The sequence below is a fragment of the Aulonocara sp. 'chitande type north' Nkhata Bay genome, linkage group LG15 (assembly GCF_057382095.1).
Source record: "Aulonocara sp. 'chitande type north' Nkhata Bay isolate Kocher_YH1m ecotype deep benthic linkage group LG15, A_spYH_male_GT1.1, whole genome shotgun sequence".
Classification (NCBI taxonomy): domain Eukaryota; kingdom Metazoa; phylum Chordata; class Actinopteri; order Cichliformes; family Cichlidae; genus Aulonocara; species Aulonocara sp. 'chitande type north' Nkhata Bay.
In genome coordinates, this window is record NC_141358.1 from 33,856,461 (window position 1) to 34,100,552 (window position 244,092).

General features: G+C 41.6%; 13 protein-coding genes and 2 long non-coding RNA genes across 23 annotated transcripts; 10 read left to right on the forward strand and 5 right to left on the reverse strand.

The window, feature by feature from the left end:
* Positions 1-13,814: 13,814 nt before the first annotated feature.
* Positions 13,815-15,728, forward strand: LOC147313451 (ankyrin repeat domain-containing protein 9). Its single transcript, XM_086263006.1, has one exon. It carries the CDS (start codon positions 13,951-13,953, stop codon positions 14,878-14,880), a length of 930 nt encoding a protein of 309 aa, XP_086119132.1. The 5' UTR covers positions 13,815-13,950; the 3' UTR covers positions 14,881-15,728.
* An 896-nt stretch (positions 15,729-16,624) lies between these two features.
* On the forward strand, positions 16,625-19,398 carry LOC147313452 (uncharacterized). Its single transcript, XR_015124935.1, has 3 exons — positions 16,625-17,227; positions 17,400-17,492; positions 17,978-19,398. It is a non-coding gene; the product is annotated as an uncharacterized LOC147313452 (long non-coding RNA).
* Positions 19,399-28,372: 8,974 nt separating this feature from the next.
* Positions 28,373-29,436, reverse strand: LOC147313453 (uncharacterized). The gene is made up of 2 exons (XR_015125108.1): positions 29,144-29,436; positions 28,373-29,062 (listed from the first exon to the last, which is right to left on the reverse strand). It is a non-coding gene; the product is annotated as an uncharacterized LOC147313453 (long non-coding RNA).
* A 4,008-nt stretch (positions 29,437-33,444) lies between these two features.
* pcare2 (photoreceptor cilium actin regulator 2) lies at positions 33,445-46,102 on the forward strand. Its single transcript, XM_086263007.1, is given in 3 exon segments — positions 33,445-36,444; positions 36,447-36,468; positions 45,681-46,102. Coding segments are annotated over 3 exon segments (2,769 nt in total). The 5' UTR covers positions 33,445-33,773; the 3' UTR covers positions 45,757-46,102.
* Positions 46,103-47,863: 1,761 nt separating this feature from the next.
* znf292b (zinc finger protein 292b) lies at positions 47,864-68,431 on the forward strand. The gene is made up of 8 exons (XM_086263008.1): positions 47,864-48,042; positions 55,859-56,013; positions 56,154-56,229; positions 56,349-56,484; positions 57,490-57,692; positions 58,726-58,862; positions 59,349-59,490; positions 61,266-68,431. The coding sequence occupies exons 1-8, from the start codon at positions 47,878-47,880 to the stop codon at positions 67,896-67,898; spliced, it is 7,647 nt and encodes a 2,548-aa protein (XP_086119134.1). The 5' UTR covers positions 47,864-47,877; the 3' UTR covers positions 67,899-68,431.
* A 2,572-nt stretch (positions 68,432-71,003) lies between these two features.
* On the reverse strand, positions 71,004-74,269 carry gjb7 (gap junction protein beta 7). The gene is made up of 2 exons (XM_086263009.1): positions 74,232-74,269; positions 71,004-73,070 (listed from the first exon to the last, which is right to left on the reverse strand). Exon 2 carries the CDS (start codon positions 73,058-73,060, stop codon positions 72,272-72,274), a length of 789 nt encoding a protein of 262 aa, XP_086119135.1. The 5' UTR covers positions 73,061-73,070; positions 74,232-74,269; the 3' UTR covers positions 71,004-72,271.
* A 2,872-nt stretch (positions 74,270-77,141) lies between these two features.
* smim8 (small integral membrane protein 8) lies at positions 77,142-78,443 on the forward strand. The gene is made up of 2 exons (XM_086263010.1): positions 77,142-77,392; positions 78,172-78,443. The coding sequence occupies exons 1-2, from the start codon at positions 77,264-77,266 to the stop codon at positions 78,328-78,330; spliced, it is 288 nt and encodes a 95-aa protein (XP_086119136.1). The 5' UTR covers positions 77,142-77,263; the 3' UTR covers positions 78,331-78,443.
* A 168-nt stretch (positions 78,444-78,611) lies between these two features.
* On the reverse strand, positions 78,612-85,440 carry ddx51 (DEAD (Asp-Glu-Ala-Asp) box polypeptide 51). The gene is made up of 16 exons (XM_086263017.1): positions 84,875-85,440; positions 83,385-83,680; positions 83,019-83,098; positions 82,796-82,946; positions 82,451-82,596; positions 82,081-82,152; positions 81,894-82,000; positions 81,658-81,766; positions 81,432-81,571; positions 80,717-80,906; positions 80,515-80,630; positions 80,331-80,447; positions 79,861-79,962; positions 79,721-79,784; positions 79,507-79,641; positions 78,612-79,428 (listed from the first exon to the last, which is right to left on the reverse strand). The coding sequence occupies exons 1-16, from the start codon at positions 84,895-84,897 to the stop codon at positions 79,411-79,413; spliced, it is 1,866 nt and encodes a 621-aa protein (XP_086119143.1). The 5' UTR covers positions 84,898-85,440; the 3' UTR covers positions 78,612-79,410.
* cenpe (centromere protein E) lies at positions 85,188-112,880 on the forward strand. 5 transcript variants are annotated; one of them, XM_086263011.1, is made up of 56 exons: positions 85,194-85,428; positions 86,722-86,831; positions 86,926-87,015; positions 87,093-87,211; positions 87,299-87,418; positions 87,601-87,682; positions 87,777-87,844; positions 87,916-87,990; positions 88,073-88,124; positions 88,262-88,349; positions 89,163-89,292; positions 89,495-89,614; positions 89,692-89,844; positions 89,917-90,070; positions 90,167-90,266; positions 91,741-92,104; positions 92,181-92,237; positions 92,445-92,612; positions 92,720-92,794; positions 92,880-92,951; positions 93,327-93,458; positions 93,603-93,780; positions 93,860-94,014; positions 94,449-94,595; positions 94,791-94,970; positions 95,538-95,654; positions 95,746-95,916; positions 96,007-96,153; positions 96,411-96,632; positions 96,835-96,909; positions 97,002-97,115; positions 97,197-97,313; positions 97,410-97,550; positions 97,701-97,922; positions 100,400-100,561; positions 100,712-100,945; positions 101,552-101,785; positions 102,923-103,039; positions 103,131-103,301; positions 103,392-103,538; positions 103,796-104,029; positions 104,881-105,102; positions 105,184-105,270; positions 105,634-105,714; positions 106,295-106,414; positions 106,508-106,690; positions 106,777-106,986; positions 107,262-107,474; positions 107,663-107,866; positions 108,142-108,318; positions 108,414-108,514; positions 108,651-108,748; positions 108,874-109,009; positions 111,317-111,684; positions 111,768-111,806; positions 112,683-112,880. In XM_086263011.1, the coding sequence occupies exons 1-56, from the start codon at positions 85,373-85,375 to the stop codon at positions 112,757-112,759; spliced, it is 7,986 nt and encodes a 2,661-aa protein (XP_086119137.1). In that variant the 5' UTR covers positions 85,194-85,372; the 3' UTR covers positions 112,760-112,880. The 5 variants fall into 5 exon arrangements, with proteins under 5 accessions (XP_086119141.1, XP_086119139.1, XP_086119137.1 ...); XM_086263013.1 differs by lacking the exon at positions 101,552-101,785 and having other exon boundaries at positions 85,193-85,428; XM_086263012.1 differs by lacking the exon at positions 111,768-111,806 and having other exon boundaries at positions 85,196-85,428.
* A 1,198-nt stretch (positions 112,881-114,078) lies between these two features.
* rad51 (RAD51 recombinase) lies at positions 114,079-139,793 on the forward strand. Its single transcript, XM_086263021.1, has 10 exons — positions 114,079-114,256; positions 114,650-114,791; positions 116,461-116,598; positions 117,721-117,838; positions 118,110-118,201; positions 118,372-118,466; positions 118,623-118,736; positions 120,129-120,258; positions 139,128-139,249; positions 139,324-139,793. The coding sequence occupies exons 2-10, from the start codon at positions 114,714-114,716 to the stop codon at positions 139,445-139,447; spliced, it is 1,011 nt and encodes a 336-aa protein (XP_086119147.1). The 5' UTR covers positions 114,079-114,256; positions 114,650-114,713; the 3' UTR covers positions 139,448-139,793.
* On the forward strand, positions 129,534-139,030 carry LOC147313461 (uncharacterized). The gene is made up of 11 exons (XM_086263022.1): positions 129,534-130,860; positions 131,506-131,584; positions 131,890-131,934; positions 132,635-132,679; positions 133,888-133,932; positions 134,823-134,867; positions 135,570-135,614; positions 136,410-136,454; positions 137,390-137,519; positions 137,719-137,813; positions 138,016-139,030. Exons 1-11 carry the CDS (start codon positions 130,736-130,738, stop codon positions 138,025-138,027), a joined length of 711 nt encoding a protein of 236 aa, XP_086119148.1. The 5' UTR covers positions 129,534-130,735; the 3' UTR covers positions 138,028-139,030.
* rmdn3 (regulator of microtubule dynamics 3) lies at positions 138,365-148,519 on the reverse strand. Of its 3 annotated transcripts, none has more exons than XM_086263018.1 (12): positions 148,049-148,515; positions 147,125-147,314; positions 145,909-146,046; positions 143,493-143,805; positions 142,726-142,828; positions 141,994-142,054; positions 141,830-141,905; positions 141,670-141,747; positions 141,484-141,582; positions 140,979-141,032; positions 140,462-140,542; positions 138,365-140,386 (listed from the first exon to the last, which is right to left on the reverse strand). In XM_086263018.1, the coding sequence occupies exons 1-12, from the start codon at positions 148,248-148,250 to the stop codon at positions 140,327-140,329; spliced, it is 1,455 nt and encodes a 484-aa protein (XP_086119144.1). In that variant the 5' UTR covers positions 148,251-148,515; the 3' UTR covers positions 138,365-140,326. The 3 variants fall into 3 exon arrangements, with proteins under 3 accessions (XP_086119144.1, XP_086119145.1, XP_086119146.1); XM_086263019.1 differs by lacking the exon at positions 148,049-148,515 and adding an exon at positions 147,840-147,990; XM_086263020.1 differs by lacking the exon at positions 145,909-146,046 and having other exon boundaries at positions 148,049-148,519.
* A 5,082-nt stretch (positions 148,520-153,601) lies between these two features.
* Positions 153,602-170,748, forward strand: LOC147313463 (uncharacterized). Of its 3 annotated transcripts, none has more exons than XM_086263035.1 (24): positions 153,602-154,287; positions 154,514-154,600; positions 154,869-154,992; positions 155,072-155,174; positions 155,753-155,866; positions 155,954-156,070; positions 157,640-157,800; positions 158,284-158,430; positions 158,648-158,750; positions 159,210-159,338; positions 159,510-159,692; positions 160,180-160,433; positions 161,516-162,364; positions 162,828-162,918; positions 163,117-163,204; positions 163,296-163,327; positions 165,152-166,552; positions 166,900-167,022; positions 167,326-167,454; positions 168,518-168,710; positions 168,845-168,969; positions 169,102-169,292; positions 169,415-169,548; positions 169,645-170,748. In XM_086263035.1, exons 1-24 carry the CDS (start codon positions 154,233-154,235, stop codon positions 169,875-169,877), a joined length of 5,166 nt encoding a protein of 1,721 aa, XP_086119161.1. In that variant the 5' UTR covers positions 153,602-154,232; the 3' UTR covers positions 169,878-170,748. The 3 variants fall into 3 exon arrangements, with proteins under 3 accessions (XP_086119161.1, XP_086119160.1, XP_086119159.1); XM_086263034.1 differs by lacking the exon at positions 163,296-163,327 and having other exon boundaries at positions 153,640-154,287; positions 163,117-163,224; positions 165,152-165,733; positions 165,863-166,552; XM_086263033.1 differs by lacking the exon at positions 163,296-163,327 and having other exon boundaries at positions 153,640-154,287; positions 163,117-163,224.
* Positions 170,749-173,286: 2,538 nt separating this feature from the next.
* On the forward strand, positions 173,287-191,616 carry cfap206 (cilia and flagella associated protein 206). The gene is made up of 12 exons (XM_086263036.1): positions 173,287-173,449; positions 173,531-173,614; positions 175,419-175,509; positions 176,720-176,908; positions 181,857-182,024; positions 184,543-184,757; positions 185,797-185,916; positions 186,080-186,266; positions 186,388-186,528; positions 188,226-188,437; positions 188,563-188,706; positions 191,354-191,616. The coding sequence occupies exons 1-12, from the start codon at positions 173,297-173,299 to the stop codon at positions 191,573-191,575; spliced, it is 1,926 nt and encodes a 641-aa protein (XP_086119162.1). The 5' UTR covers positions 173,287-173,296; the 3' UTR covers positions 191,576-191,616.
* Positions 191,617-192,312: 696 nt separating this feature from the next.
* kcnk10a (potassium channel, subfamily K, member 10a) lies at positions 192,313-228,602 on the reverse strand. The gene is made up of 7 exons (XM_086263037.1): positions 228,078-228,602; positions 225,769-226,154; positions 203,170-203,287; positions 199,795-199,955; positions 197,823-198,015; positions 196,171-196,313; positions 192,313-195,164 (listed from the first exon to the last, which is right to left on the reverse strand). Exons 1-7 carry the CDS (start codon positions 228,130-228,132, stop codon positions 194,487-194,489), a joined length of 1,734 nt encoding a protein of 577 aa, XP_086119163.1. The 5' UTR covers positions 228,133-228,602; the 3' UTR covers positions 192,313-194,486.
* Between the last annotated feature and the right edge of the window lie 15,490 nt (positions 228,603-244,092).

Sequence of the window (244,092 nt, forward strand, 5' to 3'; positions counted from 1 at the left end):
AAAGATCAAACGTCCCACAACTTAAAGTCCACAAGCCACTGCTGCATTGAGGTAATATTTCGTACGCAGGCAAAAGAAGTCCATTGTCCAAACGTTTTAGTTGAAAGTTTTGGTTTTGGTTTATTTATCCATCTTGGCAAGCAATAACAAGATCCTTCCTGCTGCTTCTCCTGCTCTGGTAAAAAAACCATAGGCCCACCCCAATGCATGCTGGTCCTATACCAGTCTCTTTATTTATAGAAACAAAATGGCCCTACAGCTCTTACTAACTAATTTAACAAAATAACAACAAACAAACAAATCATTTAAAACAAAATATTAACCGACAAATAAACCCCAAAATATAAGTAAACTAACAACAAACATTAACTAATTTCACAAAAAATAAATAAATAAATAAATAAATAAATAAAGAACAAATAGCTCCAACACTCCGGCCCCTAATTGTGCATACAATCACAATTACTTTAAAGTCCCAAAAGGAGGAGCTATTCCCTTAAACAAATCCTTAATTTTCATTGAGGATTTTCTTCACGATGAGGCTTCCAGTAGCAAAATAAGTTTTGTCACTGGCCTTTCCAAAACACTGGTCCTTGTTTGTAGTCTCACAGAACGCACCAAGCCTTTTGCATCCTGGTTTACATTTAAGACTTTCGCCATCATCCATGATCCTCTTGGAGCTGTAGCGTCTGCAATTAAAACAACATCTCCAGGTATAAGACATCTTTTAGTCCTCATCCATTTTTGTCTTTCTTGCATCAAAGGTAGGTACTCAGAAAGCCATCTCTTCCAACTCTGCCATGTACTGTACCTGTTTCCACCTTTTCCTGACATGCAAATCACTTGGATGAAACAGTCCTGGTGGAAAAACTGGTTTATTTTTCAGCAACAACAAGTGATTGGGTGTCAGTGCTTCAAGATCATTTGAGTCATCTGAAACTTTAGTAATGGGTCTGTCGTTCATTATAGCTTCAACCTCACATAAAACTGTTTGGAGTCCTTCATCATCCATTTCTTTCTGACCTTCCGGATCATTCTTATTCAAACCTGCAGTAAGCAACTCTTTCCTCTTCTGTGCCAACAACACCAAGACCTCTTTCATCTTTAAAAGCCAGGCTACAGAGATTTTAAGTTTTGCCCAAGATGAGAAGTAGAGGATAAAATAGCTGGTAGGATTTTGTAATTCCCTCACAATGGCATTCATTGTCAGGTCCCTTTTGACCTCTGGGTCATCTGCAGAAATTACACTGTACTCCACATCCAGTTTAGGCCATTCCTTTTCTGACTTATAGAGAAATTCTGGCCCTTTTATCCATCTCCTACATTTGAGGAAATCCCCAGCTCTCATGCCTCTGGATGCGTCATCTGCAGGATTCTCCTTAGAAGAAACGTATCTCCACTGCTTCACATCTGTTGCTTCTCGAATGACAGCAATTCTGTTTGCAACAAAAGTATTGAATCTTCTGGTTTCATTGGAGATGTATTTCAGTACTGTTGTACTATCAGTCCAAAAAACTGATTTTTCCAACCTGACCTGCAGCTCCTTTTGCAGAAGCCTGTCCATCCGAACTGCAAGAACTGCAGCCGTCAATTCCAACCTGGGAATTGTAGTTTGCTTGAGAGGAGCAACTCTAGCCTTTCCCAGGATAAAAGCAACATGTGTGACGTTATTCTTTTCCAACTTTAAATATGACACCGTTCCATACCCATCTTGACTTGCATCAGAAAAATGATGAAGTTGTGCCCTATCTGGTCTTCCAAAGCAATTTGGTTTAATGCAACGTTCCACTTCGAACTTTGAAATCAGCTGGAGATCCTCCAGCCAATCACGCCACCGCTGGGAAAGAGAGTGGGGAATAACTTCATCCCACTTCAAATTTTGTCGGCAAAGCTCTTGTAGCAACAGTTTAGCTGGCATACTGAAGGGAGACAAGATTCCCAAAGGATCATACAGTGAGCTGACCACAGACAAAATTCCCCTTCTGGTTGTTGGACGGTCCTGCAGGGAGGTTCTGAACTGGAACTTGTCTGTTGCTATGCACCACTGTAAACCCAGTGCTCTCTCAACTGGAAGTTGATCTGTGTCCAAATCCAGATCCTTAATTTCCTTTGCTCTTCTTTCCTCTGGGATTGACATGAGCACTGTGCGACTGTTGCTGATCCATTTTGAAAGCTTAAATCCTCCTTTAGCGCAGATATCTGTCAGTCTATTCACCATGTGCTCTGCCTCCTCTTCTGAAGCAACAGATTTCAAACAATCATCCACATAAAAGTTTCTTTTGACTGTATCAACCACTTCAGCTGGAAACTGTTGTGCCTTATCATCTGCAGTTCTCTGTAGAGCATAATTTGCACAGCTTGGCGAAGATACAGCTCCAAACAAATGCACTCTCATCCTGCATTCTTGTGCAGACCTTGAAGTGTCACCATGTTGCCACCACAGGAAACGGAGAAAGTTGACATGTTTTTCTGAGACGTGCACTTGGTGAAACATGGAATCAATGTCTGCCATTAGTGCAACAGGCTCTTGTCTAAATCTGATCAGAACCCCAACCAGCGAGTTTGTGAGATCAGGTCCCCGTAGAAGCTGACTGTTCAATGATGCTCCTTTATAAGTTGTTCCACAGTCAAATACAACTCTTAATTTGCCCTTTGTGGGATGATACACTCCATGATGAGGGATGTACCACACCTTTCCATCATCTTTGTGCAACTCATCTACAGGCACAAACTCGGCATATCCTTGTTCAAGCATGTTGTTTACACATTCAGTGTATTCATCCTTATAATGAGTATCCCTTTCGAATCTCCGTCTGAGACTCTGGAGACGCTGCTCTGCGACACAGAGGTTATTTGGCAAACTGGAACCTTCTCTCCTGAAAGGCAAATCAATGTGATAATGATTTCCAATAAGCTTTATTGAACTACTAACAATATCCATGAAACACAGATCCTCCACAGATTATTTCAGTCTGCTCCTCTGATGATCTTTCATTAAAATCATGATTGTACTGTTTAATCAACATTTCTTCAAGACGCTCAACAGAAATCCTATTGGCTGTTACAGCAGTGCAGTTGGTTTTATTTCCACTGTTACTTCCAGTGCGCAGGGGACCATTTATGACCCAGCCAACTTTTGTTTTTACAGCATAAGGTCCACCTCCCACACTGTTTATCACCTTCCATGGCTCCAAAACATTGGAAGCATCAGTGCCTATCAGTAGCTCCACATCTGCATTAACGTTGTAAAGTTTAACAGGTTTTAGATGAGGCCACTGATCGATGTCGCCTTGCTGGGGAATATTAACTGTAGAAACTGGCATAGTCTTTTGAGTCAAAACATCTGGCAATGGCATGAAATCATTTCCTTCCAAACCAGACACTTCCAAACCAGACAGAACTTGTGTACTAACAATCCTATCTTGACTCATTGTTCTCAAAAAGATATTGGTCTTTTTACCTTTTACATTCAGCCTTTTTGCCAAAGTTTCTGTACAGAATGTACCTGAACTTCCAGGATCCAAAAACGCATAGGTTTGCACAATTTTATTGCTCTTTTGGCTCTTAACTTGAACTGGAACTATAGAAAAAATTGCATCAACTTCATGACCAGCCCCAATATACCCACATGTCTGAGTGGTTGCAGTTGAAAAGTTGACATTAGAGTTTGTCCTCTGTTGAGTTTGTTCCGAAGACGCACCTGGATCCTTTCGCTCTATGTGAAGAACCCCTGGGTGTCTTTGGTGACACACGTCGCAATCCAAACGACTCCTACAGTCTTTGCTTGTGTGACCAACTTTTAAACAACCAAAACAAATTCCCCTTCCCTTGATAAAAGTCAACTTATCCTGATGCGTTTTAGCTTTAAACTGCTTACAATTCTCTAGTAAATGATTGCTATGTGAACAAAACAAACAACTATGCAGAACGGCGGAAGTTGTTCTGCTTCCAGTTGATTGAGCTTTGATTCCTGGCACTGTACTGACATTAGTGGCAAAACTACTTCCTTTTCTCCTTTGCTTGGTAGAACTTGAAGCTTTAAAGCTGCTTCCAGATTGTGAGTCTTGGATGTTGCCAAACACTGGATCTGATGCTACTTTTACCTGTTTTATTATAAAGGCAACCAGATCAGTGAACACTGCTCTGTAACCATTTTGTTCCTGCAGTTCATAGGCAACAACTCTCCATTTTTCCCTCAATTTGTATGGAAGCTTCATAACAACCAGTCTCATATTTGAGGGCAAATCCAACTCCTTCATATAAACAACTTGCTGTGTTAGATTCGAACATCCTTGAAGAAAAAGAGAGAATGACTGTAGACCTTTCACATCCTCACTTTTAATAGGTACCCAACTCACAATCCTCTCCATATATGCAGAGGCAATTTTATTTTCGTTCCCAAAATGTTCTTCAAGAAGATCTTTGGCTGTGGAATAGCCCTGCTCAGGAGGTAAGTGCTGACAACTATGCACCAAATCCCTAGGCTGCCCCCTAGTGAACTGCTCTAAAAAATGCAAACAGTCGCTCCAGTTATCAGTTTTATCTTCCACTCCATTTTCAAAGGCATTCATAAATGATCTGTACTGTAAAGGGTCTCCATCAAACACAGGGATGTTTCTGGCGGGGAGGACAGAAGATAAGTTTTGTTTTACAAGCAAAGTAGTGATGTCATTTTGTTTTTGCATAATATTTACAATCTCCTTCGTGCAATTCCCAGTCAAAGTATGAGACTGAGGCTGTGTTTGCTACGTCACTTGCGCTGAATCATCAACCTGATGTTGGGTTTGACTTTGTCTAGGTACGATTACTTGTGATTCAGATGCAGAATTTATACCAGAGTAATCTCTTGATGTTGGAACAAATGTATCGGCACAAGGATTTAAACTAGGCGCTTCTTGTACGTGCCCTCTTTCAAAATAAGAGTTCATTCCATCAGAATGCTCAGAGCTACAAAATGAATTTATTTTTAAGACACGAAGCTTTGCATTAGTGGCTGCCAGCTCTGTTTCCAAGGATAATGTCTCCTTTTCTTTTCTCAGTTTTTCCTCTTGCGCTTCGATAGAATGTTTTTTCTTTAATGCAGCGAGTCGCTCCATGAGCGCTGCCTTGTCAGCCGCAGCTTTAATGCATGCGGAAGATGTTGATGAAATTCGACTTTGCTGTGACAAGGTTTTTGAAGGTGGTTTTACACTTGAGATATTAGAGACACTGTCTTCAGGTTTTATTTCATCCAAACTTTCAACAGCTTTATCATTACGAACAGTATTGCTTTGTTCAGTATACGGCTCGCCCGCCTCCTGCAACCAAACCTTTACTTTGTCCATAAAAACAGAGAAGGCTGTCACCTTCGACTGAAAATGTGCATTTTGCCTTTTCACTTCATCTTCTGGCAGTGGCAAACTTAAAAAGGATTCTTGCAAAGCGTTTGCATCTTGATAGCATTTAATAAACTTCCCAAATTCAGAAGACACTTCCTTAACGTTCTCATATGAGGTCATTAAAGCGGAAATTTTCCCCATGTACTTAGATGCTTGCTTACACATTGAACTGCGCTTTTCTTGGCATGTCTTTATATACAAATCCAAACCTTTTGGCGTAAATTTAATGCTTCTTTTCTCTGCTTGCATCTCAGTGTCATCCTCTCGTTTACTCTTAATATCCGACATTTTTATTGTCCTCTTGGATTATTTCAAACTTCATAAAGATGTACAGCACACTGAGAGTCCATAGCCTGAAGTACAAACATGACATCCATTTACCTGCCTTTTGCAGCGGACAAACATTTCCACAGAGGGCGTTGGCATGTTTCAATTAGCGATCCAATTTTGCACCACTTTAGTACGTCAAAACTCAGTTCATCAGTCTTTGTAGTGAAATTATGTCTTTAAACTCCAATAGCTTCACCGTTTTCCTTTACGGCTTAAACAATATTATCACTCACCAGCTTTGACGAACGAGTGACATGTTGATCCAGGCCTCAACATCAATCTGTCTGGATTACTCACCAGACGATCCAATAACTTTTATTCGAGTTCGACGGTGATCCTTGAAATCCTTATATCCATTGATGAAGGATTATTCCTTTGTCCACGGGAAGGTTTTTTACTTTATGTAGTGGCAATTCCTTTACTTTTGAAAGATCAAACGTCCCACAACTTAAAGTCCACAAGCCACTGCTGCATTGAGGTAATATTTCGTACGCAGGCAAAAGAAGTCCATTGTCCAAACGTTTTAGTTGAAAGTTTTGGTTTTGGTTTATTTATCCATCTTGGCAAGCAATAACAAGATCCTTCCTGCTGCTTCTCCTGCTCTGGTAAAAAACCATAGGCCCACCCCAATGCATGCTGGTCCTATACCAGTCTCTTTATTTATAGAAACAAAATGGCCCTACAGCTCTTACTAACTAATTTAACAAAATAACAACAAACAAACAAATCATTTAAAACAAAATATTAACCAACAAATAAACCCCAAAATATAAGTAAACTAACAACAAACATTAACTAATTTCACAAAAAATAAATAACTAAATAAATAAATAAATAAATAAATAAATAAATAAATAAAGAACAAATAGCTCCAACAGGAGTTCTTTGGGTTTCAATAAACTCACTGTGTTTAAAGAGTAATGTAAAGACTTACAACTGATTTTGCCTGCAGGCACCCCTAGATCCTGCATGTTTGTCACATAGCTAACTGCTAGAGTCCACATAGTGGTGAATATTAAAATTTGCCACCCACACACCACAGCCACAGTCTGGGTGTGACAAATTGTATAGGATAAAGGTCTAGTCATCTCTTAGTTTACTCAGATTGCACAGAGTGTATATTTGTTAATAATTTTAATCATTTTGGATAAGGATAAGTATAAGATAATGGGGAATTTCAGTTTTTACTTTATAATTTGTTTAGCGTAAGATTTACAGTTAAATTGTATTTTTTCTTGCCTTATTTAATTTTTACGTACTGTTCCTTTAACACACGGTAACTGTGCACGGGGGGAGGGTTCGCGACAGGCAGTGTGGAGCTACGGGGGCTTTAACTAGCTGTGGAGAAAAACAGTTTCTTACCGTGTTTGCAGTGTACTGGAACATTCAAATGGATCACTGTATTTCAAAACTGTGGAAATAAATGTTTGCCTGTTTGTTTTTCGACTACAAGCGGACTTTGTGGATTATGTTCAACTGCACTAAGACACGCGTACGGTCCGACTACCAGCTAGTGCTTCCGCGGTGATACAAATAATGCCAAAACAACAATAACTCACAATCAATAACTTTTAACATTTCTCTTTTTATTTGATTTTATTCTTTTCTCCTTATTTTTTTTTGTCATCAAATTGATTGAAAACAATTGTAACTGAAAACAACTTATGAAGTACTGAGAAACATATGTCTCTCTGCTCCTCATCATCTGTGCAGGCTGAGAATATGACAAGAAAGTGTCAAAGGTCAAAAGGTATTCTCCTTCAACAGTGAAAGCTCAGAAATGGATAAATTATTAGCCACAATTTTGGCCTCTTCTGTTTGTGTGACTGAGGATGTAATTCAGAAATTTCACCAGTAGATGAAAGCATCGTTAAAGGCATGTCAAATTGGAACTTGAGCTGGTCTGTGCTTCACATTACAGAGGAAGAACACAGGCAGACAAACACACACACACACACACACACACACACAAACCCCAGCATATGCTATATTGCCCCAAAGGTTTCTTCCAGATCTATGCCATGGTACGCATATCTCAATTTCCAACTCGCAACTGTGATTCATTAAGTGTGGTGATGGTTACAAATGTGTAAGAATTGCACCAAACTGATTGAGAAAAAAATTTACCTGAAAATAATTTGAGCTATTGACAAACATATTTCCTGTCCCTCATCATCTGTCCAGGCTGAGAATATTCAATTCAATTTTATTTATATAGCGCCAAATCACAACAACAGTCACCTCAAGGTGCTTTATATTGTAAGTTAGATAATGCATACAGAGAGAAACCCAACAATCATATGACCCCCTATGAGCAAGCACTTTGCCAACAGTGGGAAGCAAAAATTCCCTTTAACAGGAAGAAACCTCCGGCAGAACCAGGCTCAGGGAGGAGTGGCCATCTGCTGCGACCGGTTGGGGTGAGAGATGGAAGACAGGATAAAAGACATGCTGTGGAAGAGAGCCAGAGATTAATAACAAGTATGATTCAGTGCAGAGAGGTCTATTAACACATAGTGTGTGAGAAAAGTGACTGAAGACGAAGCACTCAATGCATCATGGGAATCCCCCAGCAGCCTACACTTATTGCAGCATAACTAAGGGAGGACTCAGGGTCACCTGGTCCAGCCCTAACTATATGCTTTAGCGAAAAGGAAAGTTTGAAGCCTAATCTTAAAAGTAGAGATAGTGGCTGTCTCCTGAATCCAAACTGGATTCAGTTTGGTGCTATAGAAGAGGGGCCTGAAAACTGAAGGCTCTCCCTCCCATTCTACTTTTAAATACTCCAGGAACAACAAGTAGGCCTGCAGTGCGAGAGCGAAGTGCTCTAATGGGGTGATATGGTACTACAAGGTCATTAAGATAAGATGGGGCCTGATTATTTATGACCTTGTATGTGAGGAGCAGGATTTTGAATTCAATTCTGGATTTAACAAGACGCCAATGAAGGGAAGCCGATATAGGAGAAATATGCTCTCTCTTTCTAGTCCCTGTCAGTACTCTTGCTGCAGCATTTTGGATAAACTTAAGGCTTTTCATGGAGTTTTTAGGACATCCTGATAATAATAAATTACAGTAGTCAAGGCTAGGAGTAATAAATGCATGAACTAGTTTTTAAGCGTTACTCTGAGACAGGATATTTCTAATTTTAGAGATGTTGCGCAAATGGAAGAAAAAGCAGTCCTACATATTTGTTTAATATGTGCATTGAAGGACATATCCTGGTCAAAAATGACTCCAAGGTGCCTCACAGTGTTATTGGAGGCCTAGGTAATGCCATCCAGAGTAAGAATCTGGTTAGATACCATATTTCTAAGATTTTCAGGGCCGAGTACAATAACCTCAGTTTTATCTGAATTTAGAAGCAGTATAGAGGTCATCTAGGTCTTTATGTCTTTAAGACATTCCTGCAGTTTAACTAATTGGTGTGTGTTATCTGGCTTCAAAATGATTAACAAGATAATCGACCTCTGTTGGAGTAGCATTCAGGTAGCTGCTCTGCTCTGTGTTGGTACAGGGCATTGAAGATGATAACAGTGGGTAGATTACATTCTTAAACTCAGTTACAGCACTGTCAGACAGACATCTACTGTGATGAAATCTACTCCCCACTGCTGTGTAATCAATTATTGTACATTAATCAGGAAATGATCAGACAGGAGAGGGTTTTCAGGAAACACTGTTAAATGTTCAGTTTCTATGCCATATGTTCAAACAAGATCTAGAGTGTGATTAAAGTGGTGGGTGGGTTCTTTTACATTTTGAGAGAAACCAATTGAGTCTAATAACAGATCAAATGCTGTGTTGAGGCTGTCATTTTTAGCATCTACATGGATGTTAAAATCACCCACAGCAGGAAATCAGACAGACCGGCCTGTGCTTCAAGGTTTCTGATAATTAGAATGACTCGGGGGTGTTGATTCATTTAAACTAACATAATCATCCTGCTCTAACCAGGTTTCTGTAAGGCAGAGTAAATTGATTTGTGGATCAATTGTTAAGTCATGTACTAACAGAGACTTGGAAGAGAGACACCTAATGTTTAATAAGCAACATTTCACTGTTTTACTCTTTGGTGCAGATGTGGATACTGTATTGTTCTTTTTTGTGTGTTTTTTTAATGTTTAAGTCGTTTTTTGCTGGTTTTTAGTTTGTTTTTTGAGCTGACACAGTCTCTAAGGGGAGTTTGGGGAGATAACAGGAGGAGAGAAGCTGCAGAGAGGCAGGTTTCCTCCAGAAAGTTTCCCAATTATCTATAAAGCCCACATTGTTTTTTGGACACCACTCAGACAGCCAATAATTTAAGGAGAACATGCGGCTAAACATGTCACTCCTGGTCAGATTGGGGAGGGGACCAGAGAAAACTACAGAGTCCGACACTGTTTTGGCAAAGTTAATAAAAGGATTGTGTGAAACTTGTAAACATCTCTGCGTGATGTCTACCAAGACAAAAGGATCGGAGAGACTGGCGTTGTCTTGACAATTTGGTGCCGTGACCCGGATCTTGGTTGCTGATCTCGATTTGGACCTTGGCTGAGCGGAAGGGACACGGAGGGTATCGCTGGCAGAAAACAAGGTATGCAGAGCCTGTTTTACCGAATCTGCACATTGGCAAATCCGCTAAATTTCACCCAAAAGTGTCCTGAATGCAGAAGTCCGCAAATTTAAATATGAGATGTGTGTGGAAGAGAGCTGGTTTCTCTAAAAGTGACGGTTGGTGTCTCAGAAAGCAGGACTTTCTAAAATCCACTGTCCTTGGTTTGGCAACCCTCCTACATAAATGATGTTTCACGTACTTTTTTTATTCAAAAGGTATAAATAATAATAAACGCTGTATTTTTGTAATTTTGTTAACAGGGCAGAAAATGAAAGTCAAGGATGTAGAGCAGGCCGAGTAATAAGTAGACAGGACCGGCTATCTATAACTGTGGGTTCAGAGGTGACGTGCTCTCAACCATCAAGCACTACACCACAACTTCTAGTGGCCCTGTCCCAAATATAATGGCAAGCACCTTTGCATCATTCACAAAACTAACTCTAACCAGGGAAAAGCCTTTTCTTACCTCACCTGACATCATCTTAATTCTTTCTTACCACTAGTTGCAGTTCCAAAGACTTCTGGAGAGGAATTAAAAGAGCTCTTGAGCTACAAAGACAAAGAGCTTGAGACCTATGCCAATCCTTAATAATTAAGGACTGGCATATTTTATATATAGTTGTGGCAACTGTTGTGATTTAGTGCTAAACGAGAAATTTGAAATGTACAATAACTGTGGAGTGTGTGGATGCGGGGGCGTTTCTATGCACCTCTGCCATTTCTTTCTGTCTCTCTCCACTTTTCTTTCTCTCGCTTGCTCTGTCTCAGCGTAGTGTATTTGTGTGCATATCTGTTAACTACACCTTACGCCTGCAGGGACGGGAAACTTCTGGGATTTCTGCCCTCCTCCTGGGCACACCTAAAGTAATCAAGCTCACCCATTTGTCAATTGATGATCAGCTGGCTCCTACTTAAGCTGGGAACAAAGCTTCATTCTTTGCCTGAGCACTGTACGAACTACTATTAGTGAAACCATCTTCAATCTTTAAGTCTGTGTCTCTGTTACCTTGAAGATTACGAACTTGTCATCTCATCTGTGCAAAAGCCCTGGCGTTTTCCCTGTGAGAGTGATTGGTTATAGAGAGCCTGATGAGATTCTATTCCTGTGTCAAATGTTTTCTGGACTCTGGATACTGTAGCTCATCTGAAAAACTGAGCCTCAAATCAAAAATACTTGACTACCTGCTTTAACTCTCTAACATCCAGATTAAAGCAGATAACTCTTAAGCTGGAAAGAAAATGGTAACATCATCATCATCATTTAGCCTGGAAAAATAGTTTGCTGCTTTATAAAAAAAGCTCTCAATAAAGCTAGAACATCTTATTATTCAGCACTGATTAAAGAAAATAAGAACAACCCTAGGTTAACAAAAAGTCAGAGCTCTGTTGAGCCAACCATTCCTTTAATGTTAATTAGTAATGCCTTCATAATTTAGCTAACCATTAGAGGAAAAAGTTACAACCATCTCATAGATGTGGCATTATATACAGCTACTTTCAGTACCATTGATATCTATTTGGAGTCTTTTTCTCCAATTGATCTTTCTGAGTTAACTTCAATAATTACTTCCTCCAAACCAACAACGTGTCTTTTAGACCCTATTCCTAAGACTCCTCAAAGAGGCCCTTCCATTAATTAATGTTTCAATCTCTATTAACCAGCTATGAACCACAGGCCTTCAAGCTGGCAGTATTTAAACTGTTACTAGACCGAGCGGTCTTAGCTAATAATAGGCAAATCTCTAACCTTCCTTTTATCTCCAAAATTCTTGAAAGACTGAGTAGTTGTCAAACAGCTAACTGATCATCTCCAGAGAAATGATCAAAAATGAGAATAAGACAGTAAATGGAGAAATCCTTCTCATGCTTCTGTGTTGATTTTTTTTCAATTACTATTACACCTTGAGCCTGTCACCTTTGTCACAAAGCCCAACATTTCTGCATTTCTGGATTTCTTAATAATGTATGTAGTTGAGTGGCATTGTGCTGAATTCAGTATAAATTATGTTGACACACCAAAAGCAAGAGTCCTGGACCCGACAACATCTGTGGACAGATACTGAGAACTTGTGCTGATCAGCTGAGTGGGATTTTTCACTATATCTTCTCACTTTCTTTAGAGCTACAGACAGTACCTAAGATTTGGAAACATGCTATTATTGTTCCTGTTGCTAAGGGCAGTTCTCCTAAGGCACTGGATGATTTTAGGCCTGTGGCTCTGACTTCTTTAGTGATGAAGACATTTGAGAAGATAATTAAGAAGAAGATTTTAATGAATTTAATTTATTAAAATTATAGTATTTATCAGCAACATAAAGTAGTCATAAGAAAATGATCAGGTGACTTGAAAACATTTTGGATCTCTGTCTTTGAATAAATAAAAATTTAAGTGACTGTCTTCCTCACCCCCCCCCCCAACCCCGTTTTAAATCAATAAAATGTTGATCACAAAAAAAAAAAAAAAAAACTGCTAGCAAAATTCCAGGGAGCTGGCAAGATGGACTTTTGGCCATTTACAATAGAAATGTGCTTAGAAAGGCTCATTCTATTATTAATTGTGTGAACCATTCACTTCACAGTGAGTTTGAGTTGTTGCCTTCCGGCCGCCGTTTTAGAGTACCTCCAAGGAGGACTAAAAGACTCCAGGTCTCTTTTATCCCTACTGGGTCTTGTCTCCTTAATGGTAAGGGAGCGACCGTGGCTCAGGGGGTTGGGAATCGCAGCTGTAACCGGAAGGTTACAGATGCGATCCCTGGGCTCTCTGTCCTGGTCGTTGTGTCCTTGGGCAAGACACTTTACCCTACTTGCCTACTGGTGTTGGCCAGAGGGGCCGATGGCGCGATATGGCAGCCTCGCTTCTGTCAGTCTGCCACAGGGCAGCTGTGGCTACAACCGTAGCTGCCTCCACCAGTGTGTGAATGTGAGAGTGAATGAATAGTGGTATTGTAAAGCGCTTTGGGTGCCTTGAAAAGCGCTATATAAATCCAATCCATTATTATTATTATTATTATTATTATTATTATTATTATTATTATTATTATTATTATTATTAAATAATTGTCCTTGAACTTTCTATCATTATTATTGTTGTTATTATTTTATAGTATTGTTCTGTTTATTTTTATCCTGCTGCTAAACTAATTTCCCCTTGTGGGACAATAAAGAAATTGAATTGAATTGAATAAGCTAATATCCATCATGAACAACACCTCCCACCCCCTGCATGAGACTGTACGAGCACTGAGCAGCTCGTTCAGCAGGAGACTTTTTCACCCACAATGCAGGAAGGAGCGCTACCGCAGCTCATTCTTAATTGCGATAGCAGTAGTTGTAGATTAGTAAACGTAGCATCAGCACCAAAATGCACTTGAACATAGATGTCAAAGTAACTTGTCTATCCTTTATCCTTCCAAGGATGCAGCCCAGCCCCCGAGTTTGGACACAGCCCTTATAATCAGCTCACAGCTCAACTGTCAATAAAGTTTGTAAAACCTTTTGACGTTTGTACGTTGTGCGCATGCGCCCTCGCACAGTACTGCAGAGGGCTCGAGCAGCTACAGGAATGTCGGTTATTTCAAACACTGACTCAGTAGGTCCCTGGACTCGAGCTTCTGTTGGGGAAATGGTAGTTTTTGCGCTCTGTGAATGAAACCGTGTAAGGTTCTGGGAATTTATATCACTCGGGTTGCCATGGCCTCTTTAACCGTCACTTCGGAGGCTCGGAGCGTCGAGAAGCATCGAAAGTCCTTCTCGCTGCTCTTCTACCGGGCCGTGCGGGACCTAAAGCCGGTCTGGATGTTGGAGGACATGCGGACGATGGAAACTTTTTACTTGGACGAGGACTCTGGCCAGAGGATTTACAGCCCGTCGGAGGCGTTGCTGTACGCTATAGTTCATGACCACCAGGCGTACGCTCAGTACCTCCTCAGCCGATACACGGATGAAGCGCTAGCAAAACCCGGGGAGCGCTTCTGCCCCTGCCCGTCCTCCGCGCCTCACCTCGCTATGGCTGTTCGCTACGACAGACGCTACATTCTCTGCCTCATCTTACAAGAAACCCACCGTATAGCCATTACCCCGTCCTACACGGACCGAGCCGGGTGTTTTCACATCGAGGACGGAAGAACCCCGCTACATCTGGCTTGCGAGCTTCTGCGTCCCGAGGCGGTCATCTTGCTCCTGGGGAGCGGGGCGTCCCCGTACGCCCAAGACCACAACGGCCTGACCCCGCTGGACATTACTTTGGAAAAGCTCAGAGACTCCACGGTGGTCAGAAGTGGGGAGAAAAGGCGGTGTCTGGACAACCTGCTCCTGTTTATGCCAAAAGTTCGCTTCAAAATGAAGGAAGCTCTGGTTGGAGAATCGGAGCGCTGGAGCAAGATGCTAGGCGAGGAGACCTACCTTTACCTGTCGGGAAGGAGCCCGGCGCCGTTGGTTCTCAGCGCCATGCAGACTGTTCTGCAGCAGCTGAGCCCTGCCAGCTTTCCCGACAGCCTACTCGAGCTGCCCATTCCCTCCTCCCTCAAACCACCGGGACTGCCTGTGAGCCAGCGGGACAGGCAGAGGGTGGTGTAGCATCAGTGACACATGCATGCCCTGTTTGGATACTGCTGTTTTAGCATGCTGTGTGTGAGCATTTGAAGATCCTGTATGGCTATTATAGGCCTGAACAGATAAAACACTAACAGTCAGGGAACAAATAGACTAAATTAATGTGATCTAATGATGCAACATAAGCCACGCTGATTCCACCGGAAGGAATAAAAAAGCCATACTGTAGCGTTTCACATTGATTCAGGTGCCATGAATCATTTATGTGTCTATGAAATGTTGTATCTAGTAATGATACAAGTGTATTGTATCAAAAGGACGGACAGACACTAATACTGACCTGTGTTACTGATGAATTTAATTTATTAAAATTATAGTATTTATCAGCAACATAAAGTAGTCATAAGAAAATGATCAGGTGACTTGAAAACATTTTGGATCTCTGTCTTTGAATAAATAAAAATTTAAGTGACTGTCTTCCTGGGCCTTCATTGACAGAACATGTTTGTTGCTAATGGAAATGAAGAAGGGGGTGCATACTGTAAGGAATCTAAGGAGCTTGGAAAGGAAGAAGCTTCTCCAGTTCTGAAGAAACTGAACTGGAGAAGCTTCAAGAGGTGAAACATCGTCAAGAAACTTAAAGAAGTCCAGTTGCTTTTCTTTCCAAGCTCCTTGTTTTACTATAGCCTGGGTGATTGAGAACCTACACAGACAGTAAGTTAAATATAATTATTAGTATAACAATGATTATTAAAATTAAAGATTTTAATATTTAGTAGTATTCGGTTTGAAAAGGTTTTCTGAAACTTCACTTGTTGGTACACAGAAGGTCTGATGCAGTTTGTAGATAAGGAACAAATTCAGCCTACACTCTAACAAATGAAACATGGGGTTTTTAAAAATTAATTCTTAGTTTTATGTTCAATATACTTAAAATTGTTAATCTTATGGGTGTAATTAATATTTTTAAATTTGATTTAATTAATTCTATACCGTTTTAATGTTAAATAATATTGATATTTCCAATTTATTGAACACATTTAATTAAATCCAAAGAGCCCTTTCCACATCCTTTCTGAGCATGCGCAGAGAATGAAAAAACTGAATGAAAGAACTCTGAATGACCTATTAAATAAAAGTGTAATATCTTTGACACCTAGCGATACAAACGATGATTTTACCAGCACAAACCGACAAACGGAGCACTAACCACCCAGTATACTTGATTTTATTTTTGGGGGCAAGTGGGTCACGTTCACAGAGTGGGCTGTTCCGGTATATAATGGTAAACGTGCTCACAGGAACAGATTTATGAAATGAGTAATAGAAATTTTGGAGCATTTGAAATTTAACTTGTATTATTAATACATTTTAAAAGAAATAGGAGTGTTCTTAAGTTTAGACCATTTCTGTGCTACCCCTTTGCATGTGTCTCACTGTAAACGATTAATTTTTTCTGTTTTTCTTTTTCTCTCAGGTTGCTGGTTGTGGAATTTGGAGCTGCGGAGATTTGAGCTGTGCTCCAAAAGTTCATGTTGAAGGTACCTAATGCTTGCATATTATTTACTTTTTCCTTAATACGCAATTTTACATTTTGAATTCTCTTATTTGGTCTTTTAGGTTATCACCACAGTTCCACTGCTGTCCACATTCATGAGCAGTCTTGACCAGTACTCTGACCAGTTGATGAAGATTCTACGAAAAAAAGGAGGGGAAACAGCGCGGCGGATCACAGCAGCATTGTCTACAATTCACAGGTATTCTGTCTTGTTATAATGTTCTGTAACTAATAGATTAGTTGCAGGTTGATCTCAGGTCTGGTTATTAACCTGTATTTTTAACTTTCTTGGGTCATTTTATGCTTGTTCTCTCCTGCGTTATACTTCTCATCTCGCTTTTGGCTTATATTCTGGACTTGGTCCTGACACAAAGCAGAACTAAGTAACTCATGCCCCTAGAGGCCATAAGTGCCGCTGCTGGCATTGTAGCTTTTTTCTTTTCTTTTTTTTTGTTACTCATTAATTGTCCAAAGGAATAATTAGCTACACTGAGAAAAGACAAAGGCAGACAACATTTCACATTTCGCCACAACTCAGTGACACAATAGATTATTTTTTTTCACTCAAACTTGGTATAAATACTGCAAATGTGGTGGTAGCCCGCATACCTCATATTAACGTGACAGTGTGTAGTTTTTGTCATTAATTTTTGGAAATCTCTATCAAAATGTTTTTGATTCCTTTGAACAGCACTCCTATGCAACAACACTTTTCGGGTGGTACACCACGCTAAAGCTGCATTTTCCGCGACCCAATGTATCGCAATCAGTGTAATTGGACTCATAACTTATAATCTTTATGGGAATGAATTGGTAAGCTTCTCATTCTCTAACACAAAATACTACTTGCTTGCAAAAAGCATGTTTAAAATTACTTAGAAACAATTATGAATTGGTTAAACAACAATAAAAATTGACTTAAGTTTTGTGGGGGTCTCTAAAAACTTCAAAAAAGTAATTGCGCTGCATGTGTTGTTTTGTTTAGAGTTCCCGAATCGAAGTGAAGCGTGAATGCATCCTTAAAGCTGTGATTATATACCTGAATGAGAACCCTGAAAATCTCATCAAAGAGTACATGGTAAGTTTATTTTTAAAGGGATATTCCACCCCTCAGTAAAATTTTGACTGTCATAATTCCCAGAGTTTTGTAAGTTGAAAAATGTATTTTCTAAACAAGCCCAGGCATTCTCCTGTTCTGGCAGCAATCAGTTTTCTTTAAATTAGCTTACAACAATAAAGTGCATGGGAAATACTAGGATTTTGTTTCCATTCACTTACATTGTTTTATGCAAAACTAAAGAAAATGACCCTGGTCAGCAGAATATTGATAATATTATTAATGTATACTCCTTCTGCCCTCTGTCCATGTTTCATGTATCTTCTTCTTGGTCTTTATTGGTGATTGTCTTAAATCCACATTTTTCTTTGGTCTGTTCTCCTCAGTCTCATTCAGGGATATGTGTAATTAGGATAGTGTGGACCATTTGAACTAAAATGCAGTGAATAGATAGATGATGCAATGACCAAAATACAACAGATTTAAAATATTTCTGTCCTTTTCAGGATTTCAACGTGATGGAAGCTGAAGAGCTTGAGAGGATGGATTTGGCGTGTTTATAAAATAATCCATGAAGGAGCACAGCCTGATGACTCCCTTGAAGATGTTGGCATCATTATCGAGAGATGCACCGTCTTGCAGGATCTTCACGATGTGGCGAGCGGGTGTGCACTTTTGTTTGGGCTAATTTACTGCCTCAATCTGAGTTACCCAAAGCCACTTCGCATTTGAGTTCTTCCAGAAGGTGCTCATGGGACTGGAAGACAAAAAACTGTCTAACAAAATACAAGTGCTGAAGAACAAACTCTCCCAAAAGGAGACGCAATGACTCTTCTAGATCGAAATGTCTCCCAAAATAAGTGCTCTGTTTCACTGTTTAAAAGTTCATAAATATATATATGTTGATCTTTGTTTGTAAATATTTTGTCATAGCTTTAATATTTAAGAGATTTACTGAATGCCATTTTTCTTTTGATTGTGGAAAAGAAAACATAATTCAGAAACTTGAGTTTTTGGAACTGGGGACAAAATTACGCAGATGGATATATTTCCTTGTTTCACAACATTTTCTTCAGTTTGAGTTGCTGTGGTAATTCTGCAGACTGTAGCCATTGCAGACCTACAACTGTAGATCCTGAAATCATTCTGTCAGGTTTGACATCCTACTCCTCACTACACTGTCACTTAGTTGAAACTGGAAAGTTGTTTCAGATGTTTACATTTTATTTTACACACTTCATTTAATGTTGCATTATGCAGTGTTGTTTCCCTGTTTAAGCTTTGCCTCGTTGAAGGCTTTTGTTCAAGTTGTTAAAGCAACACAATTTTTTTTTTTTGTATTTACACTTCATATTAGTTCTCGTGTACCAGGTTTCCATTGTAGGTCAAGGATCTTGAGTGTTATAAATGTTAAAGTGTATGTGCAAACAAATGTGAAAAGGTTCTAAGGTTGTCACCTGTACTCAAGTTAAGTACTGGATTTTTGGTCTTAGCATTTAATTAAGAATATTTTGAGATTTGCTATATGCATTTTTTTATTGTAAAATTTATTATATAATAGAAAACTTATAATTCTGAATCAGATTTTTGTAACTGGGGACTAAATCGTTTTTACCTTTGTGTCACTTAAGTATTTTCTGTAATTGCATTATACAGTGATTTTTAAGTTGCTGTGGTAAATCTGCAGATCTGACTATAATCACAAGTTGTATTGAATTTGACATCTTACGGCACACTACAATGTCACTTTGTTGAAACTCGAAAGTTGTTTCCAATGTTTAAATTTTGGTCATGTAAGCATTTAATATTGCCTTATGCAGTGTTGTTCCCTGTCGAAGCTTTGCCTTGTTAAGGCTCACCGTAAATAAAGTTGTTGATGCAGCACCCTTTTTTTGCATTTACACTTTATGTAAGCTTTGGTGTAAGAGTTTTCTATTGAAGTGCAAGGATCTTGAATGTTATAAATGGTAACGTGTGAGCAAGTGTAAAAAGGTTTTTGAGTTGTCACCTGTACTCTGTAGTTAAGTGTTAGACCTTTGCTGAAGACCTCTGAAAGGTCCAAACACCTAATTACAATGTATAGATGACAACTCAGGAACCTTTCTAGACTTGTTTTGTTGATACCTAAACATTTACCATATAGATGAAACTATTAATTAAATCATAATTAAGCAAATTAATTAGGTCCAAAACTCAATCTAAATGGTGCCATTAAATTCAAATTAATATTGTCAATTGAACCTAAAGCAATACAGTTAATAAAATGAACAAAGTATTTAAATTCTATTTAATGGTGTTAAATAGTAACAATGAAAGGAAAGCTGTTGTTTTTATAGAACAATTTCACTTCTGATATACATCACCATTGAAATTGCAGATAATAACCATATTGATTTATGTTTAATTGACCAGGTTTTGTGGAAAAGATTGCCTTAACTTTGTCAATTAAATCCAACGTTTTATTTCTTAGAGTGTAGAAAACATTTGTATATACAGTGTACACAAGAGTTTGTGTGTATAGACTAACCAATACTAAAACTGAAGATATTTCCTCTATTTGTATTGTATTTTAGCTTAGTGATCCAAGCTCACAAAATTGTTTCCAATTAAGTTTGTTTTGTTTTGGGTTTTTCTTGGTCTGGTTTTCATTTAATATTTCTATTTCATATTTATGATAACCTTGGTTTTGAACCTGCTGAAGGGTTTTCAGGAGGTTTTACCTGCAGGTGGTGGGAAGCAACAAAGTAGAAATACTTTGTTAGCTTTTGAATAACTTTTGATTTTTGCCCCAACAGCTGAATATAAACACCTCCTTTCTGGTCATTACATTTTCAGAATAGGCTTGTTCGTTGGGTTTAACACATTTGAGGGTTTTGCTTTTGTTTTGTTTTTTTCCATCTCTGCATGCCTTCAAACATCAGACTTATTTGAGCCAAAATGGAAAAGCACCCTTCAATTATTATCACGGGAAACACAAGGTCCTTGGGCAGTGAGATACAGTGGCTTGCAAAAGGATTCTGCCCCCTTGAACCTTTCCACATTTTGTCTGACTGAGCTGGAGTTGTTTTGCAAAGAAGAATGGGAAAGGATTTCAGTCTCTAGATGTGCAAAGCTGGTAGAAACATACCCTAAAACACTGGCAGCTGTAATTGCAGCAAAAGGTGGTTCTACAAAGTATTGACTCTTAATAATTATGCACACCCCACTTTTCAGTTATTTTTTGTAAAAAAATGTTTGGAATCGTATGATTTTCGTTCCACTTCTCACGTGTACACCACTTTGTATTGGTTTATCACGTGGAATTCCAATAAAATTGATTCATGTTTGTGGCTGTAATGTGACAAAATGTGGAAAAGTTCAAGACGGCCGAAAACTTTTGCAAGCCACTGTACATAAGCTTGTTGCTGCAAGTCTACTGCAGAGCATGAACAGGTAGAAACAAAGGCTGCTACTTTTTGCAGCTCTGTTTGCTGTAATCAGGTTGTACAGTTGTTTTCATAATCTTGTTTAAAGCCTCAGAAAATCTGAAGATGACCATATAATGCAAAAAAAGCAATTTGCATAATGCATCATTTCCAGCTTTAACTTTGGATCTATCCATTATAAATAAGATTAATGCTTATCCAATTCAAAGCAAACTAGAAAAATTTGCATTTCCTGCAAAAATGCAGTGTGGATGCTTTAAAGCTGAAGCTGTATGCAAAAACTAGCTGAAAAAGCTGAAAAGTTGCAGAAATTGTAAAAACTTTGCAGAAGCAAAGGAACTTTGCTAAAATGGAATAACTTAGCAGAACTGCAATATCTTAGAGGAAACATAATACTTGGCAGAAATACAATAGCATAGCAGAACTTAACAGAAATATTGTAACTTACCAGAAACATGATAACTTCTCAAAAATACAAGAATTTAGGAGAAATAGTATAAGATAACAGAAAGAATATATTTAGCCAAAAACACTTAAGCATTACAGAAACACTATGATTTAGAAAAATAGTACAACAGAGCAGAAATACTGTGATTTACCAGAGACACTGTGATGGACTATGAATATTGTAATTTTAAATCAATACTATGTTTTAGCACAAATACTATAATTCGACAGAAATACTATCATTTGGCAGAAATACTATGTTTCAGCACAAATACTCTGGTTTAGCACAAATAGTATAACATAGCAGAAATACAATTATATAGCAGAAATGCTATATTTAGAAAGAAAAATATAATATAGTAGAAATAGTATGATTTAACAGAAATACTACAATATAGCATAATAACAATGATTTAGAACAAATACTATGATTGAGCAGAATAGTAATAACTTAAGTGAAAATACTGGAAAAGTAAGATGACAAGCTGAAAAAAAAAAACGGAACATGGTTAAGTTCCCTCAAAACTAATTGTTGTTCACCTGTGAAAAAAAATTAAAGAAATAAAAATAAATTTAAAAAACAAGAAGGACCAGCCAACAGATACACACGAAATCAAGTATGTATACACAAATGCACAGAGAGAGAGACACACGGAGGGTCTATGCCAGTCAACCAGTCTGAATATATTTTATTTTTTTCCAACAATGAGATGCTGCCCTAAAGAGGGTCTCTCTCTCTCTCTCTCTCTCTCTCTCTCTCTCTCTCTCTCTCTCTCTCTCTCTCTCTCTCATGCACACACACACACAGGGAGAGAGAAGCATGTTTTCAGTCAAGCAGCCTGGGAGCTGCTGAATTTGAATCCACAGAGGCTGTGTACTTTTTCCCGCCAAAACAGGTGCACATACGCAGCACAGAGACAGGATTTTTGTAGTCTATTTCTCGTAGTGAGGATTCCCCTCAAACAAATGACCATAATTTCCTAACTGTATTGGCCAGAACGGTCATTCTTACACCATTTTGTTCAGAAGAGATGGGGGAATCTTAAAGTGTTGACAATTTATCATTAAAATATTAATTATTAAAGATATTTGACTTCTAATGCACCATAACTGAGTAGAGCAAAGCAAAAACTGCCTTGACTTGCCCTCAAACAACGCTTTCTAACTCTAAATCTACTTGGAGTATCAGTATCATTCTTTCACCGTAAGAGACAGCAGGCTTTGGTGAACAATCATGGAAATTTCCAGGTCTCTGTGGAAATCCAACAAAAAGTTATGACGAGAGAAAAAAGTGGTTCATTTCCAGAGTTTGAAATCTGAAGAAATCTGAGCGAAGGACAAATTTCCTACCCTCAAACAAGTCCAACTCATTTCAGAACGGTAATAGGTGAGTAAATAATTCTTGAATTGTGAGCGTCAGGAGTGTCTGAAGATATACTGGGACAAGCCTTATGTCTTAACTTTGCTTCGTTAAGGAGATATGACGATTCGAATATGCCTCTTATTACAGAAATCAAGCGGTGATTTTGAACAAACTCTCCATTGACTTTCTATGGAGAGTTTTGCGACTTTGTGTTGGTCTGAGGAGATTTGCCAGAATTCTATAAATCCCACAACAATGATAGTGACATTTTCAGAAAGCCAGCAAAAATACCTACGTTTTGATGTATAATTTATGGAAGTTGAGTGAAAATTGAGCAAGTAGCAAGAAGTTGTTCGGACATGAAGAGAAGACTGCAAAACCTTCAGTGGCACACTGGAAGCCAAGTGCAAAGCAACCATAACAACACATGTATTTTGTGAAAAATCACAATTTTGCAACTGAAAACTTTAAGAGGCATAAAAGTAAAACGGTAAAAGATTTGAAAAAGCTGATTTATACCTGAATAGCCCAATAATTTGAGAACATTTTAAAGTTTGAATGGTTGTTCTAGGTGAAAATATGAGGAAGTAGTTAAGTTTCAAAAACAAGCAAATTTTAGCAGAATTGCAGAAGTTTCCCATTCATTTCAATGGGACAAATTAAGCTTAATATTTTAAAAAGTATAATAGTGAAAAATACCAAAAGACTAGAGATGGCACGATACCACTTTTTTATGTCCGATACCGATACCGATATCATAAATTTGGATATCTGCCGATACCGATATGAATCCGATATAGTGTTTTTTAATCAACAAAACTGTTTTTTAAATATCTTGCTGCATTTTGTATAAGTTCATACTCAAGTTTAAAACAACAACTACACTAAAGCTATTCTGTTATACCTGTATGCAAAAAAAAATATTTCATAGTTCAGCAATACTGATCAATCTAATAAACTTAAACCTACACCATCCTCCCTATTCTGGTATTTTAAAGAGTACTTAGCATAAATATTAAGCAACCTAACTAATAGGGTTCCAACTCCCAGCAACAACAAAAATAAATAAATAAAAAATAGGGAACCACCCCTCACGCTCCACCTCATGATGCTTAATCAACGTAATCAACCTTAATTTGATGCAGTGTGAAAAAAAATGCACAGAAATCAATTATTTTTCAAGAAATATTAAATAGATTCAACATCTTTCTTCAACAAAATTGCAGACTGCACAGATGGTACCTTCCCAAAGGAAAAAGTACTATAGCTTACTAGGGTATATATATTAGACTTAATAGTTACTATATACAGTAATTGACTTCTATTCATTTTACATCAAATTGAAACTTTGGGTGTCAGATAATTATTTATTAAAAGCTAGACATTTTAAATGAGAATAAGAAAGAAAAGTATGTCTTTGTGCCCCCTTTTCCCTGTTAATGCCCTATCGGCCCCCCTGGCTAAACTTTGCTAGATCCGCCCCTGCACAGTTACCAGCGTCAGCTACGTAGAAAAAGATCCTGGTGTAGAAAGTAATATTAAATACATTCTAACAACAGCTGATCAAGCTTAAACGTGCTGCTGTTGTTCAGCCCCTGGTTTCCTCTTTCTGGTGCAAAGTGGGCCAAAAGCAAACAAGAGACACGGACTCGCGACAGAAAAGCCGATCAGCTGATCGTTAAGCAGTTTCATGATTGAAGTAGCAGCAGGAGAGGCAGTCGCTTGTTAAGCTTAACGCAGGAATGCTTTACAAACATTCAGAGATGGACTTACACACTTGCTGTACTTCTCTCGGGATAACTTTGTCGGAGATGAAATGCCGGGTTGCTAGCGAAGCTCCAAATGCTATCCAGACCACCGACAGGTCCCGCATGCCACAGCCTCTCTATCACGTGATGCATACTGCTTCGACGTGCTAACGTTCTGAGGTGAGTTACGGCGTGTTGCAAGTTTTGTGAGGTGCTTTCGTGATATTTAATGGATCGGATTACATTTTTTATTTTTCTCCGATATCCGATCCAGTAATTTAGGTCAGTATCGGACCGATACCGATACGTAATATCGGATCGGTCCATCTCTACAAAAGACATAGCACACATTAGCAGAATTAACAGAATAGTTTAAAATTTGAACGGTGAAAATCGGCTGAAAATTGTGGAAGTAGTTAAGTGCCAAAAAGTGTACGGAAGTCCCAAGAGGAACTCAATAGTGTGGATGCTTAAAGCATCCACACAATGATAGAAACCAAAGGAGTGCAGGCATAGTGATCAGATTGATAGCAGCAGCAAAGTGAAAGGTGTATTTTACTATAACTGCTGCCAAAAACAGCCAGGGGGTCGAGAGGTGATGGTTATTCTTTTTAATTGATTATTGCCATTTTAGTCACTACTCAACTGCAGCGCTCGCCTGCCGTCTGCTGGCCAAGGAGCAGTCACAGCAAGCTGGAAATTAGCACTCCCAGCAATATATTACACCCTCCCTTCTTCAAAAGAAACACAGACCAGAGCCCTGATATCCACAAGCAACACAGCAAGTCTTTCAGGTGGCTTCAACGTTCTGCCTTACTTGGTGGTGTATGGCACTGAAACTTGAACATTTTCGAAACAGACCTGTTACTTTAGGTTTAATAACTCAGTAAATATCAGGGAACATACAAACTGTTTGTGTACAGTCTGTTGCACTGTGTGTTGCTAGCTAAAGATTCACCTGCTGTATTTCCCAGGGAGATCCACAAAGACGTAAGCGAGACAGGAGAGGAAAAAGAGATATATTTAAAAGATATATTTAATAGTAAGGACTGCTCAGTGACACTTGATAAACTGTAGATTTAAAGATTACATGTAAAGTCATTATTAAGGGGTGGCTGTAACTCAGGAGGTAGAGCAGGTCATCTGGTTATCTACTCATGTGCATGCCAAATATCCTTGGGCAAGATACTACTCAAGATAGAAAGCTTAGAAAAAGTGCTTGCATCAATGGGTGAACAAGGTAATTTGTATCAAGCACTCTGAGTGCTCAGGTGATGAAGAAGTCTATTTACCATTTTGAATTACATCTGTAAACAGTCTTTAAATGAATTATATATTTTCATATTGTGGCGTTTCCTGCAAAACAAAGTATACTAATTTTGTGTTATTGAAATGTTGCATGAAAATGCTCTGTAGTTTTGTACAGGATAAACGGGTTAGCTGGCAGTACTGTGGTGAAATCACAGTAAGACACTGTGTGGGTGGGACTGGTGCTAATTGGCTGCGGAGAAAGAAGACCCAATTTGAGGTCTAATTGATCTGTGACAAGTAGCAGGGCAGACCTGCAACAGGTCACTAGTCTGTCACTTTAACTCATAAACATCAATAATTAATTACTTAAACTCAAATTGCTATTTTTTCATGAATTTGTTTAAATATTATGTGTGAAACCAGATAAATAGTAAGGTTCATGGACACCACATGCAGTCAGACGAAGAAGTCTATTCTAGTCAAGCAACTTTGACTACAAGCCTCATGCAGCCTTTCACACAGCACTCTTACTCTATGCTTTTAAGCACTTCATTTTACATTAATGCACACGCACTCGCTCTGATGGATGAGTCACGGGCACCTAGGGGTTCAGTGTCTTGCCAAGGATATTTCAACATGCAGACTGGAGGATCCAGGGATCCAACCACCAATTTTGTCATTAGTAGACAACGCGGTCTATCTCCTTAGCTGCTTAGTCTGGCACCCCCTACCTTACAGACCCAATACATGTCCTCAGTCATGATACATTTAGGTCTGAGAATATGTTAAATGATAATGTAGTAAAATATTTTTATTGACCTTATCCAGCCAACTTACACATACAGTATGTGTTGCCAACTTGTTACATGGTTGGTCTATGAAATTACAGTTGCCAATTCTCATTTTTTGTCACACATCTGTGAGGGTGGATCCTCAACAGGTGACACAATAGTGGTTGCTGTTTAATTTACTGAGCTAACTAATGACATCTGATTTTATTTGAGTGTATTAGGATGGAGTGAAGGTGAAATTTCAGAAAATGTAATGCAACTTTACATAGAAAAAGAAAACAGAGCTATTTTATTCTTGTGAAAAACAAAGAGGAAGTATTGATTTGCTACCTTTTGAATACATATGCACACTTTCTTACATGTACAAGTGTTATTTCATCTTGTTATTCTGATGCTTTCTTTACTGCCGTCCTGAGCATCCTTTATTAAAACAACAACAAAAACTCTTTCTTCTTTGTTTGCCTCAGTTATGCAGCACACAGATCATTGCTGTCATCCATGAAATTAAGCAGGTAAATACAACTGGCTTACTACCTGGAGTGCACCTACATACATGATGTGTAACACAAGCTCACATGCAGGCAAAGCATTGCAGAAGTAGGGCACATGCTTCTTGTGCACTAATAGAATTGTATTACATGAATATAGCTCAAGGTTAAGTTAGCATTACACAAAAACACCTTATAGAAACATTGCCAGGAGTTACTTTTTTACTGTTTTTGAGTGGCTAGACTGATGAATGCGTACAGAGTTCCCCTGTAAGCCAAATACTTACTTAATGGCAAATACATTTTACGATGATGGCAATTTAGGGTTGTTCTTATTTTAAACCAGTGGAGGTGGTGCAATCCTAATTTATCTTATTTTATCCATCCATCTTCTTCCATTTATCCGGGGCCAGGTCACGAGCCAGCCAGGCACTTAACTTATTTTAACAAAAATAAATACATTTATTGTAAGCTTAGTCTTTTTATCCTTCCAGGGAAATAAAACCCCTAATACAATGCTCTAAAGGTAAAATCAGATTTACAACACTAAAACATTTTTTGACAAGAAACCACATTATTTCGTTTATGTACACATTTCTAAAATAACTGGTCATATTTTATGTATTGTCACTTAGTGTGGTAGCTAGAACATATAAATAAGATGGTTTTGCAACATTTGGAAGGCATAGCCTTCTAGTTCAACTCTTTGAACCTGTTTTTCAGTGAAGTGGTAAGAAATCAAACAAGTCCCAAAACGTTGATTCTGCTCGTCGCTCATCCAAGTGATGAGTGACTGCAGGTTTCCCCAACCACTTAAAGAGTACATTTGCACAATGACTAAAACTAGCACCACTGGCGAACAATAGGAGGTTGGTTTCTTGCATATTGTCGTGACCATTGATCAACAACCACTAATCAAAGACCACTGATCAATGGCCATGAGTACCATGAGTTGAGGAATGGCTGCAATCACAGCATTGTAAGATGGTGAAAGATGTACCCTTAGCCCCCCTCCTCGATTCAGAGAAAGTTTTTCCCTTTTCATGTAAATAGCCTCCTTCACTCCCCGCTCAAACCAGTGTTCCTCCCTGTCCAGGATGTGTACATCCTTATCACTGAAAGAATGTCCACTGGCCTGTAGGTGTAAATAGACTGCAGAGTACAGAAAATTATCGTTCTGATCTGATATCTTATCAGAGGCAGCAGATGAACCATCCAAGCTAAAGAAGAAACAGTAACGGATGGTTTAAAATTCAATGTTCTTTATACAGGCACATGTTGTACATAGTATGTGCTTTATATTTTACTGTGATTTACTGTGATATTTGTTACCTGATGTTCTGAGCAGGAATGGAGAAACGGAATAAAGGGAGATGTGTTCACTGTCGTCTCATGAAGTGTGTAAGTCTTTATTAATATTTACTTGCTTGGTTATTTTAGGAGTATTTTTTTCTAAACATGGAAAAAAAAAGGGAAGAAACTGATTTAAATTTCACATTTCCTGCTACAGATGATCACTGTGACCTCAGAGGCCAACTGGTCTGCAAAGCTGGAACTGGAGTCAGGGAGAGAGGAGTCATCATCCAGCTGCAAAGAAAACATCCAGGTAAAGTGATTTGGATCAGTGGATGAACCCGTCTCCACTTTCAGAGGAGATACTCTAAGAATGAGACTGTCTGAGCCATTTTAGCCTTAAATTATAGTACAGGAACATTTTTAAAGGACAAAATTAACATCCAACTTTGACAATAATAATAATAATAATAATAATTAAGCCCTGAAGACTGTTGATGGGCTGCTTCTGTTCGTAACCACTGCCTGTTTTTGACTAAAGGTTTGGATTTTTGACTTTGAATCTGTCGGGGCGTGTGGGAGAAAAGGGCCCAGGCGCAGAATGCAGACAGTGCGGTTTATTTACATTGCTCACAAATGACAGTTCCAATATGAAAAAACAGTAGTGCACAAAGTCCCCGTTAGCGTTCTCCTCCTTACTCCCGGTGACCGTGCAGTTCGGTTTCCAAAGTGATTATCCAAACTGAGCTTCTCTTCTCCCGACCATCCACTCCGTCCTCCAGCTCCTAGGAAAAGCGAGCGACAAACACAGGTGAGAAAGCTCCCTAGTCAGCTAACTGCCCTTAACACAGAGCATCCAGTACTACCAGGCTTAGAGTACAATCCAGCGTCGACTGCCGTCTGGACACACCCTTAAATACCTCAGCTTCAACTGTAGGATAATTAGCGTCAACTGGACGGACGATTAGGCACAGGTGTGTCGGCTGCCGAGCGGAGGTGCTTCCGGGTCAGAGGCCATTACGCGCTCAGTCTCCCGGAAGTGTGGACTTTCAAAATATAGCCGCCAGCGGAGGACGAAGAGAAAGCGGAGAGAAAAAAAAACCACACAAACCACACAAAAAGCAGGTCGTCCAGGGAGGACCGTCCGACCGTGACAGCATCTGCGTGTCCTCCGTTTGTGTCCTCGTCCTCACATGTGACAGATTCATTTTAATAACACAGCTTTCCCACAGTGAGTTGCAACAGTATTTATTCACAGCATATTTGAGAAAGATTCAGATTAAAACAGTGATATTAAAGTCAGAATTATACTGAAAGTGTGCCACTGTGAATGATTATCTTTCATGAGGTAAATTTTAAAGTTCAATGTTTCAAAGCAGGAGCTATTAGGACTGCAACAATATGAAATTTTCACTTATTTACAAAGTCTAATTTTTCAAATTATGTGAGAAAATTGGAGGAAAAACATGCAGTTAATAATTCTGTTAGTCAAATTCTGGTATAACTTTTAGTGCTTTTTGGATATTAATTATACCCAAATAGACATGGTGACCTTAGCATACTGAGCAACTGACAATCTTCTCAATCACGATGTCATAAGTCACTGGACACTGTGAACATCCACGGTCACCACTTCATGCATAATAGACCTTCCATGTGTATGGACATGTACAGGTATATATGTATGTATATGTATACATATGTATATTTAGTGTGTACGTGTGTGTGTACATGTCTATAAATAGGAATAGTAGTGGTACAATAGCTATATCAAGCTATATAGTTTATGTCTTCCATATTTCCAACCATATCCATAATCACATACTGTGTATGCTACAACTGTATATAGTGTATTATCTTACCTTTTTTCATTGATTGTACTTTATTTGTATTTTTGTATTTCCTTCTGATATCTGTGAGCTGAGGTGACACAAAAATTTCCCCATTTTGGGATCAATAAAGTCTTATCTCATCTCATCTCACCTTATCTAACATACATTATTGGCCCAAGCTGTGAGCCTGATCCTTTGCTGTGAGAGAACGACAAGTTGTTTCTTTGTTTTTCTTTTGGAATGGGGGGGGGGGTTGTCAGTTTATAAGAAATGACCTCACAATGTTATTTTTTTCTATTTTGCTTTTTGCCTGTTTCCTTTTCTTTTATAATTGAAACTGTGATCCGAGCTACAGGGCTCTGTCCTGGGATCCTTGAATAAAAGGTAGTGTACACTGTGGGCAGGTATCCAGTCTGTCAGAGTCGTATTCAATATTTGGTTCAGAAATATGAATGAAAACAAAAATCCAACTAGGATTCTAGCAAATTGAAACTCTGTCTTTGACTGTATTGTCCAACTGATCAATCAAACCTTCAGCAGGTAAACCTTATTCATGACATAACAAGGTAAAAAAAAATTAAACAGTAACAGTCTACCGGTAAATGAATTATATGAATGTGCAAAGAGTCATTCAGGATTGTAAAACGTAAACTACAGACCCCCAGAGTCTTCATCATTAAACCTCTGGTTGCTTCATTTTTCTATTTTATATCAGACACTTCAAAGGTAAAGTTGCATCCTGTCATGGTTAGGCAAAGTGCTTTGTGTGTGTGTGTGTGTCATAAACAGCTATGAAAGGCCTTTTCTTAAAGACCAAAGTGGAGTTTGAATTCGAGTTACAGCAGACTGTCGCCACTTTGAAACAGGAATCGAACGCACCGTCCACCCTAGTCCACAGCAACCACCAAAGCAACCACCTGGCATGACCTATAAACATATGCTTTTTTCATAACTATCAAAATATGAAATGATTTGCAAACAGTGAAAGTGTTACAGCTGCAGAGAGCTATGGCAGTATCTTCAATCATGTTATGTAGCGGTGCATGTTTACTACAGTGAATGAGGTGATTGCGTGCACAGCGTCCACACACTGCACAGGGTAAAGACATTGCTTGAATATTGTACATACATACATACATACATAGCTAGTGGATCTAAGGGCTAGTGGATCTGAGGCATATATATACATACATACGTATACGTACGTACGTATACATACATACGTACGTACTGTACGTATATATACGTACTGTACGTATGTATACATACATACATACGTACATATGTATGTACGTATGTATATATACATACATATATATGTATGTATATATATATTGCTAAGGATTGTCTTATTGCATTGGAGTCACACTGGGTTAAATATGTACACTTGGGTTTTAAGGGGTATTTATTATTTTCTTCTTTTTTTTGGGTTGTATGGAAGCCCCAAACGCAATTTCATTGTTCTTGACAATGACAATAAATAAATAAATACTAAATACTAAATACTAATGTGTCATGCAGAGTGTGAGAGGGATTCCCTAAGACGTATGTGTATTTGGCCAACATCCTCCGAGAAAAAACCCACCACAGAGCGAGCACTCCTGACAAGCTGGTTCGGTGTTTTGCTGTCCGTGGTAGAGGACCTGAGCTTAAATGGAGGGAATTGAGATGGAGTTTTATGTACTGGCTCTGACGTCTTTAATAAACCAAAGAAAGAGATGGCAAACAACTTACCTCCAACAGCTTAAGCTCCATCTGCTCTAATGACCAGCAGCTTGCCTGGTTCGTGTTAGTGTGGTACACCTGGATGTGAGTCAGGGATTAGAGCTGGGCTCAGGTTTTATGATATTCTGTGCTTCTGGTCTTACCCCTGTCTGGGAATCCAGTTCTTAATGAACTATATATTTAAAAAGTATGCATGAGAGATTAGAGAGGAATAATAATCACAATAATAATGATCCTTGATGCTTGATCAAGAGGCAACTATTGTCTGCTCTCACTACTGTAATGGTTTTGCTTTAGTTATAAAGTTTACATACAATATACAGTGGGAGAAATAATTCTTTGGTCCCCTGATGAATTTATAAATTTGCTCACATACAAAAAAATGAACAATTTCTTAATATTTATCATAATTTAATAGAGAAAGAATATCAACCAACTATGCAAAAAAGGCCCGCACATTACATAAAAGTCATAAATGGATTGATTGTAAACCCCCAAAAAGATTCAAACTAATTCAATCAGATCTAGTGAAATCTTTGCTTTGTTAACTTGGTTTTCATTTGTGATTTGAAGCTACATGAATAGCCCCCTTCCCCTTTTATATTTTTAATTATTTTCTATGCAGCATTACTCAGAGACTGAAAACCTTTTAAAAGAAAACACAAAGATTTTGAAAGACGGTTGTTTAAACATCCAGTCAAAATCTCCTGTTAAAAAATTGTTCCAAACTGAAAGTACAGGTGATGTTCAAGATGGGACTAGTGACCTCCTGAAGCTTCTAGATGGAGGGAGCAAGAAGATTACACTTGCAATCCAACTCTTACAAATAGCCTAGTCTACTTAGCTAGCACAACACACACCTTATGCTTATAATAGAAGGGAAGATGGGTGATTGTAATGTACTATAACGGTCCTGAGCCTCACACAAAAAAGCTTGCCATCCAACTCAAGATGGGACAAGGATCTAGTTTACATGGAGATATACATAATGCCACTCCTCACTCTTCTAAATATGCTTTCCAAAACCTAGTCTTTTAATGTCGTAGTCCCACAGAGTTGTTTCACAAAGGGATTGACATGTTCTTTATGTCCTAAATGTATTTACACTTGGCACATGTGTTGCCAGCTTGGAATAATTAAAAAAAGATGAACAGTTTGACTGTTACTTTATATTCATTGTGATTGCTTTAGAAGGGTAAAGCTAAACTTTTTTGTGTACCAAACATTTGAGTATTAAGTGAACTTACACTGCAAAATATCAGTAAACAACCTAAAAACCTATACAAGGATACTTGAAGATACATAAATATAACCTTTTCAAGATACGATGAACTCGGAGAATGTGGTTTCATAGATTTTTGTAAGTCATTGTATTGCAAACCATTTAAATCTAATTTTTTTCCTACAACTATTGCTAAAATGTCCTGTGGCCTGACATTGAAGGTCTCAGGTAAACAGAGCTTTTGCATGCAAACCTTGCCAGTGGGTGCGGCTAAAAACACCACCTGACAAGTTTGTCTCTGGTTAATCTGATGAGCTTAAAGTCTTAAATGGAAATGCCCGAGTGTGTACGTGTGAACAGGCCTGTGTGTTTTTATTGATGCACTTAACACAGCCATCTGTGCAAGCTGGCTAAGGGAGAGAGAGGGCAGAACCAATCCGTATTCCCAAACGGTCTTATGCATACCACGTTAGTAGCCACCTCATCAACAGGTTATAGGTATCTTTGCTGCACTGTTTGAGCATAAATTTGGAGAGAATGCCTGAAATGACTGAGGAACTAGAAGTTATCTAGCACATACTGGACAGACAACAAAAGTCGAAGCTGAAGGACTCCAGATAACTTTGCCTTCAAGACCGCCAGACTCCTGGATTTACAATTTTATTTCCTGGCCTGACTTGTTTTTCCTTGAATCCTTAAATCACTTTGAATGCAACAATGGGCTGTTCTCCATCTAAAGGAAAGTTATTTTCAAAGCCAGAAGGATCTCCAAAAGCTTCTCTGGGTGAAGTACCACAGGATGTTAATAATTGTAGACCTGTAGAAGTTGAGAATACATGTTTGAAAACCGAAGTGACCGAAAATGAACTTCCACTTCCGAATGAAGGATTTCATAGCGAAGAGACTGAATTATTTCCATTGGTCGCTGATGCAAAGACTGTACCAAATCTGCAGGACACTGATGAAACAGAAGTAAACAAGATGCCCCAAGAAATAATCACCGATGTGGAACAAACCAAAGGAATTAAAAAGACAGCAAAGCAAAAAAGAAGTAAAGGCAAGAAAAGGTCTTTTGAGAATCACAGGAAGTTCTGTCATGTACAGACAAAGGTGGACTTCCCACCTCACATGCTGAGAGCTCACCAGGCAGCCTATAACTTTCTGAACCCAAACATTTCCAAATATGAAACTCTTTTGGGTCTACTAGATCAGGCTGCCCAGACACAGCTGTCCCTCCAGCCCATGATGTCTGCTTTAGTATTGCGCTTTGAGGAGATCAACCAAGCACTAGAGGATATGGCTGATGAGGGGGAGCTGATGTTGAAGGAGCATGGTGAATACATGACCTTACCTTCTGGGATGATTTGCTCAGCTAACCCTAGAATGAATACAACATGTCAAACCGATCCACCTCCAGATCTTTTACAGCAACTACTCCAACAGTCAACTGAAAAGATGAAGTTAGTGGGAGGATCAGTCCAGGCACTAGGTGACACTACACTTGAGGAGGCAGTGGAATATTTTTCTTCTGTCTATAAACTGCTAAATAAGAAGCTGCAGACGAAGCAGACGGCAGAGAAGAGGCTTTTTCAAGTGATCGCACAAGTAGAAAGGGCAGCCATGAGGAAGTTCAACTCAGAAGATTCAACACTGCATAGTGAGGATAGTGGTATCGGAGGAGAAAATGAGAGTCTGACGGGTTCTGAAAGGCATCGCCGGCATCGTGGAAGTGCTGGATCTGAAAGTTGGGGGTCTGGAGTCAACATTCGGAGTACATTTGATAGTCTCCCCAGTAATTCGACCAACCTTGGAGACCATAATGAAGATGAGGATGAGGATGAGGATGATTATGATGACGATGATAAAGAGAATGAAGAGGAGGAAAGTGATACACGAGGAAGGAAGAGGTCAAACTCTTCCCCACCTGATCCCAGTCAGGCCATTCATTATATGTTCACAAATTACAATCGAGATCAGCAGGCAACAGTCAAACAACCGCTGATTGATCCTGTTATTGCAAAGCCTGAACACCTTTCATTAACTACGTGTGGAATGACAGAATTACAAAACAGCCAGTGGGTCTTGGATGATAGAATAAAAATGATGGCTGAAATACAAGGAAACAAGGAATTACCAAGACCTCATTGCAAGCTGGATAGAGCTGAAGTAAGACGGCATTCATTAAATGGATTGTCAGGTTCACACAAAGGCGTTGTGAGACCAAATAAGACAAATTGTTCTGTAACAATCTTAGCAAACCAACCACCAAAACGCCACTCTGTCAGAAGGTTAATTCATACCTTTAGCAAAGTAGCTGATGGGAGACCTGAGCAGAGTCTCACTAATATTCCACCTCATAACAGGATGCCCAGGAAAAGTGGCTTACTTCAGTTATCTGACGCAGTAAATGACAAGGAAAGTTCAGTCAACAGTGGCAACAACAACAACAGCTGGCCTGATAGCAAGGACGAGCTGGATATGGACAACCTACCACCGCCCCCCCCAGAAGTTCTGATGGACAATTCCTTTCAGAGTACTCAGGTCCTAGCAGGAACTGAAGTGGGTTTGCAGAAACCTTTTAGTTCTCAAGTGATAAACCCCAAGATTGGAATCTTCCATCGCCTGAAGGCATCTATCCACAATGTAGAAGTGTTACCAAACCGAGCATGTATGAGGCCAAGGTCGATTGCTATCTCTCCTGCCCATCCTGTTACACAGGATGGTGTTACGGGCACTCAGGATGCAGATCAGCTGCAATCAGAAACAGATCTGAACCTGGAAATTAAGAATAATCTCTACCAAAAGGCATGTAAGATTATTCACCTGCGTGATGCAGCAGAATCTTCTGATAAGAGAAATCTTGTTGAACCAGGCATCAGGGCAACTTCTCCTCTTCAACTCACAATAGATCGGAAATATAACAGCAATGAATTTTATGAGGGTGAATTATCCTCTTGCAGTCTGACTGTGATAGCACCACCTGTATCTAGAGTCCGCCTTCCACCATCTTGTCCTAGTACATGCAAAAGATTTCCAAGTCCCCCTGTAATTAGACCTCAGTCTACATCTAGGCACTCATCTCGTCCTAGTTCTCCCAGAACAGTGACACGCTGTATAGATAACAAGACAGAAGAAATCATTCCATCTGTATCCTTTCGCGACGCACGCTCTGTTTTCTGTCAAAATGAGTTTCAAAACTTGAAGACCTGTTTGCCCCCTGAAAGGTCTGCGCTTCCCAGACAAGGGGGAGAGGTCTCCCGAGGAAGACTACTGACCAGAGCAACAGACACCTCTACTCGTCGCACCCAATCAGACCATAGGCCTAGTGGGACTCTTCATTCAGAGTTTCTAAAGGATGCCAGTTTGGCCTCTATGCAGGAGAAAAGGAGTAACCTATTGCCACAAAATACAGGTAAATATTACAAAAGATTGTTACGAGTTCAAAATTGGGGATGGTCCGGTCACAACACTGGTCCGGTCGGGTTGAGTCAAACGATGATTTTAATGAACACACGCGTGGGAGATGGACACTGTATGCAGACAGCCTCAGATCTCAAAATGGTGGAGCATTGCTCAAACTCTTATAGCCTCTGGTGCCTTCACCTTATCATAAAAAGCCTAAACATTTACATGCTTTCTCTCACACAGCGCCTAAGCTACGACCTTGGCTCCCTGCTTATCTGCTCTTGCTGCGATGGGGCAGAAAACTCCAGCATATTCTGTTCTCTTCTAATCAGACAAATAAGACAATAACTCTCTGTGAACAGTATTTCTTATAACTCAGCAGTATAATGCATCATAAAGCAATATCCTTCATTCACAACAAGCCAGCAGTTTAATGTAATGCAAATCAGTTTAACTAATGCAATAGTTATCAGCTTCTTCTAATTCAGGAGAATAATGCAAACTAAACTACATAATAATTCACAATCTTCAATTCGGGGTATAACATGGCATAAAATAACACTACAATCCAACAAGATGAAATATGTGATTACATATTTTTAAAAATGTGCATTTCAAATTGTTTAAAAGTAGCTCACCAAATCTTTATGTCACTTCTGAGTCAATTTTGTGATCATATTAAAAAATGTAAACTACTCAACACTTAAATTACACATCATAGCCTAATGGATGAAACATTCAAACTGAAAATTTTGACTGACATACACTGTAATTTGCTGAGAACAAAATAATGTTACAGCGGTTAATTGAAACCAAAATCATCACCCCTTTGAGACCTGGGTTCAAAATCAAATCAAAAATAAAGTTAACATTTGTTGTTAAAAGTCTTCCCTTGACTTTTTTAATAGCATATATTGAAAACAAACAGATTAGTTTGACATTTGGTGACTGTTTGCTTTGAATCTACCCAGATGGTTTTTGACTCAAACAGCTGTCTTACTTTTCTCTGAATGATATCAGCATATCTGGCAATCTGAATTTCCAGATCTGATATGCAACTGATTTTTCTGTCTTTGTGTCATACTCTTGAGTCTTGATGTCTCACAATTTCTGGAAACCAGCATACTCCAGCAGTACCATACTCGGTTGCCATGAAAGGTGAACTGCAAAGCTACTGCATGTTGAAAGAGAAGCAATAGTGAAAGCAGGCAAATTCCCCACATTCTTAGCAATTATGCACCAATTGTCTACACAGTTGGTGGTGCAACTGGTTACTCTATGAGTTTCTTAGTTGAAAATAATACTGCTATGAACACTTTGCTATGCACTCTTATTTAGGCACCAGTCACACATTTGCCTAGAGAACAGTGAGCAACCATGTGGCCACTAAGGAAAAGTGTATATTCCACAGCTGGTTGGTGAATGGTTGCTGCCAGGTTACTGGCAGTCACTGGCGATTAAAACTGGTTGCAAAGAGGTATGCAGTACTGCACTGAAAACCTACATGCGAGTGTTTTGATTTCTAGCAGGTTGCTGGGGTTACCTATAGCTTGCATAGAAGACATAAACTTGTCTGCAAACACACAAACTGTCACGATCTGGTACAGGGATTCAAACGCAGAGCGGTAAGGTATCTCCAAGGTGTAGTTTATTTACAGTGCCAGTGCAATATATGTACAGTGAAGGGATCCAAAACTCCGGGGGAATCACAGGGTAACTCGCTCACGTCTTCTTCGCTCACACTCACACACGTTCCCGCAGCAGGGAGGTCGCAGGTCCCGGGGGGGGGGGAGATCTGAGGCAGACGAGAAGGCAGGTCACCAACTAATCACAAATCACGAATATGAAGCACAAGAGCTGTGAGAACACTAACGTTAGGGGTACAATCATCCAGCGATGAGAGGATCTGTGTTCCAGCCTCAAATAGTGCTCCCGGTGATGATGGGTGAGTGTTGTCAGGTGTGTGTGTGGGCCAAGGGCAGGAGCCCACAGTGAGCTCCGCCCAGGCAGAGAGGGAGAGAACAGAAACAGCAATTGTAGCCTTGTGGGGCCGACCGGGCAGGCACGGAGACCATGACAGTACCCCCCCCTCAACGGGAGCCTCCCGGTGACCCACCAGGCTTACCTGGATGCCTGCGGTGGAAGTCCCGGAGCATGGCCCCATCCAGGACAGCAGCTCGAGGCACCCAGGAGCGTTCCTCTATCCCGTAGCCCTCCCAGTCAACCAGGTACTGAAAACCCCGACCCCGGCGCCGGGAGTCCATGATGCGGGTGATATTGTAGACCAGCTGACCATCCACGAGCCGGGGGGGCGGCGGGGCCCTGGAGGGAGGGCACAACGGGCTGGAGAGCACCGGCTTGACCTGAGACACATGGAAGACATTGTGAATGCGCATGTTGCGCGGCAGCTTGAGGCGGACAGACAGGGTTCACAACGGCTTCCACGGGAAAAGGGCCAATAAACTGAGGAGACAGCTTCTTTGACTCAGTCCGTAGCGGCACAAAACGGGTAGCCAGCCATACCTGTTGACCGATGGTGTACACGGGGGCCGGTGTCCGGCGACGGTCAGCGAGGGTCTTGTTCCGCTCCTTAGTACGGAGTAGGGCAGCCCGAGTCGCCCGCCAGGCACGACGGCACCCGCGGAGGTGAGCCTGTACAGAAGGAACGGAGTGCTCACCTTCGATGGCCGGGAGCAAAGGCGGTTGATAGCCCAGGGACGCTTCGAAGGGAGACTTGCCCGTGGCGGAGGACGTGTGGCTGTTGTGGGCGTATTCAATCCATGGAAGCTGTTCACTCCAGGTCGATTGGTTGTGCGAAGCGACACAGCGGAGGGCAGCTTCCAGCTCCTGGTTGGCCCGCTCCGATTGCCCGTTACTCTGTGGATGGAAACCGGAAGACATACTGACCTTGGCCCCCAGTGCGGAGCAGAACTCCCTCCAAACACGGGACGTGAATTGCGGCCCTCTATCCGAGACGATGTCCTCGGGGATCCCGTGAAGACGGAACACATGGGAGGTGAGGAGCCGGGCCGTCTCCAAGGCAGAGGGGAGCTTCGGGAGGGCGACGAAGTGTGCAGCTTTGGAGAAACGATCGATAATGGTAAGTATGGCGGTGTTACCAGCGGAGGGCGGCAGCCCCGTGACAAAGTCCAAAGAAACATGGGACCACGGTCGGGCTGGTGTAGGGAGAGGCTGCAGAAGACCCGGTGGAGGGCGGTTCGAAAGCTTATTTCGGGCGCAGGTCGAACAGGCCGCTACGTACTCCTTGGCATCCCTAGCCATAGCAGGCCACCAGAAGTAACGTCGGAGGAACGAGCAGGTGCGGAGGACCCCAGGATGGCATGAAAAGCGGGCGGTGTGAGCCCACTGGAGAACCTGAGAGCGGACGGCTGAAGGAACGAAGAGGCGACCAGGTGGACCAGTGCCAGGATCCGGTTCGGTCTCCTGCGCCTCTTGGATGAGCCCCTCGATCTCCCAGGAGATTGCTCCAATTACGCAGGCGGCCGGGAGGACAGGCTCAGGGTCCGAGTCCTCCCCAGTGATGGAGAATTGCCTGGACAGGGCGTCTGGCTTTACGTTCTGTGTTCCTGGCCTGTAGGTGATAGTGAAGTCAAAACGAGCAAAAAACAGCGCCCACCTGGCTTGCCGGGAATTGAGACATCTAGCCGAGCGCAGGTACTCCAGATTCTTGTGATCCGTCCAGACGATGAATGGTTGTGCCGCTCCCTCCAACCAATGTCTCCACTCCTCCAGGGCCAGCTTGACGGCCAGAAGCTCCCGGTCCCCGATGTCATAGTTACACTCTGCTGGGGAGAGACGGCGAGAATAAAAGGCACACGGGTGCAGCTTACCGTCCAGCTGTTGAGACAGAACTGCCCCAACCCCGGAGTCCGACGCGTCCACCTCCACAACGAACTGCCGTGTAAGGTCCGGTTGCCGGAGTATGGGAGCAGTGGTGAACCTGTCCTTGAGCAGGGCGAAGGCTCGCTGAGCGGCAGAATCCCACTGGAAGGGAACTTTGGGAGAGGTGAGTTTAGTGAGAGGGAGAGCGATTCTGCTGAAATCGCGAATGAACCGTCTGTAAAAGTTGGCGAATCCCAAAAAACGTTGCACTTGGCGGCGATCAGGAGGAGTAGGCCATTCCACCACAGCCCGCACTTTCTCCGGATCAGTCCGCAAGTCCCCCTTCTCGATAATGTGGCCCAGAAAACTCACTGACGCCACGTGGAAATCGCACTTCTCCCCCTTCACAAAGAGCCGGTTCTCCAGAAGGCGTAGCAGGACCTGCCGGACATGGACCTTGTGCTCCTCGAGTGTCTTAGAAAAGATCAAGATGTCATCCAAGTACACAAATACACAACGGTTAACAAAATCACGAAGGACATCATTAACCATCGCCTGAAACACTGCGGGGGCGTTAGTCAGCCCAAACGGCATCACGAGATACTCAAAGTGGCCCCGATGCGTATTGAACGCGGTCTTCCACTCATCCCCCTCCCTGATGCGCACCAGGTGGTAAGCGTTGCGCAGATCCAGCTTGGTAAAGACGGTCATGCCTTGAAGCAGTTCAAAGGCGGAGGAAAGCAACGGCAAAGGGTATTTGTTCTTAACAGTGATCTGATTAAGGCCCCGAAAGTCAATACACGGCCGCAGCGAACCATCCTTCTTATCCACGAAAAAAACCCCAGCCGCGACAGGGGAAGAGGAGGGGCGAATCAACCCTGCCGCCAGCGACTCCGAGATGTAACGCTCCATAGCATCCCTCTCAGGCCGGGAGAGGCTGTACAGGCGGCTAGACGGCAGCGGAGCTCCAGGAAGAAGATCGACGGCACAATCGTACGGGCGGTGCGGGGGAAGGGACCGCGCCCGATCCTTACAAAAAACATCCCGCAGATCATGATAAACCCGCGGAACCATCGAGAGGTCCGGGGCGTCCGACGGCGAGGCCGTGGGTGGGAGCGAAACGGGGGAAGCCGCAGCCCGGAGGCAGTTCATATGGCAGGCCACACTCCAACCTAGTACGGCACCCTTCTCCCAGTCGATATGCGGGTTGTGGAGGACAAGCCAGGGGTGACCCAGAACCAGCGGAGGGAGAGGAGCCTTAAACGAAAAAAAACAAATCCTTTCTGCGTGATTGCCAGAGAGAGATAATGAAAGGAATTCAGAAACATGAGTGATGTCAGGCAGGCGCTGGCCCGACAGTGCGTGAACGCGGAGGGGGCGTGACAGAGGCTCCAAGGCGATGTTCAGTTTGGCGGCGAGTGAGGTGTCAATAAAGTTCTGCTCAGCCCCAGAGTCAATGAGAACGGAGAGAGAATGAGAAACAGTCCGAACACGCAGAGTAGCCGGCAAAAGAAGCCTGGGGAGAGGGCTTTCACTCGACAGATCGCCCACCAGCACCCTCACGATCACTGGTGAGCGCGCCCTTTTGCCAGCGTTGGGCAGGAGGAGACAGAGTGGCCTTTACGGCTGCAATAAACGCACTCACCGGAGGCAAGACGGCGCTGGCGCTCCGCGGGCGACAGCCGTGAGCGCCCAAGCTGCATGGGCTCTTCCCCATCCCCGGTGTCGGCGTCACACGACCCATGGGCTGCAGTAGGGGTCCCACAAAAGTCCAGCAGGGCATGCCCCGAACGCGCGCGTGCGCTCCGATGTGCGCGCACCTGATCGTCCACCCGCATACACAAAACCAGAAGCGCATCCAGGGAGGAAGGCAGTTCACGGAGCATTAGTTCATTCTTTATTTCCTCATTAATATTAGTGAGCAATGCACTTTTAAGGGCCTCTTCCCCCCATTTCGCCTGTTCAGCCAAGGTAGAAAAGTCAATAGAAAAATCAGCCATGCTGGGTTTACCTTGTTTAAGCGCAAGCAAGCGCTGGCCGGCGGTGGCAGTTGTGGCTTTCCTGTCAAACACACCTTTAAACTTAGTAAGAAAGTCAGAAAAGGTGATGTCCGGCTCCGCCTGAAGCGCAGCTTGAGCCCAGGTTAGAGCACGGTCCTGGAGTAACTGGACGATATAAGCGATTTTCGCACCATCAGTAGAAAAGGCTTGCGGTTGCTGGCGAAACTGAAGGGCACACTGAGTGAGGAAACCAGCACATTTATCAATCTCTCCCGTGAAAGCCCTGGGAGTGGGGAGGAATCTGTCAACGTGAACAGGTGAGGGAGCAGGTGGCGCGACACTTACTGCTGGAGCTGGCGCCTCCGACGGAGGAGCGGCGACCAGTGGAGCGGCCGGTAGCGGTGTTAGCCGGGCCACGGCCTGTGTGAGGTTCGCGAGCTCTGCTCGAAGGTGAATGAACATCTGCTCGTGGCGTGCCAGCATCGCGGCCAAAGTGGCGAGGGTGGGAGTCGAGACCGCTGGATCTGCTGAATCCATTTCCGTGGCTGGATGATTCTGTCACGATCTGGTACAGGGATTCAAACGCAGAGCGGTAAGGTATCGCCAAGGTGTAGTTTATTTACAGTGCCAGTGCAATATATGTACAGTGAAGGGATCCAAAACTCCGGGGGAATCACAGGGTAACTCGCTCACGTCTTCTTCGCTCACACTCACACACGTTCCCGCAGCAGGGAGGTCGCAGGTCCCGGGGGGGGGGGGGGGGAGATCTGAGGCAGACGAGAAGGCAGGTCACCAACTAATCACAAATCACGAATATGAAGCACAAGAGCTGTGAGAACACTAACGTTAGGGGTACAATCATCCAGCGACGAGAGGATCTGTGTTCCAGCCTCAAATAGTGCTCCCGGTGATGATGGGTGAGTGTTGTCAGGTGTGTGTGTGGGCCAAGGGCAGGAGCCCACAGTGAGCTCCGCCCAGGCAGAGAGGGAGAGAACAGAAACAGCAATTGTAGCCTTGTGGGGCCGACCGGCCAGGCACGGAGACCATGACACAAACTACTTGCAAAGACCTAATAAAACTTTGAAAAGTGCTACACAAAGCAGAAGTAGAGAACCTTCAAAGTAAAAATTACGCCTTTTCAATCAATCAATCAATCAATCAATCAAGGCTTTATTCGCCACGTGCAGGTTTCCCTGCAGTGAATTCCCAGAAGGGAACAAGCATCGAAGGCGTTTGGAAAGGGAGGGGGGATGAGTGTGTGCATGTGTATATGTATGTGTGTGCGTGCGTGCGTGTCCAGAGTTCAGCTGAGACATTGGAACAGACTAAACACAGTCGTTATCAGGGTGTTTTTGTTCGGCTCCAGCCTTGCGACCGCAGCTGGCGCTGAAAAGGTATCCGCATGAAGTGATGGTGCTTTTAACTTTTAACTTTAGTGCTAACAGCTCAGATGAATTTCAAAGCTGTTCTAACAGTCCAACACTGGTCTCTCAATCTCCCGTTGGAGAGCCGTGAGCTTCTCCATGATGTTATCAAACTTGCGCTCTGTGATGTTGTCATTCTTGTGCTCAAAGAGCCGATTCTGAGAACTCACGACCACAGTGAGCTTCCCCAAGATGTAATCCAATTTGCGCTCAGAGATGTTATTCCGAGCGAGCCCTTCCAAGATGTAATCCAGTTTGCACTCAGAGATCTTATTCTGAGTATTCACGGCAGCCGTAAGCCTTTCCAAGATCTTGTCCGTGCTGCGCTCAATGAGCCCATTTTGAGAAACTCACGCCTCTTCCCATCGTTTCAATCCCAGCGGGCAGCCTTGTGGGGGTTTGAACAGCCGGTTCTGCTTCCTTAATTCTTCGATAAGTCAGGGTCAAGCCAGCTCCGATCAGCAAGAACCCTGTTACCATGGTTCCAAATAGGTAGATATCTTCAGCACTCAGGCTCACCCAAGCCCAAACTTCTCATTGAGAAAGGGGTGTCAATTGCATTTAGGGACCAGTTGATCCAATCCATAATTCCTCTTTTAGGTTTTAGAGAACAGACTGTGAGAGAATGTTCCAGGGAAAAGTAATACAAAAAACACGAGACTAGACAAGGACACAAGAGGCTAAGCAGGGAAGCTAAGGGAGAGGATGAGAGGAGAAAAATGCAACCGCCTTCGTCAAAAGCAAGAGCAGAGAGGTGTTGGTTGCAGTCGTAAAGAAACAAAGTCCTTCATTTCAAGAGTAAACGGTGAGTGTTTGCAGACAAATTTTATCTTCAATATAAACAGTGGGGAATTGCCCAAATCTGCTAGCAATTTTGTAAGCTATCTCAACAGCAACAGCCAGCAACCACTTGCCAACCAGTAGGGGAAGAAACATTTTCGCCCTCACAACCAGTGGATGCTAGGGCATCTCCATCCAGTATAGGCCCATGTGACTGAGGCCTTAACAAATTTTTTATTGTTTATGAGAGATGTGGAGTGTATTATCACTTAAAAGCTGGAACAATAGTTTTAGTCCCCATCTTGTAGTCCCCCTCGCATGACAAATTAACTGCAGGATATATCAAAAAGAATCAAGTCTTCTAAGTCTATGAACCCCCCCCCCCTAAATTAATACAACTTCAAGGAACTGAAAAGTTACATTTTTATCCTGATACAGTCTAATTAATGCCCCACTAGTCTAATTAATTTCAGGGAAAATGACTGATTCATCTTTGAAAAATCATCAGAATTTGATATCTGACAAGATAGTAGTTTTGTTAAGGAGCACCAGCCAAATGATATTTAAAATATTGTCATCGTGCACATAATCTAACTTTTAGCATTCCTGTAGTGCTCATTAAGCATTTTTATATAGATATATATATCTATAAGAATATAACAGAATATATCAAGAATATATCATTTATTGGTTAACAAGTGATTTCCATAGTAATAATTCACACATGCAACTAACTAGGAGTACTACCCCAAGATGTAGTTGAGAACTAGAAAAAGGGATTACATCAAACAACTTCATTTAAATTGTAATTTTTGATAACGTAAACTGAGTAAATGTACTTAAATACATTACAGCATTTGCTTTGTCTTAGCCTTCTTTATCCAGAACTGTGCTTGTAGAGTTTTACTTCTGAATAGATTAACATGGAGGATTTAGTCACTCTGGACACATGCAGTATAATCTTTTTCAAACAGTTTAAGTCTAATTCATACCTACAGCTCCTGTGCTCAGATATATGGTACCAACCTGCCTCTAGGAAAGACACCTAGCTTAATCCACATTGGATTAACCCTCCTGCCCTACTCCAGTTATGTAAACTCCCCAGCAAGCAAACCCAACATGATCTACTCATGCACTAAATTTACCCCCCATTATTTCTTGTTCTCTTGCAGGCTAGGAAGCCTTCCGATGACAGGAGATGATGACACCCTAAAGTCCAGCTGTGAATGGCCAGGGTTTCTAAAGTAAAATATGAGTCGGGAAGAGAATAATGAAAGAAGTTGTATATTAGCAAGGACTGGGGTTTTTTTTTTTTTCTCTTTTCCAGTTAGACTTTTTTTTTTTTTAAAGACTGCAGTAATACATGTAATTAAGGATTAAAGCATTTTTCTACTTTATACTGAACCCTGAGTGATAAACCTCAAATAGTTTTAAAGATACATGTATTATATGTGTTTTGTTAAAACAACTATACTTTTAAATCCCTCACAATCAGGGAGTTGTTTTGGGGTTCAATATCAAAATAATGTAATTTACATGATCATTAAATGTACTCATTTGTTGTTGTTTTTTTAAATAAATGGATTCAATGTTGTGTTTGGGTGATTTAATGATGTTTTCTATATCTAAATAAAATAGGAGAATCAAAACCAAATTCATCTTTCAAAAAGAAATCTTAAGGGAAAGTCGAAAAGGACTGATATCCTGTTTTGCAAATAAAGAGCAATATGTCAAGATGACTTGCCTGTGTACACCAAGCTACACATACAGTTGTGGGCAGATGTTTACATTCACCCATGACGGGCATAAATGTCATGGAAATTTGGGGCTTTAAATTATATCTTTAAACTGTTCTTTTTTCAGGTTGGAATGAATGGAATTATTTTGGATCTTCTGTAATCCACACAGGGTCGAAATCATACATATAGCATGGATACATACATAAATATATGTATGCATACATGACAAGCTCAACGCCTAATAACTTCTAGTTAGTGATCATGATTGTCTAAAATTAGCTGATGCTCTTGTTAGCATTAAAAGGATTTAACTGACCACATTAGTTGGACTAACCAATACTCAGATTAACAGCAAAGTCCAAGGAACTCAACGAAGATCTAGGAATTTGATTTGTCAGTTGCTAATTTGGCTCATGGGCTGACCAAGTGACCCAGCAGCCTGGGTTTGGGTCTGACCTGAGGCCCTTGCTATGTGTATTACATTACTCTTTGCCCCTGCTTTATTGTCCACTCTACTGCAAAAATCCCTCTCAACAATGTGAAGAGTAGATTGGCACAAGTTCGGAAGCTTGGTTGCTGGAGCCATTCCGAAACAACTGAAGATTCCAAGATCTTCTGTTCAAACAACTGCACATAAGTACAAGTTATTCTGATGTGTTACCGTGTTGCCAAGGTATGGAAGAATACCCCAACTGTTAGATGAGAGGAAATTAGTTAGGATGTTCAGGAATAAGGCAGAAACCTCCAAGGCTCAAGTCTGCTATGAACTAAAAACTGCAGGAACAGGTGGGGCACTGATCAGTGAGACACCGCTAGTAAACCTTTTGCATGTATGGGGGTTCTCAGCCAGAGCTGCATGGACTCCACACTGGGATGAGGAGAGGCCTGTTGTTGCTGTGTGTCACTGATTTTTCTGCTGCATTCTGTCTTTTAGAAAATAAATCCAGTTTTCCAACCAGTCTCTGTCTGTCATCACAATGCAGTCTTCCATCTGAAATCTTCTACACAGAGGAGGGATATGGTAAATGAACTGGTTCATCTACTCTACCTAAGCACGTTTTTAATGCTTTTTCTACACAAGTGTTTGGAGAGCAACCTGTGGTTAGGTATCATGCCCAAGGATATGCAGACTGGAGCAGCCAGGAATTGAACCACTGACCATTTGATTAGTAGCTGACCTGCTCTACTTCCTGAACTGCAGCCAACTCATGTATAAGTATTGGACAAAGGATGTTGAAGATGGAAGGAAGAAACGAGGAACTTCCGAGAAGATTCATGGATTTAATGCAGGAGGATCAGAGCGACAGAAGATGATATTAGGGATAGGATGAGATGGAGGCATATGATGTACTGGTTTAACCTCTTAATGAAGCAGCCAAAAGAAAAAGAAGAAACGAAATCCACAGTGAGTCTGGCTTGACAAAATCAGAGATTTTGAGGGTGTTTTATTTGAACCTACTCTCGCAAACTAATTTTCGCTAAGTAGCAGGAACTCACATGACAAGCTGCCATCACAACAACAAAGCTGAAATTTTCTGTACGTGCTGACGGGGGGAGATGACGTGAACTCGTAAAATGTGTACTTACGTGATTACGTAGCAGTGGTTACGCGCAGAAGCTGGGTGTGAAGATGGCGGACGAGGAGGCCGAACAGGATCGTAGTCCTGCCATTGGTATCAGTGAAACGACCGAGGAACTTAAAAAACGTTTGCAAGAATTGCAAGAAATCTTGAGTAGAGAAAGCATCGACTCTCCAGAAGAATCATCTTCGAAGTATTGTCAAGAGTTTTGTGGGGTGAGCTGCTTTTCTTTACGCTTAAGCAAACAAGCTAATCAGCTAGCATTGATAACAACGCTACACACATACTGATATTCCAGAGAAAGCCCTGCTTTCAAAACTGAGTAGTTCTTGGAAGCACTCGCTAGTTGTTGTTGTTTTATCTATGTCCAGAATAGAAGCGTGTCTAGTAGTCACAAGTTGGTGAATACACACAGGCTCGTAAACTTCAGCTTAAATGTTGAGCATCTGAAGCAAACGTTAGCTTAAAGCTGTGTCTGCATGAGGTAATTACCTTTGGCAATGTTGGTGTTAAGAGTCGTTCAGGTAAAATGACCTATACCAGCAATAATAAAATGACTTGTTTTATTTACGGTGGCTTCCATTGCATTGATACACTTAGCGCGTCTGGCGGATATGGGTGCCTAGCATCAGTTCTTTACCCTTGTATGTTTGGCTACATGCTCGTGCACGTGAGCGTAATTTGGTCGCCTGTCTCTCGGTAACAGCCCTAAGGCCAGCAAATTTCCGTTCGGCTGGATTTTAGGAGCAGCTGCAGCACATTTGGTACGATTGCACCTGGTAAAAGAAAGGAGTTGTCAGTTAATCCCGCGATGGATTTCTCCTGTGTACGTGCAGAACGGAACGCCCGCCTGCAGAAGGGCGCACGTCGTTTTCTGTCTCAGTTGCACGCTGAAGACAATGCAGCATAAATTACCAGCAGTCTCCCTTGGAGCCTGACCAGTGGCCGTTTGTGAGCTTGTGCACCGGGTGGAGTCTACAGAGGTGTGCTTGTCGTTTTGAGAGCGTGAGAGAGCGGGGATGGGGACTCTACGCGGAGTATCCTCGGGCTCATTGTGGTGGTGGTCTTCAGTGTGTTCGCCTTGTCCTGAGTACAGTGGTTACGTCAGGAAGTGCCTGTGAAGTCAGGCTGCTGATGGTGATGAATAGAAATGCTTTTGCAGATATTTGATGAACCTAATCAGTTTTATCACGTGTCAGCTAACCAGTGACAGAATCAAAAACTGAGAGAAAAGTAAGGACACTAAAATTCAGTTGGTCAAGGGGTTCACTCTAGTGCTGCCCCTGGCTGGAACAATGAGTTTTATGTTCAAACTAAGTGAAAGTGGAAAATATATCCTATCTGTGACTTTAGCAGTAAGCGGCACTACTTTGTTTGGGTAGCTGCTTTTAAAAGTCCCTCCCCGAGCCTTTCCCCCACTGTCACCAGAGTTCATAGGTCATATGATTGCTGGGGTTTTTGCTGTTGTACTATTGTAGGGTCTGCCTTACAATATATAGCTCAATGGGGCAACTGTTGTTGTGATTTGGCGATGTATAAATACAATTTAATTAACATAAAACTCATTGTGGGTAGTAGAAAAGTGGTCCCCTAAACTTTTTAGTGTTAGTAAGTCTATTAGCTACAACCAACTACATGATGTCATGTGGACTTTAGGCACATAAACTTGTGTCATAACGCGACCTCGGGAGGGAAACAGTGTTGTAGAAAGAACACTCTTCACTAATGGGAATAGTTCCAAAGCTTTCTTTTTTATGTATGAGAGTAGGGCTGCCACAAACGATTATTTTGATAGTCGACTAGTCACCGATTATTTTTGTGATTAGTCGACTAATCAGATCATCATCCATTGGACGTAAAACGTACAGCATATTGCACCAGCAGCATCTGCTCATATATAACTATCATTAGCTTACAGCTTTAAGTGTTTAAGGTATGTGCTAACTAAAAATAAAGACAAGATGATAGTTTATTAAATTTTAATGAATTTTACAGATTGTTTCGGTGAGGTTTAATAAACTCCTTGCTATCTAAAATATAACAGGACACCGGAGTAAATTCTCGAGCATCTCACACTTCTGATAATCAGCTGTCTGCTTGACGTTTATTCAGCTGTGTAAAAACTAACTTTAATCTCAGCCAAACCGATTTACTCAGGAACAAATAAAATACAAAAAAAGCCAAACAATAACATGTTTAAGTTATCTAAGTGACTTATGTATGTTTAACCTGAGTAGCGAAAGACAGCGGTGGGTTTGAAAACGATTTGCCGGGAGTCCGGTGTTCTCACGGGCTCTAGTGAGCCTAGCTAGCTATCGAGCTAGTGGGTAACAGACGTCTCCGAAAACGTCAGCGCGCTTTTGAAAATATGTGGCGTCTTGATAAACTGAGCAAATATTTGAGGTTTACACAGCTACGTTTATTTTGTGACCCAGAAAAGAATAATAAGAGTAATTTTAAAACTAACTAGCTGCTGCCGTTGTTGGAAATTGAGCTGGGCTGCGCTATGAATTCTGGGACACAGCTTCTTCTTCTTCTTCTTCTTCAGGGTTTAACGGCAGCTGGCATCCATGCAGTGCTGCCCTCTTCTGTTTCAGTCCGTTATTACACTCTTAAATCCTACTACTCATTCCTGCGTCTTTTGTGATCTTACAAAGCTTCAAACGACGCGTCGACTATTAAATCAGTCGTCGACGATTTTGATAGTCGACGTAATCGTGACTAGTCGACTAATCGTGGCAGCCCTATATGAGAGATACATACTTCTGAATGACATGGAGCAGGTGCATCTAGTACGCGTGGAGTGGGCACAAAACTGTGACATACAGACATGTAAAAGGTCCTTAACAGGAATGACTCAGGCCAAACTTATGGTCCCACATATGTCTGCAGACGGAGAGCAGTGTGCTCGTCTGCAGTGCCTCAGTGTCTCTGTGCCACCTCTGTATGTGACACAAACAAAACAAGAATGTACGACATCGAGCCGATTGTGTACCAACTGCTATACCTATCTTAAAAAAAACAGCCTTAGCATCCACTAACCACATCAGGTTAGGAAAATCCCAAGTGATAGTTAATTGTGCTGCTTTTCGTTTGAGGCTAAAACAAAGAGATTGAGGTTTCTATAAGCAGTATATTGTGTAGGATATATGGCTGCAGCAGTTCATTGAGTAATTGGATTATAAAAAAGTTCTCAATACAATTTTTTTGCTTTGCTTTGATGCTTTGTTTAAAGCACAGCTCTGCAGCGTGCCATTGTCACCATGGAAACCCACATTTACAACTAAAAACATACCTGCAGTATAAACTGGGAAAAAAAACTAGAGGGAATCCCAGAGCAAAGTCTGACGTGAAGAAAAGCAATCTTTGTAGCTGCTCCATCCACTGCCAATTGTTTTATACTGAAAAAAATCTGCTGTAAGACTCCAGAAGTTGATAAATACAACAAAATAAAACCGGTACCGGTACCCAAAAAAATATGATTTATTCATAACACATAGGAAAAGACCCAGGGAAACAGAGTTAACGATAAAAACAAATAAAAAAAATGTATATTAAAAACCCAGAAAGCCATAAATTTCACACCCAAGCCTGAACTCTCGCGGCACGGTACTAAACGACTCACGGACCGGTACCGGGGTTGGGGACCGCTGTACTAGATCATATTATTTGAAAGTTCTGTTAAATATTTCAGATTAAAACTGAAATAATGCATTTTGTTAATTAGATTGCATTCATATTTAAAATATGACAAACATCTTTTTCATAAGCCACTTGTAAATGAATTATTATTGACATCTACACCATCATAATGCCTGTTTTCAGCAGCACAAAATGTTGATCAGAGAAAAGGGTAAATTACCTCCAAAAACTGTTATTTTCAACCAGATCGTGCTTAAAATTGCACTGGTGTACTAACTCAAATCAACTTCTACATTTTTTTTTTTCTACTGTGAATACAAAAAAATCTGAATGAATTGAACCCATTTTTTAACCTTCAGTTGCAAGCAGAGGTTTTTCACAAATGATGATACTGTCACAGTATGTCTCTTTCTGTGGTCAACACTAGACCTTTAATAGACCTAAATAGTGTCTATAAAAACTACTGGTCAAGAACAACCACAGCTTGTTTATTTAACAAAGCTTTGTCAGCTAGTCAGTAATGAGTTGTTGCTGCTGTGAAGGTCCCTACAGCAAAGATACCCCCTTTGAACACAAGGCAGACCAAGTTTTTCTCGGTAGCTATCTGTGAATCACCTTGTTGGTGCTGTCAAACTTTGCTATATAAAATTCAGACGCTTTCTGGCCTGAAAGCAGAGCTGCACAGGGAAAGCGCTGCAGACTGAGGTGACAGAAAGGCTGTAGGCCGATGTGGATGAGATGAAAAGTTTGAACTTTTCTACTTTTACATTCATTTAATAAAATGTTTTTCTTATTTTATTGTAGCTAGCTGTGAGATCATGATCTAAATCATTTGTAAAACTAGTAAAACCTCTAAATGTGTATTCTAGGGCTGTTCGATATAACAATATATATTGGATGACGATATAAAAACGTCTATCGTTTCATTTTACGCTATCGTTTGTTTCGTGGTGTTGCAAAATAAACTGTTTACGGCAATATTTTTTCATTATTTTGATGGTCACTGTAGTGGTTATATTAATTTCTTCTTTCTCTCTTTCTCTTATATTTAATATAACCAAACTACAGACAGACAAGCGCCTGTTTTTATGTGTTGTCATCAGCAACAACGACGGTGAAAGCGTGTCCGCTTGTTTATGTTCCAGATAAACCTTTCACAATAAAGCTCAAGATCCTGTTGAGACTTTTCAAAATAAACTGAATCACGTGAAAGAGCAGATTATTTACGGATGAGAAGTAAAAAAGAGCCGCCAGGTGCTAAAAAATAAACCTTAGACTCAAACGTTAGAACAGGCTTTTCCCCGCAGCACGCCGTGTAATAAATACTCACAAAGAAAACAGCGGCCGTTACAACTTATGTCTAAAAATGTATCGTTTTATGCATCGGTTAAAAGACTCGACTCCAGGTACATGACGCCCAGCTGCAAACACTTCACGCAAGTCGAGCTGCCCAAGATTCACAGAATTTACAGAAAATGTTACATTTTTGTGATTTATATCGTTATCGGACGATAAATGTCTCATATCGGGATATGAGATTTTGGTCATATCGCACAGCCCTAGTGTATTCTGTTAAATGAGTACACTAAAATTGGATTTCGCGGAAGCAGTTGATTACAATAACAAGTGCTGCTGGTCGCTCAGTGGTTTGCACTGTTGCCTGCTGGTATCAGGTGTTGTACATGAGGATGGAAGCCTGTCATCATGTCAGAAATCTTTTTGTTTTGTTTAACTCTCGTTTCAAGGTTCCTCTATCACATTGTCTGTGACAGGCAGGCTTTTGGGCCATTATCCTGAAGCCTGCCTGTCTTCCCTGCAGGAAAATGAGACGGGAAGATGAGGAATACTTTATTTAAACACCTGTTGTAATATTATTGTCTCTAGAAAAAGCTGCATTTCCTGCGAAAATGCAGTGTGAATGCAGTGTAGTGGAATCTGCTGAAAACAGCTGAAAAGAGGTGTAGAAGCAGAAGTGCTTGCTGAAGATGGCTGTATGTGAAAGGGTACACTGAAGAGCGTCAAGAAAGCAGAGTGCATGCAAGCGGGAAAGATGTGTGGCAACTATCACAGGTAGGGTTCGAACCTTTACCGCCGCGTCTCATGGCAGCTGCTCAACCCACTGAGCCAAACCAGTTCTGGTCCTATGATGAGAGAAAAAATGTGCACTGTGGAGCAGAAGCTGAAATTTGCTGAAAGGAGGTGAAGAAACTGAAATTTGTGCAGAATAGAGTTAAAGAGGCTGAGATTTGTGCTGAAAAGAGGTTAAGAAGCAGAACTTTGCGCTGAAAACAGGTGAATCAGCAGAATTTGTGCTGAAAAGTAGTGGAAAAACTTAAAATTCTACTGGAAATAGGGCTGAACGATATATCGCATTTGCGATAATATCGCGACATGATCAAGTGCAATTTTCTAACCGCAAAGGCTGCGATTATACTCTGGACATGTCCAAATTCATGGGCTGCATCCTCCTGAGGCCGCATTTGTAGACCGATTACGTCACAGCGACGCGCCGAAGGCTGTCCAAATTACTACCATATCCCAGAATTCATAGCGCGGCCCAGCCAAACTCCAGTTTCCAACAATGGCGGCCGCTACTAAGTTTTAAAATTACTCATACTAATCTTTCTGGGTCACAAAATAAACTTTTAAAATATTTTCAGGCGAGAAAGTAGTTGTGTAAACATCAAATATCTGCTCGGTTTATCAAGATATCCCATATTTGCAAAAGTGCTTCGACGTTTTCAGAGGCGTCTGCTACCCACCAGCTCGACAGCTAGCCGGGAGCTCGAGGGTTACTGATGCGGCCGAGAACGGCACAACTCCCGGCACATCATTTTCAGATCACCGCGGAGTTTCGCTGCTCGGGTTAAACGTAATATATAAGTCACTTAGACAACCTAAAAATGTTATTGTTGGGCTTTTTTCAGTGTTTTGTTTGTTCGTGAGTAAATCGGTTTGGCTGAGATTAAAGTTATTAGATTAGATAAAATAAAACTTTATTAATCCCCCGGGTGGGTTCCTCCTTGGTTTTCACACAGCTGACTAAACGTCAAACAGAAAACTTATTAAACAGAAGTATGAGACAGTCGAGAATTTACGCCAGTGTCTGGTTATATTTTAGATAGCAAGAAGCAGACGGCCGAGTTTATTAAACTCTAATCAGAACTAGCCTTCTGATTCAGAAGGCTAGACCGTCCAATTTCACGCCTTTAAATTTTAAAGGCGTGTGTGTGTGTGTGTGTTTATACAATTGCTATTATGTTTGCACTTTATGTGTAATGTTACTGACTGCAGAGATCAGTAAGATGTGTGTATTTTTTATTTATTAGTTTTATTTATTTAATATTATTTTTTAATTGAATGACTGTCTAGTAGTTCACAGATGTCGAAAAACTGAGTGTGGTAAAGCCACTGATTTTGTTTATGTATATTTCTGCAATCTGCACATTGTACTGACTTTCATTTTAATGTTTACACCAGGGTTCCTTGTCAGCACTTTATGCTCAGATGTTTGTAAGCTAAAAATAAACTATTGTGTATGTTCAAATATACTGTTGTGATTGAAGAAGTTAAATAAAAATGTCAGTCATCAATTCATGCATCACCTCATGTTATCATAACAGAGGTCTGTCTTCCAGGAAAGAACAGTTTAAAATTAATGTAATATAGTATTGGCCATACTATATGATGTATTGCTTGTCTTTGTTTAATAATACAGAAGACAAAGACCTTAAAAAATAATCGCATATCGCATCGCAATCGCAATATTGGGGCAAAAAATCGCAATTAGATTATTTTCCATAATCGTTCAGCCCTAACTGGAAATAGGTGAAAAAGCTGAAATTTGTGTTGAAAAGAGTTAAAACAGTTGAACTGTTAACTGAAAAAATTTTTTTGTCATAAGCGGGATTCGAACCCGGGCCTCCTGCTCTGAGAACGGCTGCTCATCTCACTGAGCTAAAACATGGCTCAGCCTGGCAAGCAAAGCTGGTGATCACACTGATAATGTGGTCCCATTCAGCAAAATGGGCCAAAAAATGGCATAAAAAGCTTAATAGCTCAAAAAGTATAAAAGTTATGAGCACCAAAAGATATAGCAGGCATTAGCAGAAGGAGCAGAACGGTTTAAAGTTTGAATGGTGAAAATCGGATGAAAACTGAGGGAGTAGTTAACCAACCAAGGTCTGAGCAACTAGAATAAGGTGGAAGAATAAAGAGAAACAGGATCACTATAGTGTGAATGCCTCACACAATTAGAATTAAACTGTAGTGAATGGACTGCCTGTTTTCAAACTGCTGGTAGGTTTTGTTTTTTTTGGTTGTTGTTGTTGTTGTTTTTTTTGTTTTTTTCCATTGTTGCTAAGTGAGTGACTTTGGTTCCCCTTGCAGACATTGTTGGAGTACGCAGGTCGGTGGAGGGTGGAGGAGGAGCCTTTGCCTCTGGTGAAAGTGTACACGGAGGCCCTGGTGAATTATGCCCGTGCCTCTCCATACCTCTCTCTGCAGTGTGAAAATGTTTCTCTTGTAGTTGAGAGACTCTCACTGTAAGTATAACTGCACATACACACTTTACATTCATGGAACGTTTGTTGGATACTGTCCTGTAACAACGTTGAGTTACACATTTTCCTGTAAAATCAGTCCATCAGAGGTCAGTTTGCTGTTTCTATGGTTCGGTCTACAGGAGTTTCCTCGAGCTTTTACTCTCACTGAAGGATATTCCACATGCCGCATGGAACGAGTTGAAGTCATGTGTTCAGGTAAAGAAGATTTCAGCTTTCCAAATAAAGTATTCAAAATGTCGGCTCTAAGCTGGACTTCATAAGCATGCTTTTGCTACTCACATTCAGACCTCATGGAGTTTTCCTGTTGTGTACAGTTTGCTCACAGCAATCTTAAACAGAATGGAATCACTCAGCTGTCCCCGTTGTCTGCTTTGGGCAAGTATGACGGTGTTTGGTCCAACAGGACGCTGCAAGGCCTTCTGTCCAATGAAAACCTTCCCACAGAACAAGGTGAGTGCAGGCCTCTTTTTCACATTGTGTTATTTGGAAAGATCCTGTGCTTTTAATTAAATACTAGTAAAAATAACAATAATGTGCTTTGTGCAGCACCTTTGAAAACATAGTGTGCTTTATAGAACTGAAATAATGGTCAGAGTGATTAACAGGTTAAATTAAAAAAGTAACAAAATGTCAGAAGGAATAACAAAATATTTCCTGTTAAATATGTTTGGAGCAGTGATTGAACAGTAAAAATTGAAGTTCACAACCTCAGTTCTTATTTTTCAATTCAAATTAGAGAGTAGATAAAACTTTATTAATCCCTCAGGTGGGTTCCTCTGGAGAATTCAGTAATTTGAGTAACTTCAAATCATCAGATCCAAGCCCAGCGAGGGGCAGCCATTTATTGCAACAACTTAAGCACAGCAGAGATCAGACTTAAGTTAGTGACTGGTGCTTCACCAACTCCAAACAATAAGCTTCACCAAAAAGAAAATTGAAGTAGGATCTTAAAAGAACAGGTGAATACTCTACCTCCCGTCCTGTGCTCTAAATCTCTCCATACATAAGGTGCATGCTGACGGAAGTGCTGTTTGGAATTTGTTGTCAACTTCTTGTGCATTAGTCGAGCCTGGAAGTAAGACTACTTCTTCTGCGTCATTGCGACAGGAAGCTCCAAATTTTGACAGTATTGCTCAGATGAAAGTGTGTAGTCTGTTTTGTTTAATATGAGAGGTAAAGGACATTTCCTGGTTACAAATGACTTTAAGATTCCTCACTGTCGCTGGAGGCCCAATTAATCACAATAAGGGATCTGGTTGGTCCCTATGTTGCACGTCTTCAAGTACAATAAGTGAAAAGGGTTTAAAGTAGATTTTATGCAGCCTCGGCATTAGCAATACTGTGTTTAAGATTTTACTGGAAAGAAAATTGTTGAGCACTTCCATTTAAAAAAAATAAAAATAAAATTTAGATACTTAACATGAATTTTAAAAAAATGCATATTGAATGTTTCAGTTGAGGAATTCCTAGCACAGGAGGGAATCGTACTGTTGGGGATGAGGGTGAAGCAGCTGATGAAGGAGAAGAAGCTAGAGAAGGCTGCACTGCTGGCAAAGACCTGCTGCCAGTCCTCAGCCTTCCAAGTGAACGGATCCTTCAAGCAGCTGTATCTTGTGTGCCTCTGTGGTACTGCAGAGCAGAATCAGCTTATGGAGGAGGTGAGTTTCATTGGGTTATTTAATTATGCATAAAGTGCTGTGGTCACACTTAGTAGCGGGTTAAGTTTTATATGTTTTCATAGACTTTCAACCTGAGGGTTTCATCTGTCATCTGCTGTTTATCCTACACAGGCCAGCAGTTGTGTTGTTGGACTTCGTGTTTGTGTGTTAGGAATCGGGGGTTTGTTTGAAAAAGCAGGTTTAGTGGGAAAACTGAGATTTTATGTGTAAGGTAAGGGGAAAGTTGTACAGAGAGCACTAACTTAAGCTGGTTGGTTCCCTGCAGCTCAAGCACACTTGGGTTATGCATCAGAACATCTATAACACATCAAGTCAGAAAAATAAAGTGCAGGTTTTGGAGTAATCTAGTCACAGTAAGCCCAGTTGAGATGATTTGGCATGGCCTTAAACAGACAGTTCATGCTCAAAACCCCTTCAGTGACTGAAAATGAAAGCAATTCTGCAAAGAACAGTGGAACAAAATTCCTCAACAATGATTTGAAAGAGTAATTGGCAGTTCCTGCAAATGCTGGAGGTTTATTAGGTTTATGGGGCATAAATAAAAGTGCATTATGTATTTAGGCAGGTTATCTTTGTCTGATAAAGTGTAACAAATATGCCAAAAAAAGGGCAAATAATGTTTTTACAACATTGTATTAAAATTGTGATAATGTGAAAGGTTTCCTGTGTGTGACTATCTAGTATGAGCCTTTCAAGTTTGAGTATTTTCAAACACATTTTCAAGCTACAGTCACTGAATGCTGTCGAGCAACATTTTGAAATGTCTCTAGTTTAGCTCTTAGCTCCCTTGGTATTAAAAAGGTAACTTAGCACATCATGATGTCACTTTGCTGCTAGCCTTATTTGTGCCCTTAATCTATTGGTGCTGTTGTCTTCTTATGTTTTCTTGTAATAGGTAGGCAACATTTAAGTTTCTGAGACCTTTGATATTGGAGGGTTGCAAAATTACTGAACGATTGGTTTAATCACTTGGGTGATTCAATATGTGGTTATGTTGTTTCTATCTGTAAAGCTTTCAAAGGAGGACTGCCGTGATGCATTAGAGATGATTTGCAACCTAGAGTCTGAGGGAGACGATAATGCAGCTTTCAGTTTATGCTCGGCCTTCCTGACCCGGCAGCTTCTCCAAGGAGACACATACTGTGCTTGGTAAGAAGAAAAGTTCTCTGATTTGATGCTGACCACTATTTTATTTAATTTTTTAGAAAAATAAGTAAAGTTATAGAATCAGCATACTTTTTTTCCTTCTCTTTTCCTCCATATTGTTGGGTACTATTAAGACAGCGGTCCCCAACCCCCGGGCCTCGGACCGGTACCAAGCCGCGAGAGTTGACGCTCAGGTGTGAAATGTATGGTTTTCAGGGTTTTTATCGGTTTTCAGCGTTATTTTGTTATCGTTTTTATCGTTAACTCACTTTTCCTGGGTCTTTTCACGTGTGTTATGAATAAGTCTTCTTTTTTCGGTACCGGTACTAGTTTTATTTTGTTGTATTTATCCGCGACACGCGACAAGGCCGGTCCGTGAAAATATTGTCGAGCATAAACCGGTCCGTGGCGCAAAAAAGGTTGGAGACCGCTGTATTAGGAGGTTGGTGATGTAATCAGTATTGAGCAAGTTGTCTGTCTTCTAACCAGGGAACTCACACTGTTTTGGAGCAAGCTGCTGAAGCGATTGGAACCATCAGAGCAGGCCTTTCTTGACAGATGTCGCCAGATGTCTTTATTGTCAATTACTGTGTACCACATCCTGTTCCTCATCAAGGTCATTCAGTCAGAGGTTAGTGGAAAGTCATCTGCTTCAGTATATTCAAACATTTGGACCCAAATGATTGACTGCAACTGTTATCTTTTGCCTTTGAGCTATCCACACCATATTGCCAAAAGTGTTCACTCACCCATTTAAATTGAGTTCAGGTGTTCAGATCATGTTTGTAGAATGAAGCACTTAGGCATGCAGACTGCATCTACAAACATTTGTGAAAGAACGGGTGGTTCTCACAAGCTCAGTGAATTCCAGCTTGGTATCGTGATAGGATGTCTCATATGCAATCCAATGTAAGGCCAGTCGTGAAATGTCATTGCTACTAAATATTCCACTGTCAGCTGTTACTGTAACAAAGTAGAAGTGATTGGAAACAACAGCAACTCTGCCATGAAGCGGTAGGCCACATAAAATCACAGTCAGCATATAGGTTGCCAACTTTCTGCAGAGTCAGTCAGAACAGAACTCCAAACTTAATGTGACCTTCAGATCAGTTTGAAAGAACAGTATGTAGAGAGCTTCATTGAATGGGTTTCCACGGCTGAGCAGCTGCATCTAAGCTTTACATCAAGAAGCGCAATGTAAATGGACTCTACAACAGTGGAGACATGTTCTCTTTTTGCTAAAGCATATAGTTAGTGCTGGATCAGGTGACCCTGAATCCTCCCTTAATTATGCTGCAATAAGCGTAGGCTGCTGGGGGATTCCCATTGAGTATTTCTTATTATTATTGTAGGGTCTACCTTAGAATATAAAGCACCTTGAGGTTACTGCTGTTGTGATTTGGCGCTTTATAAATAAAATTGAATTGATTGATGAATTCACGCTTCTTTTCTGGAAATCCAACAGACAAGTCTGGGTTTGGCAGTCGCCAGGAGAACGGTACTTGTCTGATTGTGTTGTGCCCAGTGTAAAGGTCTGTGGAATGGGGATTATGGTGTGTCGTAGTTTTTGGGCACAAAATACTACCCCGACAGCATGTGGCAGGACAAATGACCAAACATCTTCCAGCTTCTGTCTCCTGGCAGAAGCTGGAAGATGTCACCTGGCAGAGATGCCCACTCTCCCCTGCACTGTTTGCAATTTTTATCGAACCACTAGCAGCAGCAGCAATTAGACAGGCTAAAGTGATTACGGGCATAAGATGGAAGAATGTTGAACATAAAATCTGTCTTTATGCGGATGTGTTGCTTTTTTTCCCAACACTCACAAACAGCTCTCCCTGAGATACTGCATTTAACTCTTTTTCAAAAGTTTCAGATTATTCGATAAACTGGTTCAAATCTACAGTTCTTCTGATTAATTGCTCCTTCCATAATTCCTCTTCTAGCCCACTGCTATCTGGAAATATTGAATATTTAGGTATTAATGTCTCTCCTAAGCTTGCAGATTTAACTAAATTAAACTACATCCCACTAGATGGAAATCTCTACCCATATCTTTCATGGGAAGGGTCGCTTCAATAAAAATGATAGTCTTGCCAAGAATCAATTTTGTTTTTAATGATCCCGAGTAAACCATCACCAGACTGGTTTAGGTCTCTAAATTCCTTTGGAAAGGTAAGCCCCCACATATTATCTTAAAAATGCTACAAAGGAGGACTAGATCTGCCTAACTTTCAACACTGTATCTTAGCCAACAGGTTATTGTAGTAACTTAATAACCAAATAACGTCTTTTTAATGAAATGGGTCTTCTTTATTAATATAGCCAGAGCAGTTCAGAATAAGTTGAAACATGCTTAAAATAATTTAGCTTTTTTGTGTGTGTGTGTGTTTGTCCCCTTCACAGATTGACCGTGTTGGCCTGCCAGTGTGCATCGAAATGTGCATCAGGGCTCTACGGATGGAATCAGGTGATGGGAACAGTAAAGCCACTGTGTGTAAAACAATTTCCTGTTTGCTTCCATCTGACTTGGAAGTGAAGCGAGCCTGTCAGCTGACAGAGTTCCTCCTAGAACCCACTGTTGAGTCTTACTATGCTGTGGAGACTCTTTATAATGAACCTGATCAAAAACTAGAGGAGGAGGATTTGCTGGTTCCCAACTCGCTGCGATGTGAACTCTTGCTAGTGTTAAAAACCCAGTGGTCCTTTGACCCAGAATTTTGGGATTGGAAAGCGCTAAAGCGTCATTGCTTGGCACTAATGGGCGAAGAAGCTTCCATAGTGTCGTCGATTGATTTGCTGAATGATACAGAGAGCCCTGAAGAAGAGGACGTCATGAGCCTAAGGGGGTTTAATAATGTTCCAGACCACTTAGTTACTGGCACCTACGAACTCAAAGATGTTACAGACAAGAAACAGAAAAACAGAGAAATGAAGAAACTGAGAGAAAAAGGTTTTATATCTGCCAGGTTCAGAAACTGGCAGGCCTACATGCAGTACTGTGTGCTGTGCGACAAAGAGTTTCTCGGCCATAGGATTGTACGACACGCACAGACTCATCTAAGCAAGGGAATGTACACCTGCCCAATATGTGCTCAGACATTTACCTCAAAAGACACATTAATTCCCCATGTAACATCACATGTGAAACAATCGTGCAAGGAAAGGCTGACTGCACTGAAAACAAGCAAAAAACTGGCTAATCCCAAAACAGCTGCCCCTGTTATTGCAGCCTTTGAATCCAAAACGCAGCACAATCTTTCTGTAAATGGTGACCCCTCAGGGTGTAACCGGGGGTTGGCTTACAAGGGTCAGACCAGTGGGCCTAGGCTTAATGTGGACTGTAGTGAGGACAACATGTGCCCTGTTGGAAAATGCAGGAGGAGCTTCAAATTTTTCAAAAATCTTATTGCACATGTCAAAGCTCATGGGGATAATGAGGAAGCAAAGACGTTCCTTGAGATGCAGAGCAAAAAGGTTGTTTGCCAGTACTGCCGTCGCCACTTCATTAGTGTCACTCATCTTAATGATCACTTGCAGGTCCACTGTGGTGTAAAACCTTACATCTGCATACAGTTGAACTGCAAGGCAAGTTTCTTGTCCAACACTGAGCTCCTAATACATAGGAAAACACATTCTGTGTTTAAAGCTAAATGCATGTTTCCAAACTGTGGAAAAATTTTCAATGCAGCCTTCAAACTGTATGACCACGAGGCACAGCATTATAAAACTTTTACCTGTAAAGTTGTGGACTGTGGAAAAGTATTCCATTCACAACAGCAGCTGGATTTACACCAGGACAGGCATGTGACTCAAGAAGAGGAAAACCAGTCCTCTGAACAAACCCTACAAAATGGGCAACCCAGCCCTTCACTCGCTGAGCAAATGCAACAGGAGAACTGGAGCACTGAAACGGAGAGTATTGATCAAGATCGTGGACGGCTGCCGGTACCCACTGAGACTTTGCTGACATCTTCAGAAGAACCTGTGGACACATTAAAACAATATACAAGCGAACATGAAGACAAAGCTTTTTCAAGCAGTCATACACACAATTTAAGCAATTCTGTGATTCAGTCTGTCTGTTCCAGCTTGTCTGAAACTCAAAGATATAGAGATAATTTGTCTGATTATCAAAGAGCGCCCCAACAGAATCAGTCTGTACCTTCATTTGAAGCCAGTTTAAATAATGTCTTACATAGCCAACCGCAGATGTTCTCTAATATTCAGAATACTGATTCAGTTAATTACAACTCTAACTTAAATTTGCCAGTAAAGCAAGAGCCACCGTCTACTAGCAACTGCTTAACAGTACAGCTGCCTCACAACTCTGTAGAGCCTGCAGTTTTGCAGCCACTCCCTCCAACAGTAAGTCCTCAGCAGCGAGCTGGGAACAGAGCGGACAACTCTCTAGAACAGAGAGAGCGATTTCATTGCGCATTAGAAACCTGTCCGAGGCATTACAGCTCCTACAGGAGTGTCACCAAGCACATGAAAGCGGTTCACCCAGATTTCTATGAGCAATGGAAAGTTGCTCGAACTAACATCAAAACAACCTATGCTCCAGCACAGAGCAAATCGTCTGTGGAGCATCTCAGTTCAGTCTCGCAGCTTCAGAACCAGCAAAACGGTAGAGTAACAATTCATGGAGTTCAGAGACAGAACGTTATCCAATCACCTTATACCAACATGGGTAACAGTTTAAACTATTCTGACCTGCACTCGCTTTCTTCACCAGGCCTCACCCATAATGGTTCGCTGCTAATGGCAAATGTTTTGAATCCCATTGTTCTCTCTCAGTTAGGGAGCAATAGAAATCCCACAATTGAACACGCTCAAGCTTCAGGCAGTCACAGTTGGCATACAGTTGCTGGAAGTGAACAGGTTCAAAACTGTGGTTCTTCTCAAGTCTATCCACCTAGCCTGCAAGTGAACCTGCAAATGACTCCTAATAGTTCTGTTGTGTCGCTTGGTGTCCCATCCTGTTCTGTGATGGGATCAGTTACGGAGAGACCAGCAGAGTCCTTGCAGTCACCACAGAACAGTAGGCCCCAGCCAGTTCGTCCCTCGTACGTGAATGGTGCAAAGGAAGTGTTGGAACAAACTGATGCCTGTCCATCATATTCATCACAGATTCAAAGCAGTTTAGCCCCTGGTGCCAAGATACCTGAACAAACGCAAACTGTGCAAAATCATCTACAGATGAATTTTCCTTCTGCAAACAACGCAATCCAGAAGAGTAGTACGGTCCTACCTATAGATGGCCCTATTGTCGCCGAAGATGAGGTGCGACGCAGAAAAAACAAAAGGATTAAATGGCCAGCGATTATTAAGGATGGGAAATTTGTTTGTCGGAGGTGTTTTAGACAGTTTGATAGTCCTAAATCCCTCGGAGGCCACTTGTCCAAACGAACAACTTGCAAACCCTACAATGATTCAGAACTGAATGCAGATTTGCCAAGATCATTCCTTGATCTTAATTCAGAGCAAACAGTTGGCACCCCTCAACTTTCTTATAACCCTGCTGCTGTGTACCAGGAGAAGCATCATCAATCTTCAGCAGCTACAAAAGATTACCCCACACGTAATTATCCACCAAATAACTTGCAGACATATGGCAGCAATGAGGCAAATGATGATATTCTTAAACAAATTATGACTGAATCCAACATGTCTGATCTCTTTGTGCACACACCTACCCCACAGACAATGTTCCAAAACCCCTGTGTTCCCCTAGGAGCTGGTGAGCGTTTGACAGGTAGCTCAGTAATACAGCACACAGAAAATGTTCAGGTGAAGCAAGAATGCTCATACAGTTCAGCCCATTATCCTCAGCCAAGTATGGATATATTTTCTGGAACAGAATTCCCAGACCCACTGTTTTCACAAATCCTCACAAAAAACCCTTCTGCGGCTGTCCCCAGATCTGCCCCTAAAAACGAGACTGCTGGGGAGATCCACAATGAAGGATATCAGTCTGACAATATCCACACACCAGATCCAGATTTAAACTCAGTGACACACACACTGATACCTGAAAATCAGCTTAGTCCAGCAGCAATAAGTAGCAGTCAGATTGAGGTGCAGAGAAAAGCTTTTGACCAAGGCATTAAAAAGAGACTGCGTGAGCAGATTTTGGCTGGCGACTTGCAGCGTCGGAACAGCACGTGTAACTCCTCCAACGCTGATGCTAAAGCCATATCGCTCGATCCAGCAGGTACCTCTTCCAATAATTCTGGATATAATCCATTGTCTAATGATGCAAAGACAGATTTTATTAGTCAAGGACAATTTTTTGAAGAAAATTCTGTAGTTATGCCACAGACCTCTGATGAAATTAAACTATTGCTGAACACACAAAGTTTTACTTGTTTCAGAGATACTGTTATACCACAACAGGAGGTACCAAGTCCCAGAGTCATTGTGGCAAATGATCCAGAGCCTGAACCATACCAACTGTCAGCCAGCCAACAGCAGTACATGACCGAAATTCAGAGTGCATTTGAAAGGCTCAACTTGGTCAGAGAAGTTGCTGATCAAATGTCAAATGTTTCTGTGCAGCAAGCTGCAAACAACCAGACCAAATGTGCAAAAGTCAAATCGCGTAAGTCAATTTCATCAGCCTTGATTAAGCCATTTGCTTGTGAGAAGGAGGACTGCACCTTTAGTTCCATTTCCAGTGAAGCACTGTGGAAACACCTCTCAAAAACCCACAGCTACAAAATTGAGATGGTGAATGTGGTTAAAAAACGATATGGCCTATATGCTCCTTTTAAATGTCAGAAATGTAGTAAGGCATTCACTCGAAACTCAAACCTCAGAGCTCACTACCACTCAGCTCACAAATTATCAGCTAAAGAAATTGCGGATTTAGATTTGAAGCGCAGGCTGGCCAAAGATGCTGCGTCCGCTGCTATTCAAAACCAACCTGTGGGTATAAACTCTGCTCCAGAGGCTCGGTACCACACGACAGTGGAGAACGGGACACATATGTGTCCGCTCAAAGATGCCACACAACGGGATTACCCATCACAGGTTCTGGGGCCCTGCACTAACACAGTCATAACGAATAACAAGTTTCAGCAAGACATTCGCTCCACAGTGATCTGTCCTTTGCAAGCAGCTCACACGCATAACCAACCAGTGACTCCTTCGAGACAGGCACAGACTTCAACTACATCCTTCCCGTCAGTAAAAGCAGCAGAACAATGGTTACATGAACAGCAAAGAAACTTGCCTTTTCAGCATCCAGTGGTTGGCGACTCCTTACCTACAGTGTCACCTTTGCTCACCCAGGCTCTCTTGGGCACGGCTCAGGCTAAGGAGCCACAGTCCTCCAACAAGCATTCAGCTTTCAATAGGCACTCAATAGTTCAGCCAAGTACAGATGTTACAAAGAAGACTAAAGAGAGGAAGCCCAAGTTAGGTGATGCAATGAGTCCATACAGACCATATTGCTGTGTTCATCAAGGCTGCGTGGCAGCTTTTACTATCCAGCACAATCTGATCCTCCACTACAGGGCTGTTCACCAGTCTGCCCTGTCGGCACTGGAGGTAAACAAAGAGCAAGACCAGTCTGAGGCTGCGAATGAACTGGACCACGAGGATGAGCCAGAGGCAGAGTTCCCTCAGGTTTCTGAGTTCAGATGCCAAGTCAAAGACTGCTCCCGTGTTTTCCAACAAGTACCCAACCTCTTTCAGCATTATGTCCAGCTCCACGAATTTAGTCTAGATAAAGTCGGCAGTCTGTTGTCCAGCGTCAGGCTCGGCAAGTTTGCTTGTGGCCATCAAGGATGTAAGGAATCCTTCACTGCTTTCAGGAGTTACGTAGCTCACATCAAAGGTGAGCACAAAGATATAAAGCTGGCCAAACCAGAACATTTAAATGGTTCTTTCAAGTGTGAAATTGAAGGCTGTGACCGTTCATATGCCACAAAGTCAAATCTGATCAGACATATGATGAAAAAGCATCAGGATCTGCACCAGTCTAAATTAAAGAGTCAACAAATAAAAGATGGCACAAAACAGACTTCAAAGACTTTGCATTATCAAATTACTAAGACAAGTAATGGGAAAGAAAACATTGAAACGAATAAAAAGTTTTTGAGAGCAAGTGACACAAAGAGGGCTAGCAAGTCAAAGAACAATCACTGGGTTAAATATGGAAAACCCTCACTGAAATCTAAACTGGAGGCGTCCGCTTTGTGCACGAAGAAATTACCTCTGCAGTACCCCTGTATGATCAAAGGCTGCGAGTCTGTAATGAAGTCAGAGCGGAGTATAATGAAGCATTACATTGGCCACGGACTTTCAGAAAAGTACCTGGAACAGCACAGAAGTCACTTTATCTTCTGCAAAAAGTTTCCGCGGCAGAAGTGTCGCTCAATCAGGAGTGACGACTCCAAATCTGACAACACCTCAGACATGTCAGACGTCGAGACGGCTGCAGACGCCAGCCTGGAGGGTAGAGAGTATGGATGCTCAAAGCCGATCCTACGCAGAAGGGCTGCAGCAGGGATCCCTGTAGCATTGTTTGACAGCAAATTATCAAATGATGGCATCTCTGATGGTTCTGTGATACTCAAACGCAAGCGAGGGCGTCCACGAAAATACATTGAAAAAATTGTGAAAGGCAAGAAGATTCCACATCCAACCAAGGCGGACGTGGTTTGCAGCCGTTCCAATGAAGCTGTCTCCTCATGTCCCGCTGTAATGCAGGAGGAGAGGACTGAGCAGAGCGTGCCGCTGGCTTCTTTTAAACCAATGGGATTTGAAATGTCCTTCTTAAAATTCCTAGAACAGTCAAATAAATCTGAGCACCCGTTGATGAGGAATGTCTCGGAGGCAGTAAAGTGCAGGCATCCGTTCAGCCTGAGCACCAAAGGCAACTGTGTCAGGTTCAGCAACCGTCAGAATCTGAAATCACTGAGCAAGGTGAAAATATACCTGGACACGGCCTTTTCATCGTCTGTCTCTGACCTGATGTTAAAACAGCTGCAGGACATGCGCCCTGCTGTGTTGTTAGAAAAATATAATTAACACTTTTTTCCTTTTTTTTTTTTTTCTTTTGGAAGCAGAATCTCAGGATTTGAATGAGTAAAATCTGCTGCACACTGGTGGCCCTACATGTAAAATGTTTTTTATACATCCATCTATAAACACTTGTTACCTGTACATGGTTGTCTATTGTTTTTTAACTAGAAAAATGTAAAGCATGTTTTTAAATACAAAAAAGAACATTCGGGTTTAGTAGATATAGGACATCAGGTTAGGGTGTCTTGATTATCCCTGTGGAACTTGGAGATTGGTGGACTGAAATTGACTGTGTAGTTTGTGGTTGAAGGTGTTTGTGCTGTGTATAGTTTGAAATTACCCACTGCAGCCAGCAGCCTGATTTTTTTTATTTTTTTTTTTGTAACGTATGTGTGTTGGGGGTGCAAAGAATTGATGCCTTTCATGATGTAATGTCTGGAGCTCCTGCATGCACACTGATGATGATAATGATTTTGTGGAAAGGTTTTTTGAATGACAAACAGATGTTCTCATATTAAATATTCACCAGTGTTTTGTAAGTGTGTGTGTGTGTGGTTGGTTTTTTTGTTTTTTCCTGCATTCACATATCTTGCATAATGCAATTATTTGAGTAGGAACAAATATTTAATCAAGCAGTTTATGGGTTTAACTTTAAAAAAAAAAAGTGGAGTTGCAGCTGTTTTTATAAATTACACATATATAACACACATATAGGCCCAAATGTAATTGGACAATTGCTTGATAAATTTTCATGGGCAGACAGAAAGCAAATTCAGGCAGCAAAGAACTACATCCCCATTGTATGAATACTGGATTGAACTGTATGTTCAATTTCAGTTTTATTTATACAGCACCAAATCACAACAACAGTCTCCTCAAAGCACTTGATATTGTAAGGTAGACCCTACAATAATACATGCAGAGAAAAACCCAACAATCATGACCATCTATGAGCAAGCACTTGGCAACAGTGGGAAGGAAAAACTCCATCAGAACCAGGCTCAGGGAGGGGTGGCCATCTGCCACAACCGTTTGGGGAGTGAAAAGGAAGACTGGATGAAAGACATGCTGTGGAAGAGAGCCAGAGATTAATAACAGGTATGATTCAGTGCAGAGAGGTCTATTAACACATAGTGAAGAAGAAACATCCAGTGCAAGCTGGTTCTATAGAAGAGGGGCCTTTAAACTGAAGGCTCTGCCTCCCAGAGGCACTGGTCCCATTTAAAGACCAGTGCAGTACCTACTGCACTGGTCACACTGAAATAACTATGCGCTTAACAATTTGAAAATTGTTAAAATGGAAAGTTATTTAGTGTGTCACTTTTCATTTGAACAATTTTCAAATTGTTAAGCGCATAAAGTTATTTCAGTGCAAGTCATCTTATCCTGTGTTTCAAATGCTATACTTTTACTGTGACCAGTGCACTGGTCAATTTTAAAACTAGATGATATGGCCACCTTGTTTTAGAACACACTTCATAACTGTCCATCAAAGCAGGGAATCAGAAGGAGCAGACAGCAGACTTTGTTCAAGGGTCTTCTAATCATTCTTTATTTCACTTCAAATGTTCATAAACAAGTATAGCATTTTATTCATACAGATTTAAAGAAAAAGAATAAATTGTTAATGTTATCTATGCTAGCTAAGCAAAACCTGTCAGTGTTAACTATTACTGCAGGGGGTTTCAGTTGAAGTCATCCTCTCAAACATACCAATAAAGGACGTTCCTGTGGAATATCAGTTCAGTTACAGAAGGACCGTTTAGAAATGTGAAAGACTTCCCCCCCCCCCCCCCCCCCCCCCCCCCCCCCCCCCCCCACAGCAGACATCATAGCTTTGCAGATTGAGAAAGAAAACAAAAGACAAAGCATCGTAAGTTTAGCATGACAATAGCAGCAGCCACAACATTGTCAGTATATGGAGAACATTCAAAATTCCTCAAAAGAGAATAGGGATGCACCACCTCATATCCCTTTTCTACAAGAACTAGTATATGTATTTAATTAAGCCATGCAAAATGTTATCTTCACACTATGAAAACATTTCAAGAACAGAGGTGGAGGTCACATTTGGTTATTTGTGAGACCTGGGAGCATCTTTACGGAGGACTTTAAATAGAGTAACAAACAATTCTTTCAGGCTAAATGAAGATTTTCTAAATTAGTGAGATGCCATTTAATGTCAGGTTTATGGGTTAAAGTGCACGTTTGAGAGTTACGCCATGGAATCCAACTTATGATATGAGGCTCTCTATTCTCTGGAGCATCCAGAGTCATGTGCAATAAGGATGTAACACTATTAACAAGGTAATTGACCTCTCTGGGAGTAGAGTGTAGTTAGCTTCTCTGTACTGTGTTCAGACAGTGATTCCAATAACAGGAGCAAATCTACAACAGACTGGCTGAAAAAGAAAAGAATAAATGTTTCACAGTCCAGACCTAACCCTGACTGAAATGATCTTAAGAGGGCTGTGAGAATATAAATGCCTGTCAACTTCACTTAACTGGGGGAAGAAAAAAAAGAGTTTGTCAGTATTTTCATATAGAAAATGTTGCCTCCAAAGGTTATTCTGCAAACTATGTAATCATGGTTTGTAGTTTTTCAAGGCCTGTCACAACTTTTGAGATTACCTTTCTCAATCACTATACACATCTATACATACAGCAGTTAAATTAAGTAATAAACATGTCACCAGTGAATATATTTTCAAACTTGCTATCAACATGAAATTCTCACCAGATGTCGATAACAAACCCATCCAAAAAAAACAAAAACAAATGACACACATGGTAAATGGACTGTTTGTCATATAGCACTTTTTGACTCTCTCGGAGCGCTCATACTGAAATTTATTTAATACTTTTGACAGCTTAAAGACACCTCCTGTATGGAGAAACTAGTTACAGACTTTGCTCGGGTTTAATTTTGGCCTATTCTTCCACACAAACTGTCTTCAAAAATCCTGAAGTGGGCCCCTTCTGTGAACTCTCAGCCAGGGGTGTAATTTCCAAGGGGGTTAGGAGGGTTATGTCCCCCCAAAAATCAGACCCAACCAATATAGCCCCCCAATAAAATTATGAATTATCTTGCATAAATAGGCTGTTGATTTTCTTTACTCATTTTAGGTATTACCAGCAAAATAGTTGCATGTTTAATCATCTGGGAATCTAATTACTGATAGATTTTAGCTGGTGTCATGACTGTCCATGCTGTTTTTGCACTTATCTTACCTATCTTCAATACTTTTCCCTGTGTCATTTCTCATTATTATACATAATGTATGGACATCTGTGCTTTGATTTCTTTGCACGTGTGGATTGGATGGTGTGACAGAGCTGTGGTCTTTGACTCAGCAGCAGGGGAGAGGTGGTGCAGCTGGCTTGAGGGGCTGTGCCAGCTGCAGCTCATCAAGCGATCACAACTGTCTGGAACAAGAGTCAACAACAATAAAAGCTACTGACAAGCACACTGTGTTTGAGTGTTGTGAGTGGTGACTGGGGTTTGTTACCTTCACCCTCCACATCTTCTCAAGCTCTTCTATGAGTCCTTGGTACTTCTCCAGCTTCCTTTTTCCTGATGTTGCGGTATTTCGGTATTGCTACCTCTATCACTACGGCCGTCTTCCTCTGCTTGTCCACCACTACTATGTCCGGTTGGTTAGCCATCACCATTTTGTCCATCTGTATCTGGAAGTCCCACAGGATCTTAGCACGGCCATTCTCGACCACACTAGGGGGCGTCCCCCAATTTGATCTCAGGGCTTCCAGGCCATACTCGGCACAGATGTTCCTGTATACTATGCCGGCCACCTGGTTATGGTGTTCCATGTATGCCCTGCCTGCTAGCATCTTGCACCCTGCTGTTATTTGCTGGATTGTCTCAGGGGCATCTTTGTACAGCCTGCACCTGGAGTCTGTATGGCTCTTGTACTTAGAGCTTGTTCATATGCTGCCATAATTAGTGCTACTGTGCTCTCTTTCATTCCAGCTTTGTCCAGCCACTGGTCGGATTTGTCGATGTCAGCCACTTCCTCTATCTGCCAGTGGTACATTGTGTGCAGCGGCCTGTCTTTCCATGATGGTTCCTACTCTTTCTTGGGTTTCTGCTGCCTGAGGTATTCATTGAGCACACGGTTGGTCGTGGCCATCTTCCTTATGTACTTGTGGATGTTCGTTGTCTCATCCTGGAGTCCGCAGCCTCCTTCCTTACACATATCATACAGTCAGGAGCTTCCTCGTGTTGATGTCAGTGACTTCTATCTCCTCGTTTGGCTAGCTTATATATATATATGTGTGTGTTGTGTGTCTGTGTGTGTGTGTTTGTATTGGGTTTCATTTGAGGTTCTTTCAGTGTCAGATGTTGGCAGTGTCCCAGCCCACTAGGACTGGTCAGGCAGGTTTTCCTGAGCAGCTGCTGGCTGTGTCATACACACCTCTGTGTTTGCTGTGGGTTCATTTGAGGCAGACTTGTTGACAATGGAAACAGATGGCTGGCTGTGGCTGAACATCTTCTTTTCCATGGGAATATACTTCCTCGTTAAACATTTCCAAAGCTGTTTCCACACAATGTACATGAGCTCAGTGAAGTTCAGAACAATGCATAGTACGGAAGTGCAACCCATGATGTAGAGGAAGATCTTCTTCTCTGTGGCTTTGGCAATGAAACAGTCCACTGTGTTGGGGCACGGGCTCTGGCTGCACTGCAGCAGCATCGGGACCTCAAAGCCATTATACAGGAAGTAGAAAGCCAGCAGGGAGCCCACCTCAAAGGCTGTCTTGAAGATGAGGCTCACAGTGTAGGTGCAGAAAAGACCTCCATCGATGCGCCCCTTGTCCTGGTACAGTTTTCGCTTGTGTTTAGCCTCTCGGTACTCCCGGTAACCCACATGAAGGGCTACTAGCAGTGAAGGGGTTGACACCATGATGAGCTGCAGAGCCCAGAGACGTACCTGCGAAATAGGGAAGAAGTGGTCGAAGCAGGCGTTCTCACAGCCGGGCTGCTGTGTGTTACAAACAAAATCCTTCTGCTCGTCCTTCCACACCTGCTCAGCTGCTGCCACATACACCAAGATCCTGAAGAGGAAGACCACAGAGAGCCAGATTCGCCCAATTCCAGTGGAGTACTTGTTGACCCCACTGAGGACATTCTCTAGAAAACCCCAGTTCATCTTTGATCTCCTGTCAGGGAACAAACCAGTAGTCATGTACAACCAAAGTCATAGGATGTCAACTTAACTTTAAATCACATGCATTATGTATGCAGTTTCCTTGTTTCTTTTCATTTTGCAATATGTATTATATACATACGTTTTTGGACAAGCATAATGTATAAAAATGGCTATAGTTCATGCAATCGTTTTTATTTAAGCTAAAGTCTGTACTTCAGGCATGATTTAGTATAAGATCCACTGTAAAGCTTGCCACACATCAATTCACCAACTTTAGAGCAACATTACAGAAACTGTGTCAAAGTACCCATGGATCTAACTGCACTTTGATTTGGACCAAAAGTCACCATCAACCTGACTGAACCCCAAGGGGACATTTTGGACCAACATATTAGTGCTCTACCATCATCCAATAATCAAATGAGAGAGCCTCTGGTTGTCTCTCCTGTACAGTTCCAGACGCATGAAAGATCATTGCAAAGAAGCGCTGAGGCTGAGGCACCTTAGAAAAACATGATTTTTACCGATTAATTGGTCTGATCTCATCTGTATGGGGCTAGATTAATTACAGGAAATTACAAGATCATTTATGGTAAAAACAAATATTTATAATTGATATTAAAATTTTCACCCAACTACTTGTGATACATGATTCTTATATAATAGTAAAAGTAGCTCTGTGATCCACTGAAACTAATTTGCAGTTATTCAAAACTGCACAAAGCTTCCCTACGCCCTTTCCCCAGCTGGTTATCCAGCCTTGGACACTGGCAGATTCTATACAGGCTACATCAAAGAAGGATTACAAGATATATTGCAACTGACAATTTTTGGAATCACACTTTGTCACAGATGCAATATTCTATTCTTAAACACGAAACAACAAACACACATACATACACATACGTGTGGAAATACAACCAAGTTTCTTTTTCTTGTTTCCGAACCTGCTAAAGTGTTGTCAAAGTCTAATAACATATTCTCAAAGGTCCTTCCACTTTTCTGTAGTGATCCAAAAAAGCTTTTTACCTTTTGAATGCCCCAAAATGTCACGTATGATATACTCTTATGGTATTGTATAACTGTCCAAACACAGAGAGTAACATCACCCACAGACACAGTGAGGAGGTTGTATTTCTGTCATACAGTAAAGAAACAGCAGATAGCTTACCGGTGGTGCTGGAGGGCGTTCTTCTCTCTGGTAGCGGATTGTGTCGAGTATCAACTACGCGTCCTTCACTGCTTACTTGCAGGTAAGAGCTCAGTGCCACACCTTTCCAGGAAGACATAACAGCAGCCTGTGGCTGGCTGGATCACACACTTTTTGTTTTGTTTTCCTACCTGTGAGTGTCTGTGTTTGTGCAGAGATAGACACCATCACCATGGAGCTGTCTAATGTAAATATATGCTGCCTGTTCAAGCTCATTGTGGGGGGGAAACATGCACCGTTTCAGCTGTGTTATCTTTCTATCCTCTTCTATCTGGCAGGATGGAAACATGCAACTTTGATGAGAATGCGATCTCCTTACCTGCTGATAAATTAATCATACATCAAACCTAAGGCCTGAGTCTTCAAGCTGCCATTTTCATGCCTCATTTTCATTTAAGTTTATTCATATAGCACAAAATCACAACAACAGTTGCCTCAAAGTGATTTATATTGTAAGGTAAAGAGTCTACAATAACCCAGAATTATACAAAGAAACTCCAACTATCAGATAATTTCTGAGGCTTGTTCAAAGGCAAGTGCAGTGGTAAAGATTTCCCTTCCCACTGTTGCCAAGTGAGGGTCAGGCAAAGGCAGCCATCTGCCATGACTAGTTGAGTGAGAGTATCGTTAGCCCCCACTATACTTGGGCACCCAAAACCTAACCAATGACTCAACTGCATGCCAGCAGTCAGCACCTTGTCACGTATGAATGTTTTCTACAGCTGTGAGCTTGAACTTTGGGTGACTTTTGTGTTGGTCAGTTGCAGATGTTACAATAACCTGAGCTCAGGGAATAATAATGTTGAATTAAGTGAACAACATTAAGGTCTTTATGTCTTTAGTACTTCCTTTACCACTAGGATCACAGGCGACAGGATGTATCGTAGCTGTTCTCGTCCTTTAGTGCTCTAACAAATGTAGATGTAAATGATTAATAATCACAGTAAACAAGACATGTTGGTGTGCCATCCTTACTTCAATGAATACTACATTATTACTCTACTACTTTTAAAAAGGTAATTAAATCAATAAATTAATAATTTTTCTGAATTACTAAACTTCATAATATTCTTTTTGTTATACTTTTTTCTGGGTAGAAATCCCTTAGAAGATTTGGCGTAGAATAAATATCTTGAGATCAGAATACTTTGTTAATACCAGAGTAAATGATGTGGTCGCAGTTGCTCCAAGACAGTAACTAACTCTAAATTAAATAATGCAATATATTCAAAAGTTACAAAATATAACAAACAGCTCTAATTATAAATATCCCAGTATATTACACAAATTAGATACAGGTACAGGTGTTCCACCTATAATGTGAAGCCAGTATATAAAAAATGTTTTTGTCACTATGTAACCTCAGCGACAGTAAAACTCAGTTATGCTGTCTGCAGTCTTTGGTGTTATGTAATTTCCGTGAAAGTGTCCTTGGAAATGTTTTAGAGGAACTTCAGACACTATGTCCAGTCGCATATTTAGCTGCCTTGTTTTTGAGAAAATGCAGTGCAGGCTGAAGACGCGTGTAAAAAATTATGCCATTTACCAAAAAGTTATATGGCAGAATTAATAATAAATAAACAGCTTACTCAATATGACACAGCAGTTTTGTATATATTACTGTATATATGGCATGTAATATCATCATGCTTTGAGTTCATTCAAAATATATTGATAGTATTTTGCCCATGGCATAACAAAGTAAAGAACATAAAGAACAGCCTAATCTGGCCCTCAGTGTAACATTCAAGAAGGCCTCTCTTAAATCATATGTTTGTGGTGGTAGTCCTATGAGGCCCACATATCTCTGGAAAGAATCTGTTCTTCATGGATTCAGAAACACAAGCCTAAATTTTGATATTTTTTAAAAGTATTTTAAAATATATAATTAACAAAAGAAACAGCTCATGCAAATGCTTACACGTATCAATATTATCTTGAGACAAAAATGAAAATTATTTGAATTTATAAAACAAAACAAAAAGCCTTCCGCCTGGTCTCACACCTCTGCGTTTCTGTAACATAAATAACGAGTGACTGATCTGACTTGAAATTAATGAGTATGAGCTTTTTTTTTAAATACTTTCTCTTTATTGATTTTCATCTTATTTTACATACAGAACTAAAGAGGGCAAGGGAAACCAACACATTCACATATGTTCACATATTCCAAACTACACATCGCCTTGTTTTACTTACACATATTACATATTACACAGGTGTATGTTGCATTCAAACAAAATCACGACTACTCCTCTGCATCACACAGGTATCAGTTTCTAGTCTTTTAACATATAACGATCCCATCTTTCCCAAAGTCTCTCTCCTTTCTCCAGCGAGTACGGGCTTTGAAGGAAACTGTCCGTGACTCGCTCTGCTCTGTGGTTGTGAATGGCAGACAGCGGGGTGTCCTGCTTTCTGATTGGCTAATCTCCACTCCTGTTCCTTCCGCCCCATCCTCCTTCGCTTATAAGTGCGAGTTTCGCAGCAGGAGGCTGCATACAAGCAGTGTTGGTCAAGTTACTTGAAAAAATTAATCAGATTACAGTAACGCGTTACTGCCCATCTCTGTATACAAGTAGTTAAAATATAGTAAATTTTGAATTACAAGTTTGCAGTTTTCATTTGTGTAAATACAACTCTTATTATGACAGCCACACAGATACTTCCGGTCACGTGTTTTTTTTTTTTTTTTGCCTGGACTTTATTTATGAACATCAGCATAAACACAAATACACTAAAGAACGCACTCAAGAAACATATGTCCACAAGGTTGAGCATTAAGCATCAGAGCCTCCCTTTCAGTCTCTGTTTCCTGAATGCGTCCTGCACATGTTTTTCCCGCTCACACCCACAGAGAGCGCTGTGATTGGAAAAGCGCTACACTTGTTTTCCTGGCTGTCTTTGACTTTCAATATGGCTGCGCTTAGTTAGCTAGCTTAGGTGGTTTAAGTGTACTGTACTCTGTTTTTGTGTGTGTAGAAGTGTAGGTCATGGCGGACAAAGAGGCTGGAGCAGGGGTGGAGAGTCACGGTGAAAAAGGGTTCAGGACACCTGGGCTGAGGAGCGTACAGACCACCACGCTGTTCCGGGCCGTGAACCCCGAGCTCTTCATTAAGCCCGTGAGACAGACACACACACACACACACACACACACAGAGAGAGAGAGAGAGCTGCAGGCCAATGAGTTGTTATTACCTTGGAATGTGAACTAGCTCTTCTCCTCTAAGTGACACGGACTGTGTCCGGCCTGCTGCACTGCGGGGGGGCTTGGTGGTGAGAGAGGCTGGAGTTGTGGATCGATGCTTTGTTTCTATTATTTAAGCTCAGTTTGGAGCCTCTGATTAGTTTTAAATACACAATTTTGTTTTTGTTCATAAAAAACCCCTCAAACATCCACTGCGAAAAATGTCCTAAGATTTTTTTTTGTTGACAGGCACATTCAGAGTCCAAGTAGCCATTAAACCCAGTTTCAATACAATTTTAAAATGTGTTGAGAATTTGACAAATTGACTATGAATAAAGTATATTTGTTTATAGTACATCTGTATATTTGCTCTCTGTATAGTAATGTACAGATTATCTGTATATAATCTGCTCTTTGCTCACTCGTTACCCTGTGTTTATACATGTGTAATGACAATAAAGTTGAGTCCTAATCCATCTCTTAAACCATGACACTACTCTCCCTTACAGAAGCTCTCTTCATAGTATAAAGTATTGGTACTGGTATCAGCAGTATTGGCCCAGTATTTTCAAGGTATCAATACCAACAATTGCAGTACTAGACTACTGTAATAAAGGTTTCTCCTGTTGTTTCTCTACCAGCAGTATGAACTTCAGCCCTCACACAAAGCATGGACTGGAGCGCGCTCAGTAACATCTCTATTTCACTTTGCAGAATAAACCTGTGATGGCCTTTGGACTGCTGAGCATCACACTATGTGTGGGCTACTTGGGCTACCTGCACGCAATGAAGGAAAATGACCAGCAGCTGTATGAGGCCATCGACAGCGAAGGAGAGAGAACCACGAGGAGGAAATCATCCAAGTGGGACTGATAGCACAGCCTTCATCACTGAGTGTGTCTGTGTGGGGACATCGCATTTACTGGACTCAAACAAGGACACCTGTGTGTGTGTGTGTGTGTACATTAAAGTGTGTTATACATACATCTGCTAGTCTTTGTCCAGTCTGTGCATATATATGCATTTCCTCATTGCCTCAAATATTTGTTTGCAACCACATCTAATTGCCCCCTGGTGGCCATTAGAAAGACTGCAGGTTTAATGCATTACCATGTGCTACAACAATATATTGTATAGATAGCAAACACATCACATGAATCATTTCGTTTTATTGAACATTATGGAAAAACTGGATAAATACCCCAAATTACAAATGACACTTCTGAATTTCAGCCGTTTCCCTTTTATTAGTATATTATACTTGTGAAAAGGGGCATTTAAATCCATTGATTTGTATAAAAAGAGCAAAGAGAGCTCGAGCTCATATTTATATTCCGTGAAAGAGCACTGAGCTTGAAAGGCATTAAGAGAGAATTTCAGCCACATTGAAACTAAATAAGATCAACCTTTACAGGAAGTATAATGGCACTTTTCTACATTTAATGTGTTCCAATGCACACAGTGCCATCTACCAGTGCACGTGGATGTTATGAGGATAAGATTTGTGGGTCTGCCAGTAAATCGACAAGATTATAATTGAAGAATATATTAGCAGCTCCCAGCCAGCTTTGACCTACGATGCATGTAATTGAAGCAGCTCTTTTGGTAGAACAGTGTCACATGTTGGTAAACTGCAAACGCTGAGAACAGCACCCTGATCCATCCTCCTGCTCAGATTTCTGAAGGTTTTTTTCCAGGTGTGGTCTGATATACAGCAGACTAACAAGCCACGTCTTTCAGTTCTCTTGGCAAACTCTTGAAATGGTGCATGTTTTATCGCCTTATAATTCCTGCTTCTCTTCAAAGTCAGCATGTGTTTATGGATTTCCAGAAGACTACATGGCTCAAACATGAAGAGTGCTCACGAGACAGCGAGATGTGATGTCATTCTGTGGATGAAATGCGCCGCAGTAAAAGTCCTGACGTGTGTGAAGCCAGCATCATGGCCAGACATCAGCTGGCTCTCTCCTCCTGTGGGCAAACAAAGGTACAATTAAAACAGCGTCTCTTTGTGCATTTTAACGTTTAACAAATTGGTTGAGGTAGCACCTTGATGACATCAGCCAGCTTCTGCAGTGCCTTTTCATATTGGCCTTCCATGCTCCTCAGGTTCTCCGGTTTAACCACCTGCTTCTGAATCCCAGGGCTTCCTGCTTTCACCACCATCTGCAGGAAGTTTTTCTCCTGTGTGCAGCCACAAACACCATGAAACAACCCGCACCTTTGCTACTTTCATCTCATCATCTCAAAGAACATTATGTACCTGCACTCTGAGCAGAAAGGTAAAGGCCAGGCCTGTTTTCCCCGCTCTCGCTGTTCTTCCAACTCTGAGGACAGACACAGGGTCAGAGCACGTCAATGAGGGCAACAGCGAAGCATTACTCACGGTCTGATGGGCCTCACCTGTGAATGTATGTTCTGATGTACTGCGGTGCATCATAGTTAACCACACATTTGACCCCGCTGATGTCGATGCCTCTGGCCACCGCGTCTGTGCTGATCAACCTTCCAAAAGACAGTTTAAATGTGATATATCACATCTTAACATGGACTTGGTCAGTGAGCACAGATCTCAAAGCCAATTTAGAAATATGCGCCTGGTCAGCAGTTCCTTTCTGCATGGAGCCTGGATGTTCTTCATGATGTGGCCCAAAGGCACGCACATTAGGCTAACTGAGTGTGATCTTGCCAGCTTTGTGAGCAACGCTTGCCACCAGGAAGGACTACTATATCATATGCTTCCTGCCCACTGGCACACTTAAAACCACATTCTGAGTCTGAAAAATTTCTTTGAGGGCCAAACTTTTTAGGACCTGCATTTTGGTCCCCACAAAGATATGAATACAAGCTCACACACACAGACACAGACTTACAGTTGGATCTTTCCCTGTTCAAATTCCTTCAGGGTCTTCTTCCTGTCACCTGGGGAGAGTTGAGAGGAGAACTCGGCAGCCTGGACTCCACCAAAGAGCTGCAGCAGCAGGTGAAGCCTGAGGAGGAGGGAGGTGGAATCAGCACAAGAAGCCTTCAGTCATGTGATTTCAGGAGCTCTCCTACCTGTGCGCAGTCTCTCTGGAATTGGTGAAACAGAGGACTGGGTGGAGCTTCATGCGCAGGATGAAGTGGAGGAGTAGGAGTGGCTTACTGCTCATGGTGCAGGGAACATAGTACTCCTAAAACACAAAGCCACATCAGTCTGTACAAATCAAATTCTGGTTTAGTTCCACTCCCTGCTAAAGGTCAAAAGGGCAGCCCTCACCGTCAAACCCTGGGGGAAGTTGAAGCGGTCATGCCCATGGGTTGGCGAGGCTGCAGCGCTGTCGGCGTGGCCGTAGGTGGAGCTGAAGAGTCGGGGCTGGTGAAGGCCCAGCTGCTGCAGTTTCTCTGGGTTCTGTGTGAGCGTGGCGGAGAACAGCAGCTTCTGCAGTGGCGTCTGAGGTGGAGACAGACTACAAGGACAAGGCGGTCAGCTGAGCACCGACCTGGAACCTAAGTCCTGGCTGCAGAATTGGAGTTCTTCTGTTATGGTTGACACCACCGTGTCTGGTGAGCACACTGACTCTTTTTTATTTAAAAACTTCTGCATCATTCTTTTCAGTTAATTTCTCATTTTGACAAACTGTATCAACACAAGAGACCTTAAAATCCCACAAAAACATTAACATAACACTATGAAAACCTTCCCAGCTGTCTTTTTATTACTTAACTGTAACCTTTAAGCTTTTCTTCGCCTCTGTCAGTGCGCCCCAGGGCAGCTGTGGCTACAATGTAGCTTGCCATCGCCAGTGTGTGAATGTGTGTGTGAATGGGTGAATGACTGAATGTAGTGTAAAGCGCTTTGGGGTCCTATGGACTAGAAAAGCGCTATACAAATGCAGGCCATTTACCATTTACCATTCTGCTGGCCTGAGTTTGTGGCCAAGAATGAGACTGACATCATCTCAATCACCCCACAGTAGATAACACACACACACCTGGCTGATGTGATGCACGCTGCTTCTGTCCTTCTGAACACTGACCCGGGTTCAGCTCTGGATCGGTACACTGCTCCCATCACCTGACTGAGCCAGGACTGGTGCATGCTGTCGATCATCCTGTCCGCCTCATCGATCACCTGAGCAAGTAGCAGACACACACTGTGTGACACACACTGATGAGTGAACTCACTACTGCAGCTCGACAGATTTCAACAGCACTCACCAGAAACCGCAGATGTTCCAAACATAAGCCTGAATTCTTGGTCATGTGGTCAATGAGTCGTCCTGGAGTGGCCACAACAATGTCTGCTAGACTACGCCTCATGTTCCACCTGCACGGACATGACATAGATGCTGAGCTCAGCCTTTTCCCCACTGCACATGTGCACCGAGGACTCTGACAGGAGATGTGCCGCTGCGTTTCTGTGAAGCTTTGTTAGAGCCAGCTCGATTTCTCACCTGTGTTCTGACAGTGATGCCTGTTCTGCAGCAAAGGACTTCTGACCTGCCAGCATCACCACTTTGAGCGTGGTTCCCTCGGCATACGATGCAAACACCCTGTGAACCTGCACAGGAGACAATGTGAGCTGAGTTTCGGGCTCTGTGGAGCACTGCTGGGACGCAAACAGCTTGAAAAGGGTCTCACCTGCTGGGCGAGCTCTTTGGTCGGCAACACGGCTAGAGCCCGGACTTCACACACCACCCTGTCCATCAGCACCTGATCACAGAAAACACCCTCACTGTCTGTGTACTCCAAACCGGTCGGCAGACAAAGTAAATGGTAAATGGACCCGTTCTTATTTACACAACTTGTACATTCACCCAAGTGCTGTTTCTAAGTGTTTCCGATCTAACATTCAGACACATTCATACTCTGACGGATGCATCGATGGGGTGGGTTTCCAAGGATACAGACTGGAGCAGACTGGGATCAAACCACCACCTACTAACCACCGGTTAGTAAGTAACCTCCTCTACCACCTGAGCTACAGGTGCAGCAAAGACATGGCTCTCACCTGTATGATGGGGATGACAAATGACAGAGTCTTGCCGCTGCCTGTTGGTGCAGACACACAGATGTCTCTGGGCTTATAGCCCCCTCGCCCAATCAGCAGGCCCTGCTGGGCGCTCTCCAGGATGGCTGGGATCACCTCTGCCTGCACTGTGGAGGAACATTTAGTCTCAGGTTAAGTGTGTGTATGAGTGAGAGCTGACACATGGTTGTGGAGACCTGTGGAAGTCAAGACAATTTTCAGTAATACTGCAAACTACTGTACAAAGAGCCTCCTTGGCACGGCTCCATTTGAATCAAAGGCTGTGCTCTAACGTGGCTGCACAGCAGACACATTTACTAGCCTCACCTGGAAAGAAGTGCTGGATTCCATTACTGTGCAGGTTTTTCAGGAGCTGAGCACATAGCCCTGGGACATCAGAGATGGAGATTAGGTTGTTTTTAATGTCTGTGTGAATGACGTGAGGCTCAGCAAGCCACTGGGGCAGAACTCTGTCGACCTGTGAAACGAATGCAGTGTGAGGGTAAGTAAAAAGCCCTGTGGCGCTGCGAGTAATCGTGCTTCTCTTTACCTTTGGGACAGGTTTGCTCTCAAATCCTCCTATGAGTGTGAACCCAGGCAGAGTGTCTGTGGTAGATTCAGGCGAAATATCTGCAACCCAGACATTTAGATGTAAGCATACCGACCATCTACAGAGACTACAGCATGAACTAGGTTCTTTTTATCCTTGCGCAACTTTTTACTGGCTTGATCGTCACAGAAAAAGTCTATTGTCAAAAGTCGTGGATTACTTGTCTGCACACTGCCCATCTCTGCTCCGACCAGCCGGCTGTCGCGTTTGTGGCGCTCCAAACACGTGTTGCACAGCAGAATGAAAGATTAACTCAATGTCTTCATACCTACATCACATGTGAGCATTGATAATTAAAAGAACCACCTGACTGGATCTCCTCCTGGTGTTGTATATTTGTCTGTTCAACAGGCTCCACACTGCATGAAGCTACTGTTTCTGAGTGCCTCTTCTTGTGCTGCTGAGGCTCTAGTCCACCATCTACGTCAGCCTTTCTTTTCTTTTGGGCATCCACCTGCTCTGCTGGGTGTTCATGGAGGGGTTCTCTCTGCTTAGCTGAATGGCGTTTCTGCTTTTCTTTAGCCTTCTTCTGCAGTTTAGCCAGTAATGCCTTTGACAGAGTCTCTTTTGACACACTCCCATCTTCCTCCTCTCCCAGATACCTGAGAGTAACACACATCCACAGTCACAGGTTGACAATTTTTGGTCAGTTTAGAAACAGGCAACATTCAAGTTATTAAAGCTCCCCCCCCCAACAAGAACATTATGCAAAGCTAAAGAAATGCAGCAAACAGAGGAACGCAGCAACAGAAAGAACAGCTACTGTCATCTTCCTGCATTGTTCGTATGGTCAGCATCCTGGAGATCCGGGATGACCATTCTAGGGATTTTCTCTCTGCATCACGTTATAGGGTCCGGGTTCAAAGCAGTCTGAGCTCAGCGTACTTAATGTGACCATTCAGCACTGGAACACCTGATATATGACAGGACACCGGTGTTCCAGATTAACTGGTAGAATTTTAAGGAGCCGATACTAACAAACCTACTAATAAGCACTGAATACTTCATCTATTACGTTTGTGAAGTTACCTTAAACAGTACACGATTGTCCCAGATGACTACAGTTAAACATATATGATATCCAAACTCACTACGTCATCATTACAGATGATTTTCAAACTGAATTCATTTCCAGAGAAACGACAGAGGCAGACTATGCTAACGGGATGTGATGTTACAACACTAGTCTAATATTAATGTGTAATATTTGTTCAAGACGTATTTCTTTGTTATGGAAAACAACATTAAACTCATCATGAACAATAGGAGTGGGGATTTCTGGAACTTTGTGTATATCATTTGGCACTTCTTACAGGTGTAGACTGAAAGTAAACACGCAATAACATTTAATTTAATTTAAAGGTTTATGTGCAAGACGCGGCTGCCTCGTGCATGGGAATATCACCAGGTAAACTCGAGACAGTTTTTAATATTTTATTGTTCAAGAGCAATAAGACTGACGGAGTGTGTTTCAGGTAACCTCACAAATGTCACAGATGAAATACTCAGTGTTTATTTGCTGGCTTAAATGCATGTGTGGCAGACTTGCATTCCTTAAATGCAAGTCTGCCACACATGTGTTTGACCGTCACTAGTTATTTGGCGACACCGGTTAAATCTGGAACACCGAAAGCTTCCACAGGCCAGTTTTATTTACTCCATCAAAGCGAGACAGAGTTATAAAGTGGGCTGTGACAATGTTCACATCTATCTGGATATGTCCGTAAAGTGGCACACATCTGGATAAAAACTTTGTAAATGAAATATAAGATCTGAAACTGGCAAAGCAAACCTACCTATTCACGAGAAACAGAGACATGTTAGCAGCAGAACAACGCGAACTTTATCAGAACTCCCATCCAAGGGTTTCCAAACGTGACAAACACCGAACCCAAAACACCGAACCCAAAACACCTCCACTCTCTCGCGTGGTTCTGCACAAGGTGCAATTTGATGACGCCACCAAGGCCGGGCGCACATGTTTGTCGTCAGTCGGGCACGTCAATGTTGGTTTTATGTTCAGTCTCTAAAACTAGACTACTTTAGTCTCATTGAGTGTCATATTCAGATCCATCACCTCAAACTCTCAGTTAAGATGGATTTGTAGAAGCACAGCATTAACCAAAACCTAAGCCGATCATTTATCGTCCTCGTTTCACAAACACAAATGGTCCAGTCCACGCGGAGATGTTGGCCAATCAAACGTCAGGAGCAAAAATTCAAACTGAGAAAAGCGCGTTGGTCTTCCTGCTCGCATTTTGTGTTGTTTTTGGAGATAGACCGAAGGAGCGAAGATGACAGAGGAGTCAGCGGTAAAAGTCTGCGTTCGAGTCCGTCCGCTTATTGCGAGGTGAGCCTGGACGGCGGCGCCGCCGCCGCGTTAAAAATTCCCGTTAACTGTTGACATTGCCCCGGTAGCATTTTGAGCTCGTCAGTTATTTCAACCTCAGAGTCGGCTCTGGCGCTAAAGTGTTAGCAGTTAAGGCAAGTAAACGTCGCGTCTCTTTAATGAAGTTTCACAGAACCAGGAAAAAAAAAGTGTTCTTTGTTTCCACGGTGTCCCGACCAGAACAGACATGTCATACTATTACCACTATCAAGCACGAAAAAAGGAAAAAGGTTTCTGAGCTGAAAACGAGTGCGAGGCAGCTAGCAGACTGCGTTACCGGGGCTAAAAAGTGATTTCCGATGTTGCTGTGTGTTGTTTTGTGTAATATCTTTACATCATATCAGAAAATAGACTGTAGTGAACAGGATTTCTGAATGGATTATATATATAAAGTAAAGAAACGAGCTGTAATCAAGTCTTTTTTTGCTCACTAAAATATGCTTATAGAAATGTGATGTAATATTTCTTACAATTTCTGCTGCCCTCTTGGCCAGATTAAATCTCTCTTGAAAAACGTATTTTTAATGTCAGTGACATGTTTTACCCGGGTAAATAAAAGATATGTAAAAGACACTTGCCAAATATTGATTGATCTTGTCTGACTCAAAATACGTTTGATGTATTTTTGACAGATTATAGGTCAACAAGTGTTTTAAAATAGTTTAATTCCCACAATCGCTTTTTGCCACAACACTGGAACAGCTGGCTGTGAGCTGATTCAAGGAGTGCCAACTTTGGGATGCTCAGAAGGATCAGGGTGGTTTTCATATCATCCGCAGTGAAGTGAGAGTTCTCCGTCATTGTAAAAATGCCTGTTTGCTCCCAGCCTGTTCCCTTTGCTGATTTAAAAGTAGACAACAGGTGGTTAAATCACACTTGACTAACATTGGTTATGTGACAGATGCACAGTTTAGACAAAAGACAGCAAATACTCTTGGCAATGGGTTCTGCACAACCCTCAATGCACCTCTTGCCTCAGCCCTGTCACTTACCTGGGCTCCAGACTGACACTAGCAGTAGATCAGCTTGTGACCCCTGAGGCTGGGTTTGTTTACTCCCAGACGCAAACTGTCGATGTAAGACAAATGTGTTGACCACTACAACATGAAGCGATCCTGATTTTCTTTAAGATAATGCTTGCCTTGCTGATTGAAAGCAACAACAGGTTTGTCAGTGCAGAGCAATAGTAACCTGTTGTTAAGAAAGCATCTCACTGTTTGTGCTTATGTGTGTGGAATGTGTGTCTTTGTTCAGGGAAGAGAGTGCATCCGAGAATGCGGAGCCTGTCCAGATTTTCTGGAAAGCTGACGAGAAATCAATTCACCAGATTGATGATGGAAATTCCACCAAGAGCTTCAGCTTTGGTCTGTATTCAAACATACAGAAAAAATCAGCGATTTATTTTGGTTTTGTTTCACAGTAATGGGAATGCGAACACTAACCTTTCTCTGTTAACAGACCGAGTGTTTGCCGCTGATGAAACGACCAGTCAGCTGTACAATGGCATTGCAAAGCCTCTGGTTGTTTCCACTGTCGAGGGATACAATGGTATGTGCAGGAAACGATGTTTGATCCCTCGTTGGGCGGCATGGTTTCTTCTCTTACTTTCTGTGTTTGCTGTACAGGAACCATATTTGCTTACGGGCAAACTTCTTCTGGAAAGACCTTCACCATGATGGGGACCAGTCGCACCCCCGGAGTGATACCTCAAGCTGTGGAGGAGGTCTTTCAAAGCATTAAGAATGTAAGAATGGTGACACATGTTCGAAATTTGTTGCGGTTGGTATCAGTCTCTTTTCATCCTAAAGGGTCACTTCTCTTTCAACCCAAGTTTCCCAAGAAGGAGTTCCTTCTCAGAGTGTCCTACATGGAGATCTACAACGAGACTGTGACGGACCTGCTTGTCGACAGCTGGAAAAGAAAACCTCTAGAAGTCAGAGAACAAATCAATGTAGGTTGATCATTTAGATGACTAGATTCAGAACGCTACTTAGAGGTTTGGTTCTCAGCATTTCTGTGTTAATTCCAAATCGCTAGCAGTGACGTGTCTCAGACTCTAGGAGTGCTGTAATGCTATGAAGTGTAGTGTGCTGTTTTACATGAGCTTTGTATGTTAATGATTACTGTTTGCAGAAAAACATCTATGTGGCTGATTTGACTGAAGAGTTGGTTACATCTCCTGCACAAGTCCTAGCATGGATTCGGAAAGGAGAAAGTAAGACATGCGATGAATTCCAAGAGTTTTTTTTTTTTTTCTTCTTAGTACAGGCCATAACAAGCAATACATTTTCTGTACCGTCCCTCTCCAGAGAACCGACATTATGGCAAGACAAAAATGAACCAGCGGAGCAGCCGATCGCACACTATTTTCCGGATGGTAAGAAGCATATAGCTACAGTCATGTGGGAGTCTATGGAAATGCATTTCTCACAATGGACTTTTTCTTAGATCCTGGAGAGCCGGGAAAGGAGCGACCCAGCATCAGGTGAAAGTAGTGATGGAGCCATCATTGTGTCTCATTTGGTAGGCTACCTCTCTTTCATTGTTGGCCTGGTTTGTCTTCTTTCCTTTGTTTGGTAGCTAACGGTTTTGCTTCATCTTGCAGAATTTAGTGGATCTGGCCGGATCTGAGAGAGCAAGTCAAACTGGAGCTGAAGGTAATGTGGATTTAAATCCAGCATTTTTTGTTTGTTGAATATGGTTGGATATCATTTTGGGGTAACCTTGCAAGTGTATGCTGCAGTCTACACATTTTTGAGCAATCCAGTTTTCTGCTTTATGTTCTGTGTCCTAGGTACACGTTTCAAAGAAGGCTGTAATATAAACCGCAGCTTGTTCACGCTCGGCCAAGTGATAAAGAAACTGACCGACGAAAACCAGAAGTAAGTAAATAATTGAGCTGACGTTTGGTACTCGATGTGGGAAACGCCACACACCCTGCAAATATGATATTGTAACAGTACTGTCCTTCCCTCACAGTACAATGTTGTCAACTGCAAATTATTTCCTATTTTTTCCAATAACAGAGTTATCTTATTTCATTCATATTGAAAATGTGACTGAACCATTAGCTTGTGGTAGCTTTGTCAAGATAAGTTGTCCCGTGTTGGATGGTTCTTTGGTTGAGCCGATTTAATGCAAGTTTGTTACCTTATCTCAGGATGGTTATGCGTGAGATGAGTTTGTAGCATTTCCAGAGTATTTTAATGGTTTGAGATCCTGCTTGAAGCAGCCACACTCAACAATTGATTTGGTCCTATACAAATAAAACTGAATTGAATATGGCATTCGGTATTGCAGCAGAAATCAGGCAATGTTTTTCCAATCTTCTATTGTCCATTTTTACTTTGAGTTTTTAAACCAGTGGCAACCAGTTGGAAAACTGCTTCTCACTGAATATTTCCTTTTGAGATCTTTCTTTGTAAAACCTAGAAAAACTAATGAAGTACTCTGACCAGCTCATCTGGCCATGGTCAAAGTACTGAAATCATTTTCAAATATAAGCGGCGTCTCTGTGAGCAATGAGCTGTAGTTTTGTCTCATCTAACCAAAGGATGTGCTCCCAGTCCAATTTTTTTCAAAGGGCCAAAGAAGCCTTTAGAGAGCACGATTTCAGCCACAACAAAAATTAAGTGTGTATTTGTGTTGAACACTAAATGGAAAGTGCAGATATTACCTAAATATTTTCTCTTCAGGGGTTTCACCAACTACAGAGACAGTAAACTGACCCGCATCCTGCAGAACTCGTTGGGTGGGAATGCTAAAACTGTCATTATCTGCACCATCACCCCGGTCACTCTGGATGAGACCCTCAGCACTCTACAGGTAGGGAGAACATGACTGACTGTTATGTAATCCATTTGAAAAATGCTTTCAGACGAGAAATTGTGTAGTACAAACTTTATTGTCTTACACAGATGATAAAGTTTGTGTGAAATAAAAGTTAGCTGAAGCTTTGACGTGTGAACCACTGAGAACATAAACTGCTAAACACTTTAACCCACCTGCTGTGACTTCTTTGCAATAGTTTGCAAGCACAGCAAAGAAAATGAAGAACGACCCTCACGTAACAGAGGTGTCAGATGATGGGGCTCTGCTCAAAAGGTATCGCAATGAAATTGCAGAACTCAAGCGACGACTTCACGAGGCAAGTGTCTCCACTTTTCCTCTTCTTCCTCCAGCAGCACTGATCTGCACACACTGACCCATGCACATCTCATGCAGGTTTCTTCAGTCACGCAGACCACTGTGACAGAGAAGGAGGTTCTCTCCCAGCTGCTCCAAGAGAAGGATCAGCTGCAGAGAGAAAAAGAGGGCCTGAAGAGAAATCTGGCCAATCTCCTTGTGACAAGCTCAAATCTGGTCCCAGTCCAGAAGGTAACTGTGCTGAACCATGAGCTGCAGTTCTCTGTATGTTCGCTTTAATCACAACATGTGTTCTTTATCAAGATTCCAAGCCGCAGGGTTACCTGGGGAGGAAAGATGGTAAAACTTGGCCATCCATCTGGCTGTGTGGGGAGTTTCTCTGATCTCAGCTTTGCAGAATCTTTCACTCAGAAGAGAACTCAGTCAGATTTCTCCTGCCTGATGGAGCTGGGTGAAGGTAACGAGGAGCACAAAGGATGAATATTCATGCCACGATGGAATTTTGCTGGGGTGTTATTTTTATTTTTTTCATATTCTTGCTCTATTTTAACAGACGATGAGGACTTTGACTCCAACTGGGGAATTCCAGATGAGCCGTCAGATGAAATGGAAATGAGTCGAAGCTCTGTGACTGTTCGTAGCTTGGGAGACAGGTACGTGTCTGAGCAGTTCTGTCACCAATGAAGCCTCGTATTCTCAAACTTAAAAGCCATATCAGACACCAATCATTTATTTGTATTTATTATCGAACGTGCCTGTGGGTTACCCTCAGTCGTCCAGAATTCACTTTACCCACTTGAAATGAGGAAAAATGCTCCCTTGGTCTGTACTGCTGCATTGTATCGTGATGGGTTAGGGGCCTTCTACGGCCTGTCTTCTTGAGATTGTGCTGGGAGACACAGCAGCTGTTCAGGCAGTGACATGTATTGATGTGCCAACCTGGAGGAGTCAGACTATCTGTGAAACCTCTGTGGGGTCCATGTATTCCCCTGTGCTACTGACTGTTGCCAAATGAAAAAGTAGTAAAGGAATGTTGTTGTTGAGTCAAATGTGTTGCTTATGAGTGGGTGCTGGTATTCCTATTGTGTCCTTTAAAAGGAAAAAGGTTTTTTGTGCTCACCAGCTGAACTTCGTTGTGTGAGTGTTCGTTGCTTCTTTCACCTGACTTTTTTTGAACTGTTAGTCTGTTGGTTGCTTAATGGGCAATCTTCTGAATTGTTAAAGGGCTTTGACAAGTCAGTAAACAGTTTCCATGGTAGCAGCAATGACTCTTGACTCTTTTTTTTTTTTTTTTTTTTTTTTTTTCTGGTGTTTTCTTAAGCTGCAGCAAATTTACTTCTCAGAATCACTGTAGAGAGGGTGAGGTGCAGAGTGGTGTAAGTGGACTGATTCTTATTTAGCACTTTTAACTCTCCGGTTTATACAACATGCCACGTTCACCCAATGCATTTTAAGTGCTAACATTCCCACACATTCATACTCTGATGGATGCATCGGGGAGCCAGGGATTGAACCACCAACCTTTCCAGGCAGTAGATGACCTGCTCTACCTCCTGAGAGTTTAGCAGGACTCTGGGTCTGAGTTAGACTGTTGAAAAAATTGGCGTATCCATTTCCTAGTGTCAGAGGTTTATGATGTCTGTGGTCTTCACTGGAATGTGTTTGAGCTCATGTGGTCCATGAAGAAGGACACTGTAAAGTCCAGTCTACCAACTGCATGACTTTGAGAGGTCTGACAGATCTGTGTCACCCCAGCCCCAAACATTTGTGTTGTTCATCAAATAGATGGCAACACATTTTTCTTCACCTACTTCTAAGGTGCACGGAGAAGAGAAAGATCTGATGATGTGAAGACTCCTTCACATCATTCTCCTTTCTACGTCTTAAAGTAACACATACTCAAAATTACACACAAAATGCAAATAAGCTAATATAAAGTAAGTACAGGAACATTAAAAGGGGGAGGTCCACCTGGACCCTGATTAAGGCCACAAGCCGGAATGCGCCGGTCACTTAATAAAGCTGTTCCCTAATACTTCAAGTGCCGCTGGAGTCGTCGCATCATGCGCCATCACTGTGTGCTGGTGTGTAACATAAACATGTCCCGGTTGCTTTTTTTTTTTACAGTCCCAGAGACTTCATGTCTCCTGATCGTCTGCAAGAACTTTCAGGCAAAGTGTCCAGTCTGGAGATGCAGCTGGAACAGGAGAGTCAGGAGAAAGAGACGGCCCTGTCAAATTTAGATGTGTTAAAGGGCAGAGTGGCAGAGCTGCAGCTGGAGCTGGAAACGGAGGTGCAACATAGACAGGAAGCACTGGAAAAAGTGCAGACTGGAGAACAGAGGAGAGCAGCGCTGGAAGCGCTGCTGCACACTGAAGCTCAGCAGAGGCTGGAGGCCACACAGAAAGCTGACACGTTGGAGCTGAGAGTGATGGACTTGGAGAAACAACTGGGAGAACACAGTGACGTGGACACTGAGACAAATGAACAGGTATGCTGTGTTTGACTCGGGCTCTGTCTGCCAAGCGTCACATTATCATCACTTGTCTTAATCTTCTGTTTTTCAGATGAGAAAAGAGTTTGCTGAGACCATCCAGCTTTGTGAAACTTTGGCGTCAGAGAAGGTAAGTGTAAGGTGAAGAGGTTAGAGCAGTTACAGCAAATATCCTATGCTTTCTGTAAAGGGGCAGACGGATTTTCAAACAAAGCCCATGCTGCACACTGCTCTAAACTCACTCTCAGCTGTCTTAACACTGGAGTGTTGAAAGCCCTCAGTGCAGTCGTCTGACGTGGAAACTACAGCGGTGTTAAACTGGATGATACTGTTACAGGACTTGGTGGCTGCAGAGCGAGACTACCTGAAACAAGAGCTGGGCATGTTTATAGAGCAAATGGAGCGTCTGGAGACAGAGAAGGCTGCTGTATTACAGGAGCTAGAGGAGAAGAGGGAGATGGACGAGTTCAAATCTCTAGAAGAGGGGTGCAGGAAGGAGAACGAGGTAACGAGGAGAACTTTCTCAGATCCACTGACAACAAAGTTTCACAGAGCTGTTTATCAAATATGTTTTCAGCTCACTATGTTCACTTTGCTTCTGGAAACTTGCAGAAAGAGTTAGAAAATGAAATTGTAAGCTTGAAGAAAGCTGTTGAGTCCTCTGAACTCCAGCGTATGCAGCTCCAGGTAAGATGAGTGGACGTGTAGAGTTTATTGATCCGAAACATTTTGATTTGATTTGTCTTTAAGCTTTTGTTTCTTCTTTTGAAAGAATGAAATCAAGACTCTGACTGAACAGCTGAAGAAGAAGGAAACAGAATTTGCACATGAGATGGAGAACCTGGTACGGCCAGTATTTCAGTCACGTGACGTGGAACATCATGTAGATGTGACACTGTGGAGTGTGCATCTGTCACATGTTAGAAACCAGTAGCACCTCATGCTCCGAGCATCCGTCTGTCTGGAGCAGTAGATGGGCCAACACTGCAGTCTTACCGATGTGTGTGTGTGTGTGTGTGTGTGTTTGTGTTTGTGCTTAATATCAGTTTATGTCATTAACCTGGAATAAACCAGGCTGTTCTCACGCAAAGTGTGCTTGCTTACACTTGCTTACAGTCTTAGCAGGCTAACATGTCCCATCTGAGCGCTGACAGGGTGCTGAAAGCAGCAGCAATCTAACGACGGCACAAGCTAACTGTTTCATGTTTTCTTGTTTCAGGGCAGTAAGGACTTGGTGCAGGAGGTGCTGAAGCTTCGCCGCTCTTTGGACGATGCAGAGCTGCTGAGCAGAGACACAAGGAAGGAGTGGGCTGTCCTACGCAGTCGCAGCATTTCTTTGGAGGAGACGAATGTACGTAATCAAACACTAAAATGACAAAAAATTATTTTTTGCAGCACATCTATCCTCATTTTAAAAATATTCCAGGAAGTGTGAGCCAACAATGGCAGCTGTAAGCGATTAATGCATCTCCTGCTTCTTGACGATCTCGTCCAGGTGACTCTGACTGCCAGCCACGAGAAAAGGGAGGCGGAGGTGAAGAGTCTGCGTTTTCAGCTGGAGACGGAGAAGTCGCGTTACAGAAAGATGCAGAGCGATCTCCAGAAGGAGCTGAATGTCGCATTTGATGAGAACACAAAGCTCACCACTCTGCTAGATGGCAATGTGCCTAAAAGTAGGTTTCCATGTGTTGCATTTATAGACTGTAGCCCATCATATGAACCTGCCCCTCGTAACATTTGCTCCTTCTCCAGATCTGATTGACAGTATAGAGCTTGAGAGAACTGTTGCCAATCTAAATAAAGAGTTGATGGCATCTCGTCAAGTGGAGACGGCCTTGAGAGCTCAGCTAGATGAGCTGGCTGTATGTCAGACTCTCCCAGATAAAGTGGACGCCTTGGTAAAGCAGGTGAGGCCCAAATATCCTCTAAAGCCAATCTGACATCATCCAGTTGGGGGGGAGGGGAGCATGAGCACGTTTGCAGAGGGTCATAACTAGCACCAGAGGTTATTCAAATAGAAAGTGAAGCAGCTACTAGGCTCTTCATTTGCTGCAGCTGCTGAGACAAATGTGAGGACAGGTACTTGTTTGGTGTACTTGGTGGAAACATTGGGAAGTACAGGCATGCTATAATATATATGATATAATAATGAGTCAAAGGGAAAGCCTTTCAGTGAGGCTGAGGGAAGTGTCGGCTTAGTCATCCAGGATAAAAATCTCTGGATCGGGCTTAAAATGATATCAAGTTTAATAGTCCTCCAGAGTGTGTGCAGTTATGTCTGAAGAGACAAAACATTTATACGTACGGCTTTCCAAACAACTGTTGTCATGTTTTCCTTCAGCTTGAAGGAAGTGAGCAGAAGCGAGGAGCTCTGGAAGGAAAACTGAGCGACGTGCAGCAGCTGATCAAGGATTTGGAGGAGAAGCTTGCTGACAGCGAAGCTTCCAGAAGCACTGAGGAGGAGATTAGCAGAGAGCTTCAAGAACAAGTATGACACTGATAGCTGCTCTTATTACAGCTGAGCACATGTGCAACCATTAGCCCATCAACAGAAAAAGAGTTAAAATCATTCGATAATACAGTTTTACAGTTTAGCTGATATCATTCAACTGCACATGTGAGTGTCTTGAAGACTGTGATTCGTATAGCTATGACAAAAACAGAATTGTATGTATTTATTTAGATCAGCCAGTTAAATGAAGAACTTCGGTGTGTGCGAGCTGAGAAAGCCGAGCTCCTGTCCGAGCAGAGCACTGCTGATCAGAGGTTTGCAGAGGAGACGGAGAAGCTGCTCTCTGCTGTAACATCTGTGACCGCAGAGAGAGACGAGCTCAGGTTGAAGCTGCAAGAACACGTGGACAAGGTGAGAGAGTGGTCAGTGTTTCTGTAAGAAATGTAGGACAACCAGATAACACTGGAGTATCTGTGAATTGCCCCTTTACTGCGGTGGAGGCGTTTGTGGGTCGCGGTAAACTCAGGGGCCATGTTGTCAGGGGTCTTAGAGATGGGTTGAGAAGTTCAGTCACTGGGGTGGAGTTCAGTAGAGCTGCTGCTTCTCCGCATCAACAGAAACCAGCTGAGGCACTTCAGGCATGTGACAAGGATGTCACCTCAGCTGGTCTGGGTCCTACTGAGAGGAAACCCAGCGTGTACCCAGGACACGCTGCAAAGGTTCCATCTCTCGACTGGCCTGATCTGACCTGTGCTACCCTGCATAAGTTGTAGGGGGAGGTCTGGCTCCTCTGCTTAGACTGCTGTCTCTAACCTCACCTTAATGAGCATGAAAAAAACAATTTTCCGTTTTATGAGGCCTTCTGCTGACATGTTTATCTGTTCGGATATGAACTGTGTCGTACTTGAACTTTGTGACTTTTATGTGTGAAAAGCGATACACGAATAAGTTGTTACGTGATGTTTGCTTGTTTTCCAGGTTGCTGAGATGCAGGTTGTTCTACCGTCTGTTCAGGATGAGCTTCAAACACAAAAAGAAAAGAATTCAGATCTCGTGAAAGCTCATGAGCAGAAAGAGTCTGATTTAGGGGAGAAGGTAAGTGATATGTTATTTCAGGCTTGTTGCTCAGTGTGTGGACTCTAAATGAGTCCTCGAGTCAGAGTTGTGACAGCTGGAAATGTGACAGATGCTGAGGCTATCACAGGAGCTGCAGTGTGTGCGAGATGAGAAAGAGGCTCTCCTGATGACGACCTTTCAGAGGGAATCGGAGGATGTGGAGAAGCTGAGCGCTACCTTGGCTTCTCTCACTGCTGAGAGAGACCAGCTCAGGACGGACCTGCAGGAAAATGTGGAAATGGTAAGTTGCTGTTTCTACTCTTCCTTCGTGCTACTGTTCTTCTATCAGGTTTGTGTCAAAGCAAACTTTTTTTTTTTTCTCTCTTTACAGATGATTGTGAATCAGGAGGAACTGAGGACGGCCCTGGGGCAAAACTGCGAGCAAAAGAAGCAGATCAAAGAGCTAGAAGAACAAATATTGAAGCTGGATGGGCTTCCCAGTGAGCACAATGATAAGCTGGTGGAACTGCAAACACATGTAAGACTTTCGGGGTGCTTTTCTCTGTGTAGCATACATGGTCAGGAAGACGTGCCGATCTAATGTCATCTCTAACCACACCCAATTATAAAAGTCAATTTTTCAGTGACTGCTGCCTCTTTTAAGTAATAAAGTATTAAGCACATGGGAAGAGACACATTGCAGCACTACAGAATGCACAGATGAAACTCTTTTGTGTGCTTCAAAATGCAAGTGGAGCTTGTTGGGGTTGTTTAGATTTATGTTTTCACTGACAGGTAAAGGCTTTGACTGAGGAGCTGGAGAGTGTGAGAGCAGAGAGAGACAGTCTGCTGTCTGAGAAGGAGCTCAGCACTCAGACCTCCACAGAGGAGATGGAGAAGCTGCTGTGCAGAGTGACGTCTGTCAGCGAGGAGAGAGACGAGCTGCAGGAGATCCTGGAGGGTCTGAGGCAGGAGAAGCAGCAGCTCCGGGCAGAGCTGGAGGACAGGGTGGAGATGGTTTGTAATCAGTCCATTTATTTATTGATTCCACCCCCTTTTTAAACACAGGCATGTGTTTGCTTAGCAGTAGACTGAAACATTATCTTGAGATTTTTTTGACAATAAGAAAAATGTCACTTAGCAAACAGCATGCAAACCTGCCTGTTCGGGGGCAAGAAATAAACAAAAACCTTGCTCTTTCCTTTCCCCGATTGAGCAGCTGCAGGGTGCTCTGCAGGCTGTCACAGAGGAGAAGAGCCAGTTGGAGGGTGATCTGCAGCGTAGTACAGTCACGGTGAGGGTTTTGTTTTTGGTCACACTGGGAGTGTCAAACATTTTGTCTTTCATTTGTTGAACAAATACCTTATTTTCCCCTTTTATTTTTAGGCTGCTGAGGCTCAAAGTCTCATGCATTCCCTTCAAGAGCAGCTCAAAGAACAAAATAAAAACTGCGATCTCGAAAGAGTTGGTCAAGAAACGCAGGCTCAGCTGAAACTACAGGTTTGTTCCCTGCAACATGTTTCACTAAGCTGGATACCTGCTGTGCCTTGGAGGTAATTGTCCATGTTTTCTTACTTTCAGGTCGAGGAGACCAACTGTCTACTTCAGTGTCTTCAAGAGGAGCTAAAGGAGCAGAAACAAAAGCTGTGTGATCGTGTGCAACTCTATGAGCAAAAGGAAGTGGACTTTACACATCAGGTGACTTACATTGAATAACATTCATCATTAATGAATGAAGTTTTTAAATTTGCTCTTTTGTCTACAACAATAATTTGGGTACCTTCCCTTTAACAGTTAACGAACCTCTCTGAGGAGCTTGACAGCGCCCGAGCAGAGAGAGATGCCCTGTTGCTTCAGAAGGAACAGACAGAGAGCAGACCGAGCAGTGGCAAAGATGCAGGCAGTACCCTCCAGTTACAAGAGCTCACAGACCAGGCAGGACTAAGTTTCTATACTTGCTTTATTCTAACATGTGTACAGTCAGCAGTTTTACTGTGTGCATCCCTTTGTTACTTTCAGCCACCATTTTCATGTCTTTCACTGTTTAAAGTCACAGTTTGGACTGACCTTTGTGTTTCTGCACAGATTCAGAGACTGACTGAGGAGCTGGAGAGTGTGAGAGCAGAGAGAGACAGTCTGCTGTCTGAGAAGGAGCTCAGCACTCAGACCTCCACAGAGGAGATGGAGCAGCTGCTGTGCAGAGTGACGTCTGTCAGCGAGGAGAGAGACGAGCTGCAGGAGATCCTGGAGGGTCTGAGGCAGGAGAAGCAGCAGCTCCGGGCAGAGCTGGAGGACAGGGTGGAGATGGTAAAAGCTTAACCAAAATCAGAATTTCAGTATTTATTTTTTTTTAGCCCGGTTGGGTTTTCTGATGAGTGCACACAGTATGATATTTGCCCTGTATGCCATCACCATCATGATCCTAATTGTTGGATTTTAAATCAATTTTAAATTTAAAGATTGTTTTTACTCAGGACCTTCTTGCTGTGCGGCAACAGTGCTAACCACCATGCCACCGTGCACAGCAAGAAGGTCCTGAGTTCAATTCCACCATCAGGCCGGGGTCTTTCTGTGTGGAGTTTGCATGTTCTCCCCGTGTTTGCGTGGGTTCTCTCCGGGTACTCCGGCTTCCTCCCACCGTCCAAAGACATGCAGCTTGTGGGGATAGGTTAATTGATTAATCCAAATTGTCACTAGGTGTGAATGTGAGTGTGAATGGTTGTCTGTCTCTGTGTGTTGGCCCTGCGACAGACTGGCGACCTGTCCAGGGTGTACCCCGCCTTTCACCCTATGACAGCTGGGATAGGCTCCAGCGCCCCCCGCGACCCTGAAAAGGATAAGCGGAAGCGAATGGATGGATGGAAGATTGTTTTTACTGGCCTGGGTCTGCTGGAGGTTACTTCATGTTAAAATAGAAGAAACCTCCAGCAGAGCTGTCACCAAAGCGCTCACTCATAGGGGGTCATGTGATTGTTGGGGTTCTCTGTTTTCTTTGTATTATTGTAGAGTATTTACCTTACACTATAAAACAGAAAAGCGCTATATAAAAACAATTTGCTTTTATGTCAAATCAACGTGCACTACTTTTGTGTTTGCATTTGACTTACAGCATCTCACTGGATATATTGTTTGTTTCAGTAGATTCATACTTGGTATGTCATCAGCAAATGTTAAATGGACTGGTCCTTATGTAGCGCTGTTCTACTCTGAGCACTCGAAGCGTTTCATACAACTTGCCTCATTCATACAAGCACTTTTTTCTTTCTATGCTTAAGTGCTGTCTATCTCATATCCACATGTATTCATATAGCAACTTCTTGTTGGTGTCTTGCCCAAGAATATCTGGCATGGAGAGAAATGCCAAGCTGCAAGCGTCAATGCTCACAACGAGATTGCTCCTGGCATCACTAGAATACCCCTCTACCACGATGTGGTGGTGGTCATTCACTATTTGCAGCAGTATTGAAATCAACTGTGTTGCCTTTGCCTCCTTTAGCTGACACACAAGTTCACACAGACACAGAGCTCCTCCCCTCACTAACTAATGAAGTAGTTGACGTTTGTAAACACTTCAGGAGGAATTTTAGAGATCAGTAAAACTAAGCTAGTAACCTATTAAGCAGTTGTCAGTCAGTTATATATGAGCCTGTACATTGTTACGTTGCTCCGCCTATCAAAAAGTCTGCACCTGCACAAGTATATCACCTATCAACGGTTATCGGACTGACGATTGTCAATTGGAAAATTTTTACATATCGCCCAACCTTAATTTAGTGAGTTCTCTGATATCTTTATCGAGTTTGAATTTCTAACATCGTGACGGGATATCAGATTTAAAGAGATCCATCCTAAACCAGAGCAGTAGAGCCAACTGCATCACTGGTCTGTGATGCCCTTAGATGTCCGGGGCTGCACGCGCGCCACACTGAGTGGATCAGCATGTGTCTACCCTTCGCCGAGAGGCGTGGGTAACCCGTTGAACCCCACTCGTGATACGGATTGAGGATTGCAATTATTTCCCATGAACGAGGAATTCCCAGTAAGCGCAGGTCATAAGCTCGCGTTGATAAGTCCCTGCTCTTTGCACACACCGCAGGGTGGCTGTAGCTCAGGATGTAGAGCAGGTCACCTACTGTCGGTGGTTCGATCCCTGGCTCCTCCAGTCTGCATGTCAAGTATCCTTGGGCAAGATACTAACCCCAACTTGCTCTCCGATGCATCCATCGGAGTATGAATGTCGTTAGAAAAGCACTAAGTGTAGATAAAGTGCTTGTGAGAATGGGTGTGATTGGGTGAATGAGGCATATTGTCTTGAGCGCTTTGAGTACTCCGTGAGAGTAGAGAAGCGCTATATAAGAATCAGTCCATTCAACAATTCAAACCAGTGTTTTAATCTCTGCAATATCGTGATCAATAAGGCATATTAACTATTATATAAAAAAAACTTAACAGAAGAAATTTTAATGTGGTTTTTCTTAAAACATCAGTTATTCGTGGCAAAAATTCTAGGAATCTTGTACAAAGAAAGAAATTATACCATAGCTACGGCATAACCACAAACCCATTAATAAAACCCTTTATTTGTAACCTGCACCTCCCTACAAGTGTCACACACGGCCTGTTCCGTGCGTTGAGTCCTCGCGTGCATTTCTAGCCAATGTTTTACAGAAGTTTTTGAATTCATCAGTGAGAGAAAAATACTTCTCTCTGTGTATGGAATAACCGTAGCATTGCTGAAACTATCAGAGTCGACTTGTATAGTCATGGTGGGTAAAACTTTTCAGATGACTGAGAACCAGGAGGAGCTGAGGGTTTCTCAGGAGAACATCAGAATCCTACAAGATGAGATCAACCTGCTGAAGAGTGAAAAGGCAGACCTGGAGAGCAGGCCGAACAGTGGCAAAGATGCAGGCAGTACCCTCCAGTTACAAGAGCTCACAGACCAGGCAGGACTAAGTTTCTATACTTGCTTTATTCTAACATGTGTACAGTCAGCAGTTTTGCTGTGTGCATCCCTTTGTTACATTCAGCCACCATTTTCATGTCTTTCACTGTTTAAAGTCACAGTTTGGACTGACCTTTGTGTTTCTGCACAGATTCAGAGACTGACTGAGGAGCTGGAGAGTGTGAGAGCAGAGAGAGACAGTCTGCTGTCTGAGAAGGAGCTCAGCACTCAGACCTCCACAGAGGAGATGGAGCAGCTGCTGTGCAGAGTGACGTCTGTCAGCGAGGAGAGAGACGAGCTGCAGGAGATCCTGGAGGGTCTGAGGCAGGAGAAGCAGCAGCTCCGGGCAGAGCTGGAGGACAGGGTGGAGACGCTGCAGTCTGAGGTCTGATTGACAGCTCCAGCTTTTCTTCTCTCCTTCTCTTCCTTACCACCAAACAAGTGGCAGCAGATGGTCGCCCCTTGCTCAGCCTGCTTCTGCTGGAGGTTTCTTCCTGTTAAAAGGGAGTTTTTCCTTCTGTCCTTTGCCAATTGCATGTTGATAGCGGCTGTCTTTATGGTACAATATGAAGCCTCTGGATTGATGTCTTTCTGTCCTTCCAACCATCCATGTGACCGTAAGGAATAATACTGGTGACGAACGTGTCCCTGTCTTATTCCACGCTGCTAACAGCAATACAATACTTTCTGACCTCAGGAGGTTCTCAGTCGGTCTTCTAGCGTCCGTAGATCCTAGTTTTCACTGGGAGGTGTTGTACTGCAACGTTAGCTGCGTTTCTGTCTCATGGACTTTTTGTAGTCTTTTTGGATTTTCTCATGTTAATGACATTTAGTTTTAGGGTGTCCTCAGTGCAAGAGAGCTGTTTGTGCAGAAAGACAGGGTCACTGATCTGCCTGTGTTCTTTAAATCAGCAGGTTCATGTCTTATCTTGCTTCTTTAAATATCAATGACATTTCATTTAAGTGAAAAAGCCAATCGTGTCTTTTACAGATAAGGACTCTGACCGATGCATTGAAAATGGCTGAAGCAGAAGGAGCACGGCTGCTGTCTGAGAAGGAGCTCAGCACTCAGACCTTCACAGAGGAGATGGAGAAGCTGCTGTGCAGAGTGACGTCTGTCAGCGAGGAGAGAGACGAGCTGCAGGAGATCCTGGAGGGTCTGAGGCAGGAGAAGCAGCAGCTCCGGGCAGAGCTGGAGGACAGGGTGGAGACACTGCAGTCTGAGGTCTGTGATTGACATCTCCAGCTTTTCTTCTCTTCTTTTCCCCTCACCCCTTGGTCGCCCCTCCCTCAGCCTGCTTCTGCTTTCTTCCTGTTAAATGGAATTTTAACAAAATTTATTTATTTATTTTTGTTAAGGTCTGGTTACAAATACAAAGCAAAAAAACTATATGTGTAAAACTCTGCACTCAACTTCCTTGGCTGTGTGTGAGTTTCAACTTACGAGTACAAATTTTGACCCAATTTTTCCTCCTTTCAGCTGATTGGGCAATGTCATGTAAATCACAAACTTAACAATCCAATCAGAGAACAGATGAGTTTGGCTGTTAGTGGGGTGCTTTACTGCTTTACCTCAGGTCCTGGAAGGGTAAATGCCCTTTCACGTGCCAGCGTTTTCCTTCATCACCATGAATGAAAACATTCTGTGTATGTCAGAGTTCAGTTAATTTTTATGTCACAGGTTTACGTGCTTACACAGGGACCTCCAGAGCCTTTTCAACAGCTCTGTGGACTTCAGAGGGAAAGCTGTATTGTGGAAATGACACACTCTTCACTGGTCGGGATAGTTACAAAGCTTTCTTCGTTGTGAATGTGCGATACATGTTTTTATTGAACATTTAAAGATAATACAACACAAACTCTTGTAGAGGATATAAAGTCGGAGAGATCCATGCTTTGAAACGACAAGGAGCAGGCGCATCTAGTACACTTAGAACTGGTGCAAAAAACGACAGAGTGCAGCGGTCAGTGCAACAAATTTTGGATCCTTAGCTGCCACGTCTGTTGTCAAAGGGCCTTTATGCTGCGCAGTGTGACTCGCAGCAATGGTCCCTGGTCAGCCCTGACTTTGTGTTAAAGTAGTACTAAAGTAATAATAGTATTTCTAACCACTGGTACACCACAACTTTATCCGTTCAACAGCTACTGAAGTTGTAGGGGGAGGTCTGGCTCCTCTGCTTAGACTGCTGTCTCTAACCTCACCTTAATGAGCATGAAAAAAACAATTTTCCGTTTTATGAGGCCTTCTGCTGACATGTTTATCTGTTCGGATATGAACTGTGTCGTACTTGAACTTTGTGACTTTTATGTGTGAAAAGCGATACACGAATAAGTTGTTACGTGATGTTTGCTTGTTTTCCAGGTTGCTGAGATGCAGGTTGTTCTACCGTCTGTTCAGGATGAGCTTCAAACACAAAAAGAAAAGAATTCAGATCTCGTGAAAGCTCATGAGCAGAAAGAGTCTGATTTAGGGGAGAAGGTAAGTGATATGTTATTTCAGGCTTGTTGCTCAGTGTGTGGACTCTAAATGAGTCCTCGAGTCAGAGTTGTGACAGCTGGAAATGTGACAGATGCTGAGGCTATCACAGGAGCTGCAGTGTGTGCGAGATGAGAAAGAGGCTCTCCTGATGACGACCTTTCAGAGGGAATCGGAGGATGTGGAGAAGCTGAGCGCTACCTTGGCTTCTCTCACTGCTGAGAGAGACCAGCTCAGGACGGACCTGCAGGAAAATGTGGAAATGGTAAGTTGCTGTTTCTACTCTTCCTTCGTGCTACTGTTCTTCTATCAGGTTTGTGTCAAAGCAAACTTTTTTTTTTTTCTCTCTTTACAGATGATTGTGAATCAGGAGGAACTGAGGACGGCCCTGGGGCAAAACTGCGAGCAAAAGAAGCAGATCAAAGAGCTAGAAGAACAAATATTGAAGCTGGATGGGCTTCCCAGTGAGCACAATGATAAGCTGGTGGAACTGCAAACACATGTAAGACTTTCGGGGTGCTTTTCTCTGTGTAGCATACATGGTCAGGAAGACGTGCCGATCTAATGTCATCTCTAACCACACCCAATTATAAAAGTCAATTTTTCAGTGACTGCTGCCTCTTTTAAGTAATAAAGTATTAAGCACATGGGAAGAGACACATTGCAGCACTACAGAATGCACAGATGAAACTCTTTTGTGTGCTTCAAAATGCAAGTGGAGCTTGTTGGGGTTGTTTAGATTTATGTTTTCACTGACAGGTAAAGGCTTTGACTGAGGAGCTGGAGAGTGTGAGAGCAGAGAGAGACAGTCTGCTGTCTGAGAAGGAGCTCAGCACTCAGACCTCCACAGAGGAGATGGAGAAGCTGCTGTGCAGAGTGACGTCTGTCAGCGAGGAGAGAGACGAGCTGCAGGAGATCCTGGAGGGTCTGACGCAGGAGAAGCAGCAGCTCCGGGCAGAGCTGGAGGACAGGGTGGAGACGCTGCAGTCTGAGGTCTGATTGACAGCTCCAGCTTTTCTTCTCTCCTTCTCTTCCTTACCACCAAACAAGTGGCAGCAGATGGTCGCCCCTTGCTCAGCCTGCTTCTGCTGGAGGTTTCTTCCTGTTAAAAGGGAGTTTTTCCTTCTGTCCTTTGCCAATTGCATGTTGATAGCGGCTGTCTTTATGGTACAATATGAAGCCTCTTTTCTACACAGTGATGTGTGTTATATAGACACATATTACTGTCCACATCAACTGTGATGAAGAAGTAAATTCAACACATGCACAGTGATGAGGAAAATGTGCTCCTTCAGAGAAAAACAACATCTTTGGTGTTTTTTAGCTTCATCAGATTTTCAGACTCCGTACTGTTAGTTTCACTGATCCATCTACATAATAAGTGTAGTGATTCTCCCAGGACTGATACAGGTGTAGCAGTCCAATAGTAGCTTTCTACTGTACTTCATGTATTTGATTATTACTGTAAGACTCGCTGGTATTCACCTTGTCCACTGGATTGATGTCTTTCTGTCCTTCCAACCATCCATGTGACCGTAAGGAATAATACTGGTGACGAACGTGTCCCTGTCTTATTCCACGCTGCTAACAGCAATACAATACTTTCTGACCTCAGGAGGTTCTCAGTCGGTCTTCTAGCGTCCGTAGATCCTAGTTTTCACTGGGAGGTGTTGTACTGCAACGTTAGCTGCGTTTCTGTCTCATGGACTTGTTGTGTTTGTGCAGAAAGACAGGGTCATTGATCTGCCTGTGTTCTTTAAATCAGCAGGTTCATGTCTTATCTTGCTTCTGTAAACATCTATGAAATTTCATTTAAGTGAAAAAGCCAATCGTGTCTTTTACAGATAAGGACTCTGACCGATGCATTGAAAATGGCTGAAGCAGAAGGAGCACGGCTGCTGTCTGAGAAGGAGCTCAGCACTCAGACCTCCACCGAGGAGATGGAGAAGCTGCTGTGCAGAGTGACGTCTGTCAGCGAGGAGAGAGACGAGCTGCAGAAGATCCTGGAGGGTCTGAGGCAGGAGAAGCAGCAGCTCCGGGCAGAGCTGGAGGACAGGATGCAGATGGTAAATTAGTGCTATTCTAAAGTGACCGAGAACAGGAAGAGCAGCCTGGAAACTTGATCACATTTTCTCATTCATCTGCAGATCTCAGCCATCCAGGACAAGCTGAGTCAGCTGAACATGCAGCAGCAGCCTGAGAGAGGAGAGCAAGAAGCCAAGCTGCAACAAGACGTAGGTCCCAGTCATTTTCTGCTTGTTTCGACTGTGGATGCTTACATTAGTATGAAAGCTGTGGGGAAGCTAGCCCGACCACCTACCACTGACACACATTTAATGTTACAAATGCACGTCGGCATTCCCTGCATAAGTGTATCCTAACCTCTGCAGCCTTGCCTACACCGAAGAAGTGCATGTCGATTTACTGAGTGCTCTCGGTTTTTGATCCTCCAGCTGGTGGTTTTTGACAATTTTTCTAAACATGGATGAGCCCCACTTTCAAAACCTTTTCCATTGGTCTAAATGGGTTCCATCCCAGTTAGCACTGTTGTTAGCTGTGTTGCATGCTCACACCTCGACCTGCTCTGTTTTTGTCAGATACTGCAGCTTAAAGAGCAAGTTCAAATGCACACAGAAAGACGCGCTCAGGCTGAAAGTGAAGCAGATGCAGTGCAGCAGGTGAGTCTTTGCTCTCATTTGTTTCCTCTTTTTAGAACCATAATTTTGGATTATGATAATGCAGTCCACAGCTCCTCTAATCTGCATGCTGAATTATCCTTGGGCAAGACACTGAACATAGTGTGCGGATTACTGAGACGTGTGATGTAAGCACCAGTCCATTTATGATTAAAAGCTGAGGACTGAGTTGGAGAGTGCTGATACTTCCTGTCTTGTATGGCAGGGACACAAACATGGTGCTCTGTTCAGTATTGCTGTAAAACAGTGGTTCCCAAATTGTGAACTGAGGCCCCTAGTGGGCTGCAGTAATAATGCCCCTTTTCCATTATTCCCGACTTGGATTGACTGGTGTGAACGTGTGTGAATGCATTCATCAGAGCTCAGGTAAAGTAGAAAGGCACTATATTTAGGTGGACTGGAGGGAATCTCATATTTTAGCTAGCTTGTCAGAAGTGACATTCTTTAATAGAGAGTTTCTACGCAGATGAAAAGCTGGAATGTCAATTACACGCAAGAATAAATCGCTGGCATAAAGTTGAGGATGGCTAAATGCTGACTGTGATTTTATTTTCATTTCCAGTTGCTCAGCGAAGCGAACGCAACCATCTCTGCTCTCAGAGAGCAGCTCAGCAGGTCAGAGCCGAGCACCAGCGGGGCTAAGGAGCTGCTGTCGTCACAACTGCAAGACACACAGCTTGAGGTAACGGCTTCACTGACTGCTCTGCAGCTCAAATGTCTTTCTAGCATGCAGTGTGATCATAACTCTGATGCTACCTGGTTCTTGTCATTATAGGAGTCCTTCAAAAGGTTCCAGCAATTCATAAACACTTGTTGTAGTTATGACAATATAACTCAGGACAAGGGCCTGAGGGAGCGGCGTTCCCTGAAGCATCCTCTTCCCAAGGCCACCAAGGATGCCTATGATGCGGTCTTTCAGCTGGGACAGTCAACTGATGAAAATCTCAGAAAAATTCAAGTAACTGGCTGTAGTTTGACTGTACTACAAAATTTCCTAAATATGCTGGTCTTTGAATGAAGTCATCTCTGGTCCTTTTCCCACAGGAGCTGCTGCGTGTGAAGGCACTTGGCTACAGGAACATTTTTGAGGAGCTGGTGAAAAACGACTTGGCCGTCTTCGAGGAGAGACGGCTGCAGGATGTGCTTCTATGCAGAGCGCAGGCGCCCAGCCACTCTGTTCAAGTCAAGGGCTTTGACGCACTGTGGGAGCAGAGACTGCCTGAGCTGCTGGACAGGAGGCAACTTTACATGGAGGTGAGCCTTCTGCCCTGCCCCCTGAAACACTTGGACGCTCTCTCTGTCCCATTCAAAGAAACCAGCTTCTGAGAAGTTGAGAAGAAGACTGTACTTTTCTGGTGTCTACTTTATCATTATTAGTCACGTGGTGTATAACAAGCTGTATTGTCAGTCTTGCAACAAAGGTTGTTACTTGTTGAAGCTGGAGATAGATTTGATTTTACTCCCTCCTGTTCATGTGCATCCACTTCTCCATCACTGGTACTTTATGGTGACTTTGCTGATTTTTGTAGAAAATGAGCAGCATTTTGGACAAGCTCTGGGACCACATGACCTCCTACCTCCATGAGCTGAAGGATGAGATTCAAGAACGATTCAAGTTCAATAAGCAGCTGCAGGTCCTGATCCCCAACCAGCCAATTAGCTTTAGTGGGCTGGACAGCATCCTGGAGCTGGAGTCTGACCGCAGAACGGCGGGGATACAAAGCAAGAAATGTCTTCTGCAGGTCAGTTGACGTGTTTGACAAAGATTTCTCTGAATGGATAATTCCAGCTCTCAGAATGAATCAAATGATTGGCTCTTAATCTAGATGCACATCACAGACTGCTTGGGGGGATTGGTTAGTTTGGATTAGAAGAAATCTTTTAAATGATATTTACCGCATTGCTCTTTTTTTCCACCTACCTCCCATAGAGTATCACTGATGAGCAGAAGGGTCCGTTTGAAGAGCTAAAACAGCTGGAGGCTGAGGCAGCGTCTCACCTTAGGGAGGTGAAAAGCAAAAGTTCCACTTTGCTGCAGGCGCTGGAGGAGGGAGCGCTTCTGACAGTCGCAGCTCTGCTGAAGGAAACCCAGCAGCTAGCTTCTCAGCTGAAACACGCAGAGGAAAAAGTGAAAGTGTGTTTGCCACACGGTTTCTTATTTCTTTCCTTCTCTTGTTCAAAGCAGTTGAAACATCAGTTAGTACTGGGTGATGTGTTCCTTCATTACCATGAAAACACACAAGTCTCTCTCACACACACACACGCTTACAGACACCAGCTTGCTACTAGAAATCGGAGCATCCAATGGTGGATTCATTCACCACCCAAACTAGTCCCCGACCAATGCACTGTTTGTTTTGGTGAAGTTGAGAGCCACAGATAATAATGAAGAATGTGTTTCACTTTCAGGCTCTGCATATTCAAACTGAGCAGCTGGAGGAGGCACGCATCAAAGCTGATGCCAAAGTTTCCAACCACAAAGAGGCAACACAACTCCTGCAGACTGAGCTGCAGGACAACCGTGCACTAGTTGAAGAGAAAGAGAACGCTATACAAGCTCTGAAGAGCAAAATTCGAGAATCTGAGGTTTGTTGGTTTCATATAACAGCGCAGCTGCACTTCAGTTTGGTTATCTGACGAATGAGTAGCTGGTACGATGATCTTTGTCCTCCTTGGTTCAGAAAAAATCATCACCCAGTGTGGCTGAGCTGGAGAAGCTTCAGACCAAGCTGTTGCAGTTGGAGATGAAGCTCAGCTCAGCATCCGACGAACACAAACGAGAGTAAAGAGCTATTGAATTCGTTCTTACACTTTTGTTTGTTAGTTTTTCTCCACTGTGGTTTTCAGGGTCGGTGGTGTCAAGACCTGTGGCCTGCTGCAGGACTGCTGACTCTAATGACCGGCATTCTGTCTTCCAGGATCCAGGCGATGAACACACTGTTGGAGGAAAAAGAAGAGTTACTGAGGAAGCTTAAAGAGACTTTGAGAAAATCCCAACAGGAGGGAGAAGAGTCGTGTAAGTGTCAGCGCTGTGCATGTATATCTGCTAACAAACAAAGAAATCTGACCGATGAATAACTAATTCAGGTGTAACCATTGAAAGAGGAGCATGTTTAAATGATGCATTCATGTTGGAATCAGTCTTGCAGGGTAAAGACCTTCATGCCAGACTGACCAACCCCAGGAGTTCTGTGGTCAGCAGCAGTATTCTGATGGAGAAATCCAAGCTGGAGAAGGAAGTCAGCCAGCTTCACATGAAAATCACAGAACTGGAAAGGTAACGGCATCAGCACTGTCTTTGCAACCGATACAATCGCTACGTGTGTTTAAAGTAGAAAACACTTTGAGTGATGTTTACTGCTGTGGAATCATTAACATTCTACACACAGCTTGTGTTACTGTGGCTCTTCTTCCAGCTATCATGGACATGATGACTGAAATGCCCGTCTTAGCAACTGTTATTGGTTTGAGTTGACTGTAACAGTGTTTGGTCGGCTACAACATCAAACATTTTAGCCCCCTCTTTGACTCAGAAACCCACTGAGTGATTAACAGCAATTCCTCTTGCTGTGTTTTCTTAATTTCTCTTCTCTACTATCAGCAGATTGTACTACCATCTGCATACGTTGCAGTGCCTTCTTTAGCACACGCAGCAGGTCATTTGTAAATCTGACATACAGTAACACTCACTCTGAGGAATCCTACATTATAATGATTGGAAATTTGATGGTGAACTGTAAAAATACAAATGCACTGCTGCCTGTTTGATAAATAACCACCCATTTGATTAGTCATGCTTTAGTGCCATATGCAGACAAAATGTCTGCATATGGAAGCAGCATTAAAACTTAATATAATAGCATCAGTATAGCATTATTAACCTTCAATCATCTTTAATTAGCTTAAAGCTGACTGACCCATTTTAAATGCATGTTGAAGTTCAGAGTTTTTATTATTTTACCGTGAAATGATATCAAATCTGTTTGAGTGTAAATCTCCATTTGTTCCAATAAGACACTTTTCTTTTTTCTTTTTTTTGTGGTAAAGGAGTAACATTTGTAGAACAACTCCCTCAAACAGGGAAACATTGAACTGGTATAAGATCTTGAATCTAAAATGCTACTTTCCATATTTACTTCTGTACTGTCTATGCATATGTCCCTGTATTGCTCCATCAATATCATCTATACCTGCACTGTGCTGTACTCGCCCATCCAAATCACTGAATTCAGGTGTTCAGTCATTTCCATGGCCACAGGTGTATAGAATCAAGCATCCAAGCATGCAGACAGCTTCTACAAACATTTGTGAAACAATGGGTCGCTGGTATTAACACAAAAATGGGGAACGACATCAACTCTGCCATAAAGTGGTAGACCAAACTTCATGTGACCTTCAGATCAGCTTGAAAGAACAGTGCATAGAGAGCTTGAGAGCAGCTGCATCCAAGCCTTAGATAAACAAGCACAATCCAAAAACATTGTTTGCAGTAGTGTAAAGCAGCGGTCTCCAACCTTTTTTGCGCCACGGACCGGTTTATGCCCGACAATATTTTCATGGACCGGCCTTTAAGGTGTCGCGGATAAATACAACAAAATAAAACTAGTACCAGTACCGAAAAAAAGAGAATTTATTCATAACACACGTGAAAAGACCAAGGAAAACAGAGTAAATGATAACAAAATCACGCTGAAAACCGATTAAAAACCCTGAAAACTATACATTTCACACCTGAGCCTGAACTCTCGCAGCCCGGTACCAAAGACTCACGGACTGGTACCGGTCCGAGGCCCGGGGGTTGGGGACCGCTGGTGTAAAGCACGTCGCCACCTTTTGCATTATATTTATTTATACAACAAGGATGATTCATATTAACATAACTGCTGCATTAAAAGCTAATTTGAAGATATCACATATCACATCCTTCTTTGTGGCGCATCGGCCGATCGTGCACCTCTTGATTTTTGTAACTTGGTGCGTTGTACGTGGCCGTCGCGTGGGCTGAAGACGTGTATGATCGTGTCCACCCTTTAGGAGAATATTGCAGCTGCTTCTTGCATCTTTAATGGCAGGCAAGAACTGAAAAGGCTCGCCTGACCTCATATCAAACCTTATGGATTAAAAATGGGATGACACTCAAGTTCATATGCATTTTTTTTGCTGATTAAGCATTTCCTTAAGCGTGAACAATGTTACAAACTGTGTCTCAATCTCTCACGTTTCTGGGATTTTTGTTGTTGTTTTTTTGTGTTATTTTAAGTTTTCTCTTCTGTTTCTTTCTAATTGGTTTTGCCGTACAGTTATCCTCTGAAACTGGTTTAGCAACAATAATAGTCATCAAATTATTTCCAGTTGATAGACAGTGCTATTGTCTCCCAAGACAACAATACAAGTTGTTGTGTCACTAGGATTAAGATCTGATCAGATATTTAGACAAACTGTCATTCAGATGAAGCCCGTTGCTGTCCTGATGGTGGTTTGGTTTGAACGCTCACTGCACAAACACAGATCACATTCCATAGTTATCACTTTGTGACATAAAAATTGAAGTCGAGCTCTAATCACAGACTTCCTTTCTCATCAGTGTGGTTGCCAGTCAGCAGGCTGAGATTACCAAGTGGAAGAACAGAGCCATCAAACTAAAGGTGAGGAACAAAGTGGAAGAGGACAAGCTTCAGTCACCTAGCACTCCCACCAAGAGGGGCTTTCCCATGACCTCTGACTCCTCTAACCTGCTGAGCTCACCTAAAAAGTTTTTGATACCTGCCAAGAAGCTCCTGGACACTCCCAGGAAGGGTTTGGAGTCACCCAGAAAGCTGCTGGATTCGCCAAAGGCCTCTCTCCTCGAATCCCCCAAAAGCAGATTCTTTGATGTGGGCGGAAGCTCTGAGACACTGTCCCGAAACTGTCCCAAGCAGTTCTTCGACAACTCGAGCCTTGGAACCATTCCAGGTAAACTGCAGCGTAGGCTACTTTGTCACATTCTTTCAAAAGCTTCAGAATATCATAAAGATGTTGGCCGTTTGTTTTGTCAGAGGTTTCCCGTGTTCCTGAAACAGCAGCTCCAGAACAGGGTAACAACGTACAACATGTGGGGATGTAGGGTTCAGTCACTTGGGGTATACTAACAGAAGCACGGGTTAATGGCACTTCACCGGTCTTCTCAGAATCACAGTAACATGTTCTTCTGCCATGGCCACCTTGTTCAGTGGGGTCTGGTCCCTTTCATTTGAGAATAAATCCAAAATAATAGCAGGAGGAATAACGCTACTCCTGTTATTTTAGTGTTTTAAAACATAGAACTCTATATTTTAAAGTGTTCCATAGTAGAGATGCAGTTTTTGTATTTGTAACAAGCAAAAATCAGCCTTGTCAGAGACGCATGCATTAGGAGACCCAGCTCCCTGTGACCAGTATAGTAACTCTTACAGCTGCACTTTAGTGGGTTTTGTGGTGACTCAGTGGCTTGAATGAGGAAACCATTAACAGAATTTCAAACCTCGACTTCAGGCAGGTGCTTTATTTATGAACATGAGTTGGGTACACTCTTTTTTTTTTTTTGGCATGGAAAAAAATGTTTGAAAACCATCATTAACAACATTGCAGCGTTTTAGAGTAGGTTTCAGGGTTGGTCTGCAGTTTTCTTGCAGACAAACAAAAGCTAAAAAGTCATCCACACAGAGATGCACCATGTATCTTCACCTGCTAATCGCATGTTTGAAGTCTTTTAAGAGCAGCAAGTTAGCTGTTGTTCACTAACAGCTTGCTGTACATTACAGCTATCTGTAAATCAGTGGAGGAGTGTGACATCACTGGGTAGGACTGTATGATGTCACTAGCCTCTGCACAAAAACAGATCTTTAGAATAAATGTAATAATATTTCTAAAATTCCCATTAATGCTTCAGTATTTGTTTTTCATTTAGTGGTGTTTGTCTTGTGTATTTACAGATGTTACTGTGGACACGGACAAAAACGAGTGGTGGCCAAAGTCTCCAAAACAGGAAGAAATGTGTAAAACACAATAACGTGTTTGTAAAGAGCAGTATTTTTACCTTTGTTTGTAATGTTTATGTACTTTTATTTCCCACTTTCATTTTTCCCTTTTCATCCTGTTCTAAGAAATTTAATAAATGTGTTTAATAAGGTGCTTAAATGGTGTCTATGTTACATTTCAGTCAACTGACCTTGTTCCAACAAATCTACACTGTGGACGATGTATCTTAGCTTAGCTCTAGTAATGTTTTAGATTTATCAGCTTCTTTAGGTGCTGTGGTTTTAAACAAAAGAACCTGAACATTGATCAGAATATGAGTCAGCAATGGCAAGTTTGATTTGCTCCACTAAACCCAAACAATTGCAGAACCAGATTTAGAGTGGTCCTAAATGTGTCTTTGTGCGCTGGACCCTAACAGAACATGTCTTTCATCTGTGGTTTGCCATTCGGAAAAACCCCCTTTTAACAGGAAGAAACCTGGAGCAGAACCACTGCTCAGGGAGGGGTATCCATCTGCGTCAATTAAAATGCAGAGTTGTATATCAAAGGTTTCAGATTTGCACAGCAAACGTTTTTTTGTTTGTTTTTTTTTTCACTTCACTTTTGATGGCCTGTCACTTACAATTGGCATATTACACTGTTTACTCTAATATTTCCAGAGTCATTTTCAAATTCAAAAGCATTCTAATGCCCTACTGGGTATAAATGTACGCTGTGACCACAGACCCCTCTGAAACCTGTGCAGCCCACAACTACTGTAAGTGCCCTTTTTAGTATTGCTCTTAGCAAACGGGGAACGTTCCCCAAAGGTTCTCTGACAGTCACACTTTTGTTCTAGGAACATTGGCTGAAGGCTGAAGTGTAAAGCCCCCCACTCCCAAAGCTTTCCCTCCATGATCACTTATCCATGTGTTTATGGATCATCTTAATGGCTGAAATGGACCTTTAAACACAGTTTGATCAATTAATATAACTTTATCTGAAAGGAACACTCTTCCTGCAGGGGAACAACTTGACAAGAAACAAATTTAGAGGTTCAAAGTTCAGCTGTGTGTTAACAGGCTGCTATTAACATTAAAACATGTCATGAATATGAAAACAAAACATGAACTGGCCACCTATGGCGGTTTTGACCCCGTAGAACACCGTATTTTACGCCAGAGAGTTGCGCCTTGAACGCTCCTTCTGAATGGCTGAAAAAGCGGCGTTTTTCCCAGGCGTTCAAGGCGCTACTCTTTGGCGTAAAATGCTGCGTTCAGTCGGGGACAAGTTCTGACTTATTAAACGGCGATTAAACGGTTACGTAATTTCGTAACCAGAAGCGTTAAAAAAGTGGCGAATTTTGTCCTAGACGGTTTGCCATACTATGGTAATAGCGGGGTCACGCACCTACTTCCGGTTCCAGTCTCTCACGACCCTTCTTTCACGCGCCCATTGGCTCCGTTTACGTACAACGTCATTGAATCTGAATGTGCGCGCGGGAGCTTCACACCGAGGAGTTTGAGGAAAACAAGAAAACTGCAAGAAGGTAAGGGCCGAAGTCGCGTAGAAAGGACCGCTTTTAGCCCAGTAACTGTAAAAACTAACAGCAACTGTGACAGAGTGCGCGGGCAGCTCGTCCTAGCTTCACGGTGACAGCGCCTGGGCTGTCGGTCACATAAATAATGGGCGAATTTGTCGCTAAAGTGTGTTAACGTGAATTTGTCGATTTACTGTGTTAGAAAAAAACGTTACATTTTTACTGGGTATTAACAGTGTGTAAGTGTAGATGGAATAGTCTCTTAGATGTTTTAAATGTGAAAAAGACTTAAGTTTGGTTTTAGGGTAGATGAAAAGGTAAAGTAAAAAACCTGCCGTGTGACGATCATCATGAAAACATAGTTGTATCAATCAGCTTTTCCATGCTAGCTCTCTGGCTTAGCTTTCAGTATTAACCGTCAAACAATCAGCAAGCCGAGCGGAGCCGATCTGGTTCTCCTTGGATCATGGCGATGAGGAGCGAGGCCAGAGTGGAGGTGGAGGAGGAGGAAAACTACGGGCCACAGCCTCTATCCAGATTGGAGGTACGTATCCGTCCTTAGTGCACTGTGGTTTCTGTAACATCTGATTTTGTGTGCTATAGAAGCTCGGAGCTGTGGGTTCGCTAATCCTGCTCCTCTTGGTCAGATCACTGCCAACTGCTGTTGCATTCAGTTGGGAAGAGATGGGATACATGCACTGCAAAGACCAATTTAACTGATCCACAGATCGGCGGGTGCGATGGTGCTCATTGGTTTCAGTCGTTTTTGTGGCCAGTATGGCTTCATTTAGTGTGTGTGATCAAAAATGACTTCATTCACTAAACTTAAATGCAGATGGACAAGTGTACTTGCTCTTAGTCTGCCGTCTAAACTCAATTTAATACTTTTCTATTATTATGTCACATTCAGGTACGAGGTGAAATTTGGTCACCTTATTTTTTGTATGACCTTAAGTACAGAACTATTTAAAACGATCATGGCGTGGATCACAGAGGATCTCAAATCCACCGACACACTCAGACTGCAAGGATTAAAAAAATATGAGTATGGTATGTTCAAAGTATTATGTGACAAAACTGACAACGTTCAAAGTGTAAAGGAAGGTGGCTTCATTACATATACTGAAGTAATTGTAAATGACCTGATTCTTCTTCTACAATGAGCAATAAGCTGATTCTTGGAGCACCAGGTGGAAACCATTGATTGATTCATGGAAGGATCCACCCGTCTTTGAACTTGGCCCTTTTTAAAAAAAAAAAAAAAATCTGACTGCAGTTTGTATGCCTATAGTGTTACTGATAGTAAGCTCTGCAACTGGTCAGTAAGACCGAAGAAGCACTTTAAACATTAACTGTATTTGAAGCTTGGATTTAGAATGGGCTGATATGTCAGACAGCATTAGATAATTTCTGAAATATCACTATTGCCATTTATAACGACTGATAAATAAAAATGTAAAAAGTAAAGAAGAGGAGGTAGAAAACCCCTTCAGTGAGTCGTGGTTAATGCATAGATTGTCCACTAGAGGGTGCTCTGCAGCTGCACTGTTTAATACAAACACACCGCTGATATGGAAAGAGCACAAGTGAGTAATCCACAGCTTTTTGTGACAGTGAAACCCATTGATTTCTAAGTAGTTGGGTCTTATTGTGTTTGTAGGGATTCATAAATAACCACATGTAACGTGTGTGTGTGTGTGTGTGTGTGTGTGGAGGAAAAGTTATCCTGATGCATCAGATTTTTAAATCACCAATTGTTTGTATTGGTTTTAATAATCCTATATCAGTCAGGCTCTAATCAGAATTGAGTGGTGGCATTAAAAAATCCAGATTGTGTCATTTCATTGACTTCCTAAAATTACCGCCCCGTGACACAGGTAAAAAAAAATTAAGCCCCGATTTAATGACATTTCTCCTGTTGTCCTCTATGCCTTCACTGCTTGGTCCCTCACCAGGCTCGTATATTGTGTTAAATGAAACTGTCAGTGACTTTGTTCCTAAAATTCTGTATTTCTTACTAATGCCTTTAAAAGCCAAAAGCCCTCTCTGCATGATATCTCATAAATGGCTCAACTATGTTATTTATTTTTTAACTGCTCTATCAAAAATTAAACTGGCTTTTAATCATGGAGTGTGCAAGACCCTCCAGCTTCTTGAAAAACTCTTTCTATGAATTTAGCTTCAGCTCTTTGTTTTGATGCCTCTGCACACAGCAATGCGGAATCAGTGCCAGTGACATCAAAAAGCTGGAGGATGCAGGATTCCACACCATTGAAGCAGTGGCCTACGCTCCCAAGAAGGAGCTGCTCAACATCAAGGGCATCAGTGAGGCCAAGGCTGACAAGATCCTGGTAAGGAACGACAGTCGTTTGATTCGGTATCTCAGAGGAATGTGAAAGCTGGGATTGTGTGGAGGAGACTGCATATGGTCATATCTGATTGACAGATAAAACGGATACATTGTAGAGGCACATCAGTGTGCTTCTGTACTTTCTCCAAGTGCTGCTGGTTTGAACATCAGTGCATGCTGTTAAAGAAGACATGGTTTCCACTCAGTAGTAATATCCATGTCGGCCTTAATGGATGTTTTAAAACAGGAAATGAGGAATTCTAATATGAAATGCATCATAGGAATTGAGTTCTTCATGGTCTTCAGCCAGAAGGCTCACAGCTGTTTGGGAGGCTGCAGGCAAAAGTGCCGGAAAAACCAAAGACATGCTTCCTCAAAGAGCTGCGTCTACACCTGCACATCAGTGCTCAGCCCAAGTGGGCGTGGCCCATTAAGAGGGTCACTGAACCACTACTAAGGTTAGGTCTCACAAATGAAACAGCTGTGAACAAGGTGGTACAAAAATGTAGCAGTGAGAAACATCTGATAGGGGTGTGTGTGTGTTGTTTTTTTTATTGGGGGGGTTTCTTTTAAAGAAAGAGCTTCGGATAAGAAGATCTTGAGCCCCTGGTATAACTCAGATGTACACTTTTACAGTAGATGGCCTGTAAGCTGGAAAGGAACTGGCATCTCACTAATTTAGAAGATTACCATTTAGCATTGAGCCACGCATTCCTTTAAGGTCAACTAGTAATAACTTCAAAAATGGTCATAACCATCTGACAAAGGTAACATTATGTACAGCTACTTTCAGTACTGTTAATCAAAGAAAAAGAGTTAATAAATATTTATACACACCTCTCTGTATTTGGATAGGAGTTATTATTCATCTCTAGATCTCTTCCACAACGTCTTTGTCCCGTCTTCCTCCCTTCAGCCCCAACCGGTCGCGGCAGATGGCCACCCATCACCGAGAGTGTTTCTGCTGGAAGTCTTCCCCTGTCACAAAGTGCTTGCTCATAGGGGGTCATCTGAACGTTGTGGGGTCTTTACTCTCCAAGATAAAGTGTCTCAAGGCCACTGTTGTTTTGATTAGGCCCTGTATAAACAAAACTGAATTGCTTTCATTTACCTTTTCCCTCAGACTGAAGCTGCCAAACTGGTGCCAATGGGCTTCACCACAGCTACTGAGTTCCATCAGAGGAGAGCTGAGATTATCCAGATCTCTACAGGCTCCAAGGAGCTGGACAAACTCCTGCAGGGTTAGTCTAATGTAGCTCATGCTTCATTGAGGAGATCTCCCTGATTAGCAGTTCAGTTATGCAGCAAACACAATGCCAGTGATGGTTATGTGCCCTAAGCTGGTTTTATTAGATTTAAACTAGGGATGTTCCTCGTGACCACCATTTAAATAAAGGTGCAAACCAAAACAACAAATCATGCAGCCATTTTTTGTTTACTTATCAGAACTCGGGAAGCAGCAGGGAGGCCCAGTCTCGCACATCAAATTTAAACCTTTTTGCTCTCCTACAGGTGGGATTGAGACGGGTTCCATCACAGAGATGTTTGGAGAGTTTCGGACGGGGAAAACCCAGCTGTGCCACACACTCGCCGTCACCTGCCAGGTACAGTGTGTTCAACAAACCGAAGTGGTCCCAGAAGAAGTTAAAAAGCCAGTTTCTATCCATCAGCGTGTGTTATGGAGGATCACAAGCAGCTCGCTCAGAAACTTTTAGGATTGCTTTACAAATAAGTTGTTGATCTAGAGAGATGTAACCATGGTGACCGTCCACAGCTACCCATCGATCAGGGAGGCGGAGAAGGCAAAGCCATGTACATCGACACAGAAGGAACCTTCAGACCAGAGAGACTGCTCGCTGTTGCCGAGAGGTGAGATGGTGCTCCTTTGTTTTCAGCATTCAGTTCAGAGGTCAAAGAAGTAGTAACTGACGCAGAATAAAAATCTATAAACCTGTCATTTATTTCCACGTTGTTGATTTTATTACTCTTATTGGAGCTGTATGTGTTGTCTGTCTGTGCTGTCAGGTATGGGCTGGTAGGCAGTGACGTTTTGGATAACGTGGCCTATGCCCGAGCCTTCAACACAGACCACCAGACTCAGCTGCTCTATCAAGCTTCTGCAATGATGGCAGAGTCCAGGTTAGTCACAAACTTACAGACCGTGTAGAAGTGTTCAGGTGAATCATTGAAGGATAGTTATTTTTATTTTTTTGCCTAATTTCACTTAACCAGAAACTAGGAAGTGCAGTGAGAGGACATGTGGAAACTTGGCTCCACGGTAGGACTGAAAACTGGATGTAAATGTCATGATTTATGTAAGATGCACAGAGCCTATATTGTATAATGGTTTCAACGTGGAATGTCTTCATGTTTGTCCATCAGCTCGAGTGAATTTCTGAATTCAATTTTGAGTTTTAGTTAACCCTAGCTGTGATGGTGAGTTTGGACTGACTCGAGAAATGAAATTGCTTCTCAGTCATTTCTTAAACATTAGTCAGATTAAAAAAACGAGAAAAATGCTGAGAAAGTTCACGTTTGATTTTAATCAGATTATAAAATGTCTTGAATCACAAAATCACACAGACAGATTTAATATTTTCCAATGATTGTAGAAGTAACGAAGTAATTCCTTATCCCGATAATAACGATCTGTATCATAATATAGTGCCTTTCTTTGTAAATTCAGTTCATACTTTATACTAATAAACAATAATACTGTTTTCTTTTTTACGTTTAATTGAAATAATCAAAAATGAAATGAATATTGGCCTTAGTGATACACACTGGCTGCCTCTCCTATCATCACTGCTCCTGTACGGTCGTCAGAAAACCAGCCTGTGTGCAAACGTCAGAGTGTGCCGTCTCTGATGAAGTGCACCGTTCAGCTTGTCTAGATATCTGTTGTCGCAGTGAGTGCTGGACAGACACTTGTGATATAAATGTGGGAACCCGACTTGTCGAGTGTTTCGACCAATGTATAAAATTGTAATGGCTGCAATTTTCTCAATGAGTCTTTATTCTATGGTGCGCCACAGGTACAACCCCATTTAGGAACAGTCCCCATTTGTTTTTGCTGGTGGTGACTATTGCAAACTGTCATCTTGCAGTAAACGCTGTGTTTTGCAACACCACGAAATAAATGATAGACGTTTTAATAGGGTATCATCATACAGCCCATCTTAGCTGGTTTGTCTTTTTAATCAAGGAAACTGACTAAAGAGTTTTTTTTTCATGTAGTCTGTGAAAAGCATGATCTTGTTTGTTGTAGCTTGCCATCACCAGTGTGTGAATGTGTGTGTGAATGGGTGGATGACTGGATATGTAAAGCGCTTTGGGGTCCTTAGGGACTAGTAAGGCGCTATATAAATACAGGCCATTTACCATTTGTTTGAGTTGTTTCATCATTTATGTATCATAAAGGTTTTTAAGCCCGACTAGGGTCTGACATTGGCATGTCACACATACGATAAAAAACTGTAAGATCTGAGTGTGAACGTGCAGGCTAACACTATTTGTCCCTGTGTTTGTCAGGTATGCTCTGCTGATAGTAGACAGTGCCACAGCTCTGTACAGAACCGACTACTCGGGCAGAGGAGAGCTGTCAGCCAGGCAGGGACACCTGGGCCGTTTCCTGCGTATGCTGCTCAGGCTGGCGGACGAGGTCAGCTCTCACACCCTGACAGATTCTTTAGTTTGAATTGTACACTCCACGAATCAGTGATCGCCTCAGGTGCCAGTAATGTACAGATACTTGTGTTAACTATACTGTGGTTAAAGTTAAAGTACTAATTGAACTGATATAATAAAAGTAGAAAGTAGGTATTTGGGGCACATCTTGCCCAAGAATATTTGGCATGCAGACTGGAGCAGACGAGTATCAAACTACCAACCTTTCAATTAGTAGGTGACCTGCTCTACCAGCTGAGCTACAGCCACCCCCAATATATAATAAAATCCTATTCAGATCTAATATTATGGATCCCAAATCCGCTGTAGCAGGGTCTCTGTTCACACATGCTGCTTATCAGGCACCTGACTGTCAGCACCTGGGGTATCATGGGCGCATCCAATATGCTCAACTCTGCTGCTCAACCCACAAATGCATTTTCCTTACTAATGTGGCACCTTTTAAAGGAAACTAATAAGCTTTCTAACGGTATACGATTTGTCATCAAGAAGAATTGTTACAAAGAAAGACCAAACACAAATTAGCTTCATTTTTCTTAATCATAAGATCAGTTTTAGTGGTGCAGTGTGGGGAATTAAATCACTTGGAATAATTTCTACTGTGAGTACATTTAGTGTTTAGGATTTAATCAACTGAATTTAAGATGATATAAGCAGACATTCCCTGAGTTATAAAGGTGGAATTCAGTGAGTAAATCTAATCAGCATGATCTCTGAGTGAACTTAGTTGGATCAGATAAAAACATACTGTCTATACTCTGCATGGAGCTTTTCACCATTCTGCGCTTGTGAATGGCTGACAAATTTTAAAACATTGCTTCTATAGTTAAATATATGCTGCATTACCAAAAATGATTACTTTTAGTGGGCAGAGACATAAATCACTCTTTAGGAAGAAAAGCAAGAAAACGCCTCAGTAAAATAAATTGATGTAACTGGAAAATATACATCAATGAAAATAAATGTAAAAAAATATTTAGAAGTAAAAATGTTCAGATTAGTGTTAAATGTATGTAAATGGTTGAGCTCATTTTAAATAATTTATATTCTGCTAAATATACAGAATCACTCTATAAATTACGTTTGCGGCAGCCGTCCTGTGAGGATCTGTTATCAATCTATTTGACTATTTTTAGTTTTTGTCAAAAGAATGATAGTGAAGTCAGTGAAGTGTGTGTGTGTGTGTGTGTGTGTGTGTGTGTGTGTGTGTGTGTGTGTGTGTACTTGTTTTCATGACATCTTAGGACAATTTTATGATAACACACTCACAAAATGAGGACGCTCAGAAAAATGAGGACATTTTTGAGGTCCTCATTTTTCTGAGCTTTCTAAAGTGTTCTAGAGGCTCCCAACATGCTCCCAAACCAAAAATCTCGAAAGTCCTGAAACATCACAATTTTATGAAAAAGTGTGTTTAAGTGTGTTTAGCGTTTTTGCTCACTTTCAGTTTCGCCGCCTACTGGCCAGTTTTGGAACTTAACACACTTTAAACACACTTTCAGTGACGTCACTCTGCGAGTCCTCATATTGTAGGTGTGTCAGACACAATAACACATTTGACCCAGGTTATACCCTTCTGGGGCTTAGCGGACACATGCGTGGACAGCACCTTTTAGTTCTTATGTCCAAAGTCGTATTCAATGTTGAAATGGAGGTGAACTTTATTTCAATCATTCGTGGAATAGTAACAGATGAATTTTGAGGCTTCTGAAAATTGTTCGTTCAAACCTTGCCAATTAAACAATCATTCTAACACACATCAAAAACTTTTCACATTTTTATACATATTAAGGTGAGCTATAAGCAAGGGTAACAACAGTTAAATCAGGCAAATCTTGACAAAAATGAAGGTCTTTAGATTCAGTTATCAGTACCTGCACAGCTTGGTTTCTTTTGTTGTTGACAAAATGTATCGAAATATAAAGTTTCAACATTTGTCTAATTATATTACTATTAATTAATGAGTCTTACTTCTCAAGATCAATGCACAAATTGTCTGACCTTCACTATGCAGAATGATGTGTGTGCAGATTTTGACCCTTGAAGAGTTTATATTAATCTACATTAATATAATTGCATCTGCAATCTGCAGTTGAACTTGGAGATTCCTGCCGCTGTCATCTGATTCAGTATGATCATCAGGCTCAGTCTCGACTCTGTGTATCTACAAGAATTGATGAAAAAAGTCAACACTTTATTAATTATATTTTAAATTCAACTTACCTTATACTTTTTACAATATAGTATAAAATGCATATTGTTTCTTTAAAAACTAATAACACACTATTAAAAACTGCAGAATGCACAATTCCAGCTTCATTTAGTAATTCAATTAGTAAATAAAAGTGAGTAATTAAGTCACTTAATTAACTAAGCAACTGTAAATGTCACAGAAGTACAATTCAATTTCAATTCAATTTTATTTATATAGCACCAAATCACAACAAAAGTCACCTCAAGGCGCTTCATAGATACAGAGAAAAACCCAACAATCATATGACCACCTATGAGCAAGCGCTTTGGCGACAGTGGGAAGGAAAAACTCCCTTTTAACAGGAAGAAACCTCTGGCAGAACCAGGCTCAGGGAGGGGCGGCCATCTGTTGCGACTGGTTGGGGTGAGAGAAGGAAAACAGGATGAAAGACATGCTGTGGAAGAGAGACAGAGGTTAATAACAGATATGATTCAATGCAGAGAGGTCTATTAACACATACTGAGTGAGAAAGGTGACTGGAAAGGAAAAACTCAATGCATCATGGGAATCCCCGGCTGCCTACGTCTATTGCAGCATAACTAAGGGAGGATTCAGGGTCACCTGGTCCAGCCCTAACTATATGCTTCAGCTAAAAGGAACGTTTTAAGCCTAATCTTGAAAGTAGAGATAGTGTCTGTCTCCCGAATCCAAACTGGAAGCTGGTTCCACAGAAAAGGGGCCTGAAAACTGAAGGCTCTGCCTCCCATTCTACTTTTAAATACTCTAGGAACAACAAGTAAGCCTGCAGTGTGAGAGCGACGTGCTCTAATAGGGTGATATGGTACTACAAGGTCATTAAGATAAGATGGGGCCTGATTATTTAAGACCTTGTATGTGAGGAGTAGAATTTTGAATTTAATTCTGGATTTAACAGGAAGCCAATGAAGGGAAGCCAAAACAGGAGAAATCTGCTCTCTTTCTAGTCCCTGTCAGTACTCTTGCTGCAGCATTTTGGATTAGCTGAAGGCTTTTCAGGGAGTTTTTAGGACATTCTGATAATAATGAATTACAGTAGTCCAGCCTGGAAGTAACAAATGCATGAACTAGTTTTTCAGCGTCACTAAGAGACAGGATATTTCTAACTTTAGAGATGTTGCACAAATGAAAGAAAGCAGTCTTACATATTTGTTTAATATGTGCATTGAAGGACATGTCTTGGTCAAAAATGACTCCAAGGTTCCTCACAGTATAACTGGAGGCCAAGGTAATGCCATCCAGAGTAAGAATCTGGTTAGATACCATATTTCTAAGATTTTCAGGGCCGAGTACAATAACCTCAGTTTGATCTGAATTAAGAAGCAGAAAGTTAGCGGCCATCCAGGTCTTTATGTCTTTAAGACATTCCTGCACTTTAACTAATTGGTGTGTGTTATCTGGCTTCATGGACAGATAGAGCTGGGTGTCATCTGCATAGCAGTGAAAATGTATGCTATGTCTTCTAATGATACTGCCTAGGGGAAGCATGTATAATGTAAACAGAATTGGTCCTAGCACTGAACCCTGTGGAACTCCATAATTGACCTTAGTGGGTGAAGAGGACTCTCCATTTACATGAACAAATTGTAGTCTATTAGACAGATATGATACAAACCACTGGAGTGCAGTACCTGTAATATCTACAGCATGCTCTAATCGCTCTAATAGGATATTATGGTCAACAGTATCGAACGCTGCACTAAGGCCTAGCAGGACAAGCACAGAGATGAGTCCACTGTCAGAGGCCATAAGAAGATCATTTGTAACCTTCGCTAAAGCTGTTTCTGTGCTGTGATGAGCTCTGAAACCTGACTGAAACTCTTCAAATAAGCCATTCCTCTGCAGATGATCTGTTAGCTGTTTGACAACTACTCTTTCAAGGATTTTTGATATGAAAGGAAGGTTGGAGATTGGCCTATAATTAGCTAAGACTGCTGGGTCTAGAGATGGCTTTTTGAGTAAAGGTTTAACTACAGCCAGCTTGAAGGCCTGTGGTACATAGCCGATTATTAGAGATAGGTTGATCATATTTAAGATTGAAGCATTAATTAATGGCAGGACTTCTTTGAGCAGTTTTGTAGGAATGGGGTCTAAAAGACACGGAGGATTGGAGGAAGTAATTATAGAAGTTAACTCAGAAAGATCAATTGGAGAAAAAGAGTCTAACTTAACATCAACGGTACTAAAAGTAGCTGTAGATAATGTTACATCTGTGGGATGATTATTGGTAATTTTTTTCTCTAATGATAAGAATTTTATTTGTGAAGAAGTTCATGAAGTCATTACTAGTTAACGATGGTTGGCTCAAAAGAGCTCTGACTGTTTGTCAGCCTGGCTACAGTGCTGAAGAGAAACCTGGGGTTGTTCTTATTGTCTTCAATCAGTGACAAATAGTAAGATGTTCTGGCTTTGCGGGGGGCTTTCTTATAAATCAGCAAAATATTTCTCCAATTATGATGATCCTCTAAATTTGTGACACGCCATTTCCTCTCCAGATTACGAGTCATCTGCTTTAGGCTACGTGTTTGAGAATTATACCACAGAGTCAGGTACTTCTGATCTGAGACCTTAGTTTTCACAGGAGCTACAGTATCCAGAGTCATATGTAGTGAGGAGGTGAAATTATTAACAAGATGATCGACCTCTGTTGGAGCAGCGTTCAGATAGCTGCTCTGCTCTGTGTTGGTACAGGTCATTGAAGATGATAACAGTGGGTGGATTACATTCTTAAACATAGTTACAGCGCTTTCAGAAAGACATCTGTGATAAAGTCTACTCTCCACTGCTGTGTAATCAATTATTGTAAATGTAAATGTTATCAGGAAATGATCAGACAGGAGAGGGTTTTCAGGAAACACTGTTAAATGTTCAGTTTCTATGCCATATGTTAAAAACAAGATCTAGAGTGTGATTAAAGTGGTGGGTGGGTTCTTTTACATGTTGAGAGAAGCCAATTGAGTCTAATAACAGATTAAATGCCATGTTGAGGCTGTCATTCTTAGCATCTACATGGATGTTAAAATCACCCACAATAATTATTTTATCTGAGCTGAGCACTAAATCAGATAAAAAGTCTGAGAAATCAGAGAGAAACTCTGTGTAAGGCCCAGGTGGACAATTAGATGATAACAAATAAGACTGGTTTCTAAAATTTTTCAGCTGGAGTGGACAATGCTAAGCATCAGGCTTTCAAATGAATTAAAAGTCTGTCTTGGTCTTTCATTAATTAATAGGCTGGTGTGAAAAATTGCTGCCACACCGCCCCCTCGGCCTGTGCTTCGAGGTTTCTGGTAGTTAGAATGACTCGGGGGTGTTGATTCATTTAAACTAACATAATCATCCTGCTAAAACCAGGTTTCTGTAAGGCAGAATAAATCGATTTGTTGATCAGTTATTAAGTCATGTACTAACAGAGACTTGGAGGAGAGAGACCTAATATTTAATAATCCACATTTCACTGTTTTACTCTTTAGTTAGGATGTGGATACTGTATTGTTCTTTCTTTGTAATTGTTTATGTTTAAGTTGTTTGTTGCTGGTTTTTAGTTTGTTTTTTGTCTTTTTGGAAGCTGACACAGTCTCTATGGAGATGGGTTTTTGGGGGGGTAGCAGGAGGAGAGAAGCTGCAGAGAGGCGTGTAAGACTGCAACTCTGCTTCCTGGTCCCAACTCTGGATAGTCATATTATGGGGGGTTTAATTAATTTGTCCATATTTCTAGAAATGAGAGCTGCCGTCTCTCCTTATAAGACCAGGTTTCCTCCAGAAGGTTTGCCAATTATCTATGAAGCCCACATCGTTTCTGGGACACCACTCAGACAGCCAGCAATTTAAGGAGAACATGCGGCTAAACATGTCACTCTTGGTCTGATTGGGGAGGGGACCAGAGAAAACTACAGAGTCCCACATTGTTTTGGCAAAGTTACACACCGATTCAATATTGATTTTAGTGACCTCCGATTGGCGTAACCGGGTGTCATTACTGCCGACGTGAATTATGATTTTACTGAATTTACGTTTACCCTTAGCCAGCAGTTTTAAATTTCCTTCAATGTCGCCTGCTCTGGCCCCTGGAAGACAATTGACTATGGTTTCCGGCAGAGGTGTGGACTCGAGTCACATGACTTGGACTCGAGTCAGACTCGAGTCATTAATTTTATGACTTTAGACTTGACTTGAAAAAATGTTCTAAGACTTGTGACTTGACTTGGACTTTTACACCAATGACTTGGGACTTGAATTGGACTTGAACCGGTTTACTTGAAAAGACTTGATATTTTACCCCAAATATAAAATTTAACATGCATATTATATAGAGATTGAAAATGTGACGTCATTCACGGGTAGAACCGCAAAGGATTCTGGGAACTCGTGGCAAGCGGTACTAGCGCACGCAGGCTTTCAATTAAAATCAGTTATACAGCGATAAAAAGAAACACAAAAATGTCAAGAAGCTGTTGTATTATTAACTGCAATAGCCGGTCGCATGACAGCCACGGGAAGCCGACGGGTAAAGAGATCGGTTGTTATCGGATTACGTCGTTGAAGAGAAATTGTTCGAGCCATGTTTCCGAAGTAACAAAGAGGCGACTGGATTGCAGCCATTCAAAGACCAAATATAACGTCCCAGAACACTCCAGCTCACAGGTTAGTCTGCTCCAAGCATTTACACGAAGGTCAGTCTGCTGTTGTAGTTAATGCGTCATTTTTCTTAACATAACTGGTGATATAGGTTACAAGCAAGTCTGGCGCTGAACAGAAATTGTCGCGCTATGCTCCTTTATTTACTGTGCATAAATAGTGAATTGTCCTGACACAATATTGTGTTTCGCTTCTGTTATTATGGTACATTGACAAAAACATATACTTTTATTCACAGGATAAAACAGGTTTTTTGTATCACCAATTGTCCAGTACGATTACAGCATACAGTATTATTGTCACTGCTACATTTCTGTGATGCTACCAGAAATTATTTCCACTACTAATTAATTACCGTTGAGCTCAAAGGTCCTATTAATAAACGGTTAACGAATGTGTATTTATGACGACGATTTGTGAGACTGGTAAACTTATGATACGTACGATGGTCTTTCGTTCTACACGGTGCATTTCAAGGTCCTGCACCCATCCGTCGGTAAACTGTACCTGGGCTTGTTGCAGTGACCGGAAGTTACTAAACTTCATGAGTGTATGCACTCACTCCAAGAACCGTATGATTATAAATATGCATATAAATATGCTACGATGAGATAGCTGACTTCATCTAACTAGCAAATGTTGTCCAGGCTAAGTTGGTGATACAGTTTTTTTTAATGTGTATGATATTTTTGTCATGCGATTTTAAAGCTGGTCCTACAAGCGCATCCAAGAATAACATGCAGCGTATCTCAGAACTGTCGGTGAAAATTATTCTTGGAGCTAGGTTTAATTGAGCTGCATTTTAAAGAGGTGCAATTTCACAATTTGTGTATATTTTCTAAGTTCACTATTTTGTCATGTGTTGAGAAAAACACAGATTTTAAAATTACATGGTCTAATATTTACATTTAGCATAACTGCAACATTCTTTTTTCATTTTTTTTTTTTTAAAGACTCGAAAGGACTTGAAATTCAAAGTTTCAGACTTGTGACTTGACTCGGACTTTTACACCAGTGACTTGAGACTCGACTCTGACTTGCCTGACATTACTTGAGACTTGACTTGAGACTTGAGGATAAAGACTTGAGACTTACTTGAGACTTGCAAAACAATGACTTGGTCCCACCTCTGGTTTCCGGTGTCTCTAGCTTCACATGTCTGAGAACAGAATTGCCAATTACCAGAGTTTGACCCCCGACGGGTGTGTCGCCGAGTGGGGAAAAACGGTTAGACATATGTATGAATTTGAGGAGTGGACCCAAAATGCTGACACAAAGGAACGTGAAAGAAAATTTGAATATTAACAGAAAGCAAGCCGTTTATTAATCTCTACTTTTAAGATTAGGCTTCAAACTTTCCTTTTTGCTAAAGCATATAGTTAGGGCTGGATCAGGTGACCCTGGATCCTCCCTTAGTTGTGCTGCAATAGACGTAGGCAGCCGGGGGATTCCCATGAAGCACTGAGTTTTTTCCTTTCCAGTCACCTTTCTCACTCACTGTGTGTTAATAGACCTCTCTGCACTGAATCATACTTGTTATTAATCCACAGCATGTCTTTGTCCTGTCTTCCTTTTCTCACCCCAACTGGTCACAGCAGATGCCCGCCGCTCCCTGAGCCTGGTTCTGCTGGAGGTTTCTTCCTGTTAAAAGGGAGTTTTTCCTTCCCACTGTCGCCAAAGCGCTTGCTCATAGGTGGTCCTATGATTGTTGGGTTTTTCTCTGTATCTATTATTGTGCGATCTACTGTACAATATAAAGCGCCTTCAGGCGATTGTTGTTGTGATTTGGCGCTATATAAATAAAATTGAATTGAAATTAAAAGATTACAAAACAAAAGGCAGAGGTGAAGCTAAACAATAACCTAACCTGGGGAAAATATTTTTTATTAAAAAAAAAAACAAACAAACCATGAAACCTGACATGGATACAAAGATACCTGGAACATGGAAACGTGGCACCAAAGACAACAGATGACCTGACACTGAACAAATGAGGACAGGACTTACAGTGGCTTGCAAAAGTATTCGGCCCCCTTTAACTTTCCCACATTTTGGCACATTACAGCCACAAACATGAATCAATTTTATTGGACTTCCACGTGAAAGACCAATACAAAGTGGTGTACACGTGAGAAGTGGAACAAAAATCATACATGATTCCAAACATTTTTTACAAATAAATAACTGAAAAGTGGGGTGTGCGCAATTATTCAGCCCCCTGAGTCAATACTTTGTAGAACCACCTTTTGCTGCAATTGGATTCCATTAAAATTGATTTGTGTCACGGCTGGGAAGGCGAGCCGTGTGGTGTGGAGGAAGGAGGACCCAAGATGCAAGCAGTGGATGAAAATGCTAGTGAAGTTTATTTCCAAGGTGTAGTGGCAAACAAGCAGTGGGGCATGACAAATAACTGAAGACACCTAAACTGGGAAGAACTAAAATAACAGACCTGGGTGCATACGACAAAGGGATGCGCGGCAGCCGCCGAGCAGGACACCGAGTAACAGGCAGGAGAACACACAGGGCTTAAATACACACACCAGTAATCAGGGGATGAGAGACAGGAGGGCAACACGGCTGGGAGGAATCAGAGCTGACGGGACAGGGGAAACGTAAACTGAACACACTCACATCAGACAGAGACCTTCACAATAAAACAGGAAACTCAGACACGGGGAACCAAACAAGACACAGAACTAAACAGACAGATTCACAAACAGACGGGGTGACAGCATAGACAGAGACACAGACTCAGAGGCAGACCAAATATAACACATAGAACTCAAACAATAATAATCATCATCATCATCATCATAATAATAAACTAAAAGCGCTGGGTCACCGACCCAGGACCATGACAATTTGTGTTTGTGGCAGTAATGTGACAAAATGTGGAAAAGAGGGACGAATACTTTTGCAAGCCACTGCAAGTACACAGAGAGATAATGAGGGGATGAGGAACAGCTGGGACAAGGGGAAACAAAACTAGACTCACTGCATTTAGGACAAAGACTTTCCCAATAAAACAGACATCACAAGGGTAATCTAATAAACAAATGAACTTAGCAAACCTAAAGAACTTATAAATAAACATCGACATCTAAACAAACTAAAACTTAAAACGCTGGGTCAACAGACCCAGGAAAGTGACAGTAAAATCATTTATTATACACATTATACTTATTTTCTTAAATTGCTTATCTATTATCTGTATTTTAACTTGGGGGTCTAGGGGTGCTGCATGTTTATGATAACACACTGACAATATCAGGACAATTTTAGCCTTACTCTATCAGTGAACAGCATGCCCATGCTAACTTAAACTAGACCAGCAAGCTAACCCCATGTGTATTAAGTGTTACTTCAGAATAGGAACCAAACAAATTAACGGAACGAAATTAACTGTAACAGCAGTTTGCAAAACATTGTGACAGTTCTCAAGTGTTCCTACCTCAAATCCAGCACGTGTTGCTGTGTTTTTGTTGTTAAATGGACGAGGAGAGACCGTGGCTGGTGAGAGGATGCAGCATTTCGTCAGTGGAGCATAGAACGACGTCTCTGATTGGTCAAAAAGTGAGTAAAGATGCATCTGATTGTTCGAAAGCGTCAACCAAAGAGCTGCTGGTCACGGCAAGATACAAACTCGCCGGAGCTCTGCGTGAACGGCACATCCGGGACCTTCAGCACTCAGGAGAGATTTATCTTGAGGTATGTATTTACCTTTGATATCCATGCGTCGACGAAAGCTCCGCGAGGTAAAGTTGTATGTTTAACAAGCTAATTAAGGTTAGTTAAACGGAATTAAAACAATACACAACCGATTTGAACAAATTGAAAGTGGTGAATGATGATAAATGCTAAAAAATTACTTAAGATTTATCTTTAACAATAGATATTAGAAGTTAAATTTAACTGTTTTTAAATTCCCACCGGAGTTAAAGGGACCTGCGGCCTTGCATGTGCTCTGCATCTTCAACTGCAGAGACAGTCAGTCTAAGCTCAGTGTAGCTAACTGCAACACACTTTTTTTTTTCAACACAAGATATGCTTGGGGGGATTTAAATGATAATATTAATGTTTTCTTATTCAGCACAAATCAATAATATTATAGTTATTTGCTCACGGTCTGGGTCTCTGGCCCAGCGTTTCTGATGTTATTCTAAGGTTTTTGAGTTTCTTATGTTTAATGGCGGGTTAGTTGAGTTTGGCTTAACGTTATTAATATCGTTTTAAGGAGTTTATGTTAGGGCTGTATATTACCACGTTTGTATTTTCATGCCATGTTTCCTGTTTTATTTTGAAAGAGTCTGTTGCGTTCAGTTCATTAATCTCACTTCCCTGTTGTGTCAATAGAATCATTTGTGCAAGCTACTACCCTGCTGTCCCTCTGTCGTGTCTCAACCTCCAACAGGAAAGTAGAAGTCCTCATATGGTAGGACCAGTGATTGTAGTGTGTGTTACACTGTCCTCATATTGTTTTAAGCTGTGAAGGACAGGAGTGTGTTTCAGTTGCCTTCCTCATGTGGTAGGACCAACAACTCTAGTGTGTGTTACACTGTCCTCATATCGTTGGGTAGCAGAACCGTACAGTGTTAAGTTTCTATAGAATCTGGTATAAGGAAGTCAGATCCTTCTGTAATAATATTCACTGATACAAATATGATCTGTAGTTAATTAAATAGTCGGGATTTATACTAGAGAATGTTTCTGACGTTATATTGTTGTCTTTTGTTGCAGACACCAGGTGCCGAGGTCCTGTCTCAACCTCCTTCAGACCAATTGGTGAGTGACACACCCACTTCATTCTTCCAACAGGTTACACATTATTTTTTTGTATTTGGCATCAAGTATATGTGTCAGTTGGGCCTAGTGCATAAATGAAATGCACTTTAATTGTACTAAAACAATCAGTTTTAGTCGAAGTTAACCAAAACCAACATTAGCATTAGGATAAAGTAATTGTCTATACCATTTGTTAGTCCAAACTTTCCCTTAAAGCATCAGCTTGATCTTTATTCTGACAAAATTTGATATTTTTGTCGTTTTACACATGTTTTTGTCAAAATAAGCTCCCGCTGATCAGTTTACATGATTTAATTTCTGGGGAAATAGATGGCTGTACATCAGTGTTGGGTTTAGAGCTTTTATTGACAACAGCAGGAGAAGTTAGAGGTCAGGAATGTGAACTCTACATGTGTTCAGTCGTCATGTCCTCATATTGTTTTAAGCTGTGAAGGACAGGAGTGTGTTTCAGTTGCCTTCCTCATGTGGTAGGACCAACAACTCTAGTGTGTGTTACAATGTCCTCATATCGTTGGGTAGCAGAACCGTACAGTGTTAAGTTTCTATAGAATCTGGTATAAGGAAGTCAGATCCTTCTGTAATAATATTCACTGATACAAATATGATCTGTAGTTAATTAAATAGTCGGGATTTATACTAGAGAATGTTTCTGACGTTATATTGTTGTCTTTTGTTGCAGACACCAAGTGCCGAGGTCCTGCCTCAACCTCCTTCAGACCAATTGGTGAGTGACACACCCACTTCATTCTTCCAACAGGTGAAGATGGATGTTGCAGACAGGACATATCCTAACTTTTGCAGCCGTTACGATAATAACGCGCTGTTTGCACGATGAGCACAGCTTCCAAGCTCCCCTAAATTGACCGTGCGCTTCGTGTTGTGTGTGCGTGAGTCTGTGCATTTAGTGGCGTCTGTGCAGAAATGACTAGTAAGACAAGGCTGCAAACTATTCTCACAGACTTCAAGTGTGCACTTGAATCCAAAACGATCTCTCTCTCTCCCTCCAGCTCTGTTGAGATGCCACTGGGAGAGTAACGACTGCCCCTCCCCCCCTCTGCTCAGCAAACAGGTGGCTGTTTTTGCACCCCTCCCCCTCTGCTCTGCAAACACGTGGCTGCTTTTGCACCCCTCCCCCCTCTGCTCAACAAACACGTGGCTGCTTTTGCACCCCTCCCCTCTCTGCTGAGGGCAAAAACAAGGCTCATGTGCAAAGTGAAGCAAAATAACATTGACAGAGGTTCAGAGAAAGGAGGAAAAAAACGGAGCAGGCTCCCGTTGTTCACTTCAAGGAGGCGGCTCTACGGGCCGTTTTGTTTGTGACCGACACACACAGTATATATATATATATTCTCAATCACATTCACACCACTCTCTTATATCAGTTCCACTACATCAAGACTATTTTATGGTGGTCAGCTGTTTTATTGTCATGTATTTTGCATAGTAAGATAACCATGTCCTCCATTCAAAAGCACTGAAAATGTCTATGGTGGTGCTGTACCTAATATTGTGCTCATTTGATCCAAAACCTATTTTTCCTTTATTTTGAAGGCTGAGGCTTAGATCCATTAGGTATTCACGAGAAAGGCATTATCGCATGTCAGGATTACAGTATATCGAAAATATGTGATTATAATGGGAGTCAATGGGGCCCAAACGGATACAAGGGTAAAAGGAGGTAGTACATATGTGAATCTTCTTTACTATACACCACACCATAGAGGGGATCATTGAATTTCAAAAATAATCCTAAAACACACATCCTGGCCAAGTTTCATGCAACTAGTCTTTAAAATGACTGATATATTGAGAATCAAAAATCCAAAGTTACCCAAGCGGGTCCCTTTTTTCGCTAGGGTAAAACGAGGGTTAAATAGTCGGGATTTATACTAGAGAATGTTTCTGACGTTATATTGTTGTCTTTTGTTGCAGACACCAGGTGCCGAGGTCCTGCCTCAACCTCCTTCAGACCAGTTGGTGAGTGACACACCCACTTCATTCTTCCAACAGGTTACACATTATTTTTTTGTATTTGGCATCAAGTATATGTGTCAGTTGGGCCTAGTGCATAAATGAAATGCACTTTAATTGTACTAAAACAATCAGTTTTAGTCGAAGTTAACCAAAACCAACATTAGCATTAGGATAAAGTAATTGTCTATACCATTTGTTAGTCCAAACTTTCCCTTAAAGCATCAGCTTGATCTTTATTCTGACAAAATTTGATATTTTTGTCGTTTTACACATGTTTTTGTCAAAATAAGCTCCCGCTGATCAGTTTACATGATTTAATTTCTGGGGAAATAGATGGCTGTACATCAGTGTTGGGTTTAGAGCTTTTATTGACAACAGCAGGAGAAGTTAGAAGTCAGGAATGTGAACTCTACATGTGTTCAGTCGTCATGTCCTCATATTGTTTTAAGCTGTGAAGGACAGGAGTGTGTTTAAGTAGAAGTCCTCATATGGTAGGACCAGTGATTGTAGTGTGTGTGTTACACTGTCCTCATATTGTTTTAAGCTGTGAAGGACAGGAGTGTGTTTAAGTAGAAGTCCTCATATGGTAGGACCAGTGATTGTAGTGTGTGTGTTACACTGTCCTCATATTGTTTTAAGCTGTGAAGGACAGGAGTGTGTTTCAGTTGCCTTCCTCATGTGGTAGGACCAACAACTCTAGTGTGTGTTACACTGTCCTCATATCGTTGGGTAGCAGAACCGTACAGTGTTAAGTTTCTATAGAATCTGGTATAAGGAAGTCAGATCCTTCTGTAATAATATTCACTGATACAAATATGATCTGTAGTTAATTAAATAGTCGGGATTTATACTAGAGAATGTTTCTGACGTTATATTGTTGTCTTTTGTTGCAGACACCAGGTGCCGAGGTCCTGCCTCAACCTCCTTCAGACCAATTGGTGAGTGACACACCCACTTCATTCTTCCAACAGGTTACACATTATTTTTTTGTATTTGGCATCAAGTATATGTGTCAGTTGGGCCTAGTGCATAAATGAAATGCACTTTAATTGTACTAAAACAATCAGTTTTAGTCGAAGTTAACCAAAACCAACATTAGCATTAGGATAAAGTAATTGTCTATACCATTTGTTAGTCCAAACTTTCCCTTAAAGCATCAGCTTGATCTTTATTCTGACAAAATTTGATATTTTTGTCGTTTTACACATGTTTTTGTCAAAATAAGCTCCCGCTGATCAGTTTACATGATTTAATTTCTGGGGAAATAGATGGCTGTACATCAGTGTTGGGTTTAGAGCTTTTATTGACAACAGCAGGAGAAGTTAGAGGTCAGGAATGTGAACTCTACATGTGTTCAGTCGTCATGTCCTCATATTGTTTTAAGCTGTGAAGGACAGGAGTGTGTTTAAGTAGAAGTCCTCATATGGTAGGACCAGTGATTGTAGTGTGTGTGTTACACTGTCCTCATATCGTTGGGTAGCAGAACCGTACAGTGTTAAGTTTCTATAGAATCTGGTATAAGGAAGTCAGATCCTTCTGTAATAATATTCACTGATACAAATATGATCTGTAGTTAATTAAATAGTCGGGATTTATACTAGAGAATGTTTCTGACGTTATATTGTTGTCTTTTGTTGCAGACACCAAGTGCCGAGGTCCTGCCTCAACCTCCTTCAGACCAATTGGTGAGTGACACACCCACTTCATTCTTCCAACAGGTTACACATTATTTTTTTGTATTTGGCATCAAGTATATGTGTCAGTTGGGCCTAGTGCATAAATGAAATGCACTTTAATTGTACTAAAACAATCAGTTTTAGTCGAAGTTAACCAAAACCAACATTAGCATTAGGATAAAGTAATTGTCTATACCATTTGTTAGTCCAAACTTTCCCTTAAAGCATCAGCTTGATCTTTATTCTGACAAAATTTGATATTTTTGTCATTTTACACATGTTTTTGTCAAAATAAGCTCATGCTGATCAGTTTACATGATTTAATTTCTGGGGAAATAGATGGCTGTACATCAGTGTTGGGTTTAGAGCTTTTATTGACAACAGCAGGAGAAGTTAGAGGTCAGGAATGTGAACTCTACATGTGTTCAGTCGTCATGTCCTCATATTGTTTTAAGCTGTGAAGGACAGGAGTGTGTTTAAGTAGAAGTCCTCATATGGTAGAACCAGTGATTGTAGTGTGTGTGTTACACTGTCCTCATATTGTTTTAAGCTGTGAAGGACAGGAGTGTGTTTCAGTTGCCTTCCTCATGTGGTAGGACCAACAACTCTAGTGTGTGTTACACTGTCCTCATATCGTTGGGTAGCAGAACCGTACAGTGTTAAGTTTCTATAGAATCTGGTATAAGGAAGTCAGATCCTTCTGTAATAATATTCACTGATACAAATATGATCTGTAGTTAATTAAATAGTCGGGATTTATACTAGAGAATGTTTCTGACGTTATATTGTTGTCTTTTGTTGCAGACACCAAGTGCCGAGGTCCTGTCTCAACCTCCTTCAGACCAATTGGTGAGTGACACACCCACTTCATTCTTCCAACAGGTTACACATTATTTTTTTGTATTTGGCATCAAGTATATGTGTCAGTTGGGCCTAGTGCATAAATTAAGTGCCCTTTGATTATATTAAAATAATCAGTTTGATTGAAAGTTTCCCATATTCAACATTAGCATTACTTGTTTGTGAACATCTTAGGAGAAAGAAATTGGCATATCATTTGTTAGTCCTAACTTTCCCTTTAAAGCATCAGCTTGATCTTTATTCCTACTAAATTTGATATTTCTGTGTTACATTGTCCTCAGATTGTTTTAAGCTGTGAAGGACATGAATTTGTTTTTTTGTTTTTAGCCTTTCTCAATTGGTAGAACCAACAACTCTAGTTTGTGTTACATTGAAACTGAACAGCAGGGATGTTTGTCATGAAGATAATAACACTCTATCCGATTTCAAACAATCACACTGTGATGAGTATTATTAGTAGATTATGTTCACATGTAAAATATTCATATCAAATGGTAAATATCCTATATTTATATAGCGCTTTACTAGTCCCTAAGGACCCCAAAGCGCTTTACACATCCAGTCATCCACCCATTCACACAGACATTCACACACTGGTGATGGCAGCTACATTGTAGCCACAGCCACCCTGGGGCGCACTGACAGAGGCGAGGCTGCCGGACACTGGCGCCACCGGGCCCTCTGACCACCACCAGTAGGCAACAGGTGAAGTGTCTTTCCCAAGGACACAACGACCGAGACTGTCGGAGCTGGGGCTCGAACCGGCAACCTTCTGATTACAACTCTTGAGCCACGATCGCCCCTTAGCCCCTTAATGTAGAATTACACACTGCCCAACGCTGACTTTGCCTACAATGCAGAGAAAAAAGCAAACAGACCTATTGCATGCATTGATTCTCATATTTCACTGTTACTTTTCAAAGGCTCAAGGACCAAGTATTCCGGGGGTTCCAAGCCACACGCTTTACTCAGCTGCCCTGGACAACATGAAGGGCACCTCTGCCTCAATCACCCTGGACAACAAAAACATTAGCAACACTTCACCAAGAAGGGGTAAAGGCACCCAAATACAAAATGTTTTAGGTTAATATACTTGTGATCAAAGAACAAGTTTGTTTTCAGACATGACACTATTCAGAGCTTTTATCATAAATCATTTCATCTTATTTGATTCCCAGCAGAACACAGCACTTCAAATGGTTCATTCCAAGCATCCTTAAAGGAGCAATAAGCAATATCTTTTCACTGCTAGGTGTGCTGTTTTGCACTGCCTGTGAACCAAACCAAAGTCTATGGCTGGAGATCAACACAGAGAGAGGGATTGTGACTTCATGCTGTACTCCAGATGTAATTACACCTCTAGTTCTTCACATAGTCATTTTTAATTCCTTCAACCTAAGTATGATGAATTGTGCTTATTGCTCCTTTAAAGTGCTCCAGTAGAAAGCAAGGTTTAAGAACATTTTGTATTCACATTATAAACTAGAATATTTTCTATCTTTTCTTGCATTCACATTAAGATATTTTCTTTTGTTTCCATTTATGACAGCTGGGACGGTGAGAAGCAAGTGGACAAATGATGAAGTGAAGGTTGCTGAGCGGCATGTTTCACTTCATAAAAAGCTGCAAAGTACCAGGTAAAAAGGAATGTGACTGCTGCCTCCAAGCAGAGCCGGCAGCTCTGAAAGGCAGAGACTGGGTTGTCATAAGGTACTACAGCCACAACAGGATCATAGCATTAAAAGAAAGATGCAAGAAAAAAAGAAACAAGCAAGAGAGATACTTTGTTACTTCCACAGTTATGTCAGTATTGCAGTTTTCTGTATTGCATTGTTCTTACTCATAAATCTGTGGTTTATGCTGGGTGCTTTTTGCAATTAAATGATAAAAAAGGCAGATAATGTTCCACGTTTTTATTCACATGAACATTCACTACAAAATGAATTAATGCATTACAATATCAAGACTTAAAAAGTAGACTGACCACATTTGACCCATGTCTTTTTTTTTTTTTTAAAGTCTTTACACAGCTCAGATTTACTGTTTTATTAACACATAAATGTCTGATATTTCTGTCAGAAGTTACCCAACTGATGAGCATTACTATTGTGCATCCATGTCTATTATATTGTAATCTCAAAAGGAGCCAAGCTAAAAATGCAGAACCTACCGTTACCTGGTCCTTATAAGTCATGTATACTTGAAAATTATGTGTTTCCATGGGCTTCACAATTCACCTAAACATGAAATATCTGTGTGTGACCTTATGGTACTCATAAGTCACATAAACCTGACAGTGTCCTCACAAGTAGCATTAAATTCAGGTTTGACCAAAATTTAGCCCTAGCCAAAATCTCAACAGATGGGTGTGTTCCTGGAAGCATGGGTCAAATTTTTTGAGATCCCCATGCCTCTAGGACCTTCGGAAAGGCACGTTCCCATTTGTCACATTTTTGTCATACGTACTGATATATCACGAAAACACGTATGTGTGTGTGTGTGTGTGTGTGTGTGTGTGTGTGTGTGTGTGTGTGTGTGTGTGTGTGTGTACACAAAGTTTATAAAGTGTGACTGTTGACAGGTGTTTAAATCTACAATGGATGAGCTGAAGCTGCCTCACTCATGTATCTAAGACATAACTTTTGCCCGACCTGTCAACAGTTTGGCGTTGCTGTGGTGATAACCAACCAAGTGGTAGCACAAGTGGATGGAGCAGCCATGTTTTCTGCAGATCCTAAGAAACCAATCGGCGGCAACATTCTGGCCCACGCCTCCACCACACGGTGTGTTTTTATTCACGATGGAAGTATGATGTCACCACAGGAAGATGACACTAACAGTGCTCTCTTCTTCACAGCCTGTACCTGAGGAAGGGCAGAGGAGAAACGAGGATCTGTAAAATCTATGACTCGCCCTGCTTGCCTGAGGCTGAAGCCATGTTTGCCATCAACGCTGACGGAGTGGGCGATGCCAAGGACTGAAGCAGCAGGATGTGAGGCGCACCTGCTGGATCTGCGTGTGTTTGTCTCGTCACACTGTCACGTTTTATTTAATTGTTTGAGAAAGACGATCTAGACAGTCTGTGGCGACAGACGCGTAACTGTATATATCTATAAAACGTAGGCTGCTCCTGATCTGATGGGACATTTTTATTCTATAACTGCATCAACATGAAGCTGACTAAAGATGAGTCATGAATAAAGAGTTGGATGCAGGAGAGGTCATTCCATGTAAAGTATTTCAAGTAGATTTTCTTTCTTCATTTCAGATTTAGCTAATGTGTTGCCATAAATGGAAAAAGAACTTTATTAAACAGTATCTGCATTTCACACAGTGCATAATAACGTCTCTGAGTACTGAGTCTTTGTCTCACTCCAACAGCAGACACTGCAAAATGGACATGTGATAACATAAACAGTTCAAAAATATTCAACTTCATACTGATGAGCACACAGGGCTCCATGCACTTACAACAAAGACTTCAAACAAGTGGTCCATTTTAAACTACATGTTGCACCAGGGAGTCCATAAGGTTTGAAAGAAGCCAGTGTGCTTCACCTGATCACACCTGAAGGCCCAATCTTTACACAACAAGCATTATAGTACAGAACCGAGTGAAATGGTCTTATTCCAGAGCTTCCTCCTTCCCTTAAAGCTCTGCACGTGTCCCGGGATTAGTAGTTTCAGTCATCAAGCTTGAGTCAGTCGTTTTTCAAACCAAACACAGCATGCCCGTTGAATTCAGATGGGAGGTGCTGAAGAACGTTAAATATAGCAGGTTGAATACATGGTGATGCAAAGAAGTTGACAGAAGACAAAAATCACACTCATCCATCAATGAAGGAAAGTTTTTCTGCAGCTCAGCTGTTTCTGGCAGTTAAGTCCTGAAGCTCTGCCTCCAGTTCACATGTTTCTTGATCCTTTGAATAGAAAAGGCATTGTGGTGAAAATGCTGCAGCTATGAATTCAAATGTGGACAGGATGTGTGCTCTTACATTCTCAGTATTTCTAGGCATCTTCAGAGCCAGCTCAGCCCAGTTTGTGGCTTCGGAGATGTTCCCCAGCTCTTTGTGACACTGTAAACCAGACCCAGCCACAGTGAGTTTCACAGTTCCTGATATGACCATCAAAGAAAAAGACCTGACGGCAACAACTGTGCCGTGATTATTACCTGCCTTTTGTCATTTTCAGTTCAGTGTTTTTGGATGTAAATGAACAGATGTGTCAGTAGATATGGGACCTATTAACTCGCATCATCGTCTTTTAGGCATTACAAACATTTCAGTCTCTTCCGGTCCCAGCTTCACTAGCTTTAAAGATTCAAAGTGAACTTCCATTTTTCACAAAATAATGAGGACATCATGTTAACTCACATGAATGCAAACATGTAAAAGTCACTGACAGATGATCCCAAGAATCTGCTGTAGGGTGTGAGTTTGGACTTTAGCACTTTAATGTGTGTGAACCATAAATCGTAACTGTACAGTGTGAGATCAGCTGATCTGATAGTACCTTGGCGATGTAAAGTCTCACAGTCTTGGAGATACCTGGACTGAGCTCCTCTGCCTGCAAGTTAACACAAAAGCATTTCATCCATCAAACATCGTGTGTGTGTGCAGTCACACATCTGCTCAGAAATTGACACAAAATGAGGCTAACTAAGATTTGAGACATACAACATCTACTTTTCTTATTTCCCAGGCCGCACATTCATCTTAAAGAACTGAAGCAAGTGAATAATAAAGACGAGTTGTTCAGAGTCATCCTCTCTCAGTGGTACTGCACCTGTGCATCCTTTGATTATAGCTCCTTCTATAAGCCTATGAGATTCAACTGATTTCTGAGACACGCCCAGTCTGTTACACTGATCCCTCCTCCATCCTACTCCGTCACACTGCCAGTGTGTCCTTATTAGATACAGCACATACTGCACATCATTGCTATAAGCCACGAGGAGAATGTATTTTGGGTCACCAGTCTACCACCGATTTGAACTCAAAAGTCAGGAGATTCATACCTTGAGGAAGCTCTCAAGGGCATCATGCAGGGTGGAGGTGGGGGTGCTCTGGTAGTGGGCAGCAGCTGCCTTCTTTTCCAACCAGTCCAGAGTGGCTACCTACAGACACACAGACAAAGCACTGAAGCGCGCAGAAATCTCTGACATCAGGATGGTAGCAGGTGCGTGCAATAACTTCAGAGTCACCTGATAACACCATCTGCCAAGCAGGTAGAAACACATGGGGTCATCATCTCTGAGAGCCAGTGCTCGGTCCAGATGCTCCTAGACGGGGGAATAATGATCACAATAAGTCCAGCTGCTCTACGCCTACACTGCTGCCGTGCAGCAGGTCTGCCTTTCTTACCTTCAATATGCAGCTATTCTTCAGCTTGCTATGCATGCTCTCATGCTGTGAGGTCAGTCCAGCCAGCATGGCAAACCTGGAGCCACAAACAGAAAAAGCAAATGCTCTCTGATGGGAGCTCAAACCCACTGCTCGCTAGAAGCTCTGTGTTCACAGGGATTTACCATTTGTGACACTCTGCATTCAGGCCATTCTTCTTCAGGGCCAGCTCTGCCTCATCTCGACCTGCAACATGAGCTCACAGGTTAACAACAGCCTGTCTATGAAAAATCAAAGAAAGCATGTCAGGAAGAGTAGTTGTTGTGGTCTGATACGGCAGCATGGTTTCCATCAGTTTGAAGGAGCACATGTAAACTCCTAGCAATGATTCACCCAGTCCACCGGACGGTTAGTATATTACTTAAACACTAATATAAAGGTTTTCTACACCCAGACATCTCTGAACACACAACATGTGGAACCTTGAACCAACAGGTTAGGGCAGCAGAAGACCAGACCAGACCCCCCTCCTGTCAGCTAAGAACAGGGAACTGAGTCAATTTTTGCTGCAACATTCAAATGGTACTTGGTGGAAATGATGCTATGATATCGTTATGAGAGGCTCTGTAATACTGTACAACAGATTAATGGGACAGCAGCGCAGAGGCTTCAGAACTCGCCTTAGAATCCTCTGGTTTCCATTAAATAATCCAGTGACAGTTGTCAGTATTTTATTTGCTTTCGTTTGATAACTAGAAACATTTCAGCAAATGCTTTGTGGCAACTGTCATGTTCAGGCTTAGATAGAATCTAAGAATAAGGACATTTAGCCCAAAGAGCCAAACTTCAGAGATTCCTCACTAATAGTATTTGAAGCTTTTTGTAAGGTGCAGTAACAGTATGTGTTTGTCCATTACCCTGCTGTGCATAGGTCTTCTTCTCCTGTTTGTCTTCAGTGGAGTCATACATATCCCTGTAGGCTCGAGCCAGTCGCCATAGAAACTCCCTGCTGTCTCCATACTGCAGACCCAAAAAGAGGAAAAAAAGAGCTCCTCATAGACGAGCACCAGCTTACATCAGTGAACTTTTACAGACACACGTTTCCAGCAGGTCGCTGAGGTCATGTAATGTGGGGCCTACTCGTTGTGCATCATACGAGGATTAAAGCTGACGGTGACAGAGCTTTTTGTTACCCTGGTTCCAGAAACTGAAGCTCTCTCCCTCTGAGCTTGAGATCTGTTGACTGACTGGTCTCTTTTAAGAAATAACTAAAAACTCACCTTTGAGACATACATTTAGTTAACTCTTTCTTTTTTAATACTCTGATATTTTTGTTGTGAAGCACTTGAGTACGAGCTCAGTCAGACTGTGTTTGTCTGTAGTTCTGACTCGGGCGAAGATCGGAACACATTTTATTGCTAAAAAATTCCAAAGTGTTCCATAGTTTTCATACATGTATATTTTATTTTAATTTTATTTAAGATATGAGCAGTGCCTTTTCCCTTTGAGACCATTATTTGATTTGAATTTTCATTGGTTCACTTGATATATTTATTCTTCTATGTCTGCTCTTTGCAATGACCCATTGTCACAAACAACACTCATATCAAATCAGCGTTAATGGTCATTACACGCATCATTAGCTTCTTGTCATGTGACCACCAACAAGCATCCTGTTACTCACTTCTGCTCTGTTGTCCATTAGTAGTCGAAAGCCTTCTGCTTTTAAACTGGCATCTCCTGTGTGGAGGATGTCACTCTGAGCCAGGAGGAGAGCCAGCTCCCCACTGGGAACCTCGCTCATTAGCTCCTCCTCCTCCTCATCTTCCAGCCCCCTCTCTTCAAGCTCTTCCTCTTGGGAGACATCCTGGCGGAGGGTAAGGACTGTGGCACAGCTCCTGTCCTCATCCTCAGACTCTTGCTCAGGCTCCTGCTCACCCTCCTCTCTGTCCGTGTCACGATCAGTGTAGTCTGATTCGGCATAGGCCGTGGAGTACCTGGGATACAGCGAAGACCACCTCATATTTATTTGGTGACTATAAATATGTTCTCAAGGGTTTCATCCAGGTTTTATGTATTCACTATTTCTGTAGATAGTTTTTGTTTCACAGCACGTTCTGAAATATAAGTCTCTGACATTTCTGCCACTGTTCCAATCAGAGGTGATCCGGTTGAGGTATATGTTATTCCAAACATTGAAAGTCTATATTTTATTTTGAAAGGTCAATGCTGCCGACCTTCCTGTTTCCTGTCATTGTCAGCTGGCTGTCAATGAATGGCAGCCAGCTGACAGGAGACCCTGAGAACCCCTTAACAGCACCGTGCGAGCCTGTCTTCACATAGGGAAACACAGAAAAGGGACCATGCTGCCTCGTTAGCATGTACCAAACGCTGCATCAAAAACCTGAACAATAATAATAGTTTGATGAATTAGTCCCATTCTGGAAAAGAACACAACACTGTTTAAGATACGAGCTGGAGACTCCAGTGAGAGTTAGCATCTCTAATTGTCTTACAAATTAACAGCAATAAGCTTATGAAGCCTGCAAACAAACCCATTTAAAAAGCCACACACTTGAATCCTTGCCCGACTAAAGCAGCGTACTACAAAGCCAGATTATTGGCTTAGTGAGCTCTGTCAAGTTTTCTGTGTCATGAAAGTGGCTGTTTTACCTGGTTCAATCACCATGGTAACTTTGGCTAAACACTAACATGGAGAGGAGCAAGTTTCTGTTCAGAGTGTGGATTTAAAATCGTCTGGAAGCGCCATGTTTTCACTGATTCTCATTGAGCTTGCAGCATGTTTTCAGTGCTTTTAAGTAAAGAGTCTCTGCATCTATGCAGGTTTTAGTCATCCCTGACTACAACCACTGAATGGAGCTCAGCATTGAGCCAGGAACTCCTCGTGGCCCCGGGAGCTAATTGTGGCTCCATGAGCTCCTCCTGTATTACTTATTCATGCATTGTCTAAATAACCTGTTGTGATATACGATTCTAATCTGCTGATCAGCCTCTTTTACTCTGCTGGAACTGCAGCTGCAACAACACAGAACACATGTTCAATGAATCTCATTCATTTCACTGTGATCTACGCCAAACGTCAGTGATTTCCATGTCTTCTTTATCAGGCTTCTGTAAACTGGAATTAAAATATTTATTTTACCACTCAGAAATCACCAGATTAATGATTTTCTGCAACATTCATCTCTTGCCTGATTTACAACGCATTTTAATTTCTTTCGAGATTTTTCATCACTATCGCATCACCATCACCAGGCAACATCTCTGATTGGAGTAGGTGACACTCGGAGGGATCATTTAATGTGGAAGAAGAGTTACATGAGCCTCAGAAAGCCCAATTTCATTGAGACAGCTCATGACCACTGTTGTGACACCTGCTATATTTTACAGAGCAAGCCTGGCTATGTTGACCTTTGTTTGTAGAGTACCCCTCAGAGACATTTTATCACATGGTTTGTCCAGAAGATCTTATTCAGCTATCCTCTTTCAAGTCCTTTCACTGAACAGAGTCTGGTGTAAAGCTGAGAGCCGTCTTCATGGTAAGCTGCTAACTACATTAACCATCATTTAAGATCCTTCTTACACCTTCAGATGTCTACAGGCATGTCTGTAACCAGGCTATGGCTCCCAGGTGAAAATCCATTAACACGCACATAAATAAAAATAATGAGCCTTTACCTTAATAATGTTCAAATAGAGTGAAAACAAGCAGAACATATATCATTTCCTTTTCAAACAGGGACTGAAACACAGTGAGCTTCTTAGTGTTTTCAGACTGAAGGGTTTCTGTTTTCTTGTCATGTGACTTATGTTACCTAGTTCACACTGCCTGCCTTGCAGAGAGACAGCATATCTATGGATCTTTGCTGTGCAGAGACAGGAAGAGAGCACAGTGTCTGTAGTTGAAACAGTCATGCCCGATGCCCATAAACTACTTGCTGATCAAAATCAAAGTTCACACAGGCCTCTGGGAAATATCCTGCTGCTCCCAATGAAGGTCTGTGTACAAAACACCTGACGCATAATGTAAGAATTTATCAAAAGTGAGTAAAGCATACTGTGCTGAGCCAATGACATACCCCCCTTCACTGGTCTCTCCACAGGTGCTGGCCATGCCCTGGCTGGCAGTGAAGTAGGTAGAGCTGGACGAGTCGGCACGCTCTCTGTGGACCGCATGACGCCGCCGCCGTACACGCTGGCTGTCCTCCACTCCCTTTCTGAATGGGAGGAGGATCATTACCCAAACAGCCCAAACAGTTCTCATATAAGCACTCAGCCCCCTGATATGCACACTTAACAATGTGATGCACCTAAATTACTTTTTTGAAACTGAAACCCACATATGTATTTGTGCAGATGGGAAATCCAACCGGAACGAGCAAAACGCAAACTTTGGGTTGATTCTGTTCACCTGCACGTGGCGTTCCCAGTCTCAGCTGAGTGCAGGTTTCCAACCTTATAAACAGTGAGTGACGAGACGTTTCTCCCACTGAAAACGTGACCCACAGCTGAACAGAATCCACCTTTTGGGATTTACATACCTGGATGATTGTGCATGCATCAAGACACAAACTTTGGAACAGTGTTTACTAAGACTGAAGATTTCCAGGGTCCTCATTTCAATACATTTGACTTCCAGACTTTGTCTTTTTTAAAGCAGTCTTGTTCTCCAGCTTTGCAGATCCTGTTTATTTGTTTGTTAAGCTTCTGTACTCTGAAATATGAATCATTAAAGCATAAAAAGAAACCTAACTTGAGGGATGAACCAGTGTTGTCTCACATGTACAGATGACTTAGCAAAGAACCAAGTTTGATGCAAAAAACAAAAACACATTATTTGTTCCATTACTTTACTCAAATCGATGAAAAATATCAAAGATAACACAGCGTGAAAGACACTAAACAGTTAGTAGATGGAGGATTTGGATTCTTGATCCAGTGTCATCTGAAAGTGTCTGCTTGGAAACACACTGATAATGCAGTAAAAGCAGACTTGGATACAAAAACATGCAGTGGAGAACTATCAGTCATGGATGGGCCTCCCCAGAGCCCTACCTCAATATTATTGAAGCAACGTGGAATCATCCACACAAAGAAGAGCTTTGTCCTTCAGGAAGCTAGGAGTGCTGTTCCTGAAGACTACTTAAAGAGATGACAGAAAGCTGCCTCAGCTGAAGAATAAAGGTGCTCACACCAAATACTGACTATGGCCCAGTAAAGAACTGAGGGGCGACACAAGACCTCTGCACAGTACTGCAGGACAGATTCTATGTAGCTCACCATAGTTCAACTCACTTGACATCCTGAATGATCTGCCAGGCAATGTCCTGTAGACCTCCCCTGAGCTCAGCTACCTCTGAACGTAGAGACGCCACGCAGTTTAGCACTTGGTCCAGCTGGTTTCTCAGCTCCAGTTGCTGTTCTGGGGAAAGTCCCTGAACCACAGCCTCCACTGCTGCCAGAGCCTGCTGCTGGGCCTCCATCTCTGAAGACGGAGACAGGAGTTACTTGTTTCAATTTAATAAGTACTGTACCCATATCTCCAACCTGCCTCCAGGTTGCAGTGACAATGATACTTGTGGCCTGGGCTAACTGGAATACCACCACTGGGAGATTTTAGTCAGCACAAAAGGCATTACAACTTAATATACAGGTACAGTTAACCTATTAATAAGTTTATAACAATAATGTAAATCTTATTTTTAAAATGCCAGTCTGAAAAGGAGACGTGCTATGATTTGTTTTACACTTGAATACATGGAAATAAAAGCCAGTCTCAAGTCCAAAAGTCATATCCAAAAGTGTTTGGCCGGAAACGGTTGCCTTTCTTTAAACTATTGTAAATGAGTTCTTACAGTGTATCCAACATATCCACTCTCATGAATGACATCAGGCCATTCTGAGCCAGAAAGAACATTCCCATCACAAATAAATATATATATATATATATATATATATATATATATATATATATATATATATATATATATATATATATATATCAGAAAACCTGTTGACTGCAGTCTCCTTAAAGGTCCTACACATAGAGCATCCTGAAAAATGGAGACGTCCCTTTCTGGAACAAACACTAGCCTGGCCATCACCGCGATAAGAAAGACGTGATACTAAATATTCAGTGACGTTGCCATGTTAAATTGAATCCATGGCAACCATGTAGCTCATGGTTATCCTGGGCAGTTGAGGTCAGTGCCAGCCTACCCTGGGCATCCAGTGTGTCCCCCAGCAGCGCTCCTCCATCCTCCCCGATGAATAGCCGGGCCGCTGGCCGTGTCTCCAGCACAAGGCTCTGGGACCTCCTCCTGCTGATCTGCCTGTAAACTAAAAAGGCAATCAAGCCCAAACCGGCCGTGGCCCCGACAGCCAGCCCGACTAACCCGTTCCTCCCGAGCGGCACGCTCATGACTCTACACGATGCCCATTCCTACGCTGGTTCCGAACAAATAACCACTCTTACGTCATCAACGTAGACGCCTTGGAGTCAGAATAGCGCTTCAGAATCTGAGACTGCACACGCACACACGCACGACTGAGCGTGCGCAGCTTCACCTTCCTCGGAAGGAAAGCCTTAGCTGTGTGTGCCCAAGGCTCTATCGCTACAACCTGGACCACACAGTCAACATGCACCGCTGTGACGTTATTGAAACACAGCAGCCGTATGAGCCCACAGCAGGGGAAAGGAAAAGAACTTCCGGTGACACCTTACAAAATAAAGTGTGTTTGAGATGGCGGCCTACAAGAATACCTCTGAGTATGAATGATTGTGTCTAAATTCTCTCTTAAATTCTGTAACGGCACAGTCACATAATATTGTTGATCATTTAGGCATTTGAATATAAAAATACATCAATGACACAAAAGGCTTCCCAGCAACAGGAACCTTCAGGGAATGTTCCTGACATGGTTATGAAGGTGGGGCATTAGGGAAAAACATTCTCTGATAGTTATTTTGTTGAAACTTTACATATTTCACATAACACAGTAACTAAATAAAAGTCTGTATAAATAAAATTGAATTGAAATTAAAATGTATATAGACTACACATTTCAGTTTCGTTTTTTTGTTTGAAAATGTTTCCTTTCAGTCTTTAGTAGCTGAGTAGTTTTTCTATTAACACTTGCTGGGTGGGATGATAACTGAATGGTTTTTGTAGCTTGAATTGCGCAAGATTTGTTGGGCGCATAAATGAAGAAGTTCATAAAAGGAATTATTATGCAAACACAACACTTGTTGAAGGCATTCCACTGGCAAATATGAAGTCATCACAGTTTCAGTATTGAGTAATAAATATCCAGGCTGGTTAGGCAGACACATTTGACCAAACAGCAAACACAGGTACATAAGAGTTTTCTTTGTTTGTTTTGTATTTTTTTCCCCCTGTACAGCACAACGGATGATTTCAAATCAAACAAGCAAGATGTGTGAAAAAGTGTGACTAGTTTAGGATAAAGTTATGATAGGGTCAAAATTAATGGAATGACTGCACGAAGAGCAGTTTGCTAGCCTGATGATCCCTGTTCCCTTGTTATTGTGTGATGAATTCATATAAAAGATCTGGAGTTGATTCCAAAAGCTGATCTTGCATTTCATAGTTTTTAACATGAACTCTTTAGGCCCAAAGAGTTAATGCAAGTGAAGGATGCTATAATTAAGCTGAAAAACTATAATAGCAAAAAAGCAACAAATTTACAATTGTGAAAATTCATATTAACATTAATAATTAACATCCTGAATTACATTAGTCCAGCCAAGAATTAATAAATTCATCAACTAGTTTTTCAGCATCACTCTGAGACAGGGTATTTCTAATTTTAGAGATGTTACCCAAATGGAAGAAAGAATGTGCATTGAAGGACATGTCCTGGTCAAAAATGACTCCAAGGTGCCTCACAGTGTTACTGGAGGCCAAGGTAATGTCATCCACAGTAAGAATCTGGTTAGATACCATATTTCTAAGATTTTCAGGGCCGAGTACAATAACCTCAGTTTTATCTGAATTAAGGAGCAGAAAGTTAGCAGCCATCCAGGTCTTTATGTCTTTAAGACATTTCTGCAGTTTAACTAATTGGTGTGTGTTATCTGGCTTCATAGATAGATAGAGTTGTGTGTCATCAGCATAGCAGTGAAAATCTATGCTATGTCTTCTGATGATACTGCCTAAAGGAAGGATGTATAATGTAAACAGAATTGGTCCTAGCACTGAACCCTGTGGAACTCCATAATTAACCTCAGTGTGTGAAGAGGACTCAACATTTACATGAACAAATTGGAGTCTACTAGATAGATATGATACAAACCACTGCAGTGCAGTACCTGTAACATGTACAGCATGCTCTAATCGCTCTAATAGAATATTATGGTCGACAGTATTGAATGCTGCACTGAGGTCTAGCAGGACTGAGATGAGTCCACTGTCAGAGGCCATAAGAAGATGATTTGTAACCTTCACTAAAGCTGTTTCTGTGCTGTGATGAGCTCTGACACCTGACTGAAACTCTTCAAATAAGCCATTCCGCTGCAGATGATCTGTTAGCTGTTTGACAACTACTTCTTGGTTTTTTATATGAAAGGAAGGTTAGAGATTGGCCTATAATTAGCTAAGAGATGGCTAGAGATGGCTAGAGATGGCTTTTTAAGTAACAGTTTAACTACAGCCAGCTTGAAGGCCTGTGGTGCTTTGCTGATTATTAGAGATAGGTTGATCATATTTAAGATTGGCAGGACTTCTTTGAGCAGTTTTGTAGGAATGGGGTCTAAAAGACACGTTGATGGTTTGGAGGAAGTAATTATTGAAGTTAACTCAGAAAGATCAATTGGAGAAAAAGAGTCTAAATGAATATCAATTCATGAAAGTAGCTGTAGATAATATTACATCTGTGAAATGATTATGAGTAATTTTTTCTCTAATGGTTAAAATTTTAGTTGTGAAGAAGTTCATGAAGTCATTACTAGTTAATATTAAATGGTTGATTCAACAGTGCTCTTACTTTTGTCAGCCTGGCTATAGCGCTGAAGAGAAACCTGGGGTCGTTCTTATTTTCTTCAATCAATGATGAATAGTAAGATGTTCTGGCTTTGCGGAGGGCTTTCTTATAAAGCAACAAGCTATTTCTCCAGGCTAAATGATGATCTTCTAAATGTGTGACATGTCATTTCCTCTCCAGCTTACAAGTTATCTGCTTTAAGCTATGTGTTTGAGAATTATACCACGGAGTCAGGTACTTCTGATTTGAAGCTGCATTTTTCACAGGAGCTACAGTATCCAGAGTCATACGTGGTGAGGAGGTAAAATTATTATTAACAAGATAATCGACCTCTGTTGGAGTAGCATTCGGGTAGCTGCTCTGCTCTGTGTTGGTACAGAGCATTGACGATGATAACAGTGGGTGGATTATATTCTTAAACTTAGTTACAGCGCTTTCAGAAAGACATCTACTGTGATAAAGTCTACTCTCCACTGCTGTGTAATCAATTATTGTAAATTTAAATGTAATCAGAAAATTATCCAACAAGAGTGGCTTCTCGGGAAACACTGTTAAATGTTCAGTTTCTATGCCATATGTTAAAACAAGATCTAGAGTGTGATTAAAGTGGTGGGTGGGTTCTTTTACATTTTGAGAGAAACCAATTGAGTCTAATAACAGATTAAATGCTGTGTTGAGGCTGTCATTTTTAGCATCTACATGGATGTAGATGCTAAAAGGAAGAACAGACAGAAACTCTGTGTAAGGCCCAGGTGGACGATAGATGATAACAAATAAGACTGGCTTTTGAGTTTTACAGCTGGGGTAGACAAGACTAAGCATCGGGCTTTCAAACAAATTAAAAGTCTGTCTTGGGCTTTGGCTGATTAATAGGATGGTGTGGAAAATTGCTGCCACACCGCCCCCTCAGCCTGTGCTTCGAGGTTTCTGATAGTTAGAATGACTCGGGGGTGTTGATTCATTTAAACTAATATAATCATCCTGCTCTAACCAGGTTTCTGTAAAGCACAATAAATTGATTTGTTGATCAATTATTAAGTCATGTATTAACAGAGACTTGGAAGAGAGACACCTAATGTTTAATAATCCACATTTCACTTTTTTACTCTTTGGTGCAGAAAATATTGGAGAGCAGTGAGATCTAGCTATCACCTGATGGGGCAGAGACACCAAAACGGAGTATAGGGTTTCAGTATCATTGTAAGCCTGTCATCATGAACTATCAAGTCATGCAGAGCACACTGAGTTCACTATGCACAACACCAATTGGGTCCTACCCAGACAATACCATCTTTTTGGCATGCTTATTCCCTACACTGCTCTGGCTTAAATAAAAAAAAGTAAATGTTTAAATAAAACGTGGCTTAAACACTGGTGAAGAATCTCTGGAGCTAGAGAAGAGCGAAATGGCTCAAACCTGCCACACGACTTGCTCCAGCTGTAGCACACCTGGGAGAGTGAACTTAAACTGCTCCATGCTCTCCCTCTTCGAAGATGTTATGTGCATCCCAGACCTGTCAGACTCCACACACAGCATTCATATCTTTTCAGATGCTACAGAGAAAGCATATGGGTCCATAACATACATTATTCACTACATTACCCCTGACCCATTTTCATGTAATGCCAGTTTACTGCAGATTGGAACTACAAGTTTAACTCTAACAGCAGATAACCAGAAGCAAGGTGAACTATATCACTTCAGGAAAGTACAGAAAGACTGAAGTTTCTGTCCTCCTGTCATCACTAGTACCAATACTACTTACCTTTACTTCTGTGTATGACCAAGAAACTCAGCTGACTGGAGTTGCACTTGGTGAAAAGGGGTGGGCAGGGGGAGGTTCCAGATCCCAAGCTGTTGAGGTAAGCTCAGTTATATCTAGCCAGTATTTCTCAGTCTCAATCACCAGCTCAGATCCCTTCCCTGCCAGCGATGGACAGATCAGAGGCACTTTAGATTCTTTACTTCTTCCACCAGATACGTGATGTCATACTCCATGCCTCCATCATCCTGTTTGTGGGAAGGGCATGGGCCTAGGATTCTATCACAGACCCAACAGTGGCTTTCCCTTTGAGCTGGAGTAGATGCACCAGCATCGGCTGCATAATGGCCTGGATCATTTTTTCCAAACCAATTTGAAGGCTGGCTGTAGCTCAGGAGATTTGGCAGGTCGTCCACTAATTGGAAGGTTGGCTGTTCTAGTCTGCATGCCAATGTATCCTTGGGCAAGTGTTCGTATAACATTGTAGCCCCAGGGTGACTGTGGCTACAATGTAGCTTGCCATCACCAGTGTGTGAATGTGTGTATGAATGGGTGGATGACTGGTTGTGTAAAGCGCTTTGGGGTCCTTAGGGACTAGAAAAGCGCTATACAAATACAGGCCATTTACCGTTTACAGGCCATTTAAATGGGTAAATGGGATAAAACATTTTGAGTACTCCAGTAGAGTAGAAAAGAACTAATCCACTTACCATTTACAATCCAAAGGTAGATTTGTCAACCGGAGGTTGGACCACAGGACCTCTGCCCCTGACCACCGCCCAACCCACAAAATAGACCAATCCCACTGCAATGTCTCCAGAAACTGCATAGTTGAATGGTGCTGTTTAGCTTGACCGTGTTAAACAAACACTGCCTATCATGAGACATGCAGTCAGACCAGTCAAGTGAGGAACAATGGAACTTGTTCTTACACAAAAGGAAACACTTGAGGCATTAGTGGCCTGCTCTATGGAGGTAAATAGTTTCAGTTCAAGCCTCAAAGTGATGAAAAATATTGTATCTGCTGATCCAGCTTTCACATTAGTATTTGTACATAATATGAGGAGGGATGGGAATGTTGTGCAACAAAAATTTAGAACCGGATGCTCTGAAGTTAATAGTCTCTGAATGATTTTTGTTTGTTTTTTGTCTATTTGAGGTCTTTTGGTGTCTCTTTATTGTGTGTCTTTTTGACTTTTCTCTTTGTGGTCTTTTTTTTTTTGGAGTTGTGTTCTGTCTGAGTCTGACTGTCTCTGTCGGATCTATTTGCAGTCATTTTGTGTTGTTTGTGTCTCTTGCCATTATGAAACAAGAAACGTTAACTTCAAACACATATTTCTCACGGGCTTAGTGCTGTATATAATAATGACTTGCTTGTTGAGCAGAGTCGGTTGGTGGGCTTCACTTTTTGTCCGTCCTTCTCGGCGTTTCCTCCGCCCTCCTGGTTTATAAAAGAAGCGAGCAGCCCTCAGTCATTGGAGCTGATTCAGTCAGGTGGATTGGGGTGGCTGTGAGATGGCGGAAAGAGGCAGAGAGCAGCCGGGGTTAATCCGTCTTTGTTTTGCTGCCCCGCAGTAGAACTTCTCAGTGTCGAGTCCGGTTCGGAGACACACAGAGAATTCGCTTACGGCGCAAACATGTCCTGGAAACGAGCCAGGAGTGGAGAATCTCCGATAAGCCGACGCGCAAAAGGTAGGAGAGAGACCAGTGTCGCTCGGTGAGGGTGAGCCGGTCAGTGCTGCTCCCATGGAGCCACAGCACACAGACACCTCGCCGGGTTCATGACTGAAGCACTGATGAACTTTTTAGCCAACTTTTTGTGTGGAGCTGAGGAATTTGCTGGAGCGGTCAGATATTATGGACTGTTGGAGTTTTCGGGTGTGAGCCAATAAAAATAATTTCTTCCCAACCCTTTCAGACGTCCCGGAGCCGCTGCAGGAGAGTGCTCCCTCCCCGACCCTGCCTGCGGATCATGTGCTCAGCTCCGGAGCGGTGTTATTCCCTGGTAGCTATTAACCCACATTTGTGTATCATGTGCCTGGTGTATTCATAAATGTTTGAAAGTGTGAGACCTAAGAGAGCTTGTGTGAAGGCTTTAGAACTCCTCCACTCCTGGTGATACTCATTCTTTTTTAAATGTTTCATTTATTTTGGCAAAACTGGCAGCCACATGAAAATGTCCTTAACTCGGACCGGATGTCTAGGCCTCTTTCATTTTATTTTCCTTCTTCATCCCTAAAATTTGCACATAATGGGTTTATCTGGCTTTTTAGGTACTTTTGATCAACATGGTTGCCCTCTGGTTATGTTCCCAGTGGATGGGCAATACAAACTCTCCTCAGACCTCAGCAAAGCTGAAGTGGTGGACTTCATAAATTACTTTCAGTATCAGCACAAGTAGGTGGAATTCAACAAACACGTTTTTTTGCACTGTGTTTGTGTGTACAGTGATGTTTGGACTGTTTCTCTCTGACAGTAAGAAACTGGAAAAGCAGAGCATGGTGTCAGTCGTGGCTGATCTGAGGGATGTCTCACTCTCTACCATCAGTTTCATTGTCGAGACTCTACTGCTGCTTGAGGTATTGTTATGATGAAGTGGAGTGTGTGGCTACATTGTGAGACCTTTTCAAGATGATGGTTTACTTTTTTTAGACTGAAGTTCTATGCTGAAATGCTTTTAGACATGCTTTTATTACCCAGCAGGCTGCTGTTGAATTGTGATGAATATGAATTGTATTATTTACTTTTTTGTGAACAAAGTATAAACCCCAAAGTACTCTGAAGAATTTGAGTCCCAAATAATAATGAAATATTGTTTAGACGTCAGCTGTCTAACCTGTGGAAGGACAAAAATGTAGAAACCCAGAATGAAGGTTTTCATTTAGCGATACATTTTTTACATTTTATGTGTTGTTGCTTTTGGGGAGTCAAATTGGAGAAAATGTTGCATGAATCTAATGCCTGAAGAATTGAAGATGAGGCAAAGGGTTTCAGAGATGTTTGCGTTTACTTAACCAATGAAGCCATTTTAAAAACTCTTGCTGCTGTGTGATTGAGTGCTGTATGAGCAACCATGTGTTTTCATTGAGGAAAACAAAGAATAATTGTTGGTGCAAATTTTTCTTTTCCTTTTTTTTTTTTTTTTTTTTTTTTTAAGCTACAAAAGCGCACAGTCCACACTGTGTACATCCTTCAGCCCAAAAAAAAGGATCTTGAGAAGCTAATGCTGAAGCTGCTGGCTCCATCGAAGGATTATCCTGCTTCTTTCAAAGTGAGTATATCAAACTGTTATGCACAGACTTTGTTGAGATTTAATGTACGTGAGCAGTTCTGATCTCCTTTTATAAACATTTTGTAGAGGGTCCTTCTGAGAGAAATCCCAGAGCTCCAGAACTACATTGATCGAAGCCAGCTACCATGGTCACTGGGTGGATACCTCATGTACCGTCATCAGAGCTGGGTTGCCTTCATTAAGGTAGTGATGCTGCTTTCTGCGAGACCAGTTTCATTTAGAAAGTGTAGAAAAATCACTGTGAAGAGGATACAGAGGGTAAGGGCCTGTGGTCTTGATCACATATCTGTGGTGATATATGGGACAGAGGGAGTGGACTTTAACCAGATGGAAACAATCCCAGAGAGTAAGTGTGCCAGAGGAATGTGATGTGCAGTTGATGAGCCATACAATGAAGATATGAAGGAGTTGCTGTGAACAGCAGCATGCTGAGAAAGGGCACTACAGATGTGATGTTTGCTTTGTGAATATTGATGGAGAAGTTCTGAAGGAGCTTCACTGTGCAATTGTGGATCTACACAAAGTATATGATAAGGTGCCAAGATGTGGTACTGTATTAGGAAGTTAGGAGTGTCAGAAGAGGAATGAAAATCAGATGATTAGAAACGAGTCCATCAGAGAGACGGCTGAGATGGTTTGGACATGTGCAGAGGAGGGATAGTGGGTAAATTATATAGAGGATGATGAAGATCGAACTGCCAAGCAGAAGGAAAAGAGGAAGACCTCAGAAGATTCATGGATGTAATGAGAGGGGTTGGGGTGACAGAAGACAATACTAGTGATAGAATAAAATTGATGCAGGTGACAATTGTGAGCCCAAAAGGGATCAGCTGAAGGAAGAGAGAAACGCCTGTATTAAAATGCTGCTGCTTCTCTGGGGAACAACTTGTCATGCACCAACTGTAGCAAAGGTAGCTACAAATATGGAATTTAACATGAGCTTTTCTACTTGTAATGTGTGCATCTATAAAGAGGTATGAGTAAGATGAAGAAATGAATGTCTGTCCTGCCTGTTATTTAGATGTATGACGATGTAGTCATGTTTCCTTTCCAAAGCTTTTGGTCATAGGAATAAGCTGGAAGAGCAGCTGAAAGTTCAGTGTTTAAGGATACTTTTTTTTTAATGGGTGATTATGTTGATGATTGTCTGCTCCAACCAACTTTAAGCCAACCATTCTAACTAATTTGTTATATTTGTTTAACACAACCGTTAGTCTGATAGCAAGACTTAAGAATCAGTCTTATGATTAATCTGCTCAAGTGTGACGTGAGAAACGGTCTCTCTGGTAATCCACTAATAACTAACAATAGGTCAGAATCCATTGAATATTTATTGCGAGCATAGATGCAGAGATGTGTTTGAGCAGCCAGCACCTCTTATTGGTCACCACCATGAAGCTTGTGCAAATGCCTTGCATAATGAGCTGATCTTATTAGCCATTGAAAGGAGCCCTCTTTCCATTAATTATCCATTCAGTCATATTCAGCTGGGCCATGACTGTTAACTGTGGCACCTCTTTGCCTGTGGGGAAACCTATTTAGGATACTACTTGGGATACAATCCCCATAGACTGAATTGGGATTTGGTTAACTTAATCGACTGTTGACATAACTAAATCGGGAAAATGAGTAGCCTTAAACTCATGCTCACCTTAAAGCTGTCTAAAATAAACAGTAGTGAAGTCTCATATTGTGAAATCCTGGGTGCACAGATGTATTTTGATGATCTCTGACTCATGCTGCTTCCTGCAGGAGATTGATGCATTTGTCCAGGAGTTTGTGTCTGTAGTCCAGCGGCTGCCTTCATGCATCTCTGCACTGCAGGCTCTGTCCAGGCTGCCACTGCCCACCACCGTCAGCGAGCTCCGGCAATTCTGCTTAGGCACTGAAGCCAAGTTTCAGCAGCTCAGGAGGTTAGAATTGCCCCTTCTTGGTTATGATCTTATCAAGCAGCTGCAGTCTAAAAAAGGGTGTGGCACTTTCTTGTCTGCAGTATTTTTGTCAATCAAATATTCACTGAAATATAAACCTTATAGCAGCAGGACGGCAGAGGGGGATGTGCACAGATGCTTGTTTGGTGTAACACTTGTTTTGTCTTGTATTCATGGTATAATATTAGTACCATCAAGAGTAAATAATGTGCTCTAGTTGCTAATTCGGGCCCTATACTAGGAAACTCATTCAACGTGCTGTGGGTATCTTTCTGTTATGTGAAGCGGCTTACTCTAACACTGTCGATCAGGATAAACTGTTTCAGAAAGCTGGTTATCAAGTTAACCCAGGGTTACCCCTGCACGTTCAGATGAAAGAGGTGGTGTTGGCAGCTTCTGACCAATCTAGGGGCGTTTCACAGGTAAACATTAAAGCTTACTGTCCCACATGTATGATGTGATCAGGGAGTTGGGGCTGGAGGAGCTACTGAGGAACTGTGAGAGTTTGGTGGGGAAGCTGCGTTGGCCTGACAGGGAGCCGTGCTTCCAGGATATGGCTGGAACTGCCCTCTTCACTCAGATGGCCTTTGATATGCTCCAGAACCACAGCAGGTACTGCAGGCAGCCAGATCTCTGTGTCAAGTCATGAAAATGGGTTCTTTATCTTAATCCACCAAAAAGTCCATACAGCAGTTTTGTAATGATCCCATTTCACATCAGCTAAAGCAAAATGCCAGTATGACTAAGGATTATCCAAGATTAATGTTTTTTGCTACTCTAAGAAACTGTATCGGACGCTTTTAAGAGTTGATGTGCCATTTAATTACAGGATAACTGCTGCTGTGGAAAAAGTGGAGTTGCTGTGGCAGCAGCTGTTTTCTAAAGCTCGTTTAAGGCTACGTGTGTTCCAGTTGCGTGATAATGCGCTGCAGGTGGGTCTAACAGCGAGTCCACATGTAATGGTTTCCTTTAAAAAAAATTTTAAACCTAGTGGTCTAAACCAAAACCTAAATGACCTGAGTCACTTTACTCGGGCTGTTTTGGTTTGAGCAGAGTGGGGAATGTTTGACCACAAAACTGAGTATCCACAGGACAAATGTGGCTTTGTACATCTGGATAACCTTAAAATATGAACTATTAAATCATTTTCTGATTGTGAATTGTCAAGGGTGCGGTTCTCATCTTTAAAAATGGCCTTGGGCGTGTAGCTAAGTACAGAACTAGATAAAAGTACAGATAATCGTGTTAGTATAAACGGCTCAGTGTTTGTGGAAAACTACTTTGAGTGACCACTTGAAGAAAATTATCAGCTCCCCCAGTAACTGGGGAACAACAACCGATCCGCAAATAAAGGCAACCGGATGTTGGGTTTTCTTGACGCTTGCTTACAGGTTTCTGAGAAGATTGAAACTCTTCTTCAAGAGAAGATCCAGCCCTTCAAAGTAGAGATTGCCAAGGACCCTACAAAAGCTGTGATTCTGGTGTCTGAATTTGAAGCATCCATCCACACTCCTGCTATGGTATGGCTTTAGCTTGCATGTTATGAATCTTACCTTGCAACATAGATCGACCTCGATTAGATTACACCACGGTTTAGTTAAATCCTAGTTGTTTGTAACATTAGTGTTGCTAACTGTGTTACGGATGCTGTTAACTTATGCTTGAAGTAAAGGTTACCTCTCACCTACCAGGCACTTGTTCGCTGGGCTGAAGATGTAATCCAGGCTTCAGCAGAGATTCTCCCCTTGGACAGTCAGCCCACAGGGAGCTGGGCTGCAGATCTGGAGAGGCTGAAGGACAAACTTGACTCTGCCGTGAACTTGATTCTGCAAACCCTCAGAGCAGTTTCCAGCTACCATCGCTACTACAGCAAGGCAAGTTGTGGAAAACTTACAGACGCGGTAATACCAAGTGCTCGTAACTGTGGCATGAACATCAGCAGCGCATTTGATTCATTGGAAGAACTTTTGTTTTGGAACCTAAGCTAACCATCAACAGCTTTTTGTCTTGCTCTTGTGAGGTAATGCTTGCCACGTTAAACAAAACAACAAAAATACCTTTACTGACTGTAATCACTGACAGTAGTTTTTATTTTTTTCACTCCACATGTGCCAGACATCCTCTTTCAAATCACACTGACCTATCATCCAACTGGCTTACTAACATTTTTCTATCATCCTGTGCTGTCTAATTACAGCCGGTGTGCATTTTTAATTTCAAGGACAAATGCTTTTTAACTACTTAAAGATGATGTTGCTCAAAAATTTGAGTCTTTGTTATTGCCATACCTGGTTACTGTTGTCTAAAATAAATTGGCCCCACCCCCAAGAATAGCAGAAATTATGCCGTTTACCTGTTTAGGCCAGCTGCTGGTACAGTCTGGTCCTTTGCCAGAACTTCCTCCAGGAGCTCCTGTCGGGTGTTCGTGAAGAGGCTTCCTCCATCCAGCTGCAGCAGAAGAACTGGGGGATGATGCCTGGGTGGAGATGGAGGCTGTCCACTTTTCTGAAGAACAATCCCCCTCCAGAAATGGAGGAGCTGCTCCATCTGTCTCATTTGGCAAATGCAATCCCAGATGATGAGATCCAGCAGATGGGGAAACAAATGTCTCAAAGGTGATGTGATTGATTCCATTTCAACTGTTGTGTACAAAGTCGTACCTTGAGTGCAAGCAAATAAGGTGTGCGTGTGCATCAATTATCAACTTTCTTGCAGTTTTGTGCAAAAATTTGTTGAAAAGTAGCAGCTTTCTGAGACATCAGACATGTCAACCACTGCCGTTACCAAATGTCATTTATGGGCTGTTAGCAGGAAGCTTGGTCCTCTTCAGGAAAGCAGACTTGGTTAAAAACTGAATATGTATAAGTATGTTGTCCTTTCATAAAAGATCATCCAGTGTGTACTCTTGTAGGAAGGGTAAGGAATGAAGCACTCAAGTGCAGCTCCTCATTTTGAGAATTTGACCTGCTATGATGCTATGAATCAACTTTATTTTTCAATAGTAATTTACTCAAACTTGAATGAAATATTCTAATTTGAGCTGCTGAATTTGTGATTTGCATGAGTTACAAGCCACAAAAAGAGGTGTACCAGAGATGAAATCAATTTCTATCAAAGTTTAACCTTTTAATTAAATGATGAGAAACAAACATTCATCCATTTTGTTTAGTTTTTTATTTTTGTTGACACTTGAGTGACTTTTTGAAAGATGAAATGTCTTCACTTGGACTCAGAATCGCCAAAATGAGTCTTTGCTGGGTGAAATATCACATCTATAAGTTGTGTCCGTTGTGTGATCTATATTTTTATCTTCAGTTGAACAACTGATTCAGCAATCAAATGCAAGTTTGACAGATGATGGCAATTTAAATGGTTTTACTCCAGTGTTGTTGTTGTTGTCGTCTGTATTCATTGGTCCACTGGATTCTTTATTTATTCATGCTGTCACTGAATCATATAATTTATTTTCTCCTTTAGCAGATGGAGTAATATTTGGAATAGATTTAATCGGCTGATCAGCGTTTGTAGCTTATGGCTGCTCAATTAGTTTTGATCCCATCACCCATTCAACCCAAATATTCAGTATGTCAAATAACATTTGACAGTTTGGCTGAGCAGCCAGCCACACCAGTTTACCACATAAATTTTTTTTTTCTGGTGCCATTATTTCATTTTCTATTTATTTTTTATTCGCCAGGTGCTTGACACTGAGGAAACTTCTAAGCTCGTCAGGACCAGTGGCTGTCGAACAACTCCAGATGGCCCTACAGTGGCAGTATGAGTTACTGAGGGGCAACCATGTGAATCTCTTATCTGCTGATTCTACCACGTCAAAACCTGTGCCACACCATGTTTCAGAGTCAAACCTCGCTAAATGTAAAGGTGGTAAAGAAGTTGCCCATGTCTTTGGAACATCTCCCTTGTCCGGAGGTTCAGGGTTGGTGTCAGCTACGGGCAAACCGTCCTCCCCGTTTGCTGCAACCAGAGACTTTGCAATACCTGCCTCAAGCCCGCCTCAAATCCATGACATTATTTCCAGTGTTTCAGATAGGGCTCACAGAGAGGAGCATGACTTGGGCTCTATAGGAAGCTCTCCTAAAGCTGATTTGCTGAATCAGTTTGAGATCAAAGTAAAGCGCATAGCTGCTGTGTCCAGTAACCCTTGGCTTAGCTTGCCGGTAGAGGATTTGGAAAACTCTTACACTGTCAGCAGTACACAAAATCCAGCACCTCAAAAAGTTGATCACGATTCTTCAGATGAGCATGTCAGTGGCACCCAGGCTAGCAGGTCTCAAATTCAGCCTACACCGGAGGTTTTAAGGAGCACAGAACCCAAAGGATCACAGAGCAGGGACTGGATATTACATCCACAAAGTTGTGTGGAACATCCTGAACTAAGTCCCATTTGCAGTGTTCTCTCCAGCACCGTTATTGAAGGAAGAGACAAGTCCATCTGTTCCACAGAGGGGGTTCCCACTCTACTCTGGGATTCTTATGACCTCCATGACCAAAATCAAGATGATGATGACGATGATGATGATGATGGGTAATTTGTTTGGCTTCAAATGTCAAAATGTCAATCAGTATGTTGCTTCTCCTACAGTGTGCTATTCTCAAAGAAATTTCAGCAGTGGTATTGAAATTTCAGTTGTTACACAGATCCTACACGAGTAATCTTTTTTTAATTTATATTTTTTATTGTTGGTCACAAGTGACAAAATAATTAGATTTGTCACATAAGGGGACTCTGATTTATTGCAATTTATGATGAGGACTGATCAGGCATGATCACCTGCCAAACTGCATTCTGAACCAGTAAAATTCCTCCAGTGGCACCTACTGTTACATTTCATCATAACATACAGACACTGTATTGTCTACTTTGATTCCTTATGGCAGCAAATTAATGAGGGTCAGATGAAAGAGTTGAAGGAAGGATGGTAAACTGGGAAAAGGCAAATTGAAGAATTGCCTAATGCCTTATTTTATTTCCCCTCGCAACTTTTCAGCGAGTTGTCCATGAAGGACTGGGATGTGAAGGAAGAGGAAGGTCTGAGGGAAGTGGAGAATATCTTGGACAAGGCTGATGAAATATTAGAGGTGAGAGGGGGATCGTTTGAGAAATGAAGACAGTGCTGGTTGTTGTGACTTCTGGACAGAACGGATTCCCTTTCAGTCGATTCACTCGGTACAACGCATAAGTATGGGATATCACGCCCTCGTGTGTCCAGTGTACCGAGTGAATCGACTGAAAGGGAACAGAAGTTATAGACATAACTATTCGTTTTTATTTTGCAGGAGGAGGAAAATGTTCTGGCTCAGGAAGCTGTGCTAGATGCACTGCTGAGGACGGAGGACAGGCAGGGTGTCTGGCGATTGTGTGATGGTGAGGACCAGCTTGATACGGTGGGTGAAGCATCTAGCAGATCAGTTCTTTGTTACAGATTCTATTAATTTTCGATATCGGTTTGTTTCAGTTACTCTATGCCTCTATGGCACGGAAAAAGAGGTAAGTTACACAAGGCACAGGTCCAGGGATGTCTTTGGACTGTAAGAGGAAGATGGACAAAATGTGAAACTGATGTGTGGTTTATAAACTATTGGGGGAAACCTGGTCTTGTTAGGAGAGACGGGATTTATCCCACTTTGGGAGCAACTCTCCTTTCTGGGAAATCTGGCCAAATTTATTAAACGATCCAAACGGGAACCCAAGTTGCCGTCTTACACGCCTCTCTGCAGCGTCTCCTCTTCTGTCATTCCCACAGACCGTCTACATTCAGATGATCAAAACACACTTGCAGTTTGTTTTTTAGGATTTTATATCAAAGGACTAAATAAGATCCTCTGAAAAAGAGCAGAGTTTATTGAACAGTCATGCAAAAACAAAGGAGCACATAACTACACACAGAATAACGAGACAAAGCAACCCTAGGGTTTAGAGCCTTAAGCATATGCACACGTAGCAGAAAGCTAGAGAAAAAGACAGAAAAAAGAGTGGATCCTCTTTAGGGTGAGGAGCCTCTGACTACTCCTCTATGAAGTATAACCCATGAGTTGTACAGCTTTCAGGGTATTCTTTTCAGGTTTATATTTATACTCTCCTTTTTGACAGATCTGTTATGCCAGCCTTTTATAGTAAGAAGTAATTAATCTACTTGATATTTTTATTACCCAAAAATAAAAATTTATTTCAGTAATTATTGGTTTTCTCCAACTTCAGCCATGATTCATAGTAATCACCAGGTGGACCCCTGGATTTTTAACCATTAGAGGAAAATTTAATTGGTCATTCCCAGATGTCATGAAGTACAAGGACTTTGGAAACTGCTGTATAGTCAGCTCAGTTATTGACTCAACTTCAATAATTTTATTTCCTATGATTTGCATTTGCCATTCTTTCACATATAGTGTAATATTACTTTGTCCTGGCATGTATTTAGTTGGCAGGTAACGGTAAATAATTTTGCTCTTCACCAAGAAGATTGTCCGGCCATCAGTTTACGCCCTGAAGTTAAAGTGCTTTGGTTAAATGATCTGAATTTGTCTGGCAAGTCTACGTCTGCAAGTCAAGTCGGCTTTATTTGTATAGCACATTTAAAGGACCTCAAGTGTCGGCCAAAAATGAATGAATAAATAGGCTTTTCTCATAAAACAAAATTCCCCAGTAACATGAAAGACTCCGTGCCAGTTCTCCCAAACACTTTACTGCAGTTGTTACAGCCAGTGGCACAATGATTATTAGGTATGTGAGGCAAATACTTTTTTACACAGAGCCAGGTGGACAACTGTCATCTTTTGTAGCCCGGTTGTATTGAGCTTGTTTCAAATAGTGAAACAAGCTTGTTTCCAGTTTTGGCTAAAATATTTTTCTTATGTAATTTGCAAAGTACTGTGCTATGTTGAAATGGCTAAACCCTCATCATCAGAGGCTGACAGACATGCTGGGGTTTGTCTTATAAAATGTCTGACTCAAATAGATGTTGATTCAAATAACTTTTCATATTAAATACAAATGTCAGTAATCTTTAGCTTGTTAATGTCTAACTCACTCCTTATAATTATTGTGCTGATGGTTGTTCTGAAAATAATTCCAGAATAGAGTAGATATCAGCCCCTGTTAAGGCCTGATATCAATCTGAGTCTTACCTGTTCAAACCTTTAAACCATGTTTAATTTACTGCTGGTTCCAAAAAATGGGTAGATGATGGCCAGAATGGAAAAACTCAGTTTGCCTGAAGGGAAGCCTACAAACCAGTGGGTAATGTGACAGTAGGTTTGTCAGCTTGTTTTATAGTCCCTTGGTATTCACTATATTTTTCCTTATTCTTTTAAGATGTCGTCCTACGAGCTGGCTGAAGCTGGTGTTCTTTGTTTCGATGACTGCGTTGACTCTGCAGAATCTGACGGTTTCATTGACCTTGTGTCGGCTGGGTCTGCACGTGAAACTAAAGCTAATGCGGATGGGCTTTACAGTGAAGCTCCAACGGTATCTGACAGCAAGCCAGACCTGCTGATGGAACTGAGAAAGGTTCATATCCTGGACGGGTTAATCATGGAAGAGAACTTGCAGATCAACAAGTTTCGATGCAGTAAAGAGAAACTCAACACTGAGCTCTGGGAGAGCAAACCTGTGGGTACAAATGTGTTACTGACTTCACGCAATGAGAGGGAGGCTTCACATTTGCAGCTGGAAAAGGAGAAGAGGGAGGTGGAGGAGCTGGAGAAACAGAATGAGGATATTGATGAAAGGTTTAAAAAATGTTCTATAACTGAAAGGCCTAGAAAAGAACATGATGATCGAGTGCTCTGTGATCTCTTTCCCAATGGTTCTGGAAGATCAGTCGCCAGCCTTGCCATGGATGGGTCTGTGAATACACGTGTGACTAAAATTATTCAAGATGTTTCAGACCTTAAGGTAACCAAAGGGGCTTCACCACAAGATGTGGCTCAACTGCCACTTTCCCAGTGTCAAGATGCTAGTGGTTGTACAACTGGTCTGTCAGTATATTACAAAATTACCTTGAACAATGTATTTGATTTACAGGAACCCTCAGAAGAGGCAGGTGTCCAATCGCAATACATCGATGGGAATGAATTGGCCAGGTCTGCTAGTTTATGCAGTCCAGAAGCATCTTTAATCCCTGAAATGAGGGTAGATGATGGCACCTTTGACCCAGGTGGAAAATCACTCCTTCCCCCTGTAGCTAAGCCAAGAAAGTCTTTGCTTCCTGTGAATGAAGCCCGTGCTGAACTCGAAGCTCCTCACTCCACAGAGGAGTCCTTAGATCATTATTTTGTAGGTGAAGGCCAACTTCATCTACAAAATGAAGTACTTGAAGAGCTGCCAGAGAATGTGCCTCCAGACACCAGCCACAGCTTGGTTTCCAGTCCAAATGTAACACAACATGAAAACGATAACCATGTACCCCCAGAGAACTGTTGGGCATCATTACAGCGCTCGTCTGAAATAATGACTAAAAATGAAAAGATGCCCACATCTTTACTCAAACTACATGTGCAGTCAGCAGAGGAAATCCACACTTCACCTCCTGCAGATGACCACCAACTCGAACAGTCTGTATCCCAAGTGACTGCTGATCAGCCTCTAGAGTTTGACTCGGGTGGAAGAGACGAACCAAATGAAAAGCTACTAGATGGCGTTCAGAGCTCTGAGGCTCTGAGAATCTCTGGGTCACCTGAAAGTCAGATCCAGTTTTATAGCCCCATGACGGAGGTACGTGGGCACATCCTACTTCAGCTGTCACCTTTTTGTCTTCATTTAGAACATCAAGTATATCTCGTATTTAAAAGCCTAACATCAACATTAGTTTTTAGTTCTTATGAAAGCTTTCTCCCAACCCCAGGCTTTTAAATTGCTGTGTGCCATGTGTAACTGAGCGCACATACTTTGAATGTATGACTAAAATGGGGCTTATAGACTAAAGCGCTGGCCAGACTTGAAAACAAATAAAGTTGTAGTCACAATATAAACTTAAAAGATCATTTCAGTGCTTTTGAACCTCTGGAATTTTATTTTTTTTAAAAAAAGGAAAAAAAAAAAAAGCTTGTCTGTATCTCTAGATTGCAGATTTCAAGAGTCCAATTGTACTGGATTCAGGCTCTGGTTTGATAAAGGCAGGATTTGCAGATCAAGACCTACCAACCATTATATTCCCCACAATAATTGGGGTGCCAAAGTATGAGGTAAGTGCATTCGTTGTTAGAAGCTTTGATTTTAACTCGTGTCCCTTAGGTTGGCCCCTACATGTTTAAACATATTTATGGAGCGTTTCTTTTCAAAATATTTTCAGTAAATGTATTCTATAAATTGCCTTGGTCTTTGCATCCTTTGTCTGTTCATTGCAGCAGCCTCATGATGTGTGTTTATAGTTGGTTGGCATCTGCCTACAGCTACTTTGAGCTATAAGGAAAACTATGGGGATTTAAAGTGTGGGTATAAATATACTTTTTTTTTTTTTTTTTTTTTTTTGTGTCCTGTCTTTGCAGGAAGTACTGAATGGTAACCTTGAAAGAGAGGCCTACATTGGTCACGATGCAGAACACATGAGAGGGGTTCTGACTCTGAAGCACCCCATAAAGAATGGAATCATTCACAACTGGGATGAAATGGAAAAGGTGAGACTCGTGTTTGCATAACAACTAGAAAATGAAAAACTCATGTCGGAATCATTCCCCTTTAGTACTTAAATGTTACGTATATTGATGTGTCGTCTGGAACTCGATTACTGACTACAGGTTACAGCTGTTCCACAGACCCAGCTGGCTGAAGATGTTGGATGTCTTTTCCAGCAATATGAGGCTTAGTTTGAAAGAGGCACGACCCAAAGCCTTTTTGTTTGTAGTACTTGACATGTGAGGAAAATGTGTACATTCAGTTTAAAAACATGTTATTGTGGTCCTGCTGTGCATATATCCATAAATGGACTAGAAAACTTTACACTTAATATGCTGTTTTATTTTGCTACTGCACTGGTTTTAATATTTTTACCCCTAAGCCATAAAAGGCTGAGGGGGTATTGTTGTCATCGTGTCAGGCCTGCGGGTGGCGTGTACACCCAGCTTTGTGAACACAGTAACCTGAGAATGAGGTAACATGAGGTGCAGCTGGTAGGAGGCTGAGCAGTAGTGATGGTGGCCGTCAGTATTTTTATCTGCTGTGTTAAACAAAGCGAGTTTACACGTAATAATGAAATGTGCTGTATAAATAAAATTGCTATTGGCATGTGGGAGAGTCTGTACAGCCTTAAAGGCTGCAAAAGTTTCATTTTATACTTGATCGTTACAGGTACATTTGCTCATCTATCATACAGTCTCTGCTGCTTGAAACTTGCTGGCAAAGTGGAAAGGCACAAATGGTTTTCTTATGTTCAAGTCTCAAATATAACAAATCCGTTCAGCAAATACCCTGGTTTTATCCCATCATTGGTCACACAGTGTATATGTGTTGATGCTGTCAAAAGCCTCACTTCATAGGAATATGTTCCTGAGGCTTAGAGGGCAGCTGCAGACCTCTTTGTCCCTGTGGATTACCGGTAGTCTAGTTTGAATGTCTGTGTTTTGAGAACTCACCCACTTTGCAACTTCCCCACCCATTAACATGCTTCCCTCAAGAGAAATAAAGTATTGGTGATTGTCCACAAGCTCATTTACTCTTGGTGCTTGACTTTTTGTCTCTTAGATCTGGCATCATACGTTCCAGCAGCTGCGTGTGGAACCAGAAGATCACCCGGTTCTTTTGACGGAAGCGGCCATGAACCCTCTGAAGAATCGGCAGCACGCGGTTGAGATCATGTTTGAGTGTTTCAACGTGCCTTTCACCTATGTAGCCATGCAAGCAGTGCTCGCGCTCTACGCAGCGGGAAGAACCACTGGTACTGTAGTCGCTCGTCTTCCCGCACTGATTGATGCACACGGATGATGGCTTGTCTGAAGACTTTGTTCAGCTTGGTGTATTTAAACCACTCAAATCTGATCCTATGATCCTACTTGTGCGTATTTGATATAGGTGTGGTGTTTGACTCTGGGGATGGAGTGAGCCACAGTGTGCCTGTGTTTGAGGGATACTGTCTACCTCATGCTGTGCAACGCTTTCCCCTGGCTGGATTAGATGTTACACTGCATCTTAAAAAGGTATTTAGCACTTCTGTTAATGCTCCAGTGTAGGAGCTATGTTATTGATTGCTTGGAAGGCATAATCCCTGGATGGTTCCTAACTTAGTTTAAAGACGAGGCAAAACCAGCTTGCTGTGCTTGTTCTTTAAGCTTCTCCGGGAACAGGGAGTGTGCATGCGTACCACAGCAGAGGAGGAGATAGTGAGGGAGATGAAGGAGAAGTGCTGCTGTGTCTCTCTCAACTATGAAGATGAGCTAAATCGGGGGCAGTCATCCTGCAGAGAGATGCATTACACCATGCCAGATGGGCAGATTATTACCCTCAGCACAGAGAGGTTCAGGTAATGTTGGGGGGCTGCTTCCTGCTTTTTACCAACACTTAAGTTTTAGAAATGATCTTGTGGTCACCTTGCTTGTTGTATAGCACAGACTCTTTAGCAGAGTGTACCCCCTGTTCATCTAGGGCACCTGAGATTCTGTTCAAACCTGAGCTGATTGGACGGGACCATTATGGGATGCACGAAAGCATCTACAGGTCAATCCTCAGCACAGACATTGACCTGAGGCGCTGCTTCCTGGGAAACATTGTACTTTCAGGTAACATTTGGTTCTTGGTAAGGTGTTGCACTACAATCTGAAGTACAATGGTTTTCCAAATTCTGCTTCCATTTGTTTTGTCCTCTCTTCCTGAAGGTGGGAACACTCTGCTGCCCGGCCTGCCTGAGCGACTGCAGGATGAAATCAAAGGCCTGCTGCCCTCAGACATGGGGGGCAGTGTTTGTGTAACCAGCCCCAAAGATAGAGACTTCTCAGTGTGGAGAGGAGGAGCAGTGTTGGCAAATATGCCTACCTTTACCTCTGCATGGATCAGTCGGGACGAATACGAGGAGTATGGACCGCAGATAGTCTTCAGGAAGTGCTTCTGAATCGACTGAAAGGTTGATGGCTCATTTCATCAACAGTGCTGCTGGCTGCTGAGCCAGCGGGACTCAGCTGTTGTCCCTCTCTGTGGAATCTTTTGTGTTTTTCTTAATTTTCTCTCCCCTGTTCTTTAGTGGAGGTTTCCTGCTTACACCTTATGCACTTCCTATACAGCCCACTAACACGGCAATAAGGAAGTTGATCAAAACGTTCCAATCATTACTATTGTCGTTGCTATCACTATAAAACCTCTAAGTGTGTCTTAAATTCTAAATTTCTGTGTCCCAAGAACTTAAGCCTAAATATATTCATGTTCTGTGATTAAGGGGCTGAAACTGAAGCTGCCCTTTAATTCATGTCTGTCTTTGTTTCAAGAATATGCAATTGAGAAACATGAAGAAATTTTGATGTGTCAGCTTTAAATTGTGCATTAATCTGATATTGTCAAAAACCTTATTTATTGTTTTTGCTTTTATGTGAAACATGATACTTGCTTTTACACATGGTAGTCCAGCTGTAATCTGCTGTGCTTCTTTATGCACTGAATGTTGAGTATTAAGGGCTCTGCAGAATTTATTCTTAAATCTTCTGCAATAATGGATTTGTCACAATGCAACTTTCAATGATTCCTTTAGTTAATACCACATTTTTGTTGTAATATGACTCAGATTGTCATCATAACACATGACAGAATATATTTGTTTTTAATTTCTTTTTCTGTGCAGAATCCCTTGAATGGAGTGGCTCCTAATACTCATCAGATGGGTGCAGTGTACATGAGTTTTTCCTGAGGTTATTGTTGGTTCTTAGACCTCGTTGCACGTGTTGCTCTGGTACATTGTGAACTCTGTATAATTTTTCAGTGTGGAGGTTGTGTGTGGGGTTTTTTTTTTTTTTTTTTTTTTTTTTTTTTTTTTGTGTAGGGGACCATTGTGTGTTTTACATGCATTCTTGCACAAGTTATCCTTTTTGTGGACTCTGTTCCAGTGATGCCAAACTGCTCAATTCCTGTTAAATTCTGAAGAAAAACAAACAGTGGCAGCCCGTGCTGTTAGACTTGGTGAACATTTAAAGATTTTTATTATTTATTCTGTGCATGAAATTCAGTTGCATGAGTTTGAATTCCACGTGTGTCTATGTTGTTTTGGACTTGTGTGTGTACTTTGCATGAATTTTGTATTTTTAAGTGTCTGTCTAAAAGCAGAGGGTTTGTCATGTGGCCTAGAGCTCTGCTCTTATGGGGAAATTACTGAGCGGTGACAGCAGAAGCTGCCGTTTCAGGCAAGTTTGAAGTGAACAGGCTCATGGATTGTGTGGTTCGTCTAATTGTAGTTAAACGGCTGGGCCGAGTCCAGCAGTGTTTTTCCTGAACCATGTCATTTTTTTTTTTTTTTTTTTTAAATAAATATTGTAATCATCATCCTGCTGTGCTGACTTTGTTTCAGTTGTAGACGTCCCTGAATGTTGAGACTAAAACGGAAATGGATCTGCTTTTTCATATTTGCCTAAATGTAACCAGTGTGTTCCTGTGTTGTATGATGAAAGGTAAGGCAAGTTTATTTATATAGCACAATTCAACAACACGGTGATTCAAAGTGCTTTAGAAAAAAAAAAAGGAACAGTAGATAAAATCAGTAGTTAAAATGTAAGTTTAAGAATTTAGGCTTAAAAGTAAAACTGGATTTGGTGCTTTATTCAAATGCAGCTGGGAATAGGTGAGTCTTAAACCTGGATTTAAATAAACTGAGTGTTTCAGCTGATCTGAGGCTTTCTGGGAGTTTGTTCCAGATATATGGAGCATAAAAGCTGAATGCAGCTTCTCAGTGTCTGGTTCAGACTCGGAACTGATTTAAAAAAAACAAACAAAAAAACTGGCTCCAGATGACCTGGGGGATCTGGAAGGTTCATACTCGGTCAAGCCTACTAAAGATGAATGCATGGACTAATTTTTCCAGGTCCTGTTGAGACATCAGACCTTTTATCCTTGAAATATTCTTGAGGTGATAGTAAGCTGATTTTGTTATTGCCTTAATGTGTTTTTCTAAGTTTAGGTCTGCGTCCACTTCAGTTTTGTTTAGCTGGAGAAAATTGTGGCACAGCCAGTCATTAATTTCCTCAATGCATTTATCAAGAGCCTGTACAGGGCCTCAGTAATATATCTGTGCTTATCTGCATAGCTATGATAGTTTATTTTGTTCTTTATAATCTGTTCCAGTGGGAGCATGTAAATGTTAAACAGAAGGTCCCATGATGGAACTTTGGGGAACTCCACATGTGATACTTGTCTGCTCAGATGTGAAGTTACCTATTGATACAAAGTATTTCCTGTTTTCTAAGTATGTTTTGAACCAGTTTAGTACAGTTCCTGAAAGACCTGCCCAGTTCTCCAGTCGTTTGAGTAATATGTTGTGGTCAACTGTATCAAATGCTGCACTGAGATCCAGTAAAACTATAAGACTGACATTTTTCCACTGTCTGTATTCAGACATGTGTCATTAAACACTTTGGTCAGAGCGGTTTCAGTGCTGTGGTTCTGTCTAAAACCTGACTGGGAGGCATCATAGCAGTTATTCTGTTTTAAGAAGTAATTGAGTTGTTAAGAAACTTTTTCAATGTTCTTACTTAAAAATGAAAGATTTGAGATCAGCCTGTAGTTGTTCATTTGTGTCTTGTCAAGATTGTCCTTTTTCAGTAGAGGATTAATTTCAGCTTTTTTTTTTTTTTTTTTTTTGTGCTTCTGGAAACACACCTGACATTAAAGAAAGCTTGACGATCTGTAACAGGTCTGACTCCAAAGTCTTTGAGACCTCTTTGGAAAAAATCTGTTGGCAGGACATCTAAGCAGCAGGAGGAAGAGTGCAGTTGACGTTAAATTTCCTCCAGGTCCTTGCTGTTAATAGGGTGAAACTGTTTTATGGTGTCTAAACAGTTTTTCGGTGGACACAGTACATATCCTAAATCTGCTGTGATGTACCGATTGCTTGTCTAATCTTTTGAATTTTGTCTGTGAAGAATTTGGCAAAGTCATTGCAGGCCATGGTCGAATGAAGTTCAGCTGCCACTGACACAGGAGGGTTTGTTAGCCTGTCAGCTGTTGCAAATAAGACCCGAGCATTATGACTGGTTTTGGTGACGATGTCAGAGAAGTAGGACCTCCTTGCACTCCTCAGTTGTAAAATATAATTGAAGTTTCTCTTTATAGATGTCATAATGAACCTGGAGTTTTATTTTTCTCCAAACAGTTCGGGTTTTAGAACACATTTTGTGTAATTACAACAATATGTAACTTATGACCTGGTTGCATAAAGAAAACAGACACATGCATGGCCTTTTGCCACGTTCTATGGGAACTGCAGAAGTCATCTATGGACTAAAGCATTGTTTAACTGTAGCGCACTCTAGTGGACAAATTTGCACCGCTACTATGGCAACTGCTTATCAACAATCCACCGTAGGTCCGGCGGTAGAAATGTCTCAGGCTGGTGCGGAAACCCTGCTTAAAACCGTAATCGGGCACATTGTGCACGAGTGCAGGCTGAGGGGACATGCGGTGTCGGAGACGCTGGCAGCTTTTATGGTCGGTAAAACGAAGTAAGCACTTAGTCGTTAAGCTAACGCTGCTGCTGCACACGTTCACGATGTTGTCAAACATCCACAGGTGTCTGCTGTGGTGCTGGACCCAAGAAATGGCTTTAATGTTGACAGGACCCTTACTAAAGATGATGTTCAAAAACTCGAAGAGGTGAGCTGCTTTATTTCTTTTTCTAATTGGTGTTAGTGGTTCTGAAAATCACTGTGTATGTTTGAGTCGAAATTCTGTTCTGTTACAAAATTAGGAGGTAGAAGGGGGCTTCCCATGATGCACTGCATTTCTTCTCCATTTAGTGAGGTTATGGGAGAAAGGCCAAGAGTCAGACGTTTCCATTTAACAGGAGGCAACTTCAAACAGGGAGTGGCAGCTGCGCTCTCCTCTTCTGAGTCCTGATTTTTTTTAGATCCTGTTTTTTTTTTTTTTGTTTTTTTTTTGTGGCTATTTCATTTACTTCTGTAGTTTCTGTTTTGTTCCCTTGTCTTTGATTTCTCTTTATGACTACTATTGTATGACAGTAAAGCCCATTTTTATTAACATATATTACACTTGTTACACTTGTTACTGCTGAATCTGAGTTCACCCCTTCTTCTTTTGGTGTAAGACTAACACAAGCAATGATGGTAATCTATTCAGTTCAATTAATTTTTATTCATACAGCATCAAATCACAACAGAAGTCGCCTCACGATGCCTTATATTGTAAGGTAGCCCCTACAATAACACATACAGAGAAAAACCCAACAATCATATGACCCCTTATGAGCAAGCACTTTGGCGACAGCAGGAAGGTAAAAATTCCCTTTAGCAGGAAGAAACCTCCACCAGAACCAGGCTCGGGGAGGGGCGGCCATCTGTTGCAACCAGTTGGGGTGAGAGAAGGAAGACAGGATTAAAGACATGCTGTGGAAGAGAGCCAGAGATTAATAACAAATATGATTCAATGCAGAGCGGTCTATTAACACAGAGAGAGTGAGAAAGGTGACTGAAGAAGAAATACTCCATGCATCATGGGAGTCCCCCAGCAGCCTACACCTATTGCAGCATAACTAAGTGGGGATTCAGGATCACCTGGTCCAGCCCTAACTATATTCTTTAGCGAAAAAGGAAAGTTTTAAGCCTAATCTTAAAAGTAGAGATGGTGTCTGTCTCCCGAATCCAAACTGGAAGCTGAGAAGAAGAGGGGCCTGAAAACTGAAGGCTCTCCCTCCCGTTCTGTTTTTAATACTCTAGGAACAACAACAAGTAGGCCTGCAGTGCGAGAGCGAAGTGCTCTAATAGGGTGATATGGTACTACAAGGTCATTAAGATAAGATGGGGCCTGATTATTTAAGACCTTGTATGTGAGGAGCAGGATTTTGAATTCAATTCTGGATTTAACAGGAAGCCAATGAAGGGAAGCCAAAACAGGAGAAATATGCTCTCTCTTTCTAGTCCCTGTCAGGACTCTTGCTGCAGCATTTTGGATTAGCTGAAGGCTTTTCAGCAAGTTTTAGGACATGCTCATAATAATGAATTACAGTAGTCCAGCCTAGAAGTAATAAATTCATCAACTAGTTTTTCAGCGTCACTCTGAGACAGGATATTTCTAATTTTAGAGATATTGTGCAAATGGAAGAAAGCAGTCCTACATATTTGTTTAATATGTGCGTTGAAGGACATGTCCTGGTCAAAAATGACTCCACGGTTCCTCAGTGTTACTGGAGGCCAAGGTAATGCCATCCAGAGTAAGCATCTGGTTAGATACCATATTTCTAAGATCTTCAGGGCCGAGTACAATAACCTCAGTTTGATCTGAATTAAGAAGCAGAAAATTAGAGGCCATCCAGGTCTTTATGTCTTTAAGACATTCCTGCAGTTTAACTAATTGGTGTGTGTTATCTGGCTTCATAGATAGATAGAGCTGTGTGTCATCAGCAAAGCAGTGAAAATGTCTCCCTCTGCAACATGTCTTCCAGCTGTGTCTGGATAAACTCACAGAAAAGTGCAGCCCATCCCTTGACACTATCAAAATGCAGGTGTGCTTTGACATGAATTATACCACGAAATGTAAGTATAACCTCATTCTGATTTTATGTGGCACCAATACATGTATGTAATGTATGCTAAGCTTGCTCGAGGTTGTTCAATTTTTTTATTTTTTTTTTAGATTTATTTTGCTATACAACATCTGTCTAGTCGTCTACAAATGCCAATGACCAATTATTAGCATCCATCTAGTTTCATCTGCTTATCTGGGTTTGGGTTGCAGGGGCAGCAGTCTAAGCAGAGAAGCTCAGCCCTAACTCTCACCAGCTACTTTTTCAAGCTTATCCAGGTTACATAATCTTTTCAGCGTATCATTGGTCTACCCATGGTCTCCTCCTAGTGGGACATGCCTGGAACACCTCACCGAGGAGGCATCCTAGCCAGATACCTGACCCACCTCAGCTGGCTAGTTTCGTTGTGGAGGAGTAGTAACTCTACTCTGAGGCCCTCTCAAATGACTTAACTCCTGTTTCTAAGGGAGAGGCCAGCCACCCCTTGAAGAAAGCTTATTCCTGTCGCTTGTATCTGGAATCTCATTCTTTTAGGCCCTACCCAGAGCTTGTAACCATAGTGATGAGACTGTAGATTGACAGGTAAATCAACAGCTTCGCTTTTACAGACCAATCTTTTTCAGCAGTAGGTTTTCAGTACGTATGCAAGGAGAGGACGTAATGCTTTCCATGTCTTCATGTGCAGCTGCTTTGTAACAAATAAATGGCATACCTAGTGCTGCAATCAATAAAATCATCACATTGTTGCAGTCTTGTCCTATTTGTAGCAAAAGTGTTGCTTTTTGCCATTATATATTTTTTGTTCTTTACAGATCAAAGTAGGCTATGCTAAGTTGGTTCATTTTTGTGTCAACCAACGAGTCCAATCAATTGATAACCACTGTTGCATTTCCCATTATCTCCAACTTGGGTTTTATGTTTAGATGAGCTGTCTAATGCATAGAAAGCCTGGATGTGTTAAACTGCAGTTCAGCATAGCCATGCTGAACTTGTTTAACAGAGGCACTAGAGGTCATAAACCCCGATCTTAAATGATACATTTCCAGACTAGTTAAAACGTGTGTTGGTCAGCTTAGAAGCTGATTATCTGAAGCTGTCATATGTGGGTTTATTTAGTCATGTTTGTGCTATTGCAGTGCTCTATTTGAGTCACGTACAGACTTCAGACTGCAAAACCTTGCCACAATGACTTTTGGTGATGACCATGTGTGTTTGTGTAGGTGAGTTTCTTGAGGATATCCACCAGTCAGAAGAGTCCAAGCTGAGTCCACTGTGCAGAGAGATCACTGACAACAGGGTGAAATCAAGGAAGGAATTGGATGGCCTTTACCAGAAAATCACCACTTATATCCTGCAGCGCTCTGCTATGGGTTCGCCTACAGATACCAACACTATGGAAGAGGCTACAGGTCTCATACTACTTTTCATTGTTCCAACTACAATGTCATGTCTGCATACTGAAAATGTAATGCCACGTTACACCAAAGGCTGCGCTACTAATTCTAACCCCAGATCATCCAGACAGCACTTTCTGCTATTCTCAGTGATTCTCCAACATATGTCTTGTGAGCTGACTATGAACTTCAAAACATTTCTGATGAACCACAAGTCTGTTCATATTATGTAACATCAGACTTCCAGTTAGAAAGATCAGGTTCTGAAAGGGAGCAAATTGTCAGCAGTTTTCTGAATGGAATCTCTTCTATTCACAAAATAAATGAACAATTTTACATAATATGGTGCAGAGGTTCCCGGGGGGGTATAAAAAAAAGAAAAAAGAAAAAAAGAAAGCTTGGACACTGGCTTCACCTGCACAAGTGCCGAGGTAGGTCTCTGCGACAGAATTAGTTTCCCTTGCATCGGCAGCACGCGCTGGGTTGTCCAAATCACGGACAAACAGTATCCCACATTCTTTATTTTTAGTTCACAAACACTTGTTGTAATAAATAACTACTCCTGACATTTTGGAGATGTTAGCTCTTTACAGTGGGGCAAAAAAGTATTTAGTCAGCCACCGATTGTGCAAGTTCCCCCACCTAAAATGATGACAGAGGTCAGTAATTTGCACCAGAGGTACACTTCAACTGTGAGAGACAGAATGTGAAAAAAAAAAATCCATGAATCCACATGGTAGGATTTGTAAAGGATTTATTCGTAAATCAGGGTGGAAAATAAGTATTTGGTCAATAACAAAAATACAACTCAATACTTTGTAACATAACCTTTGTTGGCAATAACAGAGGTCAAACGTTTACTATAGGTCTTTACCAGGTTTGCACACACAGTAGCTGGTATTTTGGCCCATTCCTCCATGCAGATCTTCTCGAGAGCAGTGATGTTTTGGGGCTGTCGCCGAGCAACACGGACTTTCAACTCCCGCCACAGATTTTCTATGGGGTTGAGGTCTGGAGACTGGCTAGGCCACTCCAGGACTTTCAAATGCTTCTTACGGAGCCACTCCTTTGTTGCCCGGGCGGTGTGTTTTGGATCATTGTCATGTTGGAAGACCCAGCCTCGTTTCATCTTCAAAGTTCTCACTGATGGAAGGAGGTTTTGGCTCAAAATCTCACGATACATGGCCCCATTCATTCTGTCCTTAACACGGATCAGTCGTCCTGTCCCCTTGGCAGAAAAACAGCCCCATAGCATGATGTTTCCACCCCCATGCTTCACAGTAGGTATGGTGTTCTTGGGATGCAACTCAGTATTCTTCTTCCTCCAAACACGACGAGTTGAGTTTATACCAAAAAGTTCTACTTTGGTTTCATCTGACCACATGACATTCTCCCAATCCTCTGCTGTATCATCCATGTGCTCTCTGGCAAACTTCAGACGGGCCTGGACATGCACTGGCTTCAGCAGCGGAACACGTCTGGCACTGCGGGATTTGATTCCCTGCCGTTGTAGTGTGTTACTGATGGTGACCTTTGTTACTTTGGTCCCAGCTCTCTGCAGGTCATTCACCAGGTCCCCCCGTGTGGTTCTGGGATCTTTGCTCACCGTTCTCATGATCATTTTGACCCCACGGGATGAGATCTTGCGTGGAGCCCCAGATCGAGGGAGATTATCATTGGTCTTGTATGTCTTCCATTTTCTGATGATTGCTCCCACAGTTGATTTTTTTCACACCAAGCTGCTTGCCTATTGTAGATTCACTCTTCCCAGTCTGGTGCAGGTCTACAATACTTTTCCTGGTGTCCTTCGAAAGCTCTTTGGTCTTGGCCATGGCGGAGTTTGGAGTCTGACTGTTTGAGGCTGTGGACAGGTGTCTTTTATACAGATGATGAGTTCAAACAGGTGCCATTCATACAGGTAACGAGTGGGGGACAGAAAAGCTTCTTACAGAAGACGTTACAGGTCTGTGAGAGCCAGAGATTTTCCTTGTTTGAGGTGACCAAATACTTATTTTCCACCCTAATTTACGAATAAATTCTTTACAAATCCTACCATGTGGATTCATGGATTTTTTTTTTTTTTTTCACATTCTGTCTCTCACAGTTGAAGTGTACCTCTGGTGCAAATTACTGACCTCTGTCATCATTTTAAGTGGGGGAACTTGCACAATCGGTGGCTGACTAAATACTTTTTTGCCCCACTGTATATAGTAAAGTTACAGTGGGATACAAATAATATCCGGCCTGTCCTACCACGATTTGTTTCCCCAGTTCAAATCAAGGACAAACAGTATAACACAGTTGTTTATGTTTTTGAACCCATTTTGCACACAGAGGCATTTTTTGAGAAATGTATTGATAGCAATGTTGAATATTACACAGGAAAAAAAAAACAACTACACGTAAAATAATTACACCGTGACGCCTCTGCCTTTCTAAATGGAGGGACAGTAACTGCGTGTGTATACGTAAGCGTGTAAAACCTGAAGATAGACAAAATACTGTTAATCTTACTATCTGCCATTCTGCAATTCATCTCATGTAAACAACGTGGCGCACAGCGTGACGTGAAAAAAGGCACCACTCGTTGCGTGACTAACTCTGTATTCCTTGTCCACACGTAAACGCAAAAAACGGCGTTTTTAAAAAAAAATCTGTTTTCAGTGATTCGAAACTCCGTTTACGTGTGGACGAAATGTCCAAACGCGTAGAAACAGCTGCGTTTTCAAAAATACCCGTTTAAGTGTGGACGTAGCGTAAAAGAGTTCTGAGATTATTTTATAACTACCTGTAATTTATTGCAGTTTACTTGTATTTGCTTAATTGTTTACTAAATGTTTGAGGTGTGAAATAAACCGCAACGGAGTTTGAAAACAAAATATGGGTGTGTGTGGTTGGAGGATATGTTTGTGCGGGGGGGGGTGTTTAGTTGGTGGGGGGGCCCGAACATTTTTCTTGTAAAACAATGGGGGGGCCCAGCAAAAAAAATTTTGGGAAACACTGATATAGTGTAACAATTAGCCATGCAAATCTAATCAGGAAAAATGATGATCCAGGAGATGAGGAAGCCTGGATAGGTGATAATAGAATGGTTAATTCCATATTCTTAGCCGATACTACCATAAAAGAAATAGTAGCAATCGTAAAAAATTGTAAAAATAAAAAAATCTACTGATTGTGATGGTATAGACATGGTCATAATTAAAAAGACAATAGATTGTATAAGTACTCCTCTTTGTTATATTTTTAATCTTTCGCTACAGTCAGGAGTATTTCCTGACAGAATGAAAGTGGCAAAAGTGATACCATTATATAAATCAGGAGATAAGCATAGTTTTAACAATTATAGGCCAGTGTCTCTTTTATCACAGTTTTCAAAATTGCTAGAAAAACTCTTTGCACAAAGACTTGATAGTTTTATTGAAAAATATCAACTAATACATGAAAACCAATTTGGATTTCGTAAAAATAGGTCAACGGCATTAGCGTTGTTGACTTTTATTGAAGATATTTCATCTGCAACACATAATAATAAATACACAGTGGGAGTATTTGTTGATTTAAAAAAAGCTTTTGATACGATACAACATTCTATTTTGATTTCTAAATTGTATAACTATGGAGTGAGAGGAGTAGCATTGAATTGGTTAATGAGTTATTTAGAGAATAGGTTGCAATATGTTTATTATTTTGGCAATACTTCTGAAAGACTGAAGATTGTATGTGGTGTTCCTCAAGGTTCTATTTTGGGACCTAAACTCTTTAATTTATATATTAATGATATTTGTGACGTATCTAAAAGGTTAAATTCGATTTTATTTGCAGATGACACAAATTTTTATTGCTCTGGAGAGAATTTGAAAGACTTGGTTGAAATTATGACTTTTGAGATGTTAAGAATAAAAAAATGGTTTGATGTAAATAAATTATCTTTGAATCTGACAAAAACGAAATATATGATATTTGGCAATCGTGTAAAGGAGGATAAAGTCATTATGTTTATAGAGGAAGAATTGATTGAAAGAGTTACTGAATTTCGTTTTTTGGGTGTAATAGTGGATGAGAATTTGACATGGAAATCTCATATTGAACATATTAGAAAGAAAATGGTCAAAAGTATTTATATTTTGGGTAGTATAAGAGATTTATTAAATTATAAAACAATGCGTATTTTATATTTTTCTTTGTTTTTTTCATATATCAACTATTGTGTTGAAGTTTGGGGGAATACATATGAGAATACCATAAAACCTTTAAACCTATTACAGAAGAAAGTTATACGAATAATTCATAATGTTAAATATAGAGAACATACAAACAAATTATTTATAGAATCAAAATTATTAAAATTAGGAGATTTAGTGAAATTACGGACATTATTAATTATGTTTAAGGCTAAAAATAATATTTTGCCTTTTAAGTTACAAAGAGTATTTTTGATGTGTTCAAGGGGAGAAGAGAATAGAAGGAAATTTTATTTTAAACATCAGTTAGCCAGGACTACACAAAGATTAATGAGCACAACGGTTAGGGGTATAAGACTGTGGAATTCACTTCATTATAATTTAAAGAATTGTATAAATTTACAATGTTTTAAAAAGTGTTATATGTTTAAAACGATAACTCAGTATGAAGAATGCGAATGAATGTGATGTTGGTTTGGGATTCGACCGGAGAGAAATGTCAATATTAGTTTGTTCCTGATTTTTGGTGCCCACCGGTGATATAAGTTCGATGGTAGATAGGGGGCAGGGTTTAATAAGAATATTTTCTTCTTCCTGCTCCTTTTCACACATGGTTGTTGTGTTTTGTTGACAGAAGATGTGGTTGTTTTGTTTGATTTGTAGTACCAAGTGTGAAATAAATAAAAATGAAATGAAATGAAATGAAATGGTGGTGGTGGTAATAATGATTATACATGCAGTGTGTCTAACGTTTGACTTCTCTTCTTCCTTTGCCATAGCTGTCCTGCAGAGCGTCTTCCCTCAGGCTGAACTGGGAAACTTTCGAGTGGCCTTAAAGAGAGACCAGGAGCAGCAGCTCAAAGAACTCACCATGATTGTTACTGGGATCCGACTCTTCAACAAAGCCAACAAGAGGGGTGAAGAGGAGGTTGACATCCATGAACTAAGTACAGTTTTTATGCTTATTTTTCACTTTGCCAGCTTGAGATTGATTGTTAGAAGACCTCTACTGTAGATTTAGCTCAGTGACTGTCTCTTTGCTATTTGAAATTATAAGCAGTCGCATGCAGTTAAAATACTTTTAAAAACATTTGTAGGCCGACCAACAACATTGGCCGACAGTTCACCAAAATGAAATGAAATGTCTTCATGAACCAAAAAGTCCAGCTGTTTTCGTTTCAAGCCTGTAACACTATAGACCTTGCTCCATAATGGTGGTTTGTGAGTGTTGTACGACTGGGCAGAGGGGAGGGAGAGGGGACACCTCTGCAAAACGCAGTTTCAGTTCAGCAACATCCACTCTGTAAACCTGTGACAATCTCCCCAGTGTGTGTAGCTTTGCCCTGAGGGTTAGAACGTACACATCTTTTTTTTTTTTTCTTGGTTGGGCTTGGACCTTTTTTGCAGTTTTCTTTAATCAGGTTGACAACTTAAGTGTCCGAGACATGAATGAAGTGTCCTGGTCAGTCAGTATCTCTTTCGATATGCCGACTCTGGAGATGACCTGAAACTGTGTCTACACGACACTCTTTGGTAAAGTGGTGCACAGCAGCATTGCTTCAGGTTATCCTGTTGCGTAATCCACCAGAACTAATACAAAGTGATATCCCTCTGCACTCCAGTGAAATGGCTTCATGGTATGTGGCTGCAGAATGTGTGAAGTGATGATGAGGTGGACCCAAAAGGAGAGAATCAACAGACGTGAAACTGGGACTTCACAAAAACAGAGCTGTTTTATTCATAGATTGCACGAAAACACAAACAAGGAGATAGGACTAAACTAGCAAGACAGTTAAACTCGGGAAACTAAACACTAGGAACCTAAAACATGAAATGCACATATGGGACAAGACGGGCTGGTGAGAACACACGTGGATGCACATGACAGACGGGGGAGACAAAGAATAAAGCACAATGAGAGGAACACGTGTACAGAAAAAGGAGACAAAAACATAACGACTGGACACACAGAGGGCGAGGGAGCTATATGCACAGAAACGTAAACACAGACAACAAGACAGATTCTCACAGGAGGCACAAAAAGGACCTAGCAGACGAGAGACTAAACTGGGAACACAAGAAAACTCAGAAACATAGAAAGAATAAACTCAAAACGAACTAGAGAAACTTACATCATCATTATAATACAAAAACACAATAAACTCAAAATGCTGGGTCCAACACCTAGAATTACAAATGGCCTGATGAGGTTTGCACCAGTGTGCTCAAACGGGACGTCCATTAACAGGAGTGGGTGCAAGGGTGCTTTTGGAAAGGGTGGCTGGTTCACCAGCTGACATTCTGGGCAGGGCGCACGCTATTGGTGCATGTTTTCCTGTGTTCTCCTAGTAGTTTTCTATCTGTTTCCCAGTTTAGTTCCTTAGCTTCCCAGTGTCATAATGCTTTGATTTTAGTTCATATTTCTAGTTCCTCGCTTTTGGCTTTGTTTGTTGTATGATTAAAGAGTCATTTACAGCCAAAATAAAGCTGCCACTTTTAGTTCTCACCCTTGCGTTTATGAGTCCTGCATTTGGGTCCTACATCCTGCCTGCCACACAGTGAGCCTTGACATGTAAAGGCACTCAGCCTGGTCTTGTAGCCAGTTGAGCTGCTGTTGATGCACCAACACCTGCTCCCAATGCATCAACTCCACCACAATATCTGCCAGCGTCACTCAACTGCGTTAGTCATAGGCCCATCATCCCACAACTGGATTTCGGTACCAATCGTGACAAAAAGATCCAACGCACTCAGCATCACAAAGTAAGTGAACGTTTTTTTGTGGTGCTTCACACTCTTTAGTTTCTGCAGGCCTCCAGCTGCCTCCTTCAGCACAGCACACAGCTCTGGCATCAGGTAATTTTGTCCAAGGGGACATAGGGGAGGCATGATTGATGATGGAGAGCTGCTGACCACACCCTGAATCTATCACTCCACCCCTCCATTGCAGCTGAGCCACAAATCACACCCCATTACATATGCATATGTGCACCTTAGATGTTGAGGGTTTCTGTGGGGAGGTTTAACTGTGGACAGTACTGTTTTAAAGAATCTGTCAGGTTCAGCCCCTGACACAAGTAGTTACATCAAAAGAGGAAACAAACAGGTTACTCACAGGGCTGGGGGAGGCTTCAGGCTCTTACCCAACTCCACTCTGTCAGGCCTCTTTCCAGTGGTGATGGCAGCCAGCTCCAGCTCCAGCATCTCCCACATGTCAGCTTTGTGTTCTGTGTCCTGTGCTGTCACAGGGCTATCACGCCCTGACTCGGGCCCTCTCTTCTCTCCAGTTCTCCTCCTCCTATTCTTGCTTTCTAGTTCCCCTGCTGGATTTTCTCTTCCAGTCTTTCTTCAGCCTACTCAATCTTAATTTGGGGCATGATAAAGTCCAGCTGAATGTATATAGATTCACAAAACACACAGATCTAACAACAGTGATATTTATACCTTTTTGTGTTCTCCTTGCAGTGCCTGCAGTTCTTCAAGAGGCTCTTCCAGTCACCAGTAAAAGCATAGCAAATGAGCTGTGTGTGACACAGACTTTGGTGTTCAAGTACACTGTTGTGCTGGAGAAGCTAACAAGCTCTGATGTTCAGCTGGGACATTCTGACATGCCCGTTATTCTCCTCAAACAGGCTTTGTACAATGCCAGACAGCATGAAGTTTTCCTAAAAATGTTACTGGTAAGGTGGCAGTAACTTTAAACAAAATGTTAAAAACATGGTATTTACATGGAGACTACACCTGTTATAACAGTGATATCAGTCATTTAATAATAACAATAGTACCAACTTTTAGTGCTTTGCAAAAGTCTTGAGCTAGGAAAAAAGAAATGGGTGCAGTAATTAATTGAAACATGTACTACAGTATATTAAGACAGTGTTTTAAGCTGTGTACACACTGAAAGCTATTTGCTCACCACATGATCATCATGAAGCTGACCACTGGGTGACTGGCCTGAAAGTTGAGCGAAGTTTATCTTAGGTCACGCCCACTTTCTGACTGGAGAGGTTCACCCATAGACGGCTGAAGCCACTGAATGTCATTTGTATGATCTCTCGTAGTGAAATCACTACAAAAAGCATCCAGTGCGTACATAGCTAAAAGCAAAAACTGATTGTATAATTCTGAATTTAAAAGTCGGCAGCATTTAAGAGGATAAATAAATTTTTCCAGTGGGCGACTATCACGGACTAATGTGAAGTGTGTATCAATTAAAGCAAGATGCCTGTATAATTATAGAGTAGTGGTAACAACACAACATGAAGTGTACATTTTAAATACACTTATAAAATAACTGCATAATACTTTAACAATAACTAAACTAACAACCTTAAATTGCAGCTGAATAATATTGTCAAATAATAAAACTGAAAAATATTTTCTACCTGGATGTTGCATCCTGGGTCGAGCTCTTTAACCAGCTGTTTTACCAACCATATGGTCACAAAAGTGATGATCAGGCTGAAATAATTGAATACTGTTATTTCAGCCTTAGTCTCATTTTGGTTATTGAGTATTTTTTCCTTGAGATACTCACTGTTAAAAGTTTGGACAATAAAAAAGCACAAAACGAAACAAAGCATGCACAATGTTGTGTGTACACCCACTGCTATTTCATATGTACCACTGGGCATTTTAGGCTATTTTCATCTTATTTAAGGTGATTTTTTTTTTTATATTAAAATATTTAGTGAAATATTAATTTTCCTGTACCACCAGGCTGATGCAAATTCATGTGCTAAGCATGTTGAAACCCTGCTGAGTGACGTCTCATCACAGATGAAGATGCTAAAAGAAACTGTGCAGTCAAAAACAGCAGTACCAGCTGCAACAGTTTTCGTAAGTTGCTTTGTTTTGAAGTGTTCTTAAGTTGTTACAGTTAATGTCTTTTTATATTTCATCTGAAGGAATAGATGGAAGTGTGTACAAGATTTTCTTTCTCCTTGATTCTTATATTTGTCTGTAACTAGAGTCTTTATTTTGTCATTTCTCATTATTCAAGATGCTGTCAAAGTTATGGTTTGAACTTCGGGATGAGGGTGAGTTCCTGAACATGCTCAATAAAATCATGCTCAGACTCCAGCCCTTCTCTGCCTCCCAGGCCAGGATTTTCTCTGAAGCATATCTAGAAAGTCTGTTGGAGGACTCAGAGGTGAAGACAGACGAACAGAGAATGCTTGAGTCTTCAGGTATGGCTTTGGTCACCCACAGAAACAAAACTGCATTTTCCACAAGAGTTACAAAAAAGAGAAATGAAGATCTATGCTTTTGCCAGTCTTAAATGTGGTTGTGATTTATTTTGTCTTTCAGATAACTGCGTTGATCCAGCTTCCCTGAAGACACAGGAATGGCTTTTTCCTGAAACAACAGTCAATTTTGAGGAAATGCCCCTACAGTATAATGGATTCTGTGGCTACACACTTGTAACCAGAGATGGCCTTCTACTTCCAGGTACGATTCCAGTGTGATGGTTTTTTGCTTAGGTAAAACACATTTAGGTGTGTGAGTAAAGGTGTCAGCTTTCTTTAAAAACACTCATGAAGTTGCAGGGAATTATGAAGTTGTTCTCTGAATGGTCACAAAGGTGGTGACCAAAGCCTCTTCATAGCTATAATTATACTGCCTTCCTGATTCCATCCATCCATCCATCCATCCATCCAGAATTTAGGCTAGTATTGTAATTAAAATGTTATATTATAAAATTCAAAAATGGAATGCAGTCAACTGTGTCTGAGACACCTTTTAGAAGCTCTAGTTAAGAATGTGTAATGCCTTTGATTTTCCAAGTATAACGTTTTATTGTTGATTGTGAAGTCACGATTATTCCAAACTGGTGAGTGAAGAGGACGAAGCTGCTGACTTGGTGCTCAGTCATGCTGACAGAGTTGATGCTATAATAAATATATATATATATATATATATATATATATATATATATATATATATATATATATATATATATATACATACATACAGTGATGTGTGTTAATAGTCTGCCTACTAAATATAGGTTTGATAACAGTATGTCTTGGCATAATGCTTGTTCAAGTTTGTAACTAGAATGAATCAGATTTAGGTTTATTGAACCAGGTTCAGCTGGACAAAGGTAGTGATATTTGGGGTGGGGTTTGGAAGTCATTTGCCTTCTGTGGGTGGTTGGAGAGCTGTTTGAATGGTCACCTAACATGTGTAATACTAATGATAGTCTGGACTCTCTTACCTGTCTGTAAAACTTGCTTTTGGCCTTAAATGTACTGCAGCTATTTTCCACAGATTTGTTGAATTTGCTGTATTTTAAAAGAATGCAATCCCTACAATCTACGTAATATATTTTACAAATCGTGTTTTTCAAGTATTTATTTTTTTATTTTATTTTTTTATTCCCTACATTTCGGTTGAGGGATCATATGATGATACTGCTTTAATTGCACAGAATCAGTATAGAAATAATATCAGTTGTTGATCATTCTTAGTAGTCTGTGGGAGCGCTGTTTGGCGTCACTCATTAAGACCAGGCTGAATGCTAACAACGTGTTAATTCTCTCCTACATGTCAGCACATCAAATTTTTCCACCTATGACTAACTAAATAAATAAATACTGCAGTATTAGGTTGACACTGATTTACAGGACATGTACCTGTTTTTGCAGCTGGACTGTCTCTTTCACAGCCCTGAATTTCTGAACCAGAGTATTAAAATTAATCATAAAGGTGATATACTAAGATTAGCAGCAGACAACTTGAGTAAAGCTGTCCATCAAGTAAGCAGGCATGGCTGTGATTGTTGCCACTATGATGTTATTGGAAAGCATAAATGGTGGGGATTACCAATAGTTTTTAAGTACAGTGTTAGCCAATACAAGTCTTTGATGATAAGGCTAATATGAGTGTTTATCTTAGTGAAACTTCTCACCTGTGTAATTAGATACATTAATCGGTTAGTTAACTTGGCACTCAAAGCACTTCATCACATAAGACTTCATAGAAGCACTTTTTTCTATACTTAAGCACCTTGTCTAACATTCAGTCTCCTTCTCTGATGGGTGGATCAGGGGGAAGATTGTTTCATTAACTTCAAATTAAATGAACATAGAGTAGATCAAAGGGAGGCTGTAGACCAATATTATATTAATATTTATCTCTTGCAGGTAATCCATACATCGGAGCCCTGAAACACAAGGAGAAGCTCTATGTTTTTACCTCCAAAGAAGCTGCCATGAAGTTTGCCCTTAGTCCAGACAGCTTTGTTGCAGAGGTTGCAGAAAAAGCCAAATACTCCCCTGAACTCATTCAGCTCCTCAAACTCCACCAACAGTTTTCCTGTATTAGTCCATACTCTGATGTGAGCAGACTCTCACAGGTAACTTTCTAATAGCCACAACACACACTTCAAAAACATTTAATGAAATTCACAGGAGCTTTTAAAACTTTCTTATGTTTGGACAATCTGTTGGTAGTAACTGATTTCGACTTTTGGTTTGGCAGACCCAGCCAAGAAAGGGTTTACCGGTGAAGCCAGGTATAAAATGTGAGTGTGGCACTCAGACTGAAATTCACCCTGTGGAGAAAAACATTGTCAAGTCATATGAGTGGAATGAGTGGGAGCTTAGACGAAAAGCTCTCAAATTGGTGAGACACGTTCATTTATTTTTCTCACTTTGTAGTCTGATGTGTGCTAAGTGTTGAAACCTATAGTAATACTTAACGGTGTTATAACTTAAAAGTATGACATTTTCTACAAACAGCGTTAGGTAATATATTAAACTTGGGTTGCTTGTAACCTTTTTCAGAGAGACGTGTTTGTCATTCATTTAAAATGTACAATGTAAACTGTTCTGTTTTTGAATGATTCATGAATGTGAAAAGACTTATCAGCAGTAGCAGAATATCAAAAGTCACAGAACAGAATAGTAGTATTGGAACAGTTGAGAGGCCACCCTGCCTGGAGCTGTCCAGTGGATTGCACAGATTTGTCACTTCCAGACAGGTTCAGCCCGTTTAATCACTTTCCATAAGAAAGCCACAACTCGGGGTGGAAAAAGCCATAAAGTAAGCAGCGGATCATGGCCTAGACTCGGCATTGTTTATCCCACTCAGTGAGTCTACAGGTTAGATTAGTCTCACGTTTGTGAAAGGCATTGGAGGCAGACAATGGAGATGGAGAACCTCAGGAGCCCACCTGATGGTGACGAAGACCCTCAGGAGACCCTGGAATTCTCTGTCAGCCACGGTCAATTCTGACTACCTTCTTTCTGGCCCATAAAAAGGGAGTAAATGGGCTAAACCTTTCTGGAAGTGGCAAATCTGTGCAATCCAACTGGACGGCTCTAGGCAGGGCATGGAAGTAAGTGTCATGAACGAAAACAAACGCGCATATGCAGGGTGGCCATCCGACGCTCACAGTTATAGTAGCTTTTTGTTTGATGTGTCCTGATGCTCTTTCTTTCTGTCTCCATGTTTTACAGTTTTACAATTTGATGTGGTTTTATCAGAAGTTACATTTTCCTTCATAAGTGTCTTTTCTGATTGTGCTTGGATTATCTTTTCAATTACTGTATGTGCTATAGTGTTTTTTTTCTTATATAATTTTCTTGTGTACTTTATAATAGAACTTCATAGACCTCATAGCACCCCAATGACATGCAGAAATGGTCACATTTACACGTTTTAGCAGATATTAGTTTACTGTACATTTATACTTACTATAAATGCAGTAAGTTTATAGTAAGTATTTTAAGTGCTTAAAGTCTTTGTGTGTATGTTTGTGTGTCGATGTGTAACTTTGCTGCTTTTATTAAGAATGAATATGTTAATTTCTTGGAACAAGGCGTCCCACGGCAGCCTCAGGTTCATCTTTACCTGTACAGCTTTTGTCATTAACAACCCTTCTCTAAATGAACATTGTGCTGTCTGTGTTCTGAGCCTATATCCAGTGAGCTGCAGTTCTCTGGGAGAAAATACTTTGTTGATATTAGTTATCAGAGGAGAATGGCCTAATATCTTTGGGCTGGACAGGAACTCTAATAACCACTTATTACATCTAATGAATGCAGAAAGGTCTCTTTGAACACATCACACTTTGAATCTGGTACAGTATGTATGTGCTCAAAAAAATTATCGGATAGAATAGAATAAAACAGACACGATAGAAAATAGCCTGGTCTGATGAGTCTAGATTTTTGCCACAACATTTGAATGTAGTGTAAAAATGTGGTGTAAACACCATGAACAGGACATTTAAGGCCAAACAAACAGACTGAGAAAAAGCACATACACCAGGGCTGTTGCATTAATAAATGCAGGGAGATAAATCAATGCAAAAACACAACCTTCAACTGTGCAATATTTTCTTTTTTTTCTTTTTAGCTGTGCAATATTCTTCTTCTTCTTTTAACTGTGCAATATTTCCAAGGAACCGTGCAATATTCTAAGGACTGAATCACTGTGTGTATTCTCACTTGTTCATTCTGATACACAGTCTTGTACATACTATATTTTTTTTCTTTGTTTAAAATTTATTGTACAGATATACTTCTTTTTCTTAAAAGTGCCCTTTTTTTACTTGTACTGAACGGGTTTGCATACAGTTTTCGTTGTTCGAAAGCACACTGACAGTAAAGATTGTGGTTCTGGAAACCCTGATCCATCTTGCCTTGGATCAGCAGCCCAGGTTGCTCCTGGTGGTGGTATAATGGCATGAGGGATATTATCTATGCATACTTTGAAGTCCATTAGTAGCAACCAAGCATTTTTTTTAAATGCCTGGGTAGTATTGTTGACCTTTCCCATCCCTTTATAGCCACAGTGTAACCACCTTCAGATGGCTTAACACATCCTGTTACAAAGCTTAAATCATCTCAAAAGGATTTTATGAACATGACAATGAGTTGTCATTGTAGCACTGAAATGGGCGTCACAGTCACCATCGCAGTCCAACAGAGTACTTTTAAGAACTTTTATAGTGGATTATATAGGATAGGATTTCGAACGGGATTTTCATCATGTATGTGGAAGCCAATGAATGTGTAGCAGCTATGTGATGCTATTGGACCAAAATCCTAAAAGGATTGTTTCCATCACCTTGTTGAGTATATGCTACAAGAACTGAGGGAGTTATGAAAGGCAAACTCTAACCTGGTACTAGCAAGATGTAACTAACAAAGTTAACTGGACCTTACTGTATTACAGTGGTTTCAAGAGTTGGGTTCTGTTTTGTTTGTGTCTCATTGCACGACTTTATTTACTGACCTTTCATTTCCATGCTTCATATCTCTAGGCCAATCTTCAGACCAGAGTTACCGTTTCAGTACAGACTGACCTGAGTCACATGAGGCGGGAAAATGTCACTCAGACCTGGCTTCCTAAGAATGCTGCCTGTCAAAGCAAGAGAGATGGTGCAAGCCAAGTGCCTAAACCTCAAACCTTTGTAGCAGGTCTGAGAGGACAAAGGGGTGCACATGTTGTCAAAGCAAACCTGACCAGATCTGTGGATGATTAAAGAGAAATAGTTAACAAAATAAAAGTTGATGTAAGAATCTTCTTGTTGTTTTTATCCTTTTTCTTTTATATAGCCTATACCCTCTGGACACACCACCTGCAGTGCTTTTGTTTACAGCACTTGACCCTAAAATTTTAAACCCTGGAAACATGATTCCTGGACTACACCAGACAAGATGCCTAGCTCTAGTTTGAAGGTATGATTCCGTGGCACTATGCAGATCAGCATCCACTAACCCCGCTCTGTGATTTTACATGCCTAACAAGCCTAGGTGCTTGATTTTATACACCTGTGGCTGTGAAAGGGGCCATTGGAAGACCTGAATTAAATGATTTGGATAGGTGAAAGCGCTCACATCTCTCTCTCTCTCACACTCTCACACACTCACACACACACACACACACACACACACACACACACACACACACACTATTAATAAAGTCTGTGTGATTAGTTTCAGGTTCATGCTCCGGTCACAGCTGGCTTTTTTGATACACCTGGGGTATTGCATGTCATGTTAAACATACATTATATCTTTGTTAAGAACAGCAGAAACTGATCCAACATGCCCCAATTTCTCCTTGTTTATCTGAATGCAAGTAGCTACCCTTTGTAACCAAAGAGTCAGGAAGTGTATCTGAAAGTGATGCAGGTCTGTGGTGGATATTTTTCAGAAACAGACACAGGAAACAATAACTAAAACTAAAACCAGGACAAATTGAATCTTGACATTTGCAAAATCATAAATAGCACTCATTTAGTGATCTTTAATTCCAAAAGGCAATCACTACCTTTAATGTAATGGTTGCACAGGAGATACTGTGAGCAGTGTCTAAGTACATAGCTTGTGCATCTTATTAACACAGGCAGTTAAAAACGCCATCCTTTGAAGCAAGTGGTCGTATACAGTCAACATCATATACATTATAATAATCTGTAATACAGCATGCCTTATTCCATGTCTTGGTTTTCTTTGTAAGCTTTGCATTTTTGTATCACTTGGAAGCATTTTAAAACACACCTTCTTGCATTGACACTAGCCTAGAGCTTCACTTAATAATGTGAACAGTAAGATAAGACAAGAGTGCATACACAGATAGTGACTACATTAACATGAGGCTAGGAGCGGTGTTTAAAACAGTATGAGCATCATAATATCACAGTATGATTTAAGCACGTTTTCTTTTTTCCCCCTTAAAAGGTACACAGTGAGTACGAGACTATTTTATTTTGGGGGAAATTATCTGCTCAAACAGCCAATACGATGGCTGAAGCTGCAGCCGATGCACAAGTTCATGAAGATGGAGTACTGGCAATGGCCATCAGATGCTGGCTGCACAGAAATCTCCAACTGCATAGAATTTCATTGATAATGTCCCAAACTGTCCAATCCCATGTTTTTCACATCAAGATTGATTCTCCAGAGCTAAAATCCTTCCTCCTGTTAAAATCCATCAAAAAGGTATTAAGGCTAGAATTGTATGTTTTGGACCACATTTACTCGTTTGACAGGTGTCACAGCCTATCAGGTGTCAGTCCTGGTGGATCCGTGTTCCACTGACGTCCATCCATTTGAATTTTCCAGACTGCAGGTGAAGGGGTAAACCCAAGTCAAATCAAGATCTGTAATGTCACTGCCACAGACAATCTACACCTCCTAAATATGTTCGTTTAAGGTACAATAACAAGGGCACGATGTACACTGACAGTAACAGCAGTCCATTTTATACTCTCAAACCCATCGTCTCAAACCATGTTTCATGGAGAATATGCAATAGACATTCCTCTTTCATTATGGCTCTTCTTCCATTCTATTTTCATTCTTTCATTGAGAACAGGTATAGTTACTGACCCCTCATTCAATACTTAGGAGACAATATCAGGCCCTGAGATAGTGTTAAAAGAGGTCAGACATTGTACAGAGACAATGGCTAAGGTTGGGGATCATGCACAGACAACATGTGGCATGTTTTTAGTCACATTTCAATGCACATTTTAAGAATCAATTTTTAGTAGGCAACATGACAACTAACACATAAGAAAGTCAGGCCTTTATGTTTTAATGTTCCACACAGCATATTTTTTTCTGTTTTCATATTTATTATGCTTGAGACACGGATGAAGTCACAACAAAGTTGTACGTCTGTGTGTACACATAAGACCTCATTTAAGACACCTCCAATTCTGTCACTGACATCCAAACTTTCATCACACATCTAACAGTGCCAGTTCTGTTTTTAAGTCTAATTTTTTAATGCTAACACTTTTGAATCTGGAGAGTGATCTGCATCAGCTTATTTTTTACAATTTCGCTGGTTCTTTACAAACCACATCATCTGCATGGTTGGACACATTGGTAATTGCTGCCATGTCTAAATGTTTCTGGATCATTTCTAAAAGCGGGGCCCCGTGTAGATGGTCAGAACAGTTTCTTGTAGCTCCGCCCATGCCAAAACTTTATATGTTTGTTTATATTTCATTTCAAATTCAAGTGAAAGTGCAGTGTACAGAAGAAACAGTGCTGACTAACAACTTGTGGTTGTATATGACATGTACTGTATACTATGACAAAACAGAAAATTCCCTTTCCCACTTGGACAATTGAAATCTCTCCATGGGATACGTGTGTATCTTTATAGATTATAGCTGAGTACAGTACAATTGAGAAAAACAATGGACATAGCTGACAACTTTTACTATAACTTAACAATCATTTGTCAAAGAACAATGACAGAAACCCTTCCAGGTCTTGATTTATAGAAAGTAACATCTATGCCTCAGATCCATAGAGCCCATTGAATATGTGACCATTACTGTATATATCAAAAAGGAAAGGTTCTGTCCTTGCTCAAGCAGACACAGGAATAAGGGAGAGGCACTAATGGTGGTATTTAAAAACTCATCTGTAGGATCATGCAGAGTCTATCTTAATATGGAGATCTGTATCATGGGTTTTGTCATCCTCGTTCTCTTTGGTGTGCTCCTGTATAAGCCCATTTTGCAGCTTGCAAGCTTCCACAAACAGTGGAAAATCCGACAAACTGGTGTTGCATTCCTTGTCTTCGTTTTCATCCTCTCCTTCGTCTTTTCTTCTTCCTTCATCTGTCGTAGGTATGCTGCAGTCAAAAGCAGGTATGCTGTAACCGTACGCTTCACTATGAGGCCGGCGAGTTTCATCTGGGATGTTTTTCTTTAGGTCTCTATTCCTGTTACGCTTGGCTAGCTTGGTGACGGAGCCAAGGCGATTAAAAATGTTGTCCTCAGACATGGTTTGGGAGCTGGAGCGTCGGTCACACTGTTCGGCCTCTCGCAGTCGAAGGTTGTTTAGCTTAGTGTCGATACTTTCCTGGGAAGAAGTCTTATAGTTGTTGGCATCCAGACTGTTGAAGATGGCACGCCGTTCTGGGGAAAGCATGTCCAGGGACACAGCACGCTGGTCCAGGCCTAGCTGCCGTCTCTCCATGCTTCGGATGGTTGCAGCTCGCTGTAACTTGTCGTGGACTTCTATGCTCATGCGCCGGCGTGTCTCTCTGAACTCAGCTCGAACATTTGCTTTCCACTCAGCTGCATGAGCTTTGATCTCTCCAACCTCAGGAAAAGAATATTGTCAGATATAAGGTTTAGTAAATATACTGCACTAGGTTCCCTTTACCTTATTGTGTGCACCCCACCTGCAGAGCCCCTGAAAACAGAATGTCTGTTTTCTTATCACATGGTAATCAGAAACATACTTCTCTGAGTACTTGGAACATGAGACAAATTAGATTAGATGTTAATTCAAAACAGAAGGGATTCTCACTGGAATATGTCACCATATTCATCAAGACCCACCTTTTTAATTTAGCTTTTACTTAGCGTTTATTTATTTTATGCTTATTTATTCTATCCTGTTATTCTATTATTAATTTAGGATTTACCTAATATTTGTTTGATTTTATTCTTATTCATTTTTTAATCTTCTTATTCTATTTATATTTATATTGTATCCTGTTCTTATTTATTTTATCATTTTACCCTATATATATTGTATTGCGTCATATCTCCAGTGTTTCCTCGGAGGGCGCTCTCTGCACCGGGGCTGTTATTGACCGTGGCTGCTGGGTCTCTCGGGTCCTCTCAGCCTGGCTGGGGGGCTCCTTTGCCTCCCTCCTGCTGTGTGCCCAGCCTGGAGGCTGCGGTCTGTGACCGGCTCCCGGTTCAGACGGCTCCCTGTTATAGTGTTTCCTCACTTGGCTCATGCGAGCCCAGCCCAATTTTTACTCTTTAAGTGTGCGCGTGTGTGTATGTGTGTGTGGGTGGGGGGATATATGTGTATTGAGAGTGTGGGGAGTGAGTTGGAGGGTGGGGTGGGCTGCTTTTAACTATGTAAAGCACTTTGTGCTACATTTTCTCTGTATGAAAAGTGCTTTATAAATAAAGATTGATTGATTGATTGATTGACCAGTCAGAAATAGGTTGAACTGTAAGGATGAATAACTTTGGCAGGCAAAATCTGACTAAATACAAATTAATGTATATGACAGAATAAACAGCTGTATAGTAAAATTATGGCAATTTGGTGGCACCCAGATTAGAGGTTTAATGTGAAAACGTACCTCTTCTTTTGTCTTTTTGGACAGCACCCTCAGCCAGTCACTGATCATGTTCAACACTGCAGCAAAATAAGCCAGGCCACCCAAGATCCAGAACCACACTAGCGGTCTGTACCACTCCCGGTACTCAATTCTCCGGTCTCCACCTGATCAGGAAAAAACAAACAAACTTGTAACTGCCTGCAGGTGTCCTCTCCCGAACCTTTCAGGGATTGAAAGGGGGGAATTCATGTATTTTGTTTTATCTGTTTTGGGTCCACAAGCACAGACAAAAACATAACTGGCATAAGTATTTGTTATAGGAGCAGGTGTTGTTTTTTTCTTTATTAGGAAATGTCACAACAGGACCGAGGCCTTCATCCATTACAGGTAAACCTGTCCTTAATGGAGAATTGACATTTCAGTCCAGGGCTGATTTTAGTCTTTGCACAGAATAAAGACAATGCTATCTGACAGTTATAAAATATGTTGAATTACCAATGTGCAGAAGACAATTTACATACTGTTACTAAAAATTGTGGTTGTAAAGCAATCTACATATAAAAACACCAAAGCAGTGACTCAGTTACTCATTACAGTACTTCAGGCTTCCCAAAGTACTTGGAAAACTAGGTGAAGAGAGGAGCTGAGCTATTGCTTGATCACCACGAAGTACACCAAGTGAAGGTGTACTGAGAGCATCTGGCAGAGGCTTTGGTCCACGAGATCTTCGATTCCAGTCTCCAGGAGTGCTTCAACAGCATTCCTGGAGGGAGGAACCAGATGGTGGACAGTGGAGTTGAAGGGAGCTGTCAAGCTAAAGCGTGAGTCCACAGGCTAACTGTGCCATTCCAGGAGGCAGCTGACAGGTACTGGCAGGCCAAGCACAGTATGGCTCTGGCAGTAGCTGAGGAAATCTTTGATCCAGGTGCAGGTGGCATGGGGGATGTGGAAGTGGTCCAGTTTGGTGGTGAGGATGTCTTGTATTATAGTATTGAACACTGAGCCGTAATCCATGAAGAGCATCCTCACCATAGCTCTTTCTGTCTGTGAAGGTTCTCAGTCATCCAGGTTATCGTAGTCAAAGGAGCTCTCATCTGAGAAGCTTCTTCAGTTCTGAAGAATCTTCTCAGATGAGAGGTGAAACGTCTTCAAGCAACTCAAAGAAGTCCAGACGCTTTTCTTTGCAAGCTCCTTTGACTACGATGACCTGGATGACTGAGAACCTTCACAGACACATGTCAAGTGCATTTATACACTCTGAATATAAACAATACTATGCTACCCAAAAGCACAATGTACATTTGTAGATGACACTATATATTTCTTTATTCTTTTTTTATTCCACTGGTTCTAAAGTTGTTCTGGCCTAGAGTGCTTTTGATGTGTTATGTTATGTGTTATGTTAAACTCTGCTGAGTGTTAAAAATACTCAGGACCCTTGTTGGATGATAGACTCACTTTTAAAATCCAAGAGGAACACCCTACAAGAAACTTTTCATCAGATTTTCATATAGAAACAAATCTTGTTTCTCATTCACAAGTTGTAAGATCTTGTCTGTGCTTGATTATGAGATATTGTTAGTGGATTACCTGCTTTAGATTTATCCAAAACAACCTAATTGTTGGGTGTGGTGTTCTGTGTGAATAACAGAGTGTGAATGACAAGGACTTACCTGCCACATAGTCACCTATTCCAACTGTTGTCAGAGTAATGACGACAAAATAGGTTGACTCCAGAGCTGTCCAGCCCTCAATGTGCTTGAAAATCACAGCTGGGATGGTGACAAACAAGATGCAGCCAGCCAGGATAAAGAGCAGCGTGGATGCCACACGGATTTTAGTCTGACTGATTTGGTTTTGTTTATTCTGAGAGGTAAAAGCAGGAGAGGAGAGGGAGAAAGAGAGACATACACATTCTATCAGGAGTATAAGTTATTAAACCAGTCTCATTTTCAGCAGGGCTCTAAGTGTGACTGTGATCTGACAGAGGATTTTGTTCCTCCTTAGATTAAGATGCTTCTCGGACGATCACCTCAGCGTGGGAAAAGGCAATCTCGATGAAAGGGGTGATGCTACTTTTGTGGCAGCATCACCCCTGCTCATCGAGATTCCTCGTTCACCTTTTGGTTTCCCGTGCATAGTCCGTGAATAGTCATAGTCTTCCCGTGCATTTGTGTGGCTTATATTCTTCACTTCTGCCAGCCAGCCATCTCCCATTCAAGTCCTCCAATGACTGCGTCTCAGGAAACTTCCTAACTTACCTCTCAACATATTTCTGTCCATCTTTGAACTTTGTCAAAAACCTTAAATTGTTTCATGGACACATATATCCTGCATTTGAGTCTGCCCGTTTTTGTGAATCTATTCTACATGGAATAAATTAAAGTATCTTAATAAGAATAAGTTGAAATGATTTTGTAAACCGCCAAACCAACACATTATTGCATAAAACAACAAGGTTTCAACTTTTTTAGTTTAGACAATTTATGTGTTAGGGTCTTGGTCTGTTACCCAGTTATTTTAATTGAGTTTTGTGGGATTTCTGGTCTAGTTTTCTTTATGTAAACCTGCGATTCTTGGTTTTCTTTGGATTATATTAATGTATATTTTTCTCTTACTGTATCAATTCTGTTCTTGTTCCCTAGTTTTGTATATTATATTTTCCCTTAGTGTTCCATCCTTTTATGTCAAGTCTTCATCAAGGATTTCCCGTTGTTTGGTTATTTCGTGTTTTATTTATTTTATTTATGTTTTCAGTTTTAATTTTGCTAGTATTGTTTTCCCTCATGAGTTTAAGCTGTGTTCCCAGGTGCGGCGGAGGTGTGGTCCCGGGCGCGGCTGCAGGGGAGGAGTGGTGCAGTGAGCTCAACTGGGCGGTGCTGGAGACGCAGGTGAGAACAGCTGATGGCGTTTGGACTGATGATGGTTTCCTTCCCCTTTTATAGTGAGACGGGAGAGGAGCGGAGGCAGAGCTGGAAATCAGCTGAGACCGGAGCTGTCAGACTGTGGACGGTCATAACAAATGAAAACTAGAAATAAACGTGGCATCTGGCGACAAACAACTGTGCGTGTGTGTACGTGTGTGAAGTGCATTTCACACCAGGTGTCACCACTCTGCCTTAACCACCCTTTTGTGTATTTATAGTTGCAGTCTTCCCTTTTATCTTTGTCTGATCAGCTGTTGTTTATCCTTATTTTTACTGTGTTCCTGCTCCCGGCTTTGTACCTGTTCTCATCCCTTCTTATTCTGCAGTGTAGATTATTATTAGTTCCTGGTTTTCAGTGTTTGACTTAACGTTACTTTTTTGGATTCAACTACTAATCTGATAATAAACAGCTCACTTTAAATTTACCTGTGACTGACTCACACGCCTGCTTTGGGTACATGCATCTCTGGAGAATTACAACCCTTAAAAATACACAGCAGCTGTGTATTTAAACTGAACATAAATAAGTAGCATTTGAACAAATTCTACCCAGTGTGTTTCATTTTCATATATATATATATATATATATATATATATATATATTTATTTCAGTTTTTTATGTTAAACCAAGGACCCCACATGAAAAACATCTTACTGACGGCCATTTCATTTTAAAAGGCAATAAGTTACATAACACAACAGGACCACTGTGACTCACCCGAAACATTTTCTCCACTTTGGCAATGCTTTTGACAAATATGGTACCCAGCTGGTCCCCAACACCTGCGAGGAGGAATCCAAACAGCGGGATCCCAAATATTGCATACAGAATGCAGAAAATCTTCCCTCCCTCTGTGCTTGGAGCAATGTTACCATATCCTAGAGGGAAAAATGGAGATAGAGGGGGCTATATAGATCTACAATATGCAGGAAAAAAGCAGTTAAGCAGTTAGAAAAGAAGTTAGTGAGACATTCTACTTTGTATGTAAAGTTCATAGCAGGCATTGGGGTGGTTTACTAAAGACTGTTTAAACCCCTAGATCCTCCAGTCTACTGTACGTGTGAATACATGAATCCAGCTTATAGTGTAACACTCAGTAAGTTGGATGAAGTGGGAGAGTCTTCCCGGGGGAGAGAGCAGTGATTAGAGCAGACAACAAAGGACATGTAGATGAAGGGAAGAGAGGTGATGAGAAAGTGTTGTGTAGATATGGTGTTAAGGAGAGAAATGCAGATGGCAGTGGATTTTGTGAAAATGATGGAAATGACTGTGGTCAACACATACTTTGAAAAGAGTGAGTGACAAGCAGTGACATACAAGATGGAGGTAGCTGTAAACACGCACACTACATCTAATGCAGAAGGTACAATTTGGAAGTGAAGAGACTGCAACGTGGTGTCAGGGAAGAGTTGCCAGAAGACTGGGAAAGTACAGCTGTAGGGCTTAAGGAAACTACTAGCATGGTGTTTGATGTATCCACTGACAGAGGAACGTGGACAAGGAGACCTGGTAGTGCAATGAAGAAATTCAGGAGTGTATTCAAAGAAAATGTGAGACAGTCAGATGAAGTACACAAAAGCACTGGGAGGCAAGGTGTACAGGAAAAGAGGTGGCAGTGGCAAAGGAAATGCATTATAGTGAGCTGTATGTTAAGGTGGACACTAAGTGTGAAGGACTACTTTGAAGAACTGATGAATGAAAAAAATAAGAGCACAGAAGACAAACGGAGGAAAGTTATTGAATCAGAAGTGAAGGGGTAAGTTTAGTATGGAGTTAACTTAACGGTGAGGCATCTATGAGGAGAATGAAGAGTGAGTTCGACCAGATAATGGACTGAGAGGATACCTGAGGAATGGAGCAGCATGTGATTGTATTGTATTGAGCTAGGTTAAGAAGACAGGTGACGATCAGTGAGCAGTAGTATGACTTCATGCTGAGAAAGAGCACTACTACCAAGGAGGCTGTGTAGCAGGCAGCAGTAGGACCCAAATACAGGACTTGAAAACACCAGGGTTAAACAACAGGTGGTTTTATTAAACTAAAACAAAGTACAAAACAAGGAAATCCAACCTTCAACTCCACAGGGCAACAAACGGAGATTCAGACAGCATACACACCAGGTAATTAGGGTGATTGGGAACATAGCTGATTGGTATCCGACTAACAAGACAGGGGAAGCAAAACTGAATATGACACAAATGAGACGGGATACTATCAAAATAAAAGAGGATGGAACCACACCCACAAACTGAGTCCAAGACTGAAACACGTGAACTTGACACAGATACTGGAGCTAAACAAACATGCACATATGACTGACCGGGGAGACAAAAGCATAGCAAAACACGGAGACTACACAGACTACAACATGAAAAGACACAGAGAGGAGACTAGGAACAGACTTAATTGCCCCTTGGGGATAAATAAAGTCTCTCTGACTCTGACTGCCTGGATACGAAAGTGAGCTGTAATAAAACAAGAGCCAGGAACTAGAAATAATAAACTCAAGACCTACTAATACAAAGATTGAACTTAAATTCAAAGAAGTGAATCAAAAGTCATGAATAAACCCAAAATGCTGTGCTGAAGACAAAGGACCATACCAACTAAATATGCAATGTGTGCTTTGAGATTGTTGATGAAGAAGTATAGAGAAGGTCAGAAGGAGCCAAAGTGTGTATTTGTGGATCTAAAGAAAGCATATGATAGGTTGCCAAGAGAAAAACTGCATTAGGAAGTCTGGAGTGGTAAAGAAGTATTTGAGAATGGTGCAAGACATGTATGAGGATAGAGAGACAGTGGTGAGTTGTTTACTACAGATAGGGTCAAGGTGGAAGTGGGATTACATCAGAGATCAGCTCTGGGCTCTTTCTTGTTTGCATTAGCGACTAACAGACTGACAGATAAGGTCAGTGTGATCTCTAATGAGAGTAGGAAGCAGGTGGATGAGAGCACGAATAGATGGAGGAATGAAATTTTGTAGAAGCAAGACAGAAGATATGTGTGTGAAAGAGAGGGAAACTGGTGAAAAGGTGAACGAGATGGTAGTGAGGCCTGCTATAGTGCGATTTGGCGACTAGCACTGACAAAAAGACAGGAGACCGAGCAGGAAATGGAGCTGAAGATGGTGAGGTTTTCATCGGGAGTCACCAGAATGGATGAAGAAGATTAGAAATGAGTACATCAGAGGGACGACTCAGGTTGAGTGTTTGGAAGATAATGTTAGAAAGAAAGCCTGAGATGGTTTAAGCGTGTGAGGGCAGGGATAGTGAATATACACTACCAGTCAAAAGTTTGGGCACACCTTCTCATTTAATCATTTAATGGTTTTCTTTTTTTACTACTTTCTACATTGTAGATACTGAAGACATCAAACATATATAGCAAGATATATGGAATTATGTAGCAAAGAAAGAAATGATAAATGCGCCAGATGGCCTGGCCTCTACAGTCACCTGACCTAAACTCATCGAGATGGTTTGGGATGAGATGGACAGCAGAGTGAAGGCAAAAGGACCAACATGTGCTCAGCATCTCTGGGAACTCCTTCAAGACTGTTGGAAAACCATTTCAGGTGACGACCTCATGAAGCTCATCGAGACAATGCCAAGAGTGTGCAAGGCAGTAATCAAAGCAAAGGGTTGCTATTTTGAAGAATGTAAAATATAAAACATGTTTTGAGTTGAGTTATTTCACACTATTTTGTTTACTACATAATTCCATATGTGTTCATTCATAGTTTTCATGCCTTTCTTGACTGACTGGCATTTGTATCCAGGAATGAAAATGCTGATTTTGTATGGAATTTATCCTTATATGTGGTGGGTTACACGTACACTGCATCCAACTTCCTTAAGTGGAGAGTTATTTCTGTTTACTTTTTTATGTAAAGAGTCAAAAACCTCTATATTGCCCATGGCTTCCATATGCTTACATGCAGTTATACAGGCACAGTACTGAAGAATCTATTGAAGGATAAACTCTGGTGTATATTCAGAGGTTAAAGGTAATACAATGAACTATGCATTCCCTACATTGGACCATATTAAAATGTTCAGTATGTTCAGTTCAGTCTTTCCAAATTTTTATTACCTATAGTGGTGATGACAGTTCCAGCAAAAAAGAAGGCACTACCCAGATCCCAGTGGCTTGAGTTGTAGGAGGTATCACCAACAGGATTCACTCCAGCATTCACAGCCTCCACAGAGTGCTGAGAAGATAAGATAAGGAGAGAGAGAGAATCATGAAAAATGCTGACTGTGCTGTGGTGTTGATTCAGCTAAGTCTTCATATTTTAGTTCACTCTGAGGAGACAGGTTACACACAAGTGGCAACAAGAACGACAAGGCAAGACCTAAAAAGGGAATTGTTTTGTAGATTGTGGCACTTCACCAGTCCCTCACCCAGAGCAAACACCAACAGGCCTAAGGTCAGGGACTCAAAGTGCTACCTGCAGCCTTGCACCCCTGTTGTACCACCAATTCAATTCAATTCAATTCAATTCTATTCTATTCTATTTATATAGTGCTTAATCTAAACAGTTGCCTCAAGGGACTGTAAGTAAGGCTACTACAATAATATAATAATAATAATAATAATACATTTTATTTAAATAGCGCCTTTCAAAGCACCCAAGGACACTGTACAACAGATAAAAACTGGAAATATACACAATGATAAAAATAGAAGATAAAAGTTAAAAACATACAGAAATTTAAGAATAGGCAATTTTAAACAGATGAGTTTTGAGGGTGGACTTAAAAAGAGAGAATGAACTAATATTTCTGAGGTCCGGGGGTAGGGAATTCCAAAGTCGAAGGGCAGAGCAGCTAAAGGCCCTCCCTCCCATTGTGATCAGACGAGCAGAGGGAACAGAGAGAGAAAGAGAAGATGAAGATCTGAGGCAGCGGGATGGGAGCTTCATCTGTAATAAGTCAGAGAGGTATGGTGGAGAGAGAGAATGAATAGCCTTGAATGTATACAGAATTATTTTAAAATGGATGCGAAATTTGACCGGGAGCCAGTGAAGTTGCTTCAGGATTGGGGAGATGTGGTGGGTAGAAGAAGTCCTAGTAATAATATGGGCAGCAGAGTTCTGGACACGTTGGAGCTTGTTGATAGATTTTTGTGTGAGGCCAAATAATAATGAGTTGCAGTAGTCAATTCTAGAGATAACAAGATTATGGATGAGAATGGCAGTGGCGTGAGGTGTGAGGAAGGGGCGGAGGCGATTAATGTTACGGAGTTGGAAATATGCTGCACGTGTAATATTATTGATATGTGAGTTAAAGGATAATGTGCTATCGAGAATGACACCCAAGCTTTTCACAGAGGGAGAGATAGGGACCAGCGAGTTATTGATGGTGAGAGAGAAATTGTTAATTCTGGATAGCAGTCGTTTAGTGCCAACCAGAAGAAGTTCCGATTTATTGCTGTTGAGTTTAAGAAAGTTGGAGGAGAACCAAGAATTAAGTTCAGCTAGACAGAGGATGAGGGAGGGTGGAGGAAGAGTAGAGTCAGGTTTGGTAGAGAGATAGAGCTGGGTGTCATCGGCGTAGCAGTGGAACTGAATATTATATTTACGAAAAATATGTCCGAGTGGAAGAAGGTAGATGATGAAAAGAAGGGGCCCGAGGACAGATCCCTGGGGCACCCCAGTGGATAAAGGAGAAAGCTGAGAAGTGAAGGATTTTAATTGAATGAACTGAGTGCGGTCAGATAGGTATGATTTAAACCAGGCTAGTGGAGTGTGAGAGAGACCAATAGAAGCTAATCTGCTAAGGAGAATGGGATGAGAGATGGTGTCAAAAGCTGCACTCAGATCAAGAAGGATAAGGATGGAGAGGAGACCAGAATCAGCTGCTATAAGAAGGTCGTTTGTTATTTTTATAAGAGCAGTTTCAGTGCTATGTAGAGGACGAAAGCCAGACTGGAACTGTTCGTAAAGGTTATTATCAGTTAGGTGAAGATGGACTTGTGAAGCAACTATTTTTTCAAGGATTTTTGAGAGAAATGGTAGATTGGAGATAGGACGAAAATTATTAAATATACAATACAACGCAATAATAGAAAACAGGGAAAACCCCAATAATCAGATTACCCCTTATGAGCAAGCACTTTGGCCACAGTGGGAAGGAAAAAGAATCCTTTTTAACAGAAAATAACCTCCAACAGAGCCAGGCTCAGGGAGTGGCAGCCATCTGCCGCGACCATTTCAAGGTTCAAGGTTCAAGGTTCTTTATTTGTCACATGCATAGTTATACAAGTATAACACACAGTGAAATGTAGCCTGACACGCTCCTCGACATGTGCAAAAATTGGGGGGGGGGGGGGGGTGTAGAGGAAGAACATTATATATATATATATATATATATATATATAAAAACACCCAGCACGCCCCTGCGGGCGGTTTATCCTTCAAGCTCGGGTCCTCTACCAGAGGCCTGGGAGCTTGAGGGTCCTGCGCAGTATCTTAGCTGTTCCCAGGACTGCGCTCTTCTGGACAGAGATCTCCGATGTTGTTCCCGGGATCTGCTGGAGCCACTCGCCTAGCTTGGGAGTCACCGCACCTAGTGCTCCGATTACCACGGGGACCACCGTTACCTTCACCCTCCACATCCTCTCGAGCTCTTCTCTGAGCCCTTGGTATTTCTCCAGCTTCTCGTGTTCCTTCTTCCTGATATTGCTGTCATTCGGAACCGCTACATCGATCACTACGGCCGTCTTCTTCTGTTTGTCTACCACCACTATGTCCGGTTGGTTAGCCACCACCATTTTGTCCATCTGTATCTGGAAGTCCCACAGGATCTTAGCTCGGTCATTCTCCACCACCCTTGGGGGCATCTCCCATTTTGACCTCGGGACTTCCAGGTTATACTCGGCACAGATGTTCCTGTACACTATGCCGGCCACTTGGTTATGGCGTTCCATGTATGCCTTGCCTGCTAGCATCTTGCACCCTGCTGTTATGTGCTGGATTGTCTCTGGGGCATCTTTACACAGCCTTCACCTGGGGTCTTGCCTGGTGTGATAGACCCCAGCCTCTATGGATCTTGTGCTCAGAGCTTGTTCTTGTGCTGCCATGATTAGTGCCTCTGTGCTGTCTTTCAGTCCAGCTTTGTCCAGCCACTGGTAGGATTTCTGGATATCAGCCACCTCCTCTATCTGCCGGTGGTACATACCGTGCAGGGGCCTGTCCTTCCATGATGGTTCCTCGTCTCCCTCCTCTTTCTTGGGTTTCTGCTGCCTGAGGTATTCACTGAGCACTCGGTCAGTTGGGGCCATCTTCCCAATGTATTCTTGGATGTTCATTGTCTCATCCTGGACTGTGGTGCTGACACTCACCAGTCCCCGGCCCCCTTCCTTCCGCTTAGCGTACAGCCTCAGGGTGCTGGACTTGGGGTGAAACCCTCCATGCATGGTAAGGAGCTTTCTTGTCTTTATGTTAGTGGCTTCTATCTCCTCCTTTGGCCAGCCTATTACCCCAGCAGGGTACCTGATCACGGGCAGGACGTACGTGTTGATGGCCCGGATCTTGTTCTTACCATTCAGCTGACTCCTCAGGACTTGCCTGACCCTCTGCAGGTACTTGGTGGTTGCAGCTTTTCTAGCGGCCTCTTCATGGTTCCCATTCGCCTGCGGGATCCCCAAGTACTTGTAACTGTCCTCTATGTCTGCAATGTTGCCTTCTGGTAGTTCAATCCCCTCAGTTCTGACTACCTTCCCTCTCTTTGTTACCATCCGACTACACTTCTCCAGTCCGAACGACATTCCAATGTCATTGCTGTATAGCCTGGTAGTATGGATCAGTGAATCGATGTCTCGTTCACTCTTGGCATACAGCTTGATGTCATCCATGTACAGGAGGTGGCTGACAACTGCTCCGTTCCGTAGTCGGTATCCGTAGCCAGTCTTGTTAATGATCTCACTGAGGGGGTTCAGGCCTATGCAGAACAGCAGTGGGGACAGAGCATCTCCTTGGTAGATCCCGCACTTGATGGTGACTTGTGCTATGGGCTTGGAGTTGGCCTCTAGTGTTGTACGCCACATCCCCATTGAGTTCCTGATGAAGGCTCTTAGGGTCCCATTGATCTTGTACAATTCTAGGCATTCCAGTATCCAGCTGTGGGGCATTGAGTCATAGGCCTTCTTGTAATCAATCCAGGCAGTGCACAGGTTGGTCAGTCTGGTCTTGCAGTCTCGGCTGATTGTTCTGTCTACCAGTAGCTGGTGTTTTGCGCCTCTGGTATTCTTGCCAATTCCTTTCTGTGTCCCGCTCATGTATTGACCCATGTGCCTGTTCATCTTAGCCGATATGATGCCTGACAGGAGCTTCCATGTAGTACTGAGGCAGGTTATTGGTCGGTAGTTGGAGGGGACCGGTCCCTTCTTGGGGTCCTTGGAGATCAGGACCGTCCGGCCTTCAGTTAGCCATTCCGGGTGTCTCTCGTTAACTAGCAGCTGGTTCATTTGTGCTGCCAGACGCTCGTGGAGTGCAGTCAGCTTCTTCAGCCAGTAGGCGTGAACCATGTCGGGCCCTGGTGCTGTCCAACTCTTCATACTGGAGACCCTTTCTTGGATATCTGCCACTGTGATGGTTACTGGACCCTGTTCAGGGAGGTCGCTGTGGTCTGCCCTCAGATCCTCTAGCCACTGAGCATTGCCGTTATGGGTTGCATCCTTCTCCCATATGCTCTTCCAGTATTGCTCCGTCTCCAGCCTTGGTGGTGCTGTTCTCTTATTGTTCCCTTGCCACTGAGAGTACACCTTTGCTGGTTCTGTGGAGAACAGCTGGTTTATTCTCCTGCCTTCTATCTCTCTGGTGTACCTCCTCAAGCGGCTGGCCAAGGCTGTGAGTCTTTGCTTGGCAGTTTCCAAGGCCTCAGGTATGGACAGCTTGCTGTATTTCTTAGGCACCTTATTTGTCGCACCTTTCTGCAACTCCGTTAGTTGGCTAACCTCCCTCCGTGCTACTTTGATCTTGCCCTCTAGCCTCCTTCTCCATGGAGGGTACTGCCCCTTGTCGCTGTTCAACTTGTAGCCAAGCATCTCACTGATCACTGCTGCCGTATTGTAGATCAGCTTGTTAGTGTCGGTAATCGTGGTTGTAGGTATTGCCCGTAGTGCTGCATTAACATCATCTAGCAGACCTTCTGAGGGTACTTCACGTAATCTTGGTAACCGGCTACGGGGGATACAGGTTTCAAGCTTGGCCATGATCCTATTTTTCAGGTCAGTTCCTCTCGCACTCAACGATCCTTCTCCTATCGCACTTGGGGGGTATATATATATATATATATATATATATATATATATATATATATATATACATATAGTATATACACTGGGTGAATGTGCAGTAGTAGCAGCAAGCAGGTGAATTCTGTACATTAATATGAATAGACATCTGACTATTTTACAGGATAGACAATATAAACATATTTAAAATTAAAGGAATTGAAATGTACATTGTGCCTTGGTTTAGAGTGTCTGGAAGAGAGTCCTGTCTCAGTCAATTATAGATGATGTGAGAGGGCGGGTGTGTGTGTTTAGGGCACGGATGGCTTGGGGATAGAAGCTCCTCTTGAGTCTCTCTGTCCTTGCCCGGAAGATGCGGAACCTTCTACCAGATTGCAGAAGTTGGAACAGTTTGTTGCCAGGATGGGACGGGTCCTTCAGTATCTGCGCTGCTCTAGTCCGGCATCTCCTGGTGTAGGTGTCCTGAAGCGGGGGGAGAGCAATCCTGCAGCAGCGTTCTGCTGTATGGATCACTCTCTGGAGAGCTTTTTGGTCCTTCACACAGCTGTTCCCGAACCACGATGTCATGTTCTGTGTGAGGATGCTCTCCACAGCGCCTGTATAGAAAATCCTGAGGATCTTTGGAGAGACCCTGAACTTCCTCAGTTGTCGTAGGTGGTACAGGCGCTGCCTAGCCTTTTTGGTCTGGACCTGAATGTGGGCAGCCCATGTCAGGTCTGAGGAGATGTGGACACCAAGATACTTGAAGGACTGCACCCTCTCCACTGGAGCTCCATTGATGATAATGGGCTTGTAGTCTCTGTGCTGACCCCTTCTGAAGTCCACCACCAGCTCCTTGGTCTTGCTGACGTTCAGCTGGAGGTGGTTGTCCTGGCACCATGATGCCAGATTCTTCACTTCATCCATGTAGGCCGCCTCATCGTTGTTGGAGATGGCACCCAACACCACTGTGTCGTCAGCAAACTTCACAATGGTGTTGGAGCCATGGGTGGCCACACAGTCTGAAGTGTAGAGGGAGTAGAGCAGTGGCGAGAGGACACATCCCTGAGGTGCTCCTGTGTTGATGGTGATGCTGTTGGAGAAGCACCTGCCCACCCTCACCACCTGAGTTCTGCCAGTGAGGAAGTCCAACACCCATGCACACAGACGGCTGTTAAGTCCCAGATCCCTCAGCTTTGTGAACAGTCTGCAGGGCACTATTGTGTTAAACGCTGAACTGTAATCAACAAACAGCATTCGCACATAGTTACCCTGTTTCTTGTCCACGTGGCTGAGAGTGGTGTGTAGGACGTGGGCGATGGCATCCTCTGTGGATCTGTTGGATCTGTAGGCGAACTGCAGTGGATCTGTGGTGTCTGGGATGGAGGAGGAGATGATGTTCTTCAGCAGCCTCTCAAACACCTTCATTACTACCGAGGTCAGTGCAACTGGCCGGTAATCGTTCAGGGATGAGGGTTTGCTGTTCTTGGGCACAGGGATGATGGTGGATCTTTTGAAGCATGTGGGGACCACAGACTTCGCCAGGGACTCGTTGAAGATGTAAGTGAACACACCTGCTAGCTGGTCAGCACAGCAGCGCAGCAGACGGCCGGTGATGCCGTCTGGCCCCGCCGCTTTCCTTGTGTTCACTCTCCTCAGTGCCGCTCGGACGTCATGCTCCACGATGCTGGTCACCGGTCTCTCGCTGATGACGTCACTGTCCTCGGTAGTCAGGCGGTAGATAGCATTAGCCGCCTGGCTAACCTCGAAACGGGCGTAGAACCGATTCAGCTCGTTGGTGAATGCAGAGTCGGCGTTGATCGGCGCAGTGTCCCTGGCTTTGTAGTCCGTAATGGTGCGTAGTCCGTGCCACATACTCCGTGCGTCGCCCTGGTGGAAGCGGGACTCCACACGTTCCCGGTACCGGTGTTTGGCATCTCTCACCGCGCGCCGCACGCCGTATGAGGCCGCTTTGTAGGCGCTCATATCGCCAGTGGCGAGACCCGCGTTGTAGGAGGCGGTCCTGGCGTTTACTGCAGTGCGGATCGATCTGTCCATCCACGGTTTCTGGTTTGGGAATGTGGTGACTCTCGCAGTGGGGATAATCTCCTCCGCTAGCATATTGACGAAGCATACTGCTACTTCCGTAAACTCGTTGATGTCGACTGCGCATGCTCTGAACATGTCCCAGTCTACGTCGTTGAGTGCGTCCTGTAGCGTAGCTTCTGATTGGGCAGTCCACCGTTTTACTTCCCTCTTGGTCACGTCTTCCCTCCGTATGCTTTGTTTATACTGGGGAATGAGGAAGATGGCGTTGTGGTCAGACTTCCCAAAAGCCGGGTGTGAGACAGCTTTGTAGCCCTGCTTGTATGGCGTGTAGCAGGGATCCAAAATCCGATCCCCTCTCGTTGGACACGAGACAGGTAAAAGTTTGGCATGACTTGTCTGAGGTTCGCTTTGTTAAAGTCTCCTGCTACAATGAGGGCTGCGCCCGGGTCCTTGTTTTGAAGCGAGCTCAGCACATCATGTAATTCGGACAAAGCCATACCTGTGTCCGCTTGGGGTGGGATGTAGACCGCCGTGGCGATGACTGAGGTGAACTCACGGGGCAGATAGAAAGGGCGGCACTTAATGCTCAGGAACTCCAGATGTGGCGAGCAGCCGCTGGAGAGAGTAGAAATGCTCCTGGCATCACACCACTTTCTGTTTATCATGAAACACACTTTGGGGGTAAGGGGAGGAAGACAGGACAAAGACATGCTGAGGAAGAGAACCAGAGATTAATTATACCTTTTAAAATGCAGAGTGAAAAAAGGTGAGTGATGAAGACACAGTCTGTACATCATGGGAATGCCCCAGCAGCCTAGACGTATTGCAGTGTAAGTAAGGGAGGATTCAGGGTCACCTGATGCAGCCCAAACTGGTTTGTGAAAAAGGAAAGTTTCAAGGCTATTCTTAAAAGTAGAGAGGCTGTCTGCCTCCTGAATTCCAACGGGGGAACTGGTTCCATAGAAGAGGGGCCTTGAAACTAAAGACAGTGCCTCCCATACTACTTTTAAATACCCTAGAAACCACAAGTAAGCCTCTAGTCTTAAAGGGACATGCTCTAACGGGGTGATACAGTAGTATGAGGTCTTTAAGTTAACATGACATAACTGATTATTTAAAACCTTGCATGTGATGTGAAAGATTTTAAATTAGATTGTGGATTTAACAGGGATCAAAGGAAGAGAAGCCAGGATAGGAGAAATATGCTCTCTCTTTCTAGTCCTTTTTCAGCATCATTCGGAGACAGGGTATTTCTAATTTTAGAGATATTGCGCAAATGGAAGAAAGCAGTCCTATTTTTTTAATATGTGCATTGAAGGACATATCCTGGTCTAAAAAACAACTCCAATATTCCTCACAATGTTACTGGTAGTTAAGGTAATGCCATCCAGAGTAAGAATCTGGTTAAATGGACTGATTCTTTTATAGCACTTTTCTACTCTCCTGGAGCACTCAAAGCACTTTATACAACATGTCACATTCACCCATTCACACAAGCACTTTCTTCTATGCTTTCTAAGTGATTTCTACCTAACATTCACACACATTCATATTCCGATGGATGCATCAGAGAGCAATTTGGGGTTAGTATCTTGCCCAAGGATATTTGGCATGCACACTGGGGGAGCCATGGATTAAACCACCAACTTTCCGATCAGCAGATGACCTGCTCTGTCTCCTGAGCTACAGTCACCCCAATGGTAGCCAACCCAATAACCTCAGTTTTTTTTCTTATGTCTTTGATATATTCCTCATTTGTAACCTTCACTCTGAAACCTGACTGTAGCTCTTCAAATAACCCACTCCTCTGCAGATGATCTGTTAGCTGTTTTGCATCTACTCTTTCAAGAATGTTTGAGATGAAAGGAAGGTTGGAGATTGGCCAACAATTAGCTAAGACAGCTGGCTTCAGTGATGGCTTTTTAAGTATCAGTGTTTGTATTATTGTAGGGTCTTGAGGCAACTGTTGTTATGAATTGAATTGAAATTAACTTTTTCTACCACCTTGAAGGCCTGTGGTACCTAACCGATAAATAGAGATAGGTTGATCATATTTAAAATTGAAGCATTAATTAATGGTAGTTCTTCTAAAAGACATGTTGATGGTTTGGAGGAGGTATACGGCATATCTATCTTTAATATTATCATCACAATCTTCTAATAATTCACTGTAATACTAGTTTTTACAGTGTCACAAAATATTAGTTAACTTATATTTCCAAGTTCTTTTGTTCAGCAATTTATAAGTTCTCTATATAATCCATGACATTATTATGTGATATTTGTTTTCTACTAAATTATTTTATTGGGCAATTTTTAATCATGCAATAATTTAAATACTTAAAAAAATGTATTGGCATCTTTTTCATTCCATTACCTGTTCAATTCTAACCCATTTACAAGTTTGATCCTTATCTTGAAAATCTTTCTTTGCCATAACTCCCATAATAAACTATAAATACTGGAAGGTGGTCGGTGATGTTCTCTTGATTCCTGGTAAATATATAATCAATCACTGTTGAATAATGAGAAGTATAATAACTGGGTTTGATGATTTTGGGATATATACTGAGGCTGTATATGGTGTTGATTCATCTTTCAGTTTGTGCTTATTTCAGGTAAATATTGATATCACTATGTCAGAGGCTGGGTCTGTGACCAAGCGTTTTCAGTTTGTTTTGATCTATTTTGTGGTATTTTGAAGATGATAAGATTTAGGATTATTATTAGTTTGCCTCAAGTTTTAGTCTAGGCTGTTTCACCCAGGCCTTCTGTGTTAGTCATCATGTATTTCTTGTGTGCGTGTTTCATGTGTCTTCATCTCTACATCACTCCATGTTTCCTGTTTTATTTTGAAAGTTTTGTGTTTCTTCGTTCAGTGTGTTTAGTTTTACGCTTCCTCTGTGACGTCGTTATGTTCATTTGTGTCAGCTGTTTCCCCGTGTGTTTCCACTTCCCCTGATCACCTCCTGTGTGTATTTAGTCTGTGTATTTTCATTCATTCTTTGTCAGGTTGTTTGTCTCCCTCGATGTCACAAATGTTCTTTTTCGTGGTCGTCACAGTCTAGTTTTTCCCAGTTTAGGTTTTAGTTTTCGCCATTGTTCATTTTTGCCTTTTTTATTTTCGTGTTTTCAACCCAAATAAATGGCTCGCTCTTTGTTTAAATTTAGTTCAGTCTTCTCTCGTGTTCTGTCCTCCTTTGTCCTCCTCTCTCACACTACAGATAATACCACAGATAAACATTATTTTTAGGTTGTTTTTTTTACACCACTACTGACATTTCTTCCACCACACTTATAAAATTACCATCAATAAAGACAGCAACATCACATTCAGTTGTGTTTTCTCTGCTCTTGGAAATAATTTCATAAGTTGCTTCACCCAAGTCCATACCTGTCTCACTTTGCTTTATTGAAAGGGTGTAAGACCTGACTGAGGCAATGTTTGATCTTGTGAAAGTTGGTATACAAGCTTCTGCTGTTAAAGTGAATTATTGAAAAATGTATCTTCTGTCCTAACAGTACTTCAGAGCCCATATACTCCTTCCTTTTTCTCCTCAGTACATCCATAAAAGCCTAATTTATGAATATTTTAGATCCTTTGAGAAACTTTGCCAATTGGAGAATGGCCGTTCTGTTCTTGTACCACAGTTCTTCCATCTTGATCTCCCGCTAAAGTTATATACCTTTTTCAAGAGGATTTTCATCACTTTCTTCTCTGTTTCCACCTAGGTCTCTCTGTCAAATACCAGGTTTTTAAGTTTAGATTGTGCTTCCAAATATTCAGTTTTGTCAGTGCACCCAGCAGAATGTCACACGCTTTTAAATTGTTTGTAATGAGTTGTTGCGTTCAGTGTGTTTAGCCCTTTCAGCTTTTATGGACATCCTTTTTTGTGAACTAGAGGTTTGTTTTAATGTCTTACACCTCAATTCTAGAGTTTTGAATGCTTCTTGTGGTTCAGGAAGTGTTGAAAAACATTTATTTTTGCTTTTGCAGCAGTTTATTTACTTAAGTAACATTCAAATAGTCCTTCTCCGATTTGACCTCCATTATTAGCATTTTACAGCTGTTTGCCATAGCTTACCAAATTTTGTGGCTCTGTTTGAACACACAAGAACAGCTCGTGACACCTTCTTTGGCACACTCATGCCCAGGATGACTGTATGTAAACGTCTTACTACAGCTTCATGTTCTCCTTTTGAATGATAGATTGATAGATAGATAGATAAAATAAATACAACACAAAACAAAATATATCAAGTACATACAAGCTCATGAAGGTATAAACAAATGTTTTGTCTGAAAAAAAAAATAGGTCGAATTTTAACATTTTCCCTACAATCATGTAGCTATAGATATGTACATAACAATAATAATGGAAAACAGTGGTATCTCAAGGGATTCCAAGTGTTCCAAGTCCCATCAGCATCTTGGAGGGGGTGCAGAGAGAGGTTGAGGCCCCTCAGACGGAGTTCCCCGTCTCGCTTGGGAATCAACAAATGGCGAGAGAAGAACCCAGCTTGGTGGTCCCCAGTCTCGAAAGGTAAGCAACATAGCATTTCCACAACACTGCTCTTATTGTTCATCTTGGTGTGAATAGGAGTTATAAACTGTAAATTCAAAGAGTGAAAATTCGCGAAGCGAGAACAAGTTAGGCTCCCTTAGCAGGCCAGAGACGCTCTTGCTTGCTGAGCTAATGCCTTGGCTAAAAGGACCCGGCTAGCTGGACTGGGGAGGCCATAGCAAGGATGGGTTAGGTGTGTGAGCCCACAAGAATGAAAATAACTATGTAAAGCTGTAGTTGAACTGACAACCTTCAGCTTTCAACAGACTGAAGTGGAGGAACTAACCCACTAAGCCAAACAGCAACACACAATAAAAGTCAAGCTTGCATGTCACACATGAGCCAGTGGTAAGTGTGAGCCTGAGGCCAAAAGCCAAATCAGTCCTCAAATGATATTCAAATGTGGGAGGCATGACATGAAAAAAGAGCCCCTTTTCTCTCTGTCATGTCTGTGAAAGAAGCACTGCGCCATATAGTATAAATTACCTTGCTGCTGCAGAGTTAAAGAAAGTGTACTGTTGCGAAATCAATTTTACCCCTGTTCTTTTATTCGTCGAGGCATCCAGAGACGGCACCGGACCTCAGTAGTTATTTCACAAAACCTTTATTCATCTTTATTCATCTTCATTTAAGCATGCACTTCTAGAAGGGAAGACGAGGCCGGTGTGTCCTTCTGCAAAATCTTCACTCCTTCGTCTGTGAAACACAGTTTTGTAGGGGCGACCCTATCAGATGTACAGAATCAACTTTTTTGGGAAAGGCGTCATCAGTGTGTCTAGTACAGTGGTTCTTAACCTTGTTGTTGTTGTGCGCTGCGCTGTTTCGCAGACTTTTTTTGTGCAATTTTGCTTTTTTTTAAAAAAAAACACAAAACAAAACAAAAAAACAACGCATTGTGTTCTGTGTCCTGATTGGCTGTCCAGTACAGAATGCATTCAGCTTGTCAAATTAACATACATCTTCGATCGCTAGCAGTGTGACTCTGAAGTGCTGTACTGTATGCTTGTAAGTTTTCTCCCCAACAAAACAACATCGACAAAACGTTTTGCACCGTCAAAGGCACCTGCGGTAGCACACAAAAGGCAGAGGAAGATGCTAACCATCGCACAAAAAGTTGGACTTCTGGACATGCTAAAGGAAGGTAGAAGTTACCGTATTTTCAGATTATAAGGCGCATTAAGCGAAACAAAACAGTCGGATATGTCAAACTTTACTCAACTCATTCTTCTTGCTTCTGTACCATTGATTCATTAATGTTGAAATCGCAGCTCCTCTATTTCCATGTTCTGGACCTGAAAACAGGGTTTGATCTTTGGTTTCATTCTATAATACTGGACTTATTTTTCTATGAAGGTGTGAACTTTGAGAGTGTTTAAACAAGACAGAAAAGTGTGAAAATGTTCACCTATCGCAGGTTATTTTTAGAACGTAACTCCCGCAATAAACGAGGGACCACTGTACCTCAAAGAAACCCAGTCAAACACATTTGTGTGTTTCAAATTAAATGCTACATTCAGTATATGGCTAGATCAGTACAGTCTCCTTGCCTGGGGCAAAGCAACACCTTTTAGGAAACTGAAAAAAAGAATCAATTGCCCTGTTTTTTTCTGTTACATAACACTGTACTTTCTTCTCTCTGTGTGCATCTCCAAGTTTGTTTGCAGAGGTGCTGGGAGAGGACAAGGAAAGGGAGCTCATGTCAAGTGTCACAGTCAGCGCTGCGCTACCCTGCAAGTGTCTGTCCTGGCAGATGGAGTCTCAGTGTAATGAGTCACACTCAGGGTGTGACAGATAGCTGTTTGGCTGGCTGAAGGGCAAATACACAAGGACACACTGAAATTCTTACTGTCAGGACTAGAAAGGTTTGGTTTACAAAACCCGTGCTGGCAAATGGTATGGGGACTGTAATTAATTTCAGATCACTATAATAATTCATTGCACTACTGAGCACTCAGAATAAAATAAGTAGAAAAGTTACAGATTCCCATGACTGAGAATTGTTTGTGCAGACTTAGTGAAAGGAATGTGGGAGTAACTAGAGCGAGGTCGGGAGATGATAAACACGGCATTCACAGACAGATTTAGGTGCAAGAAACTGGGTAACAGGTCAGGGAAAAGTGTGTGTGTGTTCATCCCTAGATGAAGCTGCAACTGAGGGAGGAGAAGAGTGCAACCTGTTCGCCAATAACGGGGGCTAAAGTCTAACCTATGTCTCCGTCAATGGTTTTTGACAAATCTGATAGATGCAAATTCTCTTTTATAAATATGCGTACCACTAAGTTATGAGCATTTCTCTTCCGGTAGTTGGCTACAGCAAACTGCTGCAGATTGTGGTTTTTGGACTTGGCAGCGCTTCCTCTTACACAGCTGAGCCACATTTGGCTTGAGGGACGAAGCAACCGAGATGCTTAGTATGGCTTTAAGAAGCTTATCTGTAAGTTTGGACCTGAACTTTGACTTAAGCTCATTGTGGAGAAGAGTTTTTCACACAGATTGGTGGTGCCAAAAATGCACATGCTCCGCTTGAACATCCTGTAAAGCTCAGGAGAGGTGGGGGGCATTTCTGACAAATTGTCCTAGCTTGTCTGTGTGATGTCAACAAGAAAAGCTAAGTCCATTAGCCATTCAGGATCACTTAGTACAGAAACAGCCATCCCATTCTTCTCCATAAAGGCTTTCACTTCTGCTCTCAACTCAAAAAACCTCTTTAAGACCTTCCCGCTGCTAAGCCAACGTACCTTGGTGAAGTAGAGCATATGCCCATATGCTGACTCTATTTCCTTGAAAAAGGCACAAAACTACCGGTGCTTTAAGCCCCTGGATCTGATATGGTTGATGCATTTCACAACATTGGACATCACACTGTCAAACTTCAGGCATTTGCTGCAAAGGGCCTGCTGATGGATAATGCAGTGCAGAGCAATGGCTTCGTCCACATCCTCCTCCTCCTCCTGAAATTGTCTGTGCTCATCACCAACCTTTCTCTTCACGGCAGGGTTTGAAAAAACATGACTGTGGCTGGGTGACAAAAAATGTATTTGCACTGTGTGACAGGATATATTTTTTCCCTACTCGGTGACAGTTCATGAGCCTGACCTACGGTAGCACACACGTGTTAAAAAATATAAACCACCTAGTGCAACGACTCATGCAGGTGCCTGTGAGAAAAACCCCTCGCGTGGGCCACACTAATATCAAACTTTGATTTCAGGTAAGGGGCCGCTAAATATCGTTCTTGGGGCCAGAATTGAAACACATTTCAGGAAGATAGCCCCAACTGATAAACATGCTCACTGAATACCTCAGTCAGCAGAAACCCAACAAAGAGGAGCAAGTGGAGGAACCATCATGGAAGGACAGGCCCCTGCATGTTACGTACCACCGGCAGATAGAGGAAGTGGCTGACATCCAGAAATCCTACCAGTGGCTGGACAAAGTTGGACTGAAAGACAGCGCAGAAGCACGAATCATGGCAGCACCATGGCAACAAGCTCTGAGCACAAGATCCATAGAGGCTGGGGTCCTCTATGGATCTTACGCCCCCTAGAGTGGTGGAGAATGACCGAGCTAAGATCCTGTGGGGTTTCCCATTACAGCCAGACAAAATGGTGATGGCTAACCAACTGGACATAATAATGGTGGACAAGGCGAGGAAGACGGCCATAGTGCTAGATGTAGTGATACCGATTGACAGCAACATCAGGAAGAAGGAACGCAAGAAGCCGGAAAAGTACCAAGGGCTCATAGAAGAACTGGAGAAGAAGTGGAGGCTGAAGGTAAAAGCGGTCCCAGTGGTAATGTACACTGACTCCAAAAGTTATGCAAGTGGCTCCAGCAGATCCCAGCAACAACATCTGTGATCTCTGTCCAAAAGATCGCAGTTGTAGGAACAGCTAAGATACTGCGTAGGTCCCTCAAGCCAGGGAGTTTGAGGGTCATACGCATAGGACCTGAGCTTGAAGGATGGACTGCCTGCAGGGGCAAGAGGGGATTTTATATATATATATATATATATATATATATATATATATATAAAAAGAATACATCTGGAGGATAAGGACCAAGCCTAATCTGTCACAACCACATGAAAAAACTTACTGCAAGGAAGAAAAAAAAAAATACAGGCAACAGCAACACCCGGTGGAGTGACAGCAATACCTTATCAGTATTTTATGGCTGAGTGGGTAAAAAAGAAAAGAAAAACAAAATCCAGATTCTCCTGAATTCATACGATAGTCCCAAGAAATTAAAGTATACATGATAATATCTAGCAATGACAGACATACGTTTTAATGAAAGAACATACATAAGATGAGACAATGGATAATGAAATATTTTTCAACAGACGAATTGAGGTGAAGACCGTGATCAGCACTGGTCCATTATGGTGAAGAGAAAGCTGAATGTAAAAGTGAAATGTTTAGTGCTCCTAACTTGGAAGAGGTGGCTGGGGAGAGGGAGGCCTTGGCTTTTCTGTTAGGTTGCTGCCAGGTGACTGCATATAAGGCAGCCAGGCTATAATTTTGTTTTTAAAATATTGATAAATCATGGATTTTTCTGTGAAACATTTGTAGGCCTCACTAAGAAACACAAATGAGGCCCAGTTTTTTTAAAGTAACTATGTAACCAGGAAAATTACATTCTTGAAACTAAAAACCTCTTTTAGAAGTCCTAGACTATCTACAAAAAACAAGTATCAACAAAAAATAAATTTTTTTTTAAAGGTCTCTGGTAATTGATTATTTTTTTCCTTCTTTTTCTTTCTGCCACCTCTCTCACTTTATTTTGCTAACCTCTTCCTTTGAATACTTTCCAGTAATTCTTCGTCGCACCTCCAAGTCTTTGTCACCTTTCCTCTGTCCAAAGGATACACCAAACACTAGTTTCCTCAGCACTTCAGATGTGCTTTCCTTACCACCCAGATTGTCTTAACTCCTCCCTGAAATCTAAGCAACACTGTTTCTTCTTTAACTTCCTCCACTTAATCCACGCCTCTGTCTTCACTCACTCACATCCAACAGACTACTTTCTAAAGCTGCCTAGCTACATCCCCCCTGATACCAACATGCAGTCTCCTATCTTTTCAGAATAAAACCAACACTCAGAGGACGGTGCAGACACAAGCTGGAGCAGGAGGAGTGGCACCTGTTAATCTAATTCTCTGTAAATCTGTTTGCTCTAATATGGATCCAGGATGGCAGGGATGGTGCTTGCTGTGGAGGAAATACAGTTTACAGGGTCACTGGCTATCCTTTAATAGTCAGTGATATATATATCGTTTATATATTTTTCCACATACAGAGGGGATTATTTTTACTGAACAGCTAATCTTTCTATCTTTAATTCTGAGTTTATGGTTAGGCTTTGCGGCGCTGGCTTCATTGGTCAACCACTGCTTCTTAATGAGGAATATGTTTTCCAGATAACAAAAATCTTGTTTTCTAGGTTCACTGTTCAATTTAGAGCCTAAGCAATGTTTTACAGATGGCTGTAGACACTGACTGACCTCCTCAGTACCTACTGACAAATATTTGATTAAAAAAGTTCATAGATTCATTACGCCATAAGATCTGTTGGGATGTCTCCAATGGTTTAGTGGATAACACATTATCTTAATGTCACTGCTTAAATCCCAGCTAGAGACACAATTCCCCATTAAGCCTGCATCAGGAAGGGAGCAGCAGCGAAAAGTTGTTTTTATGCTTGAATAGGTCAGTTATAAGTGGCTTTAAAAAAAAAAAACACCTCTGAAAATAGTCACATAAAAATGTAATTTCTACCTTTTATTCTTTTTTCCAGCATGCGTGAGTTTTTTAATACATTTCAGAGCTCATCAAAACACAACTGTTAGAGTTGTCAGAGAGTTGTCTTCCAACCACTAACAGGAAGGTTAGTGGTTGAATCCCTGGCTCCTAAAGTCTCCATTTTGAAGTTGTGGTGTGACCAGGCCTAAGCCATCTGAAAGTCTGCTTTTTAAGTATGAGATAAGAAGGAAGGAATTCTCTTCTACAAAGTGGCGAGATCTGATCTTTTTGCCTACCGCTTACTTTCCCTTAACAACATAAATAACCACTTTAGGTTTTACTTTTATCCAATCACAGTTTTTTTTTCTCAAGGATTGGTGGTTTTACTATGCAGCTTTTGTGTTTCCCTTGTGCGCAAATGTGTTAGGCTGTGAAACCAAGCTGGCAACAATCCACAACAGCTTTCCAGATTTAGCTGCAGCAGCTGTGCTCTGCAATATCCTGTCCATTATCATACAGGGTTTCACTTTTGCTGAGGTCAATAAGTGTCCAGACCAAACAACTGGCTGTTACTATAATGGTTTATTAGCTGTGAGCTTTTGGCTGTGAAAAGCCCTGGTGTTAGCAAAGTTGAAAGTGTTGGGTCACAACTCAAATTAAGATCTGCTTGTGAGATCTGGCTTTCAAGCCTTGTTTCATTTCCCCTTAAATCATCTGTCAAGGTCTGCCCTACATGAGTTTCCAGGGAGATCATCTTTGCATTTTGAACTGTGGATTGTGAAAGTTTCTCACCTAGAATGCCAAAAAAGAAGAAAATTACTGTCTGACAGTCGATATGGATTCAGATCGAAAAGATCAACATCACTGACATTAATTCAGTCAGTCAATCAAGGAGATTACAAATGCTATTGATCAGAAACAGTATGCAGCCAGATTATTTCTACAGGTTGTACTGCAGTGGGTTAAAAATTATTGAAGTGACAGGAAACAATTTGTGAAGAATATTCCTCATCATGCTTGGACTATACTAGGTCCAAAGTTATTTATTATTTATATAAATGCTATTTTTAAGGTATCTGATATATTAGTATTATTTGCAGACAACACAAATATTTTTGTTCTAAAGGAGCTGCTGGATACAACAACAAACTCACTAAATTTAAGTAAAACTAAAATTGTCTCATTTGGGAATTCCCAAAGAAACTCACAACTGCAGATTCATGTAGATGATGTGGAAATTGAAAGAGTTCTTGAACACAAGTTTCTTGGTGTGATAATAGATGATAAAATAAGCTCTAATATATATCATATACACAACAAAGTATCAAGAAATATTTCAATTTTGAGTAAAGTAAAACTCATTCTGGACCACAGATCACTCCACATTCTCTATTGTTCACTGATTTCACTCTATTTGCATTACTATGCAGAGATTTGGGGCAATACTTATAAATGTTCCCTATCATCAATCTTCATATTGGAAAAAAGGGCCATGAGGATAATCCATAAAACTGGCTACAGAGATCAAACAAATCCACTATTCTTTAAATCAAAAATACAAAAATTCCCAGATCTGGTTCGTTTCCTTAATGCGCAAATTATGTATAAAGCAATAAAACAACCTACTTCCTGACAATATTCTAAAATTGTTTTTTAAACAGGAACGGGAATACAATATGAGGGGGGAATTAAATTTAAAACATCCCTGTATCCGTACAACACTAAAATCTTTTTGCATCTCTGTGTGTGGAGTGAAGCTGTGGAACAGACTAAGTGAAGAAAGGAATCAACATCCCAGCATGACTCAGTTTAAAAGCGGTTCAAAAATATGGTTTTTGCAAAGTACAGGGAGGAGGTGGGGGTCTAAAGGGGGGGTTCTCACCCACTATTTTCACAACAGTGATGTGTATACGTGTGTGTGGGTGCACAAGTATGTTTATATGAGTATATATGTCTGCAAATTGTATCTCTTTTGACAGGTTACTGGGGTTATATAGGTATATATATTTAAAATAAATAAATAAATAATACATGTAACATGTAATTTAATGGTAATAAAGAATTTCTGATGGACAGGGCATAAACAGGAAGAAGAAGTGCAGACTAATAATTACTAAATAGTGGAAAGGAGGTAAGTGGGGGTAAATAAGCTTATGCTTCTTCCTACTCCTTTTTGAACATGTAAGTTATTAATAATTAGTATTATTTTGTTTTCCTTTCCTTTTGTTTTGCTTTGTTTGTCTATTTTTTCTCTGTTGCTGAACTGTTTTAACATTGTCAAAATAAAGATTCAATTCAATACAATACAATAGAGGCTGGGGTCTACCACACCAGGCAAGACCCCTGGAGCATAGATGCCGCTGAGACAATCCAGCACATAACAGCAGGGTGCAAGGCAGGCGAGGCATACATGGAATACAATAATCAAATGTCTGGGATAGTATACAGAAACATCTGTGCTGAGTATGGCCCGGAAGTGGCCCTAGGGTGATTGAGAATCTCTCCCGTCACTCTGTGTCAATTTTTTTTGTGTCTGTGTTCATGGGCAGGACTCCACAAAGGTCCCTGCTTTTGAATGAACACACCTGCTCTGATCACCCACCTGTCCCCTCAAACCCAAACCCCAGGAACTGCCAGTGGCCTTGGCAGATAGGAATCTGGAAGTAGGCATCCTTCAGGTCAGTGGTGGCAAACCAACCGCTGGCACTGATGGCCTGCCTCACCCCAGGGACCGTAAGAATTTTGCATCTTGGATCTCAGGGTTCACAACCTCTGAACATGTCCCTTGACATCTCCTGAGGAACACGGCGGCTGTTTCGAGCATGCTGCAAAAATTGGGGTGCCCCTGGGCCAAACATGAGTGTGGGTCGACAGGCAGCCTCATCAGCCTCACCAGCTGGGACTGAGATAACCAAAGATGGAACTGCACTACCCAGAAAAAGCCCAAGGACCTGCCTTTGGTGACCACCTGCTTTTCATCATCTTCCAGAGGCATACAGATGTTGCATCCCACACTTTTTTGACACATTCGAGCTGCCATGGTTGCACAGGGTGAAGGCAGCTGTCACCCAAACAGGAAGACAACACACAAACTGAGTTTCTCCTGTTTCACTGTTTGTCTTGGTGTGAATAGGATGCTTAATGTTATGTGTTGTAATTTGGGAAGCCAGAGACTGAAAATTGCAATGCATTAGCAGGCCTGAGAAGCTCTTGGTCCCAGAGCTAAGGCTTTAGCCACACTTTTGAGCCTTGGACTATCATGGGGTGGGGTGTTTAAATGCATCTGTGGCTCAGGAGGTGGGAGGGATCATTTTACTAATTGTTCAACTATCCTTGGCCAAGATATTGAACCCTGGTTTGCCCTCAAGGCATTCATGAATTTGTGCGAATGTGTGAATGTTAGGTTGCAAGTGCTTAGGCATAGAAAAAGCACTTGTCTAGATTTGTGTGTAAAAGAATGAATAAGAAAGCATTTTCAGTGCTCAGTAGAAAGGTGCTATATAAAAACCACTCTGTTATATTTGACAATGCTGTTGCTCCCAACTCGCAACCTAATGGTATGTATGGTGTCAGCCTAACCTGACTTGGTCTTGGTGCATTTAACTTTTGAAGTTGCAAGTCAGAATTTCTGAGTTCCCAGATAGAAATTTCAATTCGAGTGCCCGAACAGTCTGAGTTTCAACACAGATTTTGCAGCAGCGCATGTAAACAGTAGCAAAACTGTAAAACCTGTAATCTATAAAACCACTGTTATGTATTTATGACTGGTTAAATAAGCCAAGGACAGAGTCCTGACAAGGATCTATCCATGAATGTGCAGTGTTATTACATTTTTAAAAAGAAGAAAAAAGAAGGAAAAGCTGCTACTGAGTCATGAATGTCTGCACCTTAGAGCAATACTTACTCTTGCTCTTTTTCCTCTCCTCCTCCTCCTCTCCCTTAGCTTCCCTGCTTAGCCTCTTGTGTCCTTGTCTAGTCTCGTGTGTTTTGTATTACTTTTCCCTGGAACACTCTCTCACAGTCTGTTCTCTAAAACCTAAAAGAGGAATTATGGATTGGATCAACTGGTACCTAAATGCAATTGACACCCCTTTCTCAACGAGAAAGAGGTGTTTTTTTCTGTTCTCAAACTGATCTCCCTGTTGGAGCTCAGTCTGGGGGGGGGGGGGGGGGGGGGGGGGGGGAGTTATTTTTTTTTCTCCTTATCTTTCCTCATGTGGTGCATTTTCCATTGTTATACCTCTCTGACCTGTCTTCCCCATATGATGTTTTGTGTAATGTATGTATGGTCGGAGGGTAAGATGGCGCCGCCATTGCGTGCAATAGGTCGGCAGCCTTATGAAATTTCCCCTTGTGGGACTAATAAAGGTATATCAAATCAAATCAAATCAAATAAACAGCCTTTCTTTCCTTCCTTTTCCAACCTTACTACTTTGTTACTTTTACTTTTGTTAATGGCCTTTCATGTTGTCAGTCAAAACATGGATGAAATGAGATTATCAATTTTGCATTGACCTCTCTCATATTTCTACTGAGAAAAAAAATATTTTGCAATGATTATTTTTTATCATTTTAGAACCACTCCCAAATATGATATTAAACCTAAAAGATTATGCTTTACACAAAGATGACTAGTTAGTAACATATAAACAGAGGTCTATGTTTTTCAGATTTACTAAGAAATACTCCAACTTTACCACTTTTTAATTTTTTTGTAATGATCTTATGTACTATTATTTGCCATTCTTTTCTGAATAACATCCAAAAGCCAGTACACTCAAATTTCAACAAATTTATTGAATTAACCATAGTCAGCAGGCTTTCCTTCCAAACACATACATGCCCAGTCATATTCTTTCAATAAAGTACATCATTAAGGAAATTCTTCAAGGATATCTGGAAACATTGAGCAATCTCCGCATTTGTACCAGACTATTCAGTGTGGTCTGTATCCACACCAGGGTGCCTGACAGAGTATGTGCTCGAATGGCGTCAGATCAATGTGACGCTTAGGTTTCAGTTGACCTGAGTCCCCACTGGGAAAACCAGTCAAAGACTGAGGAAAGGCAAATCTATCAAACAGCAGCTGCTCTTACCTTGATGATAGCCTCCAAGTCTTCTGCGGACACACAGGGGTGTTTTAGCAGGAAAGCTGCCTTCTCTGCTGTGATGGTGATCTTCTGGTTATTTTCAAAGGGTTGCTCAAGTGCTTGGAACACCAAACCCCCCGCCACCAGGTAGGTCACCACCACTACAAACACAGCTAGCACAGTTTTCAGCTTCATCATGGTGAAGGGAGCTGAGCCATCGGCCACCGCCTCCATGCTGGCCACCATGCTCGGCGGACGGGAGGAGGCGGAGAGCCTTGGCAGAACGCAGCCCATTGGGTTCTGCATAGTGGCCACACTGGCATGTACTAGGCTGGACTGAAGCATGCCTGGCTGCACCTTCTTTGGTGAAACCAGGTTGGTCTGGACTTCCACTGAAACAAAGGGGAAATGAAAAATAGAATGATGTGATATTTGCATGATTGAAGTGATGTTTTCCACTGACAAGTGCTCTGATAGAAAACAGGTGATCAGCAGGAATAAGCATAAGAAAGGACAGTTTGTTTGATTTTAAAACATATGCTAATAATTTTGCAGATGAAGAAAAGCAGAAAGACCAAACAAAGTCCTCAGGGTACTCAGTGGTGGTAGTTAACAGTGATGCAATGGGAATTCACTGAAGTACAATTTGTTAGTCTATATGCTTATGAAGTGCTTATAAAAATACTTTTTACATGTTACTTGAAACCAAAGAAAAAATATTTGATCATCATGGATTTATCTTTGTTATCGTTATTTGTCAGTATGTTGGTGGGCTGGAGCCTATCCCAGCTACCACAGGGCGAGAGGCAGGGTATACACGGGACTGGTCGCCAGTCTGTTCGCATTCACATCTATGGCTAATTTAGAATTACCAGGTAACCCCACTAACTGCATGTCTTTGGACTGTGGGAGCAATATGATGTTTGGAAGACTAAATAAAACAAGCACTAAGGTGCTGAGGTTACTTTCACTTTTAACTGACACTAATAAAATTTCTCACCACTGTCTCTGTTATAGAAACAAAACACTGAGTGGATTAATGGACAAGTGAATAAGTAGATTCAATTCATGCCTATTCAAAGTCACAGAACTTGAAGCAATAATGAACTCTATAGGTTTTGAATGAACAAACTAAATAATTATTTAGAGGATGTCAGCTATTAAACCACAGCAATAACAGGGTGCAGCACTAGAATGTTCCTTCTTGACCTTGGGCAGAAAATCACAATTCAAGTTTTGACAGTTGTTCAACTGCATCTCAGATCTAGAGGCTTTCTGATTTGGTGGATAGTGTTTAGAGTAAATTCTATCGATATCTCTTTTAAACAATCATTCTCTGAATATAAGTAACTGCTGTTTATTATTTGCTACGCCACTGAAAGTGTTACTGTAAAAAAAATCCCAACATATTAGTGAATGTCACACCTTCTTCTGTGGTTGACAAAAACAGATCGTGATGAGCTCTCAGAGTAACAGCCCAGCAAAGCCAAACAGGTGGATTTTGCATTTCTTCTATTCACGACACAGTGTTATGTAAAAGCAGCACAGGGAATCATGACAGCTGCAACACATTTCACTGACATTAGTACACTTGTAGAAACCAGCAGAGACGGCTGCTTTGATTTATGTAATCAGTCAGCTGCAGTGTGTACAGTTAAGCTTACATGCAGGTGTACACTTCAGAAATCCCGCAATTAATGATGTGCCAACAGCACTTGAAAATAATAGAGGGGTGCCATATAAAAGACTTTGAACTGATCAAGAGCTTGCAAACACTCGATAAACATGCGCATGTTGACGGTGTGGGAGAACGTGACGGTCATGCGGGATTCGGGGGGCTATTTCCACGGGGGTGGATGAGGTAATGTTACGACAGACCTCCCCGCTGCATCACACCGGAGCATTTGTTGACTAACAGCCTCAGGCTAGATGTCCCTGCGTTGCCCCGCTGTGGGCATAATTATGATTTCTCAGGTATAAACACCACAGAGTACCGAAGACGCCGCGGGGTGGATGCGGCTGCAGTGTTTGCCCATAGTAAACTTCAGCATGCAGCTTCCTGTGGAAATTCAATGTCTGGTCAGCATGTTAAGTAGCCAAGCCAGTGGGAGATACTGGACCAATTAGTGTTTACAGAGCAAATAAAGGTCACAAAGAGCAGTTTGACTTCAGCAGTTCATTTCAAAACATGCAGTAATGGGAGGATGTGAACGCCAACTTTCACCGAATCCACAACGACATCTAACGCGAAAGTGCAGCATGAATAAAACACACCAGCACCTTCACAAAAACAGCATACTGACTGACGGGCTAACCTGGTGGAGGGTTCATGTTCCCTGGTTTTCTTGGATTCTCAGTGGGAAATTTCATCTTGGCTCTTCTGGCACTGCCACTATTAGAAGAAATATATATCCAACTTTCAGGGTCTTTCTGTTGATTCCGTCGCTTTTAACCGGGAAAGAATGGAAAATGGCAGGGAGTAAAAAGACATTATCCGCAGCGCGTGGTTCCGCTTCAGTGGCTGAGAGACTTGCTGCTTGTATGAAGCTTCTCTTCTCCCCAACGGTGGCGGTCTTCAGAAGCGCACACCCACCGCTCGCCGCATCACCGTCTGCATTGTGTAGCAGTAAACACCATGGGCGCGGGTAACGAGAAGCGATGCTCCACTGAAGAATCTAACCATCACATTGCGACGGATTTCTGTTATACATTTACATCACGGTGCATCTGAACAGCTCTGCGCTGCTAGTTGTCAAGACCCACCACTCCCAGATGCTGCTGCTGGTGCAGTTTGGCTTAATCTCCACACCGTAGCGCAGCGTCGTGCCTTTACCACTAGATCACGTTTGTCCAAATGAGAGGAGCAAGCAAAGAGAGGAGAGATGCTGAACCACAGCAAGACGCGCTTCAGTGTTTATTTAACAATAACACCTGGTAGCTGTTGAGAAATATAAGCATTATATAAGAAGTCTGTGCTAAATTAAAATATGTTGACTCCATTGTTACACGAATTAGGGTTAGGATTGTGGAGTGTTAAAACTCTAACCCTCTCCTTTCATCTCCAACAGCATTCAGTCATATCAGGCCTATTTGATGGCACAAGATTGCTGCCATCTTCTGACGCAGTTAGCTATTGGCTCTGGAAGCAGGCTTGATTCTGCTTGACTACAATTTCATAGCCAAGTTTGTTGCTGTTTCTTTCTTAAGAGCCTGTCCACGACCTGTTAACGAAGGCGGAGCTTGTTAAGCTGAGAGGTCAGCAGTTTCTTTGATTGTTTGGGCATTCACATTGTGGATAAATCTGTGGTCTTTAACAAGAAACTAATGGGAGACCAGTATGCTAGACAAGCTGCCACTGGCTATGCTTCCTATGCTCTGATCAATCTACACACAGTACAGTAACCGAGCTAGAATTAGCAAGTAAACAGATGCGATAGCAGAGTTAAGAGTAGTGTCAAGAAGTTTTAGTAACCCTTCAACATGTTAGCAAGTAAACTCTTGTTGCTATAGAAGAGAGAATCAAATCCGGTTTAATAAAACAGCCACGCTGAACAGGTGCAGTTTGTCATTTTCAGATTTTAGATCTGAGAAATCAGACTTCATACAACACCTTCATTTCTCATGTATGATTTATCCCTCTTTAGATTGTCAGTTAACCATGTCACAGTGCGGGTGCCTGCGTTTTTTAATTTTATAAAAATATTTAATATACATTTAACATCAAGAAGTTGTTCCTGTGTTTCTGAGTTAACAGCTGTTCCTTTGAGAAATATCTGGTCCTCACAGCAGCCACAAAAAAACACACATTTTTTAACCTCATCTTTTTTGATACCGGTGTTCAATCAGAAGCAATTCAGTTTTGTTTAATTTTTTTTAGTTTTGTGTATACGGCCCCAAATCACAAGCTGCTTAAAGTTGCTTTATGTTGTGAGGTAAAGACCCTTCAACAACACAAAACCTCAACAATCAGAAGACTTACTATGAGAGAGTACTTGGTAAAAGTGGAAAGGAGAAATTCCCTTTTAACAGGAAGAAACTGTCAAGATCTAGACTCTGGCAGGACTCCTTAGTCAATTATTTATAATTATAATTAAGTATAAAAAATAAAATTACAGATTATAATTATGAGTCAATTATTTTCCATTATTTACAGTGAATATGAATAGTCAAAAGATTATACAGTAGTGACAATCCCAAACTCCTCTGATGCTTTCCAAAGTTTCCAAACCATTTCCCAGACTCCCTCTTTGCAAAGACATCTCACCACTCTGCATCTCAGGTCTCTCCAGGTAGACCAGAAAACAAGGAAAGGCAGGTAAGTGTCACGTAGGTGGCTGAATGAGGATGTGGACACTGTTTATTATGAAGACAAAATTAACACAACATGATAGGTTGCACTAAACTGAATGACTGGACATGACTGAGCTAGATGTGTTTCATTAAAAAGACAATGTCAATAGAATAGAAAGAGGTAAGATGACAGATGGACTGTGACAGTACCTTTCCCCAACCTATAAAGGGAGTCTGAGGAGGAATTCTCTCACCATCTTCTTGTCCGGGATGGCGGGATGCACGACCTAGGATCATTCCTCTGGGCCATATTCCTCACAATCAACCAGGTACTGGAAGCCCCTTCCACGACATCTGGTGTCCATAACTGAGCAACCTCAAATGGGGAGACAGAGAGGATTAATCACTGTATCATTTTCAAACGGTCCAGTGTATTTGGTTGCAAATTTCTTAGGTTTCATTTGCAGAGGGATATTTTTTGCAGATAACCAAACTTTCTGACCTGATTGATAAGAAGGTGCAAGTATCTGGTACTGATCAGCCAGACATTTGTTTTGCTCTTACATTCTCAGGAGTGCAGTTCAAGTTGACTTCGAGTCTTTCACAAAAGATGGCCACCATAACAGAGCCAGGAAGTATATTGTGTGGTTGATGACCCATACATTTGGCAGTATGTGCCCACTAGGTTACTTTTGACCGGACTTTCACAGGGATGAGGAGTTGAGGTGTGTTACCTGGGTTCTACTCTTTTCTTTGGGCGTTTCGAACCAAGGAATCTATTTCCCAGGTTAACAAACCAATTACGCATGATGTAGGCAAGATAGTTTCTTCCTTGGGCAGTCTGAGGAGGAGAGCAGTTTGGACAAGGCAAGATTTATATTTATATTTATATTATGCAATCTGGATCTGTAAGTGATGGTAAAGGAAGGCTAGCTCTGTGGTTGGCATGAAGCTGGACACTCTGGTGACAGTGGCAGAGAAAAGGACACTAAAAAAACTGCTGGACATTATGAACAATGCTGGGCATCCTCTGCACACGGCTATTAACAACCAGAAGAGTCTGTTCAGTGACAGGTTGCTTCTCCCCAAGACAAGAACTAACAGACTTAAAAACTCCTTTGTCCCACACGCCATCAAACTGTTTAACTCCTCTCTGGAGGGGAGAGGGAGGGGAACAACTAAGCTGTAGTGCCTCTTCACCTCACTGTGCAATACCTTTTGTGCAATACTTTTGTTAATAGTCAACGGTGCAATAGACTCCATACTTGAAATGTGCAATTCACTTGTATTTTTATTTTTATTCCTATTTATTCTATTTATCCCCTTCGTATATTTTATTTATATATGTGTGTGTGTGTATATATATATAATATTCTGTAACTGTAACTTCTGTCGGTGCTGTGCTTTTGGAAACCGAATTTCCCAGAGGAACCCACCCGAGGGATTAATAAAGTTTTATCTTATCTTATCTTAAAGTTGAAGCAAGTAAAGAAAAGAGCCCACCTGGCCTGACGAGCCTTTGATCTCACAGCTTACTGTAGGCAGAGGTGGGAAGTAATGAAGTAAAAATACTTTATTAGTGTACTTAAGTAGAATTTTCAGTACTTTACTAGTTTTTTTGACAGTTTTTTACTTTTACTCCCTACATTTTTAAACAAATATCTGTATTTTCTACTCCTTACATTTTCAAAATGGGCTTGTTACTTTTGGTTTAATGGATTTGAGGGGAGTTATTATTTTACATCACTGCGAGCCTTCAAACATCAAACTGATTATATGCTTAAACAGTAAAACATGAAAGACTGTCCATATGTATAATTCATATTGCATAAAAAGACTGTGCCATAGTCAGGGGTTAAAGTGAGTCTTTTTTGTGTGTGTGTGGGGTTTTTTTTGGCATAGCACAGGAATGACCACAGGTGACCATAAGTAACAGTTGCGGTACTTCACCATCTAGCTAGCCCTACAGTAGAGGAGTGAACATAAAGAATGGTAAATGGCCTGTATTTGTATAGCGCTTTACTAGTCCCTAAGGACCCCAAAGCGCTTTACACATCCAGTCATTCACACACTGGTGATGGCAAGCTACATTGTAGTCACAGCCACCCTGGGGCGCACTGACAGAGGTGCCACCGGGCCCTCTGACCACCACCCGTAGGGAACGAGTGAAGTGTCTTGCCCAAGGACACAATGACCGAGACAGTCCAAGCCAGGGCTCGAACCGGCAACCTTCTGATTTACAAGGCGAACTCCCAACTCTTGAGCCACGATCGCCACCGAAATAACATGCTGTGGAAAGGTAATTTAAAATACAGTGTTTCTATCAGCTCAAACACACAAACTGTTTTGTGTTCAGCTTGTTGCACACAAAAAATCCTCCTTTTCCCCCACATTATTCATATTTCATCGAGGCATTTTTTTTTTCAAATTTTGCCCATTTCTTCTTTTTGATTTCCCCTTCCAGCATTTGGTTCTTTAAAAAGTCTGTCTCAATTTGCTGGGGGATGCTGGTTCTTCTTCTTTGAATGTTGCAGGGATGGTAGTTGCCTTTGTAATTTCTCTTTTATGTTTCTTGCGGTTCAAATTCTCTAATTTATTTTGTCTTGATGTTATGTTCTTTCTAGATAAATAATTTAAACATTTTTTTTAAATCTTATTTATTTTTTTGCTTGTCTATATATTTCCTGATTTTAATTTGTTGTTATTACTTATTTCACCTTCACCTTTGTTTATTCTTCTTCTTATTAATTTCAGGTTCTTTCTTTCATTACTTTTAAAAAAAAATTGTCAGTCTTTGCTTATGCGTTGTCATTACTCTGTCTTTGTTAATCAATCAATTAAAACTTTTTAATCCATCCATCTGCTTATCCTTTTCAGGGTCGTGGGAGCCTATCCCAACTGTCATAGGGCGAGAAGCAGGGTACAACCTGGACAGGTCGCCAGTCTGTCGCAGAGATAACACACAGGGACAGACAACCATTCACACTTACATTCACACCTAGGGGCAATTTAGACTTTTCAATTAACCTATCCCCACAACATGTCCTTGGACGGTGGGAGGAACTCCCGCAAACACGGGGAGAACATGAAAACTCCACACACAAAGACCCTGGCCTGATGGTGGAATTGAACTCAGGACCTTCTTGCTGTGAGGCAACAATGCTACCGTGCTGCCAACTTTTTTTAAACTTTTTAATCAAGTCCTCAAAATATATTCTTAAAATTGTATTTAGTGAATTTATTTATTATTCTTGTTTTAGTTTATTTATTCCTTTTATTATCTGTTATCAGTTTCAATTATGTCTACCAGGCCTGGGGAGTGACCTGCAGTATCACCGTCCTTCCACCGGATGGTGCCAGATAGCACTTAAACTCAGTCCAACCACTTTTTATTTATTTTTTTATTTTTTAGCTCTAATAGCCTCTTTGGACACACGGTATCGCACTCTAAAGAATAGACTAGTGCCTACTACTTTCTCTTCAGCGCTCCACTAATTCCGGTTTTACACCTACCAAAGAAAACAAATGCACAACGTAGACTAAAACAATGACAAACAAATACATACATTTACACGGCTATCCTCAAACAGCACTATGGGTTGTTTTTATTTATGGGACTATTATGCTCAAATGCCATATTAAACAATTATTGCAAACAATTATTGCACACTTTCTGTAAATCCAATAAACTTCATTTCACTTCTCAAATATCACTGTGTGTGTCTCCTATGTGATGTATTTAACTGACATATATGTGTGTATATATATATATATATGTATGTGTGTGTGTGTGTGTGTGATTTTTTCTAGTTACTGTTCATAATGAATATATAGTGCTGCACAAACTGTGCACCTCACCCCCCTTTCTTCTCCCACATGTTTGCACCGAGTAGGAGATGCTCTGTATCTCATTGTATATCTGTATAGTGACAATAAAGGTATTCTATTCTATTCTATTCTATGCATGGAGGGAAGGTGCCTGGCATAGATGGACTCTCAGTCGAATTTTATAAAGCTTTTTGGTCTGAGCTTGGTGATGGTGTCATAGAGGTTTTTGAGGAGAGGTTCACTGAAGGATCTTTACCTCAGAGCTGCAGGAGAGCTGTTCTAACACTGTTACCAAAGAAAGGTGATCTCCAGGATATTAAGAACTGGCGGCCTGTCTCTTTATTGTGCACTAATTATAAAATACGGTCAAAAGTGCTGGCAAACAGACTGAAGAAGGTGATGGATCTGAATGCCAGGCAGATCTATTGTTGATAATGTGTCACTAGTCAGAGATATGTTGGAGGTCTCCAGTTCATTGTGATGTGATATTGGTCTGATTTCTCTGGACCAAGAAAAGGCTTTTGACAGGGTTGAGCACTGGTTGAGTGTGTTAGAAAGATTTGGTCTCGACTTAAGTGACTTAAGTGTAGGGGTAGGTTTTGATTATCGATTAAAATCTTTTCACAGAATGCTCTGTCATATCAGGGAGTGAGCTTCTGGAATAGTCTTCCACTGTCAGTGAGGGAAAGTACAAGTTTACCCATCTTTTTTTTTTTTTTTTTTGTGTCCCGTTTGGATCTTTAGCCATCAGAATTGTTGTCTTAAGGCCAAGAAAGATGCCAAGCGGATTTATTTTACCAAGTGGATCATCATGGCCTTGCCATATTGGTCCATTTGATTGACCTTTATTATAATTATGAATTCATTTTATTTTCAGTTGCTACAAACGGGACAGACATGACTGGGGGATAGGACAGGGAGAAAGAATGAAAGAAAGAGAGGGAGAGAAAGAAAACCAAAGGGGAGAAGAGACGGTGAGAAGGGGGGGAAGAAAGAAAAAAAAACAAAAAACACCTGGGTCACCTGTATGGAGAAAAAAAACAGAAGAGAAAGCAAACAACAAAGAGCAACATAATAAAAAAAACGGCACCATCACAATAAACTAGCTAGCAGTAGATATCAGTAGATACTAAGTAATAAACGATATTGTGCAGCACGCAAGATAGTGTTTACCCATCTTTAAGAGTCACTTAAAAGGGCGGCTGAGGGACACACAAACATGTGATCATGTTTAATAATCATGCTTTATATTGGACGTGAAAAAGAGTTAGTGTATTACAAAAAGGGAAACAACTATTAGTGTAATGGGTCAGTGCAATATCAGGACAGTCAGGGCATGTGCAATACTGGGGTTTGTGCAATATAATTGATGTGTTTCCGTTATTGTTATCTATACTGTCCTCTGTGTCCACTCTTCTTGTCATTGTTTGTTCTAGTATAATGTGATCACTGTTTTTATCCTTGTCACATGACCTGTAAATACTGTCTCTGTATGTTTTTACTAACTTGTGTTTAACACCAACCTGCCAGAGGGTCTGCAGATGGAAATTAGCCCAACGCTATAATCTGGCATATTTACATTTGTTAAAATGTTCATTAATATGTATTGCCCCTCTTTCTAAATAAAATTAAATAAATAAATAAAACACAGTCTAAAGGCCAGACAGAGAGACTAAATCAGGAGTTGGAGTCTGCTTTTCACTGTATAACTTCCCACAATGCTTCCACCTGGTCACCTCTGCTCTCTTGGATAGAATATGCTCATAACTCACTCACCTGCTCTGCTACCGGTCTCTCTCCTTTCAAGGTCTCCCTTGGTTTCCAGCCTACTCTATTCCCTGAAGTTGAGATGGAGTTGGCGTTTCCTTCAGTTCAACACCAAGTGACGATGTCAACGTGTCTGGACCCAGGTTCAGGTGGCCCTCCTCCAGTTCATTGAGCACTAATGGGTATGGCATGGCTGTCTGGTAGACAGATTCCTCTGAGGGTCCTCTCTCGCAAACTTTGCTCGCCTCATAGGACCATACAAGATCGAGCCCATCATCAGTCCGTCTGCAGTTAGACTAAAGTTGATCCTGGTGCATCCATCCCACTTTCCTGAAGTGGTTGTGGTGTAGTAGAGCAGGTCATCTACTACCGGTTGGTGGTTCAATCCCTGGTTCCCCCAGTCTGCATGCCAAATATCCTTGGGCAAGATACTAACCGTTGCTCTCCGGTTAGTATCCATTGGAGTATGAATGTGTGTGAATGTTAGCTAGAAAGCACTTAAAAGCATAGAAAGGCTTGTGCTTGTGTGAATGGATGAATATGGCATGTTGTATAAAGCAGTTTGAGTGCTCCAGGAGAGTAGAAAAGCCCTATATAAGAATCAGTCAATTTACCATTTACTTTCCACGTTTCCCAGATCAAGCCTGTTCTCAGGTCACATCCTCCAGGACCCGTCCCCTGCTCCATTTTCAGTCAGGCACTGGTTTCACCTGCAGTACTCTTGCAAAGGATCAGCTACTCATCTCACCTAACTGCCTGCCCTCCTGCCCACTGTTCACCACCAGAAGTCCTCCAGAACCCAGAAAGAGATCCCCCACCTTCTCCAGTGCTTGCTCGCAGCCCAGACACTCCCTCAGTTACCCTTCTCAAAGCGTCTCAGCTGTAGCTTGCAAGTAAGCAAACATTCCTCAGCCCACACTCACCTATAGAGCATTTTTCTGCCATTTCAGTCAGTTGGTGTGTAAATAATGTCTGGTGAAGAAGTGAATCAGCTCTTGAGTCTGCTTTTAGGTCTGCCTCTCGTATGAACCCTCTGGGTTCATGACAGGGGCAAGCAACATGAATGAGCAATGTCACTTGTTCTGGGACATAAGAATGCACATACATGCACGCGCATTTCACATACATGAGAAATCACATGTACTCTTGGGGCCTGTGTAGGTACACTGTGCAGACCCTCTTTGGAAAGAAAGTTGAATTCAGTTTCATCAGAATCAGAATCAGAATACTTTATTGATCCCTGGGGGAAATTATTTTTTGTTACAGTGCTCCATTATAAACCAACATAAACCAACATTAAGACAAGACAGACAATACGCTAACTAAGAATAGTACAATATATACATATATATATACATACATAAGTCACTCATAAATAAATAGCTGGAAAAGAAACGTGTAGTTGTAGCAGTAACCAGTGTGTTAAGTGGATGCGTTGTACAGGGAGATGGCCACAGGCAGGAAAGATTTCCTGTGTCGTTCAGTGGTGCTTTTCGGTAATCTCAGTCTCTCACTGAACGAGCTCCTGTGACTGACCAGCATGTCATGGAGTGGGTGGGAGGTGTTATCCAACATTGTCTTTATCTTGGACAGCATCCGCCTCTCCGACACCACCTTGAGGGAGTCCAGCTCCATCCCCACAACATTACTGGCCTTACGGATTAGTTTATTAAGTCTGTTGGCATCTGCGACCCTCAGCCTGCTCCCCCAGCATGCGACAGCATAGAGGATCGCACTGGCCACCACAGACTCATAGAAAATCCTCAGCATTTTCTGGCAGATGCTGAAGGACCTCAGTCGCCTCAAAAAATAGAGACGACTCTGGCCCTTCCTGTAAAGTGCTGTGGTGTTTTTAGCCCAGTCCAGTTTATTGTCAATGTGTACTCCAAGGTATTTATAGTCCTCCACAATGTCAACACTGACCCCCTGGATTGAAACAGGGGTCAAGTGTTTCCTGGTCTTCCTGAAGTCCACGATCAGTTCCTTGGTCTTTGCCACGTTGAGCTGCAGATGATTCTGCTCACACCACGTGACAAAGGAGTCGACCACAGCCCGGTACTCTGACTCATCATCCCTGCTGATGCATCCAACCACCGCAGAGTCATCAGAAAACTTCTGAAGATGGCAGGTCTCTGTGCAGCGGCTGAAGTCTGTGGTGTAGAGGGTGAAGAGGAAGGGGGAGAGGACAGTCCCCTGTGGTGCCCCTGTGTTGCTGATCACCTTGTCAGACACACACTGTGGGAGACTGTGGGAGACATTCATTAGCCGCACCTAGGCCTGATTACTGCCAGACTTGTTAAATCACGAAATCAGTTAAATAGAATCTGACAAAGTGAATCAGGCTAAAAGATTACAAAAGCGACATCATGCCACAAGAACTAGATGAGAAACAAAGTCACTGACATCTATCAGTCCGGAAATCATTACAAAGCCATTTCTAAGGCTTTGGGACTTTCAGCATCATAACCCTGACTTTCCTAATCTAACTCCATTTACTGCTGTAGATGATCTGTTGAAGCTGACATTTAAGCCTAAAGGCCTTATCTCAAGAATTAGCAATTGTATAGCCTCCTTTAAGAATATAACAATGCCAAAGATCTAAGCAGACTGGGAGAATGAGCTGGGGGTGGACTTAGAGGAGGAGACCTGGGAGAGTGCTCTTTTAAGAGTAAACAACAGCACTTTTTGTGCCAAATTAAACATCATACAGTTCAAGATTCTACACCGCATTCATTACTCCAAGGCAAGACTGGCTAAAATATTTCCAAACATAGATGCAAGCTGTGACAGATGTAGAAATCCCTCTGCAGATTTAACACATATGTTTTGGTCATGTCCAACTTTAAAAGCCTACTGGTCAACAATTTTCAAAACGTTGTCCGAAGCATTGAATGTTGAGCTTCAACCCAATGCAGCTATGGCTATATTTGGTGTCACAGATAGAGGACATAGAACATTAAGGAAGAGTCATAAAAACATAATTGCTTTCACTACACTGCTTGCACGCAGAAGGATATTGTTGCATTGGAAGTCAAAAAAGCCACCCAAAGCAGCTTTGTGGTTTAGTGACCTGACACAATTTATACAGTTGGAAAAGATAAAGTACGCTGTCAAGGGGTCAAAGGAAAGATTCTTTGCTGTTTGGGATACATTGCTTTTTTTTTTTTTTTTTTGCCTGTCCCATTTGGCTCTTTTGCCATTAGAATTATTGTCTAAAGGCGAAGAAAGATGCCCAACGGATTTACTTTGGGATACATTGCTAAAACATTTAGAGAAAATTAAAACCATACCCACCTGAAAGATGCTTGACAGCTGCCGTGAATCCTTTTTGTGTGTGTGTGTGTGTGTGATTGGGATTAATTTTGTGCAAACTATTCCCCTTTAGGCAAGGCAAGGCAAGGCAAGTTTATTTGTATAGCACAATTCAACAACAAGGTGATTCAAAGTGCTTTACAGAGACATTAGAAACAAAAACAAATAAAAAGCATGATTTAAAATTGATTAAAACAAGCAAACAAACTAATTAACAAACAAACAAAACAGTATATAAAATCAAAACAGATAAAATCAGAACGATAGATAAAATCAGTAGTTAAATGTAAGTTTTGAAATTTAAGCTTAAATTTCAAAACTTTAAGTGCACATCTTCAAATATGGTGAATTTCCTTGTACCTCATTTAAATTCACTTTATTCATTTTAATTTTTTTTCCCTCTGGATTGGTGTCCAATATGTTCTTGGGGTGGGGTAAATATATAAAAAGGAGCGTTGTGGCCTTGCTATATGTATGTCTTTGTACTACATTGTTGATGCTCAATAAAATAAATAAATAAATAAAAATAAAAATAACTGGCCAGCCAATTTGTCAGTGCAGGAGAACACTAGGTGATGTGGGTGAACTTTGTGGCTGTGGGGAGGGTAATCTCACATTTATTCCATGTGGACCCCAAATGGATTTGCCAACACAAGCCAACAGGATTTTTTGGGGTCCATATATGGGTGTTCTATGGACAAGCCCCCTGTGGGTTGCCAACAGAAAACCATGATGTGGGCCCCTTGGTGTAAAGCTAATGTGGGGCCTGCACAGACTAAGCCACTGAGGAGAAAATTAGGGTTTTCTGTGTTGAAATAGAAATAGAAATAAATAGAATAAATAGCCTCTCCACAAATCGCTGCCTTATCCTGGTGGAGGGGTTTGTGTGTCCCAGGTATCCCAGAGACTCTGTTGTCCAAGGGGTTTTGCCCCCTGATTGGGTCTCCCATGGCAAATTAAGAGACCAGACAAAGAGCGATTGAGAAGACCCCTATGAGTATACGATCAAGGGAACTAAAAAACAAACTTATGGAGAAAACTCAGGTTTCAATGCATTTGCGGTAAAGCTACATTCGCTAGGACACGTAAATATGTCTATAAATATTAAAACAAATAACATTTAGCTTCCAAACAAAAGAAACAAATTTATATTGTGATTTCTCACAAAATCACAAAACTAGTGAGCTGTTATCTGATGGGGAGTTTATGAAACGGTGTCTAATGGCTTAAATATGACAGATGGCTTGATGTATACTTGTATTCTTCTATATGTTTGAATCCAAATTTCATATTGCCCTCATGTGGGTGGTCAGGGATAACCAAAGGACCAAATGTAGACTTAGAGCCATACAATCCCTAGGTCTGTTCTATACTGTCTGTAGATGGTTGTCTCAAGACTTTCCATTTGGTTAGTTTGTCAAAGTCATGTTACACTTTTTCAGCTATTGCTGCAATTTGAAGTTTTGAACTTAGTTATGAAGCTGCCATTTTCTGATAATTTTGTTTCCAAATTTAAAGTTCTGCAAAATGAAAGTTATTACACAACTGAATAAATGGTAAATGGCCTGTATTTATATAGCGCTTTTACTAGTCCCTAAGGACCCCAAAGCGCTTTACATATCCAGTCATCCACCCATTCACACACTGGTGATGGCAAGCTACATTGTAGCCACAGCCACCCTGGGGCGCACTGACAGAGGCGAGGCTGCCGGACACTGGTGCCACCGGGCCCTCTGACCACCACCAGTAGGCAACGGGTGAGGTGTCTTGCCCAAGGACACAACGACCGAGACTGTCCAAGCCGGGGCTCGAACCGGCAACCTTCCGATTACAAGGCGAACTCCCAACTCTTGAGCCACGATCGCCCCAATATAAGTAGTTCTGTTTGTCCTCAGGTAATAATTGGTGCAAAGAGTTATTTGATGTTTTTTTCCTTCCTCGCTGCCACTGCAGATTTATTATTAGACAAACTGTCATAACAGAAACTACAAGACCGTTGGCACCATTATGAACTTTTTGAATTCATGAGTTTGTAAGTTACTGCAAATTCAACCCAAATTCTGGGTTGAATTAGTAGCAATAGCAACAACAGTGTCAAGTTAATAATGGGGGACAAATAGACTTAATTTATGGCCAAGGGCATCTCAGAAACTGATGAGAATTGTCCGGTGGTTTCTTTCTATTAATTTGCTGTAAAAATAGATTTTGCATGTAAAAGGGTTTTGGCCACAATGTTTGCTTTAAACAGCATGCTTTCAATGTCTGCAGAGTTGTGCAGAAATGTCAGATGAGTTAAGCTAAGGCTGTGTTTGTGATTAATTTCCAAATTGTTATGAATAATATTAAGAACTTTTATTTTTTCATTGTCACCTGATCCATCTCTGTATCATAAAACCAAGCAGTGGAGATCTATGTGACCAGCATAGTTAGTCCTGGTCACACGTTTGTTTCTCAGTAGTGTAGTGTAATTGCCATACATCCAGTAGATGGGGATATTGCTCTATGTAAACGGAAATGTTAATTACATGCTGAGCCACGAGGGGGTGTATCCTATCAATGTGGTAGATGCTTCAGATAGTCCATCAATTTAGATACAGATTTTATCTAAATTTGCATGTAAATCTAAGGCAGATTTCAAGATGTGACAGCTCTGAATTTATGCCCAGCTCTGTGCCAAAGGCTGAAGAACAATTATGAGTTTTTAAGTATGTTTCTTTGAAACAATGACATTTATTGCCCTTGTTTTTGTATGATTGACCAGTCAAAAATATATTTTTCTTTCAAATTTCCTTTTGCTTAGGACACTTGAAACGTCCTTATATTTTAAAATTATTTAAACACTTTATTGCTATTTTTATCTAATAGAGTTATTCTGTTCTTACTGTCTTGGGGCAACTGTAACCACATAATTTCTTCTAGGATTAATAAAGTATTCTGATTGTGATTTTGCTTTGTTACTTTTAAAAATTTAGACAAAAAATCATTACTACATCATATCACCATAACATTCAATTTATATTTTTAAACAACTTTTTAAATGCCACTATATATTTCTTTATTTATATACAGTCCTTCAGGAAACTCACAGTTGTTTTACACACAAAAGTCAAATAAATGGGCCTCAGTGAATAGGTGAAAATGTTCAGAGACCAGTCACTGCAGTTCCCATAGTGGAGCTGATTCCAAAGAGTAGGCGTAGCACCACTGAAGGCTCTGTCTTTGTAAGACCACAGCCTGGTGTGAGAAATGGAGACTAAGCCTTTGTCTGTGAAAGGCAGAATCTGGGACGGTGTAGGAGAAGATCAGATAAACACTGGGGAGTAAGAACATCTAGGGATTTGTAAGTGAAGAGACTCATTTTACAGGATATCTGGGAATTGATTAGGATTCACTGGAAGTGCATAAGGGAGTGCGTGACTTATCAGGACTTAGTGTAGGTAAGAATTCTAGCAGCTGAGTTGTGCATACTGCAACATGTCCAAGAAGTGTTGCAACAGAGGTGTGCAAAATACAATAACACAAGAACAAGCAAATATAAGAATGGGTAAATCTGAGAATTATAAGAATAAATACATGTACAAATATAAGAGTGTATGTGCATTACTAAATATGTATACTAAATATGTATATACACGTGTGTGTGTGTGTGTGTGTGTGTGTGTGTGTGTGTGTGTGTGTGTGTGTGTGTGTGTGTGTGTGTGTGTGTACATATATATAAAATAAAAATAAAATATACAGAGGTCAGCAGTTGGCTGTTGTGCAAAACAAGTGGCATTTATGTACAGTATGAATTGCATAATGTTGAAGTTCCGGTAAGTGACAGTGAGGCGTCTATGAAGTGGGGCGATCGTGGCTCAAAGAGTTGGCAGTTCGTCATTTAACTGGAAGGTTGCCGGTTCGAGCCCCGGCTCGGACAGTCAGTCTCGGTTGTTGTGTCCTTGGGCAAGACACTTCACCTACCGCCTACTGGTAATGGCCAGAGTGGCCGATGGCACGATATGGCAGCCTCACCTCTGTCAGTCTGCCCCAGGGCAGCTGTGGCTACAACTGTGCAAACTTGCTAATGGAGATTTGTCGCGTTAATGCGGTTATGGCATTAACGTCATTTTAATGAGATTAACGCTAAAGCACTAATATATATATATAAGGTTATATATATATAGCCCTGAGACTCATGAGGTTTTGCGAATAGTGGCAATGCTCCACCCTAGATAAACCCTGTGGGTTTGTTATGGTGATTCTGTTTGTGCATCCTCAACATTGGGCAGACCGCCCAATGTTGGTCTGTGTCTTTCATCACAACAGGATAACTAGTGTGTGTATGACTCTCAGTTTTATGATGTTAAATCATATTCAGTTAGACAGGTCATTTTTCCTTACCTCCATGTACTAGATAAGGTTTTTAAATGAATATGAGGTGATAGTCTCTCTCATCCAGTGATGCAGATTGGATGGTGCTCCCTTGCTTTCTGTAGCTGACTGCTACAGGGTGATTAATGTGTTCATTCCCCATTATTAAAGACTTGTGCAGTGCTGCAGGCTACAGATATAGGGCCTCATCATAAATCTTAGCCAAATGAACAGTCAAATAATCGCTCATCGGAAATGAAATCTGGGCTCATTAATACTGCCGCCTATACTGGGGTAGAGTACACATACATGCACACCAGTCTAGCTATCTTATTCTCATGCTGCCACACACATGGATGACTACATGCACGTATAGAAATGCACAGAAAAAGGAGGGGGCTCTGGTCTGGTCTGTCATCTTGGTGTACCACTCCACAATGACAGGACAGGAATTATTGGAGAACACAGATACAGGTTTGTTGTGGGTCTAATCACAGGCTAAGACTGGAGCTCTCAATAATAACCTCACCATGTTGTTTAACTTCCTTAACAGGATTTATCAAAAATTCAACTGATGGAATCAGTGCTCATAATCTAGGCTAGCAAAGAACCAATAAACATTCAAAATAAAACATACAGTTTGGATGCTCAATGTGGAACTAAGGCATTAATATTGTACATTGAAAACTTGATGTACACAAAAATAAAATTAGATATCAGAATTCACTTAGATTCTAGAAATATAGTTAAACAAAGAAACAACAAAGCTGTGGTGTGAATGTA

What these genes read in the sequence shown, in the direction of transcription:
- LOC147313451 (XM_086263006.1), top strand. Translation starts at nt 13,951, where the DNA reads ATGAAACCGTGTAAGGTTCTGGGAATTTATATCACTCGGGTTGCCATG.
- LOC147313463 (XM_086263035.1), top strand. Translation starts at nt 154,233, where the DNA reads ATGTCCTGGAAACGAGCCAGGAGTGGAGAATCTCCGATAAGCCGACGC. An exon ending in GCTGGGTTGCCTTCATTAAG is followed by an intron (nt 156,071 to 157,639) that starts GTAGTGATGCTG and finishes TGCTTCCTGCAG; the next exon opens with GAGATTGATGCATTTGTCCA. An exon ending in TGTCTGGCGATTGTGTGATG is followed by an intron (nt 163,205 to 163,295) that starts GTGAGGACCAGC and finishes GGTTTGTTTCAG; the next exon opens with TTACTCTATGCCTCTATGGC.
- rmdn3 (XM_086263018.1), bottom strand. Translation starts at nt 148,250, where the DNA reads ATGAGCGTGCCGCTCGGGAGGAACGGGTTAGTCGGGCTGGCTGTCGGG. An exon ending in CCCTTGAGAGCTTCCTCAAG is followed by an intron (nt 141,033 to 141,483) that starts GTATGAATCTCC and finishes GTTAACTTGCAG; the next exon opens with GCAGAGGAGCTCAGTCCAGG. An exon ending in TGAGACTTTACATCGCCAAG is followed by an intron (nt 140,543 to 140,978) that starts GTACTATCAGAT and finishes TCTGGTTTACAG; the next exon opens with TGTCACAAAGAGCTGGGGAA.
- smim8 (XM_086263010.1), top strand. Translation starts at nt 77,264, where the DNA reads ATGGCGGACAAAGAGGCTGGAGCAGGGGTGGAGAGTCACGGTGAAAAA. An exon ending in CCGAGCTCTTCATTAAGCCC is followed by an intron (nt 77,393 to 78,171) that starts GTGAGACAGACA and finishes TTCACTTTGCAG; the next exon opens with AATAAACCTGTGATGGCCTT.
- cfap206 (XM_086263036.1), top strand. Translation starts at nt 173,297, where the DNA reads ATGGCAACTGCTTATCAACAATCCACCGTAGGTCCGGCGGTAGAAATG. An exon ending in ATGTTCAAAAACTCGAAGAG is followed by an intron (nt 173,615 to 175,418) that starts GTGAGCTGCTTT and finishes CATGTCTTCCAG; the next exon opens with CTGTGTCTGGATAAACTCAC. An exon ending in TACCAGCTGCAACAGTTTTC is followed by an intron (nt 185,917 to 186,079) that starts GTAAGTTGCTTT and finishes TCATTATTCAAG; the next exon opens with ATGCTGTCAAAGTTATGGTT.
- ddx51 (XM_086263017.1), bottom strand. Translation starts at nt 84,897, where the DNA reads ATGTCTCTGTTTCTCGTGAATAG. An exon ending in TTGTCATCCCCATCATACAG is followed by an intron (nt 82,153 to 82,450) that starts GTGAGAGCCATG and finishes TTCTGTGATCAG; the next exon opens with GTGCTGATGGACAGGGTGGT. An exon ending in GCGTGCATCACATCAGCCAG is followed by an intron (nt 80,907 to 81,431) that starts GTGTGTGTGTGT and finishes TTGTCCTTGTAG; the next exon opens with TCTGTCTCCACCTCAGACGC.
- LOC147313461 (XM_086263022.1), top strand. Translation starts at nt 130,736, where the DNA reads ATGCATCTGATTGTTCGAAAGCGTCAACCAAAGAGCTGCTGGTCACGG. An exon ending in AACCTCCTTCAGACCAATTG is followed by an intron (nt 131,935 to 132,634) that starts GTGAGTGACACA and finishes CTTTTGTTGCAG; the next exon opens with ACACCAAGTGCCGAGGTCCT. An exon ending in AACCTCCTTCAGACCAATTG is followed by an intron (nt 136,455 to 137,389) that starts GTGAGTGACACA and finishes TACTTTTCAAAG; the next exon opens with GCTCAAGGACCAAGTATTCC.
- cenpe (XM_086263011.1), top strand. Translation starts at nt 85,373, where the DNA reads ATGACAGAGGAGTCAGCGGTAAAAGTCTGCGTTCGAGTCCGTCCGCTT. An exon ending in TGGTGGAACTGCAAACACAT is followed by an intron (nt 96,154 to 96,410) that starts GTAAGACTTTCG and finishes TTTCACTGACAG; the next exon opens with GTAAAGGCTTTGACTGAGGA. An exon ending in TGGAGACGCTGCAGTCTGAG is followed by an intron (nt 104,030 to 104,880) that starts GTCTGATTGACA and finishes TGTCTTTTACAG; the next exon opens with ATAAGGACTCTGACCGATGC.
- gjb7 (XM_086263009.1), bottom strand. Translation starts at nt 73,060, where the DNA reads ATGAACTGGGGTTTTCTAGAGAATGTCCTCAGTGGGGTCAACAAGTAC.
- kcnk10a (XM_086263037.1), bottom strand. Translation starts at nt 228,132, where the DNA reads ATGAAATTTCCCACTGAGAATCCAAGAAAACCAGGGAACATGAACCCT. An exon ending in ACTTGGAGGCTATCATCAAG is followed by an intron (nt 203,288 to 225,768) that starts GTAAGAGCAGCT and finishes TTATCTTCTCAG; the next exon opens with CACTCTGTGGAGGCTGTGAA. An exon ending in AATAGGTGACTATGTGGCAG is followed by an intron (nt 196,314 to 197,822) that starts GTAAGTCCTTGT and finishes TTTCCTGATCAG; the next exon opens with GTGGAGACCGGAGAATTGAG.
- znf292b (XM_086263008.1), top strand. Translation starts at nt 47,878, where the DNA reads ATGGCGGACGAGGAGGCCGAACAGGATCGTAGTCCTGCCATTGGTATC. An exon ending in GTAGTTGAGAGACTCTCACT is followed by an intron (nt 56,014 to 56,153) that starts GTAAGTATAACT and finishes TTCGGTCTACAG; the next exon opens with GAGTTTCCTCGAGCTTTTAC. An exon ending in GGAGACACATACTGTGCTTG is followed by an intron (nt 58,863 to 59,348) that starts GTAAGAAGAAAA and finishes TCTTCTAACCAG; the next exon opens with GGAACTCACACTGTTTTGGA.
- rad51 (XM_086263021.1), top strand. Translation starts at nt 114,714, where the DNA reads ATGGCGATGAGGAGCGAGGCCAGAGTGGAGGTGGAGGAGGAGGAAAAC. An exon ending in GCAATGATGGCAGAGTCCAG is followed by an intron (nt 118,737 to 120,128) that starts GTTAGTCACAAA and finishes TGTGTTTGTCAG; the next exon opens with GTATGCTCTGCTGATAGTAG. An exon ending in TGCTCAGGCTGGCGGACGAG is followed by an intron (nt 120,259 to 139,127) that starts GTCAGCTCTCAC and finishes ACCTGTCAACAG; the next exon opens with TTTGGCGTTGCTGTGGTGAT.